The 230,716-nt window shown below is 46.4% G+C and overlaps 2 protein-coding genes and 2 long non-coding RNA genes across 23 annotated transcripts; 2 read left to right on the plus strand and 2 right to left on the minus strand.

Moving 5' to 3' along the window:
* Positions 1-11,342: 11,342 nt before the first annotated feature.
* Positions 11,343-15,948, minus strand: LOC115649058. The gene is made up of 3 exons (XR_003999745.1): positions 15,602-15,948; positions 11,893-12,027; positions 11,343-11,383 (listed from the first exon to the last, which is right to left on the minus strand). It is a non-coding gene; the product is annotated as an uncharacterized LOC115649058 (long non-coding RNA).
* Positions 15,949-17,250: 1,302 nt separating this feature from the next.
* Positions 17,251-91,434, plus strand: LOC115649019. 20 transcript variants are annotated; one of them, XR_003999720.1, is made up of 9 exons: positions 17,252-17,913; positions 21,492-21,626; positions 22,137-22,181; positions 39,966-40,069; positions 61,732-61,803; positions 62,739-62,948; positions 64,010-64,057; positions 69,228-69,379; positions 71,027-71,358. It is a non-coding gene; the product is annotated as an uncharacterized LOC115649019 (long non-coding RNA). The 20 variants fall into 20 exon arrangements; XR_003999722.1 differs by lacking the exons at positions 61,732-61,803; positions 62,739-62,948; positions 64,010-64,057; positions 71,027-71,358 and adding exons at positions 76,231-76,473; positions 78,178-78,275; positions 80,170-81,248 and having other exon boundaries at positions 17,251-17,913; XR_003999724.1 differs by lacking the exons at positions 61,732-61,803; positions 62,739-62,948; positions 64,010-64,057 and adding exons at positions 27,801-27,950; positions 30,846-31,017 and having other exon boundaries at positions 17,253-17,913.
* Positions 59,293-120,993, minus strand: MAP6 (microtubule associated protein 6). The gene is made up of 3 exons (XM_030557491.1): positions 119,607-120,993; positions 63,289-63,502; positions 59,293-61,753 (listed from the first exon to the last, which is right to left on the minus strand). Exons 1-3 carry the CDS (start codon positions 120,371-120,373, stop codon positions 61,553-61,555), a joined length of 1,182 nt encoding a protein of 393 aa, XP_030413351.1. The 5' UTR covers positions 120,374-120,993; the 3' UTR covers positions 59,293-61,552.
* Positions 120,994-146,275: 25,282 nt separating this feature from the next.
* On the plus strand, positions 146,276-198,450 carry MOGAT2 (monoacylglycerol O-acyltransferase 2). Its single transcript, XM_030550828.1, has 6 exons — positions 146,276-146,369; positions 154,816-154,994; positions 190,530-190,734; positions 193,954-194,128; positions 194,754-194,953; positions 198,296-198,450. The coding sequence occupies exons 1-6, from the start codon at positions 146,276-146,278 to the stop codon at positions 198,448-198,450; spliced, it is 1,008 nt and encodes a 335-aa protein (XP_030406688.1).
* The last annotated feature ends 32,266 nt before the right edge of the window (positions 198,451-230,716 follow it).

The following is a 230,716-nucleotide window of genomic DNA, read 5'->3' on the forward strand; positions in this document are numbered from 1 at the left end:
GGGAGTAATGCTAGGGATAGGCCAACTGATTTTGACAGGAGAGATGGCTGGAAAAACTACAAAACGGCTTTTTGATTTGACTCCCCCTTGTGCCCCTTTTATCTGAACATGGTGCCTCCCAGGTTGTGTTCACACCAGTGCTTGGGAATCGGCTACTCTTCGTACAGATGTCACATGAACAAGATGACAGCATTTGCTAGTCACCTTCTCTACTTTTACTGCTTTAAAAAGTTTCACTCTGCCGCTGAGAGGGCAGAAGCAATACCCTGTGATTTCACTGACCTGGCACCCTCTCTGTGTGGTGAACAGCAAATAGCAGCAGTGAAAGGTTTTTTACAGTTGGTGAAAATTCAAGTCTGTTCATGATCAATTCACAAGGAGAAAATGTGTTGGATATTTTACTTTATTGGCTGGGCGTCCATGTAGATTTGGTTTGAGACAAAGGCTCAGGGAAGGGGAATTGAAGCAATGTGCTTTTTTGGCAGGGGATCTGGCAGCAGATCTAGGAGAGGTCAGCACTGGTGTATGAAGGACCTGCTGCATTAGTGTTTGCTGGATTTTGCTTCATGCCTTGGATGTTATGTATTTCTCAAGGAATAATTCCATTACTTTTAATTAGCACGTTACAAACACTGACTAATCCTCACAACAACTTTCCATGGAGCAGGTCAATAGTTATCCCAGAGCAGTTTTGCATTCCACAAACTGAAGGGGAGAGATTCAATATTTTGCCCAAGGTCACAAGGCGAGTCAGGGGATGGAATTCAGGTGTTTCTGGCTACCAGGCCTTAGACTTTGCTCCAAACTCAAAGTGAATCTGAACAAAACATTTCTGAGTTCTGGAGAAAGTTCCATTAAATTGGTGGGGGAGGGCGAACCCCTGAAAATACATTTTGCGCTGGTTCTGGCTAGGACGGAAACCAGAAATGGTAAGTATCAGAGGGATAGCCGTGTTACTCTGGATCTGTAAAAGCAACAAAGAAACCTGTGGCACCTTATAGACTAACAGATGTTTTGGAGCATGAGCTTTCGTGGGTGAATACCCACTTCATCTGATGCATGTAGTGGAAATTTCCAGGGGCAGGTATATATATGCAAGCAACATATATATATACCTGCCCCTGGAAATTTCCACTACATGCATCCGACGAAGTGGGTATTCACCCACGAAAGCTCATGCTCCAAAATGTCTGTTAGTCTATAAGGTGCCACAGGTTTCTTTGCTGCTTTTACAGAAATGCTAAGATGCCAGGAGACGGAGGCAATTCTTGTGGCATTTTTGGTGTTGCTAGAAGTACTGAACCTCTCGCAAGTGAGTCTGAGTTCTTTCAAGATTCCCAGCAACTTGTTGCAGACCTGAAGGGCTTGGGTCAGGTAAGGATCTGAATAAGGATCCAAGTGGAACTTTATCTTGTCAGAGCCAGGATTAGAACTCAGGAATTCCTGGCTCTCAGTCCTTCGCTCAGACAGAAATAAGTTTTAGGAAGAATTTGAATGTGAAGAGGGCAGTGGGTCGGAGAACAGATTTAGGGAGGGCCGTGATGCCATAGCTGGTGTTTTTTCTTAAATCTCCATATCCTGGAGTCACATGAGAATCTCTGCCTTCACTTTTTAATAAAGGAAGGTTCTAGCCCTCTTGGTTGCAAAGAAGAGCTTAGAACCTGCAATGAATGCACCTTAAAGGTTCCTAAACAAGAAATCAACTAAAACGAAACCCATATTTTTATTTTTAAAAATCTGTCATGATTCTTTAGGGCAATATTATGATTTGAGGAGTGGGGTCTGACTCACGTTTTAGATTGGCAGCAGTGTGGGCAGCGTGGAAAGCATGCAAGTAGGAGAAATGGGCATTGGGTTTGCATTGCAAGGACAGTAGAGTGGGGAAGAAAACAGTGAAGGTCAGAGAACATATACAAATCACGAGAAATGCAGTGACGTGAGAAAACTCTTACCTTGTCCAGAATTAGGCAGAGCCAGAGCTGGGGCCTGGAATATTATCTCTTTCCACACACACACGCAGACACAGGTGGCAGCTGTCTCTCAGATCCTCACACACTTTCCAAGCAGGCGTTTGAAAGCAAACAGCAGCTGTTTCTAGACTGCCATTGTGATGTCACTCTGCTCTTCTCATGCAGTTACCACATTCTGCCTGTTGCTGTGACATCACGGCTGCCACCATAAGTGAAGCAGCCGTCTTGAAATTAACCTTAAACTATTGCAGGAAAAATACCTGCCTTTTGAAATGGGAAAACTAAGTTTTTTTAAAACTGTCTCTTCTTAAAGTTCCTAGGAGAAGCAAGCAGGGGCTACATCAGTTGGTATCCACTATTCCCTTGCTTAATAACTAAAATCAAATAGACCAGAAGTTCTCAAACTGTGGTCCGTGAGCTCCATTCAGGTGGTTCGTGGATAGTTCCCGCTAAGGTGCACGCCGGGGTGGCCACACAAGAGAGATCGAAGGGCCGCCCACCTAATTAGCGGAGCTGCGGAGGCGTGGCTCCGCTAATTAGGTGCCTGGACCCTGGAGAAGACGCACATGTAAGGTGAGGTGGTGGCCTTGGGGGGAATAGGGGGTAGTTGGGAGGGGGCAACGGGCTGAGAAGAGGGATTGGGGGGAATTTGGGACGTGCAGGACTGTGGCAGCCAGAGAAAGAGGTGAATTTCCCTAGCTCCAGGGCTGAGGCTGCCGAGGAGACAACCCCTTCCCTTCCCAGCCTCAGCTCGGGGGCTGCTGCAACATGGGAGAGAAGGCACATCCATTGCATTAGGAAGGCAAGACTACTGATATTAAAATATGAGTTGTGTGCTTTTATCTGTAGAAGAAAAAAAGTAAATTATTATAAAGGGTTTTTTCATATAGCACTTTTAGCCAAAGCACTTTTCAATAGTTAGCTAATGGTACAAACAACATTTGGAAAGATCATTAAGTGGTCCACCGAGACCCTCAGCAATTTTCAAGTGATCCACAAAGAAAAAAGTTTGAGAACCACTGAAATAGACATATTGGGGTAGATTTCCAAAAGGGGTCAGCTCCCATTTTTGTCCCTAAATAAGGGCCAGGCTTTCAAAAGGTCCAAGCGCCCATTGTGACCGTGATGGGCACCTGTTCCAAAGAACTCATGAGTTCTTTTGAAAATCTGGCCACTTAATTTTGAGCTCAGATGGGAGTTGAGTTCTTTTGAAAACTCTCACCATCCAGGATGAATACAAAACATGAAACCCACAATAAATGCTACACATACTATCCGAAATCATTTGAAAAGATATAGTTATGAACCTTGGATCATCTTTAAAAAAATACTTTTAGGTACCATCACTGCACCCTTCAGATTCTAAGCTAACTAGACTTTGTCTTTCTAAATTACCAGTTAGTAAAGCAGGCTGATTGCCACTACTGATCATTTCTTCACCAGCAGAGCAGTGTATGTGAATGGTAATTCTCCAAATGCTGATCTACATCCTTCACCAAGTTTCAGTGAAATAGGTTGATGAGTCTTGAAGTCAGAACAGTTGTTTGCCAAATTCCTGCTGCTGGGGTCTCTGTCTTACTAGGTGCTTTGACACGTGATGACGATGCAGGAGAAGAAGGCAGAGATGTGCCCACTGGCCCAGTGAGATGAAACTTGGTGCCAAATGCTTTCAAAATCAGCATTAGTGTCAGGGGATTGATGTATTTTTAGACCAAATGGGCTGTTGTATCATCCCCAGGTGCAAGGGCCAAATGTTCACTCATGTGCAACCACTTCATGTAGCCTGTGCAGAACTTTGACTAGAGCAGACATGCCACTTATGACCACACACATTCCTTGGGCTGCCCAGAATGTTGTTGGTGTTTGGTGTGAGAGCAGCAAGGGCCATGGCAATGAACATGCTATTTCTAAAGGGCTGCTGGGATATGAGAGGGTAACACCATTAATTGCCTTTGCCACTTAGGGCAGGGGAACCACCAGGGGTTAATATAATCATCTGGCCAGTAGAGATCACTGGGGTGATAACCCACAACAGCATTTCATGCAGTGATTGGCCTTCTGGGTCCAGAGTGTGCAGTTTATAGTTGCCATCTGATGGTGGGTCAGTGACCTTTGTGAAATGAGTTAGAGGGAATCTCAGTTCAGTTCCCACTCCCTGTCATGTTTGCCATCATGTTTGCCTATCATGTTTGCCAAGGGGCTATCTACAGGGCAAGTGAAAGCATATCATGGGGTAGGCATACCTGCATTGGCTTTATCTTAGTTAGCACGGGTAACAATAGTAGTGCTGACATGGGCTAGCAACCAGAGTATGTACCCAGAAGTTCTGGTGGACTTGTATTCATGTGGCCAGGCTGAAACCTGTGCCACCATGTCTACACTACTATTGTTACCTGTGCTGGCTAGATTAAACCTACCATGCCTACCATCACCCCTTCACATGCAGTGTGGTCATACTCTAACTTGTGCCTTGTGAGCTTCCTCAGCATGGCCAAGGATTGACTTGCCATGGAAACTGGAAGACCCTTGAGATGGTCCTCCCAGGACAGGGTCTCTGTGGGCATAGAGAGGATTTCAGTTGGAAAGGCCGGCCTAGTGGCTAAAGATTCTGCATTGACTCTTAGGACATCTGGGTTAAACCCCAGACTTTGGCACAGGCTTTCTGTGTGGCCTTGGTCACTTCACTTTATCTCTATGTGCCTCAATTCCCCAGCTGTAAAACAACGATAATGATATTTCCTTTCTCCCTCCCTTTGGTCTGCCTTGTCTAATTAAAGTGTAAATTCCTTGGGGGAGGGACTGTTTCTTTTGCTAGGTGTTTCTACAATACCTAGTGCAAGAGGACTTAGCCTCAATTGGGACCTGTAGATGTTCTGCTATACAAATAATAATAGTACATTAAATCCCACACCTTTCACCAGCATTAAATCACTACACAGTCTTTTTAAAAATGGATCACACTCTTTTTAAGCAAAATGGTGGCTTGATGGCCGCAGCTTTGAGCTTCAAGAAATTATCAAACCCGGTCTGTTTAAGTATCAAACCCTTCTGCACCTCTCCAGTGGCTGCTGGGCACAGTCTTGTTGGTGCTGCTTGACAGCTGCCTTTGCTTTTTTAAAGGTATCATTTGTCCGCCAAAAAGCTTTATGTACAACAGAAAGAAAGACAGACAAGACACCCACACATACACTCATTCCAATATCTCTGGAGATATTTAAGAGTAGGTTAGATAAATGTCTATTAGGGATGGTCTAGACAATATTTGGTCCTGCCATGAGGGCAGGGGACTGGACTCGATGACCTCTTGAGGTCCCTTCCAGTCCTAGAGTCTATGAATCTAGGTGCCAAGCACTACTGCCACCTACTGACCACATTGGGAATTGCAGGTGTAACCCACACACTCCTGGGTGTGGTGCTCCATCCCATCTAGGGGCATCAAGACCACTTAGACTAAGACAGAGATCAATGAGTCTGCTGTACAGCCTTGACAAACAGCCAGTTGGGTTTTAGCTCATGCAGTAAAGGCTCATGTATTTAGCTCCAGAAATCCCAGGTTCGATGCTGATGACCAGGGTCTGTCGGTGTTACACAGGCACTCGGTATCATTATGCATTAGACCATGAACACCAAGGAACCTATTTTTGAATTGTACATAACCATGGGAAGCAGAGCGATGCCAATGCGCACGCACCACATCCTGTGATCCAGCGCTTATTTTGATGCTACTGAGCGAAGCAGACATAGACCCAAGTCACTCCCATTTTATCTTGCTCTGTACCTCTTTCAAAGCCTCATGAGGAACATCAATATATATCCACACACAGAACACCCAATGAAATAAGTCCTTGGAGCTGGTTAACAGCCCCAGAAAACCATCCCTGGAGATCACTGCACCAAGGTTTTCAAAAGTGGCTAGTAATTTTGGTTGCCCAACTTGATACATCTTAGAGGCGTTTTTCGGAGGGTGGGCACTCAGTGCTTTCTGAGGGTCCAGCCCCTTTAAGGTGTCACAGGTTGGGCACTCAGAAATGGTGGCCCACACAATTGCTGCTTACTTTTGAAAACTTTATCTTATGTGTGGAAGGGGTACGGAATGGGCACCATTAACATCATCTTCCCCTCACTCACCCACTGTAGGATGCCCAGATATGTGAATTGGAAAATAAAACTGGACAAGGATTCTCAGGCAGTGAGTGTTAACTACAAGTAACTAATGAAATGAAAGCAGCACCTGAAATCTCTCTCTGTCTATTCAGCTACTGTGTTATCCATGTGCTGTGTATAAAATTAGGTCCTGATTGTACAGCTGGGTCTGCCTGGCTGGCCCTCTGGACCTACATGGAGCCCATGTGGCATACAGGTAGGCATGGAGGTCTGACAGTGGGGAGCCAGTTGAGGGATTGAGAGAGGAGCCTGGGATGTTTTCTGTAAAAGACACGCGCCCCCCCCCGCGCCCCCCCCCCGTCTGCTGTGGGCCTTCACTGCTGCAATTTAGAACGTGCTGTTTGACTTCTTTAAAGTGTACGTGAACCCTTCTGCTCTGGCCAGGGCACCAATAATTAGAACAACTGCTCTGAAAGTTGCCAGACTGGCAGGGGATCGAATTCCAGAGCCCCGGGGCCTTCCTGGAGAGTGCCCTGCTTCCTGCACCCTGATACTTACAGCTAGGGCCTAGCGGCTTGAACAAGGCCCTGGGTCTCAGCTCCCATGGAATTGTGATGAGGATAGAAGTGGTCTCTACACTGTAGGAATTGCACCTGTTCGGTGTCCTGTCTCTGATGGGGGCCAGTACCCGGGGTGTCCAAGGGAAGGTCTAAGAAGCATTGTAGCAGTTATGGAATAAACCTGGATCACAGGCCCACCACTGGGGTGATTTGTGCCTCCAGGGGTGCTAGAAGAGAACATCCTGTTCCCCTGAATGCAGGGACTGCGAATGGGCCAAATCCTCGTGCAGGAGCAGAGGGGAGGCCCCTAGCACCATGCCCTATCCTGTGCTAAGACCAGGTACAGTCTTCTCCTAAACAGCCAGCCGCGTGCTCCCCAAAGTGGCGTGTCCCAGGAAGAGTATCCTGCAGCAATCCAGCCACAAGGTGGCAAAGCTCTGGATCATGGCGGAGACAGAGATGGAATGAAAACTGCCTCTTTATGTATTTAACTCTTGACATCAGGGCAATTGTAAACCAAGTTTTCGTCCAATACAATTTTAAACAGCAGAGCGAACCGCTAGCCCTCAGGGTCCAAGTTCTGTAATGGAAACACCAACTCAGCCGTAATGATTTCGATAAATAAAACAGAGTATGAACCTGGTAGAGCGCAAGCTGCTTTCACAAAAGGGATCGATGGATGTGCTTTGACACTGGAGGTACATTTGGAGTAATGTCACTCGCATTTCTGAAGTGCCTGGAGCACAGATTGGACTTAATCAATGTCCATAGCAGCCTAAAGGTGTCAGTGAGTTTGGCTTCCCTTCTGACTGTGTATAGTCTTCCGCCACGATTGTGTGTGTGTGTGCGTGTGTGTGTCTGTTAATGTGAAACAAAGGCAGTGCTTTGAGTGCCTCAGGGCCAGATCCTCAGTTGTTGTAAATCAGCAGAGCTCCACTGACTCACGCCAGCTGAAGATCTGGCCCCTAAATAGCTAATTATGTGGGCTGCCATCAGAATGCCTTACGGACATCTTAAAAAGAGCCTGATGTTCTCCACGCTAACCTAATATGAGGTTACAAAATAAATAAAGAGCAGGGGTGATTTCAGGTCTTATAAACCATATGAGCACAGGAATTCCCTGCTGGACCAGACCAGCTCTAGTACCCTGTCTCTGTTAGTGATCAGTGAGCTGCTTCAGAAGAAGATGCAAAAAAAACATTATAGTGAACACTTAAGGAATAATATACCTCTGGGACATTTCTTGCTAGATTTTGCCCTGAAGCATGAGCATTTATATCTATTGATTAAAAAGCAATCCTCCTGAATGTATGTAATATTACTGAACTCGTCTATAATGCCTTCTTTCATCAGTAGATCTCAAAGCGCTTCACAAAGGCAGCCAGGATTCTTCATCATACAGGTAAATGTAGAATCCTTTTTTAAGCCTAAAGAGCTCTTTGCCCCAGTATGAGGTTCAGGGAACCCTAAAGTGGGCAGTTATGGAATACAGTCCATAGGGGAAGTGTCTTCCTAAACCTTTCAATTATATCTTGCAGCATGGCTCTCAGTTTCGCCATCACAAATTAAGACGTTAATCACTAGTGGTGTGTGTGTGTGTGTGAGAGAGAGAGAGAGAGAGAGAGAGAACAGAACCAAGGACTCCTTTAGTCACCAGGTTCCGAGCTGCTTAGACACATTTGCTCCTAAGTAGTAATAAGCTCGATAGTATTCATCACCATGCAATTTTGACAGGTTTCCACGCCCCTTTTAGGGCTTATGTCCCGCCTTCCCACCCCCCGTTTCGGTTGGCGCCGTCGGCCATTTTGAAAAAATGTGTGTGTGTGTTTGACTAGGGGAAGTGTATTAAATATCAGTGTGGATTAAGAGAAAAGTTAAATAATATTGAAAACTAGGTTTATAAAGGGAATTTACTACGTCAAAACCTGTTTGTTAAGCACAGGATAAAAAAGCATTGAATCTATTCAATACCAATGTAGGTTAAGAGAAAACCATTATAAACTAAGTTTAAAAGGGTAATTAAGTGATGCAAAACCTGTTTTGTAAGGACATAAGCAAAAACTATAAAGAAATACTTAAAAACTAGGTTTAAAAAAAATTTACCAAGGCAAATCCTGTTTGGGGTGCCCTGAGTAAAAAAGTGAATAAAAAGGGATTGAAACTATTGAATGCCAACATAGGTTAAGAAAAGCTTTTTAATATTAAAAGCAATACAGCTAGGTTTAAAAGGGGAATTGACTGAAGCAAAACCTGTTAAGTAAGCACATGGCCAAAAACTATAAAGGGGTACTAAGAAAAAGGCATTTAAAAACTAGGTTTAAAAGAAAATGTACTAAGGCAGTGTAATAAAAGTGAATAAAACGTATTAAAACCAGTCAATACCAATGTAGGTTAAGAAAAAACGAGGTTTAAAAGGAAAATTGACAAAGAGAAAGCCTGTTCGGTAAGCCCAGGGTAAAAACTCTATAAAAAAGTGGCTAAGAAAAATACAATAAAGCTCAGGGTAAAATTAAAAAGTTATTGAAGAAAAGAGGCTGGTTATGAAAGAATAGAAATATTTTTGTTTTTAAAGGGTTAGTTAGTTTGAAAGGAGAGATTTTTAGTGAGTTTGAGTAAGGAGAGAGGATGGTAAAGGCTTAGTTTGGTAGGCAAGTAAAGAATAGAAATTTTTGAGATAAATGTAAAAGGTGTATTAAATATCAGGGTGAGTTAAGAGAAAAGTTAAATAATATTGAAAACTAGGTTTATAAAGGGAATTTACTAAGGCAAAACCTGTTTGGTAAGCACAGGATAAAAAAGCATTGAAACTATTCAATACCAATGTAGGTTAAGAAAAAAGCATTTAAAAACATTAAAAACTAGGTTTAAAAAGGGAATTGACTACGGCGGAGCCTGTTTGGTAAGCACAGGGTAAAAAAAATGAATAAAAAAGCACTGAAACTATTCAATACCAGCGTAGATGAAAAAAAAGAAGAGCCCCCTTTGCAACGGGCAAAGATAGACAGCACACGATGGAATCAAAAAAAAAAAAAGAGAGAAAACAACATTGGCGCCAAAGTGTGGCGCCGACGGCCATTTTGAAAAAGTGTGTGTGTGTGTGACTAGGGGAGGTGTTGTGTGTGTATGTGCTTGTGTACATGGAGAGAAAAAGGTTGAAAGAAGAGTGTAAAGGGAAAAAAGAAGTTTGAGTAAGGTTTAGAGGAAAAAAAGGAAATTTGAAAGAAGAGGTAAGTTATTGAAGAAAAGAGGCTGGTTATGAAAGAATAGAAAGATAGAACTTTTTAAAAAAAGGAAATATTTGTTTTTGAAGGGCTAGTTTAAGAAAAAAGTTAAATAATATTGACAACTAGGTTGAAAAAGGGAAAGGCAAAACCTGTTTGGGAGGCCCAGGGTAAAAAAGTGAATAAAAAGGCATTGAAACTATTGAATACCAATATAGGTTAAGCAAAAAGCATTACAAACATTAAAAACTAGGTTTAAAAGGGGAAATTTACTAAGGCAAAACCTGTTTAGTAAGCACATGGCCAAAAACTATAAAGGGGTACTAAGAAAAAAGCATTTAAAATGATTAAAAACTAGGTTTAAAAAGGGAATTGACTGAGGCAAAGCCTGTTTGGTAAGCACAGGGTAAAAAAGTGAATAAAAAAGCATTGAAACTATTCAATACCAGTGTAGGTTAAGAAAAAAAGAGGTTTTTAGTGAGTTTGAGTAAGGAGAGAGGATGGTAAAGGCTTAGTTTGGTAGGCAAGTAAAGAATAGAAATTTTTGAGATAAATGTAAAAGGTGTATTAAATATCAGGGTGGGTTAAGAGAAAAGTTAAATAATATTGAAAACTAGGTTTATAAAGGGAATTTACTAAGGCAAAACCTGTTTGGTAAGCACAGGATAAAAAAGCATTGAAACTATTCAATACCAATGAAGGTTAAGAAAAAAGCATTTAAAAACATTAAAAACTAGGTTTAAAAAGGGAATTGACTACGGCGGAGCCTGTTTGGTAAGCACAGGGTAAAAAAAATGAATAAAAAAGCACTGAAACTATTCAATACCAGCGTACATGAAAAAAAAGAAGAGCCCCCTTTGCAATGGGCAAAGATAGACAGCACACGATGGAATGAAAAAAAAAGAAGGAAAACAACATTGGCGCCAAAGTGTGGCGCCGACGGCCATTTTGAAAAAGAGTGTGCGCGTGTATGTGTTTGACTATGGGGGAGTGTTGTGTATGTTTGTGCTTGGTGACATGAAGAGGAAAAGAGAGAGTTATGAAAGAATGGGGATAAAACTTAAAGAAAAAGGAAATATATTAAAAACTAGGTTGAAAAAGGGAAAGGCAAAACCCGTCTGAAAGGCCCAGGGTAAAAAGGGAGTGAAAACTATTTAATACCGAGGTAGGTTAAAAATTTGCTAAAAAAGGCATTAAAAGTATTCAATACCAATGTAGGTTAAGAAAAAACGAGGTTTAAAAGGAAAATTGACAAAGGCAAAGCCTGTTTGGGAGGCCCTGGGTAAAAACTATTGACTACCCGTGTAGGTTAAAAAAAAACATTAAAAACTAGGTTTAAAAGGAAAATTGACTGTGTAGTAAGCACATGGCCAGTAAATTTAAAAGAAAAATTGCCTGTGCAGTAAGCACAGGGTAAAAACTCTATTAAAAAGTGGCTAAGAAAAATACAATAAAGCTCAGGGTAAAATTAAAAAATGTTTACCTTTGCAGTCTTTTTGTAAAACGAGGCAGCTTTTCTGGTTTAACCCTAGTAAATAAAACACATTGAAACTAGTCAATACCAATGTAGGTTAAGAAAAAAGCATTACAAACATTAAAAACTAGGTTTAAAAGGGGAAATTTACTAAGGCAAAACCTGTTTAGTAAGCACATGGCCAAAAACTATAAAGGGGTACTAAGAAAAAAGCATTTAAAATGATTAAAAACTAGGTTTAAAAAGGGAATTGACTGAGGCAAAGCCTGTTTGGTAAGTACAGGGTAAAAAAGTGAGCAAAAAAGCATTGAAACTATTCAATACCAGTGTAGGTTAAGAAAAAAAGAGAGGTTAAAAAAAGAACAGGACAAAGAGCAAAAATAGAGAGCACATGGTGGAATCTGAATGAGACAGAGAGAAGCAGGCAGAGTCTGTTTAGTAAGCACAGGGTAAAAAAGCATTCAGAATCAGGGTGGGTTACAAGACAAGAAAGAGAGCTCCCTCTGCAAAGGGCAAAGATAGAGAGCACATGGTGGAATCAGAAAGAGAGCGAGAATTCTCACCTTTGAAGTCTTTCTGTAGAATGAGGCAACTTTTCTGGTTCAGACCCTCTCACACTTGTTATCAATTCCTTTGGATCGGCCCAATCAGAGGTGGTTTTACAGCAGCGTCATAGAATTCATTTTCCTGAACCAATCCTAGTATCCCAAGATTTTAAACAAGAGCCAGCTCCCTCCTTTCCCCCCTCCCCTCCTCTGTCCCCCTCCCTTTTAACTGTTTTTTTCTTATCTAAAGGAACAGACCCCCAGCATTTTCCAGCCACGTAGCCCTTTTACAAAGGGGTTTTTATAAAAGTTAAAACCATAAGCTTTTAGTAATACACCATTTTTAACACATGTTAAAGTTACCTTAGTTTTGCAAAGGAATAAGAGACATCCCTTTTGTATGTGTTGTAATAAAAAATATGCAGAAGCACCCCAGGTTAATAGTAACAAACAATTTATAAACCCCTTATTTTGTAAACCAGTAAATTAGAAAGACAAAGAAGCAAAGCGCCTGTTAGCAAAGCAGCCTCTGTGAGTTAGTGGATCAGAGATAAGAAGGCTGCTTCTGACCCAAGCTTTTCAACAAACACATGTTAAAGTTACATTAAGTTTTGCAAGGGGATAATGGCTTAAAAAGACAAACCTAAACACATTTCTTTTACATTTGTGTTGTAATAAAAAAGAGCAGGCAGAAGTACCCCAGGTTTTTAGTAACAGACAGTTTAAAAACCCCTTATTTTGTAAACCTGTGGATTAGAAAGACAAAGAAGCAAAGCGCCTGTTAGCAAAGCAGCCTCTGTGAGTTAGTGGATCAGAGATAAGAAGGCTGCTTCTGACCCAAACTTTTTAACAAACACAAGTTACAACTACATTAAGTTTTGCAAAGGGATAATGACTTGAAAAGACAAACTTAAGACACAACCCTTTTGTATGTGTTGTAATAAAAATTATGCAGAAGCACCCTAGGTTTAAAACCCCAGGTTTTTAGTAACAGACGGTTTATAGTCCCCTTATTTTGTAAGCCAGTGGATTAGAGAGAAGAAGATTGCTTCTTTCCCCACTGTTTAACAAAGAGAGGTGAAAGGCTTTTAAGGGAATAAACAAAAGACATGCCTAAATGAAGACACATTTCTTTATTTACCCCCCTTGACACAAGTGTTTCAGTAAAAAAGAGCAGGCAGAAGCACCCCAGGTTTTTAATAACCAACAGTTTATAAACCCCTTATTTTGTAAACCAGTGGAATAGAAAGACAAAGAAGCAAAGTATTTTGTTAACCATTGGATCAGAGAGAAGAAGATTGCTTTTTTACCTGCTTTTTAACAAAGAGAGGTGAAAAGGAATAAACAGTTGAAAAGACAAGCCTACCAGAAGACCCATAACCTTCATTTAGCCCCTCAGGCACAGGTGTTTCAATAACATGCAAGTCCGCAGAAACAACCCAGGCTTAAAAACACAGAAAGCCTGTTTATAAAAGTTTTTCCCTAGGTTTAGGCTAGCACTGGTCATTTTTTAGTAAGGACAGCAGGCTTTTGCAGCAGAGCAGCTGTCAGCAAAAACAGCCTCTGTAAACCAGTAAATCAGAGATAAGGCGGCTGCTTCTTTGCCTGTTTTTTAACACATACAAGTGAAAGTTATATTAAGTTTTGTAGAGGACAACACTCTTTTTTAGTAAAAACAATGTGAAACTGCAGCAAAGCGCCTGTTAGCAAAGCAGCCTCTGTGAGTCAGTGGATCAGAGATAAGAAGGCTGCTTCTGACCCAAGCTTTTTAACAAACACATGTTAAAGTTACATTAAGTTTTGCAAGGGGATAATGACTCGAAAAGACAAACCTAAGACACAACCCTTTTGTACGTGTTGTAATAAAAAATTATGCAGAAGCACCCTAGGCTTAAAACCCCAGGTTTTTAGTAACAGACGGTTTATAGTCCCCTTATTTTGTAAGCCAGTGGATTAGAGAGAAGAAGAAGATTGCTTCTTTCCCCACTTTCTAACAAAGAGAGGTGAAAGGCTTTTAAGGGAATAAACCCTTGAAAAGACAGGCCTAAATGAAGACACATTTCTTTATTTACCCCCTTGACACAAGTGTTTCAGTAAAAAAAGAGCAGGCAGAAGCACCCCTGGTTTTTTAGTAACAAACAGTTTATAAACCTCTTATTTTGTAAACCAGTGGATTAGAGAGAAGAAGATTGCTTCTTTCCCCACTTTTTAACAAAGAGAGGTAAAAGACATGCCAAAATGAAGGCATTCTCCTTTGGTATAGGTGTTTTAATAAAAAAAGAGCATGCACAAACAGTCTAGGGTTATAAAAGTAATGTATAGTGACAAAAAAAAAGTTTTTTTCCCCCCAGGTTTTAGACTAGCACTGCTTATTTTTTAGTAAAAACTGAAGCTGCAGCAGAGCCCTGTTCTGCTCTTATCTAAACAACCAGGACCCTGTAACAAAAGCTGAACAACCCATACTAGAAACCATTTTAAAGGAGGGCTTTAAACTAGGTTCGACGGGGACAGGTGAGCAAACCCCACAGGTAAGTGGGGAACAAGACCTGGGAGATGGGTCGGAAACAGGAGGGAGCATGGGCTATAATGGCAGAGAGAAAGGAGGGTCAGGGCAAAGCTGGGAGGCAAGATCAAACCAGTATCTTAGATGCCTATATACAAATGCAAGAAAAAGCAGTCTCTGTGAGTTAGTGGATCAGAGATAAGAAGGCTGCTTCTGACCCAAGCTTTTTAACAAGCACATGTTAAAGTTACATTAAGTTTTGCAAGGGGATAATGACTCGAAAAGACAAACCTAAGACACAACCCTTTTGTATGTGTTGTAATAAAAAATTATGCAGAAGCACCCTAGGCTTAAAACCCCAGGTTTTTAGTAACAGACGGTTTATATTTCCCTTATTTTGTAAACCACTGGATTAGAGAGAAGATTGCTTCTTTCCCCGCTTTTTAACAAAGAAAGGTAAAAGACATGCCAAAATGAAGGCACAGTCCTTTGGTATAGGTGTTTTAATAAAAAAAAGAGCATGCACAAACAGTCTAGGGTTATAAAAGTAATGTATAGTGACCAAAAAAAAAATTTTCCCCTAGGTTTTAGACTAGCACTGCTTATTTTTTAGTAAAAACTGTGAAGCTGCAGCAGAGCCCTGTTCTGCTCTTAGCTAAACAACCAGGACCCTGTAACAAAAGCTGAACAACACATACTATAAACCATTTTAAAACGTGTTTTTTTGAAGTAATGTCTAAAACCCCCTCTTTTTAACGTATTAAATAAACGCATGAAATAACAAATTTACTTGAAGACACATTTCTTTATTTGTAGGGGTATTTCAATTAAAAAAAAGAGCATGCAGAAGCATCCCTGACCTAAGCCCACAAAACCCTTACTAAGAAAAAGCCCCCCCCCCTCTCCCCCCAGGTTTTTAGTGTGAACCACTTGAAACAGCCTTTTGAAGGTAGTGGATTAGAAAAGAAGACCCCTTTGAAAAACAGGCTACCTGAAGACACTTTTGTTTTTTGGTTTTTTTTTTTTGGTATTTAGCCCCCTTGGCATAAGTGTTTCATTAAAATGTAAAAGAGCAGGCAGAAGCACCCCAGATTTTTAGTAACAGACGGTTTATATACCCCTTATTTTGTTAACCATTGGATCAGAGAGAAGAAGATTGCTTTTTTACCTGCTTTTTAACAAAGAGAGGTGAAAAGGAATAAACAGTTGAAAAGACAAGCCTACCTGAAGACCCATAACCTTCATTTAGCCTCTCAGGCACAGGTGTTTCAATAACATGCAAATCCGCAGAAACAACCCAGGCTTAAAAACACAGAAAGTTTTTCCCTAGGTTTAGGCTAGCACTGGTCATTTTTTAGTAAGGACAGCAGGCTTTTGCAGCAGAGCAGCTGTCAGCAAAAACAGCCTCTGTAAACCAGTAGATCAGAGATAAGGCGGCTGCTTCTTTGCCTGTTTTTTAACACATACAAGTGGAAGTTATATTAAGTTTTGTAGAGGAATAAACACTTTAAAAGACAAGCCTATATAAAGACAGAGCCCTTTATTTAACATTTTTACATGCGTGTTTTAATTAAAAAGAGGGCTTGCAGAAAACACGCCAGAGTGGAAACCACAGAACCTTAGTAACAGCTAGTTTATATCCTCCTTATTTTGTAATCCAGGGGATCAGAGAGAAGTTTATTTTCCTTCCCATATATTTGAAGCATTATGTTTTGTAAAGTTTATTATGAAAAAGCAGTATTGCCTGAGCTGTAACAAAACAAGGCCCCTCTTAGAGATATTTTGTAGAAGTTTAGTGAACTAAAAGGCTTAAGATACTAGCCTGTTCTTTTAAAAACAGTGTTTTTAAAGTACCAAAACAACAACTGGGTAAGAATATGAAAACTGGCAATTGAGGGGAGTTTATATATGTTTTAATTAGAAAAAAAAACAACAACCACGCAAGATTGCTTTTTAAAGGTTTACCAGAGATATGGAGCCCTCCTCACCCCCGCTCCACACACACACACACTCTTTTCTCCTCCCCCCGCCACCCTTCCCCTTTTTTTCTTCTTTTTTTAAACTGTTTTTTAAAATTTAAACCAAGGACAAACTTTTTTTTTTTTTAAAAAGCCAGGGCCACAGAGATCAGGCCATGCTGGTAAGAAAGCTGTCCTGAGTTTTAGGGGGCATGTTGATAACTCTTTTAGTGAAACAGTTTTGTAGGCAGCCTGTCTGTGTAAGTTGTTATGCCCTAGCATGGGCAAACGTTTATTGTTTGAAAGCACTTTTTTACTTTATGAGGTATTATCTCCCCCATCTTACGGCCTATCAGAAATATTAAAAACAACAAGCTAAAAGATACATTGCAGCAAGGACTGCAAAACAATCGTTACAATGTTGTTGATTATTACCTTGTCTAAGGCCCTAGAGAATATATTTTGTTTTGTTTTTATAAAACACTTTTATACAAACTGTAACCCAGCATGATGATGTGAATTGTAAAATTAAAGAAATTAGCAGTGCTTTGTGTATGGAAAGTGTGTTAAATATCATCATCATGCTGGAATACGCACTGCAGTGCCTCTGTTTAATCCAGGAACATTTAGCTCTAGGGGCAGAAGTGGTGGACAGCTTTCTTACCAGCATGGCCTGATCTCTGTGGCCCTGGCTTTTTAAAAAAAAAAAGTTTGTCCTTGGTTTAAATTTTAAAAAACAGTTTAAAAAAAGAAGAAAAAAAGGGGAAGGGTGGCGGGGGGAGGAGAAAAGAGTGTGTGTGTGTGTGGAGCGGGGGTGAGGAGGGCTCCATATCTCTGGTAAACCTTTAAAAAGCAATCTTGCGTGGTTGTTGTTTTTTTTTCTAATTAAAACATATATAAACTCCCCTCAATTGCCAGTTTTCATATTCTTACCCAGTTGTTGTTTTGGTACTTTAAAAACACTGTTTTTAAAAGAACAGGCTAGTATCTTAAGCCTTTTAGTTCACTAAACTTCTACAAAATATCTCTAAGAGGGGCCTTGTTTTGTTACAGCTCAGGCAATACTGCTTTTTCATAATAAACTTTACAAAACATAATGCTTCAAATATATGGGAAGGAAAATAAACTTCTCTCTGATCCCCTGGATTACAAAATAAGGAGGATATAAACTAGCTGTTACTAAGGTTCTGTGGTTTCCACTCTGGCGTGTTTTCTGCAAGCCCTCTTTTTAATTAAAACACGCATGTAAAAATGTTAAATAAAGGGCTCTGTCTTTATATAGGCTTGTCTTTTAAAGTGTTTATTCCTCTACAAAACTTAATATAACTTCCACTTGTATGTGTTAAAAAACAGGCAAAGAAGCAGCCGCCTTATCTCTGATCTACTGGTTTACAGAGGCTGTTTTTGCTGACAGCTGCTCTGCTGCAAAAGCCTGCTGTCCTTACTAAAAAATGACCAGTGCTAGCCTAAACCTAGGGAAAAACTTTCTGTGTTTTTAAGCCTGGGTTGTTTCTGCGGATTTGCATGTTATTGAAACACCTGTGCCTGAGAGGCTAAATGAAGGTTATGGGTCTTCAGGTAGGCTTGTCTTTTCAACTGTTTATTCCTTTTCACCTCTCTTTGTTAAAAAGCAGGTAAAAAAGCAATCTTCTTCTCTCTGATCCAATGGTTAACAAAATAAGGGGTATATAAACCGTCTGTTACTAAAAATCTGGGGTGCTTCTGCCTGCTCTTTTACATTTTAATGAAACACTTATGCCAAGGGGGCTAAATACCAAAAAAAAAAACCAAAAAACAAAAGTGTCTTCAGGTAGCCTGTTTTTCAAAGGGGTCTTCTTTTCTAATCCACTACCTTCAAAAGGCTGTTTCAAGTGGTTCACACTAAAAACCTGGGGGGAGAGGGGGGGGGACTTTTTCTTAGTAAGGGTTTTGTGGGCTTAGGTCAGGGATGCTTCTGCATGCTCTTTTTTTTAATTGAAATACCCCTACAAATAAAGAAATGTGTCTTCAAGTAAATTTGTTATTTCATGCGTTTATTTAATACGTTAAAAAGAGGGGGTTTTAGACATTACTTCAAAAAAACACGTTTTAAAATGGTTTATAGTATGTGTTGTTCAGCTTTTGTTACAGGGTCCTGGTTGTTTAGCTAAGAGCAGAACAGGGCTCTGCTGCAGCTTCACAGTTTTTACTAAAAAATAAGCAGTGCTAGTCTAAAACCTAGGGGAAAATTTTTTTTTTTGGTCACTATACATTACTTTTATAACCCTAGACTGTTTGTGCATGCTCTTTTTTTTATTAAAACACCTATACCAAAGGACTGTGCCTTCATTTTGGCATGTCTTTTACCTTTCTTTGTTAAAAAGCGGGGAAAGAAGCAATCTTCTCTCTAATCCAGTGGTTTACAAAATAAGGGAAATATAAACCGTCTGTTACTAAAAACCTGGGGTTTTAAGCCTAGGGTGCTTCTGCATAATTTTTTATTACAACACATACAAAAGGGTTGTGTCTTAGGTTTGTCTTTTCGAGTCATTATCCCCTTGCAAAACTTAATGTAACTTTAACATGTGCTTGTTAAAAAGCTTGGGTCAGAAGCAGCCTTCTTATCTCTGATCCACTAACTCACAGAGACTGCTTTTTCTTGCATTTGTATATAGGCATCTAAGATACTGGTTTGATCTTGCCTCCCAGCTTTGCCCTGACCCTCCTTTCTCTCTGCCATTATAGCCCATGCTCCCTCCTGTTTCCGACCCATCTCCCAGGTCTTGTTCCCCACTTACCTGTGGGGTTTGCTCACCTGTCCCCGTCGAACCTAGTTTAAAGCCCTCCTTTAAAATGGTTTCTAGTATGGGTTGTTCAGCTTTTGTTACCGGGTCCTGGTTGTTTAGATAAGAGCAGAACAGGGCTCTGCTGCAGCTTCAGTTTTTACTAAAAAATAAGCAGTGCTAGTCTAAAACCTGGGGGGAAAAAAACTTTTTTTTTGTCACTATACATTACTTTTATAACCCTAGACTGTTTGTGCATGCTCTTTTTTTATTAAAACACCTATACCAAAGGAGAATGCCTTCATTTTGGCATGTCTTTTACCTCTCTTTGTTAAAAAGTGGGGAAAGAAGCAATCTTCTTCTCTCTAATCCACTGGTTTACAAAATAAGAGGTTTATAAACTGTTTGTTACTAAAAAACCAGGGGTGCTTCTGCCTGCTCTTTTTTTACTGAAACACTTGTGTCAAGGGGGGTAAATAAAGAAATGTGTCTTCATTTAGGCCTGTCTTTTCAAGGGTTTATTCCCTTAAAAGCCTTTCACCTCTCTTTGTTAGAAAGTGGGGAAAGAAGCAATCTTCTTCTTCTCTCTAATCCACTGGCTTACAAAATAAGGGGACTATAAACCGCCTGTTACTAAAAACCTGGGGTTTTAAGCCTAGGGTGCTTCTGCATAATTTTTTATTACAACACGTACAAAAGGGTTGTGTCTTAGGTTTGTCTTTTCGAGTCATTATCCCCTTGCAAAACTTAATGTAACTTTAACATGTGTTTGTTAAAAAGCTTGGGTCAGAAGCAGCCTTCTTATCTCTGATCCACTGACTCACAGAGGCTGCTTTGCTAACAGGCGCTTTGCTGCAGTTTCACATTGTTTTTACTAAAAAAGAGTGTTGTCCTCTACAAAACTTAATATAACTTTCACTTGTATGTGTTAAAAAACAGGCAAAGAAGCAGCCGCCTTATCTCTGATTTACTGGTTTACAGAGGCTGTTTTTGCTGACAGCTGCTCTGCTGCAAAAGCCTGCTGTCCTTACTAAAAAATGACCAGTGCTAGCCTAAACCTAGGGAAAAACTTTTATAAACAGGCTTTCTGTGTTTTTAAGCCTGGGTTGTTTCTGCGGACTTGCATGTTATTGAAACACCTGTGCCTGAGGGGCTAAATGAAGGTTATGGGTCTTCTGGTAGGCTTGTCTTTTCAACTGTTTATTCCTTTTCACCTCTCTTTGTTAAAAAGCAGGTAAAAAAGCAATCTTCTTCTCTCTGATCCAATGGTTAACAAAATACTTTGCTTCTTTGTCTTTCTATTCCACTGGTTTACAAAATAAGGGGTTTATAAACTGTTGGTTATTAAAAACCTGGGGTGCTTCTGCCTGCTCTTTTTTACTGAAACACTTGTGTCAAGGGGGGTAAATAAAGAAATGTGTCTTCATTTAGGCATGTCTTTTGTTTATTCCCTTAAAAGCCTTTCACCTCTCTTTGTTAAACAGTGGGGAAAGAAGCAATCTTCTTCTCTCTAATCCACTGGCTTACAAAATAAGGGGACTATAAACCGTCTGTTACTAAAAACCTGGGGTTTTAAACCTAGGGTGCTTCTGCATAATTTTTTATTACAACACATACAAAAGGGTTGTGTCTTAAGTTTGTCTTTACAAGTCATTATCCCTTTGCAAAACTTAATGTAGTTGTAACTTGTGTTTGTTAAAAAGTTTGGGTCAGAAGCAGCCTTCTTATCTCTGATCCACTAACTCACAGAGGCTGCTTTGCTAACAGGCGCTTTGCTTCTTTGTCTTTCTAATCCACAGGTTTACAAAATAAGGGGTTTTTAAACTGTCTGTTACTAAAAACCTGGGGTACTTCTGCCTGCTCTTTTTTATTACAACACAAATGTAAAAGAAATGTGTTTTAGGTTTGTCTTTTTAAGCCATTATCCCCTTGCAAAACTTAATGTAACTTTAACATGTGTTTGTTGAAAAGCTTGGGTCAGAAGCAGCCTTCTTATCTCTGATCCACTAACTCACAGAGGCTGCTTTGCTAACAGGCGCTTTGCTTCTTTGTCTTTCTAATTTACTGGTTTACAAAATAAGGGGTTTATAAATTGTTTGTTACTATTAACCTGGGGTGCTTCTGCATATTTTTTTATTACAACACATACAAAAGGGATGTCTCTTATTCCTTTGCAAAACTAAGGTAACTTTAACATGTGTTAAAAATGGTGTATTACTAAAAGCTTATGGTTTTAACTTTTATAAAAACCCCTTTGTAAAAGGGCTACGTGGCTGGAAAATGCTGGGGGTCTGTTCCTTTAGATAAGAAAAAAACAGTTAAAAGGGAGGGGGATAGAGGAGGGGAGGGGGGAAAGGAGGGAGCTGGCTCTTGTTTAAAATCTTGGGATACTAGGATTGGTTCAGGAAAATGAATTCTATGACGCTGCTGTAAAACCACCTCTGATTGGGCCGATCCAAAGGAATTGATAACAAGTGTGAGAGGGTCTGAACCAGAAAAGTTGCCTCATTCTACAGAAAGACTTCAAAGGTGAGAATTCTCGCTCTCTTTCTGATTCCACCATGTGCTCTCTATCTTTGCCCTTTGCAGAGGGAGCTCTCTTTCTTGTCTTGTAACCCACCCTGATTCTGAATGCTTTTTTACCCTGTGCTTACTAAACAGACTCTGCCTGCTTCTCTCTGTCTCATTCAGATTCCACCATGTGCTCTCTATTTTTGCTCTTTGTCCTGTTCTTTTTTTTAACCTCTCTTTTTTTCTTAACCTACACTGGTATTGAATAGTTTCAATGCTTTTTTGCTCACTTTTTTACCCTGTACTTACCAAACAGGCTTTGCCTCAGTCAATTCCCTTTTTAAACCTAGTTTTTAATCATTTTAAATGCTTTTTTCTTAGTACCCCTTTATAGTTTTTGGCCATGTGCTTACTAAACAGGTTTTGCCTTAGTAAATTTCCCCTTTTAAACCTAGTTTTTAATGTTTGTAATGCTTTTTTCTTAACCTACATTGGTATTGACTAGTTTCAATGTGTTTTATTTACTAGGGTTAAACCAGAAAAGCTGCCTCGTTTTACAAAAAGACTGCAAAGGTAAACATTTTTTAATTTTACCCTGAGCTTTATTGTATTTTTCTTAGCCACTTTTTAATAGAGTTTTTACCCTGTGCTTACTGCACAGGCAATTTTTCTTTTAAATTTACTGGCCATGTGCTTACTACACAGTCAATTTTCCTTTTAAACCTAGTTTTTAATGTTTTTTTTTTAACCTACACGGGTAGTCAATAGTTTTTACCCAGGGCCTCCCAAACAGGCTTTGTCTTTGTCAATTTTCCTTTTAAACCTCGTTTTTTCTTAACCTACATTGGTATTGAATACTTTTAATGCCTTTTTTAGCAAATTTTTAACCTACCTCGGTATTAAATAGTTTTCACTCCCTTTTTTACCCTGGGCCTTTCAGACGGGTTTTGCCTTTCCCTTTTTCAACCTAGTTTTTAATATATTTCCTTTTTCTTTAAGTTTTATCCCCATTCTTTCATAACTCTCTCTTTTCCTCTTCATGTCACCAAGCACAAACATACACAACACTCCCCCATAGTCAAACACATACACGCGCACACTCTTTTTCAAAATGGCCGTCGGCGCCACACTTTGGCGCCAATGTTGTTTTCCTTCTTTTTTTTTCATTCCATCGTGTGCTGTCTATCTTTGCCCATTGCAAAGGGGGCTCTTCTTTTTTTTCATGTACGCTGGTATTGAATAGTTTCAGTGCTTTTTTATTCATTTTTTTTACCCTGTGCTTACCAAACAGGCTCCGCCGTAGTCAATTCCCTTTTTAAACCTAGTTTTTAATGTTTTTAAATGCTTTTTTCTTAACCTTCATTGGTATTGAATAGTTTCAATGCTTTTTTATCCTGTGCTTACCAAACAGGTTTTGCCTTAGTAAATTCCCTTTATAAACCTAGTTTTCAATATTATTTAACTTTTCTCTTAACCCACCCTGATATTTAATACACCTTTTACATTTATCTCAAAAATTTCTATTCTTTACTTGCCTACCAAACTAAGCCTTTACCATCCTCTCTCCTTACTCAAACTCACTAAAAACCTCTTTTTTTCTTAACCTACACTGGTATTGAATAGTTTCAATGCTTTTTTATTCACTTTTTTACCCTGTGCTTACCAAACAGGCTTTGCCTCAGTCAATTCCCTTTTTAAACCTAGTTTTTAATCATTTTAAATGCTTTTTTCTTAGTACCCCTTTATAGTTTTTGGCCATGTGCTTACTAAACAGGTTTTGCCTTAGTAAATTTCCCCTTTTAAACCTAGTTTTTAATGTTTGTAATGCTTTTTGCTTAACCTATATTGGTATTCAATAGTTTCAATGCCTTTTTATTCACTTTTTTACCCTGGGCCTCCCAAACAGGTTTTGCCTTTCCCTTTTTCAACCTAGTTGTCAATATTATTTAACTTTTTTCTTAAACTAGCCCTTCAAAAACAAATATTTCCTTTTTTTAAAAAGTTCTATCTTTCTATTCTTTCATAACCAGCCTCTTTTCTTCAATAACTTACCTCTTCTTTCAAATTTCCTTTTTTTCCTCTAAACCTTACTCAAACTTCTTTTTTCCCTTTACACTCTTCTTTCAACCTTTTTCTCTCCATGTACACAAGCACATACACACACAACACCTCCCCTAGTCACACACACACACACTTTTTCAAAATGGCCGTCGGCGCCACACTTTGGCGCCAATGTTGTTTTCTCTCTTTTTTTTTTTTTGATTCCATCGTGTGCTGTCTATCTTTGCCCGTTGCAAAGGGGGCTCTTCTTTTTTTTTCATCTACGCTGGTATTGAATAGTTTCAGTGCTTTTTTATTCATTTTTTTTACCCTGTGCTTACCAAACAGGCTCCGCCGTAGTCAATTCCCTTTTTAAACCTAGTTTTTAATGTTTTTAAATGCTTTTTTCTTAACCTACATTGGTATTGAATAGTTTCAATGCTTTTTTATCCTGTGCTTACCAAACAGGTTTTGCCTTAGTAAATTCCCTTTATAAACCTAGTTTTCAATATTATTTAACTTTTCTCTTAACTCACCCTGATATTTAATACACCTTTTACATTTATCTCAAAAATTTCTATTCTTTACTTGCCTACCAAACTAAGCCTTTACCATCCTCTCTCCTTACTCAAACTCACTAAAAATCTCTCCTTTCAAACTAACTAACCCTTTAAAAACAAAAATATTTCTATTCTTTCATAACCAGCCTCTTTTCTTCAATAACTTTTTAATTTTACCCTGAGCTTTATTGTATTTTTCTTAGCCACTTTTTTATAGAGTTTTTACCCTGGGCTTACCGAACAGGCTTTCTCTTTGTCAATTTTCCTTTTAAACCTCGTTTTTTCTTAACCTACATTGGTATTGACTGGTTTAATACGTTTTATTCACTTTTATTACACTGCCTTAGTACATTTTCTTTTAAACCTAGTTTTTAAATGCCTTTTTCTTAGTACCCCTTTATAGTTTTTGGCCATGTGCTTACTTAACAGGTTTTGCTTCAGTCAATTCCCCTTTTAAACCTAGCTGTATTGCTTTTAATATTAAAAAGCTTTTCTTAACCTATGTTGGCATTCAATAGTTTCAATCCCTTTTTATTCACTTTTTTACTCAGGGCACCCCAAACAGGATTTGCCTTGGTAAATTTTTTTAAACCTAGTTTTTAAGTATTTCTTTATAGTTTTTGCTTATGTCCTTACAAAACAGGTTTTGCATCACTTAATTACCCTTTTAAACTTAGTTTATAATGGTTTTCTCTTAACCTACATTGGTATTGAATAGATTCAATGCTTTTTTATCCTGTGCTTAACAAACAGGTTTTGACGTAGTAAATTCCCTTTATAAACCTAGTTTTCAATATTATTTAACTTTTCTCTTAATCCACACTGATATTTAATACACTTCCCCTAGTCAAACACATACACACATTTTTTCAAAATGGCCGACGGCGCCAACCGAAACGGGGGGTGGGAAGGCGGGACATAAGCCCTAAAAGGGGCGTGGAAACCTGTCAAAATTGCATGGTGATGAATACTATCGAGCTTATTACTACTCTCCTAGTCTAGGAGGAAGGACTTGGTGATTAAAGGCAGTGTTTTTAGGGCATTTCTTGAGACTGGTCTTCTTGTGGTTAAGGCTAGACTGGTACTCAGGAGATTTGCCACAAACTCATGTGACCCTGGGCAAGTCATCTAGTCTCTCTGTGCCTCAGTTCCCCATCTGAAGAGTTGGAAGGTTTTCATAATATCTAACCAAATCTCCCTTGCTGCAGATTAAGCCCTTTACTTCTTGTCCTTCTCACCATCTTCTTTATAACAGTGCTTAATATATTTGAAAACTGTTACCTGGTTCCCCCTCAGTCATCTTTCTTTTAGATCCAAGTTTAATATTTAGCTCTCTTTCTTTAATAACTATAATCTCTACCACCAGCAAATAAAGGCTTAGGCTGGCATAAATTCCCCCAAGTAAAACATTCATGTTTAATACAAGAACTGCTAGTCCTTTGAAAAATTACTGTTATGGGACTTGTGATTGTTGTGCATAGTTTCATGGCTCAGAAATGTATCCTAGAATGTCAGGGTTGGAAGGGACCTCAGGAGGTCATCTAGTTCAACCCCCTGCTCAAAGCAGGACCAATCCCCAGACATTGTACATTCTCCTTTCTTTCCCCAAGAATGCCAAGTAAGGAATTGCTAACCATAAATGTGTTCCGTCGAGAAACAAGGAAAATCAGTTACATTGATCTATCTGATTTAATGACTTCCATGAAAGATTAATAAAGTCCAGAATGTTATGCACTGTGAATAAAGCAACCAAAAGGTCTGGTAAGATTTCTCCTTTCCATTTGCAGAGTGAAATATCATAGGCAGTTCTTCCAAAAAGCTAGACAATACAAAATATTCAATATACTTTAAGATGGTTTAGGAAAGCACTCATGATTTTAGCTACAGATTTTATCTTGATTCTCATGATATTTGATGCTTCATAAATCCCCAGCTGCTGGAGTCATGTGATCAGGTGAAAATCTCAGCTTTTCATTTAAGAAAAGAGTAAAAAAGACTTGACAATGTGACCTATGAGTGACCTGAGGGCTGGGGAAAAAAAGCCAAAGTTAAACGCACCCAACATTTATTTATTTTGCTTATGTTTTTTAATCCAATTACAGGATTTTGGGGGGGACTATCTCATTATTTTTAAATGCTTGCAGTTGGCAGTGCTGGAACTTGCAAACTGGTTCTTTTCATCCAGCCCCAAGAAGCAATGGGCAAAGGATGAATCCAAGCCCAAACAGCTCCAAAGCTTTTGAGTGTTTGGATGTGGGATTTTGGTTCTGCTCAGCAAGGCGATAGTGGCTCAGCAACGTCACTTGGCTCTTGGATCTGATCGTCCCAGGTCTTTGGCTACTGTACAAAGTACCAGATCAGTGTTGTTTTACACCAGCAGGGCATCTAGCTCTTTTATGTTTATGGTTTAGCTCCTTGTGACTATGGAGGATTCCCACTCTAGAGTGCTTGGGATAAGGGTGCAAAATCAGGAATAACTGGCTAGGCAGTAGTACTTCAGAAAAGGGTCGGGGAGTGATAGTGGCTTACAAACAGAATGAACCAGCAGTTTGATTACTCACTTACTTAGCACTTATTTCTGCCTGTGTCACTGACACATTGGGCAGTCCAGTTCCTCCATACATTATGGTCACGCATTATATGTGATACTTTTTCCCTGATAATGCCAGTGCATTCAATATCCTTTGTCACTGTCTTCTGCCAGTTCTTCCATGCCTTCCTCGTTTTTTCTTTCCTCCCTCAGGTACCTAATTCAATGCTTGTTTAGCATGTCTCTCATCTTCTATATGGAGTACATGTCCCAACCACTGAGCCTTCTTTCTTTGATGACATTGTCTGACATGTCCTGCTCTGTCAGCTCCCCTACTCTCACATTTTATATTTTGTCTTTCCCTGAAATGTGTAGTATCTTCCTCTGCCATCTGTGATGGGCGGCCTCCAATTTCTTTTTGTTAGTCACTGTCATCGGCCATGTCTCTGCTCTATATGGTAGCATGCTCAATTCAGTCGCATGGCATAATCTGTCCTGGAGTTTGTTGTGGTGGGTGACCTTGTTTGACCAAATATTGTTCATGATTCCAAAAGTGGTGTTTGCTTTTCCTATTTTCATATCTTTATCACAGCCACTTTCAAAGGTTATCACCCTCCCTAGGTAGCAGAACTCTTCTACCTGTTCAATTTCTTTTCCAGCTATGTACACCTTTCGCTCTGTTGTCCTCTTTCTTATCTTCATAATCTAGATGTTCGCTGCATTTACTTTCAATCCATTTTTTGCTGCTTTCTGTTCTCCCTCTGATGAAAGAGCAACCATTCTGTTCCATGTCACGCTTCAATGTCATTGGCAAAGTCTAGGTCGTGTAACTCATCTCCGCTATCCCATTTTCCACCATCCACTAGGCCTTTTGTTGCCTGCTTCCTCACCCATGCTACTGCTAGCATAAAAAGAATTGGGGATAACACACATCCTTGCCTAAATGCCAGTCATAATGTTGAACCTCTCCACCCAGGCCTGTATCTGATCTTACTGCCTATCTGCTTCCATGATATAAATTCATTATGTTAATCATTTTGGCTGATACCCCATTGTTTCTAGCATGTGAAAGCTCCTGGGGGTGACAGAATTCCAGCAGAGGTACTCAAGGTGCAAGGTGAAATTCGGAATGAACAGTTAACAAAATATGGATGAAAGAAGAAGTGCCACTAGCAGGAAAAGATGGTATCATCATGGCATTGCCAAAAAAGGGTGAGCTTACTCAGTGCACGGACAGAAGTGGCATTGTACTGCTATCCATACCAGGCAATGTATTGGATACTGTTATGCTGAATTGAATGAAGAAGGTGGTGCATGAAATTATTACAAGAGTCTGGGTTCCATGCTGGTAGATCAGTTTGTGAACAGATATTCACTCTTTGTCAGATCATCAAATAATCTCCTGCCATTTTAATTAATTTTATTGACTTCAGGAAAGCATTCAGTAGTGTCCACAGGGAGACTCTGTGGAATATTGGAGCTATTGCTAGAAGAACAATATGATGCTGCAGCGAAAAAGGCTAATATCATCCTTGGAGGCTAACAGGACGGTCATATATAAGAAGAGGAAAATAATTTTTCCACTCTAATTGGCGCTGATGAGGCCTCAGCTGGAGTATCCAGTTTGGGGCACCACATGTAAATATGGAGAAACTGGAGAGTCCAGAGGAGAGCAACAAAAATGATAAGAGGTTTAGAAAACACGAGAGATGAGGAAAGGTTGAAAGAACTGGCCAGGGTTAGTCTAGAAAAGAGAAGGCTGAGGGGGGACACGGTAACAGTCTTCAAATAATTAAAAGATTGGCATAAAGAGACTGGTGATCAATTGTACTCCACCTCCACTGAAGGTAGGACAAGAAGGAATGGGCTTAGTCTGCAACAGGGGAGAGTAGGGTTACAAATTAAGAAAAACTTATTTAACTATAAACCCAATGAAACTGGAACAGGCTGAGTAGGGAACTTGTGAAATCCTTGTCACTGGAGGTTTTAAAGAGCTCGTTAGACCATCTCAGAAAGATGTTTATACTTGGTCCTGCTTCAGTGCAGGGTCCTGGACTAGGTGAGCTATTGAAGTCGCTTCCATCCTTACGTTTCTGCGATTCTGTAAAGGTACATTTTGTTTTTCACATCACATATCTGAAGCACCCAAACATGCACTTACGTCTTAACTAACCCTTGACCATCCCATGGCGTTGCATTACTCTGGGCTCACAGCCCTGGCTGAGTAGCAGCAGCGCCCCCTCTCCCCCCCGCCCCCCCAAAAAAGGGCAGTGAAGCAGAACCAGTGAGGAGGAAGCTGCATGCGAGACCCCAGGGATCCTATTAAAGAGAATGGCTCCTTCACTTTGAGTTACAGAAGTACAATTTTGTCTGACAGCATAGCGTTACTCAGGCTGATGGCTAGCTATGATAGACAGGGACTGCCAGGCATGAGATTCAGCATCAAATTTATGTCTCTCTGGGGGGCGTGGAAATTAATCTCATGTTGGCAAGGCAGAAGCTGACAAAGTGTAAACACAGTCAAAGCTGTCCTTTGACTAACAGAGTGAGTTTTAAGGACGCTGGTTCAGTTTCATTAAAAACTCATTCAGCCACTAAGGGTAGAATTCACAAAGGTATTTTGCTGCCTAACTCCCATTGCAATAGCTGCTGCTTCAGAACCTGGCAGTTGTGACATCAGCACATGTTTGTCAAGGTTCCTTCCCCACTCTGAACTTTAGGGTACAAATGTGGGGACCTGCATGGACACTTCTAAGCTTAATTACTAGCTTAGATCTGGTACACTGCCACCGTCCAGAATTCCAGTGTCTGGAGCACTCTTTGTCCCCCCAGAACTTTCCCCTCCCTGGGTTGCCTTGAGGGACTGGTGAACACAATTCTCTGGTGAACACAGATCCAAATCCCTTGGATCTTAAAACAAGGAGAAATTAATCCTCCCCCCTCCTTTTCCCCCTCACCAATCCCTGGTGAGTCCAGATCCAATCCCTTTGGATCTTAAAACAAGGAAAAATCAATCAGGTTCATAAAAAGAAAGCTTTTAATTAAATAAAGAAAGGTAAAAATCATCTCTGTAAAATCAGGATGGAAAATACTTTACAGGGTAATCAGATTTATACAGCCAAGAGGAACCCCCTCTAGCCTTAGGTTCAAAGTTACAGCAAACAGAGGTAAAATCCTCTCAGCAAAAAAGGAATATTTAGAAGTTGAGAAAACAAAAATAAGACTAACACGCCTTGCCTGGCTATTACTTACAAGTTTGAAACATGAGAGACTGATTCAGAAAGATTTGGAGAGCCTGGATTGACGTCTGGTCCCTCTTAGTCCCAAGAGCGAACAACCCCCAAAACAAAGAGCACAAACAAAAGACTTCCCCCACCAAGAGTTGAAAGTATCTTGTCCCCCCATTGGTCCTCTGGTCAGGTGTCAGCCAGGTTAACTGAGCTTCTTAACCCTTTACAGATAAAAGAGACATTAACCAGTAACTATCTGTTTATGACAGTGTTATTTAATAAGTGCCTGTTTGTCTTTTGTATGAGTATTTCACAACTATAGAAAATATCACTGCAAACATGTCCTGCTTTTTGCGCTCGGAAATCTGGTCACCTTAGCCTCCTCCCCCCACAGATTCCTGAGCCTTAGGTTCCATTATGTGCTCCAAGCAGCTGGACTCTAAACCTCCCCCTCCCCAGCACTTCTTGTGTTCCAGTGAACTGGGGACCTTGCAGCTGGCGTCTGCCATGCATTGGCCCACCGTGACTGCCTATAGCACTGTTCTCCAAGCAGCCCAGCTGGCCAGTCTACATTTTAACTGTCTGACAAGCCATTCAATCAGTTCTGATTCCGCTAGTTGGGGGCTTGGACATGTACACACTGTCCAGTTCATGACTAGCATGGCAATTGCCTGGCCAGGGTTGGAATGTGGCATTGAGGAGCCAGTTATTTTAGCCTGGCTCTAGCACTCCCAAAGCTGATGTTATGGAGTCCCTGGCTTTGGCAGGCTGTGGAGTGTGGTTGGACGCCTGTTGATTAGGAGCCATTGAATGCCCATCAGAAAGTAATGACTTTTACTCATGTCTTGTGATTTCTGCATTATGGGGCTACATCCAGAACTGAAGCCAGAAAACAAGCCATTGTGATTCTGACCCAGACACCAAACTATGGGGACAGGTTTTGGATCCAGGCGTTGGAATTCTACCTGCTCTCGCTCCCAAAATTCCAGGCATTGGGATCCAATTTGAGCTTCTCTTCTCGGCCTCTCACATGGAAACACTGTCCACAGGTAATCCCTCCCCTCCCAGCCCACCCCCACTGAAACATCTCAACAGACAAAAGCCATGTCCAAGATGGCAACTTCATCCTACATCATTAATGAACGCTAAATTATTGAACAGCTTCATAAAAAATGAGATACATTTTACTTCACCAGAAACCCACATATGTTGCACAGACTGATTGTTACCAAATGAGAAGGCCTGCCCCTCATTAAATATATAGCAAAGTGGGGTAGAACATGAAAGATGTGTGGCGATGGGAAGAGAAATGAGTGCTTTCAATCACAGCTGAGGGAGAGAAGTACAGAATAAGGAAAGGCAAAGAGATAAATTGGTCAAAGAAAGAGAGGGGAAATGAGAGGTAAAGAACTCAGGAGCATTAAAGACATTAAAGTGACCAGGAGCATAAGTCCCATTGAAAGTCTTAGCTCACTTAGAGTAAGAAACATTTCCATGCTTTTGATTTTTTTAGACATTAGGGCCAGATTCTCAGTTGATGTAAATCAGCATTGGCGAAAATGGAGCGACATGTATTTACACCAGCTGATTATCTGGCCCATAAGATGGCACTAAGGGGTGTAATGAAAGTTGGGGCCTACTCCAATTGAAAGATTCTTGGAGCAGCTAATCCTGGAATACACAAAGGGAGAGGCAATTATTGAGTTAGCCCTAAGTGGAGCACAGGATCTGGTCCAAGAGGTGAATACAGCTGAGCTCCTCAGCAATAATGACCTTAATGTAATTATATTTAACATCTTTGTGGGGGAATCCTGAAGATGCCCGCCATAGTAGTATTTAACTTCAGAAAGGGGAACTATGCAAAAATGAGGATGCTTGTTAAACAAAAATTAAAAGAAATAGTCAAAAAAGTGAAATGCCTGCAAGCAGCATGGAAAATTTTTAAAAACACTATATTAGAGGCTCAAATTAAATGTATACTCAAATTAAAGAGAATAGTAAGAGGACCAAAAAGAGAAATGCCACCATGGTGAAACAACAGAGTAAAAGAGGCAAAAAGGCATCCTTTAAATAGTCCTACTGAGGAAAATAGAAAGGAGCCTAAACTCTGGCAAGTCAAATATAGAAGTATAATTAGGCAGGCTGTCATGGTACAATTCCCCACTCTGAACCTTAGCGTCCAAAAGATGGGGTACCAGCATGAATTCCTCTAAGCTCAATTACCAGCTTAGTACCCATAGCGCTGCCACCAACCAGGAATTCCAGTGCTTGGTACACTCTGGTCCCCCCAAAACCTTGCCCGGGGACCCCCAAGACCCAGACCCTTTGGATCTCAACACAAGGAAAGTAAACCCTTTCCCTCACCGTGGCCTCTCCCAGGCTTCCCCTCCCTGGGTTACCCTGGAAGATCACTGTGTGATTCAAACTCCTTGAATCACAAAACAGAGAGGACAATTCACCTTCCTCCCTCCTTCTCTCTCCCTCTCCCAGACTCTTCCTGAGAGAAAGTAATCCTGACACAGAGAGAATTTAGCCTCTCTCTTCCCCCTTCCCTCCTTTCTCCCCACCAATTCCCTGCTGAATCCAGACCCAGTCCCCTGGGGTCTCACCAGAATAAAAAAACAACCAAGTTCTTAAACAAGAAAAACTTTTAATTAAAGAAAGAAAAAACAGTAAAAATTATCTTTGTAAATTTAAAATGGAATAGGTACAGGGTCTTTCAGCTATAGACACTGGGAACACCCTCCCAGCCTAAGTATACAAGTACAAATTAAAATCTTTTCAGCAAAATACCAATTTGAACTCCTTTCAGCCAAATACACATTTGAACTTCTTCCAACCAAATACACATTTGCAAATAAGGAAAACAAACATAAGCCTAACTCGCCTTATCTACCTAGTACTCACTATTCTGAACTTATAAGAGCCTGTATCAGAGAGATTAGAGAGAAACCTGGTTGCACGTCTGGTCCCTCTGAGCCCCCAGAGTGAACAACAACCAAAATCTAACAGCACAGCACAAAAACTTCAAGATTTGAAAGTATCCTGTCCTCTGATTGGTCCTCTGGTCAGGTGACAGCCAGGCTCACTGTTCTTGTTAACCCTTTCCAGGCAAAGAGATATGAAGCACTTTTGTTCCATTAACTCTTACTTATCTGTTTATGACACAGGCCAAAAAATAATCTGAAGAGCAACTAACAAAAACTAACAGCAAAAAAAAATGTTAAGCACATCAGAAGCAGGAAGCCTGCCAAACAGTCAGTGGGGACATTGGCCATACTCATAGACTCATAGACTCATAGACTCTAGGACTGGAAGGGACCTCGAGAGGTCATCGAGTCCAGTCCCCTGCCCTCATGGCAGGACCAAATACTGTCTAGACCATCCCTGATAGACATTTATCTAACCTACTCTTAAATATCTCCAGCGATGGAGATTCTACAACTTCCCTAGGCAATCTATTCCAGTGTTTAACTACCCTGACAGTTAGGAACTTTTTCCTAATGTCCAACCTAAATCTCCCTTGCTGCAGTTTAAGCCCATTGCTTCTTGTTCTATCATTGGAGGCTAAGGTGAACAAGTTTTCTCCCTCCTCCTGATGACATCCTTTTAGATACCTGAAAACTGCTATCAGGTCCCCTCTCAGTCTTCTCTTTTCCAAACTAAACAAACCCAATTCCTTCAGCCTTCCTTCATAGGTCATGTTCTCAAGACCTTTAATCATTCTTGTTGCTCTTCTCTGGACCCTCTCCAATTTCTCCACATCTTTCTTGAAATGTGGTGCCCAGAACTGGACACAATACTCCAGTTGAGGCCTAACCAGCGCAGAGTAAAGCGGAAGAATGACTTCTCGTGTCTTGTTTACAACACACCTGTTAATGCATCCCAGAATCACGTTTGCTTTTTTTGCAACAGTATCACACTGTTCACTCATATTAAGCTTGTGGTCCACTATGACCCCTAGATCTCTTTCTGCCATACTCCTTCCTAGACAGTCTCTTCCCATTCTGTATGTGTGAAACTGATTGTTCCTTCCTAAGTGGAGCACTTTGCATTTATCTTTATTGAACTTCATCCTGTTTACCTGAGACCATTTCTCCAATTTGTCCCGATCATTTTGAATTTTGACCCTGTCCTCCAGAGCAGTTGCAATCCCTCCCAGTTTGGTATCGTCCGCAAACTTAATAAGCGTACTTTCTATGCCAACATCTAAATCGTTGATGAAGATATTGAACAGAACCGGTCCCAAAACAGACCCCTGCGGAACCCCACTGCGAGTTGCTAAAGGAGCACGCAAGGAAGACAAGGCCATTGCAGTGATGCTAAATGAAATCTTTGCATCAGTCTTCACTGCAGAGGATGTGAGAGAAATTCCCACACGTGAACCATTCTTACTGGGTGACAATCTGAGGAGCTGTCCCAGAGTGATGTGTCAGTAGAGGATTTTTTGGAACAAATGGCTAATTTAAACAATAATAAGTCACCAGGACGAGATGGAATTCACCCAAGTGGTCTGAAGGATCTCAGATATGGAATTGCAGAGCTGTTAACTGTAGTATGCAACCTATCACTTAAATCAGATTCTGTACCAGATGACTGGAAGACAGCTAATCTGACACCTATTTTTAGAAAAGGCTCCAGAAGTGACCCTGGCAGTTACAGGCCAGTAAGCCTAACTTTAATGCCAGGCAAATTGATTGAAACCATAGTAAAGAACAGAATTATCAGACACTCTTAGATTAATACAATATATTTGGGGAGAGTCAACGTAGTTTTTGTAAAGGGAAATCACACCTCACTAATCTACTAGAATTCTTTGAGAGTGTCAACAAGCATGTGGACAAGGGTGATCCAGTGGATATAGTGTACTTAGATTTTTCAGAAAGCCTTTGAAAAAGTCCATCACCAAATGCTCTTAAGCAAAGTAAGGTGCAATCGGATAAGAAAGAGGGTCCTCTCTTGGATCAACTGGATAATAGATAGGAAACAAAAAAATAGGAAAAACTGGCCAATTTTCACAGTGCAGAGTGGTAAATAGCAAGGTGTCTGAAGGATCTGTCTTGGACCAGTGCTGCTCAAAATATTCAGTGATCTGGAAAAAGGGGTAAACAGACAGGTGGCAAAGTTTGCGGATGATACAAAATTACTGAAGATCGTTATGTCTGAAGAAAACTGCGAAGAATTACAAAGGGATTTCACAAAAGTGGATGAGTTGTCTTTTAACTTAGCTGTTACCACTCAAGAAACAGCTCTTGGAGTTATCCTGGATAGCTCTGTGAAAACATCCATGCAGTGTGGCACACAATCAAAGTAATGACAGTAAATAACATAATGCCACTATATAAATCCATGGTACAGCCCACACCTTGAATACTGCATGCAGTTCTGGTTGCCTCATCTAAAAAAAACATATATTTGAATTTGAAAAGATACAGAGAAAGGCAACAAAAATGATTAAGGGTATGGAACAGTTTTTGTATAAGAGGAGTGTTAAGGTGTCACCCCCACTTTGAATTTCAGGGTACAGATGTGAGGACCTGCATGAGATAATCCCTAAATTTGTTTACCAGCTTAGGTTAACAGTAAACTGCCACCACCAAGCATGTTCCAAATCTTAGGGGAGAGCCACTTGGAACTCTGCCTTCCCCCAAATTATTTCCCCAGTCTTTATCCCTCTTTTCCTGGCAGGATTGAAACTGATTCACCTCCCACCAATTTCTGGTGAGCCCAGATCCAAAAAACCCTTGGATCTAAAAACAAGGAAAAATTAATCAGGTTCTTTAAAAGAATACTTTTAATTAAAGAAAAAAAAAGGTGAAAGGAATACCTCTCTGAGATTAGCCTGCAAGTTACTCTAACAGACAACAGATTTAAAACACAGAGGATGTCCCTTTGGGCACCCTTAGTTACACAAAGACATCCAATTTGATTCTCCCACTATGCAAAAATGAAGTTACAAAAGAAAATAAACATAATCTAATACATTTCTTCTCTAAACACTTACTACTTTTAAGAAATGTTAGATGGCTGATTCCTGGATCCTGTACTCCGGCACAAACTTTTCTGAACAAAGACTGATTTCCCTCCTCCTGCTTTGAAAACATCTTGTCCCCCGCCATTGTTTCCTCTAGTCAGGTGTCAGCTAGGCTATGTGAATGTCTTAACCCTTTACAGGTAAAAGAGGAATTAACTCTTAACTGTTTGTTTATAACAGAGAGATTAAAAACACTGGGACTGCTCAGCTTGTAAAAGAGACAACCAAGAAGGGATATGGTAGAAGTCTATAAAAATCATGACTGATGTGGAGAAAGTGAATAAGGAAGTGTTAATTGCCCCTTCACATAAGACAAGAACCAGGGCTCACCTAATGAAATTATCAGGCATCAGGTTAAAACCAACATAAAGGAAATATTTCTTCACACAATGCACAGTCAGCTTGTGGAACTCATTGCTAGGGGGTGGCATGAAGGCCAAAATTATAACTGGGTTCAAAAAAGAATTAGGTATGTTCATGGAGGATAGGTTCGTCAATTGCTATTAGCCAAGATGGTCAGGGAGGCAACTGTATGTAGGGTGACCAGATGTTCCAATTTTATAGGGACAGTCCTGATTTTGGGGGCTTTTTCTTACATAGGCACCTATTAGCCTCCACCTCCTGTCCTGATTTTTCACACTTGCTGTCTGGTCATCCTAACTGTATGCCTCTGACTGCCAGATGCTGGTATTGGACCACAGGGGATTGATTGCTTGAAGATTGCCTTGTTCTGTTTGTACAGCTGGCTATAGTTTAAAGAATCCTTATTGGGGTTGCAGGAAAAAACCATCCTGATGTATAAGAAGAATAGTAAATATGGCAGGCAACCAGCTTGGCTTAACAGTGAAATCCTTTCTGATCTTAAACGCAAAAAAGAAGCTTACAAGAAGTGGAAGATTGGACAAATGACCAGGGAGGAGTATAAAAATATTGCTCAGGCATGCAGGAGTGAAATCAGGAAGGCCAAATTACACTTGGAATTGCAGCTAGCAAGAGGTGTTAAGAGTAGCAAGAAGGGTTTCTTCAGGTATGTTAGCAACAAGAAGAAAGTCAAGGAAAGTGTGGGCCCCTTACTGAATGAGGAACGCAACCTAGTGTCAGAGGATGTGGAAAAAGCTAACGTACTCAATGATTTTTTTGCCTCCGTCTTCACAAACAAGGTCAGCTCCCAGACTGCTGCACTGGGCAGCACAGTATGGGGAGAAGGTGATCAGCCCTCTGTGGAGAAAGAAGTGGTTTGGGACTATTTAGAAAAACTGGAAGAGCACAAGTCCATGGGGCCGGATGCTCTGCATCCAAATGTGCTAAAGGAGTTGGCGGATGTGATTGCAGAGCCATTGGCCATTGTCTTTGAAAACTCATGGTGAACAGGGGAGGTCCCAGATGACTGGAAAAAGGCTAATGAAGTGCCCGTCTTTGAAAAAGGGAAGGAGGAGGACCCGGGGAACTACAGGCCAGTCAGCCTCACCTCAGTCCCTGGAAAAATCATGGAGCAGGTCCTCAAGGAATAAATTCTGAAGAACTTAGAGGAGAGGAAAGTGATCAGGAACAGTCAGGATGGATTCACCAAGGGCAAGTCATGCCTGACTAACCTAATTGCCTTCTATGACAAGATAACTGGCTCTGTGGATGAGGGGAAAGCAGTGGATGTGTTATTCCTTGACTTTAGCAAAGCTTTTGTTACGGTCTCCCACAGTATTCTTGCCAGCAAGTTAAAGAAGTATGGGCTGGATGATTGGACTATGAGGTGGATAGAAAGCTGGCTAGATCGTTGGGCTCAATGGGTAGTGATCAACGGCTCCATGTCTAGATGGCAGCCGGTTTCAAGTGGAGTTCCCCAAGGGTTGGTCCTGGGGCCAGTTTTGTTCAATATCTTCATTAATGATCCGGAGGATGGTGTGGACTGCACTCTCAGCAAGTTTGCAGATTACACTAAACTGGGAGGACTGGTAGATATGCTTGAGGGTAGGGATAGGATACAGAGGGAAATAGACAAATTAGAGGATTGGGCCAAAAGAAACCTGATGAGGTTCAACAAGGACAAGTGCAGAGTCCTGCACTTAGGACGGAAGAATCCCATTCACTGTTACAGACTAGGGACTGAATGGCTAGGAAGCAGTTCTGCAGAAAAGGACCGAGGGGTTACAGTGGACGAGAAGCTGGATATGAGTCAACAGTGTGTCCTTGTTGCCAAGAAGGCTAATGGCATTTTGGGCTGTATAAGTAGGGGCATTGCCAGCAGATCAAGGGATGTGATCATTCTCCTCTATTCGACATCAGTGAGGCCTCATCTGGAGTACTGTGTCCAGTTTTGGGCCCCACACTACAAGAAGGATGTGGAAAAATTGGAACGAGTCCAGCGGAGGGATATTAGGAAAAACTTTTTCACTCAGAGAGTGGTGAAGCACTGGAATGGGTTACCTAGTGAGGTGGTGGAATCTCCTTCCTTAGAGGTTTTTAAGGTCAGGCTTGATAAAGCCCTGGCTGGGATGATTTAGTTGGGAATTGGTCCTGCTTTGAGCAGGGGGTTGGACTAGATGACCTCCTGAGGTCCCTTTCAACCCTGATATTCTATGATTCTCTTTGAAACATCTGGCATTGGCCACTGTTGGAAGACAGGATACTGGGCTAGATAGACCATTGGTCTGACCCAGTATGGCCATTCTTATGTTATTATATAAAGCCTAACTATGGGAAAGTGGATAAAGTTTATAAAGCATTACAATAAACTATACCAATAAATAGTGATGGGAAAAGGTTCAAAAGAGAGATAGGCAGACTGAATTAGTCCAAACGAAATGTCCTATTGATAACTCACGATATGTTTTAAGGTCATGTCTGGTAAACAAAAGAAGTGTGGGACTAGTAATCAATGAACAAAAATTTCTGTATCTGAAATTAGGCCTAACTGGTAGACAAAACAGCAAAGAGATGGGCTAGTCCACCTGTCACTCTCTTTTAGGTCCTTTAAAAAAAAAAGATGGCTTGCTGCCATCCTCACTATCTTCTGGGACCCTAGGAGCCACCATGACATCCTTGGGCCTTCATTAGCCTGATTTTGAGGTATGTCTTGACCTGACTGGGTCAAGAGCAGGCCCCAGATGACTTTGTCATCTCTCTCTGTTTCTCTCTCTCACACACACACACCAGGGCTGCCCGCAGGGGGGAAGGGCAAGTGGGGCAATTTGCCCCAGGCCCCGGGCCCTGCAGAGGTCCTGCGAGCCCTGGCCTGGCAGCAGTCCGGGTCTTCAGTGGCGGGGGGCCCCTTTAGTGCTGCCAAAGACGTGAAGCAACTGAAGGGCCCCCCACCACCGAAATGCCCCGTGAGCCCTGGTCCAGTAGTGGTCTGGGTCTCTGGCAGTATTTCAGTGGCGGGAGGCTGTTCAGTCACTCCAGGTCTTTGGTGGCATTTCGGCAGCGGGAGGCCCTTCAGTGCTGCCAAAGATGCAAAGCAACTGAAGGGCCACCCGCTGCCAAAGACCCGGACCACCGGTTGAGTACAAGCGCCACAGCTCCCCTGCTTTACCCCAGGCCCCCTGAATCCTCTGGGCGGCCCTGACACACACACACACACACACACACACACACACACACACACACACACACACACACACACACACACACACACACACACACACTTTCTCTCTCCTTTTCCTTCCCCACTTTATTTCTTCTCTTTCCTATTCTCCTCTTGCCGTCTGTCTAAGAGTCTGAAGACAGGATATCATGCAACATTGGTATAAACCTCTGACTAGAAAGAGGCAGCTAAAACCAATGCCCTAAACAGCCCAATGCTGGTACAAGTTTGCCAGATCTCAGGGTGACTGATAAAACTGTGTGCTGTGTTTTTCCCATAGTCACTTTGCAAGTAAAACTAAACAGCAGAGACAGAAGCTGCATTTTCTATATTTGCTGTTCTTTTCTTTACCCTTTTGTGTGTGTTTGTCATGTTTTGTCTTCTAGGAAACAGGATTGGACTGCAACAACAGCCCATCTTCACTAACTTCTCTTTCCTGTGAAAAGGCCAGTTATTACCATCTTTAATACCACCGCCAGTATTAAAACAGGTAAAAACAGGAGGGTTTGTTAGTTAGTTTGTTTGTTTTAAACCCTCTCTGCAGGGGAACAAGGGATCATAATTGTCCCCTCTGACCTATGAGTCTATGTTGTAAAAATGAAGACCTTACAGAATACTTTATATTTCGTAGGCTCTAGCTCCTTTGCTTTCTTTTGTTTCTTTAATAAAAGTTTGAAACGGTTTTAAATGATGTGTTTGCCATGGTATTACGCAGGATGAGGTCTCTGTATACCAAACCCTGTTAAAAACTGCTTAATGTTGGGTGGTTTATGGGTCATGTTAACACCTTTGACTCTTTGGCCCCATTTATTCCATCAAAATTAATACCACAGGGGCAAATTCAACTGATTTCAGTGGAGTTGCATCAGGGATGCCTTTCTCCCTGGACTCATAAGTGTGTCCGCCTTGACTCTGACTGAGAGGAAGATTTGTAGATGGTTGAAGGCTTTGTCTGTACTGTCTCCCCAGTCCCCAAGCTCTTTCAGTCATTAACACATTACATGGAAATAACCCAGAAGATTAGGCTTTTTACAACGCTAATCCCTCTTAATGCAGTTAGTACCTTTGGGGTGCAGCGAATTTACACTTCTCTGCAATGCCCTGTATGTGCCACTCACTGAAAACCAGTACAAAGCCTGAGAACTGCGGTAGCCCTGGGCCTGCCATAAAACCAGACGATAATCCAAGTTCAGAAATGGCCTTCATTGTTTTCAGTCTGGCCATAGCTTTGTGCCATCCTATTGCTCCTCTTCACTGATCTATGACAGCTCTCCTCTCTGGTCCATTCCCATTACCCAGCCAGCATGAGCCCAAGAATCTTCACCCCTGCAGCCCATGCGTCTCTGTCGCTCTTCATCTGACTTCAGCTCTCAGCTGGAAAGATTTCTTTTTCTCTCTTTCCTCTAGCTTTTTCTTTTTTTAATCTCCCATTCTCTCTTCCTCTTCTAGGCTTGGCCATGTACGGGTTTTTTGTATTTTTCCCACCCTACAAATACCTTTGACACTGCTATGTGTAAATAAATACCGCTGGTGTGTTGCAACACGCAGAAAGCATTTTGGATATGAACGACACTGTGGAAAATAAAGTCCCATTGAATTGCTATTGCTGCTGAGAGTATGATTCTGGATCACTTGCTGGGGTCATCTGGCTATATCTCACCTAATCAGCTTTGGCCCTCAGTGACACAGGCACTGGCATCCTCCTTTCCCCAGGGCTGCTCAACTCCTGCTCAGCCCCAGACCCCGCCCCTACTCCATCCTACCCCCAAGGCCCTGCCCCACCTCTTCCCAAATAGTTCTGCCCCCTCCCCCAGCACCTCCTGTACTCCCCGGAACAGCTGGTTGCAGCAGGTGGGAGGCACTGGGAGAGAGCAGGAGGAGTTGATTGGGGCCTATGCTCAGTGGCATCTCGGTCTCTCCTGTTCAAAAGCATATATTTTAGTTTCCTAAGGGCTGACATGTTTTGGTCTAACTAAAGTCTTTGGGCTTAATGCAGAGGCAATTGGGTGAAATTTACCAGCCTGTGTTGTACAGGAGGGCAGACCAGCTGATCCGATGGTCTCTTCTGGCCTTCAGTTAATCACGTTTATTATGGTTGTGCCTAAGCACACCAGGAATGGGTCCGCATTGTGCTAGGGCCTGTAAAAACAATGTAACAGACAGTCCCTGACCGAAGAGTTTACAATCAGAATACTCGCAGCGGACACAGGGTAGGGGAATGGAGCGTAACACACAAGCAGAATGAACAATATGATGGTGGCAAATGTCAGGTTAGTTCCATGATTTTGGGGTGGAGGGAGGGGACTCGAGAAGCAGGGAGTAGTTAGGAGGGGATAAGCTAAACAGAAAGAAATATGAAGTGAGCACAGCCAATACCAGTAGCAGTAAGGAGACCAGAAACCAGTGCAACACAGAAATCATTAGCTGCTGTCTAACTAACCCAGGCTATTACATGTTTTTTTTTTTAAATGTGCACGCCTCTGCACTAGCTAGAAGCCATGATGCCTTTACCGGAACTCTGATGCCAATTTTGCCTTTGTGAGTCGTTGGTGATCATTGATATCAATAGAGATGGGCTGGTTTGCACCAGGTGAGGCCTTGCCTTATCTCTTGGGTGATTTTCCCCATTGCTGTCCAAAGGTCTTACAAACTATTGAAAACATACTCTGTGATCACAGAGAAATGCATGGTTTGTGGTTTTTTAAACACAGCAAAAAGCATCCTCAGTTCCTTTTCTTTGCATGATCCCATTTCATCTTCTTTGTATTTAATGACTCTTGATAGGTCTGAGGTGACAAATTGGGAGCGAGACCTGAATGGTGCCAGAACTCAGTGTGGTTCAGATCCAGGGTTTTGGCTTAGCCCAGTATAGAAACAGCTGCAATGATCTAGACTGAGATTTCCTCGAAGATCCAAGGGTGTTTGCAACTGGAGCTTTGCTGTGTGCCTATCTCTAGTAATTGTGTGATTATGGTAATTACACACAAAAAGATAATTTCTTAATCACGTGTAATGAGCACCCTTCAGCTAGCAAGCTATGCAGACGCTCATTCCTGCTATTAACAGGCTTTGAATCCACCTCCTTTTGTACTGACTCTGTCCTTCGTTACCGTACGCAGTTTCTCTGAAATGTTTTGTAATGGTTTGATGACTGGATTTAGTCTAATTTCTTCTTGGTTGTTACCTGACAAACCCTGTCATTACTAATCCTATGCTGTATTTTATCGTCTTAACAGGTGTTGGAATTTCCTATCATCCATTCCATTCCCTGTAACGAGAGTCACCAGATACCAAAAGCTTAAGGTTTATATTTAGCAAGTTCTGTAGCGCCAAGGCCATCTTTTTGTTCTGTGTCTGTACAGCGCAGAGCACTATGGGGTCTTGGTGCAGGAATAGGGCTTCTAGATATTATCACAACACAAATAATAAACAATAGCAATAACTAAGGGTTTCCTCTTTAAAGGTCAAAAGGTCTGAATCTCTTATCGCATACACTGGTTTTATACTGGTGTGAAACTATTAACTACATGGGCATTACTCCAGATTTACATTGGTGTGAAAGAGCAGAGGATCAGGCCCACAATCTTCCAAATCCACTTAGAAATATTTGGGACTTTCTTCAATGCTTTATCTTGGGCCACTTTTGAATCAGGTTCCTTCTGGTTTTGTACCCAGTCCACTGTAGGGGGGACATTGTTTTTGGGCTCCAGGAATGACTGCCCAGCTCTCTTCCTACCTTGCTAGAAATGGCTGCTTCATCTAATAGAGTCAGAAAAGAGAAGCAGGCCCCTGGCCCAGAGTCTCAAAGCTAGTTAGGTGCCTAAATGCTTCTGAGGATCTGGTCCTTTATGCTTATAGTGACGACTCATTAAAGGTGAAATTCACCCCATGCACAGGATCAGCCTAAGGCATAGGCACCACTTAAGTCTTAACTGAAGGCTTAAAGGAGTAAAGTACAGCAGTCAAAAGTTTGTGCTAAAACAATGAATATTAGGTTTTTGCCTGAACAAAGTTTTTTGGAAAAAGTATCTGATCTTTGTGAAAAGTTGTGCTGTTTCATCAAATTAAAAAACAAAAAAAAAAGACAACTGAAAGCAGAAAGCTTCAGGCCAAACCCTATTTTTACAAATTAGTCAATTCCACTGCAATGCATCATGGGAGTTGTAGTTCATGTGCCTTATGTCCTCATTCATCTCTATGGGCTGGGGTTTCCAACTGGATGCATCTCCCATGATGCCCCAAAGTTATCTGACTCCTCTGATGTATTGTGGTCTCTCACCAAGAGGGGACACTGTGGTGCATTATGGGAGATGTAGTCCCACCAAGGTACATAGCCAATAGGGGAGAACTGGGGCATGGAACACCTGAACTACAACTCCCCTGAAGCACTATGGCAGTATTTCTCAAGTGAAATTTTTGGGTGTCACTTTTCCACTAAAAAAGGTTCACCCTGCTCTAGTGTTTAGGACTTGTGTTGGCCTTAAAAAGTATAAGATGCTCTTGACTGCAAAATAAAGGCAAGAGGTTCTATCTTCCGACTGAATATTGTATACAGCAGGGATTCTCAAACCAAGGGTTGGGACTCCTCAGGGGGTCACGCGTTATTATATGGGGAGGTCGAGAGCTGTTACCCTCCACCCCAAATCCTGCTTTGCTGCCAGCATTTGTAATGGAGTTAAATATATAAAAAAGTGTTTTTAATGCATATGTGGGGGTTGCACTCAGAGGCTTGCTGTGTCACCAGTACAAAAGTCTGAGAACCCCTGGTATAGGGCCTGCTTAATCAAATGGCATCCAAATGTGGGTTTTTAAACATCAGTTAATAAATTATATTGCATCAATCCTCTGAGGATTTCAAAAAGAACTGCTGACCTTGTAAATTAGGCTCCTAGGATAAGCCTTAAAATCCAATGCACAAGTCTGTCTCTCACCAGCCAATATCAGCCACCGTACCTCAGCTGAAATCAGTGGCATTTCACTGGTGTAAGCGAAGGGAGCATCAGACCCGTGGGCTTTCCCTGCTCAACCAAATATAAATCCATCATGATCAAGTAAAATAAATTACGCTGACAGAAGTAATGTTTCAGTGACTGACGGGCAACAGAAGATCCCATTCCAAGCAGTTCACCATTTTTATTGTATGCCGTAGGACTATACACGTTTCATGCAGGCTATGTGTTTGTCCCAGCTGCCACTCAGAATGAAGTGCTTCACTTCATGTGGGTGGGTCCTGGGCTAAGATACTTGGTTCCTGGTCCGTAGTACCGGTGTCTTTATCGAGGGTCCTGCAAGCAGAAAAAGAGAGTCATTCCACAGCTGCTAGACTGAATCGGTGATCAAAGATCACAGAACATGCCCCCTCCCCTTGCCAATTGATATTGGCCTAGCAGTGAATCACTGCCTGGAGTGCATTCATTTATTATAAACACAATAAATAGTTTATACATTCACTGTATTGATAATGGGCCTGATTCTGCTCTCGTTTAGGGACTGATCTAAAGCTCATTGAAGTCAATGGGTGTCTTTCCATATACTTCACTGGGCTTTGGGTCAGGTCTGTGCACTGGTTTTATTGTACCTGTGCAGCTTGAATGACTTCAGCAGACTTGCCTTGGGTTTGGGCACAAACAGGTTCAGGCCCAATGGGAAGCCACAAAACGGCTATGAAAAATGTTTGCCAATTGATTATAACCTGCATAGGAAGTCAAAGGGTGTCTCACTGTAAAATTGTATAACAGATAAGCAGTGTGTTTCCCTCAAAGCAAGCAATGAATGCTGGTGAATGCCCTGTAACGTAAGGGAGCTGCGTGCAATAAATTAAGGGGTGACTCATCGGCCCTGAGCTACTTAGGGACCCCTGAAGTGCTCGGATCCTGCCGTGTCAGTAAAATGATTGGCTTTACCAAACAGCAGCTGCCTGAAAAATACAGGCCAGGGTTTAGAGTGAGCAGACAGCAATGTGAAAAATCGGGACACTTTCTTTTGGGAGGTGGGGAAATGGGGGTATAGTTGCGTGTATAAGACAAAGTCCCTAATATCGGGACAGTCCCAATAGTATTGGGACGTCTGCTCATCCTCCCAGGATTCCACTCTGCCAACACCTTTCATGTGTAAATTCAGCGATCCAAGGGAGCTGATGCCACGTGGGTGGTGGGTGAAGTGTCCTCTGGGAGCTAGCTCTGTCCCCCGCTCTCCCCCTGGCCCCTCCCCATCCCCACTCAGCCCCCGCGCTGCTGCTCGCCACATCTCTCCTCTCCACTAGCCCCCTCTGCCTGCCTGCCACTGGCCACATCCCTCCTCACTCCCTCACCTCCCTTAAGACCCCCCTCCCCTGCCACCACTCGCTGCTTCCCTTCTCACCTCCCTGCTCCTGCATGACCCCCCTGCCCACCACATCCCTCCTCACCCCGGTGACACCCACCACTGTCCACCACTCATCACGTTCCCTCCTCATCCCCCTGCCACTGCGAGACCCCCTCTGCCCTCCACGTCCCTCCTCACCCCCCACCCCATCAAGACCCCCACCATGCACCACTTATCTTGTCCCCGCCTCACTCCCCCACACACACACTCACCATTCGCTGTGTCCCTCCTCACCCCCCCAGTTCCCACAGGGGAAGGGGTGGAGGAGAGGAGAGATGCAGCGAGCAGCGGTAGCTGTGGGTGGTGGGGGCTTTGGAGAAGGGCAGAGCAGGGAGGGGAAGAGGCAGAGCGCAGGCAGGGCCACCATGGGCCAAGTGTCTAGCAGCGTGTCAGAGGTGGCTGTGCCAGGGGAGGTTTAGCCTCCCTGGCCTATTCTATCTGTCGTCCATGATGACAGATCCTGTTGGGGGTGGGACCCAGATGTTGGGCATTGGTATTAATTAGCACTCCACGGGGCTAGCTCCTCAGCTGGTGGAAATCGGCGTCATGAGGCTGGGCCCATGTGCCGAGGAGGACAGTCCATGGAGACCATAGTCGGAGGTGCTACATGCCTGGGGTCAGTGCAGGTAGGGGATCCTGGAATCAGGGAGGATGGTGGGGGAACAACCTGAGGGAGATCAGGGCAGGAGCGGGGAAAGGAGGAGATCTGCAGGGTTGGCTTACAGCAGGTGAGAGCTGGAAGGAAAGGATCTACGGGGTCAGGAAGAGCAGTGGATGTGCTCCATGTTGATCAGTAAGGAAATGGAAAGGGGATTTCTGGGGCAGGGGAGGCGCATGAAAAGGGAGAGATGCAGTGGGTGGGAAGGGCTCTCTGAGGTCACAGAGGCAGAACGGAGATGCAGGTGGAATCCTGGCCAGATTTAAAATGGCTGCCATCACATGGCGGTGGCGATTTAAAATATCTGGGAACCGCATTGCTCTTTTCAATGAGATTTATACGCAGGGTCTGGCCATATGTACAGACTGATGACAGTTGGGGCTTAAACGGCAGGACCAATTTTGTGGCCAGCACCCTGTCCATGTGAGTCTAGGTACAGTAGTGTCTGCCCATCTGATCGAATCCAGTGCAATCCTGGTTTGCAGCCTGTGAGCGTGACTTTCCCTACAAGAGGCTATATGTGAGCTCAGCCTAGAGCCTGGACTGGGAGCTGCTCAGCTCGGGACAATCTCACTCATGTGTCCAGGGTTTATCTGACCTCCACACTGGCAGATTGGATTTTTCTACCAGAACTTATTGGCAGGGGCTTGTGGATACTTCCCCACTCCACGGAGCAGTCATGGTGCAGGGAGTGAGCTGGTAACACAACTGGCTTTCTGCAGAGGCAGGGGGTGCACAGTGAGAGAGATGGCCATAATTTGGGAGGAGGGTAGCCAAGAAGGAGGTGAGCCCAACACCTAAGGACAATGGAGTCCGTGCGAGTGTCAGGCCTACAGCAGCACTCCACCGGACCTAGTCACGTTGGGCACTGCACTGAGTGCCTTGGGGCATGTTTACACTGCAGCTAGGAGCCAGCCTCGGTCCACAGACTCCTGTTAACATGCTAAAAATAGCTGTGTAGACACATTGGCTTGTGCTGGGGCTCTGAAGCCAGGGTTGAGGTTCAGAGCCTGAGCTCCAGCCCAAGGTGCACCATCAAAGCAATGTCTACACAGCAATGTTGAAGGTGCTCGCATGAGTCTGTGAACCCGGGCTGTGAGGCTTTCACCCAGACGCAGTGTAGACATACCACTGGAGGCCAAAGTCCTCTTGGCATAGAACAAAAACAGCAACGTAAGGTCCCCTGCATCGCCCTGTGCAAATATGCCTCAACCAGCAGCACACAGGCAGGCTATTCATCTGTATTTAAACTGGACAGTCCTCTTTTCAGGTGATTTGTCCCTTGTCCAGTACTGAGATAAAACCTGACCTGGTTTTGTCCAGTATCAGATGGGGATGCCATTTTGAAGAGGCCATGTCAATGGGGGGTGGAGTGGCGCACACTTCAAAATGGTTCCTCTCTGTGTGGCATGACCTTGTCCACACTGTGCCTGTGAAAGCAGGCCAGCAGGGGCAAGGGTGTGCCGATGGGGCAGGCCTCCGCCATTCCCCAAAGTACCAGAATGCTCAGTATTCTGGGAATGTGTCAGCGGACACCCTAGCAATCCACACTAGGGATGAGAGGGCCTTTCAGTCTCCATGCTCCCATGCAGCACTCGTGCTGTGAACAGTTCTCCCTTAGGAGCTGAGCTGAGATCACCAGCTTCTTTCATGTAAGCCACTGAATGACCGTGAGATGGGAATGTCCCAGCAGACTATGCAGCAGCCTCCTGGAGGAGAAAAGGTCCACCAGGCTCCTCATTGGCATCCTTGATAAGAAACTGAAATAAGAATAATGGTGTGATAGTCATTTCAAATAAAGCTCATTCACAATGGGTGTTAAAATGGGCGAGGGAGACTGCATTAATTCCCTGTGAATTCCCTACTCAAGGAAGGACACAAGAAACAAAACATTTCCCCCCTCATCCCCCATCTTCCAGCACACACACACAACCAACTGGATCATGTATAGTGGAATTGGGCAAAGTGAGTCAGGAAGGTGAAATATCTACAGTCAGAACAAAGGGTGGTTTGAAAGAAAAGCCAGCTCCTGAAATAAAATTGTCTCAATTTATAGACTGTGTGTTAAAAATTCCTGTTGTCTCAGCCAGGCGAGGCACTTATCTGAAGTTCTTTGCACTCTCACAGCCCATCTGTGACAACGTATCATCCAACAAAACTGGGGTCACGCCAAGTTTGCGGCAGAAATTAATGATGTGCTATGACAAGGTGACAGATCGGTGCCCTAAGGACGGGATGGATGCTAGGCAGCAGCTCATAACTGGTTGCAGGTAGCTTGGGAAAGAGATCTGGCAAGAAATACAGGGGTTTAGTAGTGAATTAGCAGGTGTCTTAACAACCGGCCAGCATTTAACAATAGACTGAGATACTGTATGTCACACACATAACCCCTAGCATGCTAACAGGAGGCTGTGGCCCTAGGCGGGGAGGCTGGCGCCCAGCTGCAGTATAGACATGCCCCAGGGCACTCAGTGCAGTGTCCTAAATTGACTGGGCTGGAGGGAGAGGTGCTGTGGGCCCACTGACTCCACTGTCCATAGGCGTTGGGCTCCCCCAGGGCCAGTGCAAGGATGTTTCGCGCCCTAGGCGAAACTTCCACCTTGCAGCCCCCCCCACATGCCCCCACCCTGAGGCACCCCTCCCCTGCGGCAGCTCCCCACCTCTGCCCTGAGGTGCCTCCCCCGCCCCAGCTCACCCCTGCTTTGAGCACGAGCACCCCGAGCACGCCATCGCTGCTTCACTTCTCCCGCCTCCCGGGCTTGCGGCACCTAAGCTGATTGGCATCACAAGCCCGGGAGGCGGGAGAAGTGAAGCAGCTCACCCCTGCCCTGCCTCCTCCCCGAGCACGCCATGGCTGCTTCACTGCTCTCGTCTCCCAGGCTTGCAGCGCCAATCAGCTTAGGTGCCGCAAGCCTGGGAGGCGGGAGAAGTGAAGCAGCGATGGCATGCTTGGGGAGGAGGCGGGACAGGGGTGAGCTGGGGCAGGGAGTTCCCTTGCGTGCCACCCCCACTGCTTACTTGCTGTACACGGCCCTCCCCGTGCTTCCCTGCCCCAGCTCCCTCCACTTAAATGCCGACGTCGACCGGGGCTGCCGAAGATCCAGGTGCCATGGTCGCTGCTGAAGAAAATGGCGCCTCCCAAATCCTGATGTCCTAGGCAACCGCCTAGGTTGCCTAAAGAGTGCACCGGCCCTGGGCTCCCCTCCTTCCAAGTTATGGAACCCAGAGATAGGAGCCCATCTCCTGATTCTTACCCCTTATATCACCACTACGCTGGTGTCACACCAGTGAGCTCAGTGGCGCTCCTCATCCTGGTTCGCACCGGTGTAAATGTGTTTAGAATGGGCCAGCTTGTCTGCTGGTGTATATGGGCATAGCTCCATTAAAGACAGTGGGCCAGATCCAGCACTACGGGTTGGGCATGAACCTAGGAGGCAAAGGACCTCGCTTCTCATCCTAGCTCTGATGCTGACTCACTTTGGACAAATCACTTAACCATTTGGTGCCTCAGTGTATTAGGGATATGAGCTTTTGCCACCTTTGTGAAGTACTTTGAGATCTTCAGATGAAAAAAAGCTAGCTGCAAACTGCTATGATTTGTAACTAAGGTTTATCTTTGGTAAACAAGGACTCAGCTGCTAAGAATTCATAATAAGGAGAAGTGCTGGTACCCAGCGCTTGCCAGAAAAAGAACCAGGGTGCATGAAAGTTCTTGCTCCATTTGGGCACTGGAGTTTTTTTTTGTTCCTAGCGACTTCATCTGTGTGCATTCGTTTAACCTAAGGGCCTGAGCCTCAGCTGGTGCCAGTGGGCATAACTCCACTCCATTTACACCAGATGAAGATCTGCCCCTGAATTGCATGTCATTAATTTGCCTAGACACCTGCTCTGTTCATGTCATCATGAACCTGGGGCGAGATTCACAACGTGGACTTAGCCATCTAATGCCTAGGCATCCTGCTGCCCAATGAAATCCTGAGCCCCAAGTTATGCACTCAGGCTCCCCATGGGCACAGTTAGGCACCTAAGAAAGGGATTCACAGAAAGCAGGATGCTGAGTGGGGAGCCACCTACGCTAGGCAGTAGGAAATGCCAAAGAGAGGAGCTGGGAGGCAGCATGCATGCAAGCCAGCCCATTATAGCCACCACCCTGTGGTTAGTCACTCACCGGGGAGGCAGAAAACTCGGGTTTAAGTCCCTGAACTAAATCAGGGATTCAAACCTGGAGCTCCCACATTCCAGATGAGTCCCCTCACGATAGGGCATTGGGTAGCCTGGGACAGGCACATACTCCAGCCAGCCCCCTACATGCCTGCTCCTGGCCCTGTGTGCAAGTGAGGAATGCTCTGAGCACCCCGACTGGGTCATGGCCCGGGACGAGGTAAGTGGGGGAATGCCTAATCCGATCATTCTTTCAGGGCTCAGGCGTGATCCAGGGCTCGCAGCAGCATTGCGACAGCAGGACCGTCCTGGGCGGCTTTGTGGTTGCTCACCGGCAGAACTTTAGGTGCCTAGGGCCTACGGGGTTAGGTGTCAGCTGAGCGGTGGTTTTGTAAATGTCAGTGACACCTAAATGTGGGCCTCAGGTGCCTTAAGAGGCAGTTAGGTGCCCACGTCCCTTTGTGAATCTAGCCCTTGGTTACCTTCCTACCCCTCAATGAAAGATCCAGTGTTGTGGCATCTGCCGTGTTAGTCACTTCCCCGCATGTGTGTTCTCTTTTCTGAGACGCTGAGAGATAGAGGCAATGTGGTCTGGTGGACTGAGCATGAAGATGGGCACTCTTAAGTTCCTAGTTTCAGCCAGAAGGGACCAGTATGGTCATCACGTCAGAGCTCCTGCCTGCCACAGACCCAAGAACCTCACCCGGGAAACTCTGCCTCAGGCCCATATCTTCTAGTTGAGCTAAATTCTAATTAAGTTAAATTGTAATCCCAGGTCGCCAAATGTCTTGCTGTGAGGCCTCAGGTGCGTCACTTAGGCCTAGATCCTCAGGGTATTTAGATGCCTAACCCCCGCTAATTTCAGTGGGAGCTAAGCAGCTAGATATGTTCGAGGGGCTAGGCCTTAGCCTCTCTGTGGCTCACATGTAGAGTGGGGAGAGTAATACCCTGCTTCCCTTGCCTCTTCTGAGAAGCGTGAGCATTAACTAGGTAATATTTCCAAGTGCTTTGTAAATACAGGGCCTCATGCCTTTGAGGCCCACCGATGGACTGAGAGCAGCACCAGACTGGTAAAGCATGAGGCGTGGGGGTGTTAGATCCTGACTCACAGGGGATAGTCCACTACTCTGCTAGCAATCCCATTGATTTCAATGCACAGTAATTTAGTACTCAGTGCAAGGACAGCCCTGTATGAGCACTAAGGGGAACAGATCTGTCCTTCACAGTGGCATGCCCCTCGCCACACATCCCTGCCTTCTCTCCCCTTCCAGCCTTCCAGCTCCCTCATGCACCTCATGCCATACATTGTCTCTGGCTTGCTCCCATGGCTGCAGCTGGCACTGTATTATGATGTCACACAATAGTACAGTTCCTGAAGGAAATCTTTTCACTGGTGACTGGCTGGCTCCCATTGTCCCTCATCTGGTCATTTACTAACATGTTGCTCTTGCTCCAGAGCTAACTGTGCCCAGTGATCCCACTGTATGCAATGGCAGGTCTCCAGCTGGAGATCATTAGGAGCAGAGTGTGGTGATGGGTAGCGAGTGCATATAAGCATTGCCACCCCCACCTTCCTTATAGAATATTTTGTTGTGGGATGCTGTAGGAACTGAGAAGCAAGGATTGAGCTGTGACTGTCAGTCTCAATGCAGTCCCGGTTCTGCCCCTCAAAAGGGCAGGCCAAAGATGAGTGGTGCAAACCAGAACAATCAGGCTGTCGTCCAGACAGACTGCAAACAGCCCTATTGAAATCCACTCTTGAAATGTCTTCTGCTGCTGATCCAGCCTCTGCAGCTTCTTCTGGAAAAGGCGTCTGTTTTGATGTCCACTGATGCAGCTTTAGATGTGGCTCCTGCTGCTTTCTCTGTTCTGCTAGGAAAGGCTGTTGCATTGACATCTGCTGCTGTTGTGGCTTCTGCAGCTTTCTCTGCCCTTCTGGGCTATGTGAGCTCTTTCCCAGCCTCCACAGCTCACATGGCTGCACAGTTTAATGAAAATCCAGGCGACACCACGAATTCCTCTGCACAGAGCCCCATGTTCTGCCAGCAGCACCAGCGCTGCAAAGGCAGAAGGTCACATTATAGCGCTGAAGAGGGAGGACGCCTGGGCAGAAGGCACAGGGCTGAGTGGGGTTCCCCACTGCTGTAAGAGAGAGGTGTGGGAAGGAGCAGAAAAACAAGCACAGCAATCCTCAAAGGCTGCTATGATAGACATAGCAGTGAGGCCAACTGCTCCCCAGGCAACCAGGCCAGGCAGAAAGTGCTCTGGCAGACTGGAGACAGGGTGCCAAAGCCGTATCACAGACAGAGAGGGAAGCGGGGCCCTTGAGGGGTGAGGTATCATTGTTTATTCTCACCAGTTACATCGTGACAGACCTATCATCTCAGAGACGCCCCGACGAGCTCAACACTGCACACGAGATGCACGCTCGGGGAGGGCGTGGGGACGCTGGAGAGATTCCTGTCAGAGGCAGGTTTTCAGAAGGGCTTTGAAGGAGAAGGCACTTAATGGATGGGAAGTGGGAGAGGTTTAAGGGTGAGGGAGGGGCTGCACGACAGCACCCGGCAAAACTGAGGGTGAGGGAAGAATGTGGAGGGGAATGAGAGAGGAGCAGAGAAAGCAAAGGGGGAAGCAATGTGCGATGACAGAGGGAGAGGAGGTGGTGGTGACCTTTCACTTCTCTGAAGGGTGGCTCAGCCACACTCTGTCCTGAGAGGGTCCCAGGGTACCTACGCTTGTCCCAGTGAGAGGAGGTCACCACAGACAGTCAGCTAGCAGGACTGGGGATTCAGGTGTAGTGTGACCAGCAGCTCCCCACCCAGCAGATGGCAGCACTGAAAGGCATCTTCAAAACAGCACATGCGCTGCCCTGTTCTGATCTGCAGTTGCCTCTCCCTGCCCTACCAGCCACACAGAAACACCTGTTGCTGAGATGGAAAAGCACAGTGCAAAGCCTAGCCTTTTGGGATGACGTCAGCTCCCAGGACTTACATGGCCCTTTCAGCTCCACAGGGAACCCAGTGAGTTTCAGTGTATGGGCAAGGGACCTACCCTAGTAGAATGGAGCAAGGCAACACACACATCCCATGCAATGGTGTCTGGCTGGCCACGGGCGATGTGAAGAAAGGCCACTACTACACAAGAGGACACTCAGACAATTTGCTTTAAAAGCTGATGTGGGTGGGAGATCATGAGGTATCATGATGACATCAAAGTAGTTTCAAATCTCAACCAATGTTTATTGGAAATGCATTTTCTCTTTGCTGACAAACATTCCTTCCAGCTGTTGCTTATGTTTACTTTGCCTTCGCCACTGTCTTCTGAGAGAGCACGGACATCTCCATCCTGTAGCGCACTCTATGCAGCAGCCTCTCCATAGAGCGAGCTGGCATTCGAGACACCCAGAGGTCCTTTCATTCTATGCACAGATTTGGCATGAGTCTCACGTGTCCTCCATCCTGGCATTCATTGGGTAGGTAGCTTTTCAAAAGGCAGCCTGCAACAGAAATCCATGTTGCTTACAAGGAATCTCCACACATCACAATGAGCCACCAGTCATCAAATACCAGAGGTTTATTACCCCTTCCTGCAAACCTTTACTCGTGTGAGTAGTCCTAGTAATTTCAATAGATTTACTCACATGAGTAAGGATTTGTATGATTGGGCCCTTAAACCCACAGTTAAATCAGACTTACCAAGTAGCTAGGTGACCAAGATCTGGCTGAGGTCTGACAGCTTGAAGCACCATGGCATTTTGCTACAGCACTGGGGATAATATTCTTAGCACTGAACACTAGCATATGTTCAAGTCCACACTCAGAAAAACATTTCTTGTTCCTGTACAGTTCTTTAGTTTCTGATGCTGCAGTTATTGAAAGAAGAACACATTTATTTTTAGGACACTGAGAAACACCAGCAATGACAGAGACATGTGCCTTAACATTCCTGTTCTCTTTGACAGTCCACTGACCCAATATATCCTAATGCCTACAATATCGAGACACAAAAGACAGGACTCATCTCTGCAGGTGGCACGTCAGCCAGTGAGATATATTCTTGACTTACTTTGACTTTAACAGTCAGGAATTGTGACTTAATAGTTTAATTAATTTGACATTTTCAAAGATGATCTAGAGATTTAGACACGCAACTTGGAATATTTCAATCCAAAGCCACGTCTTCGCCAACCAGGGAATCTAAAAGTAGCCAATTGTGAAGGAAAATCTAGTGTATTTTGTCAGATTTTACCATTTTCCGACTGGCTAGCTACTGGTAGCTGAAGCCAACCTCAAACATTCGGTTTCTGATAGTGTAATGAAGTAAAGTTGATCTTTGGTAGTTTTAATTTATACATTTCAATTCTTTTTAATCTTTTCTCCCCTAAATTCATATCCAACACTGTGCTCATTCTAGTGAGCGTCTCCACCTTTTAAGTGATCTACAAAGTGTGACATCCCTTTTTAAATAACGCTTGTTCTCAAAGCTTTGTACCGAACGTCCCACAACACCCCTGTGAGATAGATCAATTGTGTCAGTAAGTGACTTGCTCCATGCTACACAGTGAGTCAGAGGCAGAACGAGGATTAGCCTCCCAAGAGTTCCTGGTGTCTAAGTCTATCTTCGATTCATTAGACCACACAGTCTCTTCAAAACGTATCATTCATGTGTATGTAGCGCTTGACATTCGCAGCTAATTCTAAATCCTGTTTTCCAGCACTGAGCATGGTGGGTTCCTCCACGTTCTTGTTGGAATGCTAAGCAGAGGTGCTTAGTGATTGCATGGTAGGTCAGATCCAGTGCATAAATACTGGATGTATGAAAACAATTCTGATTAGCTCTCACAATTACCCACAAACACATCCAAATTGCATATGCTTAATGACACACGTTTTCCCTGTCTATCTACCAGATCTAGCTGGGTGCAAACGCCTCTGGAAATTAGAGCTGTGGCTGTGACACCCTCAGAGCAATTGAAATGTTTTACGACTGTATGGTTGTCATGCTTGACCACAGGTTGGTATGTGCATGTCTGTAAGAAGTTGCTGAGGCTAGAACAGGGTGTTGTTTTCAGCACTTGATGGAAATAGAATATATTTAGCAGATTGTTTGTAGACTAGGCATAGGTGTGAAATCTGGTAGGACATATGGTATAATGTCAATTTTTTTAACATGGGCCAGTTTCTCAGCTGATGTGAATGAGCCTAGCTCCACTGAAATCAATGGTGCTATGCCAAAAGACAAGAGCCACAAATCTGGCCCAAGGATAGATGATTATCTCCAGTTGAGGATCTGGCCCAGTGTGTTAACGTAGCATTCATTAAATGAGAAATAGAGGTAATATTCAAGGCAGAAGCTTGCAGATCTGGATAAATAAAGCTGCATTAAATTCTCTGGCTGTTCATAACTTGAAGTCAAAATATCACCCCTTCCCCTCGACCCTTCATCTTTTTTTCCCAGGTGGTAATCACATTTACATTACTATACACACCAATACTTTGCACTTACACAGAAAGTGTCATCCAAGGTGCTCAAAGTGCTTCATACTCAGTTAATCAGGCCCCTGAAGAACATCTTGGTGGTTGGGTATTATTAGCTTTAGATGAGTAAATTGAGGCACAAATAAATTAATCTGTGACTTGCCTGCAGTCTTATAGAGACAATCAGTGGCACGCAGAAACAGAACCCAGGAGTCCTGGATTCCTATCCACTGCTCAAAATAAGACCGCTCTTCCTCCCTCATGTATCCAATATAGTACATGTTCCAACATGGATTTTTAACCCTTTGTAGATTACCACTGAAAAATAGTCAGGCAAAACAAATGCACTATTTCCCCAGCAAGGATTCTATGGACCCTGGTCAAAAAATTGTTTGGCTTCATATAGACTGCCTGTGTAAGCCCTCTGTTGCTGGACATCTATGCATATGGACCAGCTTGTGAATGAGCACCAACCCTACCCAACACATGGACATGACTGTTGGCAAGATATGATGCAAGCACTGGTGTTGAGAATAGGATTCTGAGTTTCCAGGCTTGTGGTTGAGGCTGTGCCATTGCCAGTTCACCGCTGAGTAGCTTTCATTTGATATGATCATGTCAGAGGACCCAGACTGTAAGTTTCTGCACTCAGGGCCTGATCTAAAATCCATTGATGGCAATGGAAAGACTACCAATTGACTTCAGTGGGCTTTAAGTGGCTTTGTTGGAATGCCAGGTACAAGTGCCAATAACTCAGCCATCATACTCTTGGCAGGAGCTCCTCTCCTCTGCATTGGGCCATGTTTCTGTGGCCTGGCTGACTGTGATTCAAACAGCAACAAGGAGCAGAGAATCTTGCCCAGTAGCCTCCTGCACGCAGGGGCACGGAGCAGGAGACCTTTGTTCAACACGGCACCGATTAGAAATAAAACCCAAACCACTTGCTCCATTCACATGCCTTCACTGTCCATCTTCATCTCTGCCAATGTTTAGCTCTCAGTTCATGCCTATGTGACTGCAGCAGACATCTGAAGAGAGCCAGAGTGCAGCATCTCACTGTTATCTTTGCAATATGAAACTCAGCACGGCTCTACCAATGTAAAACGTTGGAAAGGGTGCTTCCTTCACTTACTCAGCTATGCTTCTTAGTGAGAAAACAAGATCAAGAAAATGGTATTCGTCTTCAGCATTTATTTATCATTGAAAAAAAAAACCCTTTGAGCAAGCAAAGATCACAAGCACGTCACAATCAATTGGCTATACATTAATCTGTTTGTTTTGTCATTCTCATACTAACAGCAAGAATGAAGTAGCACCAAGAGGTGGTGTGCTCAACACATTACAGAGACAATTTGTGATATGCAACCAAAGCCAGGCCACAAAATAGTAATTAGACACTTCTGATCTGCCTCCAAAAGGCAAGAGTACATGGGAGTCATGTATTTACAACAGAAACATTGCAGATGAGGAAGCGGATGATGGATTTTGCAAAGCAGTCAGAAAAAGAAGCCTGTTGGCATTTAGCACCATCTTGCAAAAGGGAGTGACAGCACAATAAGAAGACACAGTGAAAATAAGAAAGCAGGCAGTCAAAGCCATAGGAATTCTCACAAGGATAAAGCAAACACTTTTTAACCAGGAGAGCAAAACATATAGTAAGTTGGTAATGAAGTATAACTGCTTTTGTGGTAGTTGGAAACCCAAAATTACAGAATAAATTCTTGCCAAATTAAAGCAACAAGCTTAGCATCCAAAGTGGACTTGAATCAGCAATGATCTCATCTCCTTTCTGATCAATGTTAAATTCACTATGTGGGTATAAGTCTGAGCAACGAGAAAGCAGGCAGAGGGCTATACACTGTCCTGAATCCATGCACACAGCTGACATTGGTAGGAGTTCCATCACAAACTAAGGCAAGATGAGGCCCTTAGGACCAAATTCTGTGCTGAGATACACCGCATGTAACCCAGCTGATGTCAGCAGGCTAGCATGGAGCGCAACTCACTGAAGAATTTGACCTTAAGACCTGATTTTATTATATCTCCTAATATTAATCCCCGGGCCAATCTATGCACTTCGATGCATGCCTGGGGCCCTCACTAGTGTGCACATCTAGAGACAAAATTGGGTCTATATAAGGGACTTACTGCTAAATCTCCTAGGGCCCCATTTAGTCCCATTGACTTCCAGTGGACTTGGCACTTAGTGAAGCATTAATATGGGTGCTAATGGGCAAAAATGTACGATCCTCTGCAATGAATGGGTACAATCTCTCTCGTGTGAAGGAGCCAGCGTTTCTGGCTATTGTAAACTATTTTCATGCTTCAGCTGCTCTGATGCTTCATCATCGTAACTGTTGCTATCCTCTACCTGAGATAAGAAGGTATGGTACGGAGGCAATGTCTACACTAGTACTTATGTCGGCAAACGTTTGTCACTCAAGGGTATGAAAAAAACACCTCCTGGAGTGAAATACGTTTTGCCAGCATAAGTGCTCGTGTGCACAGCGCTGTGTCCGCAGGAGACACTCTCCTGCCGACATAGCTACTGCCGCTCGTTGAGCTGGTTTTATTGTGTTGACAGGAGAGCGCTTTTCTATTGGTATCAGCTGTTCCAGTGGTTACAGCTGTGCCACTGTAAGCTTGTCAGCGTAGACATGGCCGGAGAAATGTAAAGGTGAATGGAGGCATCAGGTCAACAGGTCAAGAATCACAGAGTCTTTGAGGCTCAGCTCTCTGCAAAAGTTAACAAACATCCATTTTCATGCAAGGAACAGCGAGCTGCGTTATCTTTCATGAGTTCAATGAAACGCTTTGCTGAGCTACTCTGCACTTACAGAATGAACTGAGGTTTGCAGTTGCGCAACATCCATTCAATTTCTGAGCACTCGGAATAGCGATGACCATTATAGACAGTTCAGTGAGGTTCTCCATGAAGCAGGCATGTCAAATATGCATTACATTCACAAACAGTTCCACAGTTTTACTTCCTGGAGGATTTCCCTGGTTTCCTCCTAAATATTGGAGGTATATGTGTATATATATATATATATATTTTTTCCACATAAACATCCTGGTTAGTTCATACTACACAGTTCTAACACAGCTAAACTTGGAAATACACCACTGAATTCAGAACATGACACTTATTTATACTTAAAAGCTTTAGGCTGTTAGCACAAGGCAAACAGGACACATTACACAACACACTAAACTTTGTATGTATTCATTACTCAGGCCAGCAAAGTTTGCTATTTCCGTAGCATAGAACTTCCTTAATCTTTAGAAACCTTCTCTTACCCTTCCATTGTGGCATCCCTTTTAATTTTTCAGACATACCAAATGACAAACATTTAGATTCTGAAAACTGAAATCGCCACCTCCAGAAAAAAAAACAACAAACATCGTTGCAAGTATTTAATTGAAATCTAATATATTCTAGAAGCAAGATATTCCTTTTTCCAATACCACTACAGCAATATGGTTCTGGAGCTCTCGGCTTACATTTCCCCCAGTTGCTTTTGCCCAGTGAAATTTGCAACTTTAGCTATAGCAAAAAAGATCAACCAAGGCCAAACAGGCATGATTCCTACAGCTGCTCTAGGGGTTTATTACCCAGGTGGTTCAATGTCTCTGGGTACGTCTAGACTACCCGCTGTATCGATTTCTTGGGGATTGATATATTGCATCTCATCTAGACACAATATATCGATCCCCGAAAGTGCTCTCGTCGACTCCGGAACTCTATCAGCGCGAACGGCGGTAGCGGAGTCGACAGGTGGAGCCGCGGATGTCGATCTCGCACCGTGAGGACGAGAGGTAAATCAATCTAAGATACTTCGACTTCAGCTATGCTGTTTACGTAGCTGAAGTTGCGTATCTTAGATCGACCCCCCCAAGTGTAGACCAGCCCTCAGTTTCGTCAAGCAGAAACGAATCCTACAAGGTACTTAGCTCTCTTAGCTCCTGCTGAATCTGTGAGCCAAATGCTGAGATCAGCACTCTGGGCCAGACCCGCAGCTGGTGTAAATCAATATAGCTCCATCAAACTCAACTGAGCAAGGCAATTGATGCCAGCTGGGAAACAGGCCTTCTGTGTTTACTGAGTCATGCTGACATTTGTGGGAATTTACTAGAGTAAGGACACAATAAACACTGAGTTGAGAGCTTGAGGATTTGGCCAAGTTGAAGGTTAGGGCTCCCAATAACTGTGTCATGGCTCCATTCGCACAATTATGAGCAACCATGACTTAACGTGCAGGTATATTTAAAACTATTGCGCTTGTGATAATTTCCTAGCAGCGTGTATAAAAAGGCAGTCAGAGCTAACAATGGTGACTTGCTCCATGCTACCTATAAAAAAGCCATGTCTGCAAATTGAATCCATTCCTGAAACCTCCTCCTACTCCAGTTGCACACAATATCCATCTGTATCTGAAAAACTAAAGAATCAGACCAAGATCCAAAACAAATCAGAAACCATAAAAAAGATGCAGATCCTGGAAAACGACAGGGAGGAACAACCTGCAGAGTCTGACCTGAAGCCCATTCAGGAAATCTTTGCAACCAGCTGGACTCTGTCTGCGCCTTACTTCACTTTTCCATTCTGCTGCACCACAGGGCCAGATCCTGAGCTGGTGTAAATGGGCCTGGCCCATCTATACCAGCTGACGATCTAGCCCAAAATCTTTCCTTGCAAGGGATCTGAGCCTTCATCACTTCTTTGGGCCAAACACCTACTGATGTCTCTGAGAACAATTTTGCTCTCAGTCACAGTAGTGAGAGTCTGGAGTGACTCCACTGAGTTATACCAGGTTTACAGAGCCTGTTCCTGCAAGATATTGAGCACCTCTCCTATACTGTTGATCCCAGTGAGAGAAAACAGAGCTCAGCCCCCCCCCCCCCCCAAAGGACACACAGCCTCATGGAATCAGCTCTTAGGAACAGAACTGCACCAGTGGAACAAATGCCAGCTTTATGTAATCAAAGCACTGGAGGATCAGGCCCAAGGAAAGAGACAAGCCTTTTAATACATTCGCAGCACACAATTAATTGAAAACCTTTGTAATCCTACAATCCTCTGTGCATTCCACCCTCCTTATCTTCCCCCCATTAGTCTGTGTAGATCTGTGTCATGCAGGCAAAGCTGAAAACCTGACCTCTGAAATGAGTATTCCTAATCCTCCTTGGAAATAAAACATAAAAGCTTCTAATACAATCAGAACAAAGGCAGATTAGAAGCCTCTAATTAATTTTGTGGCCTTTATTTAATAAAAGAAAAATGAAAGAAAGAGAGAGAAAAGTGCAGTGAAATTTACTCTTTAGCCTCAGCCAATTTATTGTTCATCTCTTTACTTTTCCCCTTGTCCTCTGGCTTTGTCCCGCTGGAGCTCTCGGCACTCTTTTTCTTGGCAGCCCGGCCAGATGCGATCTGCTTGTCTTTGGCCTTTTTCAGTGGTTTATGGCTCGTTGTTGTCTTTTTTGGTTTGGAAGGCTGAACACTACGCTTCTCCGCCTGGATGGATGTAACATACAAACCGCCAACACAGAAACACACAGGAAAAGGTAGAAGAAGAGGATTTAGAGAGAGACATCATCAGTGAGACGGCAATATGTGTTTATTTATGTTCCGCATTTAAGAGCTTGTCTACACGGAGACTTTGATTTATACCCCAGCTTGCTGCACACTAAGACCTGGTCTACAATGAAATCGATCTAAGTTATGCAACTTCAGCCTGAATAACATAACTGAAGTCGATGTACTTAGATCTACTTACCGTGGTGTTTTCCCTCTAGTATGTCGACGGCCTACACTCGCCCATTGACTCCGCCTGTGCCTCTCACCCTGGTGGAGTACCGGAGTCGACGGGAGAGCGCTCAGCAGTCGATTTATCGCGTCTAGACTAGACACGATAAATCGACTCCCTCTGGATTGATCACTGCCCATCGATCCACCAGGTAATGTAGACAAACCCTAAGTCTCTGTGTAGACAAGCCCTAAGTCAAGTGTTGGGGCTAATGCTATGTAAGGACAAAGGCCAGACCCTCCTGTGCATTTTGTCACCCCCTTGACTGGCTGATTTGGGGAGTGGCTTTGCAATCTCATTGGGCGTTGCCTTTCTTTGGGATCAGACAAGGGAAATGATGGCCCAGAACAAAGGGGAAGGGAAGAATCTCAGGATCCTTTGTTGGACGCTCTATAAGTTCCATACTGTCACCATTGTTTAGGGGGCTGTGGACTGGGAGTGGGGGGAGGGCGTGCTCCTTATTCTGCTCCTTTCTCAGGTTGATACAACGGAGGAAAAACACATTGGGATGCCTGGGGTTCATCTGCTGCCAAAAGAAATAGCAGCACCAAGCGTGGAATTGGAATGATATCAGGGGAAGGTGTGAAGCAAAACCCTGGATCCAGCCTGTTCTCACTCCCAAACTTGGGAGGGGGGTTCAGAATCCCACTGAAAGCAGAATTTCTCATCTGACCCCCTCTCTCTTTATATCAGAACCAAACAATATCTCGAAGAACTGCACAACTCCAAACTCTGGGATGAAGGAAAAAATCCAGACCTCAAATTGTACAGATCGGATCCATTAAAAAACCCATCCTTGGCTGCTGTAAATCAGTGTAACTCTACTAAGTCAATGGAGCCACCTCCATTTACACCAACTGAGGGTCTGGCCCTTAGCATTTTACTGGTGTGAAATAAAAGAAGGTAACGCATTTGTAACTTTGTGTTTACCAAGTAATAATAGTCTACCTTAGAGATAAGGGAAATGTGAATTGAAAGAGATTGTCCTGGGGCCAGATCTTGCATCTGTTGTAATCCAGCATCCCACGACTGACTTCAGTGCAGTTATATTGCCCTACACCAGTTTAGGATTCGGCCCCACGCTTCTGACTAGGGTGTCAGAATGATTCCTAATAGGGTCCCTGGCCAGAAATGACTAAGCCATGGGAAGTGGAGTGAAACTAAGTGGTGCTATGAAGTCTTCATAGCCATGCGCTGCTGCAGGCACCTGCTGGCCCTTGTCCCCTTACACTGTATTTCTCACCTTTGAAGATTCTTGGAAGGGCTCACTGTACAGGCTGCGTATCCTCCTGCGATCGATGAATTTGTTATCGGCTAGTACAGGCTTGTTGGGCTCCCCCTTGAACTGAGAACTGTAACTGGTTTCGTGGCTCACTTTCTCGTCCGGGGGCTTGTACTGGGACTTAGCTTTTATAAGCTTAACTCTGTTGACGTCTATCCAAGGTCTGAATTCATTTCTAGGGTTCAAAAAGAAACAGGAGGCAGAAATTAAAACAACGGGAAAATGGGTGGCTTGTGGAAACTAAGCCGACCCCCTTTCTTAGCGGACATCTCATTGGATGGCCCTTTCCCTGCTGTATATTTTGCTTGCTGAAAACCCCGTGCCATAAACATATGGGGCCAGATTTGCCAGAACTCAGCATCCAACAGCTCCCGTTGGGCTTGATCCATTGCCCATTGAAGTCAATCGGAAAACTCCTACTTGGATCTGGGCCTACTGAAACAAAAGTCGCCACTGGGAGGCTGAAAATCTGATCACTGTGGATGCTGAGCCCTTTTGAAAATCTGGCCTGACCTCAGTGCCTCTTAAATCTATATTGCTTCACCTATGCTCTCAAAAGTCCAAGGAGAGATTCCTGACTCTTACATGCAATTATTCTTATTATGAAAATTCATATGTAAAGAGAGAGAGGAATGTGCAGGTTTACTGGATGTCACAATAAACTTTTGGTTTTCCATTGCAGCACGCAAGCGTTGTTGTCAGCGAGCTTACCTGTATGAGAAGCAGCTAGGTGAGCATCAAATGTAAAGAGTCCAATGTTTTCTACAATCGCCACTCATCTCGGGATTGCGTTGTGCCATTTGCTCTATATTGCACCACAATGTATACATTAAAACCCTTGTTTAACACATCCCTTCTGCTGTACAGCTATCAATTATGTGAGGGTTTTTTAGGATTCACCCAGATTGCAATGTGTACCAAGCACTGGTAGTTACACTTCTGCTTCTCTTCTTCATTAGCCCCTGAAGGCAAATACTAGAGCTAGTGGAAAATTTCCCATCAAAACTCTTAGTGGTGGGGAAATGGCTTTTTGATCAATCAGAATTTTTTTAAAGACTCCATTTTTGTTACAAAATTTGCAGGGATTTTGGGAGAAAAAAAGCAAGCAAACCTTTGTTTTGTTTTCGCCAACCAAAAAAAATCCAACGGTTGTAAACCCAACATTTTCCATTCAAAATAAAATCCACAACCAGGAAAATTTTCAAACAAACTTTTGACAAAAAACAATTTTTTTTCATCACAATTGTATTCAGGAGAAAAGGAGAATCATTTCCTGACCAGCTGCAGGAAACACAAAATCTGAATCCCAGCTACGACATTTCCTCGCCTACGGGTGAAATTCCCCTGTGCTCAGGGAGCCACCACAAGATCTGTGCATCAGTTATGTCATAAGGGTTCGAGTAGGACGCCAGCGATGCCAAAGCCTTCTGCACAGGGGTGAATTTCATCTACATAGCACAGCACTTGTCTGTTTTTACGACTCTTGAAGGAAATTAAGCCCTGGATCAACTCCTGTCCCTCCTGCTGTTGGTGCTTCGTCTCTGTGGGTGCTATCAACCATCTTTGACTTTAGTAAAAGCTTCCAGTGATTAGTAATTTAATTTTTAACAATACCTTTCACTTGAGGATCCATTTATTTTTGTATTTACAAGCCTCTTGCTTCTGCTTCCTCACGGAATGTTCCCCTCTCTGCTTCCCCGCCTCTTCTCTCTGCCCATCTAGCATTTTTTTTTACCTTTACATAGTCACTGTTGGTGAAAGAGCCTTCTCCTTTGCAACTCTTACCAGTTGAAACAGCCTCCTTGTATCTCTACACCACCTCAACTCCCTATTTTATGGCCGATCTCAGCTAAAACCAAATTTATGTCCTTTGCCTCTACTTCTTCATTTCTCTCCCCAGATGTAATTATTTAACCCTTTCATTGTCTGGTGGATTAACTATGCCGACGGGAGAAGCTCTCTCCTTTTGGCTTAGAGTGTCTTCATTAAAGTGCTACAGTGCGCCGATGCAGCATTTTAAGTGTAGACCTGCCCTCAGTAACACACTCTGCTGCCTGATAACCTCTGCAGTGGTGTTGATTACCCACTTCATTTTAAGTGGTCTCCTACAGCATATGTGACCCCCTTAGGCTTAACAATCTGTCCAACTTTGTATTTACCTTCTCCACATCTGATGCAGTGCTCTGTGTAGCTCAAAAGCTTGTCCCTCCCACCAAAAGAGGTGACGTCACCTACTTTGTTTCCTGGGACCAACACAGCTCCCACAACACCGCAACCAAGCTTGCAGTGTCAAGACTTAAAGCATAACAAGGTGAAAGTCTGTTTGTGGCCAGCACGAACAAATTAAAATGAAGCTCTTATTTGACAGCGTTTGTAGGGCCAAGAGATGCTGCTTTCAAACAAAAACTGAGGCCTGGGCTACACTACAACTTTAGGTGAATTTAGCAGCATTACCTCTTTTTAACCCTGGACCCGTCCACATGACGAAGCCTTTTTTTTTCGACTTAAAGGGCTCTTTAAATTGATTTCTTTACTCCACCTCCGACGAGGAGATTAGCTCTGAAATTGGCCTTGCCGGGTCAAATTTGGGGTAGTGTGGACGCAATTTGACGGTATTGGCCTCCAGGAGCTATCCCAGAGTGCTCCATTGTGACCGCTCTGGACAGCGCTCTCAACTCAGATGCACTGGCCAGGCAGACAGGAAAAGGCCCACGAACTTTTGAATTTCATTTCTGTTTGGCAAGCGTGGTGTGCTGATCAGCACAGGTGACCATGCGGAGCTCGTGCAGAGCTCACCAGCATGATGTGCACATTGCCGAGGCACATTGCTCGGCCCGTACTTTGTGAGAAGTCTATAACCATGTCGATGTCCTCATTGCTCCTCACCTGGTTTTGTGCTAAACAATTGTTTGCCTTTGCTCTGACCGAGGTAGGGGTGACTGATGACATGGCTTACAGAGAATTAAAATCAACAAAAGGGGTGGCTTTGCATCAAGGAGAAACACAAACAACTGTCACACAGAATGGCCCCCTCAAGGATTGAACTCCAAACCCTGGGTCTAGCAGGCTGTTGATTTCACAAAACAAATCAGGTCAATTTCTTGTTTTGATACATCTATCTTTTACATCTTAGGCTGGCAGCAGACGGTGCAGTACGACAGCAAGCCATCATCATCTCCTGGGTGCTCGCCAGAAGATGGTGCAGTACGATTACTAGCCATTGTCATCTCCTGGGTGCTCGGCAGAAGATGGGAATGACCTGCCTGAGTCAGCAGTGTACCTAACGTGGTTAAGGGGAAGCTGCTGCTTCCCCTCAGGGCGGCAGGCGCGGAAGTGGTGCCTGTCGGGCCGGCGCTGCCAGCAGTGCGGCCGGAGGAGCCGTGGGGTGGCAGGCCGGCATGGAAGCGGCGCCTGCCGGCTGGTGCTGCCAGCAGTACGACCGGAGGAGCCTTTGGGGGGGGGCGGCAGAGACAGCTGGAGGAGCGAGGGGGCCGGCTCCTCGGCTCAGGGCTCAGCAGCCAAGTGCTCCCTGCTCCCCCCCCTTGCTAATGCAGCGGGCAGGGGGAGGCAAAAAGGCCCCTGTGCCTTTAAGGCCGCCTGGCTGGCGAGCCCCACATGGAGTGTGCCGAGCGCCGGGAGCAGGCTGGGGACAGGCGGTGGTGTAGGACGGAAGGTGAACAGGGGGGTGGTCCGGTGCCTTCCCTGGGGGTCCAGGTGAGTGGCTCCCCGGGGTTGGTCCTGCAGGGCAGGGGCGCAGGCTGTGCTGTCTGGACGGGGTGGGGTTCTGGCGCGGCGCAGGAGCTGGGAGTCTGGGGCAGGGGGGCAATGGGACCCCGTGGGTGGGGCAGGACAGCACAGCCCTGTGGGGGATACCTGCAGAGCACGCTGGGCAGGAGAGACTCTCCTGGGACCGTGGGGCGATGGGAGGGTATCTGCACCCCCAGGAAGCCTGCAGGAGTCCTGAGCCAGTCCCAGGGTTAATCTGGGGGGGAAACGGGAGAAGCCAAGAGAGGGCGCCTTTTTTATGTTTGCTCCCCCTACACTGAAAAACTGGCTATGCCACTGGCCTAAGTCATGTCTGCACAGGTGCCCCTGACTGACCTTACTGAGGTCAGCTAAAAGAGCACCCAGGAATACGACGATGATGGCTACGAATTGTAATGCACCGTTTGCTGCTAAAAGGCAGTGAGCTACGACTGAGTAGTAATGCAGTCCCACGTCTGCCAGCACCCAGGAGACGTACAGTGATGGTGAGGTGAGCAGGCTCCATGCTTGCCGTGGCATGGTGTCTGCTCAGGTAACCCAGGAAAAAAGGCGCGAAACGATTGTCTGCCATGGCTTTCATGGAGGGAGGGAGGGAGAGGGGCCTGACGACATGTACCCAGAACCACCCGTGACACTGTTTTTGCCCCATCAGGCATTGAGATCTCAACCCAGAATTCCAATGGGCAGCGGAGACTGCGGGAACTGTGGGATAGCTACTCACAGCTACCCACAGCGCAACACTCCGGAAGTCGATGCTAGCCTCGGTACTGAGGACACAGTCTGCCGACTTAATGCACTTAGAGCATTTTGTGTGGGGACACACACAATTGACTGTATAAAAACGATTTCTAAAAAATCAACTTCTATAAATTCGACCTAATTTTGTAGTGTAGACATACCCTGAGGCTTTGCTCAGAACAACGCGCCCCCTTGTGGTATACTATGGATGCATGGCATCTTTGTTGTGCCGTGTCAGCTGATCCTGGAACAATGAAACAGATTCAGCCTGGCGATAAGTGGTTGAGAGTCTGAATGCTCTCCCATTACTATTTAATATTTGTATTGCCCCAGAAAGGTGGGAGGCACCTTGCAAACAGGTAGGAGCATAAGTTTCCTGTCTTGAGGAACTTATAGGCTAACAGCATGATGGGAACCCATGTTATGCTTCCACGCAGAGGAGACAAAGACATAAGATGCCTCCTCGCTCCCCAGCACCAGCTGCAAGTATCACTGGAGTGAGACAACAACCTCCACAAAGCAGCACAGGCAGGTGGAAATTGGGCAAGCAGGGCTGGAAAGTTGTCAGAGCCTTGACTCCACCCCCTCTCCCACAACCAGCACAGATGAGCCGGCAGTATGGTAAAGTGCTAGTGCAGATGACTTCCCCCTTGGACCATGTGGGAGAGAGGAGGCTGCCTAATAACCACACATGGCCCTTTATACAGGGCTTGTGGCAAAGCCACCTCCTAGCCCCAGACAGGCAATATGAAAGAAAGGCCGGGGGTGCACTGCCGCAGTGAGCATGTGCAAGAGAAAATGGGCACGGTACGCACAGCCTCAGTTAGCCCTACAGTTTTTGTTTTAGATTTTTTCCCTCCTTTAATTTTGCTGAGTTTGTTTTTAAAGAGCTTTTTCTTTTGGTGAAAGGGAGGCGGGAGGCTGCCAAGGAGCTAGCTCCTGATTCGCCATCTAGCCCCAGGCACAGGCAAGGAAGATCTGAAAAAAACTAATTGAAAATCACTGAAATCCCCAGTAGAAAAGCAGTGTCTGTGGAACTAGATGATTACTAACAGGCCAAATCCCACAATCCTGCCTTCAGCAAAACTCCCACTGCCATTAACAAGAGTTTGACCAAGTAAGGACTGACCCAAAATATGCACCTGAGGACAACGACCAGCACGTCATTGCATCAAATCATACAGTTCCTCTGACCCTGGGTAGTAATCCACATAGTGGTTAGTGAGCTATCTGACTTGGCTATAGGATACACTGGACCTGAGTCAACATCCATGAAAGCCAATGGCAGTCTTTTTACTGTCTTCAATAAACTTTGGATGCCCCTCATCCTGCAGGGAGACAGAGACTCTACTGTTGGCCAGCTGGATTCATAGTGGTTATTTTCATTCGTATGTCAGATTTGATTCCCCCTCGGTCCAGGAGGATTAATGGAGACTGCAGGTGAAGATGAACCGAATACCCTACACGCACACGCCTGTGAGACACTGGCTGAACCTGAACTCAGCTCTATGGCTGGCAGCCACCTCAGGAGATGCCCACTAAAAGTCAGGTAAGCATTGATTTCTTCCATCTCTGTCAGTTTTTGAAGCCAGCACCTACAGGGGTCAGGTTTAACTGGTTCAGAGTGATACCATTTCAAGCTACAACCCACAGGGCTTTCAGACAGGTTTATGTTTGCTCATAGTGAGCTTAGGATGTCCAATTAAATCTGCACCCAAAGGGAGAGATCCTACTATCCGTTACGCTAGTGTTAATCTGGAGTGACTCCACTGACATGCAAGGTGTCAGCATCTCCCCAGATTTATATCAGTATAACTGAGACAAGAACCTGGTGCTCCTTGGGTTTGATCACTTCAAACATATCCGTAAGCAGATGCTACAAAAAGAGCATTCACATGTAACCCGTGGTTCACTGAATGTTACGGGTCCCGTCCTAGTGGCTGGTCCACAGGAGACAGGAGTTACCAGTGAGAGGATTTACTCCTTGGGTACATCTGCACAGCAGCTGGGAGTGGGATTCTCAGCTTGAGCAGACACACATGTGCTAGCTCTGCTTGAGCTAGCACCTAAAAGTTGCAGTGTAGCCCTGACAGGTTGGGTGGTGGGTTGGGCACGCCACCCAACTACAAAGCCATCCAAATCTCGGGGTACGTCCTTGGGAGGCTAGCCCAAGCTGCCGCCCACACCACCACGTCCACACAGCTATTTTTATGCACTAGTTTGAGCAAAGCTAGGATGTGTATTTCTACCCAAGCTGGGGCTCACACCTCCCAGACGGTGGGGAGACATTAAGGCAACTCCCATCTTTTAATGTTCTGCTATATATATGAAGTATCGGGGGGTAGCCGTGTTAGTCTGCATCCACAAAAACAACAAGGAGTCCGGTGGCACCTTAAAGACTAACAGATTTATTTAGGCATAAGCTTTCGTGGGTAAAAAACCCACTTCTTCAGATGCATGGAGTGAAAGTTACAGATGCAGGCATTATATAATGACACATGAAGGCTTTTTGTAAGTCAGTAGGTGAACACTTCAACCTCCCTGGACATTCTTTAACAGATTTAAAAGTAGCTATAGTTGAACAAAAAAATTTCAGAAACAGACTTCAAAGTGAAACAGCAGAACTAAAATTCATTTGCAAATTTAACACCATTAATTTGGGCTTGAATAGGGACTGGGAGAGGCTGGCTCACTACCAAAGAAGCTTTGCCTCTCCTGGAATTGAGACCTCCTCATCAATTACTGGGAGTGGACCACATCCACTCTGATCGAATTGGCCGTCAGCACTGGTTCTCCACTTGTGATGTAACTCCCTTCTCTTCATGTGTCACTATATAATGCCTGCATCTCTAATTTCACTCCATGCCTCTGAAGAAGTGAGTTTTTACCCACAAAAGTTTATGCCCAAATAAATCTGTTAGTCTTTAAGCTGCCACCGGACTCCTTGTTGCTTTTGCTATATATATCTTCCTATTGTATTTTCCACTCCATGCATCTGATGAAATGGGTTTTAGCCCACGAAATCTTATGCCTAAATAAATTAGTTAGTCTATAAGGTGCCACAAGGACACCTTGTTGTTTCTGCTGATACAGACTAACATAGCTACGCCTCTGAAACCTTCTCTTAGTATGTCCCATTTTTGGTCCCTGGTGATTAGTACACCCTGTACATGTTTCCAATCTATCCACTTTCTAGGGCTTCCTGGCAGCATCTCCTCTATCACAGCCCATGGCTCTCTCTGCTCTAGAGAAATGCTTCAATTTCGCTTATACTCTGGTTGATGCAAACAAGATCCAGCATGAATCAACAGTGTTTATTCTGCATCTTTATTCAGGGTTGTAAAAAAGTCTTTACATCTGGAGCTTAGGCTGGCATAAAAGAGGAGCCCTGAATTCATCTGCAGGAGCCTAGAAACTTTGACCCTGTTACAAACCTTTTGCCCCCAAAATGTTAGCTTTGAGCAGACCCGGCCAAACTGTATACTCATTCCACCAGAGTTTGAGAAATAAAAACTGGATGTCATGCGATCCGCCTTGTGTTGGGGAGTTAGAAAAATATGTTCATGACTACACAACAATGCACGAAATTATTTTTAGCAAAGATTTAGAACATTTGCTGCCCAGTCCCGTGTTCTGCCTGTCAGTAAACGGTTATTGTGTTTTTAAATTCCTGATGAAGGAAGGCTATGACACAATGCAGCACTTTTACTTATCACCTCGGCTTAGAAAACAGCGAACAGGATAGAATCCCAGTCTCCTGCTCTATCCACCCAAAAATATGTCTTCCAGATTCCTTCCTTATTGTGATAAGACACTGTAGGGCAACCTGCTTCTAACACTGAATTTACCTGGACAGCGGTGTTTTGGCTGTGAAGGTACCAAAGTGGTGGAACAGATTTAGGAGCCTGGGTGCTGAAATAAGATGATGGGAGCTGTACACAAATCGTTAGATAGATTAGATAGGTTGATAACTCACTTATTAAGAGAAACATTTTGGTTAGGAAAATATTAAGTAGAACTAGTCAGTTACTAAAAAGAAACTGCTGATCATAGGTTAAACGCTATGGATAAAATTAGAGGAAAGGTGCGCAGAAGGGAACATAATAAATCAAAGGAGAAATTAAACCCACATTTGAGAATGCGCTGATAAAATTTGCAGTCCCTTGCTTCCATCACATCCACGTCTGCCTTGGATTCAGGTTAAAAAGAAAGCACCTTAAATTGTCTCCTTTTAACAGAGAAACTGGAAGATGTTTCCTGGAGACCAACACTGATGGCTGCAGACTGCACTGGTGCAGCATGTTGGGCAAGTCTATTAGTGCAAATTTAAGAAACATTTGCAAAATCCACTTAGCACCAACTAGACATGATAAATGTTTCTTCAGAAAAGACGGGCTGGCCCAAATTAAGGGCTATGTCCTGCTGCTCGTACTCATAGTGAGTAGCTCCTTACTATTTGGGTAACTCCATTCAGCTCAGTGCAACTAGTTGAGAAGCAAGGTAGTACTCTACGTGAGTACGGGTGGCAGAATCTGGCCCTAGACTCCTGATTTTACACATCAGATAAACTATAGAGGACAATACCACAATCATCTTAGTACAAGGGGACATAAAGAAAGTATTTAAAATAATGAGTGTGGAGAAGGTAGATTGGGAACTTCTGTTCTCCCGTAACATAAGGCATCGTTCAATTAAATTCAACGGTGGGAAATTCAAAACCCATGATGAGAAATATGTTTTCACACAACATGTGATTGAACCTGTGGAACTTTCTGCCACAAGAAGTCACTGAGGCCAAGAACGTAACAGGATTCAAAAAGGGACTGAACATTTCTATGGACATCAAGTATGTCCAGAGTTATTATAATTAATGACAACTATAATTTTGGAAGGGATAATAAACCTCATGCTGCATTGTGTGCTTTGGATCTTAGCTAATCTCTGACTAGAGACCAGGATCAGAGCTATGTGTAGGGGCAGATTACCCCACAACTCCCCACTGTCGGGTTCTTGCACGTTCCTCTGGGCATCTGGTGGTGGACACTGTCAGTGACTGGATAGGATGGACTATGGGTTTGATCTAATCAGGTGATCCTACTCATACAAATCCAGTAGGACTGCTCAGGTGGGTCAGATAGGAGCTTTAGGACCAAAATGTGGTTAAGTTCAACTTTAGTGGCAAACATCCCCTGGACATTAACAGCAACAAAAACAGGCCCCTGCGCATGCCTGCAAGCCAGTACGTGCTCCGTTAACGTTAAAAATAACGAACCTCCTGGACTGGGGGTTTTTACAAAATCAAATTTCTACATGCAGCCATACAAATGTCACTGATACTTTTAAAAATTGTATTATTGTTATTCGTATTACTTGGAGAAGCATTTGGCCCAGGGACTTGGTAATGAGTTATGGAGTCTTTCGCCCTTCAGTCATTGATGGGAATGCAGTCAAGGTCAGTATTGGACAATATTTTTCAGTGACTAGTGTAATCACCAAAAAATGCATTTTTCATTGACACTATTTGTGAATTCGGGACTAATTTGGCGAATAGTTTTGACTCCCCCAAAATAGGAAAAATTTTCAAAAAAGTTGACACTGTTCATTTCAGCCATTTAGAAATACAATGTTTTGATTTTTCATTTCAAAATGGCATTTCATTTACAAATTTAGCTAATTAAAAAGGTGGGAAAACACCCCAAAATGACCCAAAACAAAATGAAGAAGCCCCCCAAAATTAGTTTTGGGTTGAACAAAATGTTTTGTTTGATCTGCAATTATTTTTTTTTCATTTTGGTGAGAAGAAAAATCAAAGATTTCAGTTTTGGTTCAAACTGAACTCAATTATTTTTCAGATGTTGCGCTTCAGCCCGTGAACCAAAACATCAATTATTTGCTCAGAGCTATAATTTACTGACCCCAAATGGTTCCCATGTAGTAAATCCTTGGTCGTCTGTGTGAAATAGGGGAGGTGGTGTAGACAGAAGTTAGATCACATGGGAGTAATAGCTAACCCAGTTTATATCCCTGCCCCACGCAGAACCGATCCCTACTGGGCATTTTCTAAAGTGCTTTGTCTCAATCCAGTTCCTAATGGACAAGAGCCCAGATCACAAAACTACCAGCAGAGCCAGTACTAATTGACACCCTCGTTGGCCAGCTCAGCAGAAAGGCCTAGTTGCAAATGGACCATGGAGTTCCAACTACCTCTCCACTTATATCAACGGCCCTAAGGACCAACGGCATAAAGATATTGGGACCTAAGGTTCAACCCACCTAGCCCTCCAAGCATAACAATGGATCGAACCCTGAGATGAGGTGCTGAGCTCTAAAGGAACTGCAGGTGCTTCACATCTTTCAGGATTTCCAGTGACTGGGAAGATCCCATCTGAGAATGAGAAGGAAGCTGAAATACCCTGGAACAGCTGATCAGTCAAGGGAAAGTTAACATCTCTGTGACAGTCACTGGTGCAATCGCTGCCTACAGTTACACCTATGTAAAAAGCTGAGTAGCTCTGTTGAAGTTAATGGGGAAACTGCGCACTTAAGGCCTGCTCCAACTTCACTGGAAGTGAATGGGAGTTTTTCCCTTAGCATCACTGAGATTTGGCTCAGGGCCATATGCCAGCAGGATGGAGAGCAGAATTTGAACTGCACAAAATATCTGCAGTATCGTGGTATGAGTAAAACTCTTTAGGGGCAACTTCTGCCCTGATCTACTGCAGCCTGTGCAATCCCCAGGGCTTCAGGGTTTGTAAAATAGAGCAAATCTGAATTTCATTTACAGTCTTAAGAACAGGTGATGTTGCTTTAGGGGAACACTGACCTATACAAACCCCTGAAAGCAAGGAAATGTCCAAGTAGCCATCCAAGATTTTCAAAAGAGACTCGTCATTTAGGAGTACCATAATTTTTAGATGCCCAACCAGACACCTTTAAAGGGCCTGATTTTCAGCAAGCTCTGAGCACCCACCCTCTCAAAAATGAAGCCTCTTTAAAGTGTCTCAAATAGGCAGCCAACAACTGTGATGCCTCAAACAAGTTGGCCGCCTTCTTTAAAGTCCCCAAAGCCCCTCACAGCATTGGCAGACTCTACTTTCTAAGTAACCCCCAAAATATACAGTAATACAATGCACGTACCACGTTCCTCACGCTCACCCAAGCACTAAAATCCTTAACCTTGACCTCAGCAACCACAGGTTCCATGACAATTAGGCACCTGTACGCTCGCAATCAGGGTCGGCTTTAGGAGGTGCGGGGCCCAATTCAAACAGTTTCAATGGGGCCCCATCAGAGATGACTAAAAACAAAACAAAACCCCATTAAAAAACACATGGGGCTTGTACTCACTGGGCGGTGCTCCAAGTCTTTGGTGGCACTTTGGCGGCGCGTCCTTCACTCACTCCAGGTCATCAGTGGCACTGAAGGACCCAACGCCGAAGACCCAGAGCAAGTGAAGGACCCACCGCTGAAGTGCCGCTGAAGACCTGGAGTGCCGCCAGGTGAGTAAAAATTAAAAAGGCGCCTCTAGCCAGGGAAGGGATTCTCACTGGGCGCGGGGCTCTCTTAGGCGCGGGGCCCGATTCGGGGGAATTGGTGGAACTGGCCTAAAGCCAGCCCTGCTCGCAATCTGCAGAAGGTGTTATTTCTCATGGCGAAGTCTGAGGCTTGCGTCCTGATGATTTCCTGCTGCCAGAAATGCCCATCGGGGACAGAGCAGCAGGGGGCTGACATTCAGGCAGCCTCCCGTTAGTCTATAACTCTGGCTCTCACCATTAGCCCACACGTATTTCAGCTTCTTTTGATCAGAAGAGCAATTCCGAGTGATTGCAAGTGAGCAACTGCAAGTGAGCGAGTGAGATTTGCCAATAAAATCGTAAGAGCTATCCCATCTGCTCCCCTACACACAACATCAGGTCTCAGATTCCCTCTAGGTGCTAAAAGGCAGCATTTTCCTTTGGTGCATCTATTATTATTTTGTGCATAGTAATTTCCTGTAACATCTCTCCGGGACTGTAAATAGCGTAAGGCAGCTACTTGTGTGTGTGAGATGATTTTTTCCAAACATGAATATTCCAGCTTCACACACACACACACACACACCCGCCCACCCACCGGTGCACTATGGTTGGCCCAATATAAAGTCAGTTATGTACAAATATCCTGAGTTAATTTGATGTATTAATGTGTGAGTGGGAAACATCAATCAAATAAAGGAGCAAGTATCATGGAGAAATAAAACCTGTGGCTATGCTTTGCTAGGTCCTACCCTGTGCTGAACTGGAACACAAGATGGGGAAAGAGTCTGTAGGGATCCTCTCTCACTGTGCAAGAGGCATACGTTCAAGAAGGCTGTAAGAGGGACCAGGATAACATGCTGTCCATGTACCATATCTTCCACAGGATGTGGTCAATTCAGCTAGCAGAGGAGTCCATCCTTCCACCTGGTTATGAAGGATGATAGAGTCAGTAGATCAAGACAGCACGAGAATGAGGACCCCAAGTTAATGTGCCAGCCATGCATTGTGGCCCCCATACAGTACAACACAGAAGTTGCACCCACTCTTATCCTTGCTCCACTGCAAAACAACATGGTGCAGAAGAGTGACATCATGAATACACTAGAGAACCTCAGAAAACCAGCAGGTAAGATAGCAATGCATCCTTGAGGGCATGACCGCAATCTAGCCCTGCCTGATGAACAGATTTGCCATGTGCCCATGCTTCAGGATCTGCTGGACCAACATGGGGAGTAGTTCTAGAACTGAGGGCCTTCCACTGAGAACAGCCACACATCGTGTTCAGACCCAGTTGATCTCTACTGCTGTGATGGTGCCTGGGGAGGAGAGACGGTCTATAGGGTACGCAGAACCCAAACAATACGATGCTTTAAATGTTGATACTAACACACTGAGTGTTGCTGAAAGCAAGCAGGAAAGTGATGCAGTCTTTAGCCCATGGGGACAAGATGCTCTCTACCACCATCCCCAGTGAGCAAGTGGGCTAAGCTCTTCTGCTCTGGTTGTAGCCTCAGAGCGGTCTTCAGAAGTAGCTCCATGGACTATGCTGAAGTAGTCCAGTCCGGACCCATCTATCACTGTCCAGACTCTATTAAAGCAGCACAGACCAGTTTTATATCTTGAGCTTTTGAAGTTAGGTGACTGAAACCCTCATGGACATGCCTGGCGGGTGACCTTCTGGCTCAGGGAGGCTAGTCCCCCACTGGAATCCAGAGCCTCCCCCTCCAATGCACCAGGTGGGCAGTGCGCGGCCCTCCCCAACCCAAGCACCAGGCAGATAACATGTGACCCCCAGGCCCAGAGCCCCCAGCCCCCCCAGAGCTCGGTGGGGGCTGCTCCAGTGCCGGCAGCCTCCCCCCAGTGCTGGGCGGTCACAGCCACCCCAAGTCCCAGCCGCAGACCGACCACAGTAGCCCTAGCCCTAACCCTAGCCGCAAGCACCAGCCCCAGCACGCTTCCCTAAAGAGGAGCAGCCAGCCTGCCTGGGCTGGGGACAATGTGGCAATCTGGAGGGAGCATACGTGGGGCCATGCAGGACTGTTTGGAGAGGCACAGCCTCTCCCAGCTTATGATATGCATCACCCAGGATCATGGAACTGTTCATAGGTCTGACCCCAAGCCCACTGACACAGTCAAATGTCCTAGTGTAAATGCAGCCCGATGTATATGCTAAAACAACAGTACTGGTCAGCCCTGAGCAGAGGACCAGTCAGAGGCTTAGCAACATTTAGGTGCCCTGCAAGCCCCCCCAATTCCCTCCCAGTGGTGTCAGAATGGAAGCCACAGCATGGATTCTCTTCTCCGCGCCTTCCAAAAGCGGTGGGGAGGGGGCTGCAGAAGGCGAGTAGGAGAATTTGCAAGCGTCTCTCTCCAAATGCGGGTGAGCCGATCACCCTGTAACACGCTAAAACAAAACTCATTACACGTGAAAATCTTTATTGTTGACAGATGAATGCAGCAGGATTAGAATCCAGTACAGGAGTTGTCAGGGGCAAATCTTGGCAAGCCTTGGTATTTAAACAGAGCTAGAAGAGTGCAAGTGCTGCTGTAAACATTTTTTGGACCACAGATCACTGTGTGTCTGATTTATCCTGTGAACACATGCAGTGCTATCACATTGGGAGGATACAGACATACCAAATACTGAGACTAACAAAGCAATATGCTCTATATCTTCCTAAATTCAGGAAGGAAAGTTCAGGGAGGAAGGGAAATGAAATAACCTGCAAAGACAACAGTACTTAGCACAGTTCTGTAAATTCTGCTTGTCTCTGAAGATGCAAATGTACTTTCAGCAATTAATATCACGTGTAATTCATTCACATATCAGGGTACTGGTAGACTGGCTCCAGGATACCACAGTGACTGTATGTGCTCTCTCCTTCTCCAGCCTAAGTTCTTCTACGGTGCCCATCACCTTATGTATCTGTGAGTCAGGTTTGTATATGTTGGATGGTGCCTTCCCCCACCCCCCAAGTAGTTCTATTGATAACACCAAGCTGGGAGGGGCTGCAAGTGCTTTGGAGGACAGGATTAAAATTCAGTATGATCTGGACAAACTGGAGAAATGGGCTGAAGTAAATAGGATGAAATTCAATAAGGACAAATGCAAAGTACTCCATTTAGGAGGGAACAATCACTTGCACACGTACAAAATGGGAAATGACTACCTAGGAAGGAGTACCGCAGAAAGGCTCTGTGGGTTGTGGTGGATCACAAGCTAAATATGAGTCAACAGTGTAACATTGTTGCAAAAAAAGCGAACATCATTTTGGGCTGTATTAGCAGGAGTGTTGTAAGCAAGACACAACAAGTAATACTTCTGCTCTGCTCCGTGCTGATTAGCCCTCAACTGTAGTATTGTGTCTAGTTCTGGGTGCCACATTTCAGGAAGGATGTGGACAAATTGGGGAAGGTCCAGAGAAGATCAACAAAAATGGTTAAAGGCCTAGAAAACATGACCTCTGAGGAAAGATTGAAAAAATTGGATTTGTTTAGTCTGGAGAGGAGAAGACTGAGATGGGACATGATAACAGTTTTCAAGTATATAAAAGGTTGTTACAAGGAGGAGGGAGAACAATTATTCTCCTAAACATCTGAGGATAGGACAAGAAGCAGTGGGCTTAACTTGCAGCAAGAGAAGTTTAAGTGGGGCATTAGGGAAAACTTTCTGTCCGAGTAGTTAAGCACTGGAACAAATTGTGTAGGGAGGTTGTGAATCTGTCATTGGAGATTTTTAAGAACAGGTTTTACAAACTCCTGCCAGGAATAGTCTAGTTATTACATAGTCCTGCCTTGAGTGCAGGGCACTGGACTAGATGATCTCTTGAGGTCCCTTCAAGTTCTACAATTCTATGGTTCTATGATTCTATGACTTCAGTGGGACTATTTGTGGAGTGAGGTACTATTCTCTTGAGCAAAATTATCAGAATTTGGTCTTAAGTGTCTGTAGATAGATATTCAAAATATTACTCCCCAGAACTCAGTGAGGTACTTAATCACATGCTTAATTTTAAGCATGTGCTTATGTCCATCCCTATTCAGCAAAGCACTTAAGCACACATTTAACAGTACAGAAGGAAACACATTTAAATGTACTTAAATGTTTTGCCAAATCAGAGCCTATGTTACTGCAGTTAAGAACCTAAATTCAATCTACATTTCAATTTAAAATGGAAATCTGACACAGCTGGGTGATTTGGTGGAGGCTGGGAAAGACAAATGTGCTTTGGATCAAATGTATAAATTCAGGTGTGGTAGAATCAGGGTTCTGTTGGACCATGTAACAGCTCTAAAACCTGGTCCTTGGTAGAACACTGAAAGGAACCAAATGCAATGCTTTTTAGGAAAGAATGGTCTGAAAGTTCAAAAAATATGAAATGAAAACTGCCCAATCAGACTGATAATAATGCAATCCTCTGATCTGACCTACTGCTGCAGGAATTGGGGAGAGGGAGAGTCTCTTGTTCTGAACTCTTTGCCCAAATAAATTTGTTAGTCTCCAAGGTGCCACATGTATCATAGAATATCAGGGTTGAAAGAGACCTCAGGAGGTCATCTAATCCCACCCCCTGCTCAAAACAGGGCTAATTCCCAGATTTTTACCCAGTTCCCTAAATGGCTACCTCAAGGACTGAACTTACAACCCTGGGTTTAGCAGGCCAATGCTCAAACCACTGAGCTATCCCTCCCCCCCAAAAGTGCTGATTGGATCAGGTAATGGGGGGGATAAAACTTGAGGAAGGTTTACAGCCACAAATTGTTCTTCTGCTTTACTTTTATTAACTTAATTAAAGTACGCCTCATTCTTTTTTCTTTGGAGGGAGTGATTCATGCCACCATGTCATGGAACTGGTATTTGCCCTTGCAGGGGAGGAGTTCCACTGTGGAAGAACCCCTGCTGTTTTGACCTTCCTGGAAGCTCAGTTGTGAGGCAATTTCAACACACTGCCTGCTCCTGTTATCTAGACTCTGTCCCTGATCCAGCAGCGGGACTCGATTCCAGCTGAGGTGCAGGACCAAGACCTCAGAGCAAAGCCTGGACACTTGTGGTGGTAGAGCTGATGGAGCAGGGCAGCTGTTGCTCAGATCATGGCAGGAGGTTATTGGGCTGGATGCAGGAATTACAGGGTGAAATTCTCTCACCTGTATTATACAGGAGGTCAGACTAGACAATCACAGTGGCCTTAAAAAATCTGTGAATCTAGGAGTATGTCTTCACTGCAGGGGCAAGAGCAGCCCGGCTACACTGCAGCCACTGTGCCACTGGAGCGCCCTAGTGTAAACGCTTCCTACATTGACGGAAGGGAGTTTTCGATCTATGCAGTTAGTGGAACTGCAATTCCCAGAGAGGCAGTAGTTAGGCCAAAAGAAGACTTCTTCTGTCGGCCTAGCTGTGTCTATAGTGGGGGTGAAGTCGATCTAACTATGTTGCACAAGGCATGACATTTTACACAGCTCTGAGCAATGCAGATAATGGATGTCTGTTTCCCCCCCATTTAATATTATTGGCCAAAATATTCTTTCCAGTTCCATTTGGTAACTATTGCTCCTCCCTCCCCCACTCTGGTGTTTCTAATGGAGTCTGAAATGAGTATGGCTTTCTGATATCCTTTCTTATCTGTGCATCAGCATCATCAACCATGTCAATTCAGCTGTGGGAATAGAACTGAACCGACTGCCTTTGACCAGGCAACAAAGGAGACATAGGATGAGAAACACTGTTGCTGTCTAGGTCCCACTTAAAAAGCAGCTATTGTCTTGCTGTTCTGTGGATCCAGCTGTGTATTCATACTGCGTGCATCGTCATAGCATCCTTTATATGAAATCATCTGGAGTATCACTTAAAATGTATACGAGACACAGTGTACTGCGAGATGTAAATAAAATATCATTCTCAGCCATGGAAAGTTACTGGTTATTCAAGTTGGAAAACAGCCCGTGTCACGTTAATATGAGGATGTGATAATGATACAGGCATTACTGTGAGGCACAGGAACTCAGCTTCTAATGCTCTTCATGTTCAAGACACTAACAAGACAAAATAAAGACCCAAGCTTCTACTGTTGGGAAAGAGTGCACAGCAATCTAACTCTCCTTGTTCATTCAGGCAGGAGCATTCAAAGAACAGGGACCCCGCCTGCGCACTAGCAGCGAACAAGCCGAATGGTGCTGTGTAGCTCTAGGAGGGTGTGGCCATGCTCCCCAGCCTTCTGTTCAGATGCAGCTTTTAGCAAAGGGTGCTGGAGGAGGGGGAGAGGCTGCTACTGTTTTGGAGAACTCAAATTTTACAACTCTGTGCCAGCCTGCTCGACACAAGCAGGTGGAATCAGGGTCCCCCTCTCCCCCAACCCCCTTTGTAAGAGTCTGTCCGGAATCCGTCTGGGATCCTCTCCAAGAGTGACAAGTGTCATCCCAAGACATTTACAAAAATAAAGACCTAGGCAAACGAAGAACATTTTATAACAATGTTCAACTGAGCTCCGTGCTGGATACCACTTGCAGTTCAGAAATAGTCATGGAGCATGAGCCTCCTCTTCCTTACGCTGGTGTAACATGGGAGACTTCAGTGAAGTCACTCTCGGTTTACAATAGTGTGAGAGGAGAACTAGGACCATGATGCTTTGCAAATACAACTAGGGCCTGTTCCCACTCCTGCTGAAATCAATGGAAAAACTCCCATTGATCTCAGGAGGAGCTGGATCATGTCCTTAAATATTGACAAGATAGGCATTTCAGGCCTTTGGTCAGATCAATCCACTTAGTATTCTGCATCTGCAGGGATGTCCAGGCAGCCTTCCCTTGGGCAGCACTGCAGCCATTTCAGCATTTTCAAATTCTAATTAACAGCAAACATTTTGTGCTGTTAACAGTCCAGTGCAAAGAAAACCCAGCTCTGGCAGCCCACAGAGCACTGCATATGTCTTCAGCACATATTGCTAATTACTACCAAAGGTAGAGGGTCTGATACAGAAATCCTTAAACTGACAACGCTTCCTTCGACTTCAAGGTCCCATCAAATTCATCAGGAGCGTTGACGCAAGATCATGCCCTAAACTGCCATGAATGCCTATGAATAACATTTTTCAGAAGTACCTAGGTAGACTATAATACCTACATCTTACATAGCACTTTTCATCAGCAGATTTCAAAGCACTGTGCAAGGAGATCAGTATAATTATCCCCATTTTATAGAGGAGGAAACAGGCACACAAAGGTGAAGTGACTCATCCAAGATCAGCTAGCAGAGTCAAGATTAAAATCCAGGTCGCCTGGTTCTTTGTCCAGTGCATTATACATTAGGTCACACTGGTTTCCCAGTGTCTTCTGACAGTGGCCGGTGCCAGATGCTTCCAGGAGGAAGGGGTGAACAGAAAAAGGCACTTTATTAAGTGATGCATCCCCTGTCATCCAGACCCAGCATCTAGCAGGCTAATGTTTAGGGACACACAAAACATGGGTTTGTGTCCCTGACCATCCTGGCTAATAGGGCCATAAGTGGCTATCCTCCATGAACTTATCTAATTCTTTTGTTAACCCAGCAAAGAATCCTGTGGCACCTTATAGACTAACAGACGTTTTAGAGCATGAGCTTTCGTGGGTGAATACCCACTTCCTCAGATGCATGTAATGGAAATATCCAGGGGCAGGTATATATATGTGTGCTAGCAAGCAAGCTAGAGATAACGAGGTCAGTTCAATCAGGGGGGATGAGGCCCTGTTCTAGCAGTTGAGGTGTGAAAACCAAGAGAGGAGAAACTGGTTCTGTAATTGGCAAGCCATTCACAGTCTTTGTTCAAACCTGAGCTGATGGTGTCAAATTTGCAGATGAACTGAAGCTCAGCAGTTTCTCTTTGAAGTCTGGTCCTGAAGTTTTTTTGCTGCAGGATGGCCACCTTAAGGTCTGCTATAGTGTGGCCAGGGAGGTTGAAGTGCTCTCCTACAGGTTTTTGTATATTGCCATTCCTAATGTCTGATTTGTGTCCATTTATCCTTTTCCGTAGAGACTGTCCAGTTTGGCCGATGTACATAGCAGAGGGGCATTGCTGGCATATGATGGCGTATATTACATTGGTGGATGTGCAGGTGAATGAACCAGTGATGGTGTGGCTGATCTGGTTAGGTCCTGTGATGGTGTTGCTGGTGTAGATATGTGGGCAGAGTTGGCATCGAGGTTTGTTGCATGGATTGGTTCCTGAGCTAGAGTTATTACGGTGTGGTGTGCAGTTGCTGGTGAGAATATGTTTCAGGTTGGCAGGTTGTCTGTGGGCAAGGATTGGCCTGCCACCCAAGGCCTGTGAAAGTGTAGGGTCATTGTCCAGGATGGGTTGTAGATCCTTGATGATGCGTTGGAGGGGTTTTAGCTGGGGGCTGTATGTGATGGCCAGTGGAGTCCTGTTGGTTTCTCTCTTGGGTTTGTCTTGCAGTAGGAGGCTTCTGGGTACACGTCTGGCTCTGTTGATCTGTTTCTTTATTTCCTCGTGTGGGTATTGTAGTTTTGAGAATGCTTGGTGGAGATTTTGTAGGTGTTGGTCTCTGTCTGAGGGGTCAGAGCAGATGCGGTTGTACCTCAGTGCTTGGCTGTAGACAATGGATCGTGTGATGTGCCCGGGATGGAAGCTGGAGGCATGAAGGTAGGCATAGCGGTCGGTGGGTTTTCGATATAGGGTGGTGTTAATGTGACCATCACTTATTTGCACCGTGGTGTCAAGAAAGTGGACCTCCCGTGTAGATTGGTCCAGGCTGAGGTTGATGGTGGGGTGGAAGCTGTTGAAATCATGGTGGAATTTTTCCAGAGTCTCCTTCCCATGGGTCCAGATGATGAAGATGTCATCAATGTAGCGTAGGTAGAGAAGAGGTGTGAGTGGACGAGACTTGAGGAAGCGTTGTTCCAGGTCAGCCATGAAGATATTGGCATATTGTGGGGCCATGCGGGTGCCCATAGCAGTGCCACTGATCTGGAGATATATATTGTCATCAAATTTGAAATAGTTGTGTGTAAGTATAAAGGCACAGAGCTCAGTAGCCAGTTGTGCTGTGGCATCATCAGGGATAGTGTTCCTGACAGCTTGTATTCCATCTGTGTGTGGGATGTTTGTGTAGAGAGCCTCTACATCCATGGTGGCTAGGATGGTGTTTTCTGGGAGGTCACCAATGCATTGTAGTTTCCTCAGGAAATCAGTGGTGTCACGGAGATAGCTGGGAGTGCTGGTGGCATAGGGTCTGAGTAGAGAGTCCATATATCCAGACAGTCCTTCAGTGAGAGTGCCAATGCCCGAGATGATGGGGCGTCCAGGATTGCCGGGTTTGTGGATCTTGGGTAGTAGATAGAATAACCCTGGTCGGGGCTCTAGGGGTATGTTGATTTCTTCTGGTGTTAGTGTAGGGAGTGTCCTGAGTAGATGCTGTAGTTTCTTTGTGTATTCCTCAGTGGGATCTGAGGGAAGTGGCCTGTAGAATTTGGTATTGGAGAGTTGTCTGGCTGCCTCCTTTTGATAGTCAGACCTGTTCATGATGACAACAGCACCTCCTTTATCAGCCTCTTTGATGATAATGTCAGGGTGGTTTCTGAGGCTGTGGATGGCATTGCGTTCTGCACGACTTAGGTTGTGAGGCAAGCGATGTTGTTGTTCCACGATTTCTGCCTGTGCACGCCGGCGGAAGCATTCAATGTATAGGTCCAGGCTGTCATTTCGACCCTCAGGAGGGGTCCATGTGGAGTTCTTTTTCTTGTGCTGTTGGTGGGAGGGCACCCGTGTATCAGTGCACTGTTCAGTGTTGTCCTGGAAGTATTCTTTGAGTCGGAGACGGCGAAAGTAGGCTTCCAGATCGCCACAGAACTGTATCATGTTGGTGGGGGTGGCAGGACAGAAAGAGAGTCCCCGAGATAGAACAGACTTTTCTTCTGGGCTGAGTGTGTAGTTGGATAGATTGACGATATTGCTGGGTGGGTTAGGGGTACCACTGTTGTGGCCCCATGTGGCAGGTAGGAGTTTAGACAGCTTACAGTCCTTTTTCCTTTGAAGAGAGGTGAAGTGAGTAATGTAGATCTCCTGTCTTATTCTAGTGAAGTCCGTTTGTATAGAAGTTTGGTTATTAATGAGAGTCTCCAGGTTGGAGAGCTCTTTTTTGATGTTTTCCTGTTTGCTGTATAGGATGCTGATCAGGTGGTTCCTCAGTTTTTTTGATAGAGTATGACATAATCTCTCACTGTGGTCTGTGTAGTATGTAGATAGCAGTGGATTTTTTACCTTTAGTCCATTTGGTATGATGTCCATCCGTTTGCATTTGGAAAGGAAGATGATATCTGTCTGTATTTGTGCAAGTTTCTTCATGAGGTTGATGGATTTCCATTCCATATGGCTAAATGCAGTGCCTTGCATGGTGTCAAGTATCAGAGGGTAGCCGTGTTAGTCTGGATCTGTAAAAGCAGCAAAGAATCCTGTGGCACCTTATAGACTAACAGACGTTTTAGAGCATGAGCTTTCGTGGGTGAATACCCACTTCCTCAGATGCATGTAATGGAAATATCCAGGGGCAGGTATATATATGTGTGCTAGCAAACAAGCTAGAGATAACGAGGTCAGTTCAATCAGGGGGGATGAGGCCCTGTTCTAGCAGTTGAGGTGTGAAAACCAAGAGAGGAGAAACTGGTTCTGTAATTGGCAAGCCATTCACAGTCTTTGTTCAAACCTGAGCTGATGGTGTCAAATTTGCAGATGAACTGAAGCTCAGCAGTTTCTCTTTGAAGTCTGGTCCTGAAGTTTTTTTGCTGCAGGATGGCCACCTTAAGGTCTGCTATAGTGTGGCCAGGGAGGTTGAAGTGCTCTCCTACAGGTTTTTGTATATTGCCATTCCTAATGTCTGATTTGTGTCCATTTATCCTTTTCCGTAGAGACTGTCCAGTTTGGCCGATGTACATAGCAGAGGGGCATTGCTGGCATATGATGGCGTATATTACATTGGTGGATGTGCAGGTGAATGAACCAGTGATGGTGTGGCTGATCTGGTTAGGTCCTGTGATGGTGTTGCTGGTGTAGATATGTGGGCAGAGTTGGCATCGAGGTTTGTTGCATGGATTGGTTCCTGAGCTAGAGTTATTACGGTGTGGTGTGCAGTTGCTGGTGAGAATATGTTTCAGGTTGGCAGGTTGTCTGTGGGCAAGGATTGGCCTGCCACCCAAGGCCTGTGAAAGTGTGGGGTCATTGTCCAGGATGGGTTGTAGATCCTTGATGATGCGTTGGAGGGGTTTTAGCTGGGGGCTGTATGTGATGGCCAGTGGAGTCCTGTTGGTTTCTCTCTTGGGTTTGTCTTGCAGTAGGAGGCTTCTGGGTACACGTCTGGCTCTGTTGATCTGATGGGATTTGTTAACCCAGTTATACTTTTGGCCTTCACAATGTTCCCTGGCAACAAGTTCCACAGGTTGACTGTGCACTGTGTGAAGAAGTACTTCCTTATGAAAAAACAACGAGCAGTCCTTGTGGCACCTTAGAGACTAACAAATTTATTTGGGCATAAGGTATCGTGGGTTAGAACCCACTTCATCAGGTTGCATTTGTTAGTCTCTAAGGTGCCACAAGGACTTCTCATTGTTTTTGCTGTTACAGACTAACATGGCTACCCCTCTGAAACCTACTTCCTTATGGTTGTTTTAAATTTGTAAACCTGCTGCCTATTAATTTCATTGGGTGGCCCCAGCTTCTTGTGTTATGTGAAGGGGTAAATAACACTTCCTTATTTCACTTTCTCCACACCGTTCATGATTTCATCGATCTCTATCATATCCCCCCTCGGTCATCTCTATTCCAAGCTGAACAGGTCCTGTCTTTTTAATCTTTTATCATATGGAAGCTGTTCCAAACCCCTAATCATTAATTTTTTGCTTATCTCTATACTTTTTCCAATTCTAATGTATCTTTTTTGAAATGAAGCAACCAGATTTGTCACCTAAAAAGAATGGCTTGGGGGTGGGAATCTCCCTCACATCCTCTCCAGTGAAGACCGATGCAAACAATTCATTTAACTTCCTCATAATGGCCTTGTTTTCCTTGAGTGCTTCTCCAGTGACCCACTGACTGTTTGGCAGGCTTCCTGCTCCTGATGTATGTTAACAAATTGCTATTAGTTTTTGTGTCTTTTGGTAGTTACTCTTTGAATTCTTTTTTTATGGCCTGTCTAATTATACTTTTACACTTGATTTGCCAGACTTTATGCTCCTTTCTATTTTCCTCAGTAGGATCTGACTTCATATTTTTTAAAGGATGTCTTTTTGACTGTAACAGCCTCTTTTACTGTGTTTAGCTATGATGGCATTTTTTGTTGTCCTCTTACTGTTTTGTTTTTATTTGGGGTATGTGTGTATATATATACACATACCCCAAATAAAAAAAACCCAGTAAGTATATATATAGTTTCCATGCAACGTGCAGGCATTTCACTCCTGTGACTGTTCCTTTTAACTTCCCTTTAATATTTTGTGTAGTTTCCATTTTTGAAGTTAAATGCTACTGTGGTGGGTTTCTTTGATATTTTCTCACCTACAAGGGTGTCAAATTTAATTACATTATGGTTGCATACCAAGCGGTCCAGGTACATTCACGGCTTGCACCAGATACTGTGCACCACTGAGGACTCAATGAAGAATTGCCTCTCCTCTTGTGGGTTCTTGGACTAGCTGCTCTAAGAAGCAGACATTAATCCAAGAGCAACATGGCACCTTTAGTTAAACTAGTGAAGCTTCTGTGCTTAGAGAAGCTTGTTGATTTTCAATGGACTTGAGCTAGTTAATCACCTAGACACTTTTGAGAATTTTACCCTATATTAAGTATCAGAGGGGTAGCTGTGTTAGTCTGGATCTGTAAAAGCAGCAAAGAATCCTGTGGCACCTTATAGACTAACAGATGTTTTGGAGCGTGAGCTTTTGTGGGTGAATACCCACTTCGTCGGATGCCCACAAAATACCCACAAAAGCTCACGCTCCAAAACATCTGTTAGTCTATAAGGTGCCATAGGATTCTTTGCTACCCTATATTATTATTTTTATTCATATAATTAATTATAATATATATGCATTATTTTCTATATCGTTCCTCAAATACTTTGTATTATGTGAAATGATAGTTTCAGAATTGTACAGATGATTTAAAACAATGATGTTGTACACTTCATCGTACCATAGAATATGTTCATGTTTTAATATAGTGGAGGGACCACCGAGTGCCACTCCTAAAAGGCCAGATGATGTTTGTAGCAGGGCTTATTCCACTTGTATGAGGTCAGAATCCAGACCTGTACTCTTAACAAAATTTGATGAAGACTGGAAGAATCATTGACCATATGAGGCTTCAGATATGAGAGTCCTGAGTACGACCAACATTCTGGCCATGTTACTTAAACTTCAGCAGTAAAATTGAATGCAGTTTACGCTCCTATCAACTAAAAAGTGCTGGCCAACTTCAGTGCTGTTTGCAATAAATAATACTAATTAGAGATACACCAATCTCCTAGAACTAGAAGGGACCCTGAAGTCATTGAGTCCAGCCCTCTGCCTTCACTAGCAGGACCAATTTTTGCCCCAGATCCCTAAGTGTCCCCTTTAAGGATTAGGGCTCACAACCCTGGGTTTAGCATACCAATGCTCAAACCACTGAGCTATCCCTCCCCATTAATGTTACTCCATCTGGTTCTGAAGCCTTGTTTGGGTTACCTAATGTCCTATGTCATTTTCTTGAGACTTACGATAATGTGCTCACCAGCTGGTAGCACAGAATTCCATATTGACCCACTATGAATATTTCATAGCACACATTTCTGCAATTCAACAAGCCACCTTTCCACTGCGCCCTGAGAGTGTAATGCCAGTTAGTGAAATCAGGCATAGAGACATGCAATATGCAACATGTGTATCTTCATTAGAACTCCATCATGCGTGCATTACGACAACAGCAGAAATATGAATAATGTAACATGGAACCTGAAGGGCAGCCAAGATTAACCCAGAGCAGAGCCAATTCCACTGCTGGAATTGGTGTATGTCTGTGTCTTTTTACAAGGCCATTTATAGTGAAATTAAGGTAATTTTTAGCTAGCAAAAATTACTGTATAGCTGCTGGCTTTAACGTATTAGGCTGAATTCTGCCCTCCATTACTCCCATGCAACGTATTCATGAAGGTTTCCTATACTGAAATAAATGTATTTATTTTTAACTGGGAATAAAGTCAATAATAAAGATAGATCAGAACCAAAATCCTAGCTCCAAATACCATTGAATTTTTTGTGGGTGGGTGGGAATCTGAAGCAGGATCCTAATCTTAAATGTTCACAGTTCATTATCTCTATAAACGGGCAACCTTTGCCCCAAATCTGAACCTTTAACTTAGGGGTGAGCAAAACCTGCCTCCAGATTTGAACAATGCATCTCTAGCCTGTCACTCCTCACAGCAGAGTACATCAAGCTGACAAGTGAGATGACTTTCTGCATGATCCCTGAGCCCAGACCTTAAATTTTAAGTAGGGGCTTTGGGAAGAAATGTAGGGACACAGATTTTAAGTCCACTGAAATACACTGGGCTAGTGCCTAGACCACATGGTACTAAGTGCTTTAAAAGTAAAACAGACAAATAGATTAGACTGGTCTGGACAGACAGTCAGATGGGTATTTTGGAGGGACAGAGTGGAAAAATGAGGATGTTCCTTATAAATAAGGCCAGTCAGCATGTGACTATGGTACAAAGTCTCACACTGTGTCTATAATCTGTGTAGTTCTCTTGGAAGCCACAAAAGCCCCCACAAAATTACAAGTCACAGGGGCTGCATGGGGATCTCTGAGGGCAGAGTTAGGCCCACGGAGTGCATAGCACACGTAACACAATAGAGTAACACTCGGCCCACTCCTTTTTCAGCTGACTCTTCCTTCATTAGTAGTTATTCAGGCCTGTGGAGGGCACAAGAGATTGGATCAATGGTAGAAGGCGACACAGTAAGACACCCCTTTCTCTCCCCGCCCCAGAAAAACAGGCTGAAAGCTTTTGAAAATGTAAACATCATTTGCATGTCAATCATTATTTTACAGGGAAGAACGATTCAATCTGGTTCCCAAACAACTGTCTTAATCCCCAGTGGATCAGTAAGCGCCAGGGCCATCAGCAGCATCTCAGGGGAGTCTGGGGAAGAAACAGCTGGAGACACTGCAGCAGATGGCTACATTGTAAGACCTCTTGCTAATTAGGTGAAACAAGGAACGATAGAAGTGGATGAAACAATTATTGGTCAGAGCTGGTGCCAATACCACAGACGCTGTTTATATGACAACTGCACTAGAAAACCAGAAATGCTGAAAGTCTCGCTTGGTAGGTTATGTGAAGCCAAGCTTCAGACAAATTTTATTTTATAATTAATTTGCTTTGAGGTGTTCTCCAAAGGTTACACAGATTCAAAGCCTTTATGTTGAACAATGAGCAAAACTGGTGGCACCTTTATATACCAAAGGATTTTACAATAACACAGGCAACTTTGTACAGTCCACTGAAGGTTTTGTTCTAAACAGCTGATCTAGGAATATGTATATCACAATGACCACAGAAATTGTGTTGTTATTATTTGCATTACAGTAGTAAGACTGAGGTCTCATTGTGTAAGGTGCTGTACAAATACATAGTAAGAGACAATCCTTGCCCTGAAGAGTTTGCAGCCTAAATACACAAGACAAACAAAGGAAGAATTACTGTCCCCATTCCACAGAAAGGGAACTGAGGCACAGAGAAGAAGTGAATTCTGCAAGATATCACGGAGAATCTGCAGTAGACCCAGAAATTGGACCCAGATAGCCTCATTCTCTAGTGCCTTAATCACAAGACCATCCTTCCTCTTTTACCTGACACTTGGCAAACAAGAAAGTAAATTCGGAGGTGATAGGTGTTTTTCCAGCCACACTGAGCAGATCTATAAGGTGAATAAGAATGGCTTTCATTTCAAACAAAAGGAAAGTCTCCATGAGAGAGTACAGTGTGCGTGTCTCCTCTGTAACTGTCTGCACTGAACTAAACAGAAAATGGCCACTACTCTCTGGAAACCACATTGCCAGAGATTTAAAAAAAAAAAGTGCAGTACACAGAAAACAAAGACATAACAGTTGCACAGATTAGGGGTAAAAATTTCAGAAACACCTATGCGATTTAGGAGCATAGGTCCCATGTTCAGAAGTGACTGAGACACCTATGTCTCATTGAAAGGCCTTAAGTCCCTAAGCGCCAGATTTTCAAAGGTATTTGGGCACCTAAAGATGCAGGTAGGTACCTATCTGACTAAGGCGCATTTGAAAATACCATTAGGGGCCTAACTCCCACTTTCAATGACATGTAGGCTCTTAAGTGCCTAAATCACTTCTGAAAATGTTTCCCGAGATGATCACAGCCCTTCCACATGGCCTTAAAATCTACAAACGATGCTCCTCTTCTGTTCCTGAGGGGTTGCAGTTAATTTAGCACGGTGTAACAATACTTCCAGTTATTTCTTGCAACATGCACCACCCTGCATTTGTCAGCATTTCACCTACCTCTGCTCCGCTCCCTCTGTACCCGCTAATCATTGCAGATTCTCCAAAGATGTTCTGCAATCACACAGCTGCCCACTAAGGCTTTGAGATGTGGCTTGGATGGCAGTGCTCTTAACGTTTAGACAACTGAATTTAAAAAATAATAAAATGGCCAAGATATTAAACACCTGTAACTTATCTGCAAAGATATTTCTTAAGTATATTTTGCATAATTCTGAGAGTAAATACTGCATACATTTATACTCCCTCCGAGCCCCTGGGATCCACTGGGTAAATAATCTGCATTTGGAAATCAAGTCTGTAAATACTTATTTCTTTGGAGCTGTTCCAAGTTTAATTGACCAACTAAAACTTGCTAGGCACAAATGTATTAAATGGGTACTTAATTGAGAGACCAGAGCAAGGAAGAAAATTCCTTTCTGGCAAAACGTGCATGGTTTAAACACACCCCTACACTGATACTTATTGCAACTGATGGAGCAGAAACTGTGGAGAAAGCCGTGCCTTCCTCTCCCATAAATAATTTAGTTTGTAACATTTCATAAATGTTTATATTAAAAAAAAAAGAAAAGTAAATGTTAAAAGAATGCAATAAAGTCAGATTGAAGCTGGGAGAGAAATCAACAGCACTGCGGGTGGTGAAAGTCAAGGCCCTCAAATGACAGTGTTGGGTCTTTTCTTTGTCACCGGCACACCATAACCCACAGCAAAAGCAATTGAGAGAGAGACTATTTTGCTCAGCAGGAATCAGACAGCTAGTCCTTTCCTCTTCTGCACAGGATCAGATCCTTCTCCTGTCTACACCAGTGGGAGTTTTCCCACTGATCTGCTTGGCATTTGGATCAAACCTCTTTTCATCAACGTTAACTCATCCAGCTTTCCCCCACCCTCACCCCCAAATATGGAATGCCCCTTAAGGAGATCCTGAGGCAGCAGCTGCTAGAGAGGCGGGGCAAAGCTAGGATGACTCTGGCCTCACTGCTAATGCAATGCCCCCTGGCCCTTGTCACATGGATGATGCCAGTGGAGTCCCAGAGATCCTCATGGACCTCAGGGGATTCGTAGGCTTGCTTCCTTTTCTGGGGTGGAGCATAGTCTCATCTGTGCTTTCTAGTGGGAGGGTGGCCATACCTGCATACAGCAACTCCATGCGTCTACTGTGCATGGTCTTCCCTTTGTTTTTCAATGCACATTCGCGTGTCTTTCCAGCCGCATGTTGTACCAGCGCTCAGCGCCACATTCACTACCCCATGCTGACAGGTCTGTGCCTACAGCGCTCACTGACAGAGGGGCAGGGCAAAGGTTTCTGACAGCTCAAAATCCCACTGAGGCTCCTCCATAGGCCCTCTGCTGCTAGCTGTAGAGGACAAGAAGGATGTGGCGAAGGGCGCTGGGGGCACGGCCTGCAAGTTTTTATGCACCTGGTTACGTGCAGCCCTGACTGGCATTTGCAGACCCAACCTGCGCAGCTCGTTTGTGCACTTTGACATGTGAGCAGGTGGCCCCAGACTGCGCTAATGTCCCATCCTGGGGCTGGGAGGCACCGTGCCGCTAGAGGGGCTGTTCGGTGACATTGAGTGCCTCCTTTCGTGGGTGCTCAACTTGATACTGCTTAAAGCTCCCTGATTCTCAGAAACAGCTGAGCCCCTGCCTGATGAAAAGCAGACCTTTTAAAAGCTGGGCACCCCAAAGTGGAGGGACCCCAAATCACTTGTCACGTCTGAAAATTTCAGCCACCAGTCAAGGCCCTCATCACTTATGGCCAATAAATCTCCCACGAACATAGGGGTGGTAGATATGATGGCTCAGACAAATTAACATGTATGTTAAACAAGTGCTATGGAATGCACCGGGACATCCAGTCACATGCCAACCGCCTCAGAGCACCTTCTGGGCTGGAGGAACCAGGGGAGGGGTAATGATTAAGGACCAACAAAGCCATAAAAGTAATTTGAATCACAAGTGTCAAAATACTTCTTGTCAAAATACATATGTCAAAATACTTTTTATTACAACTGCCATTGCTCGATCCAGTGCTCTCCTTGTGGAGCATGAAGGAAGGCAAGAAACACCAACGGCATCGCCAACTGGAAATCAATGGAGAGAATGATCTTGCATGTGTTGGGCCAAGGAGGGGGTGACCGAAACACTGGGGATGTAGTGGGGGAGGTTATAGCCTCCAGTTGGTACACAACATACATTGGACCTATGCCCTGATACAGCAAAGCCTGTAAGCACCTGCTTCACTTTGTGTATGTGAGCGACCCCACTGACCTCCCTGGGGGTGCCGTCAATGTGTTTAATGATATTCACAAGTTGAACGATAACATCTTCTTAGGTGTTTCACTGGATCAAGGGCCTAGGGAGACTTTAAATCTGGGTTTGCAAAGTAATGTGTGGGCTCAATGAGTCAAATATTGAGATCTGAAATTTCAAATCCAAATTAGACAAACACAAAACACAAATTAGTAAGAGTGAGGGGAGATTAAGAAATGGCACAAATTACTAGGGAAGTGGTGGATTCTCCCTCTCTTGAAGTCTTCAGCTCAAGACTGGGTGCCTTTCTGGAGGCTATGCTTTAGCCAAACACAAGTTACTGGGCTCCATACGGGAGTCACCCTGCAATCCTGTACTAAGCAGGCAAGCAGGCAGACTAGACCATCTGATGGATCATTCTGGCCTTCAAATCTATGAATTGCAATAGGTTCCAGGTCAGGCTAGGAGCACAGAACCTTCACCAGACGTAGTGCCGTGAAGTCAGCCCCTTTTGGGGGCTCCTGAGTAGATTATTTCCTAGACGGAAGGGAAGGAACCACTTTTTCTTCTCCAGAGAGCAATGAGGGGGAGAAGCTGTGCTGACCTCTTCTCATCCAGCAGAACGTCCTTGCTGAAGTGTGTGTGAAGGCTAGACAGTGAGTATTTGCTCGATGAGTAGGATAGCTGGGCAGCAGCAACTCTACTCACTTAGTGACAGATGCAAGGCTCCAAGCCAACTGCAATCTTTTCACTGATTTCACTGGGCAATGGAGCAAGCCCTAGACACTTGGCTTTAGCGCCTAAAACTGGCCCCGGTGGTAGGGTAACAGCGATTACTCAATAGCCACATGCAGCTTGGCTATCCTGGCGTATTTGAAGCCTTGCAAATACAGCGTTCCGGCGCTGCTTCTGCTCTCCTCTGCCTCTGGAGCTATACCTTTATTGCTGTAACAGCTCTGAAAATATACTCACTACAGCATTTTTGGCAATGGGACTTTTCACATTCCACCTGTCTCACTACCAGCAATGGGGACCCAGGATACATCATCAAACTGGGACCGATTCTATGTGCCAAGCAATTTCCAGATTACAGAGAGAGAGTCTAACTCGCCAGTATTAATATGGGCAAGAATTGGGCCAGAAGATAGACTTCTGCAAATCAAAGACCGGACCACAGTTAAATTAATTGAAAGTAAGGCACAAAGGATGCGTTTGGCTGCATTTGGGGGGCTTTGAATAAAATAAGCAAGCTTGCATTTAAAATCACAGTAACCTGCCCAGTGCCTTCCCTAGCCATTTTGGTGCCCTATGCAGCCTCCCTCTCCCTGTGGGGAGTGGGGTAGCCCCAGGCCTCCACAGGGGAGGCTGGAGCAGGTCTGGGGGACAGGGGGAAAATTGTCCCCCAGTGCAAGCTGCTGGAGTGGAGCAGGTTGGGACTGGGTTGCTCCACTTCCCACCACCCGGTGAGTGCAGGGCACCTGACCCCTGCTGCAGTCCTCAGGGGAAAGGGTGGAGTGGGGGCAGGGCTAGGGTGGGAAGAGGTGGGGTTAGGGTGGAGCAGGGGTGGGGGCCATGGGGAAGAGGCGGAGCAGGGACTGGAGCAGCATGCAGCTGCATAGGACACCAGGAAATTTGGTGCCCCAAATTTCCTGGTGTCCTACATAACTGCGTACAGGTAGGGACGGCCCTGATTGAGCCTATGCAAAGAGTCAGGCTATGAGAGCAGACAACCCTGCCTAGTGCTCCTTCTGTGCAGAGTGTGGGATCCCTCATTTCCTCCCCAAAACACATTAGCTCTCGCCATCCTGTGTCACAGGAGACACCTACTCACCCCTTTCTCCTCCATGGGTCACTTTCACACTCCCCTCTGGGAGACTCCTAAAGGACATCACCAACTCCGCCCATCGACATAAAAGAGGATTAATAGATTTTACAGCCAGTTTTATGACAATTGTCTGGTTTGACCACCTGCATCACAGAGTAAATGTGGCACTATGTATTAACCCACCAAGTCTCAGGTGAGTCAGTGACAGAGCTGTGGTTAGAACCCAAGTCTCCTGATTTCCACGTCCATCATTAAATCACAAGAACAGACTCCCTTGCCAGTGTGGGTGTGAAGAGGATGCAATTGTTATGTGAGGTTATGGGGGTATGGCTGCAGAGACATCCTCCAAGCTGGAAGCCAGAGCTCTGACCTGGAAGGAACAAAACAGTTCATGGTTCTAATCACTGTGTTGTGCCACGATTAAAGGAAAATCATTGAGTTGTTAAATACAATCTCCCCCTGCGTTAATGAGCACACTACCACACCTGTAGCATTGCCAGTCCTAAGTGTTCAAAATTCAGGAGTCAGCCCACTACACATCCTGGGGCTGGCTTAAAAGCCTAGAGTGTTTTTTTGTTTTTTAGAAATAATAGATCTAGGGTTTTCTTGGCATTCTAGTTTCTGAGCCTCATGTCCCTTTTTCAAGCATTTCTCTGCAACCATGAGGCTGTAAACTAACTTTTATTTTAAATGAAAGCTGAGGCCCTCACATAATCAGCTGACTCTAGGAGCTGGGGCTTTAAGAAAAACACCAAATATTGTGAGAACTGGCAACACTGCAGATCGCAACCTCCTTTCTTACCCCCACGTGAGGGTGATTAACCACTGGACCAAACTACCAAGGGAAGTGGTGGATTCTCCATCTCTTGAAGTCTTCAAATCAAGATGGGATGACTTTCTGGAAGAGATGCTTTAGTCAGACAAGATTTTGGGCTCAGTACAGGGGTAACTGGGTGAAATTCTATGGCCTGTGTTGTGCAAGAGGTCAGGTTAGCCAACCTAATGGTCCCTTTGACCTTAAAACATATGTAGTGTCATGGGGAGACTTCCCCAACCCCTCCTATCCAGGAAACACATTCCCCTTAAATCTTAAGAAGTCCCCCAGAATCCCCCTCCCCCCCATGTTTCCTCTCCTGATAAATGTCAAATCCCTGAGCTGGGACTGCAGCCTCCAACCTCCACTCCAGCTCCAGTCACAGACCGACTGGGGCCTCCAACCTCCACACCAGCTCTTTTGTGTGACTGCTACAGAGCCACACACGGAAATTACTGAGTAGCAGCAGACAGCACCTCCCCCAGAGCCGCCCAGGCCCTGCCTCGTGCATAAGCAAAGCTTCAGACGTTTGTTCGAGGAAGGGAAGCCCAGCCCGCCTTAAAGCCCCAAAGAAAGCAGCCTTCAAATAAAACAAGCTCCCAACCCCGGCAACTCGTGGGGGAATGAAAGCAACTTTTAGAAGAGACATGGAAAGCGCGGCAGAGGTGCGCAGTGTGAGCATCTCACGCAGTAGACAGGTTTTGACGCTGCCTTCAGTACAGTGCATTAGGAGGGGCTCATTATTACTCAGTGCTCTGTATATTTATGCCAGTGGTTGGGGAGAGGGCACTGCATGTACTTAGTGTAACAGACCATTCCACTGATGTCCCTGACCTCATCGATGGCTGGGAGCTGGGCAGCTGGCCAGGCGGGTTATTCGGACTGGCTGATCGGCTCTCCACATTACCACCCCACAGCCGCAGCAGCGCCACCGCATAAACGGGGCACGTGGTTCCCCTTCCGTGCACTCCACTGTTCCATCTCGCCCCTCTGACTGCCTGCCAGCAAACCCTTTCGGAAACGTCAGGACCCGTTACCAGAGATACTTGCGGACTCTGTGACAAGCTCCGCTGCTTTGCTCAGACAGGCTCATTTATCCACTGGACACATGGCATCCCTGGTTTGCTATGCAGCCTCCCAGCAATCCACTAGGCAGCCACATGCAACCAGAGCTAAGTCCTTTATAATGAGAGGGGCTCCCTCCTGCATGCAACCTGCTCAGCTCTCTTGTTGTGTAAGGATCCAGAGATATTTCCTTGGCACTTGTGCCAGGTGCTTTATCATCCTGATTCAAAAGTCTCCTTTTCTCTAAGCTTCCCAGGACCCCCAATACAGGACCCCCAGCTGACTTGTCAGTCTCTTTAGGGTGGACAAGGATTCCCAGACTGCATGAATGGGAATTCAGATGACCCTGTTCACTCATTATTATCTTACATCCCTTGGGAAGCCATTCACGCATGGGCAAAGGGAGGGTGAAGTGCTGAGAGCAGAATGATAAGGTGTTACCCAGGTGTAAACGAGTCCCCAAGGCAGTGGGAAATCAGCTCCTCAATCTCTGGGGCCTGACTCTTCTGTTATACTAGTTTTACTCCAGCATAACTCCACTGATTTCAAGAGAGAGTCACTCCTGATTTACACCAGCAACAGTGAGATGGGAATCGGGCCTGCAGGAGAGTTTAGGACATGCTGAACCCAGTTCTGGTCTCACACCAGGGCAAATCAGATCCATGGGGCACCACATTCACAGCTGCCATGAGAAGAGGGGTCATTATCTACCATACAGTGCATGAGATTTAAGGTTGGGTGGCTACCCATTCCAGGGCTTTCGCAAATAAATCACCGGCCCCATCTATTTCTCCCTGAGCTACACAAGGGCTAGCTGTGTTTTCAGTTCTCCCTGTGCTTCCAAAGAGAGCTGTTACACAGATTTCTTTGAAAAGTCCCATTTGCCCTTAAATACAGCAATATGATAGTCAAGTGCAGGAGATGCAAATCAAAAGTGGATATTGACTTAAGCCTAGGATTCTGAATTCTGTCTCTTCACTAAGCAGCTGGCAGGCACTGGTTCAGAATGGGTCCATAGGGATTTCAGTATGGTTTAGATAGCACGGTGCAGGGCTTGATGAAAGAATCATAACAGACAGAATTTGTACATTCTGTTCTCTGTCCTGTGAAGAATTCCTGGTTCACTGAAGTGTGACATCACAGCTACAAGCAGTCTCATTCTGTTCATGCAATTTGTGGCATTTGCCATATCCAAGAGACCTTCAGCATGCTAGGAAAAAAAACCTTAAGATTTCTGAACAAAGGAGAATTCAGACCAAGTTTCCTAAATTAAGTTAAACCAGTTTAAATGAAGTGTAAACTGATTTATGTGCATCAACATTAGGGGTTGCATATGTTCGGAATGTGGGTAGAGGCCATGGCTGGGGCAAGGGATTTCTGATGTCAGGGACCCAGGAGTCTGGGGCATTGTCTTCTCCCCTTGCTGATTGTATTTGAAGGACCTGCTGAGGCTGTGAGTTTTTGAGTGCAGGTTTTCTGGCAGGCATCTACGCACAGTGGCACCTGCTACATTATGGCATCCTTCCTTAAGAATGTTTTCAGGTGCTTAGTTACCCCTGATCCCTGTACCATAACAGAAGGCTGCTCATCTGCTGAGAAATAATGTGTACCCCTGACCCAAAGTGATTAACTCACAGTCCATCTCCCCCTCCATGCCTCTGATTGCAGTAGGCTCTGTGGCCTGGTTAATGGGAAGGAATGAGAAGAAAATGGACAGAGAGGAAGAAAGCATTAAATTCACTCCCTGAATAATTAATCACAGAGAATTCCTCATATTCAACCACACTCTTCCTTTCTCTATTAGCCATCATGATCGGCATTCCCATAATGGGCTTAACTACCTACCCCATCTGCAAGGGGTTACAGAACCAGGGCCAGTATGGGTGACTCGTTCTATAAGTAGGGAAAAGGCAAAAGAAGGAAACTGGTATATACTAATGATACTGTGATGTTTCTGCATAGCACCCCTCCTTAGGTTCAGATTGGGAGCAGACTCTTCAGACACCTTCCCCTCCTGCTGTGACCCAGTGCACCAGCATGAGAGCAGGTGTCATGAACATACAGCTAAGGGTAGCATAAAATCCCTCCTTTACCTGTAAAGGATTAAGAATCTCAGATAACCTGGTTGGCACCTGACCAAAAGGACCAATAAGGTGAGAAGATACTTTCAGATCTGTGGGGGAAGGTTTTGTTTTGTGTTCCTTTGTTCTCTCGGGCCAGGGAGGAATCAGGGCAGGGAAAATACATCTCCTAAAGCCATACCTGAACTAAGCATCTAAGATTACAAATTGTAAATAACAGGAAGGAAATGCCTTCGATTATATTTGGTTTTAGCTTGTGAGTTTTCCCTGTGCTTAGGAGGAAGGTTTATCCCTGTTTTTTGTAATTTGAAGTTTTGCCTAAAGGGAAATCCTCTGTATTTTAAACCTTATTACTCTGTAAAATTACTTTCCATCCTGATTTTACAGAGGTGCTTCTTTTACTTTATTATAAAATTCTGTTTAAGAATCTGATTGGGTTTTCAGTGTCCTGGTTCCTCTCAAGCCTCCCCAGGAAAGGGAGTGAAGGGGCTTGGGGGGATATTTTGGGGAAACAGGAACTCCAAGTGGTCCTTTTCCTGAATCTTTGTCTAACTCACTTGGTGGTGGCAGCCAGGGCCAGCTCTAGGTTTTTTGCTGCCCCAAGCAAAAAAATTTTGGCTGCCCCCTCCCCGGCTTTTTTTTTTTTTGCTTTTACATGTTTGCACTTTGCAGTTTTGTTTTGACTATTTAAAATTTAAAAAAAAAATGAAAACAGAGAATTTGTAGTTAGTGAAATAAAACAATTTCCTACTAGTGTAATTTTAACATTTAATTTTAACAAAACCCTCCCGCCTAGCCCAACTCTTACCTTGCTGCGGATCTGGTCCGAGGCGGATTCAGCACCCGTTACCACTGCTCCCAGGGCCACGGGTTGGGGCTGCTGCTGGATCCCAGACCCGCTCATCCTTGGTCTTCGCCTTGGCCCTGGCACGAGCTGGGCTCAGCCTGGGCTGCCAGTCTGCTCCCCTCTCCCCTCCCCTGGCAGGAGGCGGCACAGAGGGGAGGGGTAGGAGGAGTAAGAGGCGGGCACAAGCCAAGGAGGAGCGGCCCGCCCAGGCACCATGTTCCCCCCATCCTCTGCAGCCATAGCAGGGCCGCGCTACTGGCTCCCGCCTGGGAGGTGGGAGGTGGCCGCTGACCACAGGAGAGCGGCGGGGACAAGCCGAGGAGCGGCCAGTCCTCTGCAGCTGGGGAAGGGCTGTGCTACCAGCTCCCGCTGCTCTTCTGCGGTCAGGGGCCGCCCCCGCACCCTCCCAAGCAGAAGCCAGTAGCGCAGCCCTGCCCTGGCTGCAGAGGTGCCCTGGCTGCAGAGGACGGGCCGCTCCTTGGCTTGCAGCGGCAGGGACAAGCCGAGGAGAAGCGGCCCATCCTCTGCAGCTGGGGAAGGGCCGTGCTACTAGCTCCCACCTGAAGGGTTGGGGGTGGCCGCTGCCCGTGGGAAAGCGGCAGGGACATGTTCCTCACTTAGCCGGCTCCCTTCCCCGCTACACCCAGTGTCAGAACAACAGGCTGGTTACTGCCCCCCGGGCCGTCAGGATCCAGCCTGGGACGCCACTTCATGTATGAGCTGGGGCCCCAGCATTATGCCGCCCCATATATTTTGCCGCCCTAGGCACCTGCTTGTTTAGCTGGTGCCTAGAGCCGCCCCTGTGGCACCATACTGTCCAACGGCACAGAAGAATTTGTGCCTTGGGGAAGTTTTTAACCTAAGCCGGTAGAAATAAGCTTAGGGGGTCTTTCATGCAGGTCCCCACTTTTGTACCCTCGAGTTTAGAGTGGGGAGGGAACCCTGACAGCAGGGCTCAGTGGACCTGGTAGCACTCTGCAGCCCCATGGAGGTTGCCTCTCTTGGCCAGATCCCCAGCTGGTGCGAGTCAGAATAGCTCCATTTATTTAGCTCCATCAAATTACACCAGCTGAGGACCTAGCCCCTTTGCATAGATGCTGTGATTAGCAGGAGGGGTATTCACACTACTGCACCACAGCGTATCACACCCTCTGCAATCAGGATGGCTCCAGAACTGCTCCGCTCCCCAGAAGGCGCCTCTGGTGAGGAAAGAACATTCTTCACCCTTTATATCTTATAAGTTAGACAAGCAGCAAGAATCAAAACAGGTCAACTTCTAAGACCTACCTTTAAAGCAAATGAAAAGCAGCAGCAAAACAATATTTGCAAACCAAAATACGTTACGTCATTTATAACAGAATATCCGGCCATTCTCCAGCAAACACACCCGCGAGACGGGATGGATAAATAACATTCTAGTTTTCATTTGCACAGAGGGGGACGATCTTGCAGTGCCATGCATGCAAAGTTCCACTGCAGTTCAGCCCTATATTTGTACAGTACACACAGAAGAGACAACACAGCCTTCCTTGCTCTCGTTAGCAGCATAGTAACAGATGCTGAAACAGATCATCTGACTCGCAGCTCCACTATGTCTCTGTGCTGGTATTTTTGAAGTTAAGAGAGAAATGATAAAGGCTTTGCACGAAGCGATTGCCAATCACTCAAATCACAGATCTTCTGGCAGCAACAGACAAACAGTTCTATCCAGTGCAAAACTGCAATGATTAGCTTTTATTCTTATAATACAGTAAAGAGGGGCAGTGGGCTCAAAGGGTCTGAATTTAAAAAACTGGGAGCCTGAAACATCCGAGTTCCAATCTCTACCACCGACTCCCATGCATGACCTGAGGTAAACTATTTGAAATCCCTGCCTCAGTTTCCCCACCTGTCATGGTATATTTCCCCAGTCTGAACCTTAGAGTCCAAAAAATGGGGTACCAGCATGAATTCCCCTAAGCTTAATTACCAGCTTAGATCTGACAGCTGCCACCAATCAGGACTTGGAGTGCCTGATACATTCTGGTCCCCCCAAAACCTTCCCTGGGGACCCCCAAGACCCAGACCTCCTGGATCTTAACACAAGGAAAGTAAACTCTTTCCCTTACCAGTGCCTCTCCTAGGCTTTCCCTCCCTAGGTTACCCTGGAAGATCACTGTGATTCAAACCCCTTCTCTCTCCTTCTCAGGCTTTCCCTCCCTGGGCTATCCTGGAGAGAGAGTCAGATTCAAGCTCCGTGAATCTAAAACAAAGGGATTCCACCCTTCTCCTTCCCTGTTAAGTACAGACTCAATTCCCTTGAGCCTCAACAACGGGAAAAAATCAAACAGGTCTTAAAAAGCAAAACTTTTAATAAAAAGAAAGAAAAAAGTAAAAGTTATCTCTGTAATTTAGATAGTAAAAGTTACAGGGTCTTTCAGCTTACAGACACTAGAAAAAAGCCTTCCCCCAGCAAAAATACAATTTAAAATACTTCCAGCAAACTACACATTTGCAAATACAGAAAAACAATCAAAAGACTATAACTGCCTTTCCTACTTAATACTCACTATTCTGGATATATAAGAGACTGTAGCAGGGAGATTGGCAAGAAACCTGGTTGCACGTCTAGTCCCTTTCAGGACCCAGAGAGAACAAAGCAAACCCCCAAAAAAACAAAGGCTTCCCTCCACCGAGATTTGAAAATATCTTGTTTCCTGATTGGTCCTCTCGTCAGGTGTTTTTGGTTCCCTGTTTGTTAACCCTTTACAGGTAAAAGAGACATTAACCCTTAACTATCTGTTTATGACACCACCTATAGCAATAATTATATTTTGCCTCACCACAGTACCTTCCAGCTGTGACTCTCAAAGCACCCTATACATGGGGACACTGATGACTGCTTCACAGCGGCGTTGTGAGGGCGAATTAGGTGTGGTCTGAAACTTGTCACGTTTTATCATCTCACAACAACTGATGCTCAGAGAGTATTGTGCTGACTCAGTGCCTTGCCAAGCGAAGGGCTCGGTCCTGCGTGTTAGGTTCTGGCCCTGGCTGGGGTGGAACACATCGGCCCTGCCCCTGAGGAAGGTCCAGGAGGCCTGGTGACCAGCTCCGATAAACCCTGCCACACTCAGGGATACAGTATGTGCTCCACTCTGAGACCATTCAATTCTTCCAGCCAATGCTGAGGATCCTGGGGCCACTGTCTCCTCTCACTGTCCTTTATGGGGTGGCTAGGGCACTCAGTCCTATGGGGTCACAGTCATTCGGCCAGATCCTTTGCAAGTGTAAATCAGTGTTGCCTCATCGAAGTCAATGGAATGACATGGATTTATACCAGCTGAGGATCTGGCTCCTTGTGTTCGGTGTGACAGCCACTGTGAGTGAATGGTTGTAGGATTGGGCCCTTATGGCCCACTATGATGTCAGCAGGCACTTGACTATAGATAGTCAGAGCATCTCCAAGAGCCATGAGTGATCACATGGCATTTTTTGGCAAGAGGCAGGGATGTGAACTACAGTGTCCTGTTCAAATGGTAACCCCAGTAATTACATGTGCCACCTAAAATCCTCCCTAGGACTGGGTTACTTCCCCTGCCACAAACAAACAGTCTCCCCACCAGATAACACCCTGGCTACATCATCTCACTGGCACAGGCTGTGTGCTGTGTTTCACCTCGGAGGTAGCAGTTTTCCACTGGTGGCCAAGTTATTCCTACTGTATATACTGCTCACAAAGTGTTTTGGGACTCTGCTGGGTGAATGGCCCCATATAAATAGACATAGGTATCATTAGATAGCAATATACCTCAGATAATGTTCTACCTGAGGACAGGAGAAACACTTGGGGACCGAAATTAGGAGCCTCGTATATGGAAGTGTGTAAAAGGTGAAGCAAGCACAGGAAGTTATAAATCGAAAGATCAATTGTTCCATTAGATAAAATACTCTAAGATCACTGTCTCCCAGTTGGCTGGCTGGCTAAAGGAGGGGTGTTTGAATTCCTGAAATGGTACAAAGAGGGCTAACAGGTGGATCTGGAGATTAGACAGCATAACAAATAAATGAATACCTTCAGTGAGGGATAAAGTAAAGCAAGACGTGGCGCTTGACTAGAGTATTAGTATTTCCAAGGCAAAGACCTGTTCTGCACAGGAAAACCAGAAGTCACGATCCGAAGGTGTTAGAAGAGAAACAAGCCATGGACCACCCAATCTAAATGTAAGCATAAGGCAAGGGAAAGTCCCGCTCTCTAAATTAGCGGCTCCTTACCTTTAGAAACAAAGGCCCTCCTCCAAGTCTGATGGGCTGTGACTCTAAATGAGCAAGTAGAACGGAACATGCTTAAAACAGAGCCAAAAATTTCAACCTCCCACAGCTCTGACTCTCACATGGATTTGGCATCACTACTCCCTGTTTAGCGAGCGATGTTACACTTAGGCCTGGTCTACACTATGAGTTTATCTTGAATTTAGCAGCGTTAAACCGAATTAACCTTGCATCCATCCACACAACGAAGCCCTTTATTTCGATATAAAGGGCTCTTAATACCGTTGTCTGTACTCCTCTTCGACGAGGGGAGTAGCACTGAAATCGGTATTGCCATTTTGAATTAGGGTTAGTGTGGCCACAATTCAATGGTATTGGCCTCTGGGAGCTATCCCACAGTGCACCATTGCGACCGCTCTGGACAGCAATCTGAACTCGAATGCATTGGCCAGGTAGACAGGAAAAGCCCCACGAACTTTTGAATTTAACTTCCTGTTTGTCCAGCGTGGAGTGCCAATCAGCACAGGTGACCATGCAGTCCCAGAATCAAAAAATAGCTCCTTACCTTTATTTCCACTCTTTATTATTGTTATTACAGGAGCACGTTGAGGACCCAACACAGGTCAGGGCCCCATTGCCTTAGGAATCTACACAGGAAAATCTTATAGTCTAACTAGACAAGACAGAAAAAGGGTAGAAGGGGAAACAGAGAAGTGAAGTAACTCGACAACACATCAGAGCAGAGACTAGAACCCAGATCTCCTGAGGCCCAGTCCAGCAGTCCATTTCACGCCTTCCGAAGAGCCCTCTGCAAGTTCAAGCCCAAGGTGCTTGGCTCAGTGCAGGAATGTGTGGTGAAAATCTTTTGTCTGTGGTGTGCAAGAGGGCACACTGGATGGACATGATGAATCCTGTATCCTTCCCCCACTTCTGTTTTCTTGCCTTCTGCCATGGCAGCGCTATGCACCCCTCTGTGCTGTCACACAGGCCCTCACTCAAATCCTTCCCTAGAAGAGGTTAGCCATTCTTGGGGTTAATGCACTGGACTGGGACTCAGGACATCTGGGTTCAGTATCCCTCAGATTCATTCATAGAGAGCAATTATCTCCCCTCAGCCTTCGTGTGGTTTTGCTAAACTAGCGAAGCTCTTTAAATCTCCTCTCATAAAGGTAGAGTTTTCCATTCCTCTTATCCTAGCACCTGTTCCAGTTTGAATTCATCTTCCTTAAATATGGGAGACCAGAACTGCACGCAGTATTCCAGGTGAGGTCTCGCCAGTACCTTGTAAAATGGTACTAACACGACCTTATCTGTACTGCATCCTAACACTGAATTAGCCTTTTTCACAACTGCATCACATTGCTGGCTCATAGTCATCCTGTGATCAGCTAATACATCCAGGTCTTTCTCCTCCTCTGTCACTTCCAAAATGTAAGTCCTGAGCTTACAGCAAAAATTCTTATTGTTAGTCCCTAAGTGCATAATCTTGCACTTTGCACTGTTAAATTTCATCCTATTTCTCTTACTCCAGTTTTCAAGGTCATACAGATATAAAGATGGAGGAGGCCTGGAATTACTTTAAGTCAAAGTTGCATAAACTATCAGAAGCCTGCATCCCAAGAAAGGGGAAAAAAATCATAGGCAGGCATTGCAGACCAAGTTGGATGAGCAAGCATCTCAGAGAGGTGATTCAGAAAAAGCAGAAAGCCTACAAGGAGTGGAAGATGGGCGGGATTAGCAAGGAAAGCTACCTTATTGAGGTCAGAACATGTAGGGATAAAGTGAGAAAGGCCAAAAGCCATGCAGAGTTGGACTTTGCAAAGGGAACTAAAACCAATAGTAAAAGGTTCTATAGCCATATAAATAAGAAGAAAACAAAGAAAGAAGAAGTGGGACCACTAAACACCGAGGAAGGAGTGGAGGTTAAGGATAATCTAGGCATGGCCCAATATCTAAATAAATACTTTGCCTTAGTTTTTAATGAGGAGCTTAGGGATAATGGTAGGATGACAAATGGGAATGAGGATACGGACATAGATATTACCACATCCGAGGTAGAAGCCAAACTCGAACACCTTAACGGGACTAAATCGGGGGGCTCAGATAATCTTCATCCAGAATATTAAAGGAACTGGCACATGAAATTGCAAGCCCATTAGAAAGAATTTTTAATGAATCTGTAAACTCAGGGATTGTACTGTATGACTGGAGAATTGCTAACGTAGTTCCTATCTTTAAGAAGGGGGAAAAAAGTGATCCGGGAAACTACAGGCCTGTTAGTTTGACATCTGTAGTATGCAAGGTCTTGGAAAAAAAATTGAAAGAGAAAGTAGTTAAGGACATTGAGGTCAACGGTAATTGGGACAAATTACAACATGGTTTTACAAAAGATAGATCGTGCCAAACCAACCTGATCTCCTTCTTTGAGAATTTTTTAGACAAAGGAAACACAGTGGATCTAATTTGCCTTGATTTCAGTAAGGCATTTGATACGGTTCCACATGGGGAATTATTAGCTAAATTGGAAAAGAGGGGGATCAATATGAAAATTGAAAGGTGGATAAGGAACTGGTTAAAGGGGAGACTACAACGGGTCGTACTGAAAAGTGAACTGTCAGGATGGAAGGAGGTTACTAGTGGAGTTCCTCAGGTATTGGTTTTGGGGCCAATCTTATTTAACCTTTTTATTACTGACCTTGGCATAAAAAGTGGGAATGTGCTAATAAAGTTTGCGGATGACACAAAGCTGGGAGGTATTGCTAACACAGAGAAGGACCAGGATATCACACAGGAAGATCTGGATGACCTCGTAAACTGGAGTAATATAATAGGATGAAATTTAATAGTGAAAAGTGCAACATCATGCATTTAGGGATTAATAATAAGAATTATTGTTATAAACTGGGGACGCATCAGTTGGAAGTAACACAGGAGGAGAAGGACCTCAGAGTATTGGTTGATCACAGGATGACTACGAGCTGCCAATGTGATATGGCTGTGAAAAAAGCTAATGTTTCTTGGGATGCATCAGGCGAGGTATTTCCAGTAGAGAAGGAGGTGTTAGTACCGTTATACAAGGCACTCATATGCAATCCTGTGTGCAGTTCTGGTGTCTCATGTTTAAGAAGGATGGATTCAAACTGGAATAGGTTCAGAGAAGGGCTACTAGGATGATTCGAGGAATGGAAAACCTGTTTTATGAAAGGAGACTCAAAGAGCTTGGCTTGTTTAGCCTGATCAAAAGAAGGCTGAGGGGAGATATGATTGCTCTCTATAAATATATCAGAGGAATAAATACCAGGGAGGGAGAGAAATTATTTAAGCTCAGTACCAATGTAGACACAAGAACAAATGGATATAAACTGGCTACCAGGAAGTTTAGACTTGAAATTAGATGAAGGTTTCTAACCATCAGAGTGAAGTTCTGGAACAGCCTTCCAAGGGGAGTAGTGGGGGCAAAAGACATATCTGGCTTCAAGACTAAGCTTAATAAGTATACAGAGGGGATGGTATAATTAGATTGGTCTTTGACTATTAGCAGTGAATATGCCCAATGGCTTGTGATGGGATGTTAGATGGGGTCGGATCCAAGTTACTACAGAGAATTCTTTCCTGGGTGTCTGGCTTGTGAGTCTTGCTCACATGCTCAGGGTTTAACTGATCGCCATATTTGGGGTCGGGAAGGAATTTTCCTCCAGGGCAGATTGGCAGAGGCCCTGGGGGGTTATTGCCTTCCTCTGCAGCGTGGGGCACGGGTCACTTGCTGGAAGATTCTCTGCACCTTGAAGTCTTTAAACCATGATTTGAGGACTTCAAAGGCTCACACACAGGTTTGATACAGGAGTAGTGAGTGAGATTCTGTAGCCTGCGTTGTGCAGGAGGTCAGACTAGATGATCACAATGGTCCCTTCTGACCTTAAAGTCTATGATTCTAGTATGATATTCTGGTCCTCCTCTGTACTGGCTATATCTACCACCTTTGTGTCATCTTCAAATTATTAGCACACTCCCACTTTGTGCCAAGGTTATTAATGAAATGACATCTTCTGCAAGGTCCTCAGCCATGAACCCACCTCAGTCAGCTGCCTTCTTCATCCCAGGAATAGAAGAGGGAGGAAAGCAAAGCAGTCAGGGAGAAGAAATCAAGAGGGAAAAGAAAACCTGCAAATTGTACCACTGCAGAATCAGGGCCCTAGTTTATAAACATAGATTTTAAATAAATAAGTCCATTAAAATACAGTCACACAGCAAAGCCACTAAGACACGTACACAGACCTGAGCCACCATGTCTGATTATTACTCTTGTCCTCCCTTTCCCCGGTTCCTCTCCTTTGTTTATTGCTCTCTTATTGCATCAGGCCTAAAATCAGGTTGTAAGGCCCCTTGTGACTTCTGTTCTGCAAAGCACCAAGGCCCTGAACAAAAAAAGAAACATTCAAGTATGCAGTGGCTCGCACAATCAAAGACCAGCACAGCTGGGAATCTTCACAAATAAGTCACTGCTGATCCTGGGGGGGAGGGGGAACAAGAGGGGTTCTTCTGTGTGAAGTTGATCAGTACGGGTAACTGACTAGACAGACAGACGATTGGAACAGGTGGAATAGATTGATTTAAGAAAAGATGGACATACACCTCACATCTAATAACAACTTACTGGGTGTGCAGGCTGAAAAGTAGCAAGCAGCAGGAGAACCAGATGTTCTCTGCATCTTCATCATGGGAGATGCTGAGTGACTTAGTCCAAGGTCGCACAGTGAATAAGGGACTATACAAAGACTGGAGCATCAAATCATTCTCTCCCTCAGTTATATAGGTGGGGTGACCCCAATCCGCAGAGCCCTGATTGGCTGGGGATGGGCAGATGAGAAGCTGGCCTCTCCATCCCCCAGAGATGATTATGTTGACTCTAGCTTTTATCTGTGTAGCTACCTTCTCAACAGGATCATGGAAGGAGAAGGTGCAGTCGAGTTTCACTCCGAGATATATTGGAGTGTAATCATGTTGCACATTTAATCACAGAATGTTACTTTCAGTGTGTTTTTGGCACTCCTATTATCAAGATGAAACACACTTACTATTGTTTTTCCAGCGTTTGGTTTGAGCCTCCATTTCCAGAAGGATTGTTCCATATTTTGGAGGTCCTCAGTTAATGCTTTCTCAATGTCATGGAGATTTGATGCTCGGATTATCATGCAAGATCATGTCCAAATTTTCGGGATTTAGTTGGAGGCATGTCACTTACATAAATATTAAAAAGGGTTGATGCAAGTACAGAGCCTTGTGGTAACCCGTTGTTTCTGATACAGAGTGAGCAGGTCTTATTACCCAGGTACACCACAGGCATCTTACTCAGCATGGTCCACAGCAGGCCAAGTGTTTGGTAGCAAGGTATAATTTTAGCAAGTTTCAGCATCAGACCCTTAATCCAGACAGTATCATGCGCAGATGACAGGTCAACAAATACTGCACCAGTCTTTTGGGGGGGTTGGTTGGTTGGTTTTTTTGTTTTTTGTTTGTTTGTTTTTTGATAGCCAGCCTCAACGTGAGTTGTGAGTGCTGGAACTTGGCCACAACAAGTACGTTTTGGCCGGAAGCCTGCCTGTTCGACAGGGATAACTGGCTCAGAAAAAGGGTGTATTCTTTTGAGGATGATACATCCAAGAAGTTTATAGGTCATACATAGTAGAGAAATTGGCCTATAGATTCCCACTTCATCAGGGGGCTTTCCAGGCTTTGGAATGGCAATTACTATTGCCTCACACCAGATTTCAGGGATCCGTACTGTCCTTAAGGTAGCAGAGTACAATGTTGCTAGCTATTGTGGTCCTTTGGGGACCAGATGGTGGTCTGCCAGAATACTGTCAGAGCCTGCAGCCTTCCCTTTTTTCACCATGGAAAGTCCTTCTTTTACTTCCTCAACACTGACAGTGGAAGGTTCTCCTCGGGGATTGATGCAAGTGTTCTGTAGAGTTGTTGATACACTTCTCTTCTTGTGTGTTTATCAAGTGATTCTTGTGCTCTCCGCCAGTTTGGAGGCTATTGAGTTTGGCTGGTGCTCAGATGATGTAATTGCAGTGATTCTAATGAATCAGTGGCCTTTGTGGCCATTATACAGGTGGGGGATCATCAGCGTGCAAGACAGTCCTTATGCATGGTGGGGAACTGGAGTGAACAGCACAGAGTTTGTTACCCTGCCTGAGTATTCTCTATGCCTCTGAAAGCCCTAACTGCCCTGTTAGGGCAGTTTTTGGTCACAAAGGGGCTGGAATGGGGAACTCCTTGCCAAGCCACAGACTCCCTGTGTGGGCAGATTCCCTTGGGCATGCGGGCTTAGCCTACACTGTGACTCACTTCTCCATACGTAGAGAAAAAAGTACTTTTCTGCTTCACAGAGGCATTGTGAGAATAAAATCTACACATGACGCTGAGATGCTCCAACACTACAGAGGAGCCCATAGACAGAAGAGACAATTACTGGTATCCACTTAGTGCGGGTGTCTGAGTCAAATCGCGCTCCCTCTGCCAATCAGTGCAGTCCCCTTGAAGCCACTGGAGCTGCATGTGGGAGTGAGATAAGCAAGACTGCCCGTAAGGCAGTCAGTGATGTGCTGCCATGTGTGGTTTGTACAGCACCTCGCACAATGGGGCCCTGGTCCAGGCTCCTAGGTGCTATCGTAATACAGAGAAATGTGAATAAATAATACATCACGCCGACACGTGTTGTTATTTATTGTTTGTATTTCCACAGCCTCTGGGAGCCCCCGTCCATTGTGCAAGGGGCTGTACACACAGAACAAAAAGCCGGTCCTGGCTCCAAAGAGCTCTCAAACTCAGCGTTTGTGGGAGTAATTATGGGCTTGTCTACACAGGCAAAAGAGGGAGAACTTTTCAATGGTGAGCTAAATCAACTCAGCTAACACAACTGTAGGGAGTCCCCTTTCTGCTCTTTTAGATGAGCCCTGTAAGGGAAGGATGGAGGTGAAGGGGTGTACACGGGAGGGGGGGGCAAGCAGGGGCACGGGCTGCCCAATAATTGTCCAGGGCAGAGAACTCTGCAGTCCTCCCCAGAGCTGCAAGGAGGACAGTGAGCTCCAGCCAGAGCCAGGGCAGGGGGGAGAGAGAGGGAGGGGAGAGCGAGCTCCTGCCAGAACCGGAGGAGGGGAGCACAGAATATGCCCCCGCAAGGGGGTCAAAGTTAAATTTCTGCACACGTCCCTGAATTAAGATGATGTAGGCTAATGGGAAGTGTCCTCCACATCAATTTGTCTTATAGCTCTACCCGTTGATTCAGTCTTGTCCATTTGTACGTTCGAAACACTTTTTGTGAGTACGTCAATGCTGGCAGAAATGATTATCTAGCCATAACCTGGGGGAAGGGAGTGGGGAACAACTCCAACACGGGCTGGGAAACTAGGCCCCAAGCCTCACTTTAATTAGGTGTCAGAATTTTCATGACCAGCTCTCACGAATCCCCTCTAGCAGCCCCCCAAATAGCGTGTCACCTTCCTGGGCTTGATCCTGGTGAAATCCTCGCTGAGTGCTGTGGGAGTTGGGTTAGAGAAAGCAGTGCAGAATCAAGCCCTATTCCCATTGCACCCCTCTAACCAGAATATCATCTGCTACTGAATTTGTCATTTGCTTTTGGTTGGAGACCGGTTTCATGGCCTTAAAGCATCACATTACGCTGATCTTCAGCAGCAACAAGGACTGTAAGAAAATCTCTTAGGTCATCTGTTCTCTGAATACTGGCTGCCAGCCCCTGCCTGTGCATTAGCGCAGCTAAGGACAAAGAGGACAGGCACCAATATGAAATGTCCTTTCTGACCTGAATATAATAGTATTATGTTGAGCTTAGGGTCTGGCCTCTGGCTGCCACGACTTAGCTTTGCTGGAGGAGGATGGAAAAAGAACACAAGAAGCCACTTTCCTCCCCATTACACCCATGCAGACTCCAGGTATAACAGTGACCCTAGCACTCTTCAGGCATTGATGGGGAAGGGGCTAGCACTGCTACTGCTGCTTGGTCCAAAGGAGGCGTAGCCAACTGTTTGAAGGTGTGATCAGTCCCTGTACCATTGGCTATCCAGTGGTACAATGGGAAGGGAGCATTTCACCTTTAGCTGCCCTGTGCAAGCAATGCCCCCAAGCACCTCTGCTCAGCTGCTAAAGATCTGGTTCCATCCAGCCTCCCCTTCTCTACCTATAATTTGCTTTTGTGGGCCCGAGCCTGAAAGATGCTGAGTAAAGTTTTGTGCTGATGTCACTAGGGGCAGAGAAAGCCCGGCACCTGACAGGATTAGGGTTTAACTCCTTAAATTCAGGTGACTGGAATTCAACCATCATATTTCCTTAATGCCTGAAGCCCTCGCAGCTCATTTTAAAAACACTTTTCAGACATAGTGATTTACCTGATTTTTTTAATAAAGTTAAACATGAAACAAAAGAGCAGTTCAGCAATTCCCTTAATTTTTACACTAGTGCAAGTCAAAAGTGGCTTTTGCATCAGACACAACATTTAATGAGTGCATGGAGGTAAATTTTGAAATGTAAGGACCAGAGGGCAGGCACCTAAATCTGGATTTTATATACTTATCTAGCTGGTTGCATCATGAACAGGTGAAATTCACACACCTGTGTAGGGAAATTCACATGCCATGAGGTCCTAAGTGCCTAAATCAGCAGTTTGGTGCCTGAAACAGGTATTCACATTATGTGCCTTACTGTATATTGAGCTGTCTAAACTTCTGGCATTCAAGTTTGCAAACTGTGCCCTTAGTCTCTGGCACACTCTTATTTGATGTCTTGGCGGGAAGGGGGAAATTTAAGAGCACGAGAGACTACACACACAGCACGCTGCTTATGAGCGGAAAGCTTTTCAATAATTAAAAGGATTTCTAGAATTTGGCATTTTTTAAACAAGGAGTAACTCTAAAATATTTCCATATTAAACAGAGAACTAGAAATCATCTGGCAACTAGCACAAGCATCACTTCGGTATAAATGAAGAGGCGTGCAGAGAGAGAGAGACCATTTTATAGCCCACGCCCTTCTTGTGACACACTCCAAGGAGTAACAGGATTAAAATGAAAGCACAGAGAAGAGGAGTACCGGGCGAATACGTGATACCAAAAAGGCATAATACACTACAGACCTAAGGCTCAATCCTTCCTGCCCCTGAGGCCCTTCAATCAGCATTGATTCCAACACCTCCAGGGCTTTAAAGCTAGAGCCTATATAGCATATGCTGGACACCCAGACTGATAAAGGAATTAGGACTCGACTGGTAAAGATTCACTTCGCAAAACACCAAAAAACAGGTTCTGTAGCAGATTGCAGACTCACTGCCACAGCGCCTCCTGCTGGTCCTCCAGGAATTAGCTTGATTCCAGCACTCAGAGCACCTCCTGCTGGCTGGTGTCTCTCCTGCCTCAGGCCCTGTGTCCCTCCTGGACCCCGGTGTCCCTTTTCCTTGGGGTTCTGCCCACAGCAGTACCCCACGCTCTGGGTCTCCGCTCTCAGGGAAATCCCCAACCCTCTAAGCTCACCTTCCCTCAGCAGCTACAGCCAGTCATCATCTAGCCCCCTCTCTCTGGGGCAGACTGCAGTCTGTAATGGCCACTCATCACTGGCAAGAGGGTTGGAGCAGCTGCCTCTGCCTATCACCGGGCTGCGCCTCTGCAGCGCCAGTACCTCCTTAGGCCTTTGACAAGGCCTCAGCCTGAGGAGTTGCCAGGCTGGAGCTCCCCAGCTGCCCTTGCCCTTGCCCCTGCTTGGTTCTAGGTACCCTGTGCTCCACGGCAACTAAGCCCTTCCCACTCCAAGGCTAGAGAGAGTAACCCTGCTCCTCTCTTAGCACTTATATCAGGGCCAGATGTGGCCTGATCGGGTGTGGCCACAGCTGTGGCCCCTTTCCCATTCAGCCTACCTTTTCCTCCAGGAGCAGGGTAACTGCCCCGCTACAGGCTTATATGACAGATGGCAGCAAACAGGCTCCAAAGCAGCTTTTAGCATTTTGATGGTAAATAACTTCTTTCCAAAGGTAGAAGAACTCTACTATGGCTCAAGGATCTTGCCCTGTGTTCAAGAGGACGCACCATCTGCCGGGTAGCAGCTGGAGGCATTCCCCCTGCACAAGGCAAGAGCAGGCATGATGCCTTTACAAGAACAAGGGGGAAGTACAATCACTTGCAGAAGTTACTTCACCTGTAGAGGGAAGGTATCGCTTGTGCTACCCCAGTGATGCCTCCTGGCGCTAGCTAGTGTGAAGATGAGGCCATGGCTAGCCCCATTTACAGTGGTGATCACTCGTGTTAGCACTGGGCAATGCCTCCTGCTGAAGGGAGTGCAATCAGCTAAATTATCACTTCTCCCTGCATGAAGGGAGGGGGGCGAAGGGTGTCATCCTACTCCCTTCCAACAGCCTCAGAGAGCAGACATACACCTCTCTTTATTAAGCATACCAAACAGAATTGACCTGCTCAGACTTGTTACATTATATCCACTGCACCCTCAGAATTAGTCATTGCATCAAAATATTGACTGATCCGATTGAAAGATGCTACAATCAATTGCATTAACCTGTGCACCTGGGCTGTGATTCTCTGTATGTAAATAATCTAAATTTCCATTTACTCGATGTGGTAGAACAGAGAAGAGTCCGGCACTTTATCATGTCAGCTCTCACATGATTCAAGGACACCGTTTACCTTTTATTCCTACCATTAAAAAACAAGCAAGGAATGTCAAAGGCAAAAGCTATTTCTGCTTGACCTAAACAAAAACTAAATAAATAAAAAAGTCAAGAAAATCCGTAATTAAAAGGAACTAGTGATTTTTGGGAGCATCTTAAAGAAGTCTGATTTTTACAGGGCAGGTGCTCAGCACTTTCTGAAAAATCAAACCACTTTAGGGCATCTCCAGATGAGCCCCCTTAAATATTGAGGCACCTCAAACCACTAGTCACTTTGGCAAATCTTGGCCAAATACCATAGTTCCTTTGTCCTTCAAACTTCCTACTAGATATTTCACAATATAAAGGTCCTTAGTGTCACATGCAGAGCTTTGACATCAGCCGATAACAACTGGAGCCCTGATTCAATCCAATATCAGTCCCAACTCCAAAACAAATCCGAGGGGTCTTACTAACCTCCTTCCCCCACCAAAAAAAAAAGCCTGCTTAATTCTCAGACATTTCCTACAGGGATGTGACAGATACACATTAATTTCTGACTTTTGCAAATACTAGCCATAAACAGACATTTCAGATATCAATTTTTTTATTTAAACTTTTTAGGTTAAAATTTTGTTCACAAGGGTGAGCTAATTTGCAGGTGGCATGTTCATATCAGATTCTTTGGGCCTGTTCTGCTCTCACACTAGTACAGCTCCATTGACTTTGAAAGGTGGCACTGCTGCTTTATACGAATGTGAAAACAGAATGAGGCTCGCAGACATCATCATTCTTCATGGCAGGGTATCATTTACACTAGCGCAAAGTGAGGGTGAAAACATTGTCAGATAGGAGTGGCACTATTTTATACCCACGTTTACTCCTGGGGGAATTCTGTGCCACTTCGCATGTGCAGAGTTCATGTCCCAGGCAGATTATTTTTCTCCACAGAAAATACATTCTGCTGGAGAGGCGCTACAGTTATGCCTTTCTAGGGTGACCAGATGTCCTGATTTTATAGGGACAGTCCCGATTTTGGGGTCTTTTTCTTATATAGGCTCCTATTACTCCCCTACCCCCTTCCTGATATTTCACATTTGCTGTCTGGACACCCCTACACCTTTCTGCCACCAGAGACTTTTGTGGTGCCAGAACAGAGTGCAGCTGGCTCATCGGCCAGAGCAGCCAAATGCAGAGAGAGAAGAGGAGAGCCTGCTTTCCTCACAGTGCCCTGGCCATGGGGCCAGGTGAAGAGGCCTGGGATTTTTTGGGGGGACAGACAGAGCAGGCCATATGGGAATGCTGGGGGGTGAGAGACTGGGGATCAGAAAGGCTATGGGGGGACAGACTGGGACAGGAGCTGAATGGGAGTGCAGGACCACATGGGGATGGGGGGCAGCTGAGTTGGGATGCAAGGGCACATGTGGGAGAGGGAGGGGTGGCTGACTGGGGATGTAGGGAAACATGGGGATGGGGGGAGATGCATGGCTGACTGAGAGTGTAGGTACATATGGAGACAGAGGGAGGGGGTGTAAGGACACATGGGGACAGGCGAAGGAGGGCTGGCTGAGTGGGGGTGCAGGGACAAATGGGGACAGGAGCACATGTGCCTGATTGAATGGGAGAGACTAGGGCTCAGCCAGGGTCTGCAAGGGGGAGGCTCCCCAATTCCCTAACAATCCCTCCCCTCCCAAAAATACTTCCATACTTCTTCCACCCACACCCAACAACCGTCCAAGTTCACTCCCAGCATTTACTTCCCTCTCCCTGAGCTCCTCCATTATCCCTGACTTCTCCAAGCCTCTGTATTACTTGTAAGGGGTGCTGGAAATACGGTTCTGTATCGTAGTTTAAATGAATTATTACTTAAAGTTCTGTATGAATATGCCTAGTAAAGAATCTGTTTGTCAAGAAAACATTTCCTGAATCCTTTTTAGTTGTCTGCATTGTTACAGACATCTTGCTGACAGGTACTTTGAAATAAATCTCCAAAATAATTGAAATGAATGTGATTACATTGTGTTATTTTGACAAATAAAATATGCAGAATTCTGCAGAATGTTTCATTTTTTGGCGCAGAATTCCCACGGGAGTACGCTTTGCACATGGCTACATGGCTGCCAAGGTGCAAGGCAAAGAAGAATCAGGCCCAGAATTTTTAGCCTTAGTTCATAAGAAGGAAAAATCTACCCCGTCCATGATTTTCAAGCCGAATGCCAACTGCGCCTTTCACAACTGCAAGCAGAAAAATGGAGAAGCTAAATTATGTATACATTTTAGATTCACATGAATTGTTTCTCATGCTGCTATGTGACAGGTTTCATCTGCAGAACCCATGAGATGGGCTAATGAGTCACATTCCCTTTGCTAGAAACACCAACCATGCCTAATGGAGGCTGAGGGGACAGAAGAATTGCAACATTTATTTTGTCACTAAAAAGCCACCAGTTCTGCTCTCAGGACTATAGAACCCTAGTTTCCTCTGTCAAGGAAAGATCTGGAAAGCAGCATCAAGGAAAAGCTCTGATTTCAAAAGGAAATCAACGCTCTATTTGGGCCTAGACAATGCATGTATACTTCCAGCCTGCCACCTCTTTGTTACAGTTTGTTTTTTATTTACAATACATCATACTTTTTCAGCCAGAAACAAACACCTTACAGCAGCTACATTTCATTCTGAACCACAGGGAGGTCTATTTTCATGTGAAATCAGGCATCATTTGCCTTCTGAGAATCAAAAGAGAAAACCAAGAAGAGATGTTACTGGGGAAAACCTGCAGCTTATATGTGCTGAAACGTGTGATTCCCCCAGCCGCCAGCACGGTACTTCAACCAAATGCATTTAACACGGCAGTGACAAAACTTTGCCCCACCCACCAACTGCAGGATCCTGCAGGACACACCTAATCTGCATCAAATGAAGCCCATTGTGGAGGTCTGTTTTCATCCCAGATACCTCCTGCTCTTATGAAGCCGGACCAATGCATGCTCCCACCTGTAGACACCTTTGGATTAAAGGCATGGTGCAGGCTTTAAACTCCACAAGTTGCCTTCAGCTCACAGGCCATGCTTCAGCCCAGCTGATTTTATCCTGGGCTCCTATGAAGCCTCCAGCCCAAAGCCTCACTGGTTCATAATGGCTTGCAGACATAGTGTAAACGTGGCCAGCAGGCTTATTAGCCCAACATGTGAACACATACAGTTACAAACAGAGAGGAGGTGGAAATCAAAGGGAGATTTATTGGTGAGACTGCATTGGTGGAAGGAGCCCCCAGGAAGTTCCTGAAGCTGCAGACCAAGTGATTCTTATTGTGTTTAGCTAATAGGAAATGGTCACGCACACCACAGGGAGATATATCTGGGGTGAGGTTGGGGGAGGATGGAAGAAGATTTCCTTGGCTTCCCCTCGGAGAGGACACAGAGGATGGAGGAGGGACATTGGGCAAATACACAGAGGATTGAGGAGGGGCGTTGGGCAGGTGGACAGAGGTTGGGGAGGGCACTGGGCGGACACAGAGACGATGGAAGAAGGGTGTTGGGCAGCTGGAGAGGGCTAGGGCAGGGGGTTTGGCGGACACAGAGAGGATGGAGGAGGGGCTTTGGGCAGGTGGACAGGGGTTAGGGGAGGGCACTGGGCAGACAAAAAGAGGATGGAGGAGGGGCGTTGGGCACGTGGACAGAGTTGGGGGAAGGCACTGGGCAGACACAGAGAGGATGGAGGAGGGGCGTTGGGCAAGTGGACGGGTTGGGGGAGGACGCTGGGCAGACACAGAGAGGATGGAGGAGGGGCATTGAGCAGATGGATGTGGGTTGGGGGTGGCCCAGAGACACTAGCTTCTGGGCAGAGGCGCACAGAAAATGGGGTGCTGGGTAGGGGTATGATGTATCCGCCTCTCACCTGTAGGAGCTGCTCACCCCGGCTGCCGCTTCCTCTCTGATCTGCCTGTTGAGGGCATCCACTGCTGCTCGCCCTTTGGCTGCCTCCTGGGATGCCGAGAGCACGGGCTGCTGCTGCCCTCCATCCTCGACCACCTGGACCCTCTTCTTCTGCCCTTCCTCAGCCCTGGCTGCCTTGGGCTCCTCCTCCTTTGCCCTTTGCTCTGCCTCCTCCTCCTTCTTCTCCTGCCCTGGCTGCAGCTTCCTCCTCTTCTCCTGGCTGGGAGGTTTCTCCTGGGGGCCCTTGTCCGGGGCTGGCCCAGGGGACGGGGCTGGCTTGGGGATCCAGGGGTGGTCCCCTCTCTTGGGGATGGGCCAGGCCCGGAAATCCTTCTGGTACTGGCTCTCCTTCTCAAAGGGGGTTTCCGAGGGCTGGTACTCGCTCTTGGGTTTGCAGCTGGGCTCCGGCCGCTGCACCTTCCAGTGCTTGTAGTCCTGGCGCATCACCGAGTCGGCCAGCGGCTGCTGCCCCGGCCCAGCCTTGTGGTCCCCCCCAGCCGCAGTCGCCCTGGCAACTGCATCCAGGTCGCCGCCCAGGATGGAGGGCTGGGTCTCGATGGCAGAGGAAGGGCGTGGCGGCGGCTGCTGCTGCAAACCCGCCTGGGCCGCGGAGCTCTCGGTGGCCTCGGAGTATTTGGTGAAGACCAAAGGGACCGCGATGTCCGCCTTGTCCAGCTGGTTCCAGAAGCGGGCGATGCAGCACGCCCGGGTGATGCAGGGCCAAGCCATGGTGGCGCCTCACGCTCTCCGCGGCTAGGCAGCCTGGCCTGGACCCGCACACCCTGCAAAGAGCACCGCGAAGTAATCCACTCGCTCGCTTACTCCCCCGCCAGAAAGAGCCCCCGGCCGAGGGGCTGCAAAAGGAAATTCGGTGCCAGTGCAAGATCGGGGGAGGGGATAATCCGGGCTGCGGCGGTGCACGCAGCACTTCGGGGGGGAAAGCGGTGCCGAGCCTTAGCACAGTCCCTAGCTGCAAGCAGAAGGCTCGGTGCTAATCGCAAGGGGCCAGGACTCTGCCAGAGCCCAGCCCAAACGCAAGGCAAAGGAAATGCTGCCCCCAGCCCGCAAGCAATGGTCGGTCAAAGCTGCGGATTCCCCCCACGTCCTTGGCGACCTGAGGCAAGTGCAATCGCGCGGCAGCCCGGTCGGGTTTCAGCCCTGGTGCACGGCGGAGAAGAGCCCCGCTGCAAGGTCCTGCCTTCCCCTGGCACCGCGCCTCTCCCGGCGGGTGCTGCTGCGGCTCTCACGGCCGCGGCTGGAGGAGCAGCCGCCCCACAGCCATCATCTGAGCGGAGACCGGAGCATCGCCGCCGCTGCGGCTGCAGAGAAAAAAGCCCCACCCCGCCCCGCTGCCAGCAGCGCCGCGCAGCGAAGGATGCTGAAGAAGGGCGGGGGGGATGCAGAGAGATCACCTGCCTCCGCCAGCGCCTGCGGAGTGGGCTGGCCGCCTGTTAACTCTTCCAGTCCTGACCCCTGGGGCGGGAGGCGGGGCAGCCCGCCTGGGATGGGTGTGTGGCTGGACAAGCAGCAGGGAGATGTGATGGTCCCACCCATTTTCAGTACTAAAAAGCTTTGGACAGAGCCCCGCCTCCATGCAGAAGAGCGGTGCAGAGCATGAAGCAGCAAACAATACATTCATCCACTTTAATCCACCGTGGCATGCCCAGCTGTAGAGCCAGCGGGGAGGGGGAGAGAAAAGGAAGATTACCGACTATTAAAGCCTTAGGGTCTTTAAGAAAATCCAAATATCTAGAGCTACTTGCTTGCTGGGGAGATTATTCCAGTGTCCTATTTCTGGGTGTGGATTTCAGCGATCAAAATGGTTCCCCTCATGGAAAGTAGGGGAGAAAATCACAACAAACCTACCCAGATCACAGCGCCACCTTAAAGCAAACACTGTCTAGACGGGAGTTTTAAAAAAAACCACACACACACACCCCCAAAGCCCCACCATACACAACTCAGATCCTTGTTCTGTTTCCCTTAGGGAGTCTGCTTCCCTGCTTCCCCTTCCTCCACCCTCATTCAGTCTCCTCCTGTTTTTACAGGCACTTCTCTATATGGGCTACTTCGACCACAGCAAATCCTGTTATGCCACAATTTTGAGCCTGTGGGTATTTAGGCCCAGAGCTAAACACACGAATAAGCGTACACAACTGGGCTAAACCTTGGCAGGCTGGGGGCCTTGATCTGTAATGCTGTCCCTTCTATCTTCTTAGTCCCTGCTGGGTAAATAATTCCAAGAAATATACAATGGGAGAGAAAAAATAGCTAGGTTCATCCAAATGTCTTGCAATTAATGAGCAAAATATGATAAAAAAATGATTCTCCCCAGATAAGGTAAGTGTCTGAAATTTGTGGGGCTGCAGCAAAGCGTAACGTTAGCTGCTATTTGGTTACATTATTAATAGTAATGCTAACAATATTTTGAGATTGTAGGATTGACATGCTATAGTAGCAGAAAGTAATGTAGACATTCACAATATAGGCCCAGATACTCCAAGGTATGTAAGTACCTAACTACCATTTATTTCAATGGAGGATAGGCACATAAATACCTTTAAAGATCTGCGCCTTCGTCCTCACCCTCTGTAAAGTTGGATGACTGGTTTAAACAGATGTGTGTGTATAAATCCAACAGCTGTCCCTTTATCTACAGTGACTACCCTGTTTCTGCTTTTATATAAAGCACAGTTTAAAAGGGGGTGAGAAAGGAGTTTCCTCTTTGCTATGAATGAAATAGGAGGTTTTTCACCCTCTCTCATACTGCAATCAAGATAATTCCAAACCAGCCACAGGTCTCCACTACCTGGGTCTGATGAGTGTATCTCTTTTATTATGGCTTTTAAAAAATAATAGCTAGAGACATATTGCCCGGCCCATTGCAGCCAGATGAAAGCAGTCCTGTAGTTAAGGCTAATTTTTGCACTTGAAGCAGGGATTGTAAAGACAAGAGCCTCGGGGCAGACGGTATCTTTTAATTTGAAATTAGATGGAAAACACACTAGAAAGACAACAGACGATGGAAGGTGAGGTGGTCTGGGAAGAGTATTCATGGGGAGAGCACGAGGTAAATGCTGTTATTTGGATATACTCTGCACAAGCATAGTGCTTTGTACCCAACTCCCACCATGTTTTATAGAGGTGGCTGGGTTACTCTTGTTTTATAGACGTAGAAACTGGGGCACAGAGACAGGAGTTGATGTGTGTGAGATCACACAGTAAACATAGTGGCAAAGTGAGAACCAGAACTCAAAGCCCCTGTTGCACAATCTCCCACTCTAATCTCTAGTGTGCTTTGCTTTCTGCAAAGGCATGATAGTAGGTACCAGTTATACCAGATAATATTAATTCTGATGGCACCACCAATGATCACAAGTCAAGAAAATGCTACTTAATATCTCAGAAAAACAATAAAGTCACAAGGTTCTCTGGAAAAAAAAATCCTGCTGTTTGAACTTCTAGAATGCTTTTTAATAATATACTTATAGGCAAACAAATAATTCAATTTATCTAAGTCCTGCTACAATCATGTACTACAGCATAAAACCAATATGGATTTGAGATCTGCTATTCTTGGAGATCCCACATACATGCGCACACACATAAAATCATAGAAGTGTAGAAATGGAAGGGATGTCACTAGGTCATCTAGTCTAGTCCCCTGCACTAAACCATCCCTGACAGGTGTTGGTCTAACCTGCTCTTAAAAACTTCCAGTAACAGAGATTCTACACATCCCTAGGCAATTAATTCCAGTGCTTAACTACCTTGACAGCTAAGAAGTTTTTCCAAATGTCCAATCTAAACCACCCTTGCTGCAATTTAAGCCCATTGCTTCTTGTCCTATCCTCAGGGGTTAACAACAAATTTTCATTCTCCTCCTTGTAACAACCTTTTATGTACTTGAAAACTGTTGTGTGCCCTCTCAGTGTCCTCTTGTCCAGACTAAACAAACTAATTTTTTTCAATCTTCCCGCATAGGTCATGTTTTGTAGACCTTTAATCATTTTTGTTGCTCTTCTCTGGACTTTCTCCAATTTGTCCACATCCTTCCTGAAATGTGGTGCCCAGAACTGGACACAACAGTGCAGCTGAGGCCTAATTGGCCTGGATCAGAGAAGAATTTCTTCTGGTGTCTTGCTTACCACACTCCTGTTGATACAGCCCAGAATGATGATCTCTTTTTTTGCAATAGTGTTACACTGTTGACTCATATTTAGCCTGTGATCCATTATGACCCCTAGATCCCTTTCCGCAGTACTCCTTCCTAGGCAGTCATTTCCCATTTTGTATGTGTGCAACTGATTATTCCTTCCTAAGTGGAGTACTTTGCATTTGTCCAGATTGTATTTCATCCCTTATTTACTTCAGACCATTTCTTTAGTTTGTCCAGATCATTTTTAATTTTAATGCTATCCTCCAAAGCACTTGCAGTCCCTCCCAGTTTGGTATTGTCCGCAAACTTTGTAAGTGTACTGTCTATGCCATTCTTTAAATCATTGATGAAGATATTGAACAGAACCAGACCCAGAACTGATCTGAGTGGGACCCCACTTGATATTCCCTTCCAGCTCAACTGTGAACCACTGGTGACAACTCTCTGGGAACGGTTTTCCAACCAGTTATGAACCCACCTTACAATAGCTCCATCTAGGCTGCATTTCCCTGGATTGTTTATGAGAAGGTCATGTGAGACAGTATCAAAAGCATTACTAAAGTCAAAATATACCACATCCACTGCTTCCTCCCAACCACAAGGCTTGTTACCCTTATCACCTTATTATCTTGTAGGTGTTTGTAAAATGATTGCTTGATTATTTGCTCCATTATCTTTCCAGGTATTGAAGTTAAGCTAACTGGTCTGTAATTCCCCTGGGTTGTCCTTATTTCCCTTTTTATAGCTTGACACTGTATTTGCCCTTTTTCAGTCTTCTGGAATCTCTAATCTTTCATGACTTTTCAAAGATATTCACTAATGGCTTGGATAACTCCTCAGCCAGCTCCTTAAGTATTCTAGGAGGTATTTAATGAGGCTCTGGTGACTTGAAGACATCTAACTTGTCTACATAATTTTTAACCTGTTCTTTCCCTATTTTAGCCTCTTATTCCACTGGCATTCACTATGTTAGACGTCCAAGCGCTACTAACCTTTTTGGGTGAAAACTGAAACCAAAAAGTCATATCCAACCTAAACCTCCCCACTGCAACTTGAAACCATTACTCCTTGTTCTGTCATCTGCTGCCACTGAGAACAGTCTAGATCCATCCTCTTTGGAACCCTCCTTCAGGTAATTGAAAGCAGCTATCAAATCCACCCTCATTCTTCTCTTCTACAGACTAAACAGTCCAAGTTCCCTCAGCCTCTCCTCATAAGTCATGTATTCCAGCCCCCTAATCATGTTTGTTGCCTTCTGCTGGACTCTTTGCAATTTTTCCACATCCTTCTTGTAGTGTGGGGCCCAAAACTGGACACAGTACTCCAGATGAGGCCTCACCAAAGTCGAATAAAGGGGAATGATCACATCCCTCAGTCTGTCTCTTATTTCCATCTCAGACTCGATCCAGTGTATACATCTTTAATACACAAGGCAACACCTGCTCCCTTTTCCCCATCTTGTCCTTCCTGAGCAAGCTGTACCCTTCTATACCAATATTCTAGTCATGGATATTAACCTGCCAAGTCTCTGTAATGCCAACTGTGTCATACTTATGACTATTCACTAGTATTTCTAGTTCTTCCTATGCCCATGCTCCCTCCAGGTTCCAACCCTTCTCCCAGGTCTCCATGTTTTTAACTGATCTGTGGGCTTTTGTCTCCTGCCCCCATTGAACTTAATTTAAAACCCTCCTCACTAAGTTATCCAATCTGTATGCAAATATGCTTTCCCCCATCTTTGATAGGTGGACCCCATCTCTGCTTAACAGTCCTTCTTCCCGGAACAGCATCCCATGGTCAAGGAAGCCAATGCTCTCCTGGTGGCGCTATCCCCGCAGCCAGCCATTCACCTCCAAGATGCATCTGTCTCTGGCTGGGCTCCTACCCTTGACTGAAATAATCAAAGAGAACATCACCTGCATCCCCAATTCCTTACTCCTTACTCCCAGACCCCGGTAGTCACTTCTGATCTGCTCAGGGTCAGATCTCACAGTATCTTTAATGACCACCTGGAGGAGTAGCATTGGGTAGTAGTCAGGGGGCTAGATGATCCCCGACAATCCTTCCATTTAGTTATAGATATTATTGCTCTGTTGTTTCATATTTGTTGCCTTAAAAGCTATTGGTGTGATTAATTGCTATAAGTATAACAGAGATAGCGTGGTCCAGCTGATAGGTTACTAGACTGGGAGTTAGGGCTTGTCTACACTACTGCACAGGGTCGATCTAAAGATACGCAACTTCAATTACATGAATAGCGTAGCTGAAGTCATGTACTTAGATCTACTTACTGCAGTGTCTTCACTGGTGGAGTACCAGAGTCAACAGGAGAGCATTCAGCAGTCGATTTATCACGTCTATACTAGACGTGATAAATCGACCCCCGCTGGATCAATCGCTGCCCGCCGATAAAATAGGTAGTGTAGACAAGCCCTTAGGAACCCTTTGTTCTGCCTCCACTCCTCCCACTGATCTTGACCAAATCATATATCTTCTCACTCCTCCAATCCTTCATCTATTTAGACTGCAAAGTCTTCAAGTCAGGGACTGTGTCTCACTGTATGTTTGTCCAGCACCTCGCACCATGGGGCTTTGACCTCATTTGGGGACTCCAGATGTTACTTTAATACAAATAATTTTGCTACAATATTCGAAAGAAGCTTTAAAATATCTGTTGATCTTGCATTTCACATGTGTACAGCTAGCATCATTTTGCTTTACTTCTTAATAGGTCTGTTTAAAAAAAGAAGAAATAAAATGCTTTGTGGTATACAGCTAACCTTATCCTACATGAGATGTGGCACGACCACATACGCTGCAGTATTTACAGACAGAGGACGTTATAAATTCACAGCTTTGCAGACACCAGTTATAGCAAGAGGCTGTAATAAGCTCCATAATGAGACAATATCATAATGCCTTTGGTAAAGGCTGTTTGGTTTTGCAGTTCACCCCGCCCCTGAAATATAGCTGCTGATTCATTTTCAGACATAAGCTACAGAAAATAATTTAATCTCTTTCTGCAAGTAAAGTACATTAGCACCAATCAGTTGAATTGATTTGCTGGCTTTAAACCTCGCTCAGAAAGGACAGAAGTTTAAATAAATAAAATGCCTTATGTTTAAATAGCAGTGGTGGCAATATACAGGAAGAGCTTTTATCTTACGCAGATGGTGGTGTAATGATGGGAAAATACCAACAGTGGAAACAATTGTTCTGTGTAAATCATCTGAGTGGAATCTTGACCACAACTGACTTCAGAGAGGCCAGGTTTTCACACTTTACCTTTAGCTCTGTCTCCAACCTACTTAGGACCTACTGCTGCACCCACTGAAGGTTGCTATGGATTTGGATGGTGCAGCGAGGAAGGAGAGTCCTGTGATTTGTGGAGCAGGAACTTGAGCCAAGATCCCCCAAGTCCTAGACTAAGGAGATCTGGGTTTAATTCCTGGCTCTGACACAGACTTCCTGTGTCACTTTAGTCATTTAGTCGCCCCCAGTTCCCTATCTGTAAAATAGGGATGTAATAGCATTTTCCTACTTCATGTGGGTTCTGTGATAAATATGTTAAAAGATCATGAGCTGCTCAGACACTATGGTAATACAGGCAATATAAGTACCCAAGATAGATAGGGTTAGGTTTTTACAACATATGTAGAATACAGCATGGTTTAGTGGATAAAGCAGAGGACTGGGAGGACCTGAGTTTTATTCAAGATTGTCACTGATTTTTTGTGTGACCTCTGGTACTTCACAATTTTTCTATGGCAATTCTAGGCTACACTCACCGTCATAATATTGAGGTGACTTCGCCCATGCCTCAGTTTCCCCACCCTTAAATGGATGTAATAAACGTATGCCTACTTGTCATGAACTTGGAGCTCTTCAGATGAAAGAAACCATATCCATTAAGGGTATTATTTAACAGCAAACAGATGAATGTAGTCACTGAATGGAAGACTGGTGACATCTGACTGGCTGATGTACTGTGCATTAATGCTCAAGAAATCCCAGGAACAGCTAAATGTTGCCTAGCTCAGCTCTAGACGTTCCTCACTACCACAGCCAAGTCTTCATGTCACAGAGCTGCTCATACCTAGCTGGCGGGGGGTAATCCACTGCACCACTCCCTCCTGTCACCCAGCATCAGGGAAATCTGCTCCAGCTGAAGCTCTTGGAGAAGACAAAGCGCAGCAAAGTGGCCTCAGACCTGGGAGGCCTCAGAACCTCCTGCACTCTCTCATCAATTTTAGACACTCCTTCCCCAGCACACTGAGGCCGTGCATTAGGCAGAGTTACTGTGGAACATGACCATCATGCACTGCCTGACTCACATTATAGCTCTCTGAAGACATGAGCCTGGGAAAGAGAGGAGACATTCAGCCATTCTCCCATGGCAGCACCCAGTTCCTCCAATACACTGTTGACCAGGTGTTAGAACATAAGAATTACCATACTGGGTCAGACAAAAGGTCCATCTAGCCCAGTATCCTGTCTTCCAACAGTGACCAATGCTAGGTGCCCCAGAGGGAATGAACAGAACAGGTAATCACCAAGTGATCCATCCCATTGCCCATTCCCAGCTTCTGACAAACAGAGGTTAGGGACACCATCCCTGCCCATCCTGGCTAGTAGCCATTGATGGACCTATCCTCCATGAATTCATCTAGTTCTTTTTTGAACCCTATTATAGCTACTGCTTGGGAAGGCTCCAGCAAGGGTACTTCCCAGCTACTCAGGCATGCACCCCTTCTGGAGTGTAAACCCATAATTATATTGTCTTGCACTGCACAGGGAACTGTACAGTACAAGTTCATGAAATTTGCCCCCCCCCCAATGTGGAGAGGAATATACAACAGCTTTCTCCCCCACATTATGACTCCCACACACTGGTTTTAGATACAAAACAAGTTTATTAACTACAAAAGATAGATTTTAAGTGATTATAAGGGATAGCAAACAGATCAAAGCAGATTATCTAGCAAATAAACAAAAATACAAACAGTTTAATATACTACATAGACTGGATATGAATAGCAAATTCTCATCCTAAGTGATGACACAGGCAGGCTGCAGATTCTTAAGGGGCAAGCTGCACTTGCTTACAGCTTGGAATCCCCAGGTGTTCCATTCACAGGCGAAAATCCCTTTAGTCTGGGTCCAGCACTTCCCCCAGTTCAGTCTTTGTTCCTCAAGTGTTTCCAGGAGTCTTCTTGGGTGGGGGAGTCAGTGAAGAACCAAGATGATGTCACTCTGCTGCCTTATACAGGTTTTTCATATGGTGGGAACCCTTTGTTTCTAAGCTTGGTTTCCACACCAGTTGGTGGAAAAATACTAATATCCCAAGATGGAGTCCAGCAGCAGGAGAGCAGGTTGCATGTCCCTGTAGTGTCACAGGAGCCATTGCTCGAAGTCCATTTGTAGCATCCTTAGGAAGACTCCTCAAGTGGGAGATAAGCTTCTTCTAAGGCCTGTTGTTTTCTCTAATGGCCCTTCCCCATCCAGCTTTTCTGAAAGCATCTTGTCTAGTGGGTGTTCCTCAGGCGTAAACACATTTGTAATATGGATACATAGTCAATATTCCTAACTTCAGATACAAAAATGATACATGCATACAAATAGGATAATCATATTCAGTAAATTCTAACCTATTCAATGATATCTCACATGACCTCTCTTGCATAAAATACATCATAATTATGCCACACTCATATCATAATATCACTATGAAGAATATGGAGTGCAGTGTCACAGTAAGGCTAAGGTTTAGTCATGGGTATTTTTAGTAAAAGTCATGGACAGGTCACGGGCAATAAATAAAAATTCACAGCCCGTGACCTGTCCATGACTTTTACTATAAACACCACTAACTAAATCTTAGCTGTCCAGGCCCCTCTGCACTGGGGGCCACCCAGGTCCAGCAGCACTGGCCGCTGCTCAGTCGGTCCCCGGGGCCAGCTGCATCAGCCACTGCTCAGGCGGTTCCCAGGGCCAGCTGCACCAGCCGCTGCTCAAGCAGTCCCCGGGTCCAGCTGCACCAGCTGCTGCTTGGGCGGCCCTGGGGCCAGCTGCACCAGCCACTGCTCGGGCGGCTCTGGGGTCAGCCTCACCGGCTGCTGCAGCTGCAGAATTTCACAGAGGTCACGGAAAGTGATGGAATCCGTGACTTCCACGACCTCCATGACAAACTCGCAGCCTTATTTAAAGGTGAGTGGGGGGTGTCACCATGCATGTCAAATAGGTGGGAATTCCCTAGAATAGGAGGACTTTAAATACCAGGGTGTATTTGCAGTAATTTGCCAGGAGATGCTACTGAGGCACCAGCCTTGGGGTATTGACGGTACACTAAATACAACACTGAGGGATCAGTACAGTAAGCAATCCAGCGCGAGGTGACCCAGGGTGTCCTCCCCATGCCCAGAATCATTATTCTGGGAAGTTTACTCCTCAGATCCCTCCTCTGTGCTCTCGAAGGAGAAGCTTCCTCAACCTATCAGAGAAAAGGAGAAAGACGACAAAGAGGAAGAGATATTGCAACCAGAACTGTCCTGGGGGCCCAGGAAAGAAACTGGACTGGGCTAAGAGTTTGAATTTCAGTAGGAGTTTCCCTAAGGCTCTTTTGAAAGTCAGTGGGAGTCTTTATTTACAAACTTTTTTCTGACTTGCATCACTGTGGTATCTTGGAGTCCCTGACATTAGTGATTTAGCCTCCCTCCACCTCTCTGAGGAAATGTATTACCATTCCTTTTACAGGTGGGGAAATGGAAGCACAGAACAGTTAAGTGACTTGCCCAAGGTCACACAGGAAGCCAGTGTCAAAGCCAGAAATTGAATCCAAATCTTCTGATTCCCAAATGAGCCCATCCTTCCACCTCTGTCTATTAATTTACTGCACATTGGTAAAGATGCTCTGATATTATACTGCACCCATTTCATAGATTCCAAGGCCAGACGAGACTGTTGTGATCATCTAGTCTGACCTCCTGTATAGCACAGGCCATAGAACTTCCCCAAAATAATCCCAAGAGCAGAACTTTTAAAACATCCCATTTTGATTTACAAATGGTCAGTGATGGAGAATCCACCATGAACTTTGGTAAATTGTTCCACTAATTAATTACTCTTGCTGTCAAAAATGTACACCTTATTTCTGGTATGAGTGCCTTATTTCCAGTCTAGGATAAATAAGCTCTTATTGATTTCAAATTAACAGGCTGTCTAGGCTTTGGGTCAGTAACATGGGTTTTTTCCCTCCGTTAATTTTGAGTTCCAATGTCTCAAAAATCTCTAGGATGATGCACATTGAATTGTTCATGTGCTGTGGTTGATCTTCCTCAGATAAGCCAACCTCATGATCCCTTGTCTCCTCCAAATTGCTGCTGCAACTGCCAAGCACTTCATGCATACAGTTGGTACTCTGGAAAGCAGAGATGTCTTGTATTCACCAGAAGTGGTTTTTACCAAGTAAAATAATGTTTTTATCACCCCATGAGAAACTAATTAGTCCCAGTTTAAGTCATTTTCTATTTAAAAAAGAACTGTTTAATTAATGCACACCACATTACACTTAGCTTTAGTTACACATTCAGAGTGTGGTTACATATGGCTGCTTCAACGAGGTGAAAGGACTCCGTTTCTCGTTCAACCCTATTGCAACTGAGTATTTCAATTTTTCGTTACTGCTCCTTTTCAGAGTAACATTAAGGACACTGTGGAATGTGCTGTGCCTGCCCCCAGTCAGAAAGCATGACTCCAATATCTTTTGCGCCCATCCTACACCCCGTGTGTTTCCAAGGCCAGAGTTTTGCCTGCGTTTTAAACCTAGTCTGGTTTAAAACAAAACAAAAACCAACCCCCTCAGTTGCAATGGCAGCCTTTTTATTTCTCTCCAGTCTTTAAAAACAATCTGATGACTGCTAGAGACAAACGTTTGCACCGAGTTTCTAAGAGTGCCCTTGTGTGAGGCAGAAGCGCCAAGGGAGCTGCAGAAGCGGCCGCTCAAGAGCATCCTTTCGCGAGCTGCAGCAGGCAGAGATTTATAAAGGTGTCTCAGTGCAGGACAGATCAATGACAGCAGGAAGGTCACCCTTTGAATTCCTTATGACTATCGCTGCTCAGGGCAATTGCTCTGCACCAGCAATACAGAGGGGTACAGCTATTTATGGAGAGGAAGGGATGGGGCAGGCGGCCATTCTTCAATAGCTATGCTCAGCAACGTCTCATTAAAAGAACTTTGGGCGTAAGCCTGCAGAGGATTTTTCCCCACAGAGAGCCAGCCTCTCCCAGAGAGCAAAGCCCAGAGATAGCAGATTTCAAAACACCCCCTTTGTGGGGTTTCTTTTCCCCAGGTGTCCCTGTTGGGCAAAGGCATGAGGAGCAGGTTGAACCTTCCCTCTGTCTGGGAGGGACCAGCAGTGGCACCTCCCTCCCCAGCCCCGCCTTCTCCATGTTCTCAGAGAAGAAAGTTGGTTTGTATCCTGTCCCCTTTCTCAGAACGCTTTCTGATTGGCTAAGGGAGGGGGAGCCGCACCCACACTGCAAAACTCCAGTCTAGAGCAATAGAAAGAAAGAGCAGCCCCGGGTCTTCTCAGAGCACCAACCACCTTCCTCTTATCCAGTGGCTGCCTGCCTGGGTCTTTGCAGCAAAACCCAGGCATAGCCCCAGAGACTCCCCTCTGCAGCCGTCATAGGCTAGTACACTCCATTGCAGGGAATGGTAAATGACAGTTGTCAAGGTTTTTTCCCCCACTTTGAACTTTAGCGTCCAAAGAGTGGGGACCTGCATGGACCCTTCTAAGCTTAATTCCTAGCTTAGATCTGATAACGCTGCCACCAACCAAAAATATAGTGTTTGGCACACTTCCTGTTCCCCCAAAACCTTCCCTGGGGAACCCAAGATCCAAACCCCTTGGGTCTTAAAACAAGGAGAAATTAACTTTCCTCCTCTTTTTCCTCCCAGACTTTCCCCTCCCTGGGTTACCCTGAGGGGCTACACTGATCCAAACTCCTTGGATCTTAAAACAAAGAGGAATTAACCTTCCTCCCCTCCTTCCCCCCCACCAATCCCTGGAGAGTTCAGACTCAATCCCTTGGATTCTAAAACAAGGAAAAAATCAATCAGGTTCTTAAAAAAGAAAGAAAAAGTAAAAAATTATCTTTGTAAAATCAGGATGGAAAATGCTTTACAGGGCAGTCAGATTCATATAGACTAGAGGGACCTCCCCCCACGAGCCTTAGATTCAAAGTTACAGCAAACAGGTAAAAATCCTTCCAGCAAAAGGAAAGCATTCACCAGTTGAGAAAACAAACATAAGACTAATCCACCTTGCCTGGCTACTTACAAGTTTGAAACATGAAAGACTGATTTAGAAAGATTTGAAGCCTGGGTGTATGTCTCGTCCCTCTCAGTCCCGAGAGTGAACAACGAACAAAACAAACAACACAAACAACACAAACAAAGACTTCCCTCCACCAAGATTTGAAAGTCCCCCCATTGGTTCTCTGGTCAGGTGTCAGCCAGGTTTACTGAGCTTCTTAACCCTTTACAGGTAAAAGAGACATTAACCCTTAACTATCTGTTTATGACACGCCCCCCAAATCTCAGACAGTGTGGAACCACACTGGCAGTGATTTCTTCCTAGAACTTTAGAATAAACAGATTAATAAAACACATGCACCTTTACATATACTACTAATTATGTAAAACTACAAGATTTTCCACATTTCAAGGACAATTTTTTAACTAGTTGATTCTGGGAAACTTTCACGGGAGAGTGCATCAGCTACTTTGCTAGAAGCTCCTGAAATGTGTTGAATTTCAAAATCAAAATCTTGGAGAGCTAAACTCCATCAAAGAAGTTTTTTGTTGTTTCCCTTGGCCGTATGAAGCCACTTTAGTGCAGCACGGTCGGTTTGTAGCTGGAAACGCCATCCCCAAACGTATGGGCATAGCTTTTCCAGGGCATACACAATGGTGTAGCATTCTTTTTCACTGATTGACCAATGGGTTTCCCTCTCAGACAGTTTCTTGCTGAGAAACACGACAGGATGGAAGTTTTGATCCGGTCCTTCCTGCATTAAAACTGCTTCTACACCACGCTCAGATGCATCTGTGGTTACTAGGAATGGTTTGTCAAAGTCTGGGGCCCTTAGCACAGGGTCAGACATGAGTGTGGCCTTAAGCCAGGTAAAGGCCTTTTGACACTCATCAGTCCACTTAACTGCATTTGGCTGGGTCTTTTTGGTAGGTCTGTTATTGGGGCAGCGATTTGGCTGTAGTGTGGTACAAATCGCCTATAATAAATATCCGGCCAAGCCTAAGGAGGATTGGACCTGTTTCTTTGACTTTGGGACAGGCCACTTTTGGATAGCATCCACCTTGGCCTGTAGGGGGTTTATTGTTCCTTGACCCACTGGTGTCCAAGGTAAGTCACTCTGTTTTGGCCTATTTGACACTTTTTAGCCTTAACAGTTAGTCCTGCCTGCCTGATGTGCTCAAAGACTTTTTCCAGGTGTTCTAGGTGTTCTGCCCATGAATCAGAAAAAATGGCCACATCATCGAGGTAGGCAACTGCATATTCTTCCAATCCTGCTAGGAGACCATCTACAAGTCTTTGGAAGGTGGCGGATACATTTCGCAGCCCGAAAGGAAGCACATTAAATTCATACACCCCTGCATGGGTGATGAAGGCTGACCTTTCTTTGGCGGGTTCATCTAGCGGTACTTGCCAGTACCCCTTGGTTAAGTCTATTGTAGAGATGAACTGGCCACGTCCCAATTTCTCCAATAGCTCATCGGTGCATGGTATTGGATAGTTGTCGGGATGAGTTACAGCATTTAGCTTACAGTAGTCCATGCAAAAGTGTATTTCCCCATCTGGTTTGGGTACTAGAACCACTGGAGATGCCCATGCACTGGTAGAGGGGTGGATTATACCCATCTGTATCATGTTTTGGATCTCCCATTCTATAGCAGCTTGGGCATGAGTAGGGTGGGGTTCTAATTGGGTGAGCATTACCTGTGTCAATGGAGTGGTATACCCGTTCAGTCCGCCCTGGGGTGGCTGAGAACAATGGGGCAAAGCTATTGCACAGCTTCTTGATCTGTTCCCGCTGCAGACGTTCCAAGGTTGTGGAGAGGGTCACCTCTTCCACACCACTGTCACTTGTTCCTTCGTAGTAGACACCTTCAGGCCACTCAGCGTCATCTTCTCCCTGGGCTTTAAACTGACAAACCTGTAAGTCTCTGGAATAAAAGGGCTTGAGAGAATTAACATGGTACACTTTAGGCTTTAGGGTGGAGGTGGGAAATGCTATGAGATAGTTAACAGCTCCCAGGCGCTCTTGGACCGTGAATGGCCCTTCCCATGATGCTTCCATCTTATGGGCCTGTTGCGCCTTCAAGACCATAACCTGGTCTCCTGCTTTGAAGGAACGCTCTCTGGTATGTTTATCATAACCAGGCCTTTTGCTCTTCCTGAGCATCCTTTAGGTTTTCTTTAGCAAGAGCTAAAGAGTGTCGGAAGGTGCTTTGTAGGTTGTTTACAAAGTCTAGAATGTTAGTTCCTGGAGAAGGTGTAAATCCCTCCCATTGCTGCTTCACCAACTGTAATGGCCCCTTAACCTCATGGCCATACACCAGTGTGAATGGTGAAAACCCTAAACTGGGATGTGGTACAGCCCTGTAGGCAAAAAGCAACCGCTGCAACACTAGGTCCCAATCATTGGAGTGTTCATTTATGAATTTACGTATCATGGCTCCCAAATTTCCATTAAACCTCTCCACCAGGCCTTTGGTCTGATGGTGGTAAGGGGTGGCAACCACGTGATTCACCCCATGAGCTTCCCACAGATCTTTCATGGTCCCTGCCAGGAAATTAGTTCCCAAATCTGTAAGGATGTCGGAGGGCCAACCTACCCTGGCAAAAATGTCTGTTAAGGCCTGGCACACAGTTTTAGCCCTTGTGTTGCTTAGAGCTACTGCTTCCGGCCATCGGGTAGCAAAGTGCACGAAAGTCAGTACGTACTGCTTTCCTCTGGGTGTCTTTTTTGGGAAAGGACCCAGAATATCCACAGCTACTCACTGAAATGGAACCTCAATTATGGGGAGTGGCTGGAGAGGGGCTTTGACCTGGTCTTTGGGCTTTCCCACTCTTTGGCACACCTCACAAGACTGGACATAATTAGCAACGTCCTTGCCCATCCCCTCCCAGTGGAAGGACTTCCCCAACCTGTCTTTGGTTCTGTTCACCCCAGAATGGCCACTGGGATGATCATGGGCTAAGCTTAAGAGCTTTCCCCGGTACTTAGTTGGAACTACCAACTGTTTTTGAGGATGCCAGTCTTCCCAGAAAGAGTGTCCTTGTATAAAAGTCCTTGTTCTACAACAAACCGGGATCCATTAGAAGAGCTGAGAGGCGGTGGGGTGCTCCGTGCCGCCATCCAAGCTTTCTGAAGGATGTCATCTGCTTCCTGCTCAGTCTGGAACTGTTCCCTTGAGGCTGGAGACACCAGTTCCTCCTTAGACTGTGGACTTGGGCTTGGTCCCTCTGGAAGCGATGTAGGTGATGGGGTTGTTTTCGTTGATGGTGAACCACTTTCCGCTGGTGCACTACGCGATATTACAGGCTCTGGCTGAGCCTTTTGGGTAGGGTTGTCTGCTGCTTCAGCCAGGTCAGGCCCGCTGGTGCCCTCTGGCGTTGGGGTTGGAGATGGGTTTGCAAGCGCTGGCATCAATGCTGGCAACAGTTCTGGTGCTGGTTGCTTTTCCAGTTCCGGTTTGGGGACTGGATGCACTATGGCTGTTGCAGTTGTTGGCAGGGGATCCGGGTCCACCACCTCTGTCTGGGTCTCTGGTAACACAGACGGGGCCCTTGTGGACGGCTCAGGAACATGGATGGGTGGGGAAGCTTGCCTGGCTTGGCTGCGTGTGACCATTCCCACCCTCTTGGCCAGCTTCACATGGTTGGCCAAGTCTTCCTCCAGTAGCATGGGGATGGGATAATTGTCATGGACTGCAAAAGTCCACATTCCTGACCAGCCTTTGTACTGGATAGGCAGTTCAGCTGTAGGCAAGTTTACAGATTTTGACATGAATGGGGAAATTGTCACTTGGGCCTCTGGGCTGATGAATTTGGGGTCCACTAAGGATTGGTGGATAGCTGACACTTGTGCCCCAGTGTCTCTCCACGCAATAACCTTATTTCTGCCCACTCTCAAGGTTTCCCTTTGCTCCGAGGGTATTTGAGAGGCATCTGGGCCTGGGGATCTTTGGTGTGATGGTTGTGTAATGAACTGCACTCGGTTGGGGTTCTTGGGGCAGTGGGCCTTTATATGTCCCAGTTCATTACATTTAAAACATCGCCCAGCTGACTGGTCACTGGGCCGAGGTGGGTTGCTGGAGACTGGTGAGGTGGGACAACAGGGTGTCTGGGGCTTTCCTTGGATTGTAGGTGGGGTCTTGGGTTGCCCTCGGTGACAGGGTTTATTTTCTGTTTGCCCCCTGTGATATTCGCTCCCCTTGCTAGTAGCTTTCTTCTTTTCTGCCAGTTCCACCCATCTGGCTCCAATTTCCCCCACCTCGGTTACAGTTTGGGGTTTCCAATCTAGGATGTACCTTTCTATTTCCTCAGGAACACCCTCTAAGAACCGCTCCATTTGTATTAGGAGGGACAGCTCATCCAGAGATTTAACATTTGCTCCTGATATCCAGGCATCCCAATTCTTTCCAATGTGGTAGGCGTGTCGGGTGAATGACACATCTGGTTTCCACCTTAGGGCTCTGAACCGCCGACAGGCATGCTCAGGTGTTATCCCCATTCTGATTCTGGCCTTGGTTTGAAAAAGTGTATAATCGTTCATGTTTTCCCTAGGCATTTCAGCCACCACCTATGCTAAGGGGCCACTAAGCTGTGGCCTCAGCTTTATCATGTACTGGTCTGTCGAGATGTTGTACCCAAGACAGGCCCTTTCAAAATTTTCCAAGAAGGCCTCAGTGTCATCACCTGCCTTGTAGGTGGGGAATTTTCTGGGATGGGGAACAGTACCTGGAGAAGGGTTGTTAGGGTTCGCTGGTACATCCTGCTTAGCTTGTGCTAAGTTCAGTTCATGCTTTCTCTCTCTTTCCCCCTCTTCCATCTCTATCTCTTTTTCTTTCATCTGTATAGCTCTCCTGTGGGCAGCTGTTTTGGCTTTTTCTTCTGTTTCCAGCCTAGTCAGCTCCTGTTTAGCTGCTTTCTTGGAACTCATTTTTCTGCTTTCTTGTGCTGGCAACGCCTCCCTGCAGTCCACTGACTGGGCACTCAGCTCAGGGTTGCTTGGTTAACAGAGATTTTCTAACTAGAATTTTGAAACATGAAAGACTGATTCAGAAAGATTTGGAGAAGCCTGGGTGTATGTCTCGTCCCTCTCAGTCCCGAGAGCGAACAACGAACAAAACAAACAACACAAACAAAGACTTCCCTCCACCAAGATTTGAAAGTATCTTGTCCCCCCATTGGTCCTCTGGTCAGGTGTCAGCCAGGTTTACTGAGCTTTTTAACCCTTTACAGGTAAAAGAGACATTAACCCTTAACTATCTGTTTATGACAACAGTGACAGGCAAAAAGATTAAAACTGATAGAGATTTAAAGTCACACGGCACTTTGCTAACCAGTGGAACTCATAGACACAAGATATAATTAAGAACAAGAGTTTAGCAGGGCCCACACAGAAATTAGATCTTTATAGTGATGAGAACATCCACAGCTGCACCAGGGAGAGGGCGAGGGGACAAGGAGCGTGTGTGTGTGTGTGTGTGCGCATGTGTGTGTGCGTGTGTGTGTGCGTGAGATGGGTCAGGGATTCTGAGGGGGGAAGTCAGGGGGCAGGAAGTGGGAGGGGGCGGATAGGGGGCAGGGGCCAGGCTGTTTGGGGAGGCAAAGCCTTCCATGTCCGGCCCTCCATACAGTTTTGGAACCCTGATGTGGCCCTCAGGCCAAAAAGTTTGCACACTCCTGACCTATTCAATGATGAGGGTAAGGAAGCAAACTTCCCTGAGAGGTTGGTTATTCCACAATTGTTCACTATGTGTTAAACAGAGAGTTGGCAATGTTTGTGTGAATAAACATCCAGAGCGCATCTGCATCAGAAATGGGGAGAAGGGGCTATCCTGAAAGCCAGGGGCGGCTCTAGACATTTTTCCACCCCAAGCATGGCGGCATGCCATGGGGGGCGCTCTGCCGGTCACCGGTCCTGCGGCTCTCGTAGACCTCTCGCAGGCTTGCCAGAGCCGCAGGACCAGCGGACCCTCATCAGGCATGCCGCAGAAGGCTGCCTACCTGCCACCCTCCCAGCGACCAGCAGAGCGCTCCCCGTGGCATGCCGCCCCAAGCACACGCTTGGCGTGCTGGGGCCTGGAGCCGCCCCTGCTGAAAGCTGAGGGAGTTAACATGTCGTCCAATTAATAATAGCACATTACTGAGGAGACCAGCGTGCAGAACCACAAAGGATGGTATCTGTAAGGCGCTGAGCACCTCCTGAAAGGAAAAGAGGACTCGACAGCTCTGGGGAGGTGCTCCTCACCTCTCTGAATCAGACCTCTAAGGAATACCCAATGCAACCACTGCAGCAACTGACTTGCAAGCAAAAACTTAGGCTGAAATAAGTCAACAGAAACCAGTCACTGAACAATTTTTACTGATGCACAAATTAAAAGTGCTGGTAATCTGCAAACAAAGAAAGGGGCGAAATTAATGGAACAAACAGTTCTCTGCTAAGTGCTATCACATGTAGCACCTGTTCCCAGTACAGTACCCCGCACAATGGGATCTCTGTCTCAGCTGGGGCCTCAGGCCCTACTGTAATGCCAACAAGTGTAGCAGTTAACTGCATCCCAGTTAAAATGAATGTGTTCTGCGATCTTTAGGAGTGTTTTAATGGGAACGCTGTCACTGCTGTTTGGCAACATGTTTAAGGAGCTATAGTAGCACTCAAGTACTCATGTAATTACTTGGCAACTACATGGCATGTATCAAGTGAGTAGCTTTGTAATTTCATTCTTGTCCATTACAAGGGAATTACATTTGAAGTTTTCAAGTGGCCATAAATAACATGGGATTTGCTTCCGCGCTCATGACAGGACATTTTCATTTGTCTGGAAGAAATGACCCCTGGGTTACCTTTTAACTTACCATGCAGCATTTCAGCTATGCACTTTAAAGAGCGATTTGATCCCAGGCTATTTAATCACCACTCTTTTGGATTCAGTGCAGACAGACCGACCCCTCCATATGGCCATGCATCGAGCATGGTCATGCTTCCTGCTTTCCAAGGGCTGTATCCTGACATTAGTTTTTATCAGGAACTCACCATTGAAATCGATGAGGAACTAATGGCACACTGAGGCCAAGTTCTGGGCCGCTAGCCTTGCATGACTCATGCTGTAGCCAGCCTTCTGTCCTCCTCGCCCCAGCAGTGCAGATCTTCAGGACATGCCAGTGGACTCCATATACAGTAAAAGCTTTGTTATCTGGCATGTTGGAGGAGTGGGGGAAGGGGGCAGTACGTTAAAAATTCTTAACTAAGAGGGAGGGAGTTTGAGCAGGGAGGGTCTAAGGGCTGGGGGCGCAGGACGGGTGCAAGGCATGGGCTCTGGGAGGGAGTTTGGGTGTGGGAGTGGGCTCGGGGTTGGGGTGCAGGAGAGGTTTTGGGGTGCTGGATTCAGGTGGGGCTCACAGTGGGCAGCTCCTCGCTAGTGGCAAGATGTTCCTGCTGCTCCTAGGTGGAGGAAAGGTCACGGGGACTCCATGTGCTACCCCCACCCCTCCCCAACTGCTGGCTCCGCAGCTCCCATTGGTTGGGGACTGTGGCCAATGTGAGCTGCAGGAGCGGCACCTGCAGGTGGAGGCAGCATGCAGAGTCGCCTGGCCATGCCTCCGCCTAGAAGCAGCAGGGACATGTGGCCTAGAGCTGACTGAAAGTAGGAATTTCCATTCTGTGGGAAATTCCAAAATTGTGAAAAAAGATTGCTCCCTTTTTGGAACAAAACAGAAATTTCTCAGTTTCCCACTAAAGGGGTGTGTGCAAAGTCTGTCATGCCGGGTGTCTTCGGAAGGCTCATGATGCACTGGCCATTGTTGTTATAGTTATGCAATAAGTTATAATTTCATGTATGTAGTTATGAGGCTGAAAATGTGTCTTCATGGCTTAAAATAATCCCAGGCAAAAGCTCTCCAAGAGCAGAGAGGCAGTTCACACCTCATCAGGGCATGGATGGGACAAACCCAGCCCAGCCTCACAGGAACAAAGGACACTGGCCTAGGCAGCAACAAAGCACCTGTTGGACTCTCCAGTGAGTCACCCCCCTTCCCTTGGTCAGTTTGAGACTACGATGAGCTAATGCTCACCTGACCCTGAAGTGGGGGACAAAGTCAAGAGGGAAGAAAGAACATGATAAAAGGGAGAGATGTTTGCCAAGTTCTTCCTCTCTCTCTTCCACCTCCATCTAGAGACACCACCAAGTGACTGAAGTGCTGATCAAAGGGGAGAGCCTGGCTGAAGGGCAACCAGCCAGCCTGTGGTGAGAAGCATCTAAGTTTGTAAGGGGATTGAAAGTGTTAAGATCAGCTTAGAATGCGTTTTGCTTTTATTTCAATTTGACCAAATCTGACTTCTTGTGCTTCGACTTATAATCACTTAAAATCTGTCTTTTGCAGTTAATACATCTGTCTGTTTATTCTACCTGGAGCAGTTCATTTGGTTTGAAGCATGTCAGAGACTCCCCTTGAGATAACAAGCCTGGTACATCTTAATTTCTTTGTTAAATTGACAAACTCATATAAGCTTGCAGCGTCCAGCGGGCATAACTGGATACTGCAAGATGGAGGCTCCTAGGGTTGTGTCTGGGACCGGAGATATTGGCTAGTGTCATTCGGTTGCACAATCCAAGGAGCAGGTTACATGCCAGCGGCTGTGCGTGAACATCCCAAGAATGTGGGTTCTCACAGTGGAGCAGGGTAAGGCTTGCTCCCAGAGTCAAGAATTAGAGTGACCTAGCAGATCACCATCCAGATAACACCAGGGGAATGTCACAAGGGGAATTCACCCTCCCTTCCCCCCTGCAACTCCTTTGTTTCCAAATAATGTTTTGCTTAAAGAAGTTGAGCCTAGGAACCCAAACTCCAAGGCTCCCAGATTCTCCATCACAGAAGCCTGAGCACCCTTGTTTCTGAAGCCTGCTTGTGTTTCACTGGAAGTTCCCCAAAACATTTAGGTTTCAACTAATTGTTATTTTCTGCTGAAAGACTGTTCAGGCAGGAGATTCCTGACCAGCCCTAGACCAGACATAGCAGGCAGATGGAGGGCCAGACTGTCTTGATTAGGTGGGGGCAGGGACAGTTAGGAAGGCCAGCAGAGCCAGTTGGCTGCCTTTAGAATTTGATCATTTGCATTAATAGCCTAATTGACAGAATCAAGCTATTCAGGGAGCTCTTCCCACAGCAGATTGCACAGTGCAACGGAGTCATTTAAAAGGTGTGACAGCCCTGCACACTCTAACATCACGCAACACTTTCCCAGCTTCTCTGCCTCCAAAGCACCTACATACACAGACCCTGGTTTAAATTGAGATTTTGACTTTTGAATTCTGAACCTTCAAGCTTTGCAATCTTCTGGTTATCAGAAAGTTGCCAGCGTTAGCAATTGTCTCTCTGCCAATGTTTATTACTTTATTGTCCTTTTATGATGCAAAGCCTTGATCTTCTAGGCTTTACACCACATGAGCACAGTGAGTGTTACACAGCACAGGGGAGTAGTTCATTTTCTTGAGTAATTTTGCGGGAGGGAAGGGATCTATTAATGTTTCTCAGTGCTTTGGGGGGATAATATTCAGACTGCTGCTGGTGATCCACCAAAAGGTCTGTGAACTTCAGTACAGATCTGAAAATTTGTACCTGGAGTTTGTTATCCATTATTCTTCTGGCTAAGGAGGCTCAATCATCTGGTCAGGGAGCAGAAATACCACATGGTTTAGACAACAAAGCTACAGAGAAAGAATAATCTAGTGATTAGAGCACATCAGGACTCAGCCCTGCCTGCCACAGACCTCCTGTGACATTCTGGCGAAGTCACTTAGCCTCTCCATGCCTCCATTCCCCACCTATGCAAAGAAGACAATGATAATTATTTCTATTGCAATAACATCTAAGGTCTCCACAGGGGAATCAGGACCCCATTGTAACAGACAACAAACAAGCCACAGAGACAGCCCCTATCCCAGAGTGTTCACAAGCAAAGATTTAGACAAGACATGGTGAAGAAACAGGTGGAAGGACAAGTTTGTAGCAGACATAAGTTAGTCATCAGGATGTTCTCAAGCATCACAAGCCTAACACCGGTTTAGCTCTGATAAAAGCACTTTAGATTCAGATACTTTAAGACCAGAAAGGACCATTCTCAACATCTAGTCTTGTCTAATACAGGAAATCTATACCCTGTATCTAGCTCAAAAAATTGCGGTTGTACTAGTAGAAAGCCATCCAGTCTTGATTTAAAAACTCCACACAATAGAGAATTTATCACGCCCTATTAGCAAGCTGGTTAGAGACCCTCCTTTAAAAATGTTCACATTCAACTCCCAGCAACAGTATCTTGTGATACTTTGCTTTGCTGGGTGAAAGAGCCCTCCAGCAGCAGATATTCTCTTTAATAAGCTGCGCACATTGAGCTACTTCAGTAATGTAAGGTAGCTCTCCTCTGAGCTCGCTAATTTTTCAATATCTGTCTTATTCAGAGATTTCCAAAGCATCTCCCATAGAAAGTGTACGTTTAACGCCTGATAAAGAGGAAACTGAGGCACAGTGAAACTAAACTTGCCCACAGTCACCCAGCTGGTGAGTGGCAGAGCAGGGAACTGAACTCAGATCTTCAACTCCCAGGGTGAGGTCCTTGTTGCCACCTTTGAAAGCAACAGTACATAAATCAGAACAAGACTTGTCTAGTTTCCAGTGGTCAAATCGATTTTTCCTCCTTACTGTAAAGGTAGAAGTTTGCTGTACGCGTCAAGGTTGTTAGAAAAAACTAATCCCTTCTGGTAGGTGTTGAGTTAGCTGCCTCACTTATCTCAATCATACTCCACATGCCCCATTTATAATGCAAGCAAATATTATGGAGATCATGATCCGAGCTAGCTGTGCAATCAGAGAGCCTCTTGCTGCCCACCCCTAACCACACCTTGCTCTTAGACCTGATAGCAGAATCCTCTTTTCTCTCTCTCTCTCACAAGTGTAATCATTAAATCAAACAACTGAAAACCCCAGGCTTTTGTTACCACAAAAGCAGACACTTCAAGGGAGCTCTGTCTTGGGGCTATTCTGAAAACTGAAGCTAATGGAGAGTGCAGAAAGTCATCTTCCGATGGGATGTGCATACCAGGAGCACGGCTGGTGCTCTACACATAGATTAACACAATTTGTTGGGGAAGAGTGTGATGCAGTAGGGAGCGGGGTGGACTGACCTGGGAACGTCTAGTTTTACTGGGACTGTCTGCATGAGGGCTGGGATAGGAGGGGGTGACTTTACTTGAGGGACCATACCTGAGCCTGTAACCTGAGTCGGGAGAGGGATGGGGGCCAGGTGACACCTTTGCTCAGGAAACTGGACAAAGGTTGTAGGAGGAGCCAGGGGAAGGCTGGGGGAGTTTCAGTTTGGAGCTGGCTGGGAAAATGGAGGGGAGGCCAGACAGACCTCCTGGCTTCCCCTGGCCCCCCCCAAGATGAACCTGATAGAGGGGGTCCTGTTGTCTGTACCAGCGAGACCTGTTTTGGACTGTGTTCCTGTCGTCTAAATAAACTTTCTGTTCTACTGGCTGGCTGAGAGTCACGGTGAATCTCAGGAAGCCAGGGGGGAGAGCCTTATCTCCCCCAACTCTGTGACAAAGAGTCAACATGGCTTTTGTAATGGGAAATCATGCCTCACCAATCTGTTAGAACTTTTTGAGGGGGTCAACAAGCATGTGGACAAAGGTGATCCAGTGGATCTAGTGTACTTGGTATTTCAGAAAGCTTTTGACAAGGTTCGTAACCAAAGGCTCTTAAGCAGGGCCGGCTGCAGGCACCAGCTTAGCAAGTAGGTGCTTGGGGCAGCCACTCTGGAGAGGTGTGGCACGTCCAGGTATTTGGCGGCAATTCGGCAGATGGTCCCTCGCTCCTGCTTGGAGCGAAGGACCTCCCGCTGAATTGCCGCAGATCGCAAACGCAGCTTTTTTTTTTTTTTTTAATTTTGGCTGCTTGGGGCGGCAAAACCCCTGGAGCCGGCCCTGCTCTTAAGCAAAGTACGAAATCATGAGATAATAAGGAAGGTCCTCTCATGGATCACTGTCTGGTTAAAAGACAGGAAACAAAGGGTAGGAATAAATGGTCAGTTTTCAGAATGGAGAGGTAAATAGTGATGTTCCCCAAGGATCTGTACTGGAACTAGTCCTATTCAACATATTCATAAATGATCTGGAAAAGCATCCGACGAAGTGGGTATTCACCATGAAAGCTCATGCTCCTAAACGTCTGTTAGTCTATAAGGTGCCACAGGACTCTTTGCTGCTGGAAAAGTGGGTAAATAGTGACTTGGCAAAGGTTGCAGATGATACAAAATTCCTTAGGATAGTTAAGTCCAACCTTTGGGGGTGATGAACCTTTTAAAAACAGATTCATCATCCCCAAAGCAACAGTGCTCCTTGCCTCTGCCCAGCAGACACCAACACCCTCCGCTGTTGTGTGTTCCTCATTTTGTATTATTGTCTCCCTGCATTTGCCTTGCTCTGAAAGAAGAGCTAGCTGGATTTTCATCTTCCAAAGCTGCACTGTGGGAGGAGAGTTTTGCATGGGTCCTTCAGTTATGTACAGTCTGCAAATACAAGAGCCCTTGACAGTGCAAACAATGGACCTGCCTGTGCTTGTCCCTTCTATAATACAGAAAAGAAAACCTAAAACAATCCTCATTTACAGTTGTGCATGAAGCGTTGTATGGGGAGAAAGAAAAGTCTCTCTCCATAGCCGTGTCTGAACTGTTTGTGTGTGAAAGCTTCAGAGACCAAGTCCCTTCCTAGAAGCAGATGCACAGCTGAGTACTTCAAGCAGCTGGAAGAAAGAAACTCCCCTGGTAAATAGGGACAGACATCTGCAAAAAGTCAGATCAGGGTCCTAAAGACAGCCTATTTCAAGGATGGCGAGAGGGAGGTAAGCTTGCGAAACCCTGACTGACTGGCCGGTTTTTGTTTATTTCTTTGTTGAGGGCTTTAGAGTCCCTGTCTACTCCCAGAGAATGTTCTTCTACTCACACTTCCTGAAATGGGCTGGCCTTGCTGGTCACAAGATTACCAACCTCTGTACTCACTGTATGTTGCACAACTTGCTGTACTGTAAGACGGTGAAATGCAGGCAAAAGACTTTGTCCCACTTGAGGAAAGTCCTGTGCCGTTTGAATCACACACTTGGTCCAAGATGAAGGTTGAATTTGCTTCTCTCTCTATTCCTTTAGAGAGAAGGCTTCAGACTGCTTCAGTAGTTCACTGGGTCTTCAGTTTCCTGGGACTAGGTAAGATTTATTTTAATGTCTCTCTAGAGAAAAGTGCTATCCAAGCACCTTACAAAGGAAGAAAAAGCCTGCAACCTACATTGCAGATGGGGAAACTGAGGCCAGAAATCACCATTTCACACTCATACAATGGTAGAGCTGGGAATAGAACCCAAATCCACCAACTCCTATTGGCTGGCCACTGCCCAATGCTGCCTCCTTACAGTGTGAGCTGCAATACATTTATGCAGAGAGAAGCTGTGGATGTCTCCCTGCCGCCTACATCTATTCCTTACCAGACTCTAACCATTCTGTAGGTTAGGAAGGCAAGATAGCATATCTCAGAACACATTTAATAATAATGAAGAGGAGTGGAAAGTGAAATCCTTTCTTTGGACACGAATGATGCTGCTCTTAATTTGGATACTGTGCCCAGATACGGGTGACCTAGGAAAAGTTGATCTTGCAGCCTGTAAATTGCATTTGCAGTTGCACTCTGCCTTGTTTCTGTTATCACTACCCAAACAGCATAATCCCGGCATTTACTTAGAGCTACCTTTCTGTGGCTTTCCCTTATTTAGGGATTTATTTAAAAAAATCCCTGCAAGCTAAGAACAGAGACTTGGTGTAGTCTGTATCTCCGAGCCACTTTGCCCAGTCACACTCCACTTCTTACTCAGAGGCTAGCTGGCCTCTGAATGCGTTAACCTTTCACCTCCTTAGGTTTGCCTTTTTGCTTGTCTAATTACGCACATGCTCGCTGTTACTCATAAAAATGCAACCCCAATGACCACAATGCCTGGACTCGAGTTAGTCTTAGGAGCATCTACAAAAATGCAATATGGCCAAAGGATGTAGAAGCTGGTCTGCCCACACTGAGCAACAGAGTTCTTTGTTTAGATAAACAACAACAGAAAAAGGCAGTTTCTGGTGAAACCCAGCTTGGGCAAGGAACTCATTAGAAAGTTCAGAAGCCCAGAAAACCTATTATCGTGCAGCTAACAGATTAAATTAAATAATAATGGAAATGAGTGGGAGAGACTTGCCGTTTTATTAAGGCACTATTGTCCAACGGACAGAACAGGGCTGTGGGAGGCGGGAGATCTGGAGCCAGATTCTAAGCCGGTGTAAGGTAGTTCTGCTGCTTTATACCAGTTCAAGATCTAGCCCCTAGGTTCAGCCACAAGAACAGGAATAAACTGGACCACTCTCCCAGTGGCCAAGCCATTTAGCCTCTCTGTATCTCAGTGACAACAAGAAGTGGCTAACTTATTGTGGCAGATGCAACGTAACTGTGCCCTGGACAGAGGCACAGCAGAGGTTCTTTGGACAGGGAACTGGGGTCTTGCATAGGGTGACCAGATGTCCCTATTTGATAGGGACAGTCCTGATTTTTGGGGCATTTTCTTCTATAGGCACTTATTACCCCCCACCCCATCCCGATTTTCCATACTTGCTGTCTGGTCACCCTAGTCTTGCAGGGAATCCAGACCTGCAAGGAAAGCAAAGGCTGAGGTTTGGTTTTGTTGCTAACCCTCTGGTGTGGTTAGGTTTGGACTCAATATTTTGTGACCCTTAGCACTGGCCCCTTTATATTGTGCCAGCTGCACCAAGGGCCCCTAAACCTGCCCTAACTTCCCTTTCCCCTTCAGCTCTGAGGAATGCTTCGGTGGTGCAGAGCTGACATGGGCAGCCTGGGGAATCCAGGAATGCAAGGGTGGTGTACAGTTCCCTTCCCCCACTCTGGGTTCTGCACAGAATACAGCTCCACTGGACCCAGTGGGTCTAGGTTCTGTTCAGAGAAGTTCCTCTCCCCATCTGCAAGCTTCCTTCAACTGAGCTAAATAGCTCAATGCTTGTAAAGCACTTGGAGCTCCCCCTGGAAGGAGTGGTATCTCTGTGGGTTTTAACAGCACACTGGCAGCCAAGTTGCACTTTAAGTGCAAGTGGAGTTCTCTAATCAGTGACAGGAACACGTTTTGCTTTTACTTTACGCTGGTGTAAATCAAGAGTGACCCTGCTGAAACCAATAGAGTTATGGTGGTTTACACCCAAGTGAACAGAATGAGCCCTTTTGACTCCAAGGAGTTAACTCTGGATCACACGATTGCAAGGACAGAGCTGGTCAAAACTCAAGAGTTTCAATTCTGTGAGAAATGCTGAAGTTTGTTACTGTTCCAAATTCAAATTTCCAGGGGGCAAGAGGGCAGGGAATCAAATAGTTGGGGAAAAAAAGTTGGTTTGGGGTCACACAAAAATGTTTTCTTTAGATTTTCACTTCGTAACTCTTATTATATATACACACACACACACGCATCCATACAAAAACCGACGTGTTCCAAAAAAGTGTCAGAAGGGAACCTTTCAACATGACTGAAATGCCGACAGTTTCACACCCTCCCATTCCCCTCAAACAGAACTTTGTTTACATCAGAACTTTCCGCAGGAACATGTCAGTTTTGTCAAGCCAGCATTTTCCAATGGAAAAATATTCAGCCAGAAATTTCTTGACGAGTTCTATATAAGGACATTATCCCACAAGGTGCTGTGTGCCCCCAGCCAAGAAGGTTTAGTACCACCCAAATTCACAAGATCAGGCTCTAAATGAGCAGAGCTTGGTCCTTGGCTGCTAATCTCTGCCCTAGAAAGGTTCAAGGTTCGGCCCTGAGATAAGGGCTCTCCAAGGTACAGTCAATCTATGCCAGGCATTTGCACAGGACTTTAGCTGGAGAGCCAGAAATCAGCCATTCAGCTTTACCTCCTCTGGTAACTGTTGCTATGGTTATGCAAATGAACCAATGCGAGGAGAATGGGGCAGCTGGGAAGTAAGAGGAACCATTCTTTCTCAAGAGGGGTGCTGGATAGCTTAGCACATGAATGGCACAGCCAGATCCCAGGGGCTGGGCGAGCGCTGGGGGCAGAGTCTGCTGCAGTTTTTTTTTCAACAGGCAGACATGATCTGCACCTCCACGAGGCTGAGGCTAGATCCTGGAAAAAGAGAAAGAGAAAGAGAGAGAGGGATGCACATGAGAGAGAGTGAGAGTGTGTGTGATGAACACTGATGTCCTGCTTGCTCCAGAAGCGGAGAAAGCTTGGAGTGAAGCGTGTGAAATAACAGTTCGCACCTCTCCCATCAGACGCTTACAGTCTCAAGGGTTGCCCTAGTATGTGCCTCATCTGCCTGGAGTTTTGCAGGGCTCCATAATCAGCAGAACCCAGCTCCATTCTCATCTACCCCTCTGCCCCTTTCAGCCTGCCTCTGCTCCACTCCCAGGGCCATGGCAGTGGCAGTTCTGCGTCTGGACACAGGGGCATCTGCATCATGCGGATCCCCCAATCTGTCCTGACACTTGCCCTTTGACGCAAAACTTGGGGGAAGTGGTAAATGATGAAGAGGAAAGAGCACTGATGCAGAGTGATCTGTGTCACTTGGTAAACTGGCAGAAGAAAACAATATTCATTTTAGTGCTGCTAAATGTAAGTGTATACAAAGACTGCAGGCCATACTTACACAATGGGAGACTCCATCCTGGAAGCAGTGGCTCTGAAGAAGATTTGGGGGCCCTGGTGGATAATCGGCTGAACATGAGCTCCCACTGTGATGCTGTAACCAAAAGAGCTAATGTGATCCTGGGATCCAGAAACAGGGGAATCTTGAGTAGGTGTAGAGGGGCATTGTATTTGTATTTGGCACTGGTGCGACTGCTGCTGGAACACTGGGTCAGTTCTGGTGTCCACAATTCAAGAAGGATGTCGATAAACTGGAGAGGGTGTAAGGAAGAATCACAAGATGCTTAAAGAGTTAGAAAATGTGCCTTAGAGTGATGGATCTCCTTGAGCCTATCTGTTTTGCTTAACAAAGAGAAGGTTAGGAGGTGACTTGAGTACACCCTATAAGTACCTACCAAGAGAACAAATATTTCATAGTGGGCTCTTCAATCTGGTACCTTAGAAATGCTTATGATAATTAGCGTGTGACGTGCCATCTGGTCTGTTGGTGCATCACCCCCTACTGGATGGGATTAGAGCTACTAAATGTTGTCTTAGGCCCTAAGTGGCTGAGAGATCTTCCTTTAGTTCATATAGTAGTGCCAGAGAGTCAGCCCCAGCGGACACCAATGTCACTTTCAGAATCTGAAGAGCCTCCATTCACAAGCCACCATTCTTTCAAGTTAAAGACTAAATGGACAGATACTAAAATTTCAGGAACCGTCGGCATCTGGGTGGCTAGTTTTTCTGGGACATGAGCCCTCCTTTGACATCGACATAAGAGTCTCTCATCTTTGTTGCTTTCACTCCTCAAAGAGGTTGTTTAAAGCCATAAAAAGCCATTGTTGAGGTTTCAAGAGGTTCCAAAGAAACCAGCTGAATTCTGAGGGAATCCACGATGGCATCCATGGGGTTCATTGGTTCTGCAGGGCGGCATCTTCTCCCCACTGACTCTCATGGGGCCACCACACTTCTCAGCCAATGACACCATTCATCATGTAAATTCTAGTTTGTTAGGTCCAGATCCTCAAATGTATTTAGGCTCCGAACTTCCATGGGGCCTTAATAACCAGCCTCAAGGGGACGCCTCAGGCAAACCCTTCTAGTCAATAGCCAGTTGAGGCTGCGATTCCTGGATAGTGCGTTAATAGCTCTTGTTCTAGCTGTGGAGACAGGGTATTCCTTGATCATTGGACCTCTATCTGTGCTTCATATAATCCAAATTAGACAACCATTAACTTGAAACTTAAAGTGTATTGAGAGCCCCCACTGCCACACTGCCTATAAAGTAATCTAGGCCCAACTGTAGGTGCAAAAAGAAAATGCTCAGCAAGATCTAGCCCTGTGTTTATATATATATCCATGCTATAGCAAACATTTCTATAGCACCTTCTATCTTAAGGTGCAACCACCTTGTCCCTCTCCTTGATCATGCAGATAAGCATCAATACCTCCATTAGCCTGAGGGGTTATAGGACTTGCCCAAGGTCGCAGAGTGAGTCAGCAGCAGACTCAAGACTAGACCCCAGGGGTGAGATTGTGTGCTGTGCCTCTTGGGCTGTGCCTACACTGGAGCAGGAAGGTGTCTTGTTCAGCTTGAGGAGAACAGCCCTGCATCAGCACACTAAAAACAGCAGTGTCACCATGGCAGCATGAGCAGCGGGATAGGCTAGCTGGCCCAAGTACAGTCCCATCCGAGGCCCTGCACTGGTACACAGGGAAGCCTTATGAGCACATCCACAGTCTCTGCACCAGGGCATCCTCCTCTGGCATGGTATGGAGCTTGTATGGCCCCCTTTTGCCACTCCAGCCTTTTTACCAGGCATAGAGGAGCCAGATCAGGGGTGAGGGTCTCCCCCAAGTCTCTGAACTTTTTAATTGCTAGACAATGCTTGTGTAACCCTTCTGCCCCTCTGAGTTGGCAGCAACAAGGGCCGGGTTCAGTATCCAGGGGTTCCGTTTCAATAACACAATGCATAACCGGCTCGAGCCCCCACCCAGTGACCTGGGACACTCACATACCACACCTTCCTGGGCGCCTCTAGGAGGCAATACTTCCCCTCTCGCAAGCACGGAGTCTGAGTGTAGCAAAATCTTTTTAATAAAGGAAGGAATCAATGCGGCATCCCATTGGAGAAACACCACAAACAGGGTTATAACACAAACCATAAACAAAAACCCACCTCCAAGTACTTTTGGCACTGTCCTTTTTCCCCATAGGGTTTTAAGTCCAATCACCCCAAAGTCCAACAACCCAAAAGTCTCTGGTCAATGCCACCCCAGAGTTCGAGAGTTTATCTGTAGAGGTCCCTCCCCCCAGCCTGGATAGAAAGGGGCACCTTACGTGGTCCGTGGCCAACTGCCCTGCCTCTCCGTGGGTTCTGCTTCCGCCTTCTCCACGAACTGCTCCGCTTTACCAGCTGCTGTACGCTGCTCCTCCAGCCGTCCTCAGAAACTGCTCCACTCCACCAGCTGCTCTGCTCCATGAGCTGCTCCGGTTCTCTCTGCAAACTGCTCAGCTCCGCGGGCCGCTCCACCTGTCCCACAGCTACTCCGCTCTGTCAGCCACTCTGCTGCCCCGTGATCCGCTCCAGCCGTCCCCACAAACTGCTCCACTCTGCCAGCAGCTCTGTTCCACAGTATAGCTTTGGGCTCCCCTACTAGTTAGCACCGTACTCAGTGCTCTCAGCTCAGTGATTTTCAGCTCTTAGTGATTCCAGCTCATAGTAGGGGAGCCCCAGTGCTAGTGCACCATTAGCCCAAAGTGATTTCAGCTCAGTAACCTGTATTTAAATTCTTGAGGGAATAAAAAAAAATCATCTCTGACATTCCACAGTGGAGAGAGGAGGGGGTGCAACTGGTGCTTCTAGCTCCACAAGGCGACTGCACCACCAGACACAAATACCTGTCCCCAACCTCTCTCAATTCTCTGGGTTTTGGAACCCATGTCCCATGTCTAGCCAGTACCACCCAACTGAGGGTGAGCAATTTGTCACCAAGCAATCCCACAGCTTGGGAGTCTGGGATAGGGTGGGCGTACCTATGCAAATACACTCTCTGAACTTCTTTCCACCAGATGTCAGTGTAGAGCTTATCCTGACACTGCTTACACTTGCACTGTAAAGGGCCAGATCCTTAGTTACAATGGTGTAACTTTCAGTATTAGGTTTTCATTGGAGGCTTTCGTACAGGCAGTAAGCAGCCAACAGCTTCATGTGATTGAGTCCAGCAGCTCCATATCCTACAGCTCTCTGCATCTCACTATGGCAGCGGTGCCCAAACTTTCCCCGTCATGCCTTCCTCCCCCCTTACCATTCATGGAATCTCTGTCCCCACCCCATCACTACACAGTTGGCTCAGCAAAGGAGTTTGGGCTGACAGCAGAGCAGAGGGCAGAATTGGGGATGGGGGAGGAGCTGGGGCTAGAGATGGAGCTTGCTGGCCAAAGAGCAGAGAGGGAATGAGGGCAGAGCTGGGCTGGGGGCAGAGCGGGACTGGGGGCAGAGCAGGGCAGGGGTTGCTCCCTCCCTGTCCCCACAAACATTCTGTCACATCCCCCCTTGGGGGCGCATCCCACAGTTTGGACACTATTGCACTATGTGTGCACACCGCAACTGCTAGTAGAGGGCCTCATCTTCCCTGATTGAACTAACCTTGTTATCTCTAATGTGATTCTTGCCTGCATATATATACCTGCTTCTGGAAATTTCCACTACGTGCATCTGAGGAAGTGGGTATTCACCCACGAAAGCTCACGCTCCAAAACGTCTATTAGTCTATAAGGTGCCACAGGATTCTTTGTTGCTTTTTACAGCTCCAGACTAGCACGGCTACCCCTCTGATACTTCAGTATGAGTACCATTCACGGAAATATCACAGCAAAGACGATAAGGGATTGGCTTAGCCTTTTACACTTCCCAGGCCACCCCACCCCATCCCCCTACTCTTTTGCCCAGGACTCTGCCCCACTGCTCCAAACCAACCTCCCAGCCTTCACCCTGCCTCCCCCAGTTCCAGTCTATGCATCCGATGAAGTGGGCTGTAGCCCATGAAAGCTTATGTTCAAATAAATTTGTTAGTCTCTAAGGTGCCATAAGTGCTCCTGTTCTTTTTGTTGGCTGAGGGAAGCTTAAATAAGGTATTTTACACTCAGCACCACCTAATGGGTGAAAAGTTTAATACAGTTTAGTGTTTCATTACAACTGTCTTCCCTTCTTGTCCTCTCGAACCCCCCCATCCACTCCCCTCCCCACTCCTCCTCTGGACTCCCTTCCACTCCCCTACCCCACTCCTCTCTCCCCTTCTTCTCGAACCCCCCTTCCACTCATCTCTCCCCCTTTTCTCAAACCTCTGTCCCACTCCCCTCCCCTTCTCCTCTCTCCTCCTTCTCTCAAACCTCCTTCCCACTCCCCTCCCCATTCCTGCTCTGGAATCCCCCTTCCACTACCCATACTACCTCCCCTCCTATGGACCTCCCTTCTACTCTCCTCCCCTCCTCAGTCCTCTCTCCCCCTCCTCTGGAACCCCCTTCCACTCCCCTCCCCACCTCTCCCTCCCTCCCCCTCTTAAACCCCCCTTCCACTCCCCTTCTCACATCTCCCTCCCCCTCCTTTCAACCTCCCGCTTTCACTCTCCTTGCCCCCTCCTCTTGAACCCCCTACCCACTCCCCTCACCACCTTCCTCTCAAACCCCCCTTCCACTCCCCTCCCTCCCCCTCCTCTCGAACTCCCCTTCCATTCCCCTCACCACCCCTCCCTCCCAGTCCTCTGCAACCCAGGACTCTGAATCCCAAGACCGTGCCCTGCAAGAGGTGACGGCTAGAGGCCTGAGATCTGACTGAGGTGACCTCAATAAGGCAACAACGAGGGGTCAGAGGTGCAACTGCCTTGGAAGCTATGATATTTCTGAGTAAGTTCTTTCACTGCTTGACCCCAGCCAAGCCTGGGTTGCCCATTGACTGCCTTGTTTTTATCTCAGCACAGTGCTGCATAGTTCTCTTCATCGGCCTCTTCTTCACTCGCTTTTGGCTGGTCAGTGTCCTGTATGCAACATGGTGGCTTCTGGACTGGGACACGCCAAGCAAAGGTGGGCGACGGATTCACTGCATCAGGAACAGCGTCATCTGGAAACACATGAGGAACTATTTCCCCGTCACCGTAAGTGCAACCAAAGGTAGAGTCTAATCCAGTTCCCACTGGAGTCTGTGGGAAAGGAACTCCCGTTTTGTTCTATGGGCATTGGATCAGGCACTTACGGCCCTGAAGAGGGGCCAAGGGATCCTAGCACTGGACCTAATAAGTCAGCACTAGATTTTACTGCTTTGTCTTTCACAGCCTGGAGGGAAGGTTGGGCTAGAGATTAGAGCAGAGGGTAGAAGACCTATTGCTTGACCTTGTAACAGTTGTTTAGCCCAGCATTTTCAGACCCACCGATCTAAATAAATCTGGCTTTAGACGCCTTCCTCTTCAGTTTCACTACACCTTGGAAGATAGCGAAATAGTCTCCCCATTTTCCATCCAGGTGTGTTTAGATTCTTGTCCTGCACCCTCTGTGGTATTTGAGCACTTTTAAGGGAGCTGAAGACCCAGTGACGTTAAGTGAAGTTACACAGCAAGTCAGGAGCTGAGATAGGACTTGAACTCAGGAGTTCCTAGCTCACAGGTCCTGTATTTAGAGCAATGTATAGATAAGTAGCCGGCTGGAAATTAACTGGCTTTAAGTCGAGACTTTAGCCTGCATCTTCAGGGCTGGGTGTACATTTTAAATCCTACCTGGCGTTTTGTTTTACTGTTGGCCATATAGCACCCTGAGTGCATGTGGCACACTATGTATGTCCAGAACTCTTTAGAGGGCTGGCGTCAGAGTGCTTGCAGTCTCCAGGCATAAGCTGGGGCAGTACAAAGCGACGTATTATGGAGAGTCAGGGATCCCGCCGTGGAGCGAGACCAAAGTAGGCTGCAGTCTGAGCACCTTTCGGTCAGGCCACAAGCCCTGCCTCTCTTGAGAGCTGCTAAGAGGGGGGTGAGAAGCTGACAAAACTCCCAATCAGCACTCCCAAGAACCAAAGCCAGAGCCTCCAGAAGTCCACTACTACAGGCTGCACCACTCCAGTCTGTTAGCCTGGGAGGCAGACAGATACTACCGCTAAGTACAACAGAGAAGATTGACACAGCGAGAGTCCTACAGGCAGAACACTTCACACAGATGGTTCTGTCAGGAGCTCAGAAAGGGAGGGCCATGGGGCAAACGTTAACTGGGAGGGAGTTTTCCATAGATTCCAAGGCCAAAAGGGACTAGTGTGATCATCGAGTCGGATCTCCTGGCCAAAAGACTTCCCTGAATTAGAATCTTCCATTTAGAAAGACATTCAATATTGAGTTGCCAGTGACGGAGAATCCGCCACAACATTTGGCAAGTTGTTCCAGTGGTTAACAACCTTCACTGTTAAAAAACTGCCCCTTATTTCTAGTCGGAGTTGTCTAGCATCAGCTTCCAGCCACTGGATCTTGTCACACCTTTGTGTGGCACACTGAAGAGCCCTCCGCTGCCAAGTTTTTGTTCCTCCTTTAGGTACTTACAGGCTGATCAAGTCACCCCTTAACCTTCTCTTTGATACACGAATCACTATAAAGACACAGTTTGCAATCCTTTAATTGTTCTTGTGGCTCTTCTCTGAACCTTCTCCAATTATCAACATCCTTCCTGAACTGTGGACACCAGCACTGGACACCGGACTCCCAGGGCCCTTATGACCTCTCTAACTTGCGATTCCCCTGTTTATACATCCAAGGATTGCATTGGCCTGTTAGCCACAGCATCACACCGGGAGCTGATGTTCAGCTGGTTAGCCACCTAGCATTTTGTGGTTGTAGTGAATAGGGAGGCATGAAAGGCAGCACAGAGTTGGGAGGCGGGCACAGGGAGAAATGGTCAGCAGAGAAGATGAGTGGGACAAAGGAACCAGTAGAGAAACTTTCAGGGCAGGGATACAGGGAAGGCACAGAATAGGAGTAGTGGGGCTACCATCCTTCTAAGGCTTCATGGGGGAAGAGAAATTTGATCTCCAGTGTCTTTGAATGAAATATACCCTGAGTTATTAAAGGAACTGGGGCTACCCAGCCTAGGGCAACAATGGTGGAAGTGTGTTCTGCAGTATATGAGCCTGTCATACATGGACCTTGGTCACTGGCATTCAGATACTGCCTCCCTGTGACAGCAATGGTGAGCAGCCCTGCTTTGAGTCTACAAGGAATATTTCTCTGAAAGAGCATGTATTTAGTGCACTTCTGCAGTGCCAAGGACACGCACACCACGGCTGCTTCTTCCTGTGCGAGAAGTGAAAGGGAAGTGCAGCACTGCAAGTAATAAGATTAAATCAGTGCAGAGATTAGGGGAGGGCAGAAGACAACTCAGGGTCTCAGTTTGGCCAGAACTCACGGGGGGGGGGGGGGGTTGATTTGGAGCCAGTGGGGGGAAAAGGTGGATGCTTAAGTTACACCTGCTTCATTTGGGTCATCTGCCGTTAAATAATCCGTGCAATCCTGGAGTTACAAGATGCAGCCTGTGGCCACCTTCATTTTTTAGGCCTCAACTCAGCAAAGCACTTTAGCACGGGTTTAGAGCACAGTACATACTTTGCCAAGTCAGCGCATCCTTAAGGAGGTGCAGCCCATGGAGACAACAGGTCCCAGCCAGTACTGCTCATTTTACTCAGAGCAGCCTTAGGATGAGTCTGCAGGCAGCTGATGGCAAATACATGCAGGTGTTTGGGGACCTTGCTCTTCCTACAGCAACAGGATACAGCTGGCTACCCTACCAAGCTGCCCGTTGTCCACACTTGCATGTGGGCACCAGAGAGGCACTTTATGGCTTTATAGGCACGTCTGGGTTTTTTTGGTGTTTTTAAAGTATTCCAGAATGCAGGACACCATCTAGTATTCCAGCATTTTCCAGGGGATGAAGTACCCCAGTTTGCCCCTCCCCCTACTCCACCAACCCTTATTTTAATATTTGCTTCCCCTTAGATGCCCCACTATTGCTTGGCTAGGAGCCAGTGCTCATTCATGTACGTTAGTTAATTAAGCCAGCCAGCTTTGCAGAGTGTTATTTGCCCATGTGTCAGGGTTGAGTAATATTTTGTAGGCAAGTAAAATCTCATTTGTTTTTTCATTACCATCATCATGACAGCAATGAGGGAGGGGGATGGGTTGATTTTGTGCCTGGGCCGCTTGAAAGTGACAATTCTACAAGGCTGCATGAAGCCTTCAGCAGACAATGCAATAATAGGCAAGAACTGCAGATTTATCTGTGAAATGGGGATAATGGGGTACAGCAGGACTAACCTGTAGTCACACAGCAAGCCAGCAGTAGATCCAAAAATAAGTTCTTCAAGCCTCAGTTTACAGTCCCCTGCTCTAACTCCTGGGCACTTTCCTGTGAGAGTGTATCATTTTTCCCAACAATTCTTTAACAGACCAACCTCCACTCCTCATTAAGTCCTATCAACATTGCTAAAGTGGTAAAACAATTACACCTCTACCTCGATATAACGCTGTCCTCGGGAGCCAAAAAAGCTTACCGCGTTGTAGGTGAAATCGCGTTATACTGAACTTGCTTTGATCCGCGGGAGTGTGCAGCCCCGCCCCCTAGAGCACTGCTTTATTGCGTTATATCTGAATTCATGTTATATCAGGTGGCATTATATTGAGGTAGAGGTGGACTTATTATTTGCACTTCGGTAGTATCTAGGGGCCCTAGTGAGGGATCAGGGCCCCCATTGTGCTAGTGTCATAACATTTTTCCCAGATCTGGACCTTAGCGTCCAAAATATGGGTGTCAGCATGAAAACTTTCAAGCTTAGTTACCAGCTTGGACCTGGTAAAGCTGCCACCAGCCAGGAATTATACAGTGCCCAGCTCACTGTGGTCTCCCCAGAACCTTCCCTGGGGGACCCCCAGACTCAGATGCCTTGAGTCCTACAACAAAGGGAAATAACCCCCTCCCCTTGTTTCCTTGTTACTTCCTCCCAGGCTCCCCTCCCTGGACGACCCTAGGAGATTCCCTGCTTCCAGTCCTGGAAACACAAGTAACGAGAGATCTAATCTCTCCCCCTCACCCAGAGGATATGCCAAGTCAGGCTTAGTAAATCTAACACAAAGAGATTTTCCCCTTGACTTCTTCCTCCCACCAATTCCCTGGTGAGCTGCAGACTCAATTCCCTGGAGTCCCCGCTAAAGAAAAACTCCAACAGGTCTTAAAAAGAAGCTTTATATAAAAAAAAAAGAAAGAAAAAGACATTAAAAATAGTCTCTGTAATAAGATGGCAATATACAGGGTCAATTGCTTAAAGGAAAAAAATGAATAAACAGCCTTATCCAAAAAGAATACAATTTAACACATTCCAGCAACTACACACATGTAAATACAAATACACCAATATAAACCTATTGTCTTACTATCCTTGTACTTACAACTTGGAAACAGAAGATTAGAAAGCCAGGAGACAGAAAGATCACTCTCAGAGCCGAGAGGGCCAGACACAAAACAAAGAACAAAGAACTCACACCCAAAACTTCCTTCCACCCAGATTTGAAAAAGTCTTGTTTCCTGATTGGTCCTCTGGTCAGGTGTTTCAGGTTACTCCTTTCCAGGTGAAAGAGACATTAACCCTTAGCTATGTGTTTATGACAGTTAGGCCAGTATAAACAAGAATAAAAAGACAATCTCAGCTTTGGATAGCAGCAAGTCTCATTGAGCCCCATTCCAGCACAGCCACACCTGCTCTAAACACTAGAACAGAGAGTTTTTAAGAGCCCCCACTGCAAAGGGCTACTGGCTCGCCCCTGCATCCTGCTGCATTACAGCAGCCATGCTCAGCTTCAAGACATAACATTTGAAGCCTTTCTGAAATTGCTCTCCTAATGCCCATTGTACTTTACATTTCCCCTGGGTGCGGTGATCAGCATTAACGATGCCTTTGAATCCAAGTGCCAGTGGCACAGTAGACGTTAGGGATCCCTCTGTGATAAGGAAGGAGCAGAGGCTACAAGGGAGATATTTATGCTGGGGACAGGGAACAGTCAATGCTGCAGAGCTCTGGACTGGGAAGGATTAATATTGTCAGCAATGGAACTTGAGCACGGCTACATAAATGCTGTTGTTAAAATGCAGTACAGACATTAGCTGACTGACTCTCACAAGACCCCCGTGCAATAGGCAATTATATCACCATCAAGTGGGGAAACTGAGGCACAGAGGAGTTGAGTCACTTTATGGTTACATAAGGAGTCAGTATCAGAATTTGATTTAGAACGCAAGAATTCCCAGTAAAGGGCCGTGAAATATTTGCGTCACTTCTGGGCTCAAGGTCCGATGCCTCCCACAAACAGGGACGGAAGGGAGACGTCACTGAAGTCGGAGTTATACCAAAGGTGAGGCTGGGTCAGCACATTCACACAGCTACTAGATTTGTGAGTCCCCTTTCTCCCTCCTGGCAAGCCACCCACCCTCACCAAGGGCCCACTGAAATCAACAAGCGTCTTTCCACTGATTTCAGCAGGCATTTGGTCTGGCCCCCAAGAGATGAAAGTTCTCTCCCACCATCTAAGAGCGAGTCCCTGGAACAGGGTGGCATGCCTCTTTACAGGCCAGAGGCCTGGAGCTGGCCAGCCCCTTCAGTTAGCCCTTCCTACCACACCCAGGCTGGGGTGTGGTGTGTAATGAGTAGAATCTCCTGGGTATGGTGGAACTGTTTTTCCTATGAAGAGTAGCAGGGAGCTGCAGAGAGGGGTATTCTCAGGGAGGAACAAGGAGTGTCATTGGCTGCTGGGAGCCAGCAGGCAAGCCTATGTTTTCAGGGAAGAGTCCTCAGGCAGGGAAGGTCTGGGAGACCCCACAGCAGGAAGACAGGGAGCATGGACTTGAGAACTTTTATTCGGAATGGTTTGTCAGGTTAATAAATCCACCCACAGCGAAGGGTGTTACTGAAGCTAAGTGTGTGTGTGGCATGTTTTAAAGGGGCTATGGAGAGAGGAAACTGAAGCAGAGCTTGCAGAGCTACTCCAGGCCATGAGGGAGCACTCAGAAGTTGGCCAGCCTGTGCAGTCTCCAAATCTTCCTTTCCCACTTCTACCTTTAGATGGCCCTGAGGGGTCCCTGCTCTGATTGTAGGGGAAAGGATTGGCTGGTGATCCCTGGGGAGGAAGAGGAAAATATCCTCTTGAGTTCACCAAACAGAAAAACTTAAATCCTGTAGTATTTGTAGACTCATAAATTATAAATCCAGAAGGGACCACAGTGATCATCTGGTTTACCCGCCTGTCCAACACACGTATGAGAACTTCCCTGGGGAAAACATCCAGAACAGATCTTTCAGAATCACATCCAATCTTGATTTTAAAATTGCCACTGCTAGAAACTCCACACCAGCCCTTGGCAGCCTGTTCCAATGGTCAGTTACATTCACTGCTAAAAACATTGCAGCTTATTTCTAATCCACGCCTGTCCAGCCACTGGACCATGTTATACCTTTCTCTGCTCATGGAAGAATCCTGTAATACAGTGAGCTCCTTAAGTCCAAGGCACGTTTTCCAATCCTGTCATCGTTTTCACGGTTCTTCTCTGAGCCCTCTCCAATTTTGCAATATCCTTCATGAACTGCGGACACAGAATGGAACATGGCATCTCAGTAGCGGGTCTCATCAGCGCCAGACACAGAAGTAACATAACCTCCCTATTCCTACACGAGATTCTCTATGTATACCGCCAAGGATCACATTAGCCCTTTTGGCCACAGCATCGCACTGGGAGCTCATGTTCCCCTCATCATCTCCCATAACCCCTTCCTCTCCCCACCTTTCCTTCCCCAAATCTTTTTTCAGAGTTACTGCGTCTAGGAAGGAGGCCACCATCCTGTAAGTATGGTTAGTGTACAGACGGCCCAGAGTTTAACAGGAATTACCAGTGGAGTTCCACAGAAATTACTCTCAAGCCTTACAGACAATAGGACATGCTAACTTGTCTACAAAGTGTTTTTAAGACAGTGCTGTAGCAGCAACTTACCTTCTCTTCACTATAACATGGCTGCTACCTCAGTTTCCCCTTCAAGGCTGGGAAGGTTAGCGTTCCAACCAAGCCCAACAATTCCTCTTCCAAAATAAGTAAGAAGACTTCAGGCCCTTTGTTGGTCAGTGCAGTGGTGCACCACTCTCATTTTAGGAGTGCTTTGACATTGGACTTGGTCCATGGCCTTATGGTTGAGAACCACAAGCAGCTCCCATTCTCTCCAGGTCTCTCTGGTTTTCCAGAGCAAGACACCACCCGTCTTCCAGAGCCCTTTGACTGTCCACTTAGGCCTCTTCCCAGGACCCTGGCATAGAGAAATCCAGCAGTAGGTCCCACTCCCTTCAGGTAGGAGATCCCAAAATAAATCTTGTCTCTTCTTTGACTGATGTCTTGCCCCAATTTAAAAGACAGCTCTGATATACCCCTGCCCCTTTTTCAAGGATGCATCACTGCCTAGCCTACAACTCCTGTAGTCCCTCTGAACTACAAATCCCAGAATGTCTTGGCTCTGAGCTGACTCAGGAACAGGACCAGTGCTTGACCTTGAACCCCTCTTAAAGGGCCAGTTCACTCTCTGACACTATCCTATAAAATCCTACAGCAGAGAGACACAGTTAAATTAAATCCTATTACATGGCTTTAAAAAAACCCTATAAGTTCTACAGGATTTTTCTGTAAGGCATGGTGCCACAATTTACCCATCTCTCATAGAGGTAAATGTTTCCCACACCAGGGTCTTGTAGTGATTAAATTAACTAATCTGGAAGATGCCATATAATTCCTAAGCATCATGACTTGCTGTACAGGTCATCATCTGAATTTGAACTCAAGACCTTCCACACAGGCCTCTATCACTTGAGCTAAGGGATCAACTCCATTAGCTGGTAGCAGTAATAGGCTGTTTCCTCTAGTGAGCCAGCAATGAGTAGACAGTAGGACACACACTGTGCTAAAATGGGTTAAGCTTGATGCATTTGATTTCTGCTTCACCTATTGACACGCAGTCAACAACCATCAGACAGAAGTAGTTTTGAGGTGCTTTCTATTTCCTCTTGGGGGTTGGGGAGGAAGTTGTAGTTGCACATTCTCCCTCCAACATACTGCCTTTTATAATGGATTATAAAGCCCAATTTGCTTCTCTTAAATACATGCAGAAACAGCTGATATGGCTTAATAATACCTCTCTGCGATGCTCCAGTCAGTACGTCTGCTTATATTTTATTCCATCCTAGGGTATGACTGACAAAAGATGGAAGGCTGAGCAGCTGCAGAGAGGTCTAAATCTGCTAGCAGGCAAGAGATGCTGCTGTGTATGAGCAGAAGAAGGAGCCTGGCAGCTAAGTTTTACCGCAGAGCAGCATTTCAGCACCAATGCCAGGAAGATGCAAACAAAATGCAGAGTGCTTGTATAGAGAACCACCAATATGATTAAGGGGCTGGAAGGAAAAGCCCTCAGAGGAACTATTGAAAGAAATACATATGAGTCGTTTGGCTAATGGGTGATATTGCTGCCTCAAAATATGGGAAGCCTGTAAACACCCAGGAGGGGAATGGATTGTTTAGGGGGTGCCGCAACTGGATAAGATAGTGAGGGGAACTGATCACTAATGTTTTGAATCGCCCTATTGACACCGTTGGGCCTCGCTCCCAGTTGTCCTGCACCTTGCGCTGTCACTGAGATTTTAAAAAATGACAAATGTTGAGTTGTTTTTCTTTGCTTTCTGGTACCTGGTCCAGTAGGGAGTACTCAGGTCACATTCTCAAGCTTTTTCTATAAGCACTAGACTAGAAACGTACTTTGTTTTTAAAATTAGAGCCAAGTTGAGAGTCTCACCTAATGACAGAATCCCTGGGGCTTTAATGAAAGCACCACACATCCCAGGAGAGTTGGCAACACTGCATTTACACCATGGAAAACTGGGTGCAAGCTTGTGTTTCCACAACCATTTGGGGGATGGTTTTCTATCTGTGCTAGCAATGAGGCCTGGATCGTCCCCCTGAGATCCCTGTCTGGAACTCCCTGCTCACATGTGGCCGAGGGACTCAGCCACTTCAGGGCATCAGCCCCCACTCAACTCTCACCTTCCAGAGGCCGCTCCTGGATTCAGATTTCCTGCTGGGAGAAGGGGCTGGAGATTGGCCGAAATGGATCACACTCTGTCCCACCCCAAACAGAAGGATCGGGTCAGAAACCAGTGGCGTGGAACAACTGGCTGCCCGGTATGTCAAGTGTACCAGAGAGATGCCAGGGAGGAATTCCAACAGCAGCAGGGCAGAGTAGGACACACCCCGAGGAAGAATCCAAACCTCCCACAAGGAGATCTCACTTCCCCTCTGCTGCAAGCCTTCCTGATCCCCCCCAATGGTGCCTTCCAGCAGATCGACCCACAGGCGCCTGAAGTCAGCCAGCTCCCACATGTCCTTGTATTGCTTCATGAAGACCTCAAATGTCAAAGTCCAGGCAGCCCCTGTACCTGCACCAAACCAGGGCATATGCTAAAGGAACCCATCCCTCTCCTGCACACAAGCATAGACTCTGGGCTGGTGGTTACCACATGGACCCAATGGGGTTTCCACAGTCTCTTCATCCGAGCCACCATTTTCCACCTTAAGCCCCAGCTCACCTCTCCAGACATTGCTCCATTGCAGCAGTAACTGCAAGGCCAGAAGGCCACACACCTCAGTTTCATTCACACAGGTGTAACTGGACCGGACTGGGGAGATCAGTCCCTGATTCACACCAGTGAATGAGAGATTAGAATCGGGACCCCGAGAGTTTCCTCCAAAGCAAAGCTGCTGTTCTCTAGACGGTCACTGGGTGGTGCTGCAAAGCAACAAAGCGCACGCAATACAGCTCACTCTGCTGAGCAGAGAAAGAGCCGGGAAACAGTGGACTCTCCCAAAACCTTCCTGCTCCGTACAGCCATGCTTCAGGGCCATGCTCCTCAGCCACACAAACACTTAGCACTCTGCTGTCAATAGCAGAAACAACAATTAGGGTCTGACGGAGATAACCAAGGCCTAAAGGCTAGGAGGCTTGCCCAGGTCACAGGAAGAGTCAGAACTGGAACGAGAGGCTTTTCTTATTCACACTATAGGAGCTCCTGACTGGGGCCCCATTTTGCAGGGCAATGGGCATGAAAATATTAAGCGAGAGTCGCCTGCACCAAATAGTTCACAGTGTGACAGCAGGCAGGCGAGAAAGCAAAGGGAGGGGAACGCAGACTCCAAGTGATACAGGCAGGTTTTTGCACAGACTGAGGCCATGATTATGGGGAGTGATGAGTGATTCCTCTGCGTAAAGGTTTAGCAGAGCCTGGAGCATTTGGAAGTCAGGCTCCTGTTTAAGGCATTTGAAATCGATCACTAGTCCCTGCGGAAAATGTTGGCCTGGGGCCAGGGGAGTCTCTTTAGAAACACAAGGTGTTGTGTGTCAAAGAGAGAAGCCAACCTGGACAGCACACAAATATCTAAAGAGAACCACTGGACTCTGGGAGCAAAGGCAGCTGGAACCATTCCGCCAGGCAGGGCTTGGAAGGAAAGTGTTTGGGTGCTTCACGGTATTGTAGAGCAGTAACATTACACCATGGTACAACTGGCTTCTTTACTTGCAATATGTGGGGCCAAGGCAGGTCCAGAGAGAGGGTCTGGGCCTTGACTTCAGGAGAGCTCGGTGCTATTTCCACTCCTGCCATTGACTTGCTGCGTAGGCTTCGCAGGTCTCTCTGTCCCTCCATCAATACGGTAGGAGGGAGACTGAGCCTTCCTTTGCTTTGCGAAGAGCTCTGCAATCTCTGGAGGGCGAGCATCATACAGTGTAAGTGCTGAGTATTATCATTGTGCGGTTGGCTAGGTGATGGATAGCCAAATAGCTAGCCAGCCGAGCATTACCAGTCTAATTTACTGAGACAAACGCATCTGGCCTTTGCTCCTCAATCGAGCCCCAGAAAAGCAGCACAGGCTGGCGTCTCCACCCCACTGCAGTGTTTGTGTACAATCAGTTCATTTAACAAGAAAGAATTAGTCGCTCCTGGAGGTATAAAGATGGCTTCTAATCCTCCCGTCACAGCAGCAAACCTGACATGGAAACCTTCTGTTTCTGTGGGTCAGAAGGTGAAACAAAGCTGCCAATTTGCTCTGCCCTCTGTTATTTTAGGAAGCTATACTGAATGTCCCCTAAAGCTGAGCTATGATCTCGGAGCACGTTTGTTGCTGCAGGAGAAAGGAGGGGAGGGCTGGTGCATGCATCCATTTTCTTGGAGACTGAGTGAAATTAACTCATCATATGCAGCTACTTGCCTGCAGGTAATTAACTGGCTGTGCAGTTTTGCCATTGCAAGCTTCAGGCTTATGAACATGGGCTTGTTACAGATCCACCACTGTAAGAGCTCCCCCTGCTGGTAACATGCTAGCAGAGGTACCAAGGTGTGACTAAAAAAACAAAAAAAACAGGGACAATTCTGTAAGCGAGGGCTCTAGGAGCTCCCAGGCCCCCGCGAACAGGCCAGCAGGCAGTGTGCGTATCCTGGTGACTTTAGGAGAACTTCTTAGAGAGGGAGGGAAGGAAGCAGAGAAAAATAAACCTGAAATTCAGCAGGGTGCACAGAAAACTCTTGCATGGCAACTCAACCCCCTTATGTGCAGTTGCTGCCATCTGTAGGGCATGGGGCTGGAAGGTTTTGAATGAGGGAGGTAGCAGCAATGGGCCACTGAGGAGCTGGGTGAGTCCCTGATGAGCGTATCGTGATCAGGGCCAGGGGAACTGGAGTCAGAGGGCCCATGTTCCCCAGAAGGGCTGTTAGGACCAGGGGAACAGGGAGCGGCTCTGGGAGCACCTTGGCCAGGTGGACAGATGAGTGCAGGGCACAGGATTTAATAAAGTTCCACTTGTCCAGCTTAACCTGCAGTCGGCTTCACTCTTTGCTAATGAACCAGAGGGTTCAAAAGGCACTTGCTAACTACCGCTGGCCATCCCCCACTCAGCGTTCCTCTCCTGTCCCTTCACACAGCCCCTTCCCTTCCGCACCCGTCTACTCTCATCCCCACACACCCGGCCCACAAATGCTGCGGGCCATCTATTAGGAAGCGCTATTGTATGGGGGTCACAGTGAAAGACTAGATGTCAGGACCCCTGGGTTCTATATCAAGCTCTGGCACTAGCTTGCTGGGAAGCCATGTCACTTCATCTCTTGTTCTGCAGCCCCTCTGTAAATGCAGGGGTGATAACACTTACCTGCCTTGCAAAATTAATGCTTTGAGATCTTATGGGGAAAGGCCCTGTCAAAACGCAGAAGCCAGAATGTCCCAGGGCTCACTCAAGCCCGGTGAGATTTAACTTTAGGCCTACCAACCTGAACCTTGCCCCATTACAGCAATTTCTTGTAAACAAACAAACAAACAAACCTCACCTTCAAATTGATTGTTACCTGGTTTCATCCCGACACAATTAGACAAGAACAAGCCGTTAAGCCCAGAAGGCAGGGGGAGAAAATGGAAACCCTGTCAGAACCAGAGCAGAACTGATGCAAACCACAGGGCTCTTTTGTAATCAGCTACCGTATGAGGAGCAAATCCACCTGTTAAATTCTTGACTTCAGGTTCTGGTATTAGGTAGTACAGAGTAACCCCACTGAAGTGCTCGGGACAGATAGAAAAGTTTACTTCAATATATATGGCATCCGTTTCTATTTCCCGCTACGTACTAGAGGAAATATCTAGAGTACTGCAAGTACTGAGGTTATCTAACTGCCAACACCTACTTATCTAAGGCAACTGGCAAACTCTGAAAGGCCACCACTCTGGATTGTCACTGGGGTAACTGTGAGCAAAATCTAGCCCACATGTCTTCGGATAGCACAGTGTAACACTGTAAAGCTGCCATTCAGGACTTTCCGGCCTGCATCCTGCTCATTCCATTGGTTATGCAGAAACCATGACTAGTGTTACTTAACAGAACTGTGGCCCTGAGGAACTGCTGGATTTTTCAGGCTCTGACCGATGCACAAACTACTTTGATTGAAAATGAATGCACCCAGGAATTCTTTACGTAAGCCAGGACCCTTCATTCTGAACTGGATAAGAGGGCGGCATTCTTTGCAATTTATACAGTTGCCTGTAAAGTTAACCATGAACTTTTTAAACTTCTAACAGCCTTGGCCATTCGTTTCGTTTTTCATTTATTGGTAGGAGAAGAAAGAAGGGAGTATGAGATTACACAGAGTCAAGGGGTGCAAAGTCATCTCTCTCTCAGCTCTTTCTGTTTCACTGGCATAGGCCCCAGTCTCTCTAGGCCATATGGTAACTTTGAAATCTGCTCTGATTTAGGGACAGTACATTGCTGCATCACTCCAGGAGGAGCCCAGAGAATAAGGGCGGCTCACAGTCACCATTCCTCTCCTGTGCAGGGAGGAGGGTGCAGAAAGCCCAATCCAGGGCCGGCTCCAGGGGGTTGGCCGCCCCAAGCAGCCAAAAAAAAAGCCGTGATCGTGATCTGCGGCAATTCAGCGGGAGGTCCTTCGCTCCGAGCGGGAGTGAGGGACCCTCCGCCGAATTGCCGCCGAATACGTGAAAGTGCCGCCCCGCTCTGGAGTCGCCGCCCCAAGCACCTGCTTGATAAGCTGGTGCCTGGAGCCGCCCGATCCTCACTGAATACTCATATAAACTCATGTTTACTGGTAGGAGTTATGTGGCCAGCTTGAAGCCTCTTTGAGAGCCATCCAATCTGGGAGACTAAACAATGTCGTGTGACATAGGTGACCAGCCACAGAGTAAATTACAAAGAGCAAATATTTGAAGCAGTAGTCTTGGGGGATGGCTCTTGAACAGCCCACAGAGAGAGATGTGGTCATGCAAACCATTCCTTCCGGCCTACGCTGGCTCAGATCAGTGGTTCATCCAGGCCAGGATCCTAGCTCCAACAGCAGCCAGTACAAGCTGCCTCAGATGAATGCACAACTGTGGAATAAATAGCCCAGAGAGGAAATTCCCTCCTGGCCCCCTCAATTAGCCCCCTATATGCATGAATAATGAGCAGAATGTATCGACACTGAAGCCTGTTTGCAGCTAAGTCACTGACCTCAGCCTATAAACTGCCTATTGTTAATAAATGTATCTATGCCCTTCCCTCGCTAGTACCAAGGTGGCTCCTGCTCTTTTAATATATTTATCCTTATAGCACCCCTCTGAGGTCGGGCACAGCTATTATCCCCATTGTACAAAGAGGGAAACTAAGGCAGAGTAAAACTAAGTGAATTGCATAAGATCACGCAGGTAGTCTGTGGTAAAGCAGGGTCTTGAACCCAGGTCTTCTCTCAGTTACAGCCTAGCATCCGCCCAGCCTTTCTAATTCAGCTAGCTCCCCCCTTGTTAGCATGTCACTGACATGCTTTGCCATTAAAACATCAAAAAAAGCTCACATTGACACGCAGATGATCAAACATTGCTAATGGGACATTTTCCAATCACAAATCCAATTAAAAAACCCCTAAATGTTCCATGGGAACATGTCGATTTCAATAACATTTCTTTTTGAAAAAAAAAGAAAAAAAATGAAACATTTCAATGTGGTTGAGACAGTCCATTTCAACCCTATCAGAGCATTTCAAGTTTTCATTTTGAAATTGACTTCTCATTTAGAAATCTGTTTTATTTTATATTTTTTTATTTTATTTTTATATTATTTTATTATACCATTTTATGTTATGCAAATTACAATATCAGTTACCAAACTAATTACCAGTTGGATTAGCAAACACAAATGATTATTTTATGTTCATATTATAATTTTAAAATAATTAAACCCTCATTTAAAATTATAAAAAAAATAGAAAAATAAAGTAAAAATGAATATAAAATAAAATAAAAATATAATGGACAAAAAGAGTCAAAATCAATATTCAATTCTATTGAAATGAAATGTTACAGCTGACCTGAAATACATTTTTTATTCTGAAATTTCACTTTTGAGTGCATTTTGAAATGTTAACTTTTTGTTCCAATCTCGAACAAAAAAAATTTTTTTTGTCGACATTTGCCATGGAACAGAAATCCAGTATTTCAACCAGCTCTGTTTTTTCACTGCAAAGTGTAGATTTTGCTTCCCTGCACAAGTCTGATCAGCCTGGTTTCTGATGTTGTGATCAGCTGTAATCATCAGTTCAGGACCGAAGCATCTTTCTAGGTACTACCATAATAGAGCAGAGAAGTGAAATATCAAGATGAGCCTCATTGTGCTGCAACTTCAATCCTGTGCCCGGATTCAAAGGCTCGTGACTTGATGTGCATTGATTTATATGCCCATTTATCATATCGTACTGTATATGGCACACGGTTCTTGCATTTATTTGTTGGTTACTGACTTATGCACCTGATGATGCGGCAAGAATGCTGATGCTGATACTAAGTGATGCCTGCTTGTTTTGAAACCACCTTTTATGTAACTTTTCATGCTGTACATAGGTCATATGTTCTCCCCCGCCCACCCCAAATCGCTTTGAATAACCTAGGAGATAACTCTGTGAGACTGAAATGAGACCAACCAGTCTGGAATTCAATCTTGCTTCATTATTGTCTGACACTGCACCTGCACCTGCTAGTTCACCTGAATGCTGGGAAATCCCAATGGCAGTGAAACCTCCAAACCACGATCTTGAAAAGCCCAGCACTGTTCTGACTGGATGGAAGCACCATAGCTCTAGCAGCTTTATCTCACCCTGGTCAGCAACTCTGTCCTTCTCTGAGCTTCCTGTGCATATGGATACACCATAGGGGCATAAGTGTAGGATGCAACAACCTGGAAGCAAGCTTGGCAAGTAAATGGCACATCTATGAGATCTAAGCGAAGGGCTAGCTTGAGCCTGTAAGCTCAGCCCTTATTAACAGGCAATGTGTAATGGCTCAGCCCCAGGAAGCTGTTGTGACAAGTCATGATTCCTCCCATCTCCCCTCTTGCTCAGGTGGGTTGGAAATAATTTACCACAGCCCTTGAAAGGGTGCTGCTTAGGATCTTTGAGGCAGGGGCTCTTTGTTTGTACCGTGCCTAGCACAGGGGGTCTAGGTCCATGACTCAGGGTCTGAGGTACTACACCACAATATAAATAACATCTCCCTTTTTTTTTTTGAAATATTGGAGATGTACCAATCTCCTAGAACTAGAAGGGACCTTGAAGAGTCACTGAGTCCAGCCCCCTGCTTTCACTAGCAGGACCAAGTACTGATTTTTGCTCCAGATCCCTAAGTGGCCCCCTCAGGGATTGAGCTCACAACCATGAGTTTAGCAGGCCAATACTCAAACCACTGGGCTATCCCTCCCCCACAAAGACCAGAAGACAACCCTCCTTAGCTGGCCATTTGTACCTGGCCAAATAACCTGGCCAGTGCATAGACAGGAGAGAGCTATGACTCCTCTCCTTGCCCACCCCTTCGCACATAGGGGTTAATATCCCAAGAGCGAGACCTGCATTACACACCAGGCTGTACTCCCAGGTAGGCCAACCAAAGAGGGGTGTCTTCTGCCAGGAAGTCACTGGGAGGTGCGCATGCTCAGCACCTCAGGCCAGCTCTGCTTAGGAGTCTCAATGTGGGTTTAGGGGGCCAGCTCGAGACACCCAAGTAGGAACACTTTGGCCTAAAAGATTTACCCAGGATCAATCAGCCTCCGACTGGGGAACAGAACCAAGAGCTCCTGATGCCTTGCCCTGATCACAAGACAGGCTCCCCTGGACTCGGGGAAGGGGAATGTCTCAGCACCCAGTAGTGTTCAGGAGCTGCCCTGGGATGCAGGGTGTGTGGACCTGAGGGGACTCCACATGGGATCCCAAAGCAGCAGAGAGCAGTGGCTGAGGGAGGGAGGAAGGGGATGGGGAAGAAAGAAGGTTTGCTGTTGTCTAGTTGTTTATTGGAGCTGAGCAGGAAGAAGGACTGTGGCCCACAGCCAGGTCCCCATTTGAATAATGGAAACAAAACACAAATGCAGCTTGGACGAGTGTGCTGTGTGAAATATTAACAGTCCTCCTTCTCCATGTGGGCTCACCACCCAGGGAGAAAACATGTTCTTTTCCCTGCTTTATTGGAGGCTCGAGGGCCTTTCTGCCTAGGACTGAAGGTTAAAAGGTGTAAAGGGCAATGATTGGCTGGCAAACACCAGCTCCTGCAGGCTCAGAACAAAACAAAGAGCTAATGAGCCTGCATTTGCGAACCACAAAGGGTGAGGAGTGGTCACTCCTAAGAGCATTATAGCCAAGGCCAATGTAATGTTTCCGGGCATGTGGGCAGGCACTCAGGAAACCCTTGCTGTGCCTTTTTATAGGGCACAGTGTGTGTACTCCACTGCACTCTGCCGGCTGGTGCAGACAATACCAGGGTCAGTGCTTTTACGTCGCTGGTCTATGCTATGTTCCCTTGGTCCTTGTGCATGGAGGAGAGGGGGATTCTAGCTCCATACTTATGTATTGGCCAAGGAGAAGAGAGCAGAGTGAAAATGGACAAGCCAATGTGATTTGGGTGAGCTGTATCCTGTCGCTTCCCAGCTTGCAGAAGTGACCAGGCCTCTATTACCCAGTGTTATGTGTCATGTAAAGGATTTTGCATCTTCTGTTTATTAAGAAAACAAGCCCTGAAGAAAGGGACATGGACTTGAACTGGACGGTGTCACATGGGCCACGGCTGTGTGCGGAGGGCCACAAGCGGCCCGCAGGCCATGGGTTGAGAACCACTGCTCTACCCACTAGCTTACAGTAATATTTGGAGAAAGAGCAAAAGGGGGTGGGTCCAAAATGTAATAGGATGAAATTTAGCCCAGGAAAGTGTAAGATGATCTCATAGTCTCCTAACAGCAAGGTCCACTGCACTGTGGAAAAAAATCTTCCAAGGAAAGAGGATAAAGCCCAGTAAACAGAGTAATTTAAAACTACATTGAAAAAAGCACCGGGGATTACTTTTGCGGGGAACAATCTCTCATTGTCAGGAGATGAGCTAGAATGTCCTTTGACCTTGAATTCCTCTGGTTCTGCAAATACAGCTGGCGGCAATGTTAACCTGAGACCCAGCACTGCTCAACTTGGAAAATCTAACACGACCACAGCCAAGGTGGGTTCTGAGGCATCTGGATCTCCTGCCATTGGCTTGGAGTCCCTTAGATCTGTTGAATGCAAGAGGCAGGCACATTCAGACAGGATTGTTTCCCAATTACAATTTTCTTTTGCATGTTGTTGTTTTTCTGGAATGGGAAATGGACTTGGGATGGACTGCAGGGCAGGAGCTCACTTTATTTAAAATTTAGCTACATGGACACGCCTGCCCTAGACTCTGGGTGCTCTGACAATTATTAAAGGCACAACTCATCCAAAAAGAACAGATCAAAAGCCCACCCCACTTTAAAAGCAAGCAAACAAGCCAGCCAGTCAGCAAGAGAAGAGGTCCCCACCTTTCTCCCACCCCAAAGGGCCTATAAGACAAGACTGTATTGCATAACAATTGGGCCATGCAATGTAAGAGATTAACTCCCTTCCCAGTATGTGCATATTGTGACCATGACCCAAACTTGACCACTAGTCCGGTAAGAGATTGAACGTTGACAGAGATGGAAAATAGGAATGTCTAAACATTAAAAATAAAACATTCAGGCACTAAGGCAGTAGTTATTGTGTCTAAGAGTTCCCTTAACAAAAGGGAGTCTAGAGTAGAATTGTCCAGTAATTAGGGTGCTAGCATAGGACCTGGGAGATCTCAGTTGAAATCCATGTTCTACCACAAACATCCTGTGTTACCTCAGGCAAGTCTCTGTGCCTCAGCTCCCCATCTGTACAATGGGGATAATGCATTGCCCTACCTCATAGGGGGTTGTGAAGCTACATCCATTAAAGAGAGTGAGATGCTCAGATACTGTGGTAATAGGGGTCAAATAAGTATCTAAGAAAGTATGACTACCCTCATCTGAGCTTGCAGTATACTGTCACGGAGTGTGGGGGAGTCCGGCCCTGCACCCCTCTTCCTGGGACCCACAGTGACTCTCAGCCAGCCAGTAAAACAGAAGGTTTATTGGACAACAGGAACACAGGCTACAGCAGAGCTTGCAGGCACAGTCAGGACCCCTCCACCGAGTCCTTCTGGGCTTTCATGGTGCTTGGATCCTAGCTAGGATACCCTGAATTCCGCCCACACAGCCCCAAGCCCAAACTCAAACTGCTTCCCTCCTGCCACTCCCTTCCTTTGTTCCCTTTCCCGGGCAAAGGTGTTGACCTTTCCCCTCCCTTACCTAGCTCAGGTTACAGGCCCTGGCATCTTCCATCCCCTAAAGTCCTCCCCTGCTCTCCCACTCCCCACACAGACAGTCCCTACTGCATCACATCTCTCCCCCCTTCGAGACTGAACTGAGCGGGGTCACTCTGCCCAGTGACCTGGGGAAATTCAGGGTCCCCTCTCCGGGACAACGCATCCGCTGTCAGGTTGGCACTTCCCTTCACATGGACCACGTCCATGTCATAGTCCTGCAGGAGCAGGCTCCACCTCAGGAGCTTGGCGTTGGCTCCTTTCATCTGGTGCAGCCAGGTCAGGGGAGAGTGGTCGGTGTACACGGTGAAGTGTCGCCCAAAGAGATATGGCTCTAGTTTCTTAAGGGCCCACACCATGGCCAGGCATTCCTTCTCGATGGCCGCGTAGCTTTGTTCCCGGGGTAGCAGCTTCTTACTCAGGTACACGATGGGGTGTCTCTCCCCCTTTTCATCTTCCTGCATTAACACCGCCCACAGTCCCGTGTCTGAGGCATCGGTGAACACCATAAAGGGTTTGTCAAAATCTGGGTTTGCCAGAACTGGGCCACTAACCAGAGCCTCCTTCAGCGCCCGGAAAGCCTCCTGGCACTGCTCAGTCCAGATCACCTTGTCTGGCTTCCCCTTTTTGCACAGTTCAGTGATGGGGCCGGCTATGGCACTAAAGTGGGGCACGAACCTTCGATAGTACCCCGCCATCCCAATAAAGGCCTGGACCTGCTTTTTGGTTTGGGGAGCAGGCCAGTCTCTGATCACCTCCACCTTGGCTGGTTCCGGCTTCAGGCAGCCACTCCCCACCCGATGGCCCAGGTAAGATACTTCAGCCATCCCCACCTTGCACTTCTCAGCCTTTACTGTTAACCCAGCCTTTCGGAGTCGGTCTAAGACTTGTTTAACCTGGGACATGTGGTCCTCCCAGGTCTGGCTGAAGACGCAGATGTCGTCAATATACGCCACGGCAAAACTCTCCATCCCCCTCAGTAGCTGATCCACCAGGCGCTGGAAGGTGGCCGGCGCTCCCTTGAGGCCGAAGGGCAGGGTCAGAAACTCATAGAGCCCCAGAGGGGTGATAAAGGCCGATTTCAGCCTGGCATCTGCATCCAGTGGCACTTGCCAGTAGCCTTTGGTAAGATCCATAGTGGTGAGGTACCGAGCACTTCCCAGCTTGTCTAGGAGCTCGTCAGGCCTGGGCATAGGGTAGGCATCAGATACGGTGATGGCATTGAGCTTTCGATAGTCCACACAGAACCGGATTGACCCATCCTTCTTGGGGACTAGCACCACTGGCGAGGCCCAAGGGCTGGAGGACGGCTGGATCACCCCCAAAGCCAGCATGTCCCTGACCTCTCTTTCAAGATCCTGGGCAGTTTTACCAGTGACCCAAAAAGGGGAGCATCTTATAGGGGCATGTGACCCGGTCTCCACCCTGTGGACAGTCAAATTAGTGCGTCCAGGCTGGTTGGAAAACAGCTGTCGGTACAGATGGAGCACCCCTCTGATCTCAGCGTGCTGGCCCGGGGTCAGCTGATCAGAGAGGGGAATCGCCTCCAGGGGGGAGCCAGCTTTTGTCCCAGGGAATAGATCCACTAAGGGGTCATCTCCCTGCCCCTCCCAATGTCCACACACGGCCAACACCACATTCCCCCTGTCATAGTATGGTTTCATCATGTTCACATGGTACACCCGACAATGATGTGCCCGGTTTGACAGCTCCACCACATAGTTTACCTCATTCAGTTGCTTGATAACCTTGAAGGGCCCTTCCCAGGCGGCCTGGAGTTTGTTTCTCCTCACGGGGTGAGAACCATCACCTGATCTCCGGTGGCGAAGGCACGGGCCCGTGCTGTGCGGTCATACCAGACCTTCTGCCTCCTCTGGGCTCGGGCCAGATTCTCCCTGGCCAGGCCCATGAGCTCGGCCAGTCTTTCCCGGAAGGCCAGGACATACTCCACCACTGACTCTCCCTCGGGAGCGGCCTTCCCCTCCCATTCGTCCCTCATCAGGTCTAGGGGCCCCCTCACCCGCCTTCCATACAACAGTTCGAAAGGTGAAAACCCGGTAGATTCCTGGGGTACCTCCCTGTACGCAAACAGCAGGTGAGGTAAGTACTTGTCCCAATCTTGCGGATGCTGGTTCATAAATGTTTTTAGCATCATCTTCAGCGTCCCGTTGAACCTTTCTACCAGCCCGTTGGACTGGGGGTGATACGCTGAGGCCCAGTTGTGCTGGACCCCACATTTCTGCCATAAGGCCCGGAGCAGGGCCGACATGAAGTTGGACCCCTGGTCCGTTAAGACCTCCTTGGGGAACCCCACCCGGCTGAAAATTGTCAGCAGCGCATCTGCCACTGTGTCTGCTTCGATAGAGGACAAGGCCACCGCCTCGGGGTAGCAAGTGGCAAAATCCACCACCACCAGGATGTATTTCTTCCCTGACCGGGTCGTCTTGCTGAGGGGTCCCACTATGTCCATGGCCACCTTCTGGAAAGGTTCTTCTATGATGGGTAAAGGCCTCAAAGCCGCTTTCCCCTTGTCCCGGGCCTTCCCCACCCTCTGGCAGGGGTCACAGGATTGGCAGTACTGTCGGACATGGGTAAAGACCCCAGGCCAGTAAAAGTTCTATAGCAGCCTCTGCCTGGTGCGTCGGATTCCCTGGTGCCCTGCGAGAGGGATGTCATGGGCCAGGTACAACAGCTTGTGACGGAACTTCTGGGGAACCACCAGCTGCCTCCTGATCCCCCATGACTCTACTTCCCCTGGGGGAGCCCATTCTCGGTACAGGAACCCCTTCTCCCACAGGAACCTCTCCTTGCAACCTCTCCTCATGGTCTGTACCGAACTAAGGTCAGCCCGGTCCCTGTGCTTCCGCAAGGAGGGATCTTTCTGCAACTCGGCCTGGAACTCAGCAGCTGGGACAGGAATGGGGACCGGCTCTCTCTTGCGGGGTGGGTCTGAGGCCGCAGCCTCTCTGCACCGTGCCCCTGGGCGTTCCCCGCTCCCTGGGTTAGGGTCCTGCACCTCGGGTCGAGTACCTTCCCAGTTGTCGGGGTGCAGTGCCCTTTGCCGACTCTGACTACGAGTCACGACCAGGGCACTCTGGGTGTTACTAGGCCAGTCCTCAAGGTCCCCTCCCATTAACATGTCAGTGGGCAAATATTGGTGTACCCCCACATCCTTGGGGCCCTCCTTGGCCCCCCATTTCAGGTGTACCCTTGCCACGGGTACCTTGAATGGGGTCCCGCCCACGCCCATCAGGGTCAGGTAGGTGTTGGGCACCATCCGATCTGAGGCCACCACCTCGGGCCGGGCCAGCGTCACCTCTGCGCCCGTGTCCCAGTACCCAGTGACCTTCCTCCCATCCACTTCCAGGGAAACAATGCACTCTTTCCGGAGGGGCAGCCCTGCGCCCACCCGGTAAACCAAAAACCCGGAACCTGGAGCATCCACAGGTGGTATGTTGCCAACCCCCCTTTCCTGGGAATGTAGCCCTGTCATAAACAGATAGCTAAGGGTTAATGTCTCTTTCACCTGAAACACCTGACCAGAGAACCAATCAGGAAACCAGATTTTTTCAACTTTGGGGTGGAGGGAATTGTGTGTCTGAGTCTTTTGTTTCAGTCTGCCTGCTGTCTCTGAGCTTTGGAGAAGTAGTTCTATTTTCTAGTCTTCTGTTTCTAAGTGTAAGGACAAAGAGATCAGATAGTAAGTTCTATGGTTTCTTTTCTTTGGTATTTGCATGAATATAAGTGCTGGAGTGCTTTGATTTGTATTCTTTTTGAATAAGGCTGTTTATTCAATATTCTTTTAAGCAATTGACCCTGTGTTGTATCATCTTAATACAGAGAGAACATTTGTATTTTTTCTTTCTTTTTTATATAAAGCTTTCTTTTAAGACCTGTTGGAGTTTTTCTTTACTTCAGGGAAATTGAGTCTGTACTCACCAGGGAATTGGTGGGAGGAAGAAATCAGGGGAGGTCTGTGTGTGTTGAATTGGCTAGCCTGATTTTGCATTCCCTCTGGGGAATAGGAAAGTCCTTTTTGTTCCCAGGACTGGGGAACGGAGAGGGGGAATCACTCTGTGTAGTTTCACAGAGCTTGTGTCTGTGTATCTCTCCAGGAGCACCTGGAGGGGGGAAGGGAAACAGGATTATTTCCCTTTGTTGTGAGACTCAAGGGATTTGGGTCTTGGGGTCCCCAGGGAAGGTTTTTCAGGGGGACCAGAGTGCCCCAAAACACTCTAATTTTTTGGGTGGTGGCAGCAAGTACCAGGTCCAAGCTGGTAACTAAGCTTGGAGGCTTTCATGCTAACCCCCATATTTTGGACGCTAAGGTCCAAATCTGGGACTAAGGTTATAACAAGCCCCTCCTCCGATTGGGTTTTTACCCAGTCCACCCTCTGCGGGTTGGGTCTGCTTGGTCTGTCCCTGAGCTTGGGGCACTGGGCCCGTATGTGACCTCGTTGGCCACAGCGATAGCAGCCCATATCTCGTGGGTCCCCTTGAGTGGGTTGGAGGGACCTGCCGCTGGATGTTCCCCTTTTGGGGGGGTTCTCCATAGGCCCCCTTTGGGAGGTCCCATGATGACTCTCTCTCTTCGTTGAGGCAGGCCTGCTCCTTCGAGACTCCTCCCTGCCATCCCCTGCCCGACTGTCCACAAATTGGTCGGCCAGCTGGCCTGCATGCTGCGGGTTCTCCGGCTTCTGGTCCATCAACCACAGCCTCAGGTCGGACGGGCACTGCTCGTACAGGTGCTCCAGTATGAATAGGTCAAGCAGGTCCTCTTTAGTTTGGGCCCCAGCTGTCCACTTGCGGGCATACCCCTGCGCCCGGTTGACCAGTTGTAGGTATGTGACCTCACGGGTTTTACGCTGGCTCCGGAACTTTTTCCGATACATCTCAGGAGTCAGCCCAAACTCGTGGAGCAGGGCCTGTTTGAACAGTTCGTAGTCCCCTGCCTCCGCCCCTTTCAGTCGGCTGTACACCTCCACGGCTGTGGAGTCCAGTAAGGGGGTGAGAACTGCGATCCTGTCTGCAGGGTCAACCCTGTGCAGCTCGCAGGCATTCTCAAAGGCCGTCAGGAAGGTATCTATGTCCTCCCCCTCCTTACGCCGGGGCAGCAAGTGCTTATCAAAGCTCTTTGTAGGCTTGGGTCCCCCCTCACTCACCGCAGCCGGGGCCTCACTGCTCCTCAGCTGGGCCAGGTCCAGCTCATGTTTATGCTGTTTCTCCTTCTCCTCCCGCTCATGTTTACGCTGGTTCTCCTTCTCCTCCCACTCACGCTGGCGCTGGTTCTCCTCATGTTTACGCTGGTTCTCCTCATGTTCACGCTGTTTCGCCTTCTCCTCCAGCTCTCGCCTCTTTAACTCGAGCTCTTCCCGTCTCAGCTCCCTTTCATATTCCAGCCGCCTCCGCTCCACGGATGCCGAGCGTTGCCGGGAGGATCCCCTGCTGGGGGGTGAGCTTCGCCGTGAGGCTCCCCTGCAGGCCGGGGGTGTCACGGTGCCCTCGGTATACACTGGGCTCCTCCCCGCCCTTCCCCTACGCCTAGGAAGGGGGGGTCTCGGGAAGCCCTCATCTGCCGGCTGACCACTCCCAGCAGGGACAGACACTGGTGCCTGCGCTGCATCTGCTCGGCTGCTTCCCTCAGAGACAGGGCTCCATTCATTCAACCGATCTTCCTCCTCCAGCCGAGCAATCAGCTGGTCCTTGCTGAGCCTCCCTGGGTGCAGCCCCCTCTGCTTGCATAGCTCCACCAGGTCACACTTGCGCCGCTTGGCATACATCTTCCTGCTGGCCACTCACAGGCCGGGGCGCTCGCCGCTCCCCACGGTTTCCAGGGGGACCCCTAGTGCACCAGCCCTTCGTGAGGTCACCACCTCTCTGCCAGGGTCAAGCTGCCGACTCCTTCGCCCCTGGGACCGCTCGCTGCAATCCCCCGGGGGACCCTGTTACTGCAAAGTCCTTCTCACTGGGCACACACTCCCAAGGGTTAGTCACCCCTTCGTTTTACTGCTCCCCAGTCACTTACTGCAGGAAGCGCCGTCCACGGGGTGCAGTATGTCCCACCGCTGCCACCAGCTATCACGGAGTGTGGGGGAGTCCGGCCCTGCACCCCTCTTCCTGGGACCCACAGTGACTCTCAGCCAGCCAGTAAAACAGAAGGTTTATTGGACAACAGGAACACAGGCTACAGCAGAGCTTGCAGGCACAGTCAGGACCCCTCCACCGAGTCCTTCTGGGCTTTCAGGGTGCTTGGATCCTAGCTAGGATACCCTGAATTCCGCCCACACAGCCCCAAGCCCAAACTCAAACTGCTTCCCTCCTGCCACTCCCTTCCTTTGTTCCCCTTCCCGGGCAAAGGTGTTGACCTTTCCCCTCCCTTACCTAGCTCAGGTTACAGGCCCTGGCATCTTCCATCCCCTAAAGTCCTCCCCTGCTCTCCCACTCCCCACACAGACAGTCCCTACTGCATCACATATACACATCACTAGTCAAACCAGCCTGAAAAGGAGCAGCCTTGGTATGAATGTAAGCAGCTGGCTTATTCAGTGATCTAGATGCAATCTCTGAATGTGGATGCTTGAAGTGCATGTGAAAAGTTGCTCACACATCCACTATGTGCAGAATTGCTTATTGTTATTACAGCAACACCCAGACTCCAAACCAGTGTCAGCGCCCCAGTGTGCTAGCTGCTGTAGACACAGAGTAAGAAACATCCCTGCCCACAGTGTTTATAATCTAAATAGGCAAGACACGAATTTCCTTTTCACTCACAATATCCCAACAAAACCTTGGGAATGGAGGCACTGATGTGACCAAAGTCACATAACTTATCTGTGACAGAGTGAGCAATTGAACACTGGTCTCCGGCCAGTGCCCTAATACCAAAGCCACCCTTCCTCCCCAAGCTCTATGCCAGTAGCTCTCAATTTATTACACATTGTGGGCCACATATTCAACCACAATGTGTTGCAGGGGCCGGGTGGCAGGGCAGCATGGCTGCCATGGCCCTTGCAGCTCACAGTGCCAGCCGGCTGCCCCAACCCTGGATCCCCGCCACGCAGCTGCCCCAGACCCGGGGCCCTGACCCCGCCGCACTGGATGGCAGGGCAGCCTGGACCCCTCCTTCCCGCGCAGCTGGGAACCTGGCAGACCCCGGCACACGGACCAGCCTTTAGCACACAGCTGAGCTGGGCCACAGCTGCGTGCTAACTGGGCCGCATGCAGCCTGTGGGTTGAGAACCGCTGCTCTACATGAACAAGGGAACAGCTGATGAAACGATACACATGAGACTGCAGAACTGACCTATGCAGAATGTGGGGTCCTCTTGGCTTCCCTGGTCAGCTGACTCCACTTTACCATCCCTCTGGTGTGTCAGCCGGTTGCCAACATTTATGTCCCAGCAGCCTTTGCGCTTATACCCATTAGCTACTTCCAAGGCTGCTGGGACATACATGTCTATGTGCAACCATATCAGGGAGGCTGATCTGTAATTCTCTGGGCTGGCAGAGTAGTAGAGGGGGCACAGAGGAAGAAGGTTTACCCATGCGTTAGTGAATGTGCAGCTGTGGGTCAGATTAGGGGGATGCAATATCAGCTCTTTGGAAGCATGATCCTTGTGCAACCACAAAGGCCTAAAGTTGATACTGTGTACAAGTTAGGGTGTGCCGCTCACCCAGAGCCCTGGACATGCTGAGGCAGCCTAGCCAGGCCTGCCATGGCAGAACCAAGATCCGCGAGTTTGCATTCCCCGGTGAGTCTGTGGAATTATGGAACCAGACCGGGAGAGGCTAACGCACTAGGGATTGGATGCCGATGGGGCTCATTAAGCTGGGGTGAGCTGGTGGGCAGAGAGAGAGGACAGGAGAAGTCAAGAGTATGGCAGGAAAAAGTGGACCCAACTTGAGCAGGGATTTTGGCCTACAGTTTCTACCGTGTCCACTGCTTTTGGGTCACCCACTAGAGACACCTGATTTTCAAAGGTGCTGAGCACCTGCAGCTGTTGCTGGCCTCAGCTGGAGTCAGGGGCGATGCTATGTATTTTGCCACCCCAAGCATGGCAGTCAGGTGGCTTTCAGTGGCTCACCTGCAGGAGGTCTGCTGGTAATGTGAATTCGGCAGCATGCCTGCGGGAGGTCCACCGGTAACGCGGATTTGGCGGTATGCCTGCAGGAGGTCCACTGGTAACGCGGATTCAGCGGCATGCCTGTGGGAGGTCTGCCGGTCCCACGCCTTTGGCGTACCCGCTGCCGAATTGCCACCAAAGTCGTGGGACTGGCGGACCTCCCGCAGGCATGCTGCTGAAAGCAGCCAACTGCCGCCCTCATGGCGACCCGCAGGCTGCCCCCCGTGGCTTGCCGCTCCAGGCACACGCTTGCTGTGCTGGTGCTTGGAGCCACCCCTGGCTGGAGCTGTAGGTGCCCAGTGCTTCTGAGTAACATGACCCCGTGTTCCTCAAATTGGACATCCAGCACTGGAGGCACCCACAATGAGTGGATGCTGGGTTGACAATGTGGCCCTTATTGCTCTGCTTAGACCCCAAGAAGAGGAGAACTTTGACTGGGCCCTGTGTATAACCCTGAATTACGGGAGGGTCGCTTTACTCTTGCTGCAAGTCATGGGACAGCTGAACAGGTGAGGATACATATTTCTCTTAGGGAAACATCATCTGTATGGGCCCAATCCACAGCCCACTGAGGTTAATGGGAGCCTTTCCACTGACTTCATTGGCCTTTGGATGTGGCCCTCTGTGAGGAAACCTAAATTGGGAACAGATCTTCCAGCTGATAGGATTCTAAAACACCAGGATTTTCATTCTGGTTCAGCTCCTGCCAGAAGGAACCTGCAAAGAAAACAAATGATACGGCAACAGATAGCGCAATTCAAAATGCAGTGGCTAAACACAGACATGCTATAAACGTATAATAAATCACGGGAAAACCTAAAAGGAAAGCATTGCAGGAGCACGATAAGCCACCAGCCATAATGAGAACGCTGTGCAACCAGTGATAAATTAACTGCACGGGAATCAGGATTTGTGGGAATCAGGGATGGAAAAGGACTGTTTGGTTTTATCTAGTCCATGCCTCTGGCTGCTGCATGTTTGTTCCCTCTAGTGTCTATTTGTGCTGTGTCCAGCCTTAGGAGGCATAAATGGACTATTCTTGGGGTTCTGGTTGCTCATATTGCAAAGAGGAGTCAGGGGAGGGTATCCCAGAATGGAAAAGGTTGAGAACCGCTCAACTGTTCCACAGTCTAATGCAGCGTTTCTCAAATGCAGCCACCAGGGGCTTTTCTTGCAGACACAGCCTCCTGGGTGGTGATCGGGGAACGGCTTCCCTGGAGCCACAGATGCCAGACGAGCAGAGGGCTGATGTGAGTTCCCCATCTTCCCCAGGGTGGTGGGGCTCAGGCTTCCAGCTGTAGCCCCACTGGGTGGCAGGCTCCAGCCATGTGGCGGTGGGCTCTGGCCATAGGCTCTGTCCCCTGGCCCCTCATGCATCACCCCAAGTCCTCACTGCCTTATCCAGCCCCTCACCCCACTGCCTCCCTACCCATCTCCCCATCCAAGGCTTAATTTGCCTCCTGGCTTGCCAGGGCTGAGTAAGTCTGCTGTGAAAAGTGATATTTTTATGTTTCTTAATATCACTTTTCACTGCCTCCCAGCTAGCTAACTAGTCTACTGCCGTGAAAAGTAGAAGCAGACTTACTAGCCAGCAAGTCTAAAAAAAATGTGTGAGAACCCCTGACATCTCATTGCAATGAAATTCCTCCCACTATTCAGCCTACATAATGCATGTCCTTGGCCCACCATCAGCCCTACTCCTTTCCATCACGGGGGTGAAATCCTGAGCCTATTGAAGCAATGACAAAACTCATAGACTCATAGACTCATAGGTCAGAAGGGATCAATCTGATCATCTAGTCTGACCTGCACAAGGCAGGCCACAGAACCCCACCCATCCAATTTTATAACAACCCCTAACCCAGGACAGAGTTATTGAAATCCTCAAAATTGGTTTGAAGACCTCAAGCTGCAGAGAAACCACCAGCAAGCGACCCGTGCCCCACGCTGCAGGGGAAGGCGAAAAACCTCCAGGGCCCCTGCCAATCCGCCCTGGAGGAAAATTCCTTCCCGACCCCAAATATGGCGATCAGCTAAACCCTGAGCATGTGGGCAAGAGTCACCAGCCAGCACCCAAACTCCGCAGAAGGGCAGGATTCCACCCTTCGTGTTTGCACCCATGAAATGTTTCTACATAACAACACCCTCCTCTGGTCCTTCAGCCAAATATCAAGCTGTTAATCTTTCCTTACTAATCCCTCCAGCTCCGTAATTATATCTGATTTTGCCAGTATCCTTTTGCTGTGGTGATACCTATACTGAATGTACTGTCCAAGGATGGTGTCCTCAAGGATGATGGGAGCAGGACTTTCCTTCAGCTGTGGCGTCTCTATACTATGATTTGTATATCAATAGCACCTCAAGGCCCTAAACAGGTCAGGGCCTCATTGCACACACATACGCCCCTTGCCCTGATGTGTTTGTTCTCTAAATAGACAAGAGAGACAAAGTGGCAGGGGGAGGGGGTGTTGTCTGCCCATTTTACAGATGGGGAACTGAGGCACAGAGTGGTTAAATGACTTGCCCAAGGACACACAGGGAGCCTGTGGCAGAGCTGGGAATCAAACCCAGTCTCCTAAAGCCCAACAGCATCCAAAATTATGCTTTCCACTATCACATCTAGGTTTGTTTTTCAGCATTCCTGCTTCCCAGGTGTCTCCTTCCTATTGAATAGTTCTCTTTGAGATTTGCATTCCCCATCACCGGCTTGTCTAAATTGGATCTCCTTTCAGGAACTATGCCCTGTGTCTCACTGTCCTTCCTTCCCTTATGGTCTGTGATAAAAATCAGTTCTCCTTGCATGACATTTTCAAAAATGTTCATTTTGTAGTATATGGGTTAATGAGGAGCCCATGCAAACAGAGGCAATAGTGCTTGTAAAACCATAGTCTTAGTTAAGGGACAGGACTCACCTCAGGAGTGCTGGGTTCAAATCCTAGCTAGGCTATGGATGCTCTGTATTGCCATGGACAAATTGCTTCCAGCCAACTTTTCAGAAATGCTCACTAACTTTGTGTTTCTCCATTTTCAGGTGTGCAATTTGAGACATTTGTTTCTGGTTATCAAGCAGTTCTGGTCCCACGTCTCACCCCTGTGAGCTCAGCCAGTGTTATTAGCGATGGATATAGGTTGCAATACTCAGACTGTGAGCAGCTAAAGTCCAGGAGTGTGTGGAGTTGAGATTTTGATTTGAAGTCATCTCTCATTATTAGAGGGGCAGACCACGGTCACACAGGACCAGATGTGCTAGTGCTCAGCACCCACAAAGGGTCAGGTTTTTAAGAGCTCAGCATCTGCCTAAGCACCTAGATAAAAGGACAGATTTTCAATAAAAACCTCAGCTCTTATTGTGATGCCTATGGCCATCCAAATGGTGAAGTCTTCTGAAAGTCTGTGGTACAACTAGGATTACAAACCAGATCTCCCAGTCCTCTGTTTAACTACTAGACCACAACACCTCCCTTGGCTACAACTTACCTACCTCCAATATTCCCCTTCAGAGTTGAGGGAAATAGTCTTCATTTCCTCTCCTAAGCTGTTCTCGAGTGTTGCTGTGGCTCATTAAACAGCTATTGAGTATCCCTCCACCCCAGAGGTGATCACATGTCAGTGATGCCCCAAACCCTTAGATCTAGTTTGCCTTTCTATTTAGGAACTAGTTGGGAAGGAGGAAAGGCCTTATATAAATGTACATTACTTATAGAAAACAAAACTAGGCTACCTGAAACTGAGTGAATCATGGACATATCATGGCTACTGAGTGAAATCAGCAATCGGATCCCTTTGCTTGCTCAGCGCCTGTGCTCGGCAGCAAAGGGACTTTTTGTTCACAACCTCACCTCATTAGGAGATGGCGCGTGACTGGGTACATGTGCACTGTCAACAATGCTCCGGGACTGAAGGAAAACTAGCCACAGCATAAAAAACCCTCTTATGACCTACGTGCTGCCACTGCTGTGTCTGGCTTTCTCCAGGAACATTAATTAGCTGTCCTGCCACTAAAATAGCACCATGGAGTGGATTGATGTACTCAGAGGCAGCAGAGTGGATAATGCTTGTGGGTCTTGATTCTTAGGCAAAAGGCCCTTTAAGCTGCTCTGGGGGTGAAAAGGCTTTATGCTGAGTTGAAATGGACCCCTGAGAATAACCCCTGTGGAGTGAGCTTGCCCAGCTCTGCACCAGCCCTGCTCCCAGCCTCCCTGAGTTCATTGACAAGGCATCTACCCTGCCCTGAGTGCCTATTACAGACTCACTCCTCCTGCTGTGTCGCCTGCAGTGGTGTGTAAGTTCCTGAGGCGTTTCTTTCCCTGGGGGCTTTTCCTGGTAGATTTTGTTCTGCTCCTATCTTAGTGCAGCAGCCAGACACACAGAGTCCTCTACAAGACGCTTCCTCACTCCTGAAGCTGGGCAGTAAGTAAAGCTAACTGTGGGAGTGGGACTGGATGACTCAGGGAACTGGGAGCAGGCACTTTTGTCTCCAGGTCACTGAGGGTTTGTCTACACTGCAATTAAAACCCCACATACTGGCTGCCCCGGGACTGCAGGGCTCGGACTGCGGGGCGGCTTAATTGTGGTGTAGACATTTGGGCTCACGCTAGAGCCCAGGTTCTAGGATCCTGTACATCAACACTGCAGTTAAACTACCCCTGAACTCCACAAGCCCGAATCCGTTGGCACGGGCCAGCCGCAGGTGTCTAACTGCAGTGCAGACAGACCCTTGGTCAAGTCTAACTCGGGCTGAAAGTGTGCACGTTCTCAAATGGCTCAGACAAGTCAACCAAGTGCCCAAGGCACAGTCCAAGCATCCTGAACTGCACTATCGTGTCTCATATCCTATGAAATGAATCTGCTCCTCCCGCAGTCTCCAGATAAAAACATACCCCGCATCCCCAATTCTCCAGATAAACACACCCTCCTCCTGTAAAGCCTGGGAAAAAAGCCAGCCCTTGCAGCGCATCCAGATGGCTATCAAATGCAGGCCAGCTCCAGATAGTTGGGGGCTCTAGCAGTGATAGGAAAGGTGGGGAAGAATGTCCTTAAAAGGGGAAGACATGCTGTCCCCAATAGCTGTCTCAGCTGTTAGGAACTGAATAGCTGAGCTGAGCTGTAACTTTGCAAGACGTCTTCTGCACCTCATGGAATGCAGCCCAAGAACCTACTGCCAACACTTGCTCACCTCCCATCTCCTGATGACCTGGCTATTGTGCGTCATGTCCACCTCTGCTGAATTTTATGCCTGTCATTCATACCTGCTGGCCTCGATTATTGCACGTCCTTTCCTTGCAGCGTCTCCAACAAGGGGTGCCCATCATTTAAAAAAGGGAAGAAGGAGGATCCGGGGAACTACAGGCCAGTCAGCCTCACCTCAGTCCCTGGAAAAATCATGGAGCAGGTCCTCAAGGAATCAAATCTGAAGCACTTAGAGGAGAGGAAAGTGATCAGGAACAGTCAGCATGGATTCACCAAGGGCAAGTCATGCCTGACTAATCTAATTGCCTTCTATAACAAGATAACTGGCTCTGTGGATGAGGGGAAAGCAGTGAATGTTATTCCTTGAGGTCTCCCACAGTATTCATGCCGGCAAGTTAAAGAAGTATGGGCTGGATGATTGGACTATAAGGTGGATAGAAAGCTGGCTAGATCGTCAGGTTCAATGGGTAGTGATCAATAGCTCCATGTCTAATTGGCAGCCGGTATCAAGTAGAGTGCCCCAAGGGTCAGTCCTGCGGCCGGTTTTGTTCAGTATCTTCATTAATGATCTGGAGGATGGCGTGGACTGCACTCTCAGCAAGTTTGCAGATGACACTAAACTGGGAGGAGTGGTAGATACGCTGAAGGGTAGAGATAGGATACAGAGGGACCTAGACAAATTAGAGGATTGGGCCAAAAGAAATCTGATGAGGTTCCACAAGGACAAGTGCAGAGTCCTGTACTTAAGACAGAAGAATCCCATGCACTGCTACAGCCTAGGGACCGAATAGCTGGGCAGCAGTTCTGCAGAAAAGGACCTAGGGATTACAATGGACAAGAAGCTGGATATGAGTCAACAGTGTGTCCTTGTTGCCAAGAAGGCTAATGGCATTTTGGGCTGTATAAGTAGGGGCATTGCCAGCAGATCGAGAGACCTGATCATTCCCCTCTGTTCGACATTGGTGAGGCCTCATCTGGAGTACTGTGTCCAGTTTTGGGCCCCACACTACAAGGAGGATGTGGAAAAATTGGAGAGAGTCCAGCGGAGGGCAACAAAAATGATTAGGGGTTTGGAGCACATGACTTATGAGGAGAGGCTGAGGGAACTCGGATTGTTTAGCCTGCAGAAGAGAAGAATGAGTGGGGATTTGATAGCTGCTTTCAACTACCTGAAAGGGGGTTCCAAAGAGGATGGCTCTAGACTGTTCTCAGTGGTAGCAGATGACAGAACAAGGAGTAATGGTCTCAAGTTGCAGTAGGGGAGGTTTAGGTTGGATATTAGGAAAAACTTTTTCACTCAGAGAGTGGTGAAGCACTGGAATGGGTTATCTAGGGAGGTGGTGGAATCTCCTTCCTTAGAGGTTTTTAAGGTCAGGCTTGACGAAGTCCTAGCTGGGATGATTCACTTGGCGATTGGTCCTCCGGCTTCGAGCAGGGAGTTGGACTAGATACCTCCTGACACCCCTTCCAACCCTGATATTCTATGGTTGTAGTCGAGTGGCTCATGTCACCTGCTGATGATCACATCAATGAAGTGGGACAGGGATGCCCTTAAAGGGGCAGATGCCGCTGTTTTTGAAACAGTCCCAGCAGGTGAGAGGAAGAGAGGACTCCTGATCCGCCCCCTAAAAGTTAAATATTCAAGGCAGCTGTGTGACATTTACCCCTAAGCCAGCCCAAGAAAGGGGGAAGCACTTCCCAGAACCCACAAAGAACACTATGGTAAACTATGCCTGTGTAACACTGAGACACCCTGGTTGTTGTCAGCTGGGATCAAACCTGAGACCTCTGGAGCTTAATGCAAGAGCTAAAAGACACGAGCCTCTTAGCCAAGCCTGCAGCAGGCTCACCACTTGCTGATGGCGTAGCCGCTACTACAGGGGGCCAGAGCACCACATCACTCAGGCATGGGTTACCCTTGCACCTGGTCTGCACCGCCTCTCCCATGGTCACTCCCCCTAGAAAAGCTGCTTGCGCTGGTGCTCTAGCACCAGCAGGAGAATTACTTCCAATTCTCAATGTGCTTTTAGCCCAGATGCAGCTGATCGCCACCTGCTGGTGTCAGTGGCTCTTTCTCAGCCTTCTTCCAGCATGTTCAACCATTTCCCTCCTTCTCAAATTTGAGAGCTCATCTAGCCTGCAGGAGAAAGTCAGGCAGGCTGAGGTGTTTCTAGGAATTCAAATTGTACCCACAATCCTTTGTCCTCTCATAGCCTTACCCCAGAGGGCCTTTGCCTTAAAGCAGAGCAGGAGCACCACGTTGCTGGGGGTAGGACACGAGGACCCAAATACTCAAAGGTATTTAGGTGTCCACTGATTTCAATGGGCGTGAGTGCTGACATACTTCTGAGGCTATAGGCCTATTTTGCACAAATTCCTTTGAGGATCTGGGCCCAGGAGCCTTCCCTGCATGCTTTGTTTGCACCACAGGGCAGGCACAGCTGCAGTCCCTGCAGTGCTGGTTGAAAAACTGGGGGGTGCAGGATAGGGAAAAACAGCCTCTCAATTTTTAAACTTTCCCACTAGAAAAGGAAGGGGATGTTTAAAAAGAGAGAGAGAGTAGAGAGCCTCTCCTGCCCCCAGAAACACGCCCCCAAATGAAATGTTTCCAAAAACTGCAAAAGGTTTTGGCTGGAAATTTTTGTCAGAAATTGAAAGATAGTGACCAAAATGAAAACAGCAAAGAATCCTGTGGCACCTTATAGATGTTTTGGAGCATGAGCTTTCGTGGGTGAATCCACTTCGTCAGATTTTTCCTAATATCCAACCTAAATGAAAACAGTGGGTGGAAATCTCCCATTTTGGTTAAAAGGGCATTTGCCATGAAAAATTAAAAAAAAAAATGGGGGGGGGGGAATTTTTGAGCATCTCTAGCCTCTGTGAGTGTCAGAGGGTAAGGGCCACTCACTGTCAGCGCCCCCTAGAAGAAAAATCATGACTGTTCTCTAAGGCAAATGCCCAGCCAGGCTTTGGCGGCAGCTCTAGGATTTGTTACAAACTCCCAACTCCGTCTGTGTTATACCTCCTCATCAGTTATTGTGTCTCCAGCTGGTGAAAACGGCAGAGTTGGATCCAAGTAAGAACTACGTGGTCGGCTTCCATCCCCATGGGGTCCTGGTGGCCGGTGCCTTCCTCCATTTCTGCACCGAGGCAACGGGGTTTTCGCAGCTGTTCCCGGGGTTGACCCCTCACATGATGATGCTGACACTCTGGTTCAGAGTCCCCTTCTTCAGAGACTACCTGCTGAGCGGAGGTAAGCAGGGCCGTAGCAGGGGGCAGAGAATGAGGGGCAGTGGTAATGGCAGGTAGGACCTCGGGCCTCTGGGACCGCATGAAAAGATGGAGGTTTTGGAAGAGTCGCACTGGGGAGCCTATTAGTGGTTTGGGTTCCTATGTTCTTTGCCATAAGCATGTACGCAGGCAAGGAGTGGAGGGAACACAGGAAAAAACGTTTGAACAGGTACAATCAGACCTTTAAATGGCCTGTCCTTCCTTCTCTCATCCCCCAGGTTAACTTTTCATTGTTATTTATTATCTTGGTTACAGCAGCACTTAAAGGCCTCAATCAAGATCAGGGCCCTGTTGTGTTGGGTGCTGTGCAGTAACATCATATGAGATGGTCCCTGCTCTGAGGAGCTTACAATCTAAACAGACAAGACCCTCAATTTGCAGATAGGGAGCAGAACAACAGCCAGGCTAAGTGACTTGCCCATGGTCACAGAGGGAATCTGTGGCAGAACAAGGATTTGAACCCCCTCATCTGTTGAGTCCCAGCCTAGTGTCTCAGCTACAAGACCACCCTGCCTCTGTTAATTCATTACTTGTTACAGGAAACAGTTAATGAAAAGCCAACACACCCTGACGTAACTCCAAACACTCTCAAAGCTGAGGATACAGCTTCACCGCTGCCGCTGATTTCAAAGGGCGAGCGCTGCTCACAAGCACAGCTCAATCCCCCACGTGCTGGGTGGAGAATTCAGTTCTTTCATGTTCCATTCGCTTACAGGCGAGAACTTGCTCTTACTACGAAAGAGGGAGAAAAAACATCTTCTAGACTCAGATGCTGCTGCTGTTGCAGGGAAACATCTGCCAGGGAGACATGATGCAAATAAACCATCCTGCTAGAGATGTAGCTGCCAAGCCACAGGTCATGCAGGGTACATCTACATTGCAAAAAAACCTTACAGCAGCAAGCCTCATCTGACTCAGATGCTCACTACAGGGCAAAAAAAATAGCAGTGTAGATGTTCCCACTCAGGCTGGAGCCCAGGCTCTGAAACCTGGGGATGAGGAAGGGTCTGTTTTTAGCTCTGCAGCATGAGCCTTGCAAGCCCATCAGTTAAACTGGGCTCAGACTCACTGCCTTGTTTTGCAGTGTAGACATACCCACAGGCAGAGACAGAATCCTGGAGACTGGGGAAGGACCAGGCTGTGAGAAAAAATAAGCTGATGAAAATAATACATAGCACTTTCCATCTGAGCACTCCCAGCACTTTCTGAAGGAGGTTAAGTGTAATTGAAGAGATGGGGAAACTGAGTCAGGGAACTAATAGGTGCGAATTTCACTGGAGCCAGCAAGAGTTAGACACTCAAATCCCAGTAACATTCAGTGGATGTTTCTTAGGTTCCTTTGAAAATCCCAGCCTAAGTGTCTTGCCCAAAGCCTCTCGGTGAGTCAGTGGCAGAGGCGGAATGGAATGCAGGTCACCTGGCTCTCAGCCTGCCGGCTGAGTCAGAGCTGCATCTCCACTGTTGAGAGAGACATAAGAGGGAGGCAGAAACCCAGTGGGCTCACCAGGGCTGGCACCGTTTGCATTGCCCCTACAGGTGACGATAGGGTTTGTCATCCCACCAGGTCACCAATGGGAGCCCAATCCTACTCCCATTGAAGCCAGTGGTCAAACGCCCATTGATGTCAATAGGAATTGCATGCCAACCCACCTCGGTCCTTTCCTCCTCCAAAATGCTGCCCCTGTTTCGGTTTATTCATGACCAGCAGCAAGGCTTTAGGTCCCGGCCCAGTAAAGCCAGATGCATCTGCTTTGCTCTAGGCACACGAATAGTCGCACTGAAGTCAGTGGCGCTATTCGCGCTCAAAGTTCAGCACCTGTGTAAGTGCTTTGTGGGATCAGTTCCTGGGTGCTTGCCCAAACCCTTTACACCAGCTGCAGCAGCACTTTCCAAGTGCTGGAGCAACAGATTCGGCCATGCCCCTGGTACCTGGAAGTGCCCATTGCACATGAACTGGCAGAAAGAGCTTTGGGGTGGGAACTGAGTGAGCAGCTGCGAATAGAGTGATATATAGCACTTTCCAGCTGAGCACGCACGGCACTTTATGAAGGAAGAGATGGGGAAACTGAGTCAGGGGAGACTAGGTACGATTTCCATAGGCGCCAGTGAGAGTTAGACACTCAAGTCCCAGTAATATTCCATCCAGTGGGCACCTAACTCCGAAAATCCCAGCCCAAGTGAGTTGCCCAAAGTCTCTTTGCGAGTCAGTGGCAGAGATAGAATGGAAAGGTGCAGGAGTGGCCTGTTGACAAAAGGCCACAACAGTTCCCATGCTATCCCAATAGCGTCTTTTTAGCAGAGCCTTAACTAGGCATTTTAGCACCTGGGGCGAGCAAACATATTTGCACCCCCTACCGGGGTTTTTTCCTCATTTTTCCACCCCCATGGCTTTGCACCCTGAGCAGCTGCCCCGCTCGTCCCACCCTAGTTTCAGTTCTGCTTTTTAGTCTTTGTCTGTCGCTGCCTGGTCTCCGGATGCTAATAATCACATACATACCATTGTTTTCCACCATGATGCCTCCTGTACCAGGAACGGTCTCTTTGGCCACATCTGCCAAACACCTTCTCTCACCTTGAAATCCCTCCTTAAAACCCATCTCCTCAGGCAGTGGCTTCCCCTTACTTCTTCCCGTTAGTAACCCCGGACCCGCCCTCTGCAGAAATGGGGCCACAGGTCTTGCCTTGTCTTATTTAGACTGGAGACTTTTCAAGGCAGGGAACAGGCCTTACCTACCGGATACCTTCCCAAGGGAGCTCACTTTGAGGAACATCATTCATTTCAGCCCCAAAGTCATCCACATTCCACGCAAATGTGGTGCCTTCGCATCTGTTGTTGAGAAATTATTGACATTGGTGATACGGGGCCCTGACCCCGACCTTACAGAGAGCGGGATAGATCGCACGCTTGTTCAATCTCCTGCATGGGCCCCACACGTTGGGTCACTGTCACGGGGTGAGGCTGAGCCCAGATTCCCTAAAAGGGACCAGTGCACCCTGTGACTGTCCCCCAGTTGGGGTTTGGAGGGTTGGATCAACTTCTGGCGCTATAGAAGAGAGGAGGAGGAGGATGCACCTTCAAGCACCATAGTGGAGCTGTACAAGTAGTGATGTATGAATGGCTGACCCATGGTAATTAAGGCTCTAAGTGTCGAGTGTCTCTTCTTGTCTCTGCCACTCCCAGGCCTCGTCCCATCCGACAAAGACAGTGCTTCGTACGTGCTGAGGAGGTGGGGAGGCGGGAACGTGCTGGCCATAGCAGTGGGAGGGGCCCAGGAGGCCCTGGACGCGCGGCCAGGAGCCTTCACCCTACTGCTGAAAAACCGCAAGGGGTTCATTCGACTGGCCATGGAGCACGGGTAATGCTGTGAGCCCTGTCACTGCCCTCATGCCAACACTGCTGCAACGAGAGGGGAGGCAGGGAAACAAGGCCACACGGCCAGAGGAGGGGAGGACGGCCTGCTGCTGGGCTGTTCCCCGGCCAGTCCCACAGCCGGAAGGAGAGCTGGGGCTGGCCTGAGAGCACCAGGACTGACGCTGGTTGGGGTGCTTCTAACATGCAGCTCCAAACCCTGTTGACGCCAGTGGGAGTCTCTCCATTTACTTCAGTGGGCTTTGGTGCAAGTGGTCATTGGCTCTGCTTATGCTTAAGGCCAGCACTGTGTTCATAAAACCATGCCCTAGACAGCCCTACCCATCCGTGGCAAGGGGGAGCCTGCCTGATCGGAGCAAGATAGAGACTCCTTTGACATACAGGGGTTAGGCTAGCAGAGCCATGCCACTCCCCCGGCACCATTAGCCCTAATGGGCTCTGCACACACTGCTCTCCCAGAGGGGCAGGCGGCGGTGCCTCCGCCTTATCTCCTGCCCAATGGCAGAGCGAGAGTTCTTGCTGAGTGCAGAGCTCTGCTGGTTTCTTACGTGCACTGTCTGCTGGCTTGCTGCGCTTGTGCTGCCTGCCCTGTCCCCGTTCTCCCTCCACAGGGCTCCCCTTGTCCCTGTATTTTCCTTTGGAGAGAACGAGCTCTTTGACCAGGTCAACAACCCAGAGGGCTCCTGGCTGAGGCGGACGCAGCACCGTCTTCAGCAAATCATGGGCATCTCGCTCCCCCTGTTCCATGCCCGGGGCATGTTCCAATACAGCTTTGGGCTGCTCCCGTATCGACGGCCCATCTTCACTGTGGGTAAGTTTGTCCTGGGCACATCACCATCTAGGACAAGATGGTGCCTTTGGCCACAGCCCTGTGCCTGGGGAAGTGCTTACACTACATTAAACCCAGAGCAGCCCCAAGGGGCGTTGTTACTGAGAGACATACAGTTCCTTCCCCTGCTTTCTCCTGGCTCCAGGGTGGAGTTAAGGATTTGCTGCCAGCTTGCACAAACTAAGCCATGGCTCGTTTCAGACCTATGTCTAAGGCACTGGCTCCTGAATACAAAGAAAAGCTTGAAAATGTGACCCAAGTATAACTGATGTCTGCCTGAGTCTGCAGACAGCCTGAAACAATAGCTCCAAGAGGTGTGAACTTCCCCATTCATCTGAACTCAGAAACCTGCTGCCTTCTGCAAGGATGGGCAGGGCTACAGCATAGGGATGGGGGCTACAGGGAGCCCCATTTATGGTATGCATAGGGACCAGGTCGCTTTGGTTCAGCTCTGACTGAGACTTTGCATCACACTAAGCAGATCTGATTGTTTCTGCATCCTCCGGCCAGTTCCACAAGCAGATCAGAGACTGAACAAATCTGCAGCCCTACAGAGTTTACAGGAGTGTTTAAAAGGAGCAGTACTGGGTTTAGAGAAGCAGCAGCTGAAAGAGCTGGTTAAGTACCCCAACAAAGACCCAGTAGAAGTTAGGCACTTAAATACCATTGAGGGTCGGGGTCTTGGTGAACAAACTGCAGAGAAAGGCGGTTCCTAGCACACCAGTCTGCGTGTAGCTAGATTTCCGTGGAGCTCGGTGTTTCAGTAGAATCGCACCTGCTTTCACCGACAGTGGATTTGACCCACTTGAACAGAGCCAGCACTTGTTAGTCTAATTAAAGAGGCTATTTGAAAAGACCAAGGCTGACAGTGCTGATTGGGTTTGACAGCCTGCAATTACTCCTAATTGTTTTACAGTTTGTTTGGATCTTCTCAATGGCTTTACTTGCCCTCACACCCGCATCTTCAGGACCTGTAATTAGACAGATGGACAGCAACCCAAAACAACAGGAACCCATTGCAGCCTGACAAATACAATTAGAGTGAAGTTCAGAAAGAGACAGATAACCCCAAGGCCTTCCTGCCTGATAAAGAGGCAGCCTGTCCCACTGTGAATTTCTTGTTCTCATTGCTAGAGTCACTTAGGCCCTGTCCGCATCTTTCATTGCTTGTAATGGAAGTTAGGAGCCAAAATACCTTGGAGGCATTTCAAAGTCAGTTCCAAACCCTGGGAAGGTTTTCAGAGGGTGGGCAGATAGCACTTTCTGAAAATCAGAACCCTTGAAGGTGTCTCTCCAGTCGGGTGCCCAGAAATGGAAGCAACCAAAATTACAAGTGTATTTTGAAAATCTTGACCTCTGTGGATATGCCCACACTGCCGCTGGCCCGTGTCTGCTGGTGGGGCTGGGGGCTATAAAATTGCAGGGTAGACGTTCAAACTCAGGCTGGAACTGGGACTCTGGGAAACTCCCGTTGTGAGGCCCCAAGTCCTGCTGCAGCCTCATCCCATACACCTATACTGCAATTTTTTAGCCCAGCAACCCGAGCCCCACTAGCATGAGTCAGTGGTCATTGGCCAGTGGCAGGTGTTTCACTGCAGTGTAGACATGCTTCCCGGGCCCCACGCCTTCCTCCTGGGACTCTGTGAATGGCCTCATAGATAAATCCAGCTTATGATTAAGGGGGGAGACTTTTTTGGTGACAGCCACAGTGCTCCCATGGCTCTTCCCTGGGCAAGAGCCAAGATTTCAGGGGCCGCTTGTGGCTTCACTGAGATCTTTTCTCCGTGTTTTAAAACAAGAGGTTACAAATCCTAGTTACAGTGAAGGCTGTGTGCGTGGCCTGCCAGGAACTCCAGTAAAACATCCCATTTATCTCAAATGGCGACAGCCTGCCTTTGCATCTCATGGTACGCACAGATAACGTTACCTAACTCTTAGCTAGCACTCTTCATCCACAGATCTCAAAGCACTTTACAAAGGAAGGTCAGTATCATTATCCCCATTTTACAGATGGGGAAAACTGAGGCACAGAGAGGCGAGCAGACATGCCCAAGGTTACCCAGCAGAGCTAGAACAAGAACCCAGGTCTAGTTCCCAAGCTGTAGTTCAATGCCCTATCAGCTAGGCCCACCACCTCCCAACTACAAGTCCTCAGCATACAATATTCCAGGCCTGCACAACATGCGACCTGCGGGCCGCTCATTGTGTGGCCCGCGGCGGGGAATCAAAGAGCTCTGAGCTGTCTGCAGCGGCGGGGAGCCCAGAGCTCTTTAAATCTCAGCTATGGCCAGGATTCAAAAGGCTCTGAGCTGCCCACAGCGGCGGGGAGCCCAGAGCCCTTTAAATCTCAGCCACAGCTAGGGTTCAAAAGGCTCTGAGCTGCCCTGCCGCAGGGAGCCCAAAGTTTTTTAAATCTCAGCCATGGCCAGGATTCATAAGGCTCTGAGCTGCCCGCAGCCGCGGGGAGCCCAGAGCTCTTTAAATCTCAGGCGCGGCCAGGATTCATAGGGCTCTGAGCTGCTCACAGCTGCGGGGAGCCCAGAGCCCTTTAAATCTGAGCCGCAGCCAGGATTCAAAGGGCTCTGGGCTGCCCGCAGAGATTCCCGGCGGCGGCTGAGATTTAAAGGGCTCAGGGCTCCCCAACGCCACGGGCAGCCCAGAGCCCTTTGAATCCCGGTGGTGGCTGAGATTTAAAGGGCTCAGGGCTCCCCGTGGCTGCAGGCAGCCCAGAGCCCTTTGAATCCCAGCCATGGCTCCAGCGGATGGGCTGGGGCTGGGATTTCAAGGGCTCGGGCTCCCCTCAGTGGCAGGCGCTCTGGGCCCTTTAAATCCCTGCCCCAGCCCTCAGAGCCCCAGGCCCTTTAATTTGCCCCTGACAGCTCCCAGCCACCTCTTCAGCTGGGAGCCCCTGGCTGATTTAAAATCAAGTATCATCTCCCCACCCCCAGCCTTCCTTTTTGGTCCACAGCTGTTTCGGTGGGGCGGCGCTGGGGAAGTAGGGTTTGTTTCTACAGGGCTGGGCAGTGCTGGGACGAGGTGTTTCCGCGGGGCCAGGAGGTCCTGGGGGTGGGTTCCGCGGGGCCAGGGCGTTTCGGCCCTCAGCTGTTTTCTTTGGAGTAATGTGACCCTCGCCGCTTTACAGGTTGTGCAGGCCTGCAATATTCCATCTTGATCCCTAGCTACAATTCTGTTCAACTGGAACATTGCATACTTGAACCTGGGGCCTCCAAGGGCCAGAGCTTGGCATTAAAAACGAGAGTGGCATCTGGATACCCTGGCTCATAGGATGTAGTCTTTCCTAATGTTGGTGTGTTTGTTTTCCAGTTGGGAAGCCAATTAAGGTAGAGAAGAAGCACAACCCATCCCAGGAAGAAGTCGATCGATTACATCAGACGTACATTGAGGAACTGTGCAAACTCTTTGAGGAGCATAAAACTAAATACAATGTCCCAGAGGACAGGCATCTTGAATTTATATAAACCAGGCTGTCCCATTGTTCAACTCCACATTTCTCCCCCATCTGGAGCATTCAGAATCTAAGTTTTGGATTCAGCCCTCTATAAAGCTAGGGGCCAGCTACAGATTTGGGGTCTGTTTCCCCAACATCTGTGTGTGTTTCGATCCAGAGTTGGAATTTAGGCCCATCTCTCGTTTACACTAGTGCTGTATGTTACTTTCTCCAGTTTCCCACACTTTTTAATGTCATGATCACTTGGTAAGAGACGGTCAAATAAAAATCCCAGCAATATTAAAATTCCCCTTTTGTAAAACTCCTATTTCCAATTCAGCCTTAAGAATTACATCACCTTTATTAAATCACCCTGCTATTTCCAGACAGTGACGAACTAGTAAGATCCTCCCTCGCATATAACTCTAGATGGGTGTTGTTTTCACAGGTTAGCCATGAAAACGTTCAGGCTCAAAGAAGCAGAGGTCATTGCACTCAGCCTCCATATGGGCTATTGAGCCTTTCACCGCTAGGTCGCCTTTTTGGCTTCAACAGAGGTTATGTCTGCACTGCAATCAGAAGGGGCAATTGCAACACCCATGCACATATCCAGCTTGGCTTTGATCTAGCTAGCAGGATAATTGCTACTGAGGAAGAATAGCAGTTATGCTGCAGGGGCAGCGGTAGCTCCATAGGCTAGCTCTGCCCACCCAGGCCCTGACTACATACCTGAATGGCCTTTGCCCAGACATGTCTACATGTGCTGCTGTCACACCTCCTGACTGCCATGTAGACATACCTAGAGTTATTCAGCATTAACACCAAGGCAACAGATAGGAACATCTATCCCAAGGTATAGCTGAAATCAGTCAACAATGAGCTGAGAACAGGCACTGAAAAAAGAATATTTATTCAAATTCTCATCTGTGTAAATTGCTATACTTTTTTAAACATAATTTTGACAGATAAATGTATGCTGGCTAATCTCTTCATCTGGTGCTGGTTCCTGTACTCACACTGGGTTATTTCCCCCTTCCCTGAACTAAATATAATTTACGAAGAGGTTCAGATTCTCAGTGTCACAGCATGGTCCTGTGTAACAAAGACACCTGTTGCCATCACTGAGTGCTGTATCCCACTGGCATGAAAGAGACGAGGCCCTCTATAAAGGGCAGGGTGAATTTCAAAGGGATTGAGATCCCAGCTGAGGCAGCTCCTGCTGTGTGTTAGCTCTGGATAGTTTAGAAATGCTCACCGTTTGTCATGTTACTCACATTTCATCACACCGTGTTGTAACTGTATAGGGAACCAAGGATTCCCAAGTGCTTTGTTAACATTCATTAACCAGGCCTCGCAACATCCTGATGAAATGGATCGTTAGAGACACTGAGACTATTTCCCTCATATTAGGTAAACTGAGGCACAGAGTGATACATGGCCTAATTGTTCTCAGGCACTGGGCACCTACCAACTCTACTGAAACCAATGGGAGCTACTGGTGTTTAGCACCTTTGAAGAAAAAAAATCAAGTTGTAAGTGACCCTAGCCCTCAGGTCACCCCGCTATTTAGTGACAGAGTGAGGGCTAGATCCCTGGAGTCCTGACTCCAGTTCTACCACCCTAACCACTAGGTGAACCCTCCCATCTTTTAGAATGTGCTGGGCATACTGAAATAGTGATGAATGCAAGAAAAAAAATGAAGCCGAAATTCCCAAATCCCTTTAAAAACAAACTCTGTGAGACTAGAAGACCATGCCCCCTTCTCTCTTCCTCTAGTGCAATCCTACTGATTTCAACAAGGCTGCACCAACATATCAGACAGGAGAATCTGGCCCAGAGAGTCAAAAGTGAATGGTGCTATGCACACACAGTTTTTAATCCTAAACTCTTTCTTAAAGGGAGAGTGTGATGGGTTCGGTCACAGAGACCCTCTTGGGACTGTCACCTGATGTGCTGTAATTACCTCTGAGCCTGTTTTCCCTGCCAGCTTGGGACTCCAGAACCCTGACTTGTTGAGACAGACAGGCTAGCCTGCTGCAACACAGACCCAGGTCTGGTCCATGCCCCCAGAGCTGCAGACTTTAACCAAAAACTGCTCAGCAGGTCACCTATCTCTAAGACCAAGACACCCAGTTCCCAATGGGATCCAAACCCCAAATAAACCTTATACAGGGTAAACTCACAAACTGTCCATCCTCTATAACACTGATAGAGAGATATGCACAGCTGTTTGCTCCCCCAGTTATTAATCACTTACTCTGGGTTAATTAATAAACAAAAGTGATTTTATTAAGTATAAAAAGTAGGATTTAAGTGGTTCCAAGTAATAACAGACAGAACAAAGTAAGTCACCAAGCAAAATAAAGCAAAAACACATGTCTAAGCCTAATACATTAAGAAGCTGATTACAAATATAATCTCACCCTCAGAGATGTTCCAATATGTTTCTTTCACAGACTAGACTCCTTACTAGTCTGGGCCCAATCCTTTCCCCTTGTACAGTCCTTGTTTGTTCCAGCTCAGGGGATTTCTCATGGCAGACCCCTTTGTTCTGTTCCACCCCCTTTTATAGCTTTGGCACAAGGTGGGAATCTTTTGTCTCTCTGCATCCCCACCCCTCCTTCTAAATAGAAAAACACCAGGTTTGAGATGTATTCCAATATCAGGTGACAAGTTCACATGTCCTGTGAGACCCCAGCCTCCATTCTTCCAGGACTGGTCCGTGCACACCCAGGAAGGTTTGCAAGTAAACAGACCATTCACAACCAATTGTCTTAGTCAATGGAAGCCATCAAGCTTCCAAACCACCATTAATGCCCCACACTTTGCATAATTACAGTAGGACATCAGAGTTATACTTCATCTTCCTAGTTTCAGATACAAGAATGATACATTCATACATATAGGATGAACAGAATTCAGTAGATTATAAGCTTTATAATGATACCTTACAAGAGACCTTTTGAATAAAGCATATCCCAGTTACATTATATCACACTCATAAGCATATTTCCATAAAACATTATGGAGTGCAACATCACAGAGAGTATGGAGAGAAGATGAGGAGGGAGAGGCTAATTGAGACAGGAAGTATGTTACTAAAGGTCACGTTTGGCAGATAATCAGAACTTTAATTAGCTGCTTCTTGATACTGAGAACTTTATTAAACACTAACTTAATGGGATTTAGCACCATGGAAGTTATGCTGGGGAATGAGGAGTGATCTTTAGGAGGCCATGAACCATCTGTTTAGATTATTTTACACTGTCCGTAGCTCCCCAGGGGCTTCTACAACCATCACTTCTCTCCCCACTTCTCCTCCTCCAGCCATATGGAATGCAGTCAGAATTCTCTCAGAGATTTTTATCGTAACAATTATTTGTATTTATGCAGCAAGCAGCAGCTCTTTCAGCACCAGGGTAAAAATGGGCTGATCAGTTTCTAAATGGGGAATACTAGGACCTGTTGATTTCTAGTGTGCTTGTTCCAAACTCTGCACTGATCACATTGCAGCTGGTATTATTCTGAGGCTGAATAATCCTGCACAAAACTCTCCTCTTTGGAAGGAACAACAGACAACCATATGAAAAAGCAGCAGAGCCTCGTAAACATTTCTAAACACTCCTCCAGTAATCCCATACTTAATCCAGCTGAATAAAGCAGGTCATCTGCCATCATTTCTTGCACTGTTCCTATTAATAACTCTCTCGCTCGGGCCTTAAATAAGGTTGCAGGTGCCCATATGCAGCAGGAAGATGTATCAAGAAAAAGAAATTACTCTCTAGCTCCCCTTCCCCCTCCATTCTCATCCAAGCTCTTGCTAAACCTTGTTGTTTCTTCTTGTATAATAGCACCACAGTCTGTCCTGTGTTTTCTGTCTTCACAGCCATTGTTTATGCCTCAGTGGCTTCTCACCTTGATTGCCGGGACCGTCTCCTGCTACCTCTATAGCTACAGATCATCAAGGCCAGTGTCATTGGTGGAGTGGACTCTGAGGGACATACAAAGAGACAAGGTCCAGGATGCAGGCCAAAGCAGTGTTGTGCAGGCCTGAGAAGACAATGGGGAGACGTTTAGCTTTGAAGTAGCATGCCAGGGGGGCTAATAGGTGGGGAGCTGACATGACCAGATCCATGCACGAGCAAGATCATTTTGGCAGCTGCATTTTGGATGGCCTGGAGGGGGCGATGTTGTTGCCAGGGTGGCCAGACAGGAGGAGGCTGCAATGGAAGATAATCGGAGCCTGGGTAAGCATTCCAGACATTGGGACAGAGAAAAAGCGCTAGAGTCTAGATATGTTGTGGAGAAAGAAGTGGCCTGATTTAAATATGGCCCGATGACCCCCACCCCCCTTCCAGGCTGCAAGCCCAGGTGGCACATAGGATGGTGGTATCAGCAGACATGGAAACTGGAGGAATAGGAGTAGACCTCAGGAGCTCAGTTTTAGCCATGTTAAACTGGACTAGGAGGGAACATGGGTGAGACAGGCTGAGCTGCAGGATGAGAGGGAGGGAGACAGGTCAGCGGGGAGAGGTAGATTTGTGAGTCCTCAGCACTGCCAGAATTGCTGAATTCATGTGAATGGAGAAGGTCACCCAGGGAGAGGGCATGGGAGGAGAAACGAAGCTGGCCAAGGACAAACCCCATAGGGACACCAGCCAAGAGAGGGAGGAGGAAGAGGAGCCAAAAGTGGCTGTGAGTGAGAAGTTAGAGACAGGGTAGTACGAAGGGTGCACAGGGCCACAGAAGTCAAGGGAAGACAGTCTGGGGGTGGCAGTGAGCAACAGTATCAAAGTGTAGTCTGGTGGTCCTGGCCACCAGCCTGGGGAGAAAACAGGGAGCCTGGCCCAGCTCTGGCTGAGCCTTCGAAGCAGGCTGTTTTACTTGTCTGCCACACAAACACAGGAAATATGGGAAAGTAACCAGTGTGATAGTCCTGACCTGGGCTGAGATTGCAACTCTCTTCCCGTTGCTCAAGGATCCTGGCCCTTCCTTAGCCTCAGGGGGACAACAGGCCAGCTGCTGCTGCTGCTACTAATCAGGAAAGTGTTTCTTTCTCCCTTACACAGCTGGGTCCCTCTGGAAACCGGGGCCAATCCTTAGCTGCTGCTTAGCTACAATGGCTGGTTTCCAGCACCTGCTTGCTGGGCTTCTCTTTAGGACAGGGCTTGCTACACCTGGCTCTGCAGACCCTTAAAAGGGAAAGACTGCCCTGCTACAAAGGAAACAGCATGGCAGAAGGAGGATGGAGTATAGGCCCTGAGGCCTGGTCAGGAAGACGTAGAGACCTTGAGGAGGGCAGTTTTAATACAGTGGACAGGGCAGAAGCTCTAGATTTGAGCTGGAAGAAAGGAAGTGAATTAAGGCCTTGGTTATAAATGGTTCATTGACAGGCCAGTTTTGTCCTAAAGCCAGGACCGTGCACTTGAGCACCACAGGAACCTAAATAAACCCACCTAGCTCAGCATTTGTGCTTGCATTGTATTTTTCATGGACATGCTTGCAGCAGGGAGCCATTAATGGATCAAAACAATTCCAGGCCTTATCTCCTCATGGAGCCACCGGTCAGCAACTGAATTATTGTCAGGAGACCAGCTCCTGTGTTAGTTTGGTCCCACAACTGGCTCCTTGACGCATTAAAAAACCTTGGGAAAAAATAAAAATACAAATAATCAACACTACTTGGAACCAGATCTTGAACCAAAATCTCATACTCAAACCCCAACCCCCTCCTGAATGACAGCAACATTGGGATCTGAACTTCATAGCCTGGGGCCCTCTCTGGTTGAACCTCAAGTACTAGAATGTGTGGATCCCCACCCATACTGTAGCCAATGCCAAATCCACATGAGTTCATTACATTATCTGCAGAGGTCATCTAAAAAAATACATTACTTTTTGAAGCTAGAATTACAGAGCTCCCTTTCTATCCCCGCTCCATACACCAGCACTGGGGACTGGCTTTGTTTAATGTGAGGCACAACCATTAACAAGAAATGATCAGTTCAGAGACTGCTTTCTGGTGTAGCTAAGGTAGCTCTAACTGCATGTGCTGTACACAGAGACACACATTCCAATTCTCCTTGGTTTGGAAATATCAGAAGAAACTTGAGAGGCCTGGTTTAATGGCTTGCTCGGCTGCCTGTCCATCTGTTAGATGCTCTTTCTAGCAATTCTCTTAGGAGAAACCCTAATCTGGATTTGTCTTACTTAGCGGATTCAAATGATAAGACTCAGAAAATCACCTCAGACAACTGAGGAATACAGAACACCGACTGATTCCAAAGCGAAAGGAAACCCAAATATAATAGCAATTTTCCCTTCTGCAGCTGCTTCCCTCCAGAGATTGCAAATTGCTTTACAGATGCCCTTGAATCAAGTTTAAGGTTTGTTGTTTTCATGGCAAGAAACTAGAGAAATTATGCTTTGTCATGGCAAAAAGCCATCACAGTTTGAGCTGAAATCAACCCCACATCTCACAGCATTAATGTTTTTGCCCAGTATATTGTACTTTAAAAAAACCCTACAAATGTATTTGTACAACGCCTAGTGTAACGGGATCCTGGTCCATGACTGAGGCTCCTTCCTAGGTGCTACGGTAATATAAATAACAATTAATAATAAAATCACTAAACTCTTTCGAACAGAAAAAATCCAGAATCCACCTGGTATATTTATACATGTTTATAAAAATGATCCTAGACTTCTATTCAATCACGTACAATGACCTAAAGGTTCCAAAATACTCAGTGATTTTTGGGTACCTCAGTTCTTGGGCTGCCAAACTGGAGACATCTTTGTGGGGTTGGACCTTCAGAGAGGGCTGAGCGCCTGTCCTCTGAAAGGGGCTAAATTACCTGGTTTTCTAGATATTCTGTCACCTCTAATTGCAGATGCTTCATGAACAGAAAAAGATGCGCAACTTGACGAATTAATTTGTTCTGAATTATTCAACCAGCCCCAGGAACTGATATTCAGGAAAATAACCCATTATTCTGGGACAACACAGCGTGACATAAAGATGCTCCAGAAACAAATAGTTTGTCGGACTTCAGCAGGCAGCACTGCCTTGGTTACACTTGGAGGATTATCTCCATTATCATAAGCACAAGGAATGGCCAAATATTCAGAAGTAGCCAATGATGTTGCATGTGTCAGGCTGAAACGCCAAGGACTTGATTTTAAAAAGTATTGAGACCCCTAACTCCAGCTGCAGGAGATGCAGGCGAACATCAGAAAGTCCATTTTGACTTCAGAATCTTTAGTATTGCTACCGGAATCTTGAGTCTAAGAGTTCATGCAATTAGGGGACAGAAACATGGTGTATGGTATATGTAGCCAATCAATCCAGCTTGATGTTTGAATACTCACAATAAACGACCCATGAGCAAGCTACAGACCAATAAAAATGTCTAGAAAGTATTGACAAATTATTTCAAACCACATGATATTTGAGAAAACCATGATTTACTTGCAGATGCTTCATGAACAGAAAAAGATGCACAACTTGACGAATTAATTTGTTCTGAATTATTCAACCAGCCCCAGGAACTGATATTCAGGAAAATAACCCATTATTCTGGGACAAACATGTAACTGACTCTAATGCTATCATGGGTTCAGTAAGTACAGTACTTTTGTGATTGCAAACAACTGAATCATGGGAAAGTGCACACGTGGAGTAATAATAAAAAGAAATTCTACTCCACATCAGACCGCACTTTGAACTCAATGAATAACCCTGCAGTACCAAAGCAAGGAAACAAAGCTATAGAATTCTCCTCCTATATAACACCAGAATAATGTAACACCAAGATTTTCAGAAGGGACCACCTGGGACTAAGTACCTGCTCTCTGAAAATTAAGCCCTGTTAAAGTGTCTCAAATTTGACCACCAAAAAATAGAAACCAGTCACTTTTGAAAAATCAACAGTCACTTTTGAAAAGCTTCCTCTAAATGACCTGCTTTTATCATCCCATCACTGCTGGGACTAAACATTAATCTTCTGTGCCAAAGGAGTTACTTGGGTTGCATAATCCCTTACTGTGTTATTTATCAAGCCATGTTAATATCTTAATAAACATACTTTGCAGCATCAAAGACCAGCGACCTCAAAGCACTTTTACAGATATTTATTAAATAAGCTTCACAATCTCCCTGTATGAGGGATATTACTAGCTCCTGTTAACAGATGGGGAAACTGAGGTACAGCCTAGTCATGTGACTTTTCTGTAGTTACTGAACATGCCAGTGGCAGAGAGATGAATGGAATACAGCACTCTTGGCTCCTCATCTTGTGCTTTAACTATGAGATAAACGTCCTCCCTTTTGCTGAAGGATTGTCATAATCTAACTCTTTAAACAATGCAAGAAGTGATGTACTGAGGAAAAGGTTATTGAATTTAGCTCCTCCTCCCAAAGTATCCCAGCCCCTCCCCTTAATATTAATTGGTCCCTCACCCACTGCCCAGATTTATATGGCATGAGATGAGATATGGATGCATCCCACCCACCGCCATCCACATACCCCAACAAGTAGAGGATAAGATTGTGATAACTGTTGGCAATGGGTAATTTATTAAGGATGACCATTGTAGGTAAACTGAGGCAGGGTCCACACTAATAATGAGGCTATCAAAATGCTACAGATTTTAGTAATGCTTAATAATATGTCATTCTGCATTTGTACAGCACCTAGCACAGTGGGGTCCTGGTCCATAACTAGGATTCCTAGGCGCTACCACAGGACAATTGATCAAATAATAGTAAATAATAAAAATAACAAGAAATGCTCCTCAAGAAGGTCCTGGCACTCAGAGCGCGCCACAGTCACTTAAACACCAATAGAGTCTAACACATCCTGGGCTAGATCCTCAGCTGGTAGCTCCAGTGATGTCAGTGGCGTTGACTAGCACTGATGTCACAATCTACACCAGCAGAGAATCTAGCACATCAAATAGATACTATAAAAAACCTGAAGTGGCATCATTAAACAGCATGTGCACTTTACACGAGCATGACCTATACCACTGACAGGATGCCCAGCCATGCTGGATAACCCTGAACCACCTGGGCACCTTCTAGGGATTCAAGACACAAGGAGGACCAAACTAGGGGTTCGCTGTGGATGTTATTATTATCTGATTATTGTTGTGGCTAGAGGCTCCAACCTGTGGTGCCGGGGCTGTACAAACACACAGTGAGAAACAGTTCCCGCCCCAACAAGCTCGCAATCGAAATAGGCAGGATAGACAGAGGAAGGGTGTGTGAAAGGGAGGATTATCTTCTGCATTTCATATGTGGGAACTGAAGCACAGCGAGATGAGGGGACTTGCCCTGGGTCAGAGGAAGTCTGTCGCAGAGCTAAGAATTGAGCTTGGGTCCCAGGGTCTTAACTATAGGACTATCCTTCCTCTTTTCTCTGAACCCCACAGCTTAGGGTAGGGGTGCAGGGGTGGAGGAATGAGTGTCAGATAAATGGGTCTGACCCATCTGTGCTACCAAGCATGTCCCTTGAAAAATCTCCTGCTCTGGGCCTGATCCACCCGGATACAGGGAGGCACTGAGGCCCAGACCCTCAAAGACATTTAAGCATCTAACTCCCACAGATTTCAGTGGGAGTTAGGCACCTATATATCTTTGAGGATCAGAGCCTAAGCACTCCTTTAACGCCTGATCCTGAAAGGTGCGGAGCAGCCACACCACCTATCAACTCCAATGGGAGCGTTGCAGCTTGCAGGATTGGGACCCCTGAGAGGGGCACAGAGGATAATTCACCGGTACCTGCAGGCCCTCAGGGCCTTATCTTCTCCAAGGACAGGGCGCTAAGCACTCCGCAGGGCTTTCCTGTGCCACACACGCAGCTGCACTGTGGCTGGGGCAGGGGAAGGTGTACACACGGCTCTGGGATTAGAACTGAGCCCTCCTGGCTATTAATTAACAAAAGTGTTTCAATCTAATGGCTCTCTGGAGACAAGTCTGCGGCTAATGCTGCAATAAAGAAGTTGTTAAGGCAGCATGGCCTCCAGGAGGAGGCCCTGCCGCTAATGCATCCATCATGTGGTGTCAGATGTTGGAACAGGCTGGGGGAGGTGATCCCATGCAGGGGATGGGGGCTTTGCTCCTTCTGCGTCTGTGGGTGGTACCAGGTGGTGCAGGTACTTAGCTTCTGGCCCAGGGATCTACTTAACAACCCAGCAGTGACAAGAGGAGGTAAAATTAGAGTGGAAGCAATTTTCACTCTCATAAGGATGGGTGGGGGGTTATCGGCCCGGTGGGTGACAGCCACCAATCCCAGCCCTTCACAAGTCCCCCACAAAGGGAGGAACGTGGATGAAACCACGTGATTTGGCCATGTCAATGGGCCTAGTCTCATTTGCACCCTGTTACACTGGGGGCTCAAAGTGGACACACATTACACTTAGCGTCCCATTCCATCGCCAGAGCAGTGCAAAGGCGCCTGGGTGTGAAGAAGGGTCAAGCCCAAGTTGTTTTGTATCTAAAACTGGCAAATCTGGGGCACAGGCCCCAACCACTAGATAAGGCTCCAGCACCCATGACTCAAGGCGAGTTCCGAGTACAGCGTGTGCAGGAAGTTAGACCTGAGCTACATACAGTGTTGGGTTTTTATCATTATTTTGATGAGGGGGGGCCTCATCTACTAGCTTGGATGCAGTTATACTAGTCTGAAGGCGCTTATACCAGTACAGCTTATTCCCTTCCCTTCTGGGAATAGCTATATACCCGTCTAACTGCATCCACACTATAGAGTTTAACTATACCAGAATAGTTAAACTCATGTGTGCAGATATACCCTCATAGCCCCTTACACTAACTTAGGCCTGGTCTACACTAGGGGGGAGGGATCGATCTAAGATACGCAACTTCAGCTACGAGAGTAGCATAGCTGAAGTTGACGTATCTTAGATCGGCTTAGATTGACTTACTTCGCGTCCTCGCGGTGCGGGATCGACAGCTGCCACTCCCCTGTTGACTCCGCTTCCGCCTCTCGCCCTAGTGGAGTTCTGGAGTCGCTGGGGAGCACGTTCGGGGATTGATGTATTGCGTCTAGATGAAATGCGATACATCGACCCCCAATAGATCGATCACGTAGACATATCCTTAATTTGGTCCACACTCCAAAGTTTTGGCAGCTGAGCTATGCTGATTGAGGTGGGGTTGTTTTCTGTGACATTTCTATGCTGGCAAAAGCCTTAGTGTAGATGCAGGTATACCAGCATCGATCAACATCCATTTGCTGGTACAACTTTTCTCTCTCAGCGAAGTTATACCAGCAAAAGCACTTTCAGAGCGGAATATACTGCTTCTAAATTAAGATGTTTTTGCCCCTATAGCTATACCGATATGGCTAGTGTAGACAAGGCCTTAGACTAGGGGTCGGCAACCTTTCAGAAGTGCTGTGCCGAGTCTTCATTTATTCACTCTGATTTAAGGTTTTGCGTGCCGGTAATACGTTAACGTTTTTAGAAGGTCTCCTTCTATAAGTTTATAATATATAACTAAACTATTGTTGTATGTAAAGTAAATAAGGTTTTTAAAATGTTTAAGAAGCTTCATTTAAAATTAAATTCAAATGCAGAGGCCCCCCCCCCCGGACCAGTGGCCAGGACCCAGGCAGTGTGAGTGCCACTGAAAATCAGCTCACATGCCACCTTCGGCACGCATGCCTTAGGTTGCCTACCCCTGCCTTAGACTATAAGGCAGATTCTTCATTACCCTATGAGATTTTTCAGTGCATGAGAGTCTAAGGGATTGTCTACATTGAGGGTTAAGCTGTGGTGTTTTGCTGTGCAGCAGGTAGAGCACGGTATGCAAGCTGCAATAGTGTGCACACAGGCTGGTGGCCCCTCTGTGAATGCACATCATTGTGTGTGCATGGCTGCTGTTTGCTGCAAACAGACAGCATCGTATTCTTGGAGGGTATCACATGCTCCTTTGCATCACTGGTGAGCAGGGTGCATTCTGGGCCTTTGCCTGCTATGCATTTTGGGAGGCACAGCGGAACCCTGGTGCATTCACATGATTCATCTGTCTACATCTCATACTATACTTCCGTTCTGTGCAGACTAGCACTATTTGCAAAGAGCTGTCAGCCAGCATGGACCCAACAATGCACCATACCTCTATGCTGGCAACCCTGATATATGCAGAAGCTGCTTGGGTTGTATTTCGGCACTCAAAGCCAGATGAATTCAGCTTGGGAGTTTTCCTGTCACACCCCCAAGCAGATGAGGCAGTGGTGGTGGCGGCAGCAGGAGGAGGGTCTTCAGGAGCTGGGGGGCTCCAGGCACCAGAACACCAAGCACATGCCTCGGGTGGCAAGCCACGGGGGGGCGCTCTGCCAGTCGCCGCAAGGGTGGCAGGCAGGTTGCCTTTGGCGGCATGCCAGCGGAGAGTCCCCTGGTCCCACGGCTTTGACAGACCTCCCACAGGTGCGCCGCCGAATCCGTGTGACTGGGGACCTCCCGCAGACAAGCTGCCGAAGGCAGCCTGCCTGCCATGCTTGGGGCAGCAAAATACCTAGAGCTGTCCCTGTTCAGGAGCAGTGGATCCAGGATGGAACGGTTTAACTACCCCCATCAGCAGGTGCAGAATGGTACTAGTGGAGGGTGCTTTTGGCCATTTGAAAGGGAGATGGTGCTCATAGCAAAGCAGACTCACCCCTGCAGCACCTCCTGCTGGTTATCTGTGGGAATTAGCTCATCCCAGCTCCAGAGTGCCCGCTGCAGGCTGGTGATCCGCCTTACCTCACTCTGGTCCCCATGTCCCTCCCAGGACCTGGTGCCCCCTTATCTGAGGTGCTGCCCCCTGGCAGTACCCCCACAGTTCTGGGTCTCCCCCTCCCAAGGAACTCCCACCCGCTATCCCCACTTTGCCTCAGTCTTGGTTACTGTCAGTCATCACTTAGCCCCTGTTCACTGGGGCAGAGTGCAGTGTATCAGCCACTCATCACAGGCAAAGGGGTTTGGGCCTGCTGCCTCTGCCTACCCGTGGGCTGCCCTCTGCAACCCCCAATACCCAGTTAGCCTTACCCTAGGCCTTCCGCAGCGGGGGGGTACGACGGTTTCCAGGCCAGAGCTCCCCAGCTCCTCTTGCCTTCCCCCAGCCCTGCTCCACGCAGGTATCCTGTCGCTAGCTCCCTACAGCCAGGCCCATCTCCTTCTACAGCTGGAGAGCAACTCTGGGTGTCTGCCCCTGGCTTCCCTGCCTTTATAGGGCCAGCGGAGTCTGTTTGGGGCGTGGTCTCAGCTGCAGCCACTTCCCCCAATCAGCTCAGCCTAAGGCTCCCCATCCTAGCCCTCTCCAAGGGCTGGCTTTTAACCCCTTTCAGGCCAGGAGCGGGTGACCGCCCCGCTACAGTACTGTTTGTGGACCAGGTTGAAAGCAGCAGAGAGAAACCCCACAAAGGTTATAGCAGTGAGTTGGTTTTTGCACCGTGTTTGAGAGTAAGGGAGAAAGCCTTAGTGAGGGTGGGGAAGCTGGGGCACAGAAACTTGCTCAGTGGTTCGAGCAGCCAGCAAGGTATCCACTGCATAGTGCAACCAGCTAGGGCAGTATTATCATGGGAAGCCTACTGCTCTTTTTTTGAATCTAGGGACTGAAATGATGCCACTGTACATCCAGGTATTATCCTCTGGGGGTTGGGTTATGGGGAAGGGTTTTTTGCACCTTTGGGTGTTGTTTATGGGTGGTGGACATGTGATTTTGTAGCAGGCCCTAGTGTACCTTCTGGTTTTGCCTACATGCGTTTGCATATTTCACAAGAGTTTTCATTATTCAAATTGGGTCTCGAGGCAGCAGCTGCGCCAGGCTGGTACTCATCATTTCAAGCTGGCAAAGAGCCTCGTGGGCATTCACTGGCCAGGACAGCAGAGGGAAGGCAAAAAGAAATGGGTACATGGGAATATGCCTCCAAATGGTCAGTCCTCAGTGCTTTAGCACTTGTTGCTTTTGTGCAGCCGGTGCAGCAGGCATTTTGGAAAGGGGGAGAACAGACAACATAGGCTGAGGGAGGGACACTGAGGATGTCAGACTTAGAAAGGCTTCTAGCCTACAATGGCTGCGGCCAGGATGCACCCGGCTAGCACACAAGCTAGCGCTGCAGTATAGCATTATAACAATAAACTGAAACAAACAGTAAATTGTTAACAAAGTAGTGGGAAAATGAACACGCCGAGGTTCCCTCCATAGGATCGGCCTGCACAGTCCTGGTCTCAGATCGTGCCTGGGAATCAGGCTTTATTGCTGCAAGGCAGGAATCAAATTCACTTTCTATCTGGCCAGCATCTGGGTCCTGAGTCCCAAAGTGATCCTGGCTTTCAGGGGAGATCTCTGCACTGGCCTCCTCATGCTCATCCTCTGGTCATCCTCCAGGGGGAGGAGCAGAGAAGGGAGCCAGCAGGCTCCACAAACTCCCATGAAGCCTGGTCATGTCGTTATGCAAAATCCTATTGAGGTCAATACAGTGGATGGGTTACATGTCTTCACTCAAAGCACAGTCCACCTGTGGAACTCCTTGCCAGGAGATGATGTGAAGGCCAAAACTACAACAGAGTTCAAAAAAGAACTAGATAAGTTCCTGGAGGACAGGTCCATCAATGGCTGATAGACGGAGATGTAACCCCATGCTCTGAGTGACCCTAGCCTCTGTTTGCCAGAAACTGAGAGCTGACAACAAGGATGCATTACTCAATGATTGCCTGTTCTGTTCATTCCCTCTGAAGCACCTGACATTGGCCATTGTTGGAAGACAGAATACTGGGCTAGATGGATCATTGGTCTGACCCTGTATGGCCGTTCTTACGCCTCCGTTTCCCCATCTGTAAAATGGGGATAATGATATTGACCTACTTTCTGAAGTGCTTTGAAATCTGCAGATGAAAAGTGCTATTTAAGAGCTAGGGATTATTATAATAGTCTTACACTAAAGGACAGACACCCTGAATTCCTATTTTAAAAAGAGAAATATAATAAAGACTTTAGTGTAGACCTTGCCCTCTTAAAGAAAAAGCTTTGATTAAAAAGGCAAATAGGAGGATGCCTGACATACAAATCATTAGTCCTCTCAACATTAGCAGCAGGGCTCAGTAGTTTCTGTTCCCAGTCCTATACTCTGACCACTAGACCACACTGTCTCTCTCCCACTACAATGTGCTTGGCATCAGTTGCGTTTATAAAAACAGCTGGGATTGGCTTGTAAAGCACCAGATCAACTTGTGCCAAGGGATGTCCACATCTTGCTGAGTGGGGGCTGAAATACAATGGGTTGCAAATCTGGATCAGAGGGAAATCGTATCCAGCCCAGAGGTTAGTGGTTTCTTTATCACCCCTTGGAAAACCTGGGTTCAGTTCATGGATTTTGTTTCTCACTTGCTGGGCTGCAGCGCGCAGTGAGTTATGGAGGCAGAATCTCCCTCGGCTGAGCACATCACACTAATACCTATAACTGGAGAGACTTGCTGGTCCCAGCCTGGATCCATACTGGGAGGCTCTGAGAGGCGTTTGGCCCTCAGGTGGGGGCAATCCCTATGATGTGACTCCTTGGAGTTGTAGAGGGAATGGAGGACCCCAAAAATTCAGAAAGGAAGCTGGAGTCCATGGAGACTGGGGAACGCTCGAGGATGCTGCTAGCAGGATAAGGAAAAGGACAAGGATGAGAAACTTCTCCCTTTGAATCCCAAAGGCTAGGGTTACACTACAGAGCTTACAGTAGCACTGCCACAGTGCTGCTGGTGGGGATGGGAGAGAGCCCTCCCACTGATTTAATTATTCCAGCCCCTGCAAGGGAGAAGTTCTTCCGCTGACATAGCACTGTCCACATCGGGCTTAGATCAGTGTAACTTACATTGCTCCAGGGGGGTAGATAATCACACCCCTTAGCAACATAATTTATACTGATCTATGCTGTGGTGTGTACATAGCCTAACTCTTTCCCTGGTCTGCTTCCTACCCTCCTCATACAGGCACCTGTTCTTTCTCCTTATCTCACTGTAGACCCCTTCCCCATTACCAGCTCCCTGGCTTGATAGAAGCCCTGTCTGTCTCTGCCCAGGCGAGCTTCATCCCCAATGAAACCTCAAAGCCTTCTAGAGCTCCCCTCCAGGTGCAGCCTATGGCTAATTGGCTTCTCTCCTTATATTAACCCTTTCAGGGCTAGTGTGTGTGGTGGGATGTCCTCATTGCAACAATATAAAAATAACATGGCACACATTATATGGATTAAAAACTGGCTAACTGATAGATCTGTAAATGGGGAATCATCATCAAGCGGGTGTGTTTCCAATGGGGTCCCATAGGGATTGGTTCTTGGCCTTACGCTATTGAACATTTTTACAATGACCTGGAAGAAAACATAAAATCATCATTTGAGTGAGTCTGCAGATGTTTGCAGAACAAAAACTGGGGGAGTGGTAAATAAGGACGAGGACAGGTCATTGAATCAGAACCATCTGGATTGCTTGGTAAACTGAGTGCAAGCAAACAACAATATGCATTTTAACATGGCTAAGTGTAAACGTATGCATCTAGGAAGAAAGAACGAAGGCCATGCACATCTTGGGAAACAGTGACTCTGAAAAAGATCTGGAGGTCCCGGTGGATAATCAGCTGAACATGAGCTCCCAATGTGATACTGGGACCAAAAGAGCTAATGTGATCCTGGGATGAATAAACAGGGGAATCCAAATAGGAGCAAAGGGGTTATTTGACCTCTGTGTTTGGCACTTGTGTCCACTGCTGGAATCCTGCAACCAGTTCTGATGCCCACAATTCAAGAAGGGTGCTGATAAAAGGGAGAGGGTTCAGAGAAGAGCCAAGAGAATGATTAAAGGATTAGAAAATATGCCTTAGAGTCATAGACTCGAGAGGATCAATCTATTTAGCTTAACAAACAGAAGGTTAAGGAGTGACTTAATTACAGTTTGTAAGTACCTACATGGGGAACAAATATTTAATAATGAGCTCTTCTGTCTAGCAGGGAAAGGTATAACATGATCCAATGACTGGAAGTTGAAATGAGACAAATTCAGACTGAAATAAGGTGTAAATTTTTGATGGTGAGAATAACTAACCATTGGGACAACTTACCATGAGTTGTGAGGATTCTCCATCCCTGACAATTTTTCAATCAAGATCGGATGTTCTAAAAGATCTGCTCTAAGCTTTATTTTGTGGAAGTTGTAAGGCCTGTGTTTATACAGGAGGTCAATGGTCCCTTCTGGCTTTAGAATCTCTGCATCAATCGAGGTTCACTCTCAGTGGGCCACATTCAGAGGTGATGTGCAAGGGGCTGTATGTTATGTTAGTAAGTGGATGTGAGTCTAAATGATCCTTAGCATAAGTTACCCATTCAGGACTCTGCTAGACGTTACATCAGGTTAGACTCAGATTCAGTCCAGATATGACCACTGTACTGATTTTCTGCTGCCTTTCATAGCCATTTACACCTGTGCAAAGTGTGTGTAAAACACTACTGCCTGTGCAAGCAAGAGGAGACTCCTGATCTGATAGCATTTACACTGGCTCTGTGAATGACTACACATGGGGAAAAGGAGTGGAGAATCAAGTCCACGGTCTGCCATAGAAATTCCTGAGTTCAAATCCTGTCTCTGATACTGACTTGCTTTGATAATGACTCACTTTTCCTGTGACCAAGGGCATGTCACTTACTTTCTCGCTGTTTATTAAATGGAGGTATCGCTGCTTTCCTACCTCACAGGAGTATTGGGAAGATTTAATGTTTGTCAAATACTTTGAGGAAGGAAAGTGCTAAGGGTGATAATTCCAAGGGATGATTAGTAGGCAAGATCTAGGCAACTGCAGACTGACTTGGATAATAGCTGCTTTGCTTGTTTGATCCTCCAGTATTTTTATGCACCTTTCTTGGGCGCTATTGGAAATCCTGGGAGGTGGGCGGGCACAAGCCCACCCATGTCTAAAGCCCCGTCCCCTAGCCTTGCGGGAGGGACCACTGGACCCGGGAACCAACTGAATGTGGGGCACACCTAATGAATAACAGGGTCAGGAGTGAAGGTCACAGGTTCAAAACTAGGAATCCAGAGAGGGACACTAAACAGAGAACCCCGGACAGCACCCACTGCTCCTCAAAGCTGTCTAGGGAGCCAGTGGATGCCACCTGGAGGAACTGTCAAAGGTGGTGTAGTGCTTGGGAGGCTCAGCCTTGCCAGCGTGTTCAGTGGGGAGGCACCGAGACTTGGCTAATAATATTAAGCTTGTCCCAACTTGCATTAGCCAAGCATGTCAGCTGCAAATTTAAACATAATGGATAGAAACAATGCTTAAAAACAATGAGGAGTCTGGTGGCACCTTGAAGACTAACAGATTTATTTGGGCATAAGCTTTCGTGGGTAAAAAACCCACTTCTTCAGATGTATCCACGAAAGCTACCCACAAAAGCTTATGCCCAAATAAATCTGTTATCTGAAGAAGTGTTTTTTTACCCATGAAAGTTTATGCCCAAATAAATCTGTTATCTGAAGAAGTGGTTTTTTACCCATGAAAGCTTACGCCCAAATAAATCTGTTAGTCTTTAAGGTGCCACCGGACTCCTCATTGTTTTTGTGGATACAGACTAACATGGCTACCCTCTGATTCAAACAATGCTCCTCAGGGAGCAAAGAGTGGCCCAGAGAGTAGAGTGTGATACTGGGTCCATGAACTGCACATGGCCAGCTGGGCCCCCTTTGCCTGCTCTCCTGCTGAGGCCAGACCATGGAGTAGCAGGCATTGCCAGCAGATCAAGGGACATGATCATTCCCCTCTATTCGGCATTAGTGAGGCCTCATCTGGAGTACTGTGTCCAGTTTTGGGCCCCACACTACAACAAGGATGTGGAAAAGATTGGAAAGAGTCCAGGAGAGGGCAACAAAGATGATTAGGGGTCTGGAGCACATGACTTATGAGGAGAGGCTGAGGGAACTGGGATTGTTGAGTCTGCAGAAGAGAAGAATGAGGGGGGATTTGATAGCTGCTTTCAACTACCTGAAAGGGGGTTCCAAAGAGGATGGATCTAGACTGTTCTCAGTAGTAGCAGATGACAGAACAAGGAGTAATGGTCTCAAGTTGCAGTGGGGAAAGTTAAGGTTGGATATTAGGAAGAACTTTTTCACTAGGAGGGTGATGAAGCACTGGAATGGGTTACCTAGGGAAGTGGTGGAATCTCCTTCCTTAGAGGTTTTTAAGGTCAGGCTTGACAAAGCCCTGGCTGGGATGATTTAGTTGGGGACTGATCCTGCTTTGAGCAAGGGGTTGGACTAGATGCCTCCTGAGGTCCCTTCCAACCTTGAGATACTATGATTCTGTTCCTCAGTTTCCCCCATCTGAAACAAGGACAAATTCAGCTGGGTCATGTAAGGCTTAATTCACGAAGACTTGTAGGGCTCTGGAAGATGCTTGCTACAGAAGTGTGCTGGATTACTATTAATTAGAGCTGGCTGACAAATGCTATGTTTTCCATGAAAACTGAAAATGGAAGGTTAATTTCTTTTGAAAGTTTTTTCCATGGAACTTTTGTCAACTAAGCAAAAATTGAACATTTCATTTCTACCCCCACTCGGCTCTTTGGCGGAAGAGGGAGACCCCCCCAAAAAAAAATTTCAGAGGAAAAATGCATAACTTGGAGTAAAACAGACATTTTCTGTGGAGATTTTCATTTTGGTAGAAAAGCTGTTTCTTTAAAAAAAAATTTTTAAAGAAAAATATTGATCAGCTCTGTTCTTAATTCTGCTGTCCTTGTTCAGGCAAAGCCCGCATGGACCTGAATCAGGAATAAAAGACTTTAACCAGACAGTCCATCTTTTATGAGTTCTAATTTTAGACAATCAATAGTCTGCTGTATGTACCATGGCAAGAGTACAAACCTCTGAAATCTGGCCTCACTCATGAACCTGCATACATCCTGCTGTCTGTTACTGTCCCTCATTTTTTTCCTTCACACACATTCTGTCTGTTAAAGATTTCTCCCTGACCTTTGCTTCCACTTGTGAACAGAAGCCACTAGGGTAGCTGAAAAATGAGACCCTACACTTCAAAATCTATGTACTTTCAACAGCTTGATTTAACTTTTCAAATTAAAAAAATGAGCCCAGTGCTATAAAAAGTACAGATTTCTGCTTAGTACTTCAGTTGCATCATTTACCAGTATATTACATGATACGCAACTTTTGCCCTAACAAAAGTAATTTCTAAATTAGGGCTCAGTTTATAAAGTGACTGTCGTGCTTAGACACTCCACAGAGAGTGGTTAGACACTAAGTCAGGGGTAGGCAACCTATGGCACGCGTGCCAAAGGCCACACACAAGCTGATTTTCAGTGACACTCACAGTGCCTGGGTCCTGGCAACTGGTCTGGGGGGTTCTGCACTTTAATTTAATTTTAAATGAAGTTTCTTAAACATTTTAAAAACCTTATTTACTTTATATACAACAATAGTTTAGTTATATACTAGAGACTTATAGAAAGTGACCTTGTAAAAACATTAAAATGTATTACTGGCACGCAAAACCTTAAATTAGAGTGAATAAATGAAGCCTTGGCACACCACTTCTGAAATGTTGCTGACCCCTGCACTAAGTGATAGCCCACATAGAATAACCTGAGATAAACATATCTGATATTGTAGTGCCAATGGATGCTGGTGATGCACAGATTATTTACAGTGCAGAGATTAAATGGCTCATTAAAGTAGTAATATGCTCCACAGACTTTCACTCCTATGACAGTGGGCTGAAACCAGTCTATACAATTGGTAGTAAGTGAAAATCAGCTTGTTTGTTAATCTCGCACCACGTGCACGGGTGTCACTGAGAATTTGACCTGAAATACGTAGGCCAGAAATCTCAAAATGTATTTAGGCTCCTAAATTTCACTGAAATCAACGGAAGTTAGGTGCCTAAATGTCTGAGGATGTAGCTTCATTGACATCCAGGCCTGCTGACAGAAACTCCGGGCCCCAGGGCAGAACAGTCAATGGGCCCCCGCACATGCACAAGCTGCGCACACAAAGATGCTGTCTGGCTGACATTACCTTCAGCCATGTGCCCATTTAGAAGTTTAGGACTGGAAGGGACCTCAAGAGGTCAACTAGTCCAGTCTCCGGCACTCATGGCAGGGCTAAGTATTATCTAGACTATCCCTGACAGGTGTTTGTCTAACCTGCTCTTAAAAATCTCCAATGTCAGAGATTCCGCAACCAACCTTCCTAGGCAAGTTATTCCAGTGCTTAACCACTCTGACAGTTAGGAAGTTTTTCTTAATGTCCAATCTTAGACCGCCCTTGCTGCAATTTAAACCCCTTGCTTCTTGTCCTATCACCAGAGGTTAAGGAAATCAATTTTTCATCCTTCTCCTTGTAAAAATCTTCTATGCACTTGAAAATTGTTATGGCCCCCCTCAGTCTTCTCTTTTCCAAACTAAACAAACCCCTTTTTTCAATCTTTCTTCATAGGTCATGTTTTCTAGACCTCTAAGCAGTTTTTGTTGTTCTTCTCTGGACTTTCTCCTATTTGTTTGCATCTTTCCTGAAAAGTGGCACCCAGAACTGGACACAATACTCCAGTTGAGGCCTAATCGGTGCAGAGCACAGAGGAAGAATTACTTCTTGTGTCTTGCTTACAACACTCCTGCTAATACAACCCAGAATCATGTTTGCTTTTTTCTTTTTTTTTTTTTTGGCAGTCGTGCTACATTGTTGACTCTCATTTAGCTTGTGATCCACTATGACCCCCAGATCTCTTTCCGCAGTCCTCCTTCCTAAGCAGTCATTTCCTATTCTGTATAATAGGGTGATAAGGACAAACGAGTCAACCACAAGGTAAATTTTTTACAAAAGACTGAGGGATGAAACCAGTGTCATGGTAATCTTCCTTTTCTAACAAGTTCTCTGAAGGACACACATGAGAAGCACACTTTAGATAAGATCACTAAGTAACAGGAGAACATAAGGGTGGTGTTTAAAACATAAACACAGCCCCTTGCTAAAATCCAAGTGATGTTATGAAGGTATGAAGGTGGGAAAATAAAAGGCTTGAATAAAAAGAGTATCTAGTCTTACTTTTCATCTAGCCTTCTTTTCATCTAGATATTTCCAAGAAAGGCCCTGATTCAAAAAGGCCCTTTAGTGCCCCTAAACCCTAGACTTTTGTGTATAAGGGCTTGTCTGCATGGCACTGCAGTGTGGGCTACAGGGGGATGCATTGTGAGTGTTGTAACGTGTGGTGCTCTAACTGTCCTGTGCAGACGCTGCCTAGCTCTCACTGATATAGTCCAGTTTCAAACAGAACTGCACTGATATGAACTAGGTACCTTTTAGTTCAATCCGGCAGGGCCTAAATGGGGCAGTTAGAGCACAACACAGAGGGCTCCACAATTCATACCGCATAGTCCAGACTGCAGTGTTGTGTAGACAAGCTCTACATCTGGGGTGGCACCTTAGTTCAAGTTTTAGGTTGAACCCTGTAAAGCAGTGGTCCCCAACCTTTTTCGTCTGGCATCTGCCACGGAGGACCGTGGCAGCGGACAAGCATCCGCTGAAATGCCGCCAACAAGAGGCGTCATCCAGAGGCGTCGCCGCTGAAATGTCACTGAATTTTGGCAGTATTTCGGCGGCGACACCTCTGGATGATGCTGTTTGTCAGCGGCAAGCAACATCCTAAAGAGGCGTCGCCACTGAAATGCCGCCAAATTCATTTGCATTTCAGTGGATGCTTGTCTGCCGGCCAGTACGCGGGCACTCTTAGATGCCCCGGCAGGTGCCATGGAGCCCACAGGCACTGCATTGGGGACCCCTGCTGTAAAGCAACAAAACTCAGTGCCTAAGTTTTCAGGGTAAAAGATCCCTAGGCACATGTGCTGCTGCCCCACTCTAGCTGTCCAGACACCTATCTCCCATCTAAGCCGTCACATGATCCATAAACTGGGGGAAGACGAGCGTTCCACCGTCTAACTCAGGCGGTAGGCCCAACCCACTAGTGGTGCTCAGAGGCTGCCTACCGCCCTGAGTCCTGTTCAAAAGCTGGCAGTGGTGTCACCACCTTATAATCTTAGTGGTTACAGCACTCACCTGGAATGTGGGAAACACAGGGTCATTCCCTCCTCGAGAAGGGGGGAGACCCCTGTTCAACTCCAAGGAAGGCGTGCTAACCTGAGCTATGGAATTCCCTCAGCCTTTCCTCTGGTGCAGCTTCAGCTTTGGATTAACTATTTAGAGAGGTTGAGAGAGAGAGGCTGGCTGTGTGGCCTGGGACATGGCAAACCCAGCATGCAGTCCCTCTGCTCCACTCAGTCTTTAATTATGTATCATATTGGAACAGCTTCCAAAGGAGAGACTGCGAGAGCCCCACCTCAGAATATCCCACTGCTCTTCTGAGAGGGGGGAGACTCCCTGTTCAAACCCTCTTTGCCTGAGGCAGGAACTGAACCTGTGACAGCCACATCCCAAGTGAGCATGCTAACCCCTGGGCAGGAAGCTATTTGGTGGCAGGTGCACCCTCTTTTCCTCTGGCTATTTTCTGTGGAGTGAGACAGGGATCTAGTTCATTCTCACAAGAGAAAAATTGGACACCAAGGCCATCTGACTGCAGGCGAGGGGTTCCTGCTTGTGAGATAGGCCCCACTCTGCAGCCCAGAGTTAGGCACCTAACTCTGCAAGAGGAGTGGGAACTTAGGACACATATCTCCCATTGGCTAGGTTAGGCAGCTCTCTGCCTATCCTATCTCCTACAACTGGAAGGGACCTTGAAAGGTCATCAAGTCCAGCTCCCTGCCTTCACTAGCAGGGCCAAGTACTGATTTTGCCCCAGACCCCTAAGTGGCCCCCTCAAGGATTGAACTCCCAACCCTGGGTTTAGCAGGCCAATGCTCAAACCACTGAGCTATCCTTGCCTAATGTGCTGGCTTTTGTGGATCTCTCTCTCTCCATTCATGGTATAGGTCTCCTAACTCAAGCTCTGTAGAATCATTGTGTTGTTCCTGTAACTTTCTAGGTGCCAAGACACTTAGCATCACAACATCAGAGTTCTGTTGTGGGTCCAGGACAAAATGCTTTACAAAGGAGGGCAGAATCATTATCTCCATTTTACAGATGGGGAAACTGAGGCACAGCGTGGGGACGTGACCTGCTCAGGGTCACATAGCAGTCTAGTGATCAGGCCAGACTAAAACTCTTGCATCCCAGTCCAGTGCTCAGCCCACTAGCCAACACTGCTACCCACTAGATCATTCTTAGTAGCAGTTATTAGGGGCTCACGAACCACTATGGTTCTGACTTGCAGGCTGGAGTTCACCTGCACAGAGCCCAAATACTCACTTCCCCCCATCTGAAAGCTGGGAATAATAATTCTTGTCTACCTACCTGCCTCACAGAGATGACATGGGAGAGAAAAGATCTTTGTACAGTCCCTTGCCATCCTGGATTTAAGACCTGGAAGTTTAAAGTATCATTATTAATTCCCAGGGTTGTGTGTGAGCTGTTGTTGAGGGCATAGTAGATGCCCACCCACATTGCACTACTGCTGACATGTTCCGTGTGATGCCTGGAATGAAATATAAAACCAAATTTTGTTCTAGTCTTTACAGAGGCCGGGAGTCACACATTACAATCAAGTAATCTTGGGAAGGAATTGGCTATTCCTATTACTAGATCAAAGTCTCCCTTATTTAAGACAAGTGAGTCTTTGGTGTCCTGCAGTCAAGATGTCCTGGAAGCAGGAAAACCCTCTTAATGAGTGTTATGCAACATAATGGTCTGCCACTGCTGCTCATCTACTCTGAAGCTGTTACGTTCTACGGACACTTTGATTAAAAGAGCTGACAACGGACATTTCAGATACAACCCAACAATTACAGAGGATGTGCTGTAACCAGATAGAAAAACCTGGATTTGTTGCTGGATTCAAAGATCTTTGGTGACAGCTCAGTTTGTAATACTGGAGTTGTGCCTAATTTAAATAAACACAAAAAACCTAGGGTGCCCATTTCCCTCCCCCACTTCCACTTTCAGTGGTGTGATTCAGAAGTATCTTCTTTGAAGTCAATGGTGTAAACCAAGGGTAAGTGAGAGCAAGATGAGTGTGTGAAAATCGTGTATTGATCTGAAATCTACAATATCTTTGTAAGGGAGGCAGCAGTTCTCTCTGTATAAGGAACAGAATTGGAAGTTCTGTGAAACAGAAATAGTAGCACTTACCTATCTCTGTATAGTGCTTGGAGGAGGCAATATGTACTAAGTGAACTGGTTAAAAAGCTACTTTTCTCCATTATACAGGTGGCCCCTCCATTTAAAGTTGAGGTCTATTGGCAGGGTAGTGTGAGGAAGCTATCACTGTTGCTTTCAAAGATGTTCTGTGGATACAGGACTTCAGCCATCAAATCTGTTAACCTGGTACGTCTATTAAGCACTAAAAGTAAGAAAAAGAAGGGAAAAATCTGTCAAATAGCAGACGTCACATTGACTTTCCTCTATCTCTGCACAAAACCTTTGAAACTATGTTGTTGTCTATGATCCTGCAAGGTCAGGAGATGGACCTGATGACCTAAGAGGTGTTTTCCATCTCTAGTTTCCATGCTTACACATGTGGCATCAGAAAGGGCTTTATCTCCAGATGGCATCTTGCAGATCATGTTACGCTCAAGTCTGAGTGAATAATCACTAGACTCTGTGCCAAACTCGCTGATGGAGGAAGTGGGCACGTCTTTGTTCAAGGTGGCTGAGTTAACTCAAATGCCTTCACAGGAGATATTGTTTGATCACAGAGCATCAGGCATCAGCAGAAGTGGGGACACCATGTAATGTATAGAGCAAAAAGACATCAGCATAAGTAAACTGAGTGGCAGCTAAAACAGTAACCAAAGCCACAGTTATAAAGAGACTTTTCTGTATGTTTTGTCTTCCTGGCAATTTGACAAAACAAATCCTGCTGGCTTTCTCATTCAAGTTCAAATTCCCTATGTATGTATCTGCTTTTACCGTCTAGTTATGCTGTGTAACTGAAAATGCGGTTTACATTATTCAAATTAAATACATAATTACTATTGCTATCAGTAGAGGATTCTGGGCTCAAAGTAAAATTGATATGGAAATCCCAAGATTGTGGATCCACCCATTCCCTGATGCATTCAGATCTCAAATGACTTCACAACATAGTCAATGGCAAAACTACCACTGACTCCTATAATACACACTTGGGCTCTAATAGACAACAATTCATGATATTATCTTAATACAGTACAGCTTCCTCTCTCCAGCTCTTTCATCAAGCCATCTCAGTAAGACACAGAGAGTCCTGTGGCACCTAACAGATGTATTGGGGCATAAGCTTTCATCATGCGTCTGACGAATGCGTATTCACCCACGAAAGCTTATGCTCCAATACATCTGTTAGTCTTAGCCCTCGTCCAGACTATCCCGCTGTATCGGCGGGTTAAAATTGATTGCTCGGGGATCGATATATCGCGTCTAATCTAGACGCGATATATCGATCCCCGAGCGCGATTATATCGATTCCGGAACTCCATCAACCCCAACGGAGTTCCGGAATCGAGATGGAGAGCCGCGGACATCGATCCCACGCTGTCTGGACGGGTGAGTAATTCGATCTTAGATATTCAACTTCAGCTACGTTATTCACGTAGCTGAAGTTGCATATCTAAGATTGATTTTCCCCCCCTAGTCTGGACGAGCCCTTAAAGGTGCCACAGGACTCTCTGTTGCTTTTTACAGATCCAGACTAACACGGCTACCTCTCTGATACTCAGTAAGACACGTTATTCCTTCTAGCTGGGTGACATTTTCTGTCTCCCCAGTTTCCAACTGAAATGTGGTTTATCATATTGTAGATGTTGGAATGACACGTGCTCACCTGAGTCACATAAGTAACCCAGATGAGAAGGGTTTGGCTCAGTGTAGATTTAGCCAACCTAGATGGCAGGAAATAGCATGCAAAGAGATGGTCTTCATCTTTTGCCCCAATTCCATTCTTAGTTACATTGGTGTAAATCCAGAGTCACTCCATCAAGCCCAAGGTAGTTACTCTAGATTTATGACTTGCGTAAATGAGAACAGAATTCTGGCCTTTTGACTTAAACCTAAGAATCCAAAATCACAAGAATATTTGCTCCTATACAACCCGAGGACCCAATTTGGCAACCTTTACTCACATGAGTATTCACTCATGTGAATATCTAACTCCATCAAAGTTGGCACCTTCTTGACCAGCTTAACAGAGAGGCCAAGGTATGAATGGGCAAGGAGACTGAATGACTTTCCCTTTCATTAGAGGTGGTCTCTGTGTGTTAGAGTTGGTGTACCTTGACAGTGCAAGCAGGAGGGAAACTGTGGGTAAAAGAACTGTAAGAAGTACTGCGTTTGTAACCTATGCTACAGAACATGGGTTGGCTCTGCCTACACTTCCACTGTAGTCTCTGGTTCAAATCCTTGTGATGGACCAAGCATGGTTGGTTATACACTCACTCAACTTCCTGGAAACAAAATCTTCTAAAAATGATATCACCTGGAACCAGAATCCTAGAAAAGCAACACCAAAAATATTAACTAGCTTCCTTTCCCACTATTAAGTACATTTTAAATATATAGATAGAGGGCAAGAGTTTCAAAGGTAGCTGAGGTCAATTATGTGCATGCACTTGTATGTGCCTAATATATGCAGCCCTAAATGGCCGTACACATTGGCAAATAGCTGATCTTTGGGTAAGTACTTTAGATATTTGTGTGTGTGAATTATGTGCACACAGATAATTACACTTGCCTGACTTTGAAAACCTGGCTTTATTATACTGTATCGTGAGATAGCCCCACAGAACTGCTTTAAACTTCTTGCTGACTCATAAACTGCTGTATACAGGCGCCTTTCAAAAGATTTTCAAAGTCACTGAATGTTACTGGAAAAGAAAGCTGCTTTTTGGTGAAAAGACCAAGAGCTCTGGGGGCATTTATTTAACATTCAATAGGAATATTTCTAAAAATTCAGTGCATGCATTAAAAAATGTCACTGCACAAAGGTGCATTGTTGTTGCCCATTGTGTTTCAGGTCCTGCTGCTTATGAAAAACACAAAAATGCTGCCTCAAGATTTCTGCTACTACTGTAAATGATTTTGGTGCACAAACCCCAAAGATTGCCTGCTATCCGTGACAATCTGTTCAAAACCTGTTCTTCCACAGGCTCACATGAACTCATAATATGTTATTTGAAAGAAGGCATTGTTTGAGGAAGACTCTGCTGGAGATTCAGGTTATGTTATCTCTGTGCCAAAGCAAGAATGTTAGTATAAAGCAGCACTGTTTTTAAAAATAAAATAAAAATAAAAACCCACCAACCCATCCTCCTGTAATTGACAAAAACATTTCACAAGTGAGCTGCGGTGTATGGGTTATATTGGAGGTGGGGGCGGGGGGCAGAAGAGATCACAGAAAGAAAAATCTAGGATCCGATTCTGCCACCCATACTCACGTTCGGTCATACATTGCTCCATGAACGGGACAACTTACAGAACAAGTAAGGGAGGCAGAATCTGGGTTACAATCAACTTCTTTCCCATGCCCTATTATTCAAGTATACTTTGACATTGCTGTTATTTATTATTGCTATTGCAACAGCACTTAAAAGTCCCTACTGAATCAGTGTCCTATTGTACATAGGCAGTGTACAGACAATCTACACAGAAGCAGACCATGTCTGAATGATCACCAATCTCTAACCCAAGTCCATGGTCCTCAGGCAGGCCCCACACCACAGCAACTGCCCGGTAGCTCGCTGGACCCTCGCTCACCATACGTACCACCCACAAAACTTCTGATTGGAGGAGATGTCTAGCCTCTCTGGCTCCGACTCACTATTTAAATCAGAAGGAGGGACAGAAAGTTGTCTGAGCAGCTGCCTGGTGAATTTTGGTCTTGCTGCTACATTGGACACTGTTTTCCTGCCTGACTTCTGTTGTTGTTACAGATCCCTGCTTCTACGTCTCACCTCTAGCTAGTGGTTTGACTCTGGCTCTGACCCCCGACTCTGGTTTCTGACTCCTGGTCTGCCCACCAGGCCTGACTACCTATAGCCTGGTCTATTACAACAGTCCCCACAAAGCTCACAGGCTAGGATTTAGCAGAGCCAGACTAGATCTGAGGCCAAATTTTCAAAAGCTGGTCTCACATTTTGCAACTGCAAAATGTGGGTGCAAATAATGACAGGTGGATTTTGGGGGTGCTGTTATTTAGGCCCCCCACTTACTGTCACCCGACAATCTAGGCATCTGGTTTATGGTTACAGATTCTTAATTTTAAGTGACCCAAACTGTTTCTGCAAATAAACAAGGGTGGAAAATTATACTCACATGATTAATGGGGTGCAGTGAGAGAAACTGATAAAGTTAGCCCTGGAACTCCACATCTCTATCCATAACAATTATTCGTATCACTGTAGCACAGGGGTGGGCAAACTTTTTGGCCTGAGGGCCACAACAGGTTTCGTAAATTGTATGGCGGGCGGGTTAGGGGAAGGGGTCATGGCCCCGCCCCCACCTCCTCTCTGCTTCCCCCCTGGGACTCCTGTCCCATCCAATTTCCCCCCCCCGCTACCTGTCCCGACTGCCCCTGGACCCCCACCCTGACTGCCCCCCACTGTCCCATCCAACCACTCCTCTCATTCCTGACAGCACCCCCAGGACCCCTGCCCCATCCAACCACCCCTTCTCCCTGTCCCCTGACCATCACCCTAAACTCCCCTGCCCCCTTACCGCGCTGCCTGGAGCACTGGTGGCTGGCAGTGCTACAGCTGCGCCGCCTGACTGGAGCCCGGCCATGCTTCTGCTGTCACCATCATCCAGCTCAGAGCACCGGGTCAGGCCGGGCTCTGCAGCTGCACTGCCCCAGGAGCTCACAGCCCCGCCGCCCAGAGCATTGCACCGGTGGTGGAGCGAGCAAGCTGAGGCTGCGGCGGGACAGACAGGACGGTCCTGTGGGCTGGATGTGGCCCGTGGGCTGTAGTTTGCCCACCCCTGCTGTAGCATCTAGGAGCCCTAGTTATGGACCAGGTCCTCATTGTGCTAACATAGAACAAAAAGACAGTCCCTGCTCCAAAGAGCTTACAGTCTAACTACAAGACAAGACATCACAAATGGATACAGACAAACTGATGGGGGGAATACAAGGAACAGCATGGTTAGCCTCAGGAGCGCCAGCAGCCTTTTTGGCACCCTAGGTGGTGGAAGGTCCCGCCCCCAAAATGGCACCCTCAACAGAGGTGGTGGAAGGTCCTGCCCCCAAAATATCGCTGCTGACTGCAGTGGCCGGATGTTCAGCCGCCACGGTCGCAGTCCCCCAAATGTCAGTGCCATAGGCGACCGCCTAGGTCGCCTCATGGGTTGCGCCGGCCCTGGTTAGCCTGATAGGCTGTGAGAATACCAGTGGCCTAACTGTTGTCAAGTTTTTTTAGGCATCATGGCAAACAGGAGTTTTGAGGAAAGATTTGAAGGAGGAGACGGAGTTAGTTTTGCAGATGTTTATAAGGAGCTTGGGAGCAGCATGAGAGAAAGCACACAGGTGTGATCTCAGTCAGCACCAAACATATGGCAATGGATGTTCATAGATACCTGATCATAGATTCCAAGGCCAGAAAGGACCATCATGATCATTTTGTTTGATGTCCTATATAACATAAGCCATAGAACTTACCATAGCACTGCTTGGTGCAGGAATCCATACTCCCTGCCCATCCTCTTTCCTATAAGACAATGTTTAAGTATACTGTAACTATGGATTTTTCCATCCAGGACACATCCCTGCAGTTTACACCCAGGAGTTGCTCGGCAAGACAGAGCTTCCAGACAGACTGTTGCAATATTCCCTTTTGGTACATATTACAACAGAATATTGGGACTGCAGACAGGACAGTTCAAATGCCCTTTTGGCACCGAATGGTTTATACAGTAATGGCTCAGGGGATTGCTTATGGGAAATCCAAAGCCCTCACCTCTAGGTCACGGATTCAAGTCCCAGCCTGGTAGCGACCAAAAGTTGTAACCATCTGTTGACTGTCTGGTCACCTTATTGTGAAATGAGTTGTTGGTCTCACTCCACATCCTAACAGATGGGTGTCCCCATGCCAAAAAGTTATTGTTTCAGCTTGCCCTCCTGCCTACAGGGATGCTATGATTGCATGGGCAAGAACAGCACTCAAGCTCACCCCTAAAGGTAGCTGCTGCTAGGTGAGGGTTGAAGTGGCTTGAGGAAGCTAGCACAGCTGCAGCCCATGCTGGAAGTGTGGGGGGCACAAAAAATAATAGCAACATTCAGCACTAACATTAGATCTCAAATTGCTTCACAAAGTTGGATAAATATTATTCCCAAATTACAGAGACTGAGTGAAGGGCCTGAACCTGCTCTCTCTAAAGTCAATAGCAAAACTCCCCTTTCAGTGCAGGATCGGACCCTAAGGACCTGTCCCAACTCCCACTATAATTAACACCTTTTAAAATCTGGCCCTCAGTGACTTGCCCAAGTTGCCCAAAGAGTAGTTAATGCCAGTGAAGGATCAAACCCTAGAGAGCTGGGATGATAACCTAGGTCTTCTAATGTCTAAAGAGCACTCTGAGCTCTAACACTAAATTAGCACACACCCACAGAAAAGCGAGAAGTTGAAAAGCATAAATAGATACTGCATCTCACATTAAAATTGTACAGCATCCATAAAGGATTTCAGAGTAATATTTTCTTAAACACAGACTTTGCACGGATCAGAGGAGAAAAAAAGTACGTGCAACAGTAGCAAAATATTTATTATCTGGCGTGTATTTTTTTCATTCAACAGCTTCTTGTGGAAAATGATAGGGACTCAGTAGTCTGGAGGCTTCTGTAATGCTGTTCTCCCAAGGCTCTGAAAGCCCTTTACATAACACATTATACAGCGCCAGGCACAATAGGTTCCTGGCCCAGGACTAGAGCTCCTATGACATTGCAGTACTAATACAAATGATAAATAATACTGCCCAGCTCTCACACGAGCCAGGTGCTGTTCCCCCCATTACATAGTAAATTAATCCAAGGCACAATAAGCAGCCAGTGCAAAGTCACACCGGTGCTGTCGGATCTATACAGTTCGCTCTGCACATCTGGGGCCACGCAACGAGTCAGCAGCAGGGACAGGAAGGAAACCCACTCGTCGGAGTCCTGCTGCCCAGTTCCTGCATTTGGGCCAGTCCCCGGGGCGCGGGCAGCAGGGGGAAGGGGAAACTTGCCTGCGATTCAGGTG

The sequence above is a fragment of the Gopherus evgoodei genome, chromosome 1, assembly GCF_007399415.2.
Source record: "Gopherus evgoodei ecotype Sinaloan lineage chromosome 1, rGopEvg1_v1.p, whole genome shotgun sequence".
In the NCBI taxonomy this organism is placed as follows: domain Eukaryota; kingdom Metazoa; phylum Chordata; order Testudines; family Testudinidae; genus Gopherus; species Gopherus evgoodei.

Coding starts and splice junctions, on each gene's coding strand:
- MAP6 (XM_030557491.1), bottom strand. CDS start 120,373: ATGGCTTGGCCCTGCATCACCCGGGCGTGCTGCATCGCCCGCTTCTGG. Junction 63,503..119,606: donor GGGGTGAGCAGCTCCTACAG/GTGAGAGGCGGA, acceptor TTTGAACCCTAG/AAATGAATTCAGACCTTGGA. Junction 61,754..63,288: donor CCTTCCAAGAATCTTCAAAG/GTGAGAAATACA, acceptor ACATCCATCCAG/GCGGAGAAGCGTAGTGTTCA.
- MOGAT2 (XM_030550828.1), top strand. CDS start 146,276: ATGAAGGTTGAATTTGCTTCTCTCTCTATTCCTTTAGAGAGAAGGCTT. Junction 194,129..194,753: donor CGACTGGCCATGGAGCACGG/GTAATGCTGTGA, acceptor CTCCCTCCACAG/GGCTCCCCTTGTCCCTGTAT. Junction 194,954..198,295: donor ACGGCCCATCTTCACTGTGG/GTAAGTTTGTCC, acceptor TTTGTTTTCCAG/TTGGGAAGCCAATTAAGGTA.